Below are 272,960 nucleotides of genomic sequence, written 5' to 3' on the forward strand. Positions count from 1 at the left end.
TGTGTGTGTGTTCATATTATGTGAAAGGTACAATATCATTTGTTTTTATATGGTACAGACCACTGATTTTTCCTAAGGATGCCTGTCCTTTGATCTAGTCACTTTCACAACCAGGCCTGATAGGATAATCCAGTCTAGCTAATTTTGCTCTTAATGGATTTCAGCACAGTTGAAGGAAAGATGGGGTAGAAACATAAGGAAGAAAGAAAGAAACAGGGTCATGCTGGGTCACAATGAAAGGGTTTTGCAAGACTTAACCGAACAGGACAAGGACGTAAATCATGAGCTGGTCATCTGGTTTATCTGAGTATCAGAAGGCAGTCCTTGTGGGTTTATTAAATCTTGTAATGCTAATTTGGAAATCTTCCTGGAACAGCTATGGGGTACTGCCACTAACCATATGCTTTGGGGTCAACCAGTAGCTAACCTCATACCTGGGGCAAGATTACAAAATGTACTTTGAGTTTTAACTGCCTTTTTATGGCTGCCAAATCCTGAACAGGCTGATTTGTTGCTCAAACCAAACAGAAGGATCTGGAAAAAAAAAAAAAAAAGAATAAGAGAGAGAGAAAGTAAAAAAAATCTCTGGTTAAAAAAAAATCATGTTAATACCTTACCCTTGTATGGTGAATTCTTTTGTTGTTCAAAGAAAGTCAGGGAATGTGAAAGTTAAGATTCTTGCAGTTATGCTTAAAGGGGCTGTGCCCAACTTATTCCACATTTCTACACTTTTGTTCTTCTAGTGAGACATGTAAAGTCTGGCACATAATCTGGATTTAGTACACTTAAATTAGTGGTAGGAAAAAAACTCACTGACTGCAATGAGAGCAGAAATGCTACATGATAATCTCTGGAGATTCCAACCAAGCATCTTCTGTTGTATCTTTTTGGGTCCCAACTGGCATTTAAAGATTGCTGTTCACCTTGCTCTGGGCTCATCCACATGGGCAGGGGTGTCCTCAGGATATGGCCTAAAAAGTCTTTTTTATGTGACACACAAAAAAAGTTTTGATCACACCGTCATGTCTGCCATCTTGAGTTTTTGGACCATACGCTATGGATACCCCTGTACAGCCCATCTAGAGAAGGAGCTGAACTTATCTGTAGATTGTTTTTTTCTAAGAAGGCCCACCCATATGATCTCCTCTCCTCGTTTTATATTATTCTTTTATATTAAATACAATATGTGAGATCTATATATGTGTGAACAAGGGAAAGAGCTGGGGCAAGGGGAGAAGGAAGAGAAAGATACATTTTTATTCTTCTCAAACCCCAAGGAGAAACTATAATTCATTGTTTGCAGGGAAAATATCTAATGAATATATGCACTCCGAGCAGAGGTGAAAACTATTCCACAATTTTTGTGCTTTTTAGAGGGTGGCTGGGAGGTTTTGAAGAATGAAATAGGTGCCTGAAATCTTGGAGAAGGCCACAGAGGCCTGCATCTTTGATTTTAGAAGGGCCAAGGAACAGCCAACTTACCAAGCTTAGGATGACTCGGTCAGTGCTGGTCTTTCATAAGCTCTGAAAACTTGGTTTATCCCTTGGGTGTTTGGCCTGGGTGCTGGGTGAGTTCATGTTCAGGGCAATTGGAATGATTGAAATTGGCCTTGGACATGCTGTGTTTTGATCTGTGTTGTCTTGAGTATTTTAATTGTCTATTTCAGCCTTTCTCAACTGGGGTTCTGTGAGAGGTTGTGATAAAAAAACAACAACATTTTTTTTAATGTAGCATGCCACGCAATGCTAGCAATTCTTTACAGCAGTGGGAATTTTTACACAGTGCAGCTCAGCTGCCGGTCTGCCACTTTGCTGCGGGTGTAAACATTGTAAAATGTGGATTGTGTCAGTTAGAGGTGATTCGTATTGTGATGTTTTCCTATTTTTTGTGATTTTTATGCAGGTTTCCCTGAGTCCTGAACATTATTTCAAGAGTTCCTCCAGGGAAAAAAAGATTGGGAAAGGCTGATCTGTTTGAACTTGATGTTAGCTGCCCAAAGTCACATTTGCATGTGGGGAGGCCATATAAATAACATAAATAAGTAAATAAATAGCTAGAAAGTGGCCATAATAAATAAATAAGATGAGACTTTTAAACCTTCAATTTTTGCCAGTTTTAATCTAAGTTACAGAAAGAAGGAAAGCAAGCAAGCCAAAAAAGAAAGTGAGCTAGAGAGCTATTGCTTCTGAGAACGGGGTCAATGTTTCAGGCATGGAGGGTAGCTGAATTTATCATGTATCTCTCGGCTTAAAATGGCAGGAAATTTTAATTTAGTGCTGTTCCTTGAAGATGATTCAAGGTCTATAAAACAGGTGATCAGAGACCATTAGTTATTCTGGGGTCTTATGTTTCCCACTCCTGGGAATGGGCCTCAACCTATTAGTTCTAGACACAATTCAATGAGGATTATAAAATTATTCTGCAAACAGGATCTACTATGGATGAGCAGAGAGTGTCATGTTTACAAATATGTTAAATGAATGTAATCAGTGATGTGACTCAACTGCTATACCTCTAAAGGCTTTTTAAAAGGTGGTTATGGAGAACAGGCATTTAATAATCTGCAGCAGCTGAGCATGGAATTTTAGTTAGGCAGATTCTGGGCCAGATTTCTGGGTTTGTGTTGAAACTTTAAGATTTCAGATTAGTTGTCCAAGAAATAAATATTTTTTTTTATAATTTCCATTTTTAAAATTGATATTTGGAATGGAATGTGGTCTCCTGGGAAAGAAAAAATAAATGGGAAAGGAGGGAGACCGTTCAGCTTACTAACCAGCTACTGAATAATGTCAAATGTTGCACGTCAGGGCCACAGCCAAGAGTGATGTCAGCGTTGATCAGAGGTCCATAGTCCTGGTTTATAAACAGGGTAGAAAAGAAGAGAATCATCTTTGTGAATCATCTTTGGATTGGGATGGAGATGAGAAAGGAATACGTGAAAGGTGAAGGAGCACCTGTAGGATTCCCAGTTATAACATAGGAGAGGCCAATGGACATTGAGGGGAGCTGATTGGACCTGTACGTGTGGAAATTCCATCTACACATATGAAGCTGGGGGATATGGGGGAATGGAGCTGGAAGGCTTATAAACTCTACCTGCCCCATCCTTGTATAGTATATCAACAACAACAACCACTTCCCTTTCATTCAAGAGCTCAAGGTGGCACACACAGCGCTTCCTCCTGTTTTTCCCCCTGGGAACAAAGTTGTGAGGTAGGTTGGACTGAGAGATAATGATTGGCTTAAAGTAATCAAGGAAAGTTCAGTGGCTGGGTGGGGACTCGAACCTGGGTCTCCAAACTTCTAGTCCAGCAGCTTCACCACTGTACCACCCTGGATCTTGGGCTGAGAAAGAGGGACTGGCCCAAAGTTACCCAGTGAACAGTGGCTGAGGAGGGACCTGAACCTGCATCTCTTCTCTCCCCATCACTGCACCACATTGTCTCCCTCTCTGTTTTGTGGATTCCTTCCCTCTGTGTATACTGTAGGTGTTGTCTACCAAGAGAAAAGCATAATTTTTGGCCCAGGGATGCCAGTACAAAATTAGTCCATATTAACAAATAGGGGCATAACTTACCAGGTATAATTCTTATAAATCAATCAATCACAGCTAAACTGGCAATGTGGGTTCAGTTACCAATGAGCACTCAGTGAAGCACAGGGGGAAAAGGGGGGCTCCCATCATTAAAGGCATTGGAACTAAGTTTGGGAAAAGGCTCTCTTTGGGCCTGGATGGAGTATGTGTTTAAAGCTTAGGACTTGGGGTATCGGTGTCTCAGGTAGGAACCCTGCCACAGCTGAGGATGCAGCCAAACAGTAGGTTGGCAAAAATACTGCCTCTGTCCTAGTCTGATTGAAAGCTATCACTCCATTTATTTCCCTGTCTCTATTGCCTTACTTAAACTTTCCTGACTCAGCCTCCTGTGTGCTACCTCTTCATTGCACATTGTGGTTGCAACAGTGAGGAATTATGGGTTATACTGGTGGAGGATGCAGATCACAAGAAATTGTGACTTTTCATGCCAGGCATCGAATAAGTGAGGATTTAAGTCTCTTTTAGCTAACCAGCAGCTAGTTTCATTAAAGCCACTGGATGATTTAATCAACCCATTTAAAGTAAATTGGATGTTATTACATGTCAGAGTGGTCAGATGTAAAAGACTTTCAATAGTTGCATAGAAAATGCAATTTCAGCTTAATGGCCCTTCCTTCCTTCCTTCCTTCCTTCCTTCCTTCCTTCCTTCCTTCCTTCCTTCCTTCCTTCCTTCCTTCCTTCCTTCCTTCCTTCCTTCCTTCCTTCTTCAGCTTGCCTGCCTGCCTGCCATGCTTGGCGTAATTTCCTTCCCTGCTCCCTGTTAAAGGAGCAGAGTACCTGATCAGCTAATGCATAAATTCATACGAGGAGAACCCGTATGATTGTGTAGGCTGTGGAACAAAGGAGTCTGCAAGGAGAAGGTAAAAAAAAAGTCAAGATGGCAGCTGCAACCATGTGATCAAAGCCCCACCCTCCAATAAAAAGGGGCAGGGTTTAGACTGCATGATTGCAGCCACTATTTGGAGCTTTTTGACACACAACACCTGCCACTCCCCTGTAGACGCTTCAGCTACTGCATGTAAAGAAATGTGTGGGTGTAGAAGGACTTTTTACAATGGTCTGCTTGCTATCCAGTTGTTCAATTTATATCGCAGGACGGGGGGGGGGGGGATAGTTAGTAGCTTGCATGTGATCCTCCAGCACCCATTTTTTGGCCCCCAGAGCACCTTCCATCGAGTCACTGATGGTTACTGGAACAAGCACTGATTTTCAGATGTCTACTTTTTCATGTTTTTTTTAAACAAATAAGAGACAAATCTGGTGCTGCATATGAAGCCAATGCAAGGGGTACATTCCTAACCTGATGTTAGGAAATCTATCTTACTTGGTATAGTAAGGCATTCATAAGACTGCAGTCTTACTGTGCATCTGGCTGCAGTGTTGTATTAGCTGACTGTATGGGGTTCTGAGGGCAGTTGCCTTTGAAAGCTGCCCAGAAAATTGAGCTGTGGGCTGTTACTTAGGATCAGCTCTTTTAGCAGCACTAAAAGCATTGCTTCTCCATTGGTTGCACTAACCTCCAGTCCATTCACTCATGCCCTGGTCACCTCCCAAATGGATTACTGTAATGCGCTGCACATGGGCTGCCTTTGAAGGATATCTGGAAGCTGGGTGCCATGCTAGAAAACGCCCGTCTCCTGGCTCCTGCCAGATGAAACTCTTTCGCAGACAGGACCCACAGCATACCTCTTCTGCTGGACCTGATGAGAGGGGCAGATGTAATTGGGTGGAGGTGATCCCTCAAATAGCCCAGCCCCATGCCATGAAGGGCTTTAAAGGTCAAACCCAGCACCTTAAATTGGACCCAGAAGCAAACTGGCAACCAATGCAGCTCGCAGAGCAGAGGTGTAACATGTGCCGTTCTAGGGGCGCACATAACTGCCACACCACTGCATTTTGCACCAGCTGAAGCTTCCAGATACTCTTCAAGGGCAGCCCCATATAGAGTAGTCCTTTCAGTAGTCCATCTGGGAGGTGACCATGTAGATGTTGAATAGGAGGGGGAAGAGCACCGTATCCTGTGGAACCTCACAAGTGGAGGCCGAGAGTGGGATCTCTCCTCTCCAATCACCACTGACTGGAACTGACCTCAGAGAACAAAGGAGAACCAGTGCAATACAGTGCTACCCACCCCCAATCCCTGGAGCCGATCCAGAAGGATACCATGGTTGATGGTATTGAAAGCTGCTGAGAAGTCAAGCAGAGCAAGGACGGATGCACAACTTCCATCCTGCTCCCGCTAGAGATCATCCGAAAGTGTGACCAATACTGTTCCATCTCATATTCAGGCCTGAATCCTGACTGAAATGGGTCCAGATAATCTGCTTCATTCAGAGTCCTCTGAAGCTGCTGCGTGACCACCTTCTTGGTCACCTTCCCCCAAAAGGGGAGGTTAGATATTGGATGAAAGTTGTCCAGTATTGTGAGATCCAGTGATGGTTTCTTGAGGAGGGGGTGGACAAGGACCTCCTTAAGGGGTGGAGGGACAACTCTCTCACTCAGAGAATTCACCACTACTAGAGCCCACCCACATGACACCCCCCCAGGCAGATTTAGTTATCCAGAAGGGGTGTGGATCTAAAGAGCAGGTGGCCGAGCTCACAATCATAAGGACCCTGCCCACTTCATCAGGCCTAACAGGTTCAAATGGTTCCCAGTCTCTGGGAACTCTGCCCTGGGCATCTTCCTTGGACCTGCAAAAAAGCCAGTATCCAACTGAGAATGAATTTGAGTGACTTTGTCTGACAGGTGCTGGGCAAATTCTTCCACACAGCTCTGTAGGGGATCTCTGAGCCCCCTCTACACATGAGGGCATGTGTCACCCGAAACAAGGCTGCAGGACAGCTGTCTGCAGATGCAATAGGGGCAGAGAAGTATTGTCGCTTTGCTGCCCTTACTGCCACAAGGCAGGCCGTAATAGTGGCTCTAAAACATGTTTGTCTCTCATCGAGCACCAGTGACGCCCTGGACATCTCTTCTCTCATTTCATTCTCCTTAGTTCTTCCATGACGGGATCCATGAGAGGGGAGAGGTCACATAGGTGTGATCTGATCCCAGGCCTCGGCAGCCCTCTTATTCTAAGCGGTCACCAGGGCCCCAGATGGGCTGTGCAGCAGTCCAGCAGGAAAACTGGCAGCTCCCTCTGAAACCCATTAGGGTCCATCAGTCGCTGAGAGTGGGCTGATCTAATAGGCCCTGCCTCCCTGCAGCGGGTAGTGGCAATGAGAAATCCCATAGTAATCAGGGCATGATCTGACCACGACAAGGGGGACACTAAAAGCTCCCCCAATTCCAGATCAAATTGCTCCGACAGGAAAACCAGATCAGGTACTGTATGTGACCGCTGTCCCATGTCGGGTCCTGGATGACGTGGGACAGGACCATGGCTGTCATGGTAACCATGAACTCTTGAGCTGCCTCAGACCCCACTCCCAGGGATGGCAGATTGAAGTCCCCCAAGACCATAAGTTGGGGGAACTCCACTGCCAATCCGGAAATGGAGTCAAGCAGTTCAGGCAGGGAGGTTGCTATGCAGCAGGGAGGCTGGTACAGTCCCAGCTGATCCCAAGAGCCCAACTTAATGAACAGGGTCTCACATCCGGCAACCTGTGGAACAGCACCCTGAAAGCCTTAAGAGATTCTAAGAGATTCTCTTAATAAGAGATTCTCGAATGACAATTGCCCCACCACTGCCCCCACCCTGAGATCTCAACTAATGCCACATCTGAAACCCAGCTGGGCACATTTCTGAAAGAGGGACCCCCTCTTCTGGGTCAAGCCAGGTCTCAGTAATACATGCCAGGTCAGCCCTCTCATCTGTGATTAAATCACAAATGAAGGGGGCCTTATTACAGACCAACCTGGCATTTAGCAGCCAGGGCTTCTGAGTGTCGGCTGACCGGACACAGGGGTTGAGTGCAGAGAGCTGGAAGCAGAACTGGTATAAGACATTGGGATTGCGTTCCCCGAGAACGGCCTGGTCCCTGTTTAATGATAGTTAAATCCTACAGCAGCCTTCTGAAGATTTGGGATTCTTTGATGCCTGAAGACTAGTTTATGTCTTGAGAGTTGCCTGATACTTTATCTGTGGGATCTTTTTCCCCTTAAATTTTTGAAAAATAGTTTATCGCTTCATGCTGTATTTCTTAGAAGTTCTGATGAATAGGGCCCAAAGTAACCCGGTTCTTGGGTACCATGGAATTTTTATAAACAGACTTAAGGCACTTTAGATTAACTGCTTCTTTAAATGTAACACAACCCCCACATGCCCCCCCCCCCCGGGTTTCCTTTCCCAAGGAAAGACCCTTTTGGATGTCAGCATTGAGAGGCTTGCCAGGAAATTGCATAGAACCCCATGAGGAGCTGGAAATTTGTAGCCAAAATTCAAAAGACAATGAGAGCGTTGGGGTCTAGACATCTTAAAGTTGCCAAGGCTGAGAAACACTGATCTAGAGAAACTCTGCATCAGGGATGAGCAAGATTTGCTGGCCCCAGATCTGCCAGCAATCCAATTTTTATGATGCCTGGAACTCTTCCAACCATACCACTGAATTTTGACTTCCTGCTATTTTGAGGTGGAGAAAGACAGGAAAACTGCTCCACAAGCCCAAAATGTGCTTAACCATACAGAAGGGGGTTCTGTTTTTCTCTCTCTTCAGGATCCATGAGAATTTCTTCTTAATTTCTCTTGGTGGAGCTTTGAACTTACTGTGGTGGTGGTGAGTATCACTACTGGTGCTGATGTTTTCTCTTACGCACCTTTCCAAATGGGTGAAGCCTCCATGGCTGTCTCTATACCCCCAAATTTTTAAAATGTGGGAGAGGTTTTCTTGTGATGTGTTGGGACTCAGGTCAAGTGTGTGAAACAATGTGAGATGATTGCACAATGAAAGACAGCAGGCTAAGCCTAAGAACACCCTATTCTACTTAAGAGATGTCCCCCAATTCTCTTCTCCTTTGAAAGATATTTTGGAAGCAAATCCTTTTTCATCAAACTTCAATGGAAGTGGTAGAAATAAGTGCAGAGTCTCCCCCACCCCACTTGCAGGGCACAATCTAGAAGCCATGAAGCGTGGTCCCAGCTCCCAAGAATTGCTAACCCTTGTACCATCTGATGGTGATTCTGTGACAAGACCTGTCCTACACAACAGTTAAGATGGAAAAGTTGAGAACCTGCCTGGGGCGAAACATGTTTGTCAGCATCTCTTTGCAAACATAAAACATATACCAAGGAAGTTTGTGGCTAAACTCAGGACATGAATCAAGACCTTCCAGGCCATATGCCACCCTTTTACTCCCTCCCCACCAACTTGAAATTTTAGCTGAATTTTGTTGACCTCATGAAATGCCTTCATTTCCACGAATTAGTGAACAAAGGGTGATTTCTGCAGGAGGGGGGAAAGTCTAAATATATTGAGCAATGTGGTGACCCAAGTGGTACAGCCATGACTTATGATGGAAAGAAAAATCAAAGAGCTGTTTTGAATTAGTATTGAGAGGTTGGCAGGCAAGATTTATGAGCACTTTTCCCATAGCTGTCTGTGTTGCTTACATGCAGAATCCAAAGGGTTTCAAAAAGAGGATAGCATTTAGCAAAAGGGAAAATTAATGATAAAATCCCACGCCTGTTTATTCAGAAGTAAATTCCTCTACGATTAGTGGAATTTAGTCCAGTTGTGGGCTGAAACTCATAGCTGAGGATCAACAAAGAATTAGTGGAAGTGAGGGATGATCAGTTAAATGGCATTCATTGGCCGGTTCATACGATATTATTAACACCCTTCCAAAAGTTCTTAGAGCAGTTTTACAGCTGTTTTTATAACATATGCAGGGTTTTTTTTCGTTGTAAAATGAATGGCAGGCATAAATGGATACACATGCTGTGGATCCAGATGTTGTAGCCCAGATATGGTAGCCTTAACGATGGATTAAATATGTCACAAAAGAAGTGGATAATTTATTTATTTTTAATGTATACTTTTGCCATGCACAACATATCCTTGGAATGTAGAACACTAAAATTACCATATAAATATACACAATAAATGCAGCCAGACATAAGCACATAATTTAAAGGTGCATATACAACAGACTTGTTTAAAGACAGCTCATCTAAAACACAAGAAAATGGACAAAACTCAGGACTAAAACAGAGTTCAAAACACATACCAGAGAAGTTCTAAAGTTGGCCTCACCTTGCAGATAAACAATTTACCATGTGACTATTACATGTGAAAAGACTGTTATACTAGTACTAGTTTGGCCTGCTCAGAGCTTTAAAAAAAAAAAAAAATTGATTCTGTATCACTGATTCACAAAGTATGGCCTACAGACCACCAATCTTTCACAGATGTCCACCATACTTTATTTTGGATTACAGCTTTGGGGGACGGAATTTAGTTTTAAGGGTTGTTTTTACATAGAGGGGATGGGAAGGCATCATTGGGTTTGCCAAAAAACATGAACTCCCATGCTTTTGAAGATGAAAGCATAGGGAGGGGGTGTTTGTTTAATTGGGTGGTCTCCACATTTTCCTGCATTTACTAGTGGCCCACAAGTGTAGAAAGTTTGAGAAACACTAGATTAAAGTTCCTTCAAGGGGGTTAACTGTGATGACAGCAAGAATTCTGACAAGCAATAAAATGTCATACTAAAATTATTTATATCCCTGGATTTAGTTCACGTTTATCAAGGGAGTTGAAAAAAAATACTCTTAGCTCCTCAAAGGCTTATTATATTTAATGCTATACGTATGCTCTGTTTGCTAGACTGGGTTTTACTGGCAAATTCCATTGGCAAAGTTCATAGCTAGCAACACTTTGCTTATGGCTTGGTTTAAATGATTTATTCCTATATATCATTTCGTTGGCCTCCGTAAGTGATGAATATAACATGATCCCGTAAAGAGGTAGGTGGGCAGGGGAGAACCCACTAGATGAGGAACAAATATCGCCTCTTTCTCACACCCTTCTGTCAGAAACAAAATGGTAGTGCATCTTATGGCAGCTTAAGAACAAACATTTATTACGGTATCAGTTGGATTAGGCTCTGCATCAGTAAAGCATTCAAGTATTACAGAGATAGAGAGATATTCACAATAATAATATGCTGCCCAACTATCAACAACTCTGGGCGGCTCATAACAACTAAATAAAGAAATGACAATCAAATCAATAAAACATTAAAGATAAAAGATAGCAAGTGCAATGAAGCAAGGGGTCTCATTCTTCCTCACCAAAGGCCTGGGTGAAGAGCCACATCTTCATGGTTCTTCTGAACAACAGTAGAGTAGGGGGCATCCAGATCTTGGGGGAACCTTTTTGCAGAGGGCAGGCATTGATACAGAGAAGTTGTGCTTTCAGGGTCCTGAAAGATGACATTGTTTAATCGAAGGAACTGGAGCACACCAACCCTGCAGGATCAAATTGGTCTGGCAGATACTATGGGAAACACATAGTCCCTCAAGTAACCAGGCCCTATGTCATTGTAACCAGGGGTGTCAGCAGGGGATCAAAAAAGTCAAGAGGTGGCCATGATCATGCTGTTGAAACCACATATTACACACATAAAAGGAGGATGGAGCTTCAATCACATAGTTGGGGCTGCCATCTTGATATTTTTGACCCCTTCCCATGGATACTCCTGTTCAAGAGGTACAGGTGGAGATACAGAGATACATGCAAGCATGGAGTGGAATCAGATGATCACAAAATATAAAGTTTTAATGTATGCAAAGTTAAGTATGGTGAGTTTGCATCAGCAAAACACTAGTAATTATCCAACATAAATTTATATTTGTATTGGGTTATGAAGTCACTGAACCCCATATGGAGGGAACAGAACTCCTTAAGCAATTCTAAATCCAATTATTTCACAACAAAACTTCCCTTGAAAGATTTTGTTTCAAAGAAGGCCAGTGTAGTTTAACACAGATACCTCTGGAAGCTTGTGAGAAACAGTTGGCTTCTCCCTTTCCAGACAATACTAGCAGTTTGATCCAGGAGTGCTTGTCAGTTGCCAAGACAGTAGCTAGGACTTGTCTTGGCCTGTTGATACCTCCTCTGAAAAGTAATAGCTAAATATGTTGAACTGGAATTCCCAAAATTCGCAACCAGCATGAGAGTTGTAGTCCAACACCTCTGGAGGGTACTTGCTGGAGAAAGACTGCATAGTATCTTAAATTAGAAGCATACAAGCTTTTGCAGAACTCCCCAACATTCCCTTCCAAAGCTGCAGCTGAGGTATAATTTTTAATGGCATAGACAATATAAATGCAGAAAATAATCATATTAAAAAAGGAAAGACTCTCTTCCGTTGAATTTGATGCCTAGTGAATACATAAACATATCCCTGTAGTTTTTCAGGAACAGGAAGGAAGTGGTTTGTCATTATCTTCTGTTTGTTTGTTTGACTTCCCAGTCTAGCATACAGCTCAGATAGTCTCCCATCGAAATGTTAACCAACTCCAACCCTACTTAGCTTTCAAGAACAGCTAATCAGTGAGTATCTGCTCCATGGTTAATAAAGGTTTAATTCTGTTTAAATTTAAATAAAATTTAATTTTGGTTTTGGCCCACCCATTTCTTTGTCTTGGTCTTCTCCATTTACTGGTTTGTGACCCCAATACACCACTCAAAGGCTGAGAGTAGCCCATAACCCCACCCAAAGTTGTCCACCCTGACATAGATAGACGTGAGAGGAATAAACATCTGTAAGGTTTCTCCTCAGTGCTTAAACAAAACAAATTAAAAAAAGCAAAAAAAGAGGAAACAAATCAAATTCAAAACAAACTTGAAAGTTAACAGAATGAAATTTAACAGAGACAAATGCAAAGGTCTTCATTTAGAAAATAATGTTCACCTGCATAGATATAGGATGGATAGAAACCTATCTTGTTTAAAATTACTTTTAAAAACACATTGGACTTACGTTTCCAAACTGAATGTGAGCCAGCATTGTGATGTGGCTGCAAAGAAAAGGGATGCCATTATAGGCTGCATTAGCAGAAGTATAATTTTTCAAATCACTGGAGGTAATAATTCCATTTTATTCTGCTTTGGTGAGACCTAAGGGATACTGTTGAATGGTGGGGACCACACTTTAAGAGTGTTCAGAGGAACTGGAACAAGTTAGACAAGGGCCATGAAAATAATCAAGGGACCATAAACTAAGCCCACTAAAGAAAGGTTGAATGGGCTGGGCATGTTTAGCCTTGAGAAGACTCGAGTGAAATGATGTCACCTCTTCTTGCTCATTCCAGAGTACAAGTTTTGAAATAATGAATTTAGCTTACTGGAAGATAGACTCCAACTGAATATTGGAAAAAGGTTTCTAACAGTGACAGCACTTCTATTGTGGAACCATTGACCCAGAGAGATTTCTTCATCAGATGTGTTCAGATGGCAGCTAGATGGCCTTCTTTCTGGGATGACTTAATTTGGATTCCTGCACTGAGCAGGGATTTGCACTCCATGTTCTGAATGTCCCCTTCCAACTCTATGAGTCTATGAAATCTACTTGCTGTTAACAATTGATTTTTATGCTGTTGTGCAACAAGTTTGGGCTGCTGTAGTCCTTCTAGAGCCATGTCTGTATGTTTGACAAAGTCAATATACATCCTGAAGAAAATTAATCTGGACAACAGGTTAAACAGCAATTTCAACAGCAAGTGGATTTTCCCTGCCTGAGCGTGCCCCTTTCTAGCTACAGTTGCTGGGATCCATGTAGTTACTGCTAACAGGAATAGAGCAATAATTCCAAAAAGGCCTTCCTCTTCTTGAACTGAACCATGACACAAACATGTCCTAGCAACATCATGTTTCTGCCATGTCTCTATGACTCTGCTGTATCTTATTCCCAGCCCATGAGGGAGATAGACTAAAGTCTTACTTAGTTGTATTGGTATTAAAGTAATATTTTGTCCTTTTCCAACCTTGGCCAAGGGCAACTCCAAGGTGTACACAGTCTGTTGGGTTTTGTCAACCATGATCCTTGGAGGAAACAGGGGACTGGTAGTGAGTAGCCTGAGAGGTAGTAGAGGCAGGATGGAGATCAATAATGGGGACAACAAAGTTCATGCTGACATTATGCTTGATGGATCCAAGCATGGATAGAGAGCACTGGGGAAAGGCTCTCAGATAGGAGATATATGGCTGACTGGGAATTGTGGAAGTTGAAATACAATGCATCTGGAAAGCACCCGGTTGGGGAAAGACTGGTTTACAATGATACAGATTTTATTCTGGCGAGTCCCCTCCCTCTCACATATTTAACAAAGGGATGAGAGGAAACCATGTCTGATAGCTCCAGCTCTCAAGTGAAATGCCAATGTGTATAGTGTACTCTGCATAATTGCATGCTAGCTCAAATTGTTGAGCAGAGGTGCTGTATGCCTGGAAGCCCCTTTCAAATTTTGTACATCTGGCCCTCAGGTTGGTGCAACCAGTGATTAGTGCTCACAATTGGACTATCAAACTCTGGACAGACACTAGATGGCTGCAAAATGTTAGAATGTTGGAATTATGTGCTGCCATTTTGTGGTCTGAATTTTAGCAGCTTAAATCTGGTAGTCCTACCAGTGATCATAATAGCGATAGAGTTAGTAACTCATGGCCCCCATTCACATGTTCACAGAATGCACACGTGGAGTGGAGAAATCAATTGATGGCCTTCCTGTAAGCAGGGATTGAATCCTAGTGAGGGTTCAGGCAAGGAATTTGAGGAATTCTCACCAGGGTTGATTTTGCTTCATTGGCATGTCCAGGCAGGTGAATTTAGGGACACCCACAACAGACAGGACACAAGAGACAGTTGTGTTGAAGAGAAGGAACAGTCTGAAAGCTTCTTCCCTTCCTTGTCAGCCCAGTACTAACTGTGCTGACTTAAAAAAAAAACAAAACACCCCACCTGGACCATCCAATTTTAGATCGCCCATGGAAAGGATGGGAAGCATCTTACATTATGGAAATTTTCTCAAGAAAAATTTTCAGCCTAAGTAAGTAAATATCAGAAAGAAGAACCGTAGTCAAGTCTTCTCTTATGCTTAGCTATCTAAGTATGGAGGGAATTTATAAATATCAAAACTGAGCAATGTTTCCTGGCCAAGAGGGTGTACTTCTTTTTTAAAAAGTGAGTTGGTCATGCCTCCATTCCTCTGAGGACTTCAGGGGGGATATATATATATATTTTTTAAAGCTTCAAAATTATACCTCCATCAGCTCTTGAAACAGAGTTGGACTCTGAGATGGTTCAGACAGACCCAGCCTTATCACTTCAAGGAATACTTTTAATAACCAGTTTAATAAATATACCTCCCTCCCAGTTATTTTCTCAAATGTAAAAATTCTCTAGCTTCTGTTTCCAGCAGTGATGTTTCAGTCAATCAATCAATCAACCAATCAACCAATCAATCAACTCAGTGTTCATCTTTCTGTACTTTATCAGCTGACTGGGAGAAAATGGGATCACTATGGTTTGCTTTCACATAATCTAAGTACATCTAAGCCATCAAACTGGCTGTATGATACTTGCTGTTTTATTTTTATTCTCTTTCTGAATAAGAATTCATTTCCCACATGATCATTAGTCAGGCTCGGCACTTTGATACTACCTCCAGCTTTTTGCATTTCTTTGAGGAAACACATACAGGTTGGGCGAAAGACTCACTCACCTACAGCTGTATAGGCTCCAACTGAAATAGAGTTATGTGTCAAGGTTTTTCTTTTTCCAGCCAAATGCAAAGTCTCTGGTTATTTTTCCAGCAGTTATGCATTTCATCCAAATGCTGGTGAGTGTCTGTGAACCATGATCACACCAAGCTCTGTTCAGATGTTATGGACACCTCTTAGACAAGGGTTCAACCACAACAAACATTTGCTGGAGTGGCTGAGGAATGACGAACAGGAAAGGTCAAAGGCAGCAGTCACTAGCATTTCTCTGAGTACATGAAGTCAACAGAGATTACCCCACAAAGGCATTATGCCAGTTGCAAACTGCTTTGCCTGGATTGTTATCTCAACCAAGAGAACAAAAAACTGATGTCTCCTTTGCTTGATTTTGTGAAGATATATTTGCATGTTGGTTTGGCTTAATGTATTTTTGGACTTTCAAAAATAGCATGATGGTGTCATCGCCGTCTAAAGTCTTTTTGGCCAGGGTTGTCTCTGTGATAATTTCATGCTTTCAGTCCACAGTGTGAATGCCCTCCAAACCAAATCAGATTTCCTCCAATATTTTTTTTTTTTGATTTCTCATCTCTACCCAGCCTCATTTCCCTGGTCCCCCTTTTCCTTCTTCTCTCATTTCTGATGCCCACAGCTTCATTTTAGCTCTGCAGTGGGCATCTCCATGGCAAGGCGGACCAGAGCTTCAGTGCAGGGGTGCGGGATGCAGAGTGGCTTCCACTGTCCTTCTCTTCCCCACGTTGGACGGGAAGCAGAGAGAAGAAGGTCTTCAGAGACCACTTTTGGGTGGAGGAAGTGGGGTTTTTGGTGCTGCCAGAAACTTTTCTGCCAGTTCTCCAGTCTCAAGGAGTGCGGACTCTGAGATTGGAGACCTGACACTAGAAGGTAGCAGTGGGTCTTGCCTTGGGTGGCAAGAAAAGAGGAAGAAAAGCAGCAGAGAACATTCTTGTGGCCCCAATTCTTGGATCCCATGGAGTGATCACTCTTCGTGGTTGGAGAACTGACAACAGGTCCTCCCCAAAAAGCCATTGCCCCCTTTGCTTCTCTCTTGTACCGATAAAGTCCTTATTCTGCAGAATAGGGGGCTGGAAGACTGGTCAGTACTTTTCTGCTGGGTTTTACACTGGATAACCGCACTTTAGAGCTGCTGTGTGGAAGAGTTCCGTGCTTCTCTCCCTGGGCATCTCCTTACCATCATCTGCTTCCTGGCCATAGTTAGGGATGTTTGGGATTGAAGGGGGACCTATTTCTGTACAAACATCTGCTGAACTACAGCCCTTCCCCAGCTGAGCGTGAAAAGGAATATTGAAACATAGACAGATAGACAGGCAGACAGTCCTAATAAAATGTTTGAAAAAGTTCTAGTCAGGAGTATGTTTTCCAAAAGCGGATATGCCATAAGAAATAACCAAGTGCTTTTTTGGGGTGGAGGGGGGGAGGGAGAGAGAAAAATGTTTAAAGTTGCACAAGTTAATAGAAATTGTTTATTTCCTACACAGAATGTTTTCCGAGTCACTTACCCATCTTTTGCACCCTCCCCTCCCCTTTTGTTCCCAGCCGATTCAGAATGATAAAGGACATACTTTAAAAACATCTGGTATTCATTTCCAAAATAGAGTGTCGTTCTATTTTGTTTGTGGCAAATGGCTTGCTTGATGTTGCTGTTCCCCGCATTCCCTCCAAAACGAATGCATCAGTAAATACGGGGACCTATTTTTTTTCTCTCTCTCTCCCTGACCAGGTTTTTAAATGCATTTCCATTTTTTTCAGCGCCTCCATTTGTGTTTAAGAAGAGAGCCTCTTTCTCCAAGATTAACATTTCTTATGATTGTTCTTGACAGAGGATTTACTTTCAGAGGCCCTGTGAAGGATAACCAAAAAAGTGCATGGAACAAGACAATTTTGGCAGCCTGTATGAATTTTCAGAGGTCTTGGTTTTCTTATGAACAGCTTCCTGAATGTGCCTGCAGAATGACAGACATCCCTCAGGCTGGCTGACCCCACCTTTGGCTGCAGCCAAGCCATTGGCTGCTTTTTAGAATAAATTGAGGACAATGCCGGCCACTGGCTGCCAATTTTAAACATCAGGGATATGTATCCACTTAGCCCTGACTTTTGGGAGGGGCCAAGGAGAGAGTGCAATTTCGTGAATTGGGCTTGTGGGGTTTAGAGACAGCCAGAGAGCCTTCCTTGTACGGTAGTGCTCTCGCCTGAACGCCACTGCTGCCTTCCTAGACCGGCCAGAGAGTTGGCTTTGCTGCAGAGGTAAGGGCTTAAATATGCTCTCATTGAAAGCAAGAGGACGGGGATGTGGCTTCAGCCTTGCCGTTGTTCCTTTTTGCACTTCCACCGTGGACTGTTTGCAGAGGAGTTTTGATGTTGTGTCGGGGGGAACCAACAAGCATGGAGGTTTTGCTGAATTAAGCCAGTCACTTTTGGTGAACCTTCTGTCTCACATTAATGAGAAGAAGAGCTCCGAATTTCTTCTATGGGCACGTGTGCAGCGTATATACTTGCCCAGAAGGATTCTCTCATGCGCAGGGTGCTCTTTCTGCCTTTCATGGGGAGAGAGGTGGTTGCATTTGATTCAACCGATGGGTCCTTTAATTGCACATCTGGAGCCGCAGTTCAGTCTACAAGTTTTTCACCTTTGAGCAATGTGCCTGCTGCTCAGCCTTGTGACAAAAGGTGTGCAATTGAACTTTGTACCTCTCCTTTTGGGCTCTTCTGTGTGAAGGAAAATGGGGGATGCAAAAGTCAGATTCCAAAAACTACCCAGCAACAAACTCAGATCTGGCAAATTCTGGTTAACGTTAAGGATTTGATATCTTGTTGAAATAGATGTCTTGTCCGGGCTGTCTTTCATTAGAAAGGGAGATGGGGGGGGGAGTTTTGTTGACAGTAGACTCCATCTGTTTTTCATTTCTACCCTTGTTCCCCACAGCCAAGAAGTTTCTAATGAGGACCCTTTCTGGTTAATACAAGAAACTGTCCATGGGTGATACTCTTGGACAATAATGTTTGTATGTGGGTGAGCCAGGTTTTCATTCCAGAAAGAGAGAAAGCAGTTTTTAAAAAAAATTTGGAGCATTCTTGCCATGCTCAGAGACTTTAACATAGCAGAAAGCAATGATAATTTTGCACAGGACAAAATTTGTCCAGGACGATCATGATGGGAATAGAAAAGGAAGAGCAACAGAAGGACAGATTAAGGGAGAGGGGAAGGGTGTTCCTTTTCCACACTCAAGAATAGCACAAGGAACATTTGCTTAGGAAGTGTTTAATTGATTCTTGAGCAAAATATTTTTTAAAAAAAACTCTCCTGCTCCTCTTTTTTGTCTTAAAAACAAAGGGGAAAAAAATTACCAGGAACTTCTAAGCAAGTGCCTTTGCAATTAATTTGACAAACAGACAAATTGTTGGACTACCCAAAAGTTCTTTCTCTGTGGGCTTTATTAATATTAAAGTTTTAGGCATTTTAGGTGCAATACTCACTTTAAAAAGTAACGTTTGACTGAGATATGTGTTTGATGACATTGGTATTATTCAGAAGTGATAATTATGGAAGAAATTCCCTATCAAGCATGTGAACTCATAACATGTAGACTATTAAATCTAGGGTCAGGCAGAGAAATTCTCTCTTTTCCATCACTTCTTATTTAGTCTGATGAAAGAGAATTGGCTTTAGAATTATTCCAAATAAAAAAATGGTCAGGGGTAGAATGTGGTGTCCTTCACTTATCTAGTTCTGAGGTGGCCAAGGGGTGTGGGTTTTGAACTTGAAACAGATTTTTACTCTCTTCAATTCTGCTAACTTTCCATTGGTCCATCTTACTTCAAGGGATGGTTTTGAAAAGGGGAATCATCATCGTCATCATCATCATCATCATCAAGGGGCTAGGGTGGAGATGACAAATATGTACATCATTGTGATCTTATAATATATGCTAAGATTGGAGAAGCATTGATCCTCATGACTTTAGGCAGCTGTGATGGAAATAGTGTCACGCCCCAAGAATTGTGGAGGGTGGTGGGGGGAGGGGGGCAAAGTAGCTGCAATGTGGAAGTTCGTGTACAGATGATGGTAAGGAGATGCTCAGGAAGAGGAGCTCAGGACCATGGGAGAGGTAGCCAGAGATACTAGGACTCAAAACTGTTGATTGGTTGTTGTGCTGACTTACAGTATCAACTATTGGAATTACAGTTTAGAATGTTTAGAAATGTCCTCAGACTCTGGCCTGGCCTTATCCATCCATGCTGGCAATTGGTTCATCCTGGTTAGGAAGGGCTTTAAAAAGTTTCGCATTTGAGCTAGTGAGCAAAATGGTTTTCCTGACCTGAATGTGCTTTTTCTCAGCCTCCCTTGGCTTGAACTCTCCGACTCAGTTCTTGGTTTATTGCCAACAGCTGCCTATAACTTAGCTTTGAGAATGAATGACTTTAGAAACTGGCCTGGATGAAAGGGTTAACCCCTTCTCACCCACCAACGCAACCCTGTTCTGATTTATATTCCTAAACCTTGACCTCCTGCAGCTGCTATTTACTTTTCAACAAAACAAGTTTGCTTGGGTCATATCTATTGCAATGTTCAGTATAAAGCTATTATTTCTGAAAGCAGAGATGGAATAAGTTCTTTGCATACTTTGGAAGACGGCCTCTTAGATGCTTTGAGATAGATGCTTTGAGAAAAACTGTGACATAGTAGTCTGTAACACATCAAGAAGTGCCTCTATCTTTCCCTTCTCTGCTTCCTCTTAATGGGATAGAGTAAAACATCCTGAGTCCATGTTCTTTTGGAGAAGACCAGCCAACACCAGGAAAGAGTTATACTTATTTATTTGTTTTTCATTACAGCCTAAGACCCCATTTATTCAAAGAATATGAGATAGAGTGTCTTCTATCCGTGACATAGCACCATGTTTTGTCTGGCATTGTCCCAGGTTCTTCTGAGGTCTTACTTACTTATCCTTTCCTGAACCTACTACCTGTTCTCCCATTGCAGTTCCTCTGTTGATGCTACTATAGAGATATTCATTTCTCTTTCATTGTTTTCTTTGGCAGCCTTTCCTGCCCATGATGAACTTAAGTGAATACCAAGCTTTCTTCCTAATATGACTACCACTGCCTAACTACTTCCCTTTTCCCCCCATTCACTTTCACCAGCTTCCTCTTCCTGTGTGATTCCACAGAAGTCTTCCTTTAATGGTTCCCTGTTTCATCTTCTCCTTATCCATTTGTAGCCCATTTCCAGCTGCAGGGTTCCAACTGACAACTGGGAGCTTGCGTGTCTCTTGGCTGCCAGCGGTGACTATGAAACTGCCACCTCTTGTGCTTCAGGTTATAAATAGTTGCTATCATGATGGACCCATGTCTGCTGACAAACCCAGGGATCTAGCCATCCAAGCAGTAATCTTCAATTATATATGTAGGCTGCCTGCCTGGAATCCCTTTGTCCAGGAATGCAAGATGTTCAGCCATTTGAAAATGAATGGGGTGGATAGGAATGTGTTTATTACTGTTCTTTAACCACTATAGAACAGAGATGCTGAACAGAGATGATAAATAATCATTCATGTAGAAATGAATATAGCCATCTAGAGATGGAGTGGAGAGGATGAGACTATATTTGTAATACTTCTTTCAGATTCAATCTGCCAATTTAAATATACACAAAAGCATGACATTACCCATTTATCCAGGTTATCAAAACTCTAGCTATATGCAAAAGCTTGCGATTCGAAATGTTCCCTAAATCCATCTCATTAGTATGAAGATATAGAACAGTTCCCCAAAAGCTCAAAACCAAAAAGTAAATGTAGAGTTACAGTGCTTAATTTCTACAATTCTACACTCAGGTTGCTGAGTGTACAGGTGAAGCTATGCCTTTTTATCTGGAAGCTTGTCCGCTTGATCCTTGGATGGAATGATTCTTTGATCCTTGTTCAAGGGTTACCATTGTGGAACACTTAACGTGTGACCCCCACCTCCAGACCAGATCATTCTGGTACTGTCTTTTCCGCAGGTGCTCATGTTTTCATGAGGAATATCTGCCGCAGAGAAAACCCTTTGCAGGAGCTACTTTTGGCTTCCAGAGGAGCCAGGACTCACAATGTCTCAGCAAAGAAATCCATGGTCCTCTGAGCCATGTGGTGTTATACTGTAAGTTAGAAGAAAAAATATTGTAGGTGGTAAGTCCAGTCCAGTCTCCTAAAATTCAGCCCCCTGCAACTTAAATGGAGTGAATTTTGTCCAATACATGCATCCCTACAATAGAGGCTTTATTAATGATATTTGAAGCATCCAGTCCTTACGAATTTCTATAGAAATGGCTTCAGCTGCCTTAGTATGCAACCTAGAATCTAGGGATCCAGTAGATTTCCCTGATCTCTAAACTTTATGGTGATGTGTTAAGATACCTGTACTTCTTAAATAAGCACTTTGAAGGAAAAAGCATACTTAAATATTTATTGAAACACATATTTCACATATTTATATATTCATAGAGTTATTTTCAAAATTGCAGATTAATTTAGATATAGAATGCAATGGAGAGAGTAGGTGCATCCATTTACCCCTAATTTTGTTGGAAGACCAGAAAGAGGAGATAGATAGTGGGCTATTATGGAGCACAAGCAAGATGTTACATGGGCAGACTCTATATTGGGACCTTTTTCATGTGTGAAGTTGGAGGTTTTCCAAAAGCTAATTGCTGCTCAACAGACACAGGACAGTACAGCGCTATATTTATCACATGAATAGAAGTTACACATGTCTTAATTGTGGGAGAAATGGGAGGTGAAAGAAAGGTAAGTTGGAGTGTGCATCATGTATTCTAGGAGTGAACCAATTGACATGTTGATGGGCTATAACACCCCTGTAGATTCAGTCAAAGGCTCAGATAGGATGGAATCTGAAGCATTTCCTGATTCTCGTCATGCTTGTACACTTCATGGTGCTTCTGTGAAAAGGAGAGATTACATGCAAGTTGATGACTTAAAGTAACAAACAAAAATGTACCACATGTAACACACCCAAAACTTTGGCAAAAACTTTAATTTAGGAAGATGGATGAGTCTTTGGAGAAGAAATTTGCTGAATGTTTGCAATGAACCTACTGATGAGACTAGTATTTATGATCTCAGCAGCTGGAACTAGGAAAGCAGTGGGAAAGTACCCTACTTGGAAAAGATTTTGCTCAGTGGAAACTTTCACTACATATTTCCCTGCTTGGCTCATGCAAATAATAAATAAAGAGAGAGTCCTTGGAGAGATGCGGCAAAATTAAAAACAATAAGTGACTTGGCCATTCACACGTTCACTTGTTGTATGTCCTTAAATAGGAAGAAAATGTCCTATTGGGCATGCAATCTTTAATTGACTGCTAAATGTCTTGAGAATTATTTTTCAGAAGTCAAAAAGAGAAACAATACTTTATGAGGCCAACCACGTAATCTACAGAGAAGTATAAAAAGCCATAAAATGCATTTGTGAACAAACAATTCCATGTCAACCAGTAAGACAGAATATTTTTCGCTCAGGGTTGAGCTGTGGAGACCTTGGTGCTCTCAGAGCTTGGTTGTTTGATTGCAGACATTTCATTACCCAAGTAGGTAACATTATCAGTACTAGTGAGTGTGGGGTTTGCTCCCTGTTTATATACAGTAACTTGCCCTCCAGGCCTGATAACATAGCCAGGACATGAGGGACTTGCACAATGTTGAGAGGGATAGAAGTAACCTCATTTCGGGGGGAGAAGATTCCACAAGGTGGGTGCCATGGCAGAGAAGCCCACCAAATGTAATTCCCTAGCAGACAGGACCTGCAGCATGCTGTCTCTGCCAGACCTGATGGGGTGAACAGGTGTAATTGGGGAGAGGCAGTCCCTCAGATAACCAGGCCCCATACCATTAAGGGCTTTAAAGGTCAAAACCAGCACCTTGAATTGGACATGGAAGCAAACTGGCAACCAATGCAAATTGTGGAGCAGAGGTGTAATGTGTACCACTCTAGGGGTATTTTGCACCAGCTGAAGCTTCTGGATACTCTTCAAGGGCAGCCCCATGTAGAGCACATTACAGAAATCCAAACAGGAGGTGAATGACAGATGATCCCCCTGATCTAGGAACAGGGGCAAACGGTGCTCAATATGAAGCTGTGTAAAGGCTCTCCTAGCCATGACTGCCACCTGCTCTTCGAGCAGGAGTTGTGAGTCCAGGAGGATCCCCAGATTGCACAAAGGGTCTGAATGTGTGCATTCCTGCAAGAAGCAGTATATAGATAGTTGAGGATTTACTGCATCCCCTCTTTGTCTATCCCTCTGCCTGCTCTTTGTTGAAGAGAGTGATGATCTAAGGTCACTTCCTTTTGACTTATTTCCTAGGCACACACGTGTAGAGCACATGAATTCTCTTACTGGTAAGATGTAGCTAGCTAGGTGCTAAACTTTACCTATCTATGCTATGTATTTCCTGTAAATAATTATTCTTTCTGTTGTAGCTATAAAACCTGCTCCACTAATCAATAATCAGTCAGATTCCCACTCTCAGGAATGCTCACATGCACTCAAATAATTGCTTCAGCCTCCAATGGGGTTATGACGAGAAGTTCCAAAAAGGGTAGTCCCCAAAGTGCATTTTTTTCAGAAAGCTATGAAACAAGAATTTGGAGGAGGGGGATAGGGAAATTTAAATGTGCATATAAATCAATAACATGTATTATACTCAGCTTAAAAGGCTAAACACGCCTGAACAGAAAGAAACGCAAGTTGCCTTCATTTTAAATTCAATGCCTAGGAGTTACCAAGTTGTAATACATGCAGTAGAAATGAAAGAGGAAGCAAATATTAATTTTGTGATAAATCGTCTGCAAGAGTATAATCTGCTTTAGTCTCAAGAGCAAGATGTACTGCTCAATCAAGAATCTGCTTGTAAGGCCAGGAGAAAAGAAAGTGAATATTTCATTTGCAGTGGCTTGGGTCATTTGCAAACCAATTGTCCTAGGAAAGAGAGACAAAATAAATAGGTTAAACTGCATTCCAAAAGTGATGACTCATCTCAGTGCTGTATAAGAAGAGGCAAGAAAGGAGATATGGCAATGGATGTGAGAAATGGGCCACCAGATGATATCTGATTTGATTCTGCCCCAACTTCTAACTTCACTAAAGAGAAAGAGAGGTTCATTTAATTTAGTGAGTATAAATCTGCAATTTTTGCAAATGGAGAAAATATGGGCAAGACTGTAAGATTTCATTGTGCATTGAAAGGAGCAATGAAAGGAGAGGTGTTCAGTTTAACAATTAAAGATGCTTTCTATGTGGAGTCATTTTTGCTCTTAGTAAAATATATCACAGAGAAGGGATATGATGTAAGATTTAAAAGCAATAATTGTCCTATAACTGAGAATGGGGAATTGCTCAGGAAAGGCACTGTCCAGAAAAATTGACTTCTTGAATTAGACTATGCTTAAGATAAAACAAAAGCAGCAAAAATTTGCAACCAGAAAAATGATGTAACAAAATGGCATCTGAGAATGGAGCAGAGAGACCCAGGTGCTAATTGGAAGGCTTAGCCAAAGGACTAAAGTTGAAGCCCCATGTGAGTCAGCCAAGGTGTGTGTGTGTTATATAAAGGCCAAGAACTAAGCCAATGAATCTGGAGAGAAAAGAAAAAGGGATAAGCTGTTAGAACGATATCATTTGTGGGCCAATGCATATCACCACAGCAGGTGGAAACAAATATATCCTCACAATCATAGATTATTACACAAGATACACATTTTGCTACTTGGCTCAGTAAAAAGAGTCAGTTACTAGAGAGATTAAAAAAAAAAAAGTGGCTTTATTAAGCAGTAGATTTGGGAAGGTAAAGCTGATCCTTGGCTTTATCCCAAATTCAGATGAACATGCATTCTTACTTATGTGGATGGTTTAGTCATCTGTCACTAAAATAAGAATATCTATGACACTGCACAGAATCTCAACAAGGAAGTAGAGATGAAAGTAGAGATATGATCTTGGCATCCAGATAGAAAGTGAAAAGAATGATATCCTCAACCAAAGACAGAAGATAAAAGAGCTTCTTGAATACTTAAGCTAACTGAAGCCAATGAAGGCAGTATGCTCATGGAAACTGACTTCCTAAATTAAACTGTAAATAACAATCAAGAGTCAAAAGGATAAGCAAATATCTTAAGGCAACTGGACAATTAGGTATCAGACACCAGCCAGCAGCAAGCCCAACTGGTAGACTGTGGATGCAGACTGGGCAGAAGTCAGGGCCACAGCATAAGTCCACAGACAGCTTATTCTTTTATAGAGTTGGAATGATCAGCTCAGCATAAAGCAGTCAGTGCTACCTCATCCACTGAAGCAGTATATACATCTGAAACACAAGAGTCTGTGTGGCTACATACATTTTTAATGAACTTTGGGATAGATAAGTCAAAACAAACAGTTCTGTTTGAAGACCATGAAGGATATAGTATGCAACTCTCCCAAATGGAGAGAATTATATCCAGAACAAAGCACTGGCACCAAGGACCACTATGTGTGAGATGTTCAAGTAGAGGAACTCAATTAATTGAAACACTGCCCATCAGGAGGGATACTAGCAAATGTACTCACTAAGTGTGATGGAATGGAATTATGAAGGCCAAGCTCAGGGAGATAAACATTTTCTTAGCTCACCAGAACCGCGTGGGAGGAACAGGAGGATGAGACTGGCACCTCCCTGAGGAATTCACACTGTTGTGGCTGGAGGACTTTGGGAACTAGGGTTTTAGTCTGGGAAGATTCTTGCTAGAGGTTGTAGCTAATAAACATAGCTGGACTGTAATGGCATTGTCTCTTGGAGTTCCTTGGGCTAGGCCTGACACTAAGCCCAGAAATTAACATAGGGTCTTTGAAGAGATGATGGGAGTTATGGATTGGTATGTGAGTCAGTAAGAATGTGTGTTGGAGGTCCAAATCCAGTGGGACTGACTCTTCAGCATCTCATGCCCTATTGAGAGCAAGAGGGCAGTAGTATATAGATAGAAAGTTAAGGGTTTACTATGTCCCTTCTTTGTCTATCATTCTGCCTATTCTTTTTCTAAAAGATTGCTAATCTGAGGTCACTTCCTTCTGCTTTATTTACCAGATACACATAAAGAGAGCATGTGCTCTTGGACTCTCCTCCTGGTAAGATGTAGCTAGTTAGGTGCTAGGCTTTGCTTATCTCTACAATGTATTTCATGTAAATACATCTCCTTTCAGTTACAGTTATAAAGTTTTCATTCTCAAGAACTCTCATGTGCACACAGAAAAACGTCAAGCTCCAACAATCAAAAGCTGCTGAGTCTAATAGGATCAAGAGGGGTGTCCTCCCACTTTCTAGGTCCCAGTGTAGCTCATCCACCAGAGTAATCAATGCTCTTTCTGCAATGCTGAATGCAGGTAGAGTTGGGGTGAGCAACTCTTTCATTTTGGGAATTTATACATGGCAAGAAAATGTAGAAGTAACCCTAGCCAGCAAAATCAGCCAAACCAACCCTGGCAGTCAGTGGGGTGAGAGATGTCCCAGCCAGATTGCCCTCATATCTAATGTATCATCCTGTACCATTCTTTAAGTTCCTATTCTATGCTGCTGGTAGCTGTCATGCCCGGACTTCTGTTTTAATTCAGTTTTGCCATGGTGTTGATGATCACATCTCTTCTACTTGCCATCTGCAAATTATCCTTTTCTCAAATTATCTCTTTTTCCAAGTGGTGCTTCCTTTATTTCTTGGTTGCCACTTTGTTTCCCATGGATTCAGATTCAAAGGACAAATAATGCTTGGGAGCATGTGGGTTGTGCATGGAGCACTAGTTGGGAACACCTTTAAACCAAATGTGCCTTTTCCCAGGTTTATGCTTCAGCTGTGGAAAGCAGCCATGCAAGTCCAGGAAAATCACCCATTATAATTTTGAATATGAGAGAAGGGAAATGATTAATGACATGGGGTCCAATGACTATACCCCATGTGTTTAGTTTAATTACTGTAATTGTATTTAGTATAGTTAAATTTAAATTCAATCCCATCATATTGAATGTTTGGTGTTTACATTGCAACATTTTTGTCCTGGCCCTGCCTCCTTGTTAGAGGGCAGCTCTTGGCTCCAAACTAGTTGTGTCCACCTGGGTGAAACCTTTGGAAGAACTTCCTTGCTTGAAGAGCAATTCCACAACAGACTTCTCCATAGGTTTCCTTGGAAAGCTTCTGAGAAATAACAAAGTGAGTCATGGAGTGTTTGGCTGAACCAAAGGCAGGTGGCTGCAGTCAAAGCTGCACAATTGTATAGTAAGGGGTGTAGAAAGCACTATTTTCCCTGAGTTATAAAACTTCTGTCTCCTGAGGATGCAATTTATGTACCAGATGTGACACTGCTGCTATGCAGGTGTGATCAGTGTGAGTGGAAAGGCCATTCTGGAAGCAAACAGATGGCCTCCTTGTGTAATCAGTGTAAATTATGGCGACTTTTACCTGGGTGCAATATAAAACTAACACGCATCACTTGCACCAGCCATTTCCGTGTGTGCATGAAAGGGAACCAGCACTCATTAGCCTCCAGGAAAAGCATATGGTCATAATGCACCAATTCAGCAATAATAAAAATATATGGGAGCTTTGCTAAGGATGGGCGTCCTACAGGGAATTTCAGAATTCCGCCAAGATGAAGTCACAGATTGTTGCAAAGTGAATATGAATGCATTTTTCTCCTTTATTCTTTGTCTTTAAAATTTAAGGGAATGGCATCAGTGTGTGGCATAGCTTGCTTTTAGCTTTCTCTGGCAGACCTTGGGCTTATCTTTGGTTCCAGGCTCTTTGACGGAGTCAGCAAAACAATGACAGGGTGACTGTAAACATGACTGAGATGAAGCTTTTGAAGCAGCTTCGGGGTGCTGCCAAGTTGGCGTGAAACCTCCTTGGAAGGCAACAGAGCATTATGGACACCTGGGGGCTCATTTCATAGACCATAATGTATAGCAGCACCTGCCTGGGTCATGCTTGCTTCTCCAAGAGTGGAAGATTGAGAGCAGTAATTTGGAGAGCTGGAAGTGATTTGAGGAAGACATCCCTTTGTGCTCTTGGATTTTAGTTCTCCCATTGTCCTTTGGGAAAGTTTGAGAGAGTCATATGAATCCCCACTTGGTCAGAACCAAGAGCAGGATGACTATGCGCACTCAAATCATTGCTTGCTTTTTCAAAACGCTGTTAGTTGGGAAGCAAACAAATTCTTGTCTTCCCCCAAGCTCATCACATTCTTAATACAGTGACCTTCATGATTTATTTAGTGAATGACTTTCAAAATGAATCGTAAACATAAACCTGCGTTTTACCAATCTGAATCCATTACATTCCCTTGACCTTCTACAAGTGCTCAGTTGGGCAGTTAGCCTCCAGAGTCAGTTTACATCTGGAAATGTTAGTCTTTTTCTGGACTTTCAGGAAGCTTGGGCAACCTTCTTCTTGCTCCCAAGTAGACTGAGCTAGCTGTAAAAAGAAGCTGGAGAGTTGTTTCTACGAGATGGGCAGTGACAAATTATATACATACACACACACACACACACACAGTATATACACATATACATATACATATACATATACATATACATATACATATACATATACATATACATATACATATACATATACATATACATATACATATAGAGAGAGAGAGAGAGAGAGAGAGCAAGCAAGCTAGCTCTCCAGCTTCTTTTTACAGCTAGCTCAGTCTACTTGGGAGCAAGAAGAAGGCTGCCCATTTCAACCTGTTTCATATTTTGCTCAAAGGGATATGGGATGTTGAGAGTAATCTGGGCTTGAATTGGAAATATGTGGATCTATATTCAGGTGCCTTGCAGGATGGATTTAGAATGGGATATTGTAGCACCTGCCTAGATAATTTAGGTGAAAACCTACACAGTCCAGTAAGTTGCAGTGCATATAATAGCTTAGTTCTGCAAAGACTCCTGGGCAGAGTATTGAACAGTTTGGGCCTTCAGACTCTGGACTGACTCCATCTGCTAAAAGTCCTTCTTCTACTTTACCATTAAAAGAGCAACAGCTCTGTCCTCTTTTCATCTCCAGGTGAAAAACTGGTTATTGGATCCTCTTGGGACATAAAAACCTGAAGAAGATTTTGTGCCATTGATTGTGTGGGTATTGACTCTTCGCGGCCACATAGATAGATTTTCTCCACAATGATCTGTCCCTAACCTGATCCTTCACAGATCTTCCAACAGTTCCCCCATTGCCACTGGAACTGAGTCCATCCATCTTGGTGCAGGTCACCCTCTTCTCTTTCCTCCCACCTTTCCCAGCATTAGAGCCTCTCTGCACCCCCCTTGCAACCCTGTGCACCCTCCCTGAGCCTCACTGTGCCTCCCTCGCACCCTTGTGCACCCCCTTGCACCCTCCCCAAAGCTTACTGTGCCTCCCTCATGCCCTCCCCCACCTGGCAGCAGCCACTTACCTGCTTGCCGGTCTGCTTGGAAGCCACCTGACTTGGTTGTGGGAAGCTGGCTGGAAGTTGCCTCATCTAACGGCCATGGGATTCAGTTAATGATGGCAACTGGGACTGCAGGAATTGCCATCACTAAGCAATGTGGTTGCACTTTATGACCATATTGCTTAATGATGGAAATTCTAGTCGTAATTGCCGTCATAAGTCAAGGACTACCTGTAATATAGACAATTTGATTGCTATGTGCTCCATCTGGTGATGTCCATGTATAGAGGTGTCATTTTGCTTGTCTGAAGACAGCGTTAGCTATGGAGAAATCAGTGGAGTGGCAGAAATTGATAAGTCAATCTCCAGCTTCCTTTTGGTTTCCTAAGCCATACATTTTCCTCTTTAATATCTCCAACTTTGGCATACCAGTTTCCAATCACAGACAGCACATCTTGCTTTCATGTTCTGTCAATTTCAAATTGAACTTGATCATAAAACTCATCAGCCTCCTCTTCTTCTGCATCAGTGTTTGGAGCATAAAAATGGTCATTATATTAAAGGGATGTCCACAAAATCTAATTGATATTATTTGGTCATTGATTGCATTGAAGCCAAGTATGTTCTTGCTATACCCTTCCTAACTATAAACGTGACGCTGCTTCTTTGCTTTTCATGTCCTGAGTAATAAACAGTGTGATCTTCTGACTGAAAGTATCCAATCCCTGTCCATCTCAATCTGCTGATGTCTAAGATGTCAGTTTGCAGTTGTTTAATTTCATCTTTCACTGTGGTGAGCTTTGCTTCTTATGTTTCATGTTCCCACCACAGTTCTATCTTTGCAGCTATGGATTTTCTTTTTCTGCATGGCAACATCAGCAACTAGGTGTCCCAAAGGCTTTAAGCCAGTCATGTAATAGACAACACTTCAAAAGATCCTCAGGTTTTCCTCAGTTGCATGTTGAGTGGCACCCAACCTGAGGGGCCCATCATCCGGCAGTATGTTGTCAATCATTTTATATTTGCTATCCATATGGTTTTCTTGGTAAAAACACAGGAGTGGTTCACTGCTGCCTTCTCCCACACAGTATGAATTGATGCCTTTGCCATTATACAGCGACCATCCGCCTCCAGCATCTTTCTTATCACTGCTGCCCAATAAACCCGCCTGCTTGCTTTAGCTGGGCAGCTGGGAAGACCTTCATGCCTTGGGTGTCTCTGCTGAGATTCTACACTCTTGGCATGCACTCTCAACGTTCTTTACTCATCCCTCCCAGGAACGTCCTTCCCCCATCACGATGAGGCAGCTTAGCAGGACTTGGGGGGTGGGGAGGGTGCTTAATCCAGTTAAGCCTTCCTTAAGCCCCAAGGCTTTCCTGAAGTCTGCTGGATTCCTGAGTTCTTTGTGGGACTGACCTTGGTCTTGACTTCCTTTTCAATTGTGCCGTCAGTCTTACTTTCAGGCTTGCTTAGGAGTTTATCCTTCAGTCCACAGCTGCCTCTCCCCAGTGACTCTTGCCTCTTGGCTCACCTCAAGCTGAGATCCATGGCCAAGTTTGAAATCCAGACCCTCAGCTGGGAGTTTAAACCAGTGACAGTTTTGGGATGAATTTGGCTGCATGATACTTGAGTTCGCAGGAAGGGTATCGCTATGGATGTACCAAGGCAGACATACCAGGGGCCATGGCAATTCACAGGAAGGGTGTCGCTATGGATGTGCCAAGGGTGTCACTATAGATAGATACCATAGTGATAGTTTCTCTCAATTTCCCATTTTTTTTCCAAAGCTGTCAGGTTGTCAGTCTTGAGGGATTCTTTTTTTTTTTGAAGTTCATACCACATTGGTATGTATTTTGCTACACATTGCTCCACAGATACACATTTTGGTTTGCAAGTTTCTCTAATATGTGCACAGATTTTTCAAACAAATGTCTTTAATGCAATACCTTTTGTATATTGTTTTCACAAGGATATGATGTTTTGTGCAGATATTTACCTTTTTAAAAAAAATAGCAAACCATGTGCAAATGATCATGGCTCTGGAGTCCAGCAAGGCAAAAGAGAGACCAATGGAAGGCCCAGTCCCCTTAACCTGAAGCTGATTTGCTCTTGGCAGTGTTTCAAGGCCATAGGAATGTGTGTTTTTAGCTTGCATTCCCCATCTCCTTTCTGATCAGTCTTGCTTCTACCATTGCTACAGGATTATAGGGCTCTCTTAATTGTAATTAACTCCTAAATGCCACCAAAAACCAGGCCAAGGAAGCATTGACTGTGAACACCCTGAAACCATCTTCCAAAAACATAGGAAACATATATAAAAAACTTAATTAAAGATGGGCAAACAACAGATCAAAAAGCACACCATGTAGTTCAGATTATTGTACAAAGATCAGGGATATGTGTGTTTCTGTGTGCGTGCGTTAAAAAAAAAATTCTACGTAAAAGTCCAAGATAATTTAGACTTGCTCATGAGAGTGGATTTCCTTGAGACTCCTAAACATGCCTGTGCAAACCCCTGAGAAAGCCAGGTGTAGTGAGGAGAACCAGTTTAATAGTCTGTTTGCCTTCTGAGTGCCACAGCGGTGGTGATTTATATTTGGAAGGACCCCAAATCTCTTTTGCATTGGAGAAAATATATGATTTTTATCTTGGGTGTTTCTGCTTTGTTCCATTCTGCCTGCTTTGCAATCTACATTCCATTTCATAGAAGTGTTGAAATGCAACGCCACTAAAAAGTTTTACGCAAGTGCATTTATGAAAATTATATGATTTATTAGCACATACAATGCTGGAAAACAGTAGTGTGATGAGGGTGGAGATGATGGGTGCCTGTCTTGGGCACTGTCTGATCTAAGTGCCAAAAGTGGAAAGATCACATAACTTCAACAATTATTACAGTGTTTCTTTTTGTTATGAAAGAGTTGAAGGCTGTTTCCAAGATGTCAAAAGAAAAACCAGATATCTGTTTTTTCAGAGGTTTAGGGAGGGCAGCAGTCTAGCAGGAAACTCTTCAACCTAAGCAGGAAAGCCTATTCACCCCTTTAATGCTTTTGGTTGGAAAGGAGGAGCAAATTGGATGTACTGAACATCAGTAGCCAGCAGGACTTTTGTAGAGCAGCTTGTAGTGAAGAAGATAAATCCATATAAGCAGCTAAACAGGAAATTTTAACTGCAGACCTTTTAAAGATCCATTCTGGTACTCAGGAAATAAAATATAGTAACAGAATTGTGGCATGTTGAAACAGGAAAGGACATGCAGGATTACGGCAATGTCCAAACTGAGATAAATAGGGCAAATTGTTCAAGAAAATTGAAGCCTGTTCATGTTATCCTAAGCCTATCCATAATTCAAGCCTATTTACTTTATCCCAGCCCTTCTCTAAATCAACAAATGGACCATTTGTTTTCTTCCACCATCAACTGACCATTTGATGTCTGAGCATGCCATTTCTTCTGCCTAACCTACCAACTACTTGGGGGGGGGGGGGGAAACAGTGGAGGTTCTGATCTTCTTAGGGATAAATCAAGTTATGCATTGGTTTAAAAATATCTTGCTTATCTTGGAGGACCAAAAACTTGACATTGTTGAATACCTGCATCTAAAATGCCAAAGAAGCACAGGTGAGAATCTTTGGCATTCCTCTTACTTCTAAAGAATGTACTGCCGGTAATGAAGTTAGAGTAAGAGGGCAATTTAGGGAACTTCTGACCTTAAAAATGATCATTGTTTTTATATTCCCTTGGGAAATGCTGCCATGAATAATTTTGCTCACAAAGATGAATTTCTTCAGCTCATCTTCCACCCCTGTCAAATGCATGCATACCTTTCACAGCTCATTGGATAGCTTATGATGAAGCATGGAAGAAGACAGGGAGAAAAAATGGGGTGAACATGTAAACTGCAATACTTTTATTGCAAGGCCCACTGCCATTCAACTGCAAATGCCATCTTCATGAGGGATTCTTGGGCACTGGCCTGACTACATGGCCCTGCTTGGAGGATGAGGTTGAAATATTCTTAGAAAAGCTCACTTAAAAGAGACACGTCTTTTTGATTGCTTAATTCCTTGTTTCATTTCTTAAACTATAGGTCTATTGGCTTGTGCCTCAGTACTAAATGGTGTCAGGGTCATGGGAAAAGAAAGAAAATGAGGTGTTCTGAAAAGAAAAACCCCTCCTGGATTCCAAGCAATGATAATGGCTTCTGTTAGAGATGAGGGGTAAGGTTCCAGAAAGAAAAATGAGACTTTGGACTTTCTGTAAGGGAAACAAAGTGAAACTTTCACTCCTGTAATTGCCAAAATAAATATAGATGCCTGATGCTCCTTAAGGGATCTCCATATTCAGCATGCCATTGGAAAGAATTTTGCTCCTGGCTGGGTAATTTTTGGATACTTATCTTCAAGGAGATATTTTATGTAGATACATACCATCTTAGCTCAATAAACATTTGAGGGATTGTATTGTATTGTATTAATTATATTGATATTATAGAACTCACGGAGGCCAATTAGTGGTACCGACCTATCTTAATAAAACAATGAAGTATCTTACCAATCAATAGGCCTTTAACCTTAAATATTCAAGTGCTTCCAATTTTAAAATGTTAGTAGTAGATTAAAACAGCAGTATGTTAAAATAGTATTTTAGGGCCTAAGTATTGTATTACTTAAAATAATATACCTATAAAATGCTACTTTTGGGATTTCTGACACCACATAAGTATTTTAGTTTCTGTTCTTCTTTATGAGTCCTCTTCCTATTACCTTACTAAGAGCATATAAGCTCTAAACTCATTTTATTGTATTCTTACTTGGGATTTTTAATTTTACTTGTAAAACTCTACTTTGTATTGGTCAGTGACCACCATAAAGGCTATCCATGCCAGTGCTGCCCCACCCTCCCTGGTTTCTTGCCAACATATCTGTTGTTAAGAATAAGAATGGAATAATTGCAGTGGATAGAATCTTGGCAGGAGTGGTAGAAGGCAAAATTGGGGCATTCCTGAAAGCTGACATATATTTTGTTTTGAGGGTAGATTCCTGGGAATGCCCCCTGTGGGGCTATCACAGAAGAGGTATCTGCAAGACTTCCCCACAGGGATGATTTCATCTTGGGGAAAGAGAACTTGAGAAATCATAATTTTCTATTTGGAACAGCCCAGCCAGGTAGAACACTTTTCATCATTACTCAAACAAACAAGCAAAGAAAAAACAGTAACTTCTACCTGCTGGACTTCAGACTTCAGAGAAACTTCAGGGCTGGACTCAGGAACTAACATTGTTGGGCATAAAGCACGTCTCATGTGTCCTGATCTTTAAAGGCCCCTGGCTGACCTTCCAAGCCTCGTGGCTCAGATGTTGGTCTTTTTTGCTTGACACAGACTGATCATCTGTCCCCTTTAAGAGAGCAAGGAAAGAGGACAAGGAAAAAGAGCTGCACCCTCTCTATCTGGGCCCTAATCCAGATCACTGCTAGACAAAACTTTAGAGGCCAGGAGACATACTTAAAAAAACCTGGCAACTGAAGGCTAGAGTGGGTGTGTTGGTTATGCAATATCTCTGGAAGGCACATCTTTCTGGTGCCCCCTCATATTGGGGGGCAGTTTAAAAAAATATTTATAGGTGCCTTCAGCCTATTGGAAGCTTTGCACATCTACGTTACTTGTTTTCTTGTGGCACATTGGCAGGAAAAAAATCACACAGCCATTATCCAGCAGCTTGGCTTGAAAATGAATGGCTAATGAATGATACAGTTCTAGATCTGTACCAACAGATGCATGGAGCCTGCACCAGAAACAATGTGTCCAGTTCAGGGTACTGCATGTTAGAAAGGACATTGACAAGCTGGAGTGTGTCTAGAAGAAGACAACTGAGACGTTAAGGAGCCTGGGAGGAAAAAAACTTAGAAGGAAAAGTTGGAAGAAGGTTGTGGAGAGACATAATAGCTTTCTTCAAGTATCTGAAGGGTTGCCATGTAGAAGATGGGGCAGAATTGCTTAGAAGACAGGAAAAGACTCTACCAGGTGATAAATTTCAGTGGATATCAGGAAAAAATTTCTAGTGCTAAGAGCTGTTCAACAACAAAGCAGATTGTCTTGGGAGATAGTAGGCTCTCCTTTGCTGGAGATGTTTAAAAGTGACTGGATGAACATTGGTCAGGAATGCTGCCTGCAGGGTCTGGACTGGATAATCTCTAAGACAGCATTTCTCAACCTTGACCAATTTAAGATGTGTGGACTTCAACTCCCAGAATTCCCCAGCCAGCATGGCTGGCTGGGGAATTCTGGGAGTTGAAGTCCACACATCTTAAATTGGTCAAGGTTGAGAAACACTGCTTTAAATCTCTTCCAATCTTGACATTCTATGATTCCATGATCTTATTCAAGGGCACCACAGATCCAGTAGTTGATAGTGGAGTGGTTAACTTTTTCCTCCCTTGCCCTTTTCTTGATGAAAATCACCTTTCTCCCAATATTGCCATTTAACGGTGTGATAGCAGAAATAGCATCATCAGCATCAGCTTTGGGGAGAAGATCTGTTACTAATAGAAGCTTCCATTGGGAAGATATGGTTTTACATCAGAGAGTGGGAAGATAGATTTAAACATGACTCAGAGCAATACGTCCTTGATCTTCAAACTAGATTCTCATGACTGCTAATTAGTAAAGCAAAACTTGCAAGAGATTCTGATCTCAGATCTCCCCATACTTTGAGTTGCTTCTGCAGACACTAGGCTTGTTTTTTATGATTGCCTGCCCACATAGAAGAAGGGACAGGCAATACGGAAACAAAACAATCAAACTACCCTTGTGATAGTTTGATCAAGATTCTTCCTTGCACTTCTCTGTGTGATCACAGCCATTGTCCCGATCTTCATAATCTCTTTCTGGTTTAGTTTGCACCACATGCTAGACTAAGTTAAAATAAGCTTGAGGCCTATGTGGTTCACTGTGGTGTGTTAGCCCAGCCACCATCTTAACATGTGGCCATCACATTAAGCCATAATAGGCTTAACCTGTTAGGTGAACATAGCAACTATGTTCTGTTAACTGCATTTGACGGAACATAATTGCTGTAATTGTTATGTGAGATGTGTTGAACCCAGACCCTGTGATAGAAAAAAAAGGAAACCAGAGCTGTACCAGGTTTTCAGCAATTCACCTTTGTGTAGTCTGCCAGGGATACAGTCTAAATATTAGTGGGTAGGGTCAGGATAACTAAATTTAAATTATATTATTTTAAAATTTTATTTATTTATTTATAACGTTTATATCGCCGCCCATCTCATGTACATGACTCTGGGTGGCGTACAATAAAACAATCAGGTAAAACAAAACAATCAGCCGCCCAGAGTCCCCCGTTGTGGGGAGATGGGCAGGGACAAATCAAATAAAATAATAATAATAATAATAATAATAATAATAATACAACAATTATAAAATAACAATATAACAATTTAAAATTTAAAACAATTTAAAAACAGTTTAAAACACAGATACAAATAGGACCCCAGGGGAGAATGGACCAGCATCCTACACAACATGTAGTCACCTTGCAGTCTTCCTATTTCCCTGGGAACTCCATGCCTGTTGAAAGAACTAGGATTTGAGAAATTTCCTAAATTCCAGTAAAGTTGGGGCTAATCTCACCTCGGGGGGAATGATGTTCCAGAGAGCGGGTGCCACAGTAGAAAAGGCACCTGCCCGGCACCTGCCCTTCTGGGTGCCGTCAGATGAAACTCTTTAGCAGACGGAACCTATAATGTGGCCCTCCTGCTGGACCTGGTGGGACAGGTAGTTGTAAGCTGGGAGAGGTGGTCCCTCAATAACCTGTAACTGGGAAGAGGCTGTTCCTCAAATAACTCTCAAATACCAAATTGATGGTACAATTAGTGCTATTACTTTGTTGTAAACTTTATTGTCATTGTACCTTGTACAATGAAATTTAATGCCATCCCCAGTGCACGATATATTATAATCTATCGAATCCATTTTCCCTTCTGTACTGTAAAACATCATACATTGTTAACAAATTTGGGAAATCTCTTCAGGCTGCACCCAGGAGCTTCTGGAGCATCAAGCTGGGCTTCTTTAGTTGAGGCCATCACTTCTTTGGAAACAGCTCAAGTTGGTTGCTCTACTAGACTGACTATGCAGTGATTTCTCACTGCTCTATCTTCTTTTTTTTGCAGTAGATGACACTGGCTGTTTGTTCTGACAGGGATAAGCCAGAACTTCCATTTTGTGTAACAGACAAACTAAGAATTGGGGATGGAGTTAAGGCATGTTTATTGAGAAGAGAAGCAGATTTCTCTTTCACTGGGAAGTCAGAATTCTGAAGGAGCTAGCCACTGTCTTTAATTCAAACTCCAGGTTTTGTGGGTTAAATCTTTGCATGCAGAGAGAAAGCAACACCCTTCATTAATTGAGTGATGGAACAGGGAAAAGCTTCTTTGATGTGTGAATTTGTTCTCCAGTAATCTTTTGGCAGAATCAGAAGGTGTGGTAAGATTCTGGGAGTTAAGTGGTTCTTATAATCTCTGTTCTCAATCTAACTCTCATACTCAAATCTGGAAGGAAAAGCCAGACTATAATCATAATCTTTATTTTTAACACACTGGATAAACTATGTTCAGTGAAAATCTTGGTATCAGTCCAACAAACCTTATTAAGTCAAAACTCCTTTCAGATAGAATGTTTACTAGATTTAAAGCACTGAGACACTACTTGATAGACTAGGATCTGACTCCATCCATCCATCCATCCATCCATCCATCCATCCATCCATCCATCCATCCATCATATACTGGACAGGGAGTTGTATGAAATGATCTCCAAGGTACTTTTCCATTCTTTGATTCTAGGAAACAACTTATACATTCTTCTGACAGAACATAGATGGAAGAAAACAACCCAAAGAGCCTTGACATTTTCTGTTCTGTATCAATAAAACCCCAAAAGTCTTAAGAAAAAAGAAAGGAAAATAATGTTGACTGTGGCTCTTTGCTAAAGTGTAAATTGACAAAATGCTCAGCAGAGGTTGTATGTCCACCCATGTGTTTTATCTTGACAAGGGATAAGCAGTGGGGAGATTTATAACAGAGACTTGAAGCCAACTTGGCAGAAAAGTGTGTTTTTGTTACAAGGTTGTTTTGAGGTGGATGCTGAGGTTCTCCTCAAGAGTGCCAGGTTCTAGAATCTTCTTCTTTCTGGCCCAGAGTTGCTAGCAATGCAGATGAGTTTTGTGGTCAGTGGGATTAACCTCAGACTAATCACTGTGAAAAGTATTTCTTATAATGTTCATACAAAAATTGACAAAATATTCACACACACACTTAAAAAAAGGAGGCTGCTTGTTCTAAATGTCCGTCTCCTTCCTGTCTATTCATTTCTTTCTGGAAATACTATATTATGAGGATTTTTCAGGAGTCAGCAATGCTGAGCTTTCTATCAACTGGGTTCATATATGGCACTAAGCCAAGATATATCTGTCTGTCTGTCTCATTTCTATAGCTGCTCATCTCACATAGCAACTCTGGGCAGTTTACAGTGAGTAAAAACAGTACAAAACATACTGTAAAATACAGCAGTACATGAAGCAGCTGAGAGACTGAACCAATCTAAACAATGTTGTACTTCATAGGCTTCCACTAACACTTCAACCTCCATGTCCAGGAAGGTAGCCATGTCTTAAGGGCCTTCCAAAAGAGCAGCAGGGTTGGGACCAATCTAATCTTGGGAGAATGTTGTTCCATAGGGCAGGGGCAACAACCCCAAGGACTTACTTCCTGGGTCCCGCAAGATGACATTCTTTGACCGATGGGATCCCCAGAATGCCTCTTCTACTGGATCTAATGGGAAGAATAGAAACAAATGGGGTGAAGCTTCCCACAGATAACCAGGTCCTATGCTATGAAGGCTTTTTTAGGTGACAACCAGGACCTTGAATTACACTGGAAGCCAATGCAGCTTGCAGAAGAGAGATGTAACATGTACACACCAAGGTGCATTCATAACTGCTCACGTCACTATATTCTGTGCCAGCTACAGCTTCCAGATGCTCTTATTTGTTAGATATATATCCTGCCTTTCATTCAGGACCATAATGCATACCTAGAGCTCTCTCCTCCTATTTTCCCCATTACTACAACCTGTAAGGTAGGGTGGTCTTATGTAGTTTTTTAATGTTATATGAATTTTTTAATGTTATATGAATTATATGAATGTTTAATGTTATATGAACACAGCCATTGCACTTTGAAAAATACAGTTTAGTTGGCAGTCTTTTCACTTTCTGGGTATCTCCTCCAAACCAGCAACTGTCTCATAAATTTACTAAATCTTGCACTTCTCCCTTAAGCTCTTGCAAGAATCCCACATTCTTGTGAGCTCTTGCAAGGTTTAGTGACCTTATGAGATATTGGCCATTTTCTCATTTTATTTTTTTATGGTACCTTAATTTTGAAGTTTGTGGGGATCATTTTGGGAATGATAGCTGCCCCATCAGCCATGGGAAGTGTATTACTAACTGCTGGCTTGGCCTGTTGTGTGAACCTGATGATTGTGGCTTAGCCAATAAAATGTAGTTAAAATTAACCACAGATTAGTGTGACCACTCTGACTTGTGGGTAGGAGAAGGAGGGAAGCCTCTCAGTTTTTGATTTTAGAGTTGTTTTAAAAAAGGGAGGTCTCTTTTGAGTTAAGCTCACCTCTTAATAATTTAATGGACATATCTAGGCAATGTTCTTGGCCCCAATAATTGTCACTTTCTTTGGAGATTTTCTTTTTTGAACTTCCCGGTCTAGTCTATAGTCCTGGAATGTCCTGATTACTCATCCAAGCATTCACCAGATTTGACCCAGCTTAGCTGTTCAAGATCAGTGGCTCCATTTAAGCCGGCATTTAATTCCCCCCTCCCTCACAAGAAGAATGTTAGCTCGACTTCCCCCAGAAACTATACGTGGTGAAGCTTTCTGCTCATTTATCAAAAATTAAACCTACAGCAATTACAGATACATGCATGCAAAGAGAGGAAGAAAATGCAGCTGCAAAATAAATTCCAGCACTTAAAGTCTGTCTCCAAAATGGTCTGGTTTCAAGGAGTCTTCCAGACAATTTGCCTATTCTGTCCCAACCCTTCTGAATCCAGTTTAAAATGTGCCTGAGATTGGTCTGAGCTGTTTTGACTGTTTGTTCACTTATTTGGGCATCATGATGCTGTGAGGACAGCCTTGTTTATGTTGGTCAGTCTAGAGCGTTCACCCACCAATCAACGTTTGCTCTTTTAGAGCTTTTAGGATCACTTTGCTGCTTTCTAAGATTTGTCCTGATTTCTGCGGCCCAGATCAGGTAGCAGTGTCTGTGTGTTTAATAGTGTCCGTGAGATTTGAAAACAAACAGGTCATTGTAGCTTCATGGAGTCCTCACAACTAAAGCTACTACCCTCATCCTAGTTGCTTCTAGATAGAACTAGATCTCTACTCCTGTTTACCTGCAAGGAAAACAGGATCACTTTGTTGCCCTGAAGTTTAGTGCAGCCTCATCATCTTAGGTCTTTGCTCCTAGGTTGTGTGGTTGCATAGCTGTTCAACATTCAGTAAGATCTGTTGACCAACAAGCTGATTCCTAGCTGTGCAACTGTACCCACGATTCAAGCATTTGGGTCATTTCCCCACTTGCAACTTCTAGCATCTTCTCAATCTCAATTGTTTTTCTTCTTTTGTAAGGTATAAATGGAATAACAATTTTCACATTCTGAATCCTACTTCCTTTTTCCTATGCATTTGCCTCACTTCATCCTATATAAAGAGATAGAAATAGATATGGAACAGGGTAATAAAATACTATTCACCCCAAAAGGAAGAACAAATATAATATATAGAATTGTGATAGGTTCATCATCATGATTTCTAACTGCTTTATCAAAACTCAACCGTTTAAGCATAGCTGTAGTTCTAATCATAGCAGTTGGTGGCACTTAGCCAAACTTGGCTGTCCCCAAAATCAAACCTGGTTAAGAATTGGATGGGAGATTACTAGGAAATCCCAGGACAGTAGATTAGATTGGGAAGTTAAAAAACAACAACAACCCAAAATGCCAGAAGAGGATCATAGCAAACTATGTTTGCATTGCTACCAAGAAAACTATGTGGATGTAATGACGAGGTGTCAGACTCAATTGGTAAGAATCATTGCATCAGTCCAGGGAACATAAGGATAGCATTGATGGTGAACAGGAAGGAAACGAAGCTCTGTAATTCAATACTAAATATGGAGCATGGAAACAATGGATTAGTTTTGCGTCCATTGCAATAATGATCCTAATGGTTGCATATTATTTTGTCCCATAGGAGTAAATTTAACCATTAAGTTACCTACGAGGAAAACAGGATCACATTATTGACCTGAAATTTAGTGCAGACTCATGATCTTAGTTCCTTGCTGCTTTTCCAGTAATGTGGCTGGTTGCATAGTTGCTCACCATTCAGTGCAATCTATTGACAAACAAGTTGATTCCTAGCTGTGCAGCTCTACCAGCAATTTGGGTCATGTTCCTGCTAGCAACTTCTAGCATCTTCTAGAGCAGGATTTTTCAACCTTGGCAACTTTAAGATGTGAGGACTTCAACTCCCAGATGCTGGCTGGGGAATTCTGGGAGCTGAAGTCCACACATCTTAAAGTTGCCAAGGTTGAGAAACACTGCTGCAGAGTCATACAATCATGGTTGTATTAAAACTTTATTAAAAAAAAAGAATAAAAAACTAACAAAAACTAATATTGAGAAAATAATATAGAAAGAAAGAAAGATCAGAAATGAGAGATATGTACAGGATTAAAAAGTGTGAAAAACAGGAAAAAGAAGAGGAAAATCAAAAAGGAAAAAAGAATTTACTTCCGACCCACCTCACAACAGATATAAGTAACAATATATATCCAACTCTTACTCTAAGGTTAAAGCATAACTTCCATTATTTCTGTTAATCCATATTTTTTTAAATCATGAAATCCATACAACAAAATTTCATTTTTTCCATATCTCCCAAAAAGTCCAAAAAAGGTTTCCAAGTAGTATTAAAATTACACAATGTCTTATCTCGAATCAAAGCCGTCAGTTTTGCCATCGCAGCTAACTCCATCAATTTCACATCTGTAGGACAAGTTATTGTTTCAATAGCAGCTGGGTGGTGCTATCAAGATGCTTTAAGTCACAAGTGGGGAAATCAGGGATGTCCACTGGAGACTGTGTGGCTCAAGTTCCTCCCTTTCTTACATGTGCTGCATGTTGTCATCTTGATTTCTTGACCCCTCCCCTGCTGGAAATGCCTTTAGCTGATAAATACTGGCAACAAAGAAAGAATGGAAGATTATTACAATATATATATATATATATATATATATATATATATATATATATATATATATATTGCCCTCAGAAAGGACAGAAACAGGGGCTGTAGGATGTGGCTATGAATTAATTGTTCTCAGACTTGTAGGTCCATGAAGTCTCTACACTGTTAGTAGTAAGAGCTATGCTTTGGAAGGGAGGGTAGAGGGGAAGAAAAAGTCTGCTTTCTAGGGCCAAGCTTGTCCTAACTAACATGATTTTATTTTCAGGTTGTCAGGATCAATATACACCAGGTGGAATGTTGCATGGTTATCCCGCACTCTTGCTGGACGTTTATCATTTTTTTAATTTTCCAAGAGATTAAATCAAAACACATTTGAAATGGGCTTTTTTTTTTTTTTTTGGTAAGATCTTGTTTTCAAATACTGTCGTGTTAACTCCCTCTGTTGCCGCCGCTTCAATTATTGGGGAAGAAAAATGCCAGAAGAAATAATCCACATCAGCCCCATTTACAGCAGTTATAAAACTCCCCTGGAACAGGATATATGCACAAATGCCCACTGGCAAACATGCAACATACTGATATATTTAAGATTACAAGCTTTCAGACAAAAGTGGGAGTATTCCTGTTTCCTTTAGCATATGGTTTCAGTCCTGTGAGATTTAGACCAATATTTTACATCTTTATCAAATATTTGGACTGACCCCCCTTCTGGTATTTTTTGGCCTGCTTTTCCTGTTGCATTTATTTGATTTTCCAAGATAATTTTTAAGAACAACAGGCTCATCCACACTGCAAATGTTGATTTGGTTTCGATGCAGGCTCATTTTATTTCACTTCATTTGGTCCAAGTCTTGGGGCTTCTAAGAGAGTGCTGAAAATTATACTTGTGTGAGATGAAGGAGGTCTCAAACCTCATTGGTGAATTACATTTCTTAGGAGCCCTTGACTCTTAATTCTGAGTGTGATTTGAAATTGGCTGAAATTTGTAACAAAGGCACACCCTAATACTTAGCACAGAAAATATTCCCAAGAATAAGGATCAGTATATTTTTAATTTATATTTTTAATTATAGCTTTTGTAATTTTTAGGGTATTTGGTTGCACCACCTTGATAAGCCCTTTTCAAAAAGTGACATATGGATTCTGAAACAAACAGAATAAATAATTCTGATTCTTTTCTCATCTTTTAGATCCTTAATTAGAATTTAACTAAATTCTTTGGGGAAACATTCCAGCAAGATTCCTCAAAGAAAAAGTAATCCACATAAGTATTGAGGCCCATAAGAAGAATTTCATATAGAAAACAAACCTTTTTTAAAAATATTCTGGGATGTCAGTTTTTCATCATGTAACACAACTCTAAGGGATTCCTCTCCCCAATGTATGGGTGTAACAACCGAGAATTTGGAATTGTATTAGTCAATAATCTTCATTTGCCAAGTTGGAGGAAACACATGTTAGTTTCAAAGATATTTGTGTGCTTTTATGTTTATAACTGGATAGCTAATGTTTGCTTATTATATATGTTATTGATAAAATGCTCAAGAAATATCAGTTGTTCATTATGTCTGAATTAAAAACACACCTCAAACCATCCAACTGACTAACTATGGTCTAATTTATATATATATATATAGCAAATAAAGTGATAAACCAATGTCTGGAATATCCCATTTCAGACTGCAGATGATGAAATGCTATTTAAAATCAATATAGTTTCATGATCAATGTATCCATCTTCTAATCCCCCCAAATACAGCTTGAGACCAATATAGCACTTTACTGACTGTTTTGGAAGGCTGAAAGTTTCTGTAAGTGGTTTCTGGGACAAAGTACATGCAAACTGTTCCAGATTCAATCCCCAGCATGTCCAGGGGGGGGGAAAAGATCCTTTCCTAAAACTCTGAAGGGGTCTTACAAGTCCATATATATTTTCTAACCTATTGCCCTCCAACTGCATTGGGACTTCCAGAATTCCTTGTCAGCATGAATTATGATTTCAATCATTTTGAGATTATGGAGATGGCTAGTATACATGATGCTGTAATAGGTGGTCTGTAAGATCCCTTCCCATGGGTGAGATTATGTTCCTGACCCTTGCAGAATGAAAATGACATTCCAGAATTAGCTGTAAGTTTCCAGCTGTGTCACTGATATTTGCATAATGAATCCGTCTATGTCTTTCATGATTGGCTTAATGGAGGATATGATTAAAGTATCTGTGATGGATTTAAGACAGATTGCTTTTTTTATGCCTTAGAGGAAAGTTGTCGCATTAAGAGATGCCTAGAAGTCATCTAAATAATGTTTTCCAATTTTTTAAAATGCCTTGGTGCTGAATTGAGACATGCGCACAATCCTGCCAAATACCTGATTTATTTATTTTTTTTTTTAATAATATTTTATTGAAATTTTAAAGTTACAAAATACCTGATTTTTCACAGAATGATCTTTCATTGAAGAAAGACTTCTTACATGCATTCTGCAAAGTTCATGGAACTCTACAGTTTATTTTAAGAGACTGGTATTTGTTTGGCATACTTTTATGTCAATTATCTAATCAGAAGCAGACATACAGCATCTTATGCAGTGAAAGAGACCAAGGAATGTCTGATGAACTTCAAAGCAACAAGTATGAGTTCAATATTCATCTTAAATACAAGACTCCGTATGAACCTTCCCACCCCTTTTTCACTAATTGGTTTTTTAAAATATATGTTCAGCAGAGTTGTATAGAGTGGCTTGCTGGATAAGCTATTTGTTAGCTTTGCTAAAGTCAAAAGGGACATTACGAAGTGTCATATTAACTAATGCTAATTTGAGAACAAATAGCATTTATTTCTCTATAGAAAAGAAAGTAATAAGAAGCCCAAGGTCTTACACTGAAGAATTTGCAGCTATGGGGTTCAAACACCTGATGTACTTATGATATCATATGAGTTTATTGTGGGAGGGAGCTGGTTGGGTACCTTCTCTTGCACTTCTGTGCCATCAAAGCACGTTGTCAGAGGATAGAATTGGACCTGCCATCAGAACTGAGGTCATGTGACACAAGCAACCAATAGGCTCATGTAATGATGTTCTTAGCATGAATAAGCACTCACTGCTTCCCTTCATTGGCTTCTAGGCCATGTGTCTTCACAGGTAATTGTGACACTTTGCACTACTTGTCTCTTACTCCCAAACTTTTCTCAGCTTGATGCCTTCCAGTGTTTTGGACTGGATAATTTCCAGCCACATGCCCAAGGCCAGCTTTGAGTGATAGGAATTGCAAGGAGGGAGTTGGAGAACCAAGAGGCTCAGTTTACCTCTAAAAGCATCAGGCCCCTGAAAGTCTTGTCACTGAATTGCAGTTTTTATATGACAAATGGGAAATATGATCAAGTATGTGGTGTCTAATAATGATTATTAGGCAACTAGTTAAATAAATATTAATTGCATTTATGTTTAAATTATACCAGAGTAATGCCCAGGACTATGTTGTGAACTTTATGGCAGAACAGAACTTGATTTGAACCTGGATCTTCCTCATTTCCGTGTAATGTTCTATCACACCAGTCCCATCTGTTTTAAAAATTGTCCCAAATTAAGCTGCCTTAGTATATATTAGCCCTTTCCATGCTGGTACTTTCCAAAGTGTCCAATTGCAACTCTCATAATTCTCAGCCATCATAGACTTAGGCCATAATTCCAACCAGCACATCTGGACATTGAGGAAGGCTGGCACATATACCTAACAGGGAACAAGCTGTATGTTAAGACTTACGTACTTTATGATAATTTTGGAAAGAGGGCTAATTCCAGGTGTTGTGGTGCATGTGTGTTTGGGGGACACAACACTCTGGAATAATGGAGAATTAAATAAGTTATTATTGTTTTCGCATAGTTGTTAGTACCTGGAACAACAAATTGCTTCCTGTCCTCTCACATTCATCATGTAAATAAGGAAGATATCTAACATAGGGCTTTGTAAAAAGCACCTGCTGAAGAATTCATGAGAATTTCAGAAGATTCCCCACAGAACTGCCAAGCTGTACTTCTCCATTGTCTAATTTTCCCTGGGATAGATTCAGTTATAAGAGGAGAAAGCTCTTGCTATTCTGGAATCCTTTGGTTTTTGGAATTCCATCTCTTATCATGCAAGGTAAATTTAATTGGAAATAACACAATGTTCTTTTGTGGGGGAGGAACAGATATTTTCACCATCAGAGGCAAAAGGAGTGTCTGTGATCTAGGATTGCATTTCTTATTTTTAGTGGAATATCTCAGAAATCAGCAGGAAAGGATCATAGTGATGTTACAAAAGAAGAAAAACAAGGCAACTCGTCATGGCGCCTTGGAATATGGAAAATTCCAAGAATATTTTGGCTTCCATGTTGACAAAAAGAGTTGCTTTTGGCCAGAACTGAAACTCAATAAAACCAAGGAATTGTCCACGCCACGTCTCTTCTTTAAAGAAGCAAAATTCTATCTTCTGTTGGACCACATTGTGGGTAAAATTCAATATGATAAGGGAGGATTTATGTCATGCTTGGTCTTCCCTCCAGATCATAGGAGCCAGAGGATTTATTAGCTCCATTTATAGGCAGACTTTCTTCCTACAACAGATCCAGAGAAAATGTGGCAGGCACAAAAGGAAGGGAGAAGAGGAAGGATGATAGGAAGGCGTGCATACTGTCCTAGGGATACGTTGCTTCTCATTTACTGCATGGTGTTGATGAAAGACAGAGCTGAGTTGCAGCTTTATTCCCCAGAAATTATCCTCATCTACAGTTCAGTGGGAGATGGAGATCGGCAATCAGTATTATTTGCCTGTGCTGGATTCCCACGTACTGTAACTGATGATTTGTTTAGCCATGGTTACTTGAATAAACCATAACTGGTTGGAATCACACATAGTTCTAAGCCAGAGGTGTACCTGAGGCCACATATGGCCACTATAGCCATGGATCTGGCACCCAGAATCCTTTTGAAATGTACAGAATGGGGAAAGGTCTATAAAGGATCGAATCAATATGACCCAATGCAATCAACTGCATTCTATTAATTTTTCTATCAATTTAATTGGAATTTCAAATCTATTTCAGTGAAAGGATTCCCCCATGGCTTTGCCTAATTTGGGGAGCTGTGGCACCCAGCACACCATCCAATGTCAACTGCAACCCTCATCCTGAAAATACTTGTACTCCCCTGCCGTGAGCTATGGTTTCCAAACTCCAATGGATGGTTTTGCACAATATGCTAAGCAGAAACCAAACAAATTCATATTATGGCCTAGCAATAATTCCTCTTATTTTCTCTTGCAAATGAATACATTAATAAAATGAATACATTAATTTTCAGATCCATACTCCTTGCTGAATCATACAATCTATCTAACCCAAGTTGGGTTCTCAGCGAACAACATGGCATCATCTTCATACAAATTTACATGTACATCCATATTTTCAACTAAAAAACATTTATTTTACATTTATCCATAAATAAACAATCAAGGGGACATCATATAACCTCCCTCCTGAAAGCTGATCCATTTGCCAAGCATTCCACTGATTCTCACAGATGCTTTACAGATCATATACTACTCTTATCACGTTTATCAACCCACCTTCAATTCCAGATTCATGTAAAGAATTCCATAATTCAAGTTTATTCACTTTATTATAAGCTTTCTCTAAATCAACAAGCATACAATAAACTTTCTCACATCTGTACATTTCTCAAGGACTAGCTGAAAAGCAAAAATTGGATCTGCACGCTCCTGCCTGGAATAAGGCCACACTGTATTTCCCAAATTTTCCTCATTTTCATTTCTTGTATGTTTCTGTTCAAATTCTGGAAAATCTCTTTCCAAGCACACTTAATTCATCCCTCTGTAATTTTTGCATTCACTCTTGCCACCTTTCTCTTTGTATAGGAGAATGATAACAATTTTTTAAACAAAAACAGCAACAAGAATTTTTTCAATAGTCAGACTGAGTAGCCCCTTGGCCACACTGTTCTCACTATAATCAGACATATTGGCCTGTTCTCACAACATGTTTGGGCCAATGGAGAAGTTAACATGTGTACAGAAACCAAAAAGGCTTAATTGGCTCAGTCTAATCCTGGAGGTGAGGATTAAATCCAAACCCAAGTTGTGTCAGTCATAAGTAGGACTGAAGAAACTCCAGTCAATCATGTAGTCATGACCCACTTGGTGTTTGTGTATGCTACCAGAACTCCAGTAAGATTTGGCTGGTTAGTGGCTGACTGGAATAAGGATATTGTGGGAATTGGGTCATTATATTCCAATGCAAGCAATTTTTTTAAAATGTGCATCTTGCATATAAATTATTGTATCTTAATACTTTCCATATCTTGGATTTTAAAAATTATTTACACTACAATGGAATTTTAATTAATTGTCATTAACTGGAGTTTCATTATGAAACATTAGCTAGGGCTCCCAAATCTGGACTGCTACTTCAAAAAACTCTACCCTTTGCTCTCAACTAGTGATCATCTCAATTTTTGTAGCCATATATTAGCAATATGACCCAAAAGGTATGTCTTTTGGAACTCTACAGTATAAAACAATTTTATACCCAAGCAAAGGTACAACTGGTATTGTGGTATAATTCCACTGTTCCTCCTCCTTCCAAACTATTATTCATTGCATATTTCTTCTGAAATGTTTTGGCCGAAGCCTTGAAAAACAAACATGGTATGATAATCAGCCTTTGATGTCTTGCCTTCTAACCAATTTTTCATCCCCACTCCCAAGAAGACACACTCTTAAATTCTTTCTGATTTTATTTCCAAGCATGTATTTATTACATGAATCATACCCCCTTTTTAATGTAAGTCTTCAAGCAATGGAACGAGATTTCTTTGGAAAGATGACATTTATGGATTTTATGAAGCTGCTCCATCCAGAGTTAGACGATTGGTTAATCTAGCTATGATTATCTATGAATTACTCTAGTTTTCCTTAACTGGGTGTTATCCAAATGTGCTCAACATGGTTGGCAATGTTTTGGGGGTAATTGTGATAGTTGAAGTCCAGCATGTCAGGAAGGAGCCAGGGTGAGAATGGTTGGTCTCTGTCTTAATGTCCATGGTTTGTGAGTTCTCAACATTGCTGCTTTAGTAATTGGAGATATAAATTTCAACATAGTAGATGTACATAGTATCTGCTTTACTACTCAGTTGGAAAGTAAAATTTAATTGAGAGTCAGTCTTTTTCAATGGGGCTATGGATTACCCAGTTCTGTCACTAAGCAGTTGTGAAGAATGAGACTGAGACAAGTTTTTGTTAAGTATTTTTCAACTGAGAAGTGCTATAGAAATAATATATTGAATCACTCTATAAATTCCTTATTTTTCCTTACCTGCTCTTTAGTTACTGCTAGGATGTCATTTTAACAGACTGCCTCGTCATCTCTGGGAGAACCTGCATCCTTTGCAGAGCGTCCCTGAAAAAAGCAGCATTTTTGTCTGCTATGATGAAAAGCTTTTAGGAAGAGCAGGTCCCTTTTCACTAAACCAAATATACTCCAGCCACTTGAACCAAGGGTAAAAAGTTATTAGAGAAGACAGAAGTAAATTTTAAAGCAACCAAGTGTACCTGCCAAAGGAGGGGTGGGGGGGCATGATCCTGAAACAAGTTGTCAGTGGATGACACACACCTAGGTGCTTCTGATTGAAGGCTAATCCTTTTATTTCTTGACCTTTACGCTGATTTCAAATTTATCTTAGTGTCATCTTATTTTACTTTATTGATTTAAGCCTATGGTAAATCTGTCTTTCCCCCTATTAGCATGGATATCCAACCCTGATGTATGAAAACACCAAGCTTTTGTTTTCTCTGACCACGTTCCCCTGGTGATTATGAGAAATATTCGTAACATTAAAGCATTGCTTTACAAGAATAGAATAAAAAGTTATGTGAACCTTTCATGAACCTAGACTGAGTGTTCAAACTATTATGCAGTTTGAACCCAGGGGATTTCACATGTATTGGATTTTATTGGCAATATTTGAGGTTCTCTAGGACATCAGTATCCTTAAATGAGGTTTAAGGGTTAAATGAAGAAAACCCAATGCAGATTTAGAACTTGTATTTTCAACAATAATATTTTAACAAACAGCTGAAATGTGGAGCTAATCCTTATGAGATTTGTAGGTATGCAGAAAAAAAGGATAGTTATTCAAACTAGTGTGCTGCAGAAGATGCTGATATGAAATACTAAAGGAGTACAATTATGGGCAATTATGTTTCTTTCCTTTTAGTTATTTGGCTGTTGAAGTTTATTTCTAAGCAAGGTTGATGTATCTCTTGAAGAAAACCTGAGAGTTCTGAACATCAGTCTCAAATTAGCACAGCCCTTGAGTGTGGAAAGGTCCTCAGACAAAAGTGTTTCTAAGTAGAAACCTACTTGCAGATATATCTAAAGACTTAGCAGATACTTGAAATGATTCTGTCACTAGATTTCTCCATTCTCAGAGTTATACGTTTTCTGTTGATGTTGGCCCATGGACTAGATGATTTCCTCAGCTATTGTCCCAGAGAAACACACAGAAATCATGCCAGTGAAAAAAGTATGCAAAAATAGTCTCTATGTACTAAAATAATTCCTAAAAGGGCCATTCCTGACCTGCTTTAAGCATGCCAGGTTTTTTATGTCATTCTGAGTAAGGCTTCAATCACACATGAAGTTCCATTAAGCTCAGTGGGCCTCATAAGCAGGGCTGGCTTTTTGGCTTGAACTGCATCTAGTGAGACGTCTGGAACGATACCTAATTTGTGGAAAAGTTCCCTAAAGTTTAGACCAACTTTCTACAACTTGGCATCCCTTAGATGTATTATATCTCAGAATTACCAGAGATATTAGTCTGATATATCCTCTCTAGGAATGATGAAAGATGCTAACATTTGCAAGATGGGGCTCTGAAGGACCAGCCAAATAGTGGTGGGGAGAGAATTCAGGATTATAAAATTTCATATTGAGTAGAGATTTCCTCCTTCTACTTCCCCAGGTTCTTGCAGTCTGGCACCATGGATCATTCAGATCCCACAAAGAGAAAATTAGTCTCTACTTCTATTCCAGTTACTGTCAAAGCCTCATCAATCTTAAAGGAATCTCCAGGAATAGGAGATGTTGTTTTGCCTTCATCCAAGTGAGCTGAAACATGGTTGCTTCCATCAAGGTGATGACCTGACAGAGCCAATCATGATTACTGGAGCCAACTTGATTACTGGTCACACATTATTTTCCTCCGAAGAGCTCAAGACAATGTACTTAGTTTCCCCATTTTTCCATTTTATGTTTATAACAAGGGAGATCTAGTCTAAAATAAGATAATCAAGTGAGTTTCATTGTTGATGAGGGTTTTAGGCTTCTGTAGTCCTAGAACAACTTTCTACCAATTATATCACACAGACTGAATCTCTACAAAGGGTAACAGAAGAATGGGGCAAATGTCCTTTCCTTCTCCATTTTTGTAGAGTGGGCTGTTATGCAAATCGTTTTATTAATTTAAGGAACATTGAATTCCAGATTTAAAGTTTTGTGGCCCTCCCAATAATTGGACTTAAATTCCAAATGATTTGACTTCAGTTCCCATCATGATAAGAGCTCTGTGAATCAGATCCAATATTCACAGTGGCCATGCAATGCTTTGAGTAAGATATCAGACTGATACCTTCCCAACTGCTATTTACCAGCAGTGATATTTCGAGTTATATTGTCTATATCTAGCCATCATTATTGCAGCCACTGATTAATTTAACCAATTTGTCTAATCTGTTTTGAAAGCATCCATCCTGGGCAACATAGTTTAGCTACACTGGAGAAGTTCACTTTTTTGGTCATGAAGTTTGGCTTCATGTGCTCTCAGAATTCAAGAGAGTGAAGAAAACTGTATTTTGTTTATATTATCCAATTTTTTAAAACTTTTCTTCTTCCCAAAACAGTTTACTGATTTTTGGGGGTGTAAGCTAAAGAGTTAACTAATTTGACGACTGTTCCTGCATTTTGATCATTTTGTTTACCATTTAATGTACATTCAGCATCTTCTTTGATTGAGGCAACCATTCCTGAATTCGGGGTGGGGTAGGGGGTGGGGGAACTGGAGTCCAGCACTGGGAAGCTCCCCACCTTTACTATAATAAATTCTTACTTTTCACAAGCAATCAGGGAAAATATTTGCAAATTGGTGAGATAGGTACAAAGAAAAGGTATGACCTTTTCTTCCCTTAAGTACTATGCTGAGAAGATGAACAAAATTATGGGAGATTTTATAGGTAGATATGAAACACAACTCAGTCTCTCCTCCCCTGATGCTCATCTTACTTTCTTTCCCTCTCTCCCTCCCTTCTCCAGCAATGAATGATCTGATTCATTAAAGTAATATTTCCCCAAACCGGTACAATTACCTTCCTCTAACAGACATTTCCTTTGTTACAAAAATCTGCTCTGGATCACCGCACAGAAAGCAGAATGCACTTTGGCGATTGTTGGATGCATCGTGAACAAGATGGAAAAGAATAATTTTATTAACTGTGTGACTACTTGATCTCAGACAAGCTAACTGGTAGATGATGAAGCAGTTTGTTGGTTAATTTGTTGGGTAGTCATCACCAGCTTGGCCACTGTCAGACTGAAGGGTTGGACTGGCACTGGAGAGACCCAGATTCAAGCCCACTCTCAGGCATGGAGGCTCAGTAGGTGAATTTGAGCCAGCCAGTCTCTCTCAGCTCAACCCATCTCACTGGATGGTTGTAGAGGGGGGAAATGGGAAGAGGGAATACCACCTTGATAGCATCATAGGGTTGGAGGTCATAGAAGCCATCTAGTCCAATCCCCTGTCCAGTGCAGGATCCACTAGAACATCTCTGACAGTTTGAACATCTGTAGTGCAAAAGAACTCACCATTTCCTGTAGCAGCTTGTTCCATTCACTGACGGCTCATACTGTACATTCAAGAAATTCCGCCTGAGGTAGCTTGAACCTCCTTCCTTGTAATTTTAACTCATCGGTTCTGACTTTACCCTTTGAGAGTAAGAGAATAAGTTCCCTCTTTCTTCCATGTGACAACCCTTCAGATATTTGAAGACTGCTGTCATATTCAGCTGCCTAGGGTCATTGGGTGGCCTATAAATTGAATGAATGAATGACTTTCCCCTCCCTTGTCTTTTCTCTAGAGCTGTGTTTCTCAGCTTCAGCAACTTTAAGAAGTGTGGACTTCAACTCCCAGAATTCCCCAGTCATCTTAAAGTTGCTGAGGTTGAGAAACACTGCTCTAGACTAAACATAACCAGATCCTTAAACCATTTCTCATAGGGCTTGGTTACCCCAAAGACACCAGAAAGTTTGAAATAAAGGGAAATATCTTTGGATGTGTTCAACAGTGTCTTTAGTTATTGTTCTGGAAGGAGGAGGAGGATAATGTTGATAACTAATGTTGATCATGATGATGATTATTTATTTAATTTAGAGGCTGCCTGATTCCAAGTGACTCTGGGTAATAATAATGATAATGATAATTATAAGGACTTGATAGGTGGATAAAAATGCCAAATCCAGTCTAAACAACTGGCTGACCCTGCAACCAACAACAATAAAAATATGCATGTTACACAAAAAGAACACATAACCATAGGCAGCCTTGGTGCATCTGAGATCAGGAGAAGACTCTGATTACACCTCACATTTATTTCTCTGATTCTTGCTATCTAGAAAACGCCCTAAGATTATCCTATTGAAGAATGAACAGGAAATGCCCTGCTCATATGAATATATGACTGGGGAAAGGGGTGCTAAAAATTGCAAATAGGTCTCAGGAAAGTCTCTAGCGTTAGCAGTTGTCAGCTGCTGATGTCAATTGCATCCCAGTGACCTAAGGTGAGCAGAGAAAGGCCCACAGTGAAAAGCAGTAGCTGAGTCATAGATGCCAAAGTGCTGAAAGGGCAATTTTTGTGGCACCAATAGGAAAGGCCTTTGGGCTATAAATGGCCTAGTGTTTTCCGCCTACTTGTACATCATATCCTCCCACTTTCACGGGTTACACACTGATGGGTTGGAGTATTCATGGAATACTTCATGCATGACAAGCCAGGTATATAGATTTTCCAATTAATATGGAGACAGGGATGTTTATGGGAAAGGTAAAAAAGTTAAGATGGCAGCTGCGATAACATGATTGAAGCCTTGCTCCTTTTTATGTGATGCACAAGAAAAGGGGGCAGGACTTTGATTGTATGGTCATGGATCCATCTTGATTTCCCCCATGTGGATGTCCCTGCATGGAGAGTAATTGAACAAACACGCATTTTCCTGGACACAAAACTTGACTTTCTTAAAAGGCAGGCGCTTAAAAAAAATGCTCGGAATTTCTCTCTACCCCCATACCCCACCCGATTTCTTTGTGCTAAGCCCCCTCTCTCTAGAGTAAGAAGTGAAATGATATATTTTCAGAAAATAATCAAGTCACAATACATTAATATGACATTTCTGAGCAATTTCTTGCCTTTCATGTAACTTGACCATTATGGCACATACACAAAAAGCTGTGGGGTATTATTCTGGCTTGCAGTGGAAAACTTTGTTTGAATAGGTGTGTGTGTGGCCATGGTTTTAAATCTGAGGAGCTTCTTGGCATAAAAGAATGTGGTTTTTAAGAAAGGCTTTCTGTGTCTGAAAAATGCAGGCTCTGTTGAGGTGCTTGGCTAATTTCTGCAGATATGGGCTTCCCATCTCAGAAGGGTTCAGAGGAGGTTGGAGAAATGTTACAAATATGTGTTTTACACAGATCTAATATAAGTAGGCATGATATACTGCGGACTGGTGGAATGTGGAAAGTCTCGGTTTCCTTTTCTTATATATTTATTACATTTTTAACTGCATATCAGCAGTACTCCTCTGGGTAGTATGCATACCTATATAATATAGAATTGCTATACAACATAGAATAAAAATATCAAACATGCAATACTAAAATGCAGTATATTATAAATCAGCATCATTTTCCAAAGTAAGAAACTCTTCCACAGGAACAATCATGATAAAGCAGCAGATAAGATGTCACTAGAATTAGTCTCTAAAGTTACTGTGAAAAAAATGGTATTTTTTTGTCCAAAGAACCATAATGTAGTTGCCAGGTGAACTTTTCTATGAATGGTGAACCACACAGGCAGTACTATTGTTGAAAAGGCCCATTGATCCATCACCTGTTGATTCTATATATCACTGTGGGCTTGGCGAGCTAAGATGTCATGACTAGCCTGCGCAAAGCATGTGGAGGTGTATTTTGGAAAGGGCCCATATGAACTTGCTCCTTAAAGCACCAAGACACTCCACTTTCATAGCCACCGTGAGATTTCAACATGTTGTTGGAGCATTGCTTTGGTCCAATCTTTCTGTGAGTGTGTGTGTACATGTTCAAGTGACATGGAGAGTCCCTTCAAATGAAGGTGTCACACCTCTGAGAGGACAGGGTGCATTGATATTTTAAGCAGCAGTCTCAGACAAGCATTTTGGGTACAGTATTTTACAAAGGGCCTCTCTCAGGGCTTCACATAGCCCTAACCATGGTTATCCTTCAACTGCATTTAGAGACATTCAAGAAAGCAACCACAGATTTCAGTGGGAGCACACTGGTGTCATTCATCAAGGTAGTACCAAGGAATGGAATCTGCAAATAACCAACATTTGCATAATCAACCATACACTAGACAAGGACGCATCCAGAAAAAAGAGCACATTTGAGAAAGTTGAAAAGAAAAAGCATATATTATACAAGTGGATACCTGCATTTAAAATACTTGTATGTGAGATGCTGGCATTTATAAAATGATTTTAAATAATGGTTACTTATAAGCAGCATTTAACAGGGATGGGATTGAAACATTTTATATTAGCATTCAAAATCTTTGTGTATTGCAGAATGTTGTATGCAATAACCAATATAGATTTCCAAGCATCTAAGTCAGAGATGATGAAATAGTGTCTGTCATATTAATAGGGAACTGATTTGGACTCATCTGCATATTCCTCCTGCAATTAGCTTAGCTATTCTCATGTGACAGAGAGGAACTAGCCACATCTCATTCTAGCAGTTGAAAAAGATCAGTCAAACAAAGTTAGGGTGGGCAGGATGGATTTCATGCAATCATTTCTCCTCAGTGCATCAAGCTGATTTCATGCAATGCCATTTCAGCACAATCACAGTTTCTTATCAACTGTCACCAACACACCTGTGTCATTCATACCTGTCTCCTAACCAGGTACATCTATGCACGGCATTTGCTAATTTTAAAGAGTCATTGCCAAAGCGTAATTATGAAGGGAAAAGCATAGGGTGGAAACCCAAGTAGCTATTTAAGAGAGTTGCACTCAATGCTGACAAAACAACCTGTTGGAAGTTACCCCCTCTTGTAGCAACTGTTTCCACCTGGCAGCTGAGAGCTGTTTTGGAAAGAATCCTTTCTGTGTTCTGCAGCCAATTCAGGCATGCCTGAGGGTCTAGAAAACTGAGAACTGCTGGCTTTGCTATGTGCCCAACAATATCATTATTATAACGATCTGTGGTAGTAGACTCTAAGGCTTAACTTTCTGCAGAGAAACAATGGCAGCTGTTGAGCTCTAATGATTACCTGTGTGCTTGCCTGCCTGTATATAAGGAGGTCAAAAAGGGACAGGCAGAGCAAAGAAGGAAAAGAACTGGAGGCAAGACATTCTATGGCAGTATTTCTCAATCTTGGCAACTGGCTGGAGAATTCTGGGAGTTGAAGTCCACACAGCTTAAAGTTGCCAAGGTTGAGAAACATTGCTCTATGGAGACAAGGAAGAGATCAGCATGGCTTGATTCTAGAGCAGTTCTCCAATCAAGAACTGGCTGGGGAATTCTGGGAGTTGAAGTCCACACAGCTTAAAGCAGCCAAGGTTGAGAAACACTGTCCTATGCTTGTCATAATTCCAAGCCAGTTCTTGATTTGAGAAAGTCCTTGCAGTGGTGATAGGTCTTCACTAAGCACTTCCTTCATTACTTCCTCTGAGCTGAATAAAAAGAGTCTTGGACCAAGGCTTAGCTCTGAACTATGTGATGCCATAATAAAAGAAAGCAATGAATATACAGTCCCACAGATTGAGATACACTGAGTTATTAGTCCTGGGTACTCTGTCAGGCAACTGCTTTTGAAAAACCTAGGTAGGAGGTCATTCTCAAGCCATATGTCCTTCCAACCAACAGAGTTGAAAACTGCATTGCAATTTCTTTCCCTGAAAAAGGGAGTATGTTTTCCTATCTCACCAGTCAAAGGTGTAGTTACCCACTATATTTGCCAGTCTTCATGCCAGGGCTCAGTAATAAATCAGTAATAAATCAGTTCTCCACATACTCCCTTATTCTGCACTTGGCTTGACTCGGCAAAAGGCTCTCAGACAGGTCTTGGCTAATCTAGCCAGTTCTCTCTAGCCTGAGAATCTCTGGTTCTTGCCTTGCCTGTCTCACTTGTTACAATATTCATTCCCCCAGAATCCAGCAGAGGCATTCTGGGAATATAAAGATTTGGGTGTCTATAATATTGGGTGTCTTTTTGTTTTGGCAAGAACCAGCTGTGCTTGTTAAAGAGAAGGAAGGAAGGAAGGAAGGAAGGAAGGAAGGAAGGAAGGAAGGAAGGAAGGAAGGAAGGAAGGAAGGGTAGACATATGAGCAGGAAATAGACAGAACTTGGCAATAGTACCAGTCCTGGTGAGCTTCTTGGGGCCATTGGTTCCAGTATTTGCTGACCATGGTGAGTGCTGGCACAAGGCCTAGATTTCCTGCATGTTTATTTCTATTTATGATGAGGTTTTATTTCAGTGTTTTTCTTAAGGCAATACATTTAGCAAGAGAATAGAAATAGAATTATTGTCATATTTTTAGGATAGATAGTCTTTTGTGATTTTAGGCCAATGACCCCCATAGTAAGTGCCCAGCACTATAGTGGTCAGTGACAAGAACAAGACAGTATCTTAGACAAACAAAGTTATCATGTTGGTTGGTCCCATCTTCATATGCCTCTATCAATGATATCCCTTGACAATAAATGCTCAGTGAGTTCATCCATCTGGAAGTATGCACACCAGATGTCTTCACACATGCCTTATGAAGTAATCTCTGAAGCTCACCCAAAAGAACATTTCTACTCCTTAGCATCACTGACTAGATAGGTAGTGGAATGAGATGGAGTGTTTCATGTTAAGATGTTTGACTGGAACTGGGGAGAACTAGGTTTGAGTCCCCACTTGACCACACAGATGGGATGACTTTGGGCCAGTTATTCTTTCTTAAATCAACCCACCTCAGAGGATTGTTGATATGGAGATGACATAAGATGAAAACGCCTTTGAATTTCCAGAGGAAAGGCAATTGTTGTTATTGTTATTATTATCATCTATTAAGTATAGGTGAGTTAAACTGTATGAGTTATAGACAATCTACCTCCTCTTAGTTCTCTTCCTTGATGAGTTACGATTTATCAAGTGCCCTCCTCAGGTTAAGGCAAAAGTGCCTTTAAATTGAGTTTGACTCCTGCTGACTTGCATCCAGATAGTTGTTTTCCTCAATCCAAATCAAATCCTATGTTATGATCAATGACCAGATATAACAGAAGTAGTTTCCCACTGCTTTCTTCTGGAATGTATTTTCAGCTTCCCAGTCTAGCCTACAACCTTCAGATCCCCCCAGTGGTCCCCTATCCAAGTACTAACCAGAGCCTGCTGAGCTTCCAAGATCAGCCAAGGTTGGCTAGGGGCTGCTACTGCTGAGATATACTGTACTGTCCATAAAAATACAAAGTTAGTGTTGGAAGTAGATGACTACAATTTGGCTTTGCCCATGGTGACCCCTGTTTGGCTCTACCATTTTACTCTACTGACCCACAGTTCCAAGTTGGGAGCCAGCAAGATGGGATTTAGGAACCATTAGCCCAATGTCTACTTGCCCTACTTGGCCACTTGAGATCCACAGTGGAAGCAGGCCCTTTGAAACTGTGGGACCCAAGAGGCAGAGAAACCAATGTCTCTCGGCTTTTCAGAAGCTCCTGAGGACCTGGCAAGTCCAACGATCTTCTCTGTACTTTACAAATGAAGATGGAATCTTCTGAAATTCACTGTATTGGAGAGCCACAACCGGGAAAGTTTTTACTGTGTTTACCATTCCTTGGACCAGAGGCAGCAGCAGTTGCTTCTTTTACTCTGTGCTTTCTCGCTTTGCTGTTTTAAGTAACAATTGTGGAGCTAATTTCACTTAGCTACCATTTTGTATCCCCTCACAATGCCCTAAAGATGGCTGACTTTACACAATACATGTGAAACATGTGTGTCCTGTCCAGAGTCTGCCAGGAATAGGTGGACTATACATATTGTTAAACAAACAAAAATTAATACATTGCTGTGTGTACATAACAGGCTATGTCTTAACCATGTTACGGTTTAGCACAATGGCCTGGTCCACCTAATATGTTAAGACAGCGTTTCTCACAACCTCAGCAACTTTAAGATATGTGGAGTTCAACTCCCAGAATTCTCCAGCCACATCTTAAAGTTGCTGAGGCTGAGAAACACCATGCTAAGAGAATGGTTAGGTTGCCCACAACCTTCAGAATAACAGAGTAATCCCATTTTAGCCTGGCTAGGGTATTGTGTGAATCCTTTTCTGGACTTTGCAGGAAAACATTTCTGAGAAGATTTCAGATTGTTCTGCACAATGTTCTTCTTAGAGAGATTATGAAAGACCGTACGTTTCTAAATTTTTCTGCAAAGTGTTGATTCAGCTACGTTTCTTTTCTTTCTGAATAAAACTCCGGGCAATCGTTTCCCCCTACTTTTGACTAAAAGTTTGCCCTCTGAAATTCCGTTCTATTCCAAGAGGAAAGTTGCTCAACAGAAAGCCTTTAAGGCTTCACTCCTTGTATGGTAACAAGAATTTATTTTACTGTTTCCCTTCACTGACAGCCAAGAGAACTATGCTTTCTCTTCACTGCAAAGTACAACTACAGTTATACCTTACAAGAATGATCAGCTCCGCGTTGCAATTTTGCTGAGCCTACACAGAGGGCTCTGTGGCATTTTGCTTAGCTGTTAAATTTGGCTCCTGCCTGAGCTCGGATATAGTCAAGCATTTTGCTAACCATAATAGGTAATATGGATACCGGCCAACAAGTGCAGAGCTTGGTCAGTTACTTATTGTTTATAAGTGCATTTTAACATTTCCTTCACTCACTCATTTTCTTTAATCACATCTACAGGCTTATTCTATAGGGCAGGGGGGAAACAAGTTTTGTTCAAGCTAATTTACTGGCTCAGTGGCCTATTTAGAAAAATGAAAGCAAATGATTTAAAGCGATGGATGACATAGTTGCACGAAGCCTGAATAAGTGCAGTCTAGTTGCCAAGGGGTAAGGCATTTTGTATATGGTTAGAGAAATCTCTGGGGCATCTTAGGGCATATTTTTCAGGGTGAGATTGGCAAAGGAAAAAGATTCTGGCATCGCCGTAAATTAAACTGGAGGAGGAAACCGAAGGAGAGATCCAGCTCAGATTTACAATCTGATGCAGGGATATTCATCAACGTTTCTACCTGATTATTATTTTTATTTATCTTGATTACAGAATAATAAACTCTGGCCCTAGGACTACAAGCGGAAGCCCCAACCTTTACATGTAGACATCCAAGTTCCTCCAAAACCTGCTGCTGAAATGTAACGCATAATGCCCTCTATACATTGCCTTATATTAAGTTAACTAAGCCAATTAACTTGTGCTCAGCTGTGCTCCAAAAGAAACAGTGCAAAGACAGTTATGTAGTGTTTCGGCTGGAGCCGCGAGGGCTCTATTCCTCCAGAATGACTGGAGGGGCTGTTTGCCACCCCTCTCCCAAAGCCAACCAAAAAAAAGCAAACAATAAAGGCAGGAGATGGGACTCTGGCTGAAGCAGACATTTCTGCTCCCACCTTGGCCATATGGCTTTCCTTTCCTCCTTCTTCTGCTTCACCAGCCCCAAGGAGAAACAGTGTGGCTACTTGTATGGTGGCACCTGAAGAGTTGCAGAGGACAAGAGGAATGAGGCCAATAAGCTTTCAAGGGGTCAGAACTCATTTCTCTGTTGAGCTCTTCTATGGGCAAAAAGCATCTCTGTTTTGTCTGGATTTATCCTCAATTTGTTCATGAGCCTCTAGCCTGGTGTTTCTCAACCTTAGCAATTTTAGGGCGTGTGGACTTCAGCTCCCAGAATTCTCCAGCCAGTGCTGAAGGGGAACCCAGTGCTGGCTGGGGAATTCTGAGAGGTGACATCCACACATCTTAACGTTGCTGAGGTTGAGAAACACTATCCTAGACAATACATGTAATTCAGAACTAAATGCTTATTAACCTGTATATGAAGTTCATTGTTTTTCCAGATTGCAAAATATTATACTGAAATTCTCAATCTGAAATGTTTAAGTGATGGAGGCGACTGGAATATTAAGAGTCAGAACTAGAAAGTTGTGCAGATTCTGAACTGGTCAGTTATGGTCAATAATGGCAAATGGTCAATTATAGACAGTTAAGGAAATCATTTGGATTTCCAGAAACCTTTTTTTTTTTTTTTTTGCAAAAACCCTAAATCTGGGTTAATAACATTCAATCATTGTGTTCACATAACATCTAATGTCCCAATAAATAAACCATGGCTTAATGGCTTAATGTGATGGCCTGCTTCACACAACACACTAAGATCGTGGCTGGGTTTCCTACAACATGCTGAATCACAAACTACCCAACTCCATTTCAGGTTTCTTTTGCATATTTGTGAACCCAACCATTTACAGTGTTCCCTTAGGGAAGAGCTCAACTTCCTGGAAATGGGGTTACAGAATCAGATCCCTTGTCTTTTCTACTTGTCCCTGCATATGGGATTTATGCCTTTCTCAAACAAGATACTCTATGGGAGTGAGTGTCTGGAGCTTCTCAAGATAAGTTTGATTGAAAAAAGGAATTCTCCTATGGATGTTTCTCATGTTTGCAGTATGCAATCACTCATGTGCTCCTGAGAGTTCAATGGACATAAGACTAGGGAGGGGATTGTCCTTGGAAGGATGGGGAATACAGCACCCACAAAGAAGTATTTTGCTGGACTGTGGATATGCAAAATGAAGAATGCAGGGAGAAGAAAGGGACTAGATCAAGAGAGGTTAAAGATCATTTTTGACTTAAATGTGATTAGAGATCATTTATGTCCCTGACCTTAAACCTATTCCTGGACCCATTTTGTTTGCAACATTCCTTTCCTCCCCCTGTAACCACTCTGGATCTAAAGGAGCATCTCTCAACTTTCTGGATGTATTGGACCATAACTCAAGGAACTCTTGACTAACAAGCCCAAAAAGAATTGTAGCCCAACTTACCAAGAGAGCACTAGGTCAAGGAAGGAGGTCCTGGCTTATCTTTGACACCCAAGTCCCCACCAGGTCTCTTGTTGTGGTGGTCTGGAGTCAAGGAGAAATAGGGACCAGTAGAAGGACATGGAGATTTCCATCTGAGGATTCTGCAACGATTCTAACGTAGCTCAACTTCTGCACTGAACAGCTGAACTGAGTTATTCGACTGGAGTGAATTTTGCTCCACTGGAGTGAAAACCATAGCAAAGTTAGTTTCTCTTTTTAAGATGCTATGGCTCCATTTCCTTCTTAGAGTAACTCCTGTTGCACCTCCATTGGTTCTGATCTTCATGGGACAATACAATTCCTGGTATTGCAGCACTCCTTCAGATAAAACAAGCAGGAATAAAATTCACAGGTTTCCCCTTCTTAGCACTGGAGCAGCCAGGTAAAAAGTGCCAGACTACTTGTTACTTCTGTTTCCCTCCCTCCCTGTGTAGAGTAGGACCGAGGGGATTTTTGTAACTGTAGGACACGTAGCAGCTCAAAGCAGGGCAGTGATTGTCCCTCCTTGTTCACAGCATTCAGTGAAGCCACTATGGATCCCCTCCAACTGCTTCTGAGGATTTAGGGAATGAAAGCATGGTACTGTAAAAGTGCTTTGTATCTGATGCCGTGAAGGGGATATTTTATATCTTATACAAGATATAAAAGAAATAAGAATGGAAGTTAGAGGAAATACAGGACGCATATTCTCATCTACCCAATTTTTATGTTTTCTCATCCAACATCAGGAGTGCAAATGAAAACATATGGACAGCTCTGCTAGATCATCTTAGTCCAGCATTTTGTTTCCCAGTGCTTCTGGGGTACTTGCAAGATGAAGATGGAGACATTCTACTTTCCTGTCCTTATTCCCTTGCAGCTGGTATTTGGAGCCCTCAAATACCAGTCTGGAGGGAACACTGAGTCTTCAGGACTGATAACCCATGATAGATTTGGTTCCCATGAAATTATCCAATTATCCCCTTTTGAGTTAGGGTCCATCCCCACAACGTGAAGTAATGATTTCTATAGGTTAATTTTCCACTGTGTGAAGAACTTTCTTTTGCCTGTTTTGAAAGTCCCTCATTGGATGACCCCTAATGTTTTGAGACAGGGAGAAAAACTCTCGGTCTACTTTCCCCATGCCATTTGTGTTTTTATACACCTCAATCTTATCCCTTCTCAGATGCCTTTTTTAAAGTTAAAAAGTCCTAAATGTTCTAGCCTTTTTGAGTACCCAGTGGTCTTGGTTTCCCGCCTCTGAACTGTTTCCTTCTCTATTATATTTGAAAGAAGTGGGGAGACCAGAACCAGACACAATAGTCCAATTGTGGATGTTTCATAGATTTATATAAACACGTCACCATGTTGGCTGCTTTATTTTCAGTCCCTTTTCTGAAGAACTTTGCCATTCCATTTACAATGTTAAAATCTGGGCAATCCATTTAGTTTATTACCATTCTGGTTATGTTTAGTGTACAGGAGTTGAAGTCAGCTGGCTGGGGAATTCTGGGAACGGAAGTTCACGCATCTTAAAGTTGCTGAGGTTGAGAAACACTGCTCTAAAGAATATGTAAACTGGCTTCTGGCTTAGAAGAACCTATCTTGACCTGGTGCCTTCAAGATGTGTTGGACTTCAACTCTCATAACTTTCATTAAGTTGTTCTTCATGGTATCTGGGGATTTTGAGAATTTAAGGTTCTGAGAAGCTGCCAGGCTGGGGAAGACTGGGGTTCAATATGTCAGTCAATTGTCTCATAATGCATTTTGTTGGAATCATTCAGTTTTGTGAGAAGGTGTGTTTTGCACTAAGCCATGAAATGCTCTGCTTAGCTTTTACGTAACAAACTGTATGAACCCAAACACTGTACTTTGCAAATCATGGTTTATAGATTTGTTGTGAAAACCAGCCAATTATGGTTTATTCAGCAAGCCACAATTCAGAAACTATAGCTTAGCACAAGATGTGAACTCAGCCATAGTCACCTTAGAATGTCTAGAAACTGAGTCTCCATGGCAACTGTGTGTGATGGATCAGAAGGTAGAAAGGTGCCAATTCCATTGGAGCAGCCAGCTAATATCTGGAGATATGTAGAGGGTTAGGATTAGGGTTAGACATATGGTGATGTTCCTCCCCCTGCACTTCCAAAGTTCTCTTTTTCAGGCTAAAAATTACCAGCTCCTTCAATCTTTTTTTATAGACTCAGGATCTACACTTCAGAGTATCTCGACTGCTCTTTTCTGAACATGTTTCTGGTGGAACAATCTCCCTCTTGAGATCTGAATGCCCCCCAACTCTGTTGGCCTTCTAGAAGGCCTTGAAGACTTGTCTTTTCTCCCAGGCATTGGGACTGGGATGTTAGCAGAACTGGCATGGATGTGTTTGTTTTATGCTGCTAGAGAAACTTTTAAGGGGGCCTTCACTGTGTTTTTTTTAATTGGTTTTCATGTGTTTATTGTGGCTTTTTGTTTGTTGGTTCACCACCCAGAGTTACACTGGTTAAGCTGGGCAGCCATATATATTTCTTAAACAAATAAATACCCACCAGATCACATTATGGTTTAGAGGAACATCTAGTTTATTTTGATTGCCTCTTTGGTAAAATGTTTATGCATCCTACAAGATCCAATTAATTAGCAATCCTAGGAACTTGGGATCTTTTGCAAATAGGGCTTCCTCCTCCTCCTCCTCCTCCTCCTCAGAATAATAAGTATTAGAATTATCTGTTTGTCTGCTTTGATCTATATCCTACTTTTCCTTTTAGAACTCAAGATGACATATAGGTTACCCTCTCCTGCAATGTAATCTTCAGAAGAACCCTATGAAGAATGTTGGGTTAAGAGATCATGCCTTTCAAAAGTCATGCAGTGAACTTCCATGCCTGTGTGTGGACTAATATCTCTAAGAACTATCAACCTAATCTCTCTACCATATGGTGTTACATGGCTCTAAATCAGCAATACTGTAGCTTCTTCTCAAAACTGTTGGAAAGGTTCAACTTCCTTGACCAGCCAGACCTTTGATTTCTAAATATAATATGCCAAATGCCCATATGTGGTATGATCTGTGGAATGATTCTGAAGTTATGTTGCAATGAGGCAATCTTTTGGCTATGTACTTGGGCTCTGCTGAAGTCCATAACGATAATTTTTATTTATTTATTTTAATGGACTAGCTGAGAAGCCAGGTAGTTCTTGAGAAAAATTTATGGTTTTGAAATGAATATGCAGCATGTTTCATATGACAAAAGAGCAATGCACATCATTATTTATGGTCCAGAGTAACATTTAGGCTTACCACTAACTGCAGAATTTCTTTGAAGAAAAAAAATAATGCTTGCAAAAAGAGACATGATTTACATGGAATTTTTTTTTACCATGTTTCCATAATAAATTGGTTTGGAGAGCAAAAGGCCATCTGTTGCTCATTATTTCCTAATGGTTGTCACACACAATTAATTCATTGGCGTCGTTCATTAATTTGGGTGTGTTACAGAAATGAGGACTGGGTTTAAATGTGTGTTTTTTGCATCTTTTTAGAGTGGATTTTAAACATCCTGGTAAATCTGAAGCCTTGTTTGGGTTATAAGTTAATGTATTGCTTTCAAATTTAATTGTCCGCTGGAGGAGAAAAAGTCAGGGCAGCAAGCCACAAAGGCAAACACAGTCCTGATTCCAAAATGTATATTTATTTACACAAGGCATTTAGAAGTCATTTCCCTGTTAAGATATATTTACAGCATTTTGAAACTGCCCTATAGCTAAAACTTTGTGCCAGCATCAGACTGACTGGCAGATAGTCTCCCTTCTTCTTGTCTTTCTCCTAGATACCAATAACAAGGAGGAACTGAGGTAAAACAAGGTCTCTACATCAATAGAAGAGAATATGTGTAGCTCAGGGTTGAACTGTGGAGTCCTTGGGATTCTCTGAGCTTGATTGTTTTCTTGCAAATGTTTCATTACCCGGCTAGGTAACATCTTCAGTACTAGCCCCAAGGACTCCAAGTTCTCTATATGATATCTGAGTGTAGTGCTAGCTAGCCTAAACAATCTAAAGATAAAAGGCAATGATAGCCTTTATAACCCACTACCCAGTTTTGGCCTTTAAAGGCCCAGCAAATTTACCATATATACTCACGGATAAGCCCATTCACAGATAAGCCAAACCCAATTTTTGGGTGTATTTTGGCACTTAAAATTCTCAGCTTATCAACAAATAGATATGGTAAGTCCAGTCATTTCATTTCCAGTCCAGACATGAATCTATTCTGCTGGAAACCTATCTTTGGATCTGCATATTCCTAGGCAGAAGCAGCTTTCCCTTTCATTCACTCCAGGTGTCTATGTTGGATGCCTTCCAGATCTGTAGACTTCAACTTCCAGAATTCTTGGCAATGACCATGCTGGCTGAGGGATTCTGGGATCTGAAGTTCATGTATGATTATCTGTAGAGAGACCAGGTTTATATGCCTGGCCTAACTGTATAATTTCTGTCCTTACTGAGCTAGCATTTCATCTAGCGGTACTTGTTCTAGTAAGCAAGGAAGAAGATCCTGGAAGCCTGAAATGTGCTGGGCCTTTGCCTGGAGAGAAGTATGTGAGGTCCCCAATCCACATTTAATCTGTTTCTTGATGGTCTTTCATCCTGTGTGTGCTTCCTTGCTTGGCTTGGGGGCTAATATGGCATGGGGGCCATAGCTGTTGTTTTTTAATCTTGCCTATTTGTATTTGTCCTTGGAAAGTATTTGTTGTTTTTGGCAGACTCTGCAGTATTATTGGGAATTTACTAAGTTCCTTCAAGGCCTCTTTGTTCAGTCAGCATTTAACTTACTTGACGTTCCATTTTCTTAAGGACTTTTCATTTCACCAAATATAACTTTAGAAAAAAGAAAGAAATGGTTAGCTATCTGGAAGCCTTCAAACTTAATCACCCATGAGAAATAACTGGCTAAAAACAATTGTTAATATGTTTGTTTTCTTAGGGCCTTCTTGAAAAGGCAATAGGGAGTAGGGAGATAGTTTGGAAAGGAGGTCACAGAAAACTCACCTTGGGCTGCTGTTGACTGTCCTCCTGAAGATCTTGAAAACTAGAAGGGGCAACAACAAACCCAGAAATCTGATTCACTCTCACCACTTTCCTGAGCAACTGCTTGGGGAAATTTTAGAAGCAGCTCTTTGTAGGGTGACTTTGTAGACTCAGTTCAAGCACAGCAAACAATCTTTGCACTACTCCAGTTTGACAATCAGACTTACCTCCTTCCATTTTTTCTCTGGTTTAGGTCAAAGGTCCTCAACGTTTGGGTCCCTAGTGGGCACATTAGGAATTTTAAAACTTGCTGTGGGTAAGGCTCCATCTTTCCATTCGATTTTCCATCCAGTAATGGCCTTTCAGTTGACTTCCAAGTACATTTTTAATCCTAAATGATACAACCAAGGTCATTAGCAGATTGTGGTATAACAATATCTTCTGGAGAATTTCCTGAAACACTATTGGGACTTCTGGAAATTAGAATCCACCAAAATCTGGATTCTCCATTCCAGTTCCATGACTTGTGGCAAGCCTAACTGAGCATTAGAAGGCCAAGTATAGATCAGGGAGAGTCAAGCTATTATGCTATCTCTGAAACACATTGGAAAGAGCCGTTTTCAATAGAAACAGCATCATTGGACAGAAAAGATGGAATGAGAAAGGAGGTTGGGAAAGCCAGCAGGCCCTGTATAATAAATACGTCTCTACCTGGCTGCCGGCAAGGAAACAGTGCCATGATGAAAGAGATTCATGCTCTGATTTATTTTTGCTTGTAGTTTTCAAACTATATTGCTGTAAAAAATGATGAATGGATCTCCTTTCAAGGTCCATGACTTTGACCTGTGTCAGATGTGCAAGAATCTTGGTCTTCCCTAATGGCAGTAGAAAGTTTTTAGTGTTTTGCTCATCCAAAAATGGAACAGACATTCTGCGCCAAAAAAAGGCAGAGAGCTTGGACAAATTCCAGCCAAAATAGCTTTGTTCCAGTGAAAACAGGAATCAGATGTATGGTCCCTCTGATAGACTAATAGCACAGTGCTATTTGCCATACATTAATTGCAGTGACATTAGATCTATATTTTCTTGTGTGCAATTGCCTTAATGGTTACCATCAGTGGCCTACGATGTCAGGCAGGAATATCACTTGTAGAAATGGCTATTGCAGAAGATGTTTTGGTTCATCTTGGTTATTCGTGAAGGTCATTAGAAAAGGCTACGTAATGTTAGCATCTGTAATACCAGGGAGAAGGGTGGTAGAAACAGATGTGACCTCTTCTATTTCTGTATTGTGGTAGAAGGTGCATATCTGAGGATGTATCTTGTCAGGATCAATTCTTACCGTTGGATATCGCTAAATAACTCTTTAATTTAGCATTCCCCAATCTGGTGCCCTCCAAATATACTGAACTTTGTTCCCATAATTTCCAGGCATGCAGAATGAACTTCCTTTCCCACATCAGCATGAAAATAGCAGACATAAATTGGGTCCCTAGTCGTGACCCAGAGGAGCCTGGGAGCTCTAGTAGTATAAGGAGAAGGAGGAGGAGTTGGGTTCAGAAATATCATCAGAACTAAAATTCCAAAGATTCCTTCATTGGAAGATACTATGACAGGGGCATAACTTCATTATAAGGACCAAGGACACGTGCACACATAAAGCTAGGTAAAGGGGATCAGTAATACTAAAACTCTAGGAAAACTGTTCTTTTCTTTTTCCAAAGAAAAATCAAAGCTCTGTATGTTTTACTTGAAATGCTTGAGCTCTGGATGAAATATTGCATAAAGTAACCTGCCAGAGGGATCACAGCTTTAAAAAACAATCTGATGGGTATATGAAAAACCACAAAAGAGTGGAGAGTGGGCAGAGGGAGGGTTAGGTTAGTGGGGTAAAAAGGTTTTCTGAGCTCTTTGTTTCAGGTTGTGGGACAAGGTTGTGGCGGCTTGATTAATTTATTTATGATTTTATTGCTGTAGTTTTGAGATTTTAAAACGTTTTTCAGGTTTGTTTTATGATCCGCTCTGAGCAGGGTTCATCTTACAGGTGCAGGTGTAAGGCAAAACAATCCTGACTCAACTCAACACACTGAAACCATAGCTATGCACACACATGTGGAAGGAGGAGTAATCTGTGCCTTGCTCTCTTATGCAACGAACAGCAGACTTGATTTCTAAGTCAGAACTCAGGGACTGGCCATAGTTAAGCTTCTGTTTCTCAGCCTACACTATCTGTATTTCATAAGGCTTTTGAGTGGAGCAAATGGAAGCCCCTGTAGACCCTGTAAGAAACCTATGGAGGAGAGGGAGATACCAAGAAGCGGTATCATGTCTACTTACTTGATGAGAAAGTTAGGCTACACACTGAACAAATAAATACAATTCATGTATGCAAGCAAAGAAACATTGAATTAGGTTTCTTGGGGCAACAAGGACCTTGGCTTTCTGATTTTATTTGATCTGGAGCACAGATTCCTGCCAGAGCTGGTGGCCTGGTAGATCTACTAAGTGAACAGCTGGTTACGGTCTGTTATTCAAACAGCCTGATATATTTAGACTTCTTTGTAGAAACATACTGCTCAGACTGATGGGGACGCGGTGGCATAGCGGCTTAATGACACTAAAAGTTGCCGGCCAGAAATGGTCGACACTTCAGCGGTTCGAGCCTAGCTCCGCGCAGCAGAGTGAGCTCCTGCTTCCTCCCCAGCTCCTGTCAACCCAGCAGCTTGAAAACTTACGTGAGTAGATAAATGGGTACTCTCACCCCAGTGGGAGGAAAAAGGCTGGTGGCATCTTGCAAAGGAGACGGGAGCAGTTGCTGGTAACGCGGAAGCCGCGCACACCCGAAAAAGGCACGAAGCAACGGAAACCCTGCCTCCTGCGCTCGCCAGCTGGGCTCTGCTCTAGGAAGGAGGCCATGGCAAACCCCTTCCGAAACACCTTGCCTTGAAAACTGCAGGGACTTGTCCAGGCAGTCGCTGCAGAATCAGTAACGATTGAATGCAGATTAAAAAAAAAACTGCTCAGACTGAGGATCTAGGCCAAGGACAGAATTTATTAGATGAAATACTATTGGGCTCTTACATAAAAGGCACATAATATATAGCTTCTGATTGCTGCAATATGCAGTAATCCCATGATTACTGATCATGTAGGCTAGAGCTGATGAGAACTGAAAGCCCACAATATTTGGAAGGCCATAAATTGCCTATCCAATCTTAAACCATCCTGAAATTGCTAGGTGTCTAAACTTCAGTATGTCGTTTTGGCTGCCTGCATTCATGACACTCAAGAGCAATGGCTGAATGATTGTCAGAACTGCTAGGTGTAAGCTCCTTACTACTCTACAACCTCTAGCCAAAGAAAATGTGTGCAATAATATATAATGAAAATGTGTGCAATAATATATAATCTTAATCTGCTTTCCCAAAAATACTGTATGTTCAAAACCTGTAGAATAAAACTTGTTGTTCATTCTACCGGAGGCCGATTTGTATGAACCAAAGTTCAGATTAAGCACAAGACCACAATTTGTATGCATGTTTCTTAGATTTATATCCTGCCTTTCCTCTAGTGTACACTGCAATCCTATTTTTTCCAATGTCAGTTCTATGGCTTATGTTGGCCTGAAAGAGAGTGAGTGGCCCAGTGTCACCCAGTAAAGAGCCATGGCTGAGGATGGACTTGAACCTGGGTCTCCCTAGTCTTAATCCTACTTTTAACTCCTGTAACTCCTACAGTACACCACACTGTTGTATAAGTACAGAGAAACATTCATTGCTCTTGCTCTTTGTATGAAATTCAACAGCAACGTGACCTTCAAACCAGCTAAATGTGTAACTAGAGACCCAGCTGACATTAAGAGGCCTGCGATCTTTTATCTTCACTGCATCTCTTACCAGGCGGGTAGATGTAATGTATTGTCACATACAGACATCATTCCTGCAAGTTCTCAGAAAGAATGTCAAGCATTTCACTGAGCTCTTGAAGTGGATGGGAAAAAGTCAAAGGGGGGACTTTGGGGGAACTTTCTCTTAGGCATTCCAAATGCCTGACCAGGCATCCCAGAGCAATCATCCTTCTGGAGAACGTTTGCTACATGGTCCTGGTGAAACAGAAAGAGAGAAATATGGCACAGTGGATGGCTCAGAAAAATGATGACATGGAATTGCATTCAGGGGGAGGATTATGTGTGACTGGGCATCAATTTAGTAAATAATCTTAGCTATATGTAATTTTTTTTTTTTTAAGTAAAGTGTCTATTAGCCCCAAGTGCTTGACAATAATTCCACTTTTTTCTTTATTAGGGCCTTCCCTCTCCTGCAAACTTCCAGATACATTTTAACCAAGATTTCTAGATGTGGCTTTTATCCATGCCAGGTGGGAATTGTAGAAGTTGACATCCTACTATACATTGGGGGAAAACACTCTACCTTTCCACCTTCCCTGTATGCAAAGCAGGGCAAGGAATTAGCATTGTGAAGTGGCTGCTCAAACTCAGTCTTCTGACATCCTCCCACGCTGAGAACTGGGGTCTAGCACAAAAGGAGAACCACAGATCGACAAAGGCAGTTTCAAAGGAGCTGTGCTTTCTATTTATATCTGCTTCTCTGTCTTTCTCCTTTGACATGAGGGACCTTCCATCCATCCGGTTTGCACTGGCCTGGGATCAGCCCCACGCCCCTGTGTTCTCATAAAAGCTCTTCAGCACCTCTTTTGTGTCTGAGCCAGTTGGCTTCCAGCTCAGTTATGTCACAGGAAAATGCTGCAAAGATACTTTTGTGGCCTTCGTTCCTGCATTCTGGGGCCAGCTGCTTCCCACTGGTGGGCACTTTTGTCTCATCCTGTCACCTGGTTCTTGGCTGTCTTCCCTCCTTGCTAGGTCAGGGTGCCATGGGGCTTCGCTGCTGTTCCATGGGGCTTTTGAAATGGGTAGAGCAGATTTTTCCCCCCTTGCTGCAAAAAGAGATTGAGATGATGGCAACAAGGAACTAGTGCTGGTTGGAAGCTGATTCTTGTGCTCCGTGCTTGGTCAGCTGGAAGGAGGAATGATTGGCCCGAGGGAAAACTGGGTGCTGCAAAGATGACAGCCATGGGGAGGCTTGTGGGGTGAGGCACAAATGCTTGGCAATGAGGAATAATACTGTGAATACTATTCAGGAGACTGAATAGGGGTCTCCTTAGTTAATCCAAATTATATCAACTGGATATTCCGAGAGAAAAGAACAAATTATAACTGGCAACCTGACTTTGCTTTAAGCACGTTCCTAGCCTGGGAAGCAGAACTGAGGTGCCTAGTTTTGCCCCCACCCCAACCCCACTTCTTTTTTCCTTCCTTGGTTTTTGCCAAGAGGAACGGGAAGACTTTTGTGGATGGCAAGAGGCTGTGGTGTTAATAAACTGGTAAACTGACAACAGTTAAGCACTAACAGTCAGCATTGAAAAATTTCCCATGAGAAGCGCAGAAATACTGGAATGCTGTAAATAACTTATGCAGCTTGTGTTTCCTGAAGAGAAAGGGGAGACAACTGGTTGGCTTTTAACCATCTGTGTGTCACAATCGCTGCGAGGTTTCTGGCCGTGTTTTCCAGTGGCTTTTAGCACTCATTTGACAGGGCCCTAAGATGAGGCATTAAGTCAAAGGGCGGCTTTCAGAGCCCTTAAACAGTTATACTAAACCTGAAAATGGATCCTGGTTATTAATTTTGCCGACTGTCTGAGGGACAACTGATCTATTGATTACACACAGCATGGTAAGACAGTGCAAGGGACCCATTTCTATTCTAAGATGCAGATTTTTAAAACCTCTACCTAATATTTTGAATCTATCAGGGTGTCAAGAATGGTGGAGGTTTTGGATGTGGGAGCTGGCTAAATGCATTATCATACAATATTGGAAGTAAAATCTACATCTGATTTGTAGCAATGAATTATTGACATGTGTTGGTTGCCAACTATGGGGTTAGCTGGTTGTTCCCCTTCGAAGAAAAAAACCCCCGCAAGAAATAAGACATTGGAGCATTATGATCCATTTTAAAAAATTGTTTCCAGGTTGTTTCCCCCTTCCTTTTCCTCTAATCTGACTTTATCCCAATTCCTAATTTTGAGGTTACTTTACTGTATATAGTTAATAACCACTCTCTCTCAGCCCAACTTACCTCACAGGCCTGCTGCTGTAGAGGAAATAGGAGGAAGGAGTCTTATGTGGCAGCCCTGAACTCCAGGATGAAAGCTAGGATATAAGTCTGCTAAATTAATAAATAAATACTACCTTTTTCTTCTGTTGGTTTAGTTTGATATAATTTTTTTAAAAAAAATGATTGTGCAAATGCTACCATCGTGTCTGGCACGTGCTTCTCTGTCAGTGTAGGGAATGTCAAAGAGAGAATTTACGCCATTCTCTGTGTCAGAACTCTTCTGAGCAAAGGTAAAAGATGCCCTCAGGTTGAGTCCTAGTGATGTATCCATGCATTTTTCTCAGCAATAAGGAAGTGGTTTGTGAATGTCTTTCTTCTGGGATGTGTTTGGACATTCCACTCTAGGATCCTACTTCCTGTTTGGTTCTTCCATCTAAATACTAATCATGTTTGATCCTGTTTAGCTTCTGGGCCCAGACAAAATCATCCTGGTGTTGTTGAGCCTAGACACTGCTGGCTTCTGTAGTGCTTCTGGACTTTACCTTCTGATGAAGTTTCCTTCTGAATAGTTTGCACAGTCCTTGAGATAAATCCCTACAGTCGTCTTAGGTCTAAGGAACTGGAAGAGGTAATATCTAGTATAAATATTAATATAAGGAACGTATTTTATCAGGGGCGAGGCTGTGCTGAATTTCAAGTTTTTTTGCTGAAAATACTACTTCCAGTGTGTGGGTATGCAGAAGTATCTCTCTAGAATGTTTTTCTATAGTTTTGCCATATTTCCCCACTATTTATGTTCGCACAATCCTGTGTAGAGCTGTCTGCCCAGTCAAAGGACCTTGTTTTATCCTCTTTCTTTTTGAATATTTTTAGGGTGTGCATTTCCTTCTCTCTTCCCAGTCCCTCCTTTCCTGCATGTGTACTTGAGTAGATAAAGTTGAGAGAAAAAAAGCAGAAGTTATACTGTTCCCAACTCCCACTTCTGTGCATTATTCCAGCCTGTAATCAACAGCTCAATTTCCAGTCTCGATTTTAAAAAGTACCTTAGAACCAGCCTTCTAAAACTGGTCTCTCTAGAGAAAAAAGCTGAGCTAGAAACATTGTCATGTTCAGGTTTTCTTCCTGCAGTGAGATTTTATTTTATTTTTTGCACATGAGAAAGTACTTAGAATCCCACCCCTCCCCCACCCCCAAGTCTGCAGTGTTACACCCCACTCAAAATCCAAGAGCAGGTGAAATAAAAACCAAGGATGCACACAGCATAAAAAAGAAAGCAACACTGAAGAATTATGTATGGTTCTTAAAAGGGGAAATGTGCCGAATGACATTAGACTGCTCTTTATTACCTTTCAGGCTCACCTACCTTTATAACCAGAGGTTATTCTCCCTACAAATGTTGATAAGAATAAAACAAACGAAAACATGTTCCCCCTTTCCTCCCTCTGAGGATACTAATGGAATGCTAACCAATTCCCTGATAGCAAAAACACAGTTTATTTTTAATTAGAAATAACAAAGTTGAATTGACCTCCGTTTTTCCCAGCTGTCTTTTTTCCATCATAGCAGCTTACAGGCCATATCCCCCTTGCTGATCTTCATCGACACCTGCATGTGACTTGTCTGCGTGTCTGAAAAGCTATATCCACACTGCTGGGTGTTATCATTTACTGATACAGGCAATCATCTAACAGGCAGCTCTTTTAAAGTAGGTTGGAATATAATATTCCCAACCCAATGCGGTACCCAAAAAGTGGCTTCAGGTGTGGATCAGTACTTCTTTTCATAGCTTCAGCAGTCTGCAAAACCAGTTTGATCAAAAGAAGCAGGATAAAGGAAACAGCTATAGCTCACGAGAAAGGAATCGCTCTGCATGGATGGTCAATGCACAGATGCACAGGGAGGCTGTGGAGATTAGCCCATACTTCAGAAAATCCATATGACCTCCCTCTACTTTCTAGTTTCCTTTTTTTTTTTTTTTAATTTGGGGAGAACTAAACAAAAGTAAAAAAAAAAAAAAAGTAATATGCTATCCAATAGTTCACCAAAGATAATTATGATTGAAGTGTTTTAGACCAGGGTTCCTCAACCTTGGCAACTTTAAGACGGGTGGACTTCAACTCCCAGAATTCCCCAGCCAGCAAGGTTGAGGAACCCTGTTTTAGATTACCCAGTTCTACAGTAGAACAGAATCCTTAGACCAATGCTCCACTTCAGTGCACAACGATTTCCCTTTCCCTTCCCTTACTCATACTGATAGGAAAGGTCATTTTAATATTTAATTTTCCATAATGATGGGAGCAAAGGTACAACAGTGCCCAGTGGCACTGTGATAAATTAAAGTGGTAGGTCCATTCTGTTGAGTAATGACATCTGCACAGCTGCTGCCGTTACTGTCATCAACCCTGCCTGAATCAATGCTTCTATGAACCACAGCTGTAACATCCTGAATTTGCTTAGCTGCCATTTTCATTTTCCACAAGGCACTGGAGTGACTTGTGTTGTGGCTCTACTGGTTACATGTACATGAAGATCGACATTTTCATCAGAACTAGCTAACGCAGCATCTTCCTTCCCAATATTCAAGTCATCCCATAATTCTTAATGGTCAAATCTAATAAATCCCAAATTGTATTGCAAGAGAGATTAATCTTGGGACTGTTTCTGCATCTCCATTTTGAAGGGTTCTCTGCCAGCTGGGTCAAAAGTAGCTGTTGCCGAACGATGCATCACATCTGTCAGTTTCCCATTGCTTCTTGTCCCTACAGCTCTTTCCTGTCTCCTTGTGGCATTAATTCTGTGTAGACCTTAAATCTTGGATGGGAAAACCAAGCAAAAGGGCTTTTCTCCAGCTTTTCCAAAAAAGGCTCCACATCCTACCAGCATTAGTGCATTCAGGTTTTTCAAGCTAGACAGCAAGCTGAATGTTGAGGAAAAGGCAGTAGAGTGCATATATTCTTACCAGCTGTACTAACAATCAGTCTGGTAGGGTTTCCTTTTGCACAGACTTGGCCTTCAACCGTTTGTATTGTTCAAGATGCCAAGATTGGCAAAAGTATTGTATTCAGACCATGTAGCCTCCACCTGGTCACTCAGTGCTGAAACAACTGGTCTGCATGCCCCTCCCTTCCCTTCTGGCTTGTTCTCCTCCAACCCATCTTTGTGGGCAGGAGAAGACCCTTGGAAAAGGAAGCCAGGGTAGACCTTCCCTCCTTCCTCCTTCCTCCCTCTTCCATCTCCCCAGCTCTTTTCCTTCTCCATCTCATCCCACCCCATCCCACCCCATCCCATCATCCAAAGCCGGGGCAAAGGAAATAGAAAACAATCAGCCGGATGTGCACAGCAAAGACAGAGAAAGAGATGGCTACAGGGGACAGCTACAGGGAGGGTTCAACAAAGTCAAGATGGCAGCTGCAATTGCACAAAGAAAACCCTACACTTTTTTAATGTGTCTGTAAAGCGGGGTGGTGTCAGAAATCTTGACTCTTTGATGCCAACTTCCAGACGTCCCTGGATGGCTGGCAGGCAAGAGAGTGAGTAGGTGCTGACCTTGCTCCATTAAAGGAGCAGGGAAAGAATGAAGCAGAAGTTCCTGATGATGCTGTATGATCCTTCCCCTTCTCCCTATCTGTCTTAAGACACTGAAGTAGCAGCAACAGCAGCAGCAGCCTGTATAGGGGACAAAAAAAAAGGGGGGGGGGAGAGTAGAGCTATCTCAGCTAAAGTGTACACTGTGAATGTCCTTCTGTTCTTGGTTGATAGCAAACCACCATCATGCACAGATACCACTTCCTAATCCCCGGCATTTGAGAGTTTTAAAGTGGAGTTTTCAAGATCTAAAAATAGGAGATAACTGTGTGTGTGGGCGGGGGGGGGGGGGGGGGACACAGACATAGTGTACTTTTGGGCCAAAATGGAGAAATAAATACATCAAACCTAAATGATGGTGGAGGCGAAGTAAATTGGCTGATCTCCCTTCATTTCCTGCTACCACCCATAGTGGGCAGTATTTGTTGCCAGTGTCCAGATTATCCACCCCCACTAGTTTCTTCTTTTTATCACGATCCCTCCACTGAGATTGACGGGTGAGGACATGCTTACACCAGATGTTAGGGGATCTGTGATGGAGCTCTTCTCTGCAGGGGAAGGAACTTATAAGCTGTATCTCAACCAACCCTTGCTAACTAGAGAATCTGGGGCTATAATTCCTGTATAAAAATGTCTTGCCAAATCCCCAATATGCTTTATTTGGAAAGAGACCAAAGGATCTCTTGTTGGGGAGAGGATTGAGATGGGGAGAGCAGAACTGGATCATAAGAATACTATCCTATACGTTTCTGTTGAGGAGTAAACCACTGATTTTCATGGGTCTTACTCCAAAGAAAATGTGTTAATAAAACCAGTAAAACAATATTGGTGGAAGGCACTCCACAAAAGTATTTGTCTCTGGAATTACCATGTAATTCAAAATAAACTAACAATGTTCGAATCACTCTTTCATGTCAGTGAACGCATAGTTGAAGGTCATATTAATTTGGCATCAGATGAAAGTTAACTCTAGGTTGGAATGGGATTTGCTAGGAAGAGAACTTTTTTTCTTTCTAACCAAATCAGCTAGGGAATCAAAGGATCATCTATAAAAAGGAATCTCCCATACTTCCTTGGCAAGGAGTTGTGTAACTGCAGAACAAATGTTGTGGTCCATAAATGTGGCTGATAGGAGTTATGCTCTAAAACAACTGGAAAGCAACATGTTGCTTAGCTGGAGTATCAGCTTGTTGGCCACTTTGGAAGCTGCCCCACACCAAAAACTCTCCCTGGCATGGGGGTCAGGAGGTTAGGTGAGCCTGTGAGATATAGTCATTACAATCCTTGGCTGCCATTTTTCCTCTTTCTTCTCAATTTTTATTTTGTATTATTAAATTGATGATTTTTGTGTTCCCCTCTCAAAGTCGATCATGCAAGATGGAGGGGGCTGTATGAATTGAATTAAATAAAAATAAAATGTAATACATTAAATAAAAGTGAGCCAAATCCTCATGCAGCTCTTCAGCAAGAGTTGTAGAGATGAATGGGATAAGGTTCCAAGAATTCCAGCAAGTGAACCATTTCCCATTTAGAATCAATGTATCTCCATGGGTTTTAGGGCAGAGACGTTCTGAGTTTCTTTCTAATAGGCTTCCTTTGATCTGGCAGAGAGGTGGAAGTTTGCAACTGGCTGTTTACACAATGTCTCCTGAATCTTTATCAGTCTGGGAACCAACTAGTACATGGTTCTATCATGCATCCTGTACTGTGGAACTCCTGAACAGAAAATCAGTAGTTCCATAACTGAACTGTGGATTTTTTAATACTGATCTATCAACAACAAAATAAGGAAGTTCTGAGTAGACGGTAGCCCTCACTCCTTGCATTCTGCTTTCTCTGCAGGTCTTGGTTTGGACTGGCTGAAGAGCTGCCATTCTAAATTAATCTCAGCTTTCAGTCTTTGGGACACAATTAGCAGGCTTTAATTGTGAGTATGACTGAAGGGTAACCTTTTAAAATCCTTGCTATTTTGTTCTGGTACTTCATTTTTGTCACAGACCTACATTTTCTTATACTAGAAGAATGCTACAACAAATAATTTCATAATGTTTTCACTGCAAGAAAACCTACCTGGTCTGAGAAATGACTACTCTACTCAGACAGAAGACAATTAAAAATCCTGCCCTGATGAACCCTACTTTACTTTTTTCCTCAGAGAAATAGTGATTATGAATCCCTTCAACACAGTAGCTGGAAGTGATGGAAATTGTAATTCAATGTGTATGGGGCTGCCAGGCTGGTCAAGACAGGGTTAGATAAATTCCAAAGCTTCATTGGGTTTGAAAAATAAAAAGAGTAGTCCATGTTTGAGGAATAATTATACTCAAGCTTGGATTTAGAGCATAGCATTATACTTAACTCTCTCTTGACAAAAGTGAGAGACCAACCTTTTAGCTTTGTCTTGTGTCCAATAAGTATTCTCCTCAGGCAAACATTCTTGGAGGACATTCTTTTACATCATCTTCAGTTCTTAGAAATCTTCATTCCAAGCTCTATTTGTTTGTCAGATAGCTCCAAAAAGTTAGTGTTATCATCAAAAGAGAATAGTGGAAAGGCATTTTTTATACTGCAAATGATATACTCCCATATTTTTGCAAAAGATTCCCATATTTTGTGTGTGTGTGTGTGTGTGTGTGTGTGTCTGAGAGAGAGAGAACCCTCTCAAATTGTTAAATATGCCTTTAAAAAAGAGAGAAAAATGTCTCTTTGGGTTTTTAAATCTGTTTTCCACAAGGAGTAAAATCTGTCATGGGTCATCTACCATGAAGCTTAGCTTTGAAAGCTTGATTCAAAGTGAGACTGACTCTTAAAGCCAGCACGAGTCAAACAAACAGTGCCTTTGCAATATCAACTGCTCTGTTAGGCTGAAAACACAAAACTTGAATAGCATCTTTTGTTGATGATGGCACTGCCTTTTCTGAAATATCTCAGCCTTGGGCAAAGACTGCAGCCCTCTTTAGAAGCATGAAATCTAGACAATTTCATGCATAATTTGAGGCTTTGGAGTGTAAGGCATGTCTAGAGATGCTGGATAATGCAATGGTTTTGGAAAAGAGGGTCCCAACTGGTGTTGTGTGAAGTCCCCCCCCCCCATTGTTCATGATGATTTCTGACAACCTGCATGCTATCATCATGCACTCAGGACACAGATCTACAATATTTAATTTTTATTTGAGAGTATTTCATCTGCAGTCAGTTTAATGCCATGTTTAGTCATGGCACTGAATTTCTGAATGGCTTGTGTGATAATGCTAGCAGGACAGGACCTCCAGACCAAAATCAGGGATCCCAAATGAGCAAGTGATGAGTGCAGTCACAAATATGTCTGGAATCAGCACGTCAATTGATGCTGGTCTTTGCAGGCTGTAGCATTCTTTATTTCTAATTATTTTTTTAAATAATGGCCAAGCTAAATGCATGTGATCAGGCCTGGGGCTCCCAGGGGAGATTTTACGATGGCTCCCTTATTCCTGTTATCCCCTCCTATTTTGTGTGTTTTTACAGTTTTTTATGTGTAATTGTTTTTATGTATTTATTTTTTAAATTGTTGTACGCCGCCCAGAGACGCCTCATGTGAGATGGGCGGCTATATAAATATGATTAATAAAACAATAAATAAATGTCAAGTCTATTCTTCATCAATGCCTAGTTTAAAAAAAAAAGCCAAAAAGCTATCTTGCATTTTTCATGAGCTCACTTGTAAAATGTTAAATTGGAAGTGCTCGTTGTTCCGTTTTCCCCCACCAGAAAATGTTTCCCTGTCGGTGAGTTTCATGCACTGATCAATTGTGCGCACTTTGCTTTGCCTTCTTGCACCTTTTCCCCACCAAATGGGTTAGGGTGATCGATCAGTGATTGACAGTTACTTCTGTGCCCATGATGCAGTCACAACAAGGATATCGCACCCATTGAGGATGTCTGCAGTGGGCAAAAACTTTTCTGACAGGAGACTGGGCAAAAAGGAATAAGAGCTGCTTGTTGATTTTCTTTGTGTGCCCCAGCTAATAAATCATAACCATAATCATCTCTAAAATTCTTTTAAAGTTCTTTTTATTATTCTCATCATTTCAGCTTTAATCCTTTTATCTCCTATCTGTTATCTGTGTAGAGTAGTTCTTATGTGACCATCATGACCTTTCTGTATTTTGGAAAAGGAAAAAGGAATAAACAGTTTTAAAAAATGAAAATACAGATTATCCTGATAAAGATACACATTGCATTTAAGATGCACTCGGCCAAATAAATTCTATTTCCAGTGCATCTTGAACACATTTTTTAAAAAGTGTAAACCATTTCTGACAGTTCTGCTATAATTTCCTATAAAAGGAGGAAAGAAGGTCACTGGGGGTTCACTTTCAAGTATTTCTTGATTTATTTTATTTAAATCTTTATAGGCCATCTTTAGGATTAAAATTCTTCCAAGACAGCTTCCAATAGTCAGCATAAAATACAAATAAACTTCAAGTAAAGCAACCATGAATAAGAGCCAATAATAATAATAATAAACCATCTGGCTCAGAGCAGGATTTACAAATAGGAGGGGTGCAGAAATTCTCCACTGCTCCGACTCCCCACATTGCTAGAAACTGGTTAATCTCCTAGTATGCGGTTGAGGCCAGAAGTAGCCACCTTTGGAAAAGACATTCCTGAGGAGGAAAGAAGTTTCTATTGGGGAGGGAGTGATTATTCAAAGAGGAAGAGTTAATGGCCTTCCTACCTACTTCTTGTGCTAGGGTTTAAATGGACTGCCACCACTTTATGGGAAATCAGTTCAACTCTTAGTCAGACACATAGGTCACGCTACTGTAACAGTGGCCCCAAACATCTGCTTCAGAAATTATATGAGAGGTTTATTTAAATGAGTTTTGCCAAAATTGCTCATGAACATCTTGTTTCCATAAGTGCCTTTTGTGGGGAGGGGGAAGATAATAAAGGGGTGTATGTGTGATATATGTGTAATATGTGAGACCCAGTTTGGTGTAGTGGTTAAGGCATCAGGTGTCAGGCCTAGCCCAAGGAACTCCAAGAGACCATGTAAATTCAGTCCAGCTATGTTTATTAGCTACAACCTCTAGCAAGAAACTTCCCAGACTGAAACCCCAACTCCCAAGTAATGCCAGCCACAACACTGTGAATTCCTCAGGGAGGTGCCAGTCTAATCCTCTTGTATCTCCCACACTCCTCAGGAGATGTAAAAAAATGTTTTTCTCCCTGAGCCTGGCCTTCATAATTCCATTCCATCACACCAGGCTAGAAACCAGGAGACCGTGAGTTCTAGTGCCACCTTAGGCCCAAAGCCAGCTGGATGACCTTGGGCCAGTCTCTTAGCCCTAGGAAGGAGCCAATGGCAAACCACGTCCAAAAAAACTTGCCAAGAAAACTGCAGGGACTAATCCAGGAAGTCACCAGGAGTCAACACTGACTCAAAGGCACAGACTCACATACATGTGTGATAAGAAAAGTCCACGTACAACATTCAAAGCGTACAAACTGGGTGCAAATCCACATTTTGAATGAATTTTTACAATGGATTATAAACTCTCCAAGTCTACTGCTTCCTGCCGGGAGCAGGAATTCAAAAACAGAATGCAAATCTCTTAAGGGGTCAGAATTTTTCTACTTCTTTCACTGGGGTATATTGTCCAGTATCAGTGGCAGGAATTCTATCCATTTGCTGTATAATGCCCAATTGTGGATACACTGATCTCTAAAATAATCCTTATTCAAAAATATATATAAAAAAACAATAATTTCATTTAGAGGGCACTTAACATGGTGGGAACATCAGTGAACATTTATTCAAAAATATGTAAGTTGGCAATCATTTCATTAATTAAAAAATTAGAATTAGATAACATTCAATATGGCTGGAAAACCATTGCATTTAAACCAAGGAAGTCCAATAGAAGAAATGGAACTCAAAGGTAAATTATCTTATTAAGGATGCAACGATAGAATAGCTAGAGTAGATTCATATATTCATGTATGATCGCTTTTCCAATGTTGACCTTTCCAGATGTACGGCAGCTACAATCTCAGAATTCTGTGTCATGTGGAGACACCTCGATGGGGAAGATATAAAATCTATCGCTGTGCTTGCATCAACCTCAAATACCTGTATGATGAAAATGTCCATGCCCATCCCCTTTTCATGCCAAACATTTGAAGAGATGTATCTCTGTCATCTCAGACACATGCACTTTATGTATACCCATGACACAAGTAGGGAGTGGCAAAAATGGTCATAACCACTGTTTTCCTCTCAACAATACAACCAGGGTCAAGGGGGATTTTCAGAGTTACAAGAATGGAAGGAAATGATTAACTTCCTTCTCCATCCATCTCCTCATCCCATTACAGATCAACACCTCTTCCCCAGCAGAAGCCATCTGCACTTTAAGAACCTGCGCGTTCAATGCAAAAAGACACTCACGTCATGGGAAGTTTGGCTTCAGATCTGAAGCATTTGTCAACTTTAATGCTTCAAATTCTTGGCAGAACCTTATTATTCTTGTAGTCTGGCATTAGGGATCAGCATGGTTGGATCTCAAGTGCAGAGAAGGCCTGCCAAGCCTGCATCTATGGAACCACCTTCATCATTTGCTACAGCAGCCACTCATTTCACCTCCCACTTGGCAAATTTTTCTAGGCAGCAGCAGCTCTGAATGGGCTGAAGCTAGGTCAGCACTTAGTACTACTCTTTGCCAGCCGCCTCCCAGGTTAGATGACCCAAATGATTTGAGGTTTGCATTTGAATAATCTAACACCATGATTGGGCCATACTGAGGCTAGCTGAATGCCAGCTCAGCTTCACTCGGTATAATTGATACTGCCTGTCCAAAACCATCTCTGATCCATCTGTGGGTGGGTGAGAAAGTAATGGTGGCACTACTAAGAGAAGTATAGAGGTTTATCCCATGCTTGACAGAGGGGAGCAATGCCAAAGGTCCACTGGACTTTGACACAACAACCTTAATTTCTGCTAGGCTGGGTTCACACTAAACCTGAAATCCGGGCTAACAAAGCTTAATTGCTGTTTTGCCATGACATGATGGCTTAATGTGATGGCCTAGTTCACAAAACATGTTAGAACAATGGCAGGGCTTCCACAACACATGGAATTACAACCTACCCATCTCCCTTTCAGTCTGTCTGTCAGGTTTGTGAACCCAACCCTCTATCCGTTTTAGTTAGAAATGGAAAGGATTTACAAAAAGAGATGACTGTATTATGCTACAGCAAGGATGGACAATCCACAGATTACCTAAGGGCCTCTAGCTCCATATTTGCAACTCAAAAGCACTGATTTTGGGATAGTGTGATGTTTTTTCCCCATTTTAATTTTAACAAAGGCACAGAGTAGGTGTGTAAAAGGCCCACAAGGATTAACACCTTTATTAAACTGTAACTTCTCTCCAAACCCTGTCTAAAGACCAAAACAAAACAAAAAAAATCTGAAATAGTCTCACTCCTCCCAGCATCCTAGAGTCACTACATCTGCTTTGCAAGGAGGAAAAGTGAAGTTTAGGTAAATGCAATGCAAAGATGATGGGAATTCACAATCTTTGGGTCTCAGAGTAACCTGGTTTTGACATCCCTCTAGCCACTAGTCCACAATACCTTTTATCTAGGGTTCATCTGGGTTTTGTAAAGAGCACATTCCAGCAAGAAACAAAAGCCATAAAGAGACTGCTTCAAAGCAAATGGCTTGGCTATGGAGATAAAGAACACATTTTTTTCCCCTGACAAACTTAGCTTTCCCATGATAGGTCTGCAATCAGCAGTTTGGTTCACAAGCGATAAGCGTAAACAAAAAAATGAGTAGACCTCACTCCACTGATGGCTTAAAGCTTTGCTTGAGGGAAACGAAATCCCTGTGTATTTAAATTCTCAATTTTCAAGCAGAATGAATCATGGAGCATACTGTGATGGTGTGTTTGGAATACAGTATGTTAATGTGTGTGTTTTTTGTTGACTAACAAAGAAAAATTCAATAGTAGTGTTCTACTCATTAGCAGTCTTTTTTAGTTGGGTTCAATATTTTAAGAAGGCCTGATTTTAGTTATTGAGATCTGGAATCTCTTCTAAATTAGACAAGAAAGAAAGAAAGAAAGAAAGAAAGAAAGAAAGAAAGAAAGAAAGAAAGAAAGAAAGAAAGAAAGAAAGAAAGAAAGAAAGAAAGAAAGAAAGAGCTCCTCCTAGATTCTTTTAATCTTTGTATCTTCCTTACACTGCAGACACATTTTTAAAGATTTCTTTGTGAAAACTGCTTTTCCTCTGTCTCTCATCACCTCCCACATCTATACTCTGCTGGGTCAACAGTGCGATTTTACTCAAGCTGACTTACATCTGAGATTCATCATACATCCACAAGCCAGAGAAGACCATCATGGAGGTCTAATGAGCTTTACAGTTAATCAGGCTGGAGAACCCCCTTATAGATAGGATTTGTTAAGGCAAAGCAAAATACCTGTGTATGTTTGTTCATTTGTAAGAAATGCAAGGCATTCTACTTCATGACAATAAAAAGGAGGTGGGATAAAAGGGAATTGACCCCTCCTGGTGGCCAGGTTTTGGACAGTTTGATCCCTATCACTCAACTGGTGGGATCCAGGAGTGGAAAGACTGTTAGCTTCTTGCAGGGAAAAGCTGCAGCTTATGCATTAGGAATTGTGCATGTTAGGGCAGGACCAAGATTACAGGCAACAAGACTCTACTTGAGGATTTCATTCTCTAGGAGGTCTAAGGTTGCCCAATTGAAAGAACATTTATACAACTTTCACTCTCATGCAATACTGTAATATGAAAGATGGGTGTTGCAGTTTCTTCTATGTCTTGATCTGTAGGCTTCCATCCCAGATATATCTTGTTGGCTCCTTTTGGAAAGTGAATGCTGCTGGACAACATCAGCCTTTGGCCTGATCCAGCATAGTTCTTCCATGTATCTTCAGCTGACAAGGAGCATTTCTCTACTCTTCTTTTGGGCTGCAATTTTGTTTGACCTTGGATTCTTACTGTTTCCTCTTGGAGAAACATCCACCTTCTTTGTGAGCTGTGGTCTGAAGTGGAACAATCCAGGAACAACTAATCTGTTGGTTATGTGAGATTGGCCTTGATTCCCTTATAAAACCATGTGTTCAATCAACACTCTCCATTTCTCTTACTATAAAAGAATTATGGCAAGCTTAGTGGTGTGGCCTGCCCATATTCTTGAGTTATCTTAAAGCTGCGTTCAGCATTTCAAGGATTCCAGGAAGTTATTTTTGCATCATTACCATTCTTGAAGCTATGGAAATAAATTCCATGACCAGCAGTAGGGAGGCCTGTGGTATGGAAAAAATCAAGAGATGCCAGGGGAATTTCTCTCACATCATCCTTCCGTCCTTTTCTTCTTCTGTGGGACTAAAAAATAATTCTCTGGCTATATGAAAAGGAAGGGGAAATTTCTGTTCAGAAGTGTTCTGTTTTAACAGAATTCTCAAATCCGCCAGCTGGCTCAGTGTTAACTACTGTTAAACCCACACATGGATACCTTTTGGAACTACAGTAAATACTAAATGAAGGAAATTTTACATATGAATATATTGGCAAGCCTGAACATAGTGACCCTCATAGTCATTTCCACCATAATTTTTGTCTGCTTTAACATTTTGTAACATGTGAAACAGGAACCACGTGTCCTCAGAACAACAGGATAGAAAGTAGCCATCCTTGAATATATGGGAGTGTCCTGTTCTAATTGGCAGCTGAGGATAGGTTTCAATTTTGTTTTAAGGAAAAAATACATAAATTAGGGAAATGGTGTACACAATGCTTACATTATGGAAAAACTAATACATAATGTGTATTGTAGAGGCATACATACTACTCAAATATGCTAATTTTTATAGCTTAAAGAAGTGTGCAGAAAGTGGGACAATATGAATTATGCAGAACTGATCAGGACCATAAATAGACTGATATAGTAAACATTCTTAGAGTGATTCAGCTCATCCAAGCTGGCCATTAAATTCTTTGCAAAGGAAGAGGTATTATGACTTCCTGCTCAGAATGAGGGTTTGCATTAGCAACGAAAGACTTGTCTCATTTTGACTTTTCTCCAATTCTCTTTTATTTGTTAATTGAATTTTATTCTGCATTTCTGCCAGAAAAATGCTCAGAGTAGATAAAAGGAATAAATTAAAATACTAACAGGATTATAATTAAAACAAAAGAAAGAAACCCATTAGCAAACCCATTTTAGAATAGATTAATGAAATGAAATAAATAGTACACACCAGTTAAAACCGGCAGCTGAATATCAGAAACTTGGCTGAATGAAAATATATTTCAGAACAGCAGTAGGACGGAAGGGAGACTGGCTTTCCATGGTTGGCAACTTCAACAAAATCAGTGAAGTTCTGCCTTATCATGGGTGGGGCATACACTTGTTCATACCATCCTTAGTCAATAGTTCAGCTGCAGAATTCTGGATAGCTAAGACAACTTTCAAAAATTGTCCTCTGCAGAGTATGATATAGTTGGACAAATGGAACATCAAGTCACCCTCCAGAAAGGATTTTTCTTGGAATGAATGCAATTAGCACCTGAACTTGAGATGTGCAAAGGTATTTCTGATCACTGTCGACAGGGGAACTCAGTTCAGGAATACTCACAAATTACAGAGCTAAGTCTTCAAGGGAAGTGCAAGTACGTTCGGTACAGGTTGAGTCCCTTGTCCTGGACCTGCCTCTTGATTTTTCTAATGTTCAAACTGCTTTCACTCTTTTTGCCCATTTACTATATCAGATATGGCCATGTTCCAAAACATCCACTTCACCCAGTCAGATCTTATCCATGATGTTTATATCATACAGTCACACTAAAGGGATAATAATCACCATTTGGAGAATAGAGAGACCACACCTATTTTTCTTTTCAGGAATTACCTCATATCTTATAAACCGTTGAACCAGGAAAATACTAGCAAGACTTCATGACATCATGAGTCCCTTCCACATTGGCCAAACATGGCTTGGCTACTGCAGCCAATCAGTGCTTGGGAGGTATATTCAGTGCTGCCAGGTGGTGTCAGTGAGTTTTCTTATGGAGATCAAGATCAGACTGAAGAGAAGCAGCTTGGCATTTTCCAGAGGCTTTGGACAACCTTCCCCAATCTCTTACCACAGCCTATCCTGACTGAGGAGTTGAAATACAATCTACCTGGAGGGTAGCATGTTGTTGTTACCGTAGTCAAAATATCAAAAAGGATGTTAGTGCCACTTTCTGAAATGATCCTACAAGGATCTGAACCATCATAAAATGGAGCTTCCACTTCCTATCCCAGTAAAGGAATGATATTGAAAGCCACTACCTGATTCTGGAGCCATTCCCCCTGCCCAAATTAGAAGAGTAGAAGTTGTATAAATTTTGGCAAATAAATAAATTCTGCCAAGACAAGAAAAACAGTTTCTACAGCATACAATATACTTCTGTGGACAAACAATGTAGTACAGCCAGGATTATATATATTCCTAACACTCCCTATGTCTACTTCCTTATCTTCTGGTCCTTTGGTGTAGGCCTACATGGAGGTGGTAACTATGCCTGCTCAGTGGTTCACTTTCTCCAAACATAGCTTTTTTCCCAAATCTAGTTCTTGTGTTTCTGCATATTAAGTAGGTCTGTTGTTTAAAGTCCATAGCTTTATAGTTAACCCTCTATTGCCTCTTTGAAGGATCCCAAAAAGATTACCACCTACATATGCAGTATGAATCATTATTGGAAGTATTCTGTGAACAACAATGTACTTCTGAAGTATTTCTAGAATTCTTGGCTGGGCTTAATACCATGTCAAAGACAGCATGTGAATGAATTTCAAAGTTTGAAGTATGGAGCCTCTAAAGCTCTCTTTGATAGCCTAAGTCATTCTATAGAAGGCCCAGCCTAAGAACAGTGATGAAACAGTCCAGTCTAGTATAGTTCCTTTATTTCATTACACCTTATAGACAGAATCTTGCCAAACTCACTCTATACTACAGCAACTAGTGGATATACCCTGGGAGATTCTAGGGAGTGGCTATCCTGAATCTCTTTCTGTTCTCACGCTTCCGCTACAAACTGTGCTGCCTCTTGTCTCCTCACGCCTCCTGAAATGCACACCCTCCTTCCTGATAGCCTTGATCTCCCACATCACTCTCCTCCTTGTAGATACATTCCATCACCGAAGGCCAGTTGGAGCTGGCTAGGTTGAATCACCTCTACATGTCAATTATCAGCATTCACAAAGAAACCCTGATGAAGTTGTTGTCTATGCAGCTCAGATTCTTTCAAAATATAAGAATTTGCTCTTTTGGGTTTTCTTGGCTTCTAGGAACTACCTGATGCTTGAGCTCCTTTTTTCATACCGTTGTTGTACCATAATTTCTTGTCTTCATTCTGTTTTGGCAGCCACTTAGATTTCCATTTCTACTTTTCCACAGTATACTTGCAACAACCACCACAAAAGAGGAGAAACAGATTATTTTTTCACATGCATAACCTCTCCTGAGGTCACTCACCTTCTCTATGCCGGAAGACAGGCAGCCTTCTCCTAGACATCTGGCTACTAAAACCTTAAGCATGACACCCAGATCCCTTCCAAAAGTTGCCACTGAATTATACTTTTAATGTGATCAAGTAGTAAAATTCATTAAATCAGTGCTGAGAGTTAAGGAAGATGATCTGGACAGAAATATGCAAGAACATTTACTTCGGCAAAAGGGGCTAAAACATTTTTTAAGTCTGGAACATCCAGATAACATTCAGAAGTGGCTCAGACAGACCGCTTCCTCATTCACCGGTGTATAAGAAGGAGGAGGACAGACAGCACAATCAGACTTGCAAGATTCTGTTACTGTAGCCAATCTCATTAAAAGTAGTTTTAGGCTTTCTGTGGATTGGTTTCTTGGTCTGGTCTGCCTGGCACATTGGGAGAATACCTTGCAAATGTGTGGTATGGATTACAGCACAATCCTTTACACGTTCATTTGGATGACAGCTTGGCTGTGTTCAGTGGGGCTTATCTCGGCGTTGCAGATGCCTGTCCTCCAATGCTTTGGTGCAAGTTTCAGAGCCCCTTCAAAAACTGTCACCAAACTGTAATTCTTAATGTTGATAGAAGAGGAGCATTGTTAAATCCATAGGGAGTGTTCATGTTATTTAGTTTAATTTTAATGAAATCAATTTGAGATTCCTTCTTATTTGTACCTGCTTCTGTCCCTACCTACTTTTTGGAGAACTTCCCTCCTCCTAGCACTCATGCCATTTAAAAATCAAGCTTCCCTCTGGGAAATACCGAGTTGTTTTTTTTTTTTCATATTACATTACAAAATGTTCACAGAGTAAACTTACTGACCCAAAAAGGAGGTTTCAATTTGTTCCACTCTGGCGTATTCCTTATACTATGCATTATCTTTTAATGATTCTATTTCCTAAGTTATTGCTCTGTCTTACTTCCTGCATTTATAATTCTCTCTTACTTTTGCTGTTATTCTATTTCTTATCCTATAATTTCTATTCTGTTCAGTTTTAGCCCTACATTAGCTCTGCCTTTGTGCTGTGTAGCCCATCCCAGCCAGTCATGGCCCAGCTCTCCCCTCTTCCAATATCTCTTTTGGATACTGAAGATGAGCTCTTGCAAGTTTGATAGGTCAATCCAAAGGTCACCCCTTCTTCCAATCAGCACAGCAGCTCACTTGCTCAACAGTAGATGTACTGACAAGTCATAGAGAGGCTATTTCAAGCTTCTGTGACCTAAGCACTTCCAGATGTGTGGACATCAACTCCCGGAACTCCCCAGCCAAGTTGGCCATTGCTGAGAATCCTGGGAGCTGAAACCCACACAGGCTGAGATATGCTAAAGCTGGATTCAAACTTCAGGTTAATCTACAATGTCATTTGTTTGTGACTTAGCGTGTTATGTAGACCCTGTTCGACATGTTGTATAGACCCAGTGTATTGTGGTTTCATTCAGTAAATCATAATTAAAAGATAGCTTAATATGATGTGATTCAGATTGATGCTTCAGAGTACAAGAGAAACCTTGTATACATACATACATACATACATATATATACACACACACACACACATATATATACACATACATATGGACCTGTGTTTTGAACTTAATTACTGGCATAATTTGCTTAATTGTTTTATTTTAAATGAATGAATTTCCCGTTTTCACAGAGTCTGTTTTTCCGACTAATGCTTTAGTTACTGTATATATATATTTCTTTTTATGCTTACATATGAGTGTATTGTTACATTATTATTTTAGGCAGACTAGTCAGATGTAGGCATCCGTTCTTAAGCACAAAGACAGCAAAATGATGAAACGTGTGTCATGACATCACAACAGAGGGCCATATCTATTTGAAGTGTTTTATATATCCATATATCTGTGTTATGTTCTTAAATAAATTAATACTTTATCACAAATATAAGCAACCTAATGAATGCTTAATAACGTATGACACTATATGTTGTCTATACATAAATGCATTATTTTTTATTTATATATCCCAATTTGTTAGTCTAATTTCTGCAGACAAGTTATTCATCAGCTTTGGACTCTTGGCCACTTCCTGATATTTTTCAAGGATGGATCCATGTAGAACTTTTATAGACCTGAATGAGGCATATATTGATTTAACATTTTGCCTATCATTAGAAGGTCTTGAAAGACTTAAAGGTGCACCGTTAGAATAATGAAAGGAAGGGCTAAATGAAAACAAAACTGTACATTCACATGACTTAATATGTTTATTTTGCTTGAAGTCCCAAATGAACTGTTCTGTTTGGAAAGAAGCTTTTTCACTGATTTTTTTTTTTTTAAAAAGACCGATGAAGAAGTTCAGTATTTGCAGTGAAGATGGAAACATTGCCAAGTTTCCAGTTAGGATTGCAGATGTGGTTACTTGAAAGGAACACCAAAGGAGAAGTTGCTGAGTCAAGATAAGTCTTGTATAGACCCCTAGCTGCAGCAAAGAAATACAAAAATGTTTGCTTTTTGCTCCCATCTAGTCGTCATTCTGATTCTTGCAACCCAGATCTGGTAGCTTTACTTAAATTGATTTTGGGGGTTGAGTGGGATGACAGTACATAATGTAACTGCTAGACCTGTTAAAACTGAAGATTTATCTTATACATACTGGCCTTCTCTTTCATACTCTATCTCAGGGTTCCTCAACCTTGGCAACTTGAAGACGTGTGGACTTCAACTCCCAGAATTCCCCAGCCAGCCATGCTGGCTGGGGAATTCTTGGAGTTATAGTCCACACGTCTTCAAGTTGCCAAGGTTGAGGAATGCTGCTCTGTCTCCTTTGTCAGCCATAGCAACTTGTATAATGCAGAAAGCAGGATGGCCTGCTTATAAGAACTGGATTCTTAGACTGGCTCTTCTCTTCCTAACTGTTGCTTGGTTACTGCATCTTATTCTGTCTTAGTCAGTGTAGATGGTTTGAAGGAGGAGCAGCAGATGACATTGATTGTCCATTAGTGACAAGAAATTGTCCATTAGTGGACAAGAAAGCAGATGGTAATTGGTGATGAGCAGGGAAACAGGGACTGGTGACATTGTTGGTGAGAAGGATAACTCATGGAAGGAGAAGGGCCCAATCAGGAGATCTTGGTGTTGGTACTGCTAAAGAGAGGACCTTTTACTGCTGTTTGGAGCTCAGTGGTTGAGAACTGAGAATTTCTGCCTTACATTCTATACTACCTGTACATATGACCAGCTGTAAATGAACCATTAGCAAAGATGGAATTTGCACACAGTGGGTGAATGTGGACTCATAACTCTTTCTTCTCAGTTCCTGCAAGAAGAATTGCCCCTGTTTACAGCTGGTTTAAACTAGAGCCAATGATCCTCCTCTGTAGTCTTAGAAGAACTTTTCCAAACATCTCTGAACAGATTTTGATAGAAAACAGATTTATTTGTTTACCTTTAAGACAGACTAAGAACCTCATTCTTTTAGATACTGTAGAAGAATGCTTGACATGTGGTAAGTTCAGGGTGCCAGTTTAAACAACTTATGCTCAAGTCAGACTTGTGTTAGTTTGTTTCATTTTTTAGATGAAAGAGAGGGGGAGGGAATTCATAATGCTCTTTCGTCTTCCTTGGGTTGCTTGCTTGTGGTCCGGCAGATGCTATTACACACAAACAAAGCATTACATTTTATATATACAAGGGTCAGAATGTACAGTTTGCTCTCAGAATGAGCTGTTCCATATCCTAAATGATGTCTGTAAGAGGAATCAGTCCAACTTGTATCTCCAAGGTTATGAGGGTGGGTCATATCCACAGATAACTTCAGGCTGTCTCTTTTATAAACCTTTGTCCTTTCTAAGCACAATGTAAACATCATAGCTTCTCTATAGTACAGATGGATTGCCTTCAGCTTCTTCATGCAGCAACTAATTCTTAATCTTTGTAACCCTGCAAGCCATAACTGGAGTTTGTTTCTTCTTTATGAAAAGCCGTATATGCTAATGTTATGGCTGCTGTGTGGGGACAGGACATTTCCCCCTGTGTCTTCCAATGCAGATTACTAGGGGATAAAGAGGACATATAGGATGAAGATTACAAATCAACCTTCTCTAACCTTCAAAATGTTGACTGGGGATCTGCAAGTGGTAGTTTATCACACCTGGTGCTAGGTCAGGCAAGGCTTATACAGAAGGAGTTATGATATGGGGAAGGTAATGTGTGATTTGTGTCAAGCTAGGTCTCCTTAAGCTAATGTATTCTCCTTATGGAAATGTTAAGAAACAAAATATAGTTCAGCTGCTTCTATTATCTAGAAAAAATGCAAATAGTGAACAGGAGGAAAAAAATGATCTGTTCCTTTGGTTTCCTGGCAAGCAGCCTGACAGAAAAAAAATGTGGATTAGCCATTAGTTTTGTTCTCTTCAGATTGGCTGGCCACTGTGAAAGATAATTTTCTCTTGTGTTATCCTAATGGGAAATTAAAATAATCTTCTGATGCCTTTCTCCAGACATCCCTCCTTTCAAAAATGAAAAGATTGATGTGACACATAATGTTAAGCCTTAAGTGCTCCTGCAAGCCTTCCCTTCCCTTCCCTTCCCTTCCCTTCCCTTCCCTTCCCTTCCCTTCCCTTCCCTTCCCTTCCCTTCCCTTCCCTTCCCTTCCCTTCTTTGGAACCTTTCCATGATCCTGAGCATGTTAATTAATCATTACAATGGGTAGGGGATATTTTAAGTACATCCTATAATCCCCTTAGTTTTCAGGTGGGGGTAGAGAATTTATGTACATGTTCAGGCCTGCTGATATCTCTGTTCTGCTATCCTAACTCCCACACTCTAAGAATGGATCCCAAAATACAATACGGAACCTTCTGCAACCTGATGCCTTCCAAATGTGCTAGAGCAGGGTTCCTCAACCTCAGCAACTTTAAGATGGGTGGACTTCAACTCCTGCTGGCTGGGGAATTCTGGGAGTTGAAGTCCACCCATCTTAAAGTTGCTGAGGTTGAGGAACCCTGTGCTAGAGTACAACTTCCATAATTCTAAGTCACAAGACCCAGCAGACATGTTGGCTATTAATTATGGGAGTTCTTGATCAGACCATCTAAACCGTACCAGGTTGGGCAACATTTACTGAAACACTTTTGATTAGCATCTTTCTCTTTCTCTCCTGCTCTCTGTCTCTCTCTCTCTCCCTACTATATGTACCACATCAGGTGCCAAACCGAATTGATCTTGGCTGATCTCAGAAAGTTAAGCAGGGACAGATATATTTGGACTTGGATGGGAGACATCAGAAAATGCTAGGGCTGTAGACCAAACTGGAAAGTAAATAAATAAATAGAGAAGAACTCAATGGCAAACCTCTCCTTATTGTTTGCTAAAAAAAATAAATAAATCCTGCTATGTTGTATCCATGTAGTTTCTAGGACCTGAGTTTTACCTGGAGGTGTTTTTCTACACACACACACACACACACACACACACACTTCTTTTGTGTTATGAAGTAGGTTTTGGGTGTATTGTTATTATTAACTTTATTACTTATTACAAAGCTATCTTATTACCTTAAGGTTCAGAGTCAAGCACATGTTTAAATAATTAGTCAGTTGTTAATATGCTGCACCAGCTTGGATGTCTCCATTCATCTGGGCAAACAGTACCTGTGTGTTAAAAGTGCAGTGGTACAGACCTATGCTGATCACGTAAGATTCAGAAAAGCTGAATTCTCCCACAGAAGTCTTAATCTGAATTCCAGTGTAAAGTCACATTTAGCAAACAGCACTGGGACAAGATGAAGTCAGCAGTTGATCAAATGGTGACCAAACTAACACAAAAAATGAAATAAAGGCAAATGTTCAAACTGGAAAAGCTATGAACACATTCACACCACAGGAAACCATAATGTTAGACCCAGACAACATAAGGATCAACCAAGACAAAAGGTAACTAAACTCAGCAGAACATAGTCTACTTTCAAAATGACTCAACTTTGCATAGCCCCAAACAATGCTCAGCTCTGAAGATCATCATCAACAATAAATGGATTTCATACTTCCAATCCTACTTGTTGAACAAAGATAAGACTTAAAATGTGAAATATGAAAAACTATTGGCACCCCCCTCCACCCAAAAAGAGACCAGCCAAAATCTGTGCATTAATGACACGAGAAGATGGAAATGTTACCATACTACCAGCAAACAAAGGCAGAGCAGCAGTAGTGAGAATATGATGCCAAAATGGACAATCTAGCAAAAGATCCATCAAAACTCAAGCTATTGCCAAAAAGAAATTCAGGCAATAAGACAGAGAAAGAAGTTAAATTGCTCATGAAGAAAGTTGGTCTTGAAAATTCAATTAAAAATATTTTATGTATTATTTTATTATTTCAATTTCAAGACTGTGCGACTCCATAGTGACTCTGGAAGATTAAAAAATAAAATAAAATATGGTATATCAAGAAAAAAGAAGACAACTGACTGGAGAAATCAACCAAAGGGGCTCACCTACCTCCTAACCCAAAGCTTGGGAGAACGACCAGGTTTTAGCAGTTTGCAGAAAGTCAAAAGTTGACAGCAGTGTGAATTTCTGGGGGAATATTCTGCAGAGCAGGATCCATCACTGAGAAGGCACACTTCCCAGGTCCCATAAAATGACACTGCTTACCTGATAGGACCTGGAGCATGCCCACTCTAGCTGATCTCATCAGATGGGGGGAAACATGGAGCCAGGTGGTCCCTCAAGTAACCAGGCTTGATTGTAGGGCTTTATAGATGATAATCAGCGCCTTGAATTGTACCTGGAAGCCAACTGACAACCAGTGCAGCTTGTGAAGCAGTGGGGACATGTGCTAAAAATCAAGGACAACTGTAAGCCACCACAATTCTACGGTCTGACAAACATCCACAACCATAAGTTCTTCTATGGCAATGGATTAAAAGTCCATCCACTGGTGAAATAGCTGGACCAAATAGTAAACCCACTTCAAGATAATATATAATCAAGGATTAAAAGCAGCAAACAATTTGCAGAAAGCATAGAAATGGCCAACCTAACCAACAGTATGAAAATAATCAGCACTGATATTCTTAACTTCTGCATGAGTACACTGGCAAATAAATCACTGAAATGCATACCGATTTGCCTGCAAAAGGACAATAGTCAAAGGCTGAGCAGAAGTAAGTTCAAAGCAAATCATCAAACTAACAACATACTGTGTAAATTCTACAGTTTTTCAGTACAGCAATGAATACTACAAACAGACGGACAGATGAACAATCTAGAAAGAAATGTTTTACTAACAACCATAAAGAAGTCAAGCATGTGGCTACGATATGTTGTTGACACATTTGTGCCTCGGGATAACAATGAACAAGATCTAGAAGAGTTCCTGCAGCACTTGAATCAACAAAATCCAGCAATAAACTTCACAGTAAGCAAAGAACAAAACAATGCCTTTCCTTTCCTGCATGTCCTCCTCAAAAAAGAGTAACAGCAGCAGCAGCTAATCTCTAGTGTGGTGTTTCTCAACTTTGGCCATTTAAAGATGTGTGGACTTCAATTCCCCAGAATGCTGGCTGGGGAATTCTGAGAGTTGAAGTCCACACATCTTAAAGTGGCCAAGGTTGAGAAACACTGCTCTAGTGTCTATGAAAAGCCAATTCACACCACCCAATACCTCAACTGCCACTCAAATCACCCAAAAAGAGCTATGATTGTAATATTAGGAGGCATGAAGCTAAGATAGCTACAATATGGGCCAGGATGGAAGATAAGGTATAGGAAAATAAAATGTAGAAGAAGGCTTCAGGGAAAATAACTACCCCTCAAGGACAATTTAGTTTGGGAATGAAAATACAAGAATCATGGGGTAAATATGTAGAAGTTCCAGAGAATTTGCCAGAAATCAATATCTGCCTAGTAGAAATGAGTCAAAATACAAGATGAAAATGCCTGAATGAAGTAGTGCCCAAAAGACTGAAGGAACTGCAACAAGATACCATCTATGAAATCCCCATCTCACTCTGTAAAAGATAGCCTACACAGGAGAAACAGAGTTGGTGTGGATGACCAGGTTAGCAAAACATCAGAATGCATTACAAAACCAAAGGACCAAAAAAAATTGGAGTTGCTGAACATTGCATAAAGTGCTGCTTTAGACCACACTGGGAAAACATGAAAAATCATAGTCTTTGAAGCCAATAAATACAAAGGGAAGATTTGAGAAGCAATTGAAATGGAAAGAGTTGGCCCTGAAAGCTTTGGAGAAAAAGCGTTGAACTTGGAAAGGCATGGAATGCAGAATTCCTTAGATGATTCAAGAACCAATCACAGGACATCTCAACAAAGGAGCAGTCATGTGTCCTGTCTATAGTCAACTGACATTTTTTATACTTGTCTGATGATGACAATTGGTTTATTGTCAAAATGTTGCACTTTTGAACACTATATTTGCATTGTGCATTAGAAAAATCTTTTAAATGTGACTACAAATTGCCAAAGAAGCAGATTAAAAAAAGACTATACAGGCCCTAGCTGGCAGGAAAAAGTCCCCATGACCTCTGAGCCCTTCTGTCTTGGCTGGGCATGTTTTGGCAATGAAGCTTATCGGGCATTCACTCCAGTGGCCTTGTATGTCTTTCAGCACTCATGTCTTTCCAGTGCAGTTGTACATCTTTTAGCAGAACAAGGTCCATTTGGACGTCTTCTTGACTGGACCAACCTTTATACCATAGCTGTAGACTTGTGACTATCTCACAACTCCTATGGTCCCAAAAGGAGTAGGCAAGGGGTATTTGTTGTTGAACTCCACAAGTAGTGCTGAGTTTATTCTGGTCTTCTGAATGAGAAGTGTAGCAGAAGGATAGGGGACTTTGGGTCAGTAATCAGGAATTAATGTTCTTGCCTTAATAATAGTTGTGACCTCAGACAAAATACGGTTCAAAATTTCATGGATGAGCTGAGTGAGACCTGTTCCTCATAACACAGAGTCCAGGATGCAATGGGCATCCCCAACCATGAGCTCCCAGGTTCCAGGCATGTCAGAGGAGAGAGGTGGATTAAATGTACAAGTGAGCCTTTATCCCATTGAACTTAGTGCTGGTATCATTTGGATTAGTGGTGCTGATGTGCAGTTCTCTGCAAGCTTTGATGAAGTTGTTTCCACATTCAGAGTACAACTGCTTGACTGGTCCTTTAATGGAGAAGAATCTTCTAAGGTCATTAATTAAACGTGAAATGGCTATTGACTCACAGTATGAACATTATAGTTCACTATTTTCTGTTTGCATATCTCTTTCTGATACAGTGTGAGGTGACTGTCCACAGACCAAAAACATTAAGTCCTACATAGGTGAAGGGTGATTCTATACTGAACTGATTTGCTGGCAGATCTGCTCTCTTTTGTTCTGCTTCTCAGTTTGTGGATTACTGAGGTGATGCATTGCTTTGCATCAATAATTCACAGTCCTGCAGCTCTACTTGCATGTTCCATGAAATGTCAGCCTTGGTGTCTCATCTTTTCTTGAAAGTTACATAAGAGTAAAGCAGTAATGTGACAAACGGGTTTTGCTCAGTCTTGTTGAATTAGGCATGATTAAAGTATCTATCATGTCTGATCAGTGCTTTGTCAGTGGAGGAATCTAACTTCCTTAAGGAAGTGGCTTTGGGAATATTTTCCTTCTTATTGGAAGGAGTTTCTCTGCGTAAACTGCATCCACTTTCCACTGCATGCTGGAGAGGATGATTCACGCTGCTTGGGAGAGATCGCTGGATATGTATGCTGTAGTGCAGAGGGCAATGGCAGCAAACATTGGGGGAACCTTGGGTTTCAGCTGAAAGTATCACGCAACTTTGATAAGATGAGATGTAGCTCAAAAAAGAGTTGCCTACCTCAAGGAATGTTCAAAGCAGTGTGCAAGAAGTTGATCTTAGATGACATTCATTTTAAGATGGATCGCTGCATCATGTTCTGGACCCACCAGCTTAAAGGTTCTGAGGTGATGGTATATTGTTACAATTCAGGAAGAATTCTGGCCCTGTCAACCATGTTTGCTGGAGTCTGCATAGTTCTGTTCAATCAGAGCATAATGCCACTCTTCTGGTTGCCTTAATGCATTCAGCCCTGTTGCTTACATATACATAGAAATTTCTGGATTGGTTGCAGAAGTAGCATACTCCTGTTCTTTTCTCAGTGTAAAACTTGACTGTGGGTATTAGCTCTGCTATTTCTTCTGGCTTGCACTATTCCATACAGTTCAAGTCTTGGAATACTGTGTTCAGGTTCAAGAGCCAACTTCACCTTACCAAGGATGAACTCTACAAGGTGCATTCCATCTGTGTCAGTAACATTCAGATAAGCTACTATTGCTACGGCCTTATTAAAGCATATGAAATGACACAGACTTCTTTGTACTGTGCTGTGGTGAGTGAAACAGAGGGACATTTATGTATATGGTATCTGGAGCTATTCAAGAGCTTGTAAAGAATGTTTGTACATTTCCTATTCACTTTTCTTATCAGTGGGCAGTAAGGCATCTCAGTCTTCAATCTCTGAAGACAATTCTCATAGCAGAGAGGTTGTGTACTGTTTTCCATGTCCTGTTTTTTAAGAGCTGAGCCTCAGCTTAGTCCAAGGCTACGCTGAATGGGTAACATGTCATCCCCTAGATCCAAGTCTTTCCCAGCCTTTGCATGGTCTTCAGGGGTGATCATCTTCCTTACTTTGGCATTGTTGGATGTTGTATTATGAAGCCTCACATTGGCAACAGCTTGTTATTTTGAGTTGATAGCTCCTTCTTCAGTAGTCAAAGACTTGAGTCCATCAAGTATATAAAAGTATCTTTCTATATATTGTCTGGCATTTTTGTCATGCTCATTTTCTCCTTCTCCTAGTGTTCTTCTGAGTCCGTAAATAGCCACCATGGGTGGTAGATTTATCAAAGATGTGTACCCTTATTCTGTATTCAACTAACTGATTGCTGATGTAATTGTCTTGGTACTGGAGGAATCTTAGTTTTTTGTTGTTTTATTTGGACAATGAAACAATAAAACAGCTGGATATCAGCTGTTATAGCATCAGGATCTTTTTTGGAATAGATTAGCATTCCAAGGCGGCTGTTGTTCAGATCCAACCCAGTGAGAAGAACATCATTCAGAGAACTTGCTGGAATTGAGCACTTCAGTCAAATACAGTCTAATGTGACTTGTTTGTAAAGGTGGGAATACTGACATTCTTCATCTTCCTTTTTTGTTGGAGATGATTCCTCATGTTCATCTCAAATGTTTTTTATGAAGGTCACGAAGTTATTCTTCATCTCTGGCTTCTTTTCCAACTTATAATATAGTGAAACAAGTGAAGAACCTTTTCTCTGTTGTCAGAAGGTTGGCATCTAGGTAAGTCACCCAGCTGTTGGGAACGTGTTTGAAGAATTTCTTATCCATTATCTTTGTCTTCTGTTGAAGGGGCATTCTTGGTTGTCTGGGAACACAGCTTTTCTAAGGACATTTTAAAGCCTCATTGGCATGGAGTGATCCAGGACAGTCTGAGTATTACCAGTATGTTATTTGTGCCTAGTAGGCCTTTTTTTGACAAAAAAGTTGTTAGGACATGACTTGAGTAAGGATACAGATCCATTTTCCAATACGCTTGTATTATAGGAGTTAATGCAGCTCTGTCAATGCAGACTTTTTTCAGTGTTACACATCCAAGGTGAAGCATTTGGGCATAGGGAGCACTGTGGGCATCATTGTACTGCTAATGAAACATATACCGTCCCTACATCTCAGCTTAGCAGAAGCAGCATCTGAGCACCTTGGTCTAGGGGTGGAATATAACTGGCAGTGGACTTCAGTAGGGGATAATTTCTAATGTAGATATTTCATTCCGTTTGTCCCGAATCTGGTTATACTGTATGCATGTAGAAAGAGATAACTTGAAGCTGTCATCCACAGATTCTAACACAGAACTATTTGCTCTGCTCCCTGAGCCTTCCATCACCCCAAAACAGGTTTGAATGTGTATGGAGAGCCATCCCCATGTTGGTTAAACAAATTTTAAAGCAAACATTAAACATTAGTTTCTGCCAACTAGTAAGGTTGAGCAGAGTGGGTGCATTCCAAGTCCTTTTGGTTAAACAGTGTCACCTATCAGGAACTAGAAAGCATGGCTTCTCGGTCATAGCATCTGCCCCCTGGAATGACATCCCCCCAAGAGTTCCATACGGCTCCCACCCTCCCACTTTTCCATTCCAAAAAGGTTCTGAAGACCGGGCTCTTTTCCCAGGCCTAAGGGTGGGGTGAGTGTTGAACTGCTGTTACTTGTTTTCTGTTATATTGTATGTTTTTTCTGGACACACATTTTTTCCCCCTCTGTTAGGGCTTTCTTGCTTTTTAAATTGTAAATGCCTAGAATCATCTGGAATTAGGCTGCCTGTAAATTTATTTAATCAATAAATACAATTTAAAAAAAAATCTAACCTAGCTAGTGAACTGTTGCTCTGATGTTCCATGACAGCATATACCTTCACTGACCTTTGAGATGCAGTATAACTTGGACTAAGTATCAGCCCTTCGAGGTAGGTCACATCAGGAAATGGAGTCCATGAATCTGACTCATATAGGCTACAGTAACAGAATCTTGAAAGCCTGGTTGAGTTTTCCCCTCCCTTTTTCATACGCTCTAGTAAATTAGAGAGGAGTCAACCTGAGCTTCTTTCTCATGTTTTCACTGTTTTCTGGGCTTTTGTATGCTTTTGTTTATGGAAGCATCATTATACCTGTCTAGTTTCCCCAAGGCCATCTCCATGGCTCTCTACAATAACTTCTTGCATTGTGGCCTTCTCTACAGGCCTCAGTGCATCTGGATGTAAGTTTGTCGTGTGCTATCTAGATGTTCCCTGCCATGCTTTGGAATAGAGCAGAAACATTCAGAGAGCTGGAGGTAGTAGAATCTGGGCGTAAGCAGTGACATGTTTCCTACCATCATTGTCTGTGCATTTTATAGCTACTTACAGGTAGCAGACAGGTGGTTAATATAAGAGAAACTTCATACTCTTTGAACAGGGCTTGGCATACTTTAAGAGGTTTCTTTGTAAACCTACAATACTTCTTTATATGGTGAGGCTCCTTGTGCAAAGGGCACTGTTGGGTGGATCTTCCACTTTCCTGCTTATGGTAGTAGGATGGTATGAGTATATAGGAACTGTGGAAATCATATTTATCCTGTGTGTGCAGATATGGGAGTTCTTGTATTGCTACACCTTCTGGATATCTTTCACTCTTAGGGATCTCCCTAATGATCATCCTTGAAGTGCTGAATGCAAAATTTGAATCATTTCTCATCTTGGCCAACAAAGTTTCATGAGAATGAGGAAGGAAGAAAGATCACATTTTTTTCTTTTGTATTAGGAGCGCTGTGAGTTCAGTCTGTGAGCAGTGTCTAAGTATCCACAAGGTGATAGATGGGGATCTAGCTTGGCAGATTCAAGTTCCCACAATGGATCATCAAGTTCCCTCAGTTTGTGATTATCTGGAGATTTCTTCTTGAAAAGTGCATCTTCAATCACTTTTGGGATGCCATAACTCTTTGAAGCTGTAATAGTGCTCAGTTAAGATTTAGTAGTATTTATAGTTAGACCTTAACTGATTTGTAGCTTCCTGCCGCAGATTATTAACATTTCTGCAACTTGCAATGTTAAACATGTCATGTTAATTCTTATCCCACACACAATCTGATTTCTGATGAAATACATCTTTGTCAGTTTCTTTTTCACCCAGGCCTTTTCTGTTAATATGATTGTCCTTTTAGGTCTAGCGCCTTGCTCTGGTTATTTAAGTTGGATTTATGACTTCAGCCCATACAGTCTTAGCAGACTGGATAATTTCACTTGGAGGTCTGATTTCTGAGATGATGCAGTATCATCAACGTTAATATTTTCTATTTCAGAGGTATTAGTTTGCAGCAAGGAAATAATGATGACTTGGATGGTTCTGGATGCTCTTTGGCAGGGAATTGGTGCTAGGATGACAAATGGCTGCAGCCTTACTGAAGTAGGTATGAAGCTGATGGCTGTTAGTAAGCTGGAGTACACCTGAAGCCTTGATGGCTGTGTCTCTGAACCAGGCTGTTCCTGAAGATATATTTGAAGAGGTGGAGCTGGGAGCCTAAATGAGAGATAGAGTCTATTGAATAGCTGCTTGTTTCTTGTTCTGTTGGACATCTCTACCCATCCAGGCAGACAGCTAAACCAAAGAAAATCCACAAGGACTGAAGCTTTGTCTGCAAGAAACTTACTTTTAGATAAACAAAGAATGATCTGGCTGAAGCCCAGTTCTACACCAGACTCCATGCTTCAGCAGGCGCCACAGGTGGGCCCTAGCTGGCAGGAAAGAAAACAGAAAATAGCCCCAAGACCTCTGACTCCTCCTGGAGTCAACCTATCATGGGTCACAGTATAACTAAGAATTAGGGACTGTGGAAACAATACAGCGAAAGCACTAAAGACTGAACATTTTTGTTCCTTTGCCAAAATGCCAGACAGCAGCATGAGTTTCTCAAGGGAAAAAAAGGAAAGGGGAACAATTCAGCCTTTAAAGTGATTAATTGCTACATTTTATATATGATGACACTGAGAAGCTCTACCAAAACCAACCAACCCAATTCTAAAAAATATTTCATGGCAAAATATAATGTCAAGCTGGAATTGACAGAGATCCTAAACAATCTTGATAGTCAAGACCACATATTTCTTATGGCCAATTAGATAAGAAAGAACCTTGTTTGATATAGTATGGTAACTGATGAATGAAAGCTGTCTCAAAGGATATGGTCCCATCTCCAGCTGATCATTTGGATTTTATCGGGGACAAGGTCAGGGAAGGATTTAACAAAATAGAAAGAAACGTATGATTGAGATGTCATGATTTGTAAGCCATGTAGGAAACTTTGGAATGATAGTGTTTTTTTAAAATAAAATGAAACAATATTAACAGGTCTTGTCTTACAATTTTGGGGTGCAATGCTAAGCAGCAGGTGTCCCTAAACTACTGAGAGGCTTAGCTATGACAGAATAATGAATGGTTCTTGCTCCTCTAATTACATTCAATCTTAGTTTTAAGTGTATTTTAGCACAAGGTTTGTCACTGAATCTTCATTAATGACCAGGTAAACACATCACTTTCAGCAAGCCATGAGTTTTGTTTTAAAAAATGACCTTTCTTTAATTAGATTAGAAAAAGAAAAGCAAAAATGAAAAACAATGAAAAATTATTAATGGACTCTAAACAAGCCATGATATGCTTAACCGTATTTTTGAGTGACAGCAATTGACTGGGTTTATGCTTTGAGCTAAGCCATAAACTATAATATAAAAAACACTGTGGTTGGTTTCACACAACATCCTAATAGGGCCACCATAAGGAGCTGCAGAAATTCAGATGAGCACTAGGGGTCAGCAGAAAGTTAAGAGTTTTGTGTCTCTCTTCTGCCATCTAGTGACCACCCAGACTGTTGCAGCCCAGATATGGTAGTTTTAATTCTAAAGTAAACCAAACTTGAATATTTATGAATAGCATGATATATTAATATGTGTGTACTGGGCTGAAGACCATTATAACAAGTATTACTATTATATTACAATCTATTCCTTGGCAATTCAAACTGGTGTAGGGGAAACTCTCTGCTCCATTTTATCCCCATGACAAAAAGCTGATGAGGTAGGTCAAGCTGAGAGAGTGTAACTAGCCAAAAAATAACCTAATGGTGATTGGGAAGGGTTGCACTGCAGTTATATACTCTATGTGTTCTTCAGGAACTTTGTAGGGACCTCTGGCTCCTATATTGCCAGGCCTGATGTGATGGAAGGCATGAGCGGGGAGGATTCTGGCATGGAGCTTCAAGGTTACAGGGAGGGGGGAGAGACATTCCAAGGAAAGCATCTCCTCAGCCCCCAGATGGACTGTGTGAAAGTCAAGAGAAAGAGATTGGCCCCTCCCTAAGGGCACAATGGTTATAGTTGGGCGATTAGGGTTAGTCTGGTGAGATTCTGTCTATTAGGTGCAAGCTAATAAAGAAGCTGAGCTGATTTCTGGACTGTCTCGCGGTGATTCTTGGGCTGAACCTGACACCCATTTCCATATGCCTGTTTAGTGGCACTGATGCCTTGTAGCATTTCCATATCTTCCTTCTGAGGTAGGCCTAGGCTCACATGTTTTGCTGCTGTGGCCACAACATGTGGGCCTTAAATTTCTGCAGCTGATGTTCAATTGTAACTTCAAAGAGGTAGCAGGGAACAATTAGGATCGTTGACAACTTCCCTGAAGCAATCCTCAACCAGGGAGTATCCAGATGGGAAAGCCCCAATCTGTAACGTTCGCTTCTTTGTATCAATAACTGTTCACTTGAATAAGGTCCTTTAGTTGGGTTCCAAGCTGGTCCCCAAAGTATACATTTTAATAAACGAAAGAATCGATACCATAAGAGGAGTCGAATAAGTGCAGTTTGATAAGGAAACAATGACTGAAAGAGGTGACTGGCTCTCTTCCCTGGATGTGTTCAAGTGGAGGCTAGACAGCCATCTTTAATCTGGATTCTTGCATTGAGCAAAGGGCTGGACTTGTTGGTGCCCTCCGTTTCTGTGATTCAGAATCCTTGCCCCACCACCTGTGGGTTGATATCATCTCTTTGTAATGAAAACAGAAATTAAAGACAGATGAAGAACTCTAGAGCCCCAGCACTATTGTACCCCTGGGCTCAAGTATTAAGGACCAGCAGTGGACGTGTCGTTCTCCACCACCCCATTGGATAATCCTATGAGACCAAATACCACACACACATACACACACACTCAATAATCAGCAGACAAGCGTCCTCTAAGGCAGGATTCTTTTTGCTTCTTTAGAACGGCAGCGTGTATCAATCCTGACTTTTCCCCGTTTTCCTTCACTGTAAAAAGGCCTGAATTTGGACTACAGCAAAGGCTCGGAAATTCTGAAAGAGGGAGGGGAAAGTACTTTTTTCTCTCAAAAAAAAAAAGCACCCTGACTGCAGAGTCTAGGCTAGAATTCCAAAGGAAGTTGAGGGCCTCCAGCTCTACACAGGAAGCGATCTTGGAGCAGGCCTTAAATGCTAGATTCCAGGCAGAGTTTAACTAACCACTGACAGCTCTGTAAACAAAGCCGGGACAAAAAGAGAGAACAGCTTTCCCTTTTCTGGTAGTCATTTTTAGTTGGGGGGCCTGCAGGAGAATTCTCCTATATTTGTCTCGATAGGATATAAACCAAAGCCTGAAAGGGTTTCGTGCACGAAGGAGCTATAAGGGAGCAAATATTTTATGGAGTAAACCTATAAGAAGGTAGGTGCAGCTTTAAATGGCAGACGCTTCAGTCTGTCCAATTCTTCTCCCCACCCTGTCTCTCAAGCCTCGGTTTTAATTTTTTAAGGAGGATTTAGAGCAACCTTTTTACTGGGTAGTATTTTCACCATTAGCTCCTTTTCCTCTTTTGTTCCTACTGATTTCTGACGTTCCACTTTTAATCTTTCCAAAATGCCTCCTTTTAGCTTTGTGATTAGCAAAGAAAGTAGCATTAAAGTATAAAGTAATATTTTGCTGTTGGAAAATAGTTTGTTTTAACAGTTACGAATTCTTTTCTGACCGTCGCACGTCTGCACTGGTACAAATTTGATGCTATAATGAAATAACCTTATTTGTGGTTCCAGTTATCATACTGGCAAATATCACCCTTAAAGTTGATGTTATGATTATTATTTTGCTAACAGTTTATAATTGTAGGAAGAAGTCAGGAATCATAAATAGTTCTTTTAAGACCTATCTCCATCTGCTTTCACCAGATGTAAAATGTTACTGCTTTGTTTTAATTTCCAGTTAGGAAGCTGAGCTCCAAACGGAAACTTTTTAAACATTTAATGAAATGTTGGTGATGCTGGAGAATCCTTTTTACCTTAGATATGAATATGACTATACTTTAATATGATTCTGTTAACGGCAAGCTTCATTTCCAGGTCTAGTTCTGACGGGTTTTTTTCTTTCTCTCTCTCTCTCTCTTTCTCAAATTCAGTCTGATTTGGGGGGTTTATCTGAACTTGAATATACATCATGGACGACTTTGAACGTCGCAGAGAGCTTAGGAGACAAAAACGGGAGGAGATGCGCCTGGAAGCAGAGAGGTGGGTAATTTTTGAGAATATTGGCCATGGCCTGATTTTTTAAAACGTTTTTTAAAGCATTGCCTTTCAAACCTCATCCAGTTAATATCCGGGTGCAAATCAACATACTGTGTTGTCCAGACGTTTGCAGAAAACACTAACATCTCCTCTCTACGAAGGCTTTCTGCAAACCCCGTGTGCCCTCAGTTGTGCCTTGGAGAGAATTCCTGAACTAGAAGAGGTGACAGAAGGCAGATATGGAGCTTGTTTGGTGCTTATAGGTTTCATCAGAAGAGAGAAGGAGGAGCTGGTAATAGTCGTGTTTAAAGTGTCTAATTACTATCATGTAGATGTAACTGTGTTGGACTGCCTGTGATGAAATTACAGGGTGTTTGAATAGAGGCAGGTTTGGAACAATTTTAATGTCTTCCAATAGGAGATTATGTATCAGTAAATATTTACTTATTATTAATACAGAGAATGTCTAATTTTAGTGAAGTCTCTCAGATTTAGTCCCATAGAACCAAGCTTTGATTGTTGGGTCGGTGTTTGTTTTTATGTAAAGGAAATCAACATTGGGGTCTAACAGATTTAGACACAGGACAAACCAGCAGTGGATCTCAGGGAAGCCCCTGGTGCTGAGGATGTCTGCTTGATGGTGTATCTCAGCTGCATTCCCCAATGCAAGAACCTAGGCAAAGGGACTCTTTAACCCCTTCTCATTCATTCAGAGCTTTTCCCCAACATATCACCTGTGTATGAACCAAGAGGCAGCCAAAAGAGCAGCTGAGGTGCCAATGGGAAGAATTTTGCAAATAACAGCTTCTGTTGTTCCCTTGGAGAAAATGGTTAAAAAGAACAACTTGCCTAGAACTTAGGGCAGATCTGCATTTTCTGCCTGACCCATTGCCAGGATGGGCCACTTGCCACTTCCTAAGGGCAGGAATGGATTGTATCTTCCCCCATTCCCAGCCCATCTCAAATGCACCCCACATCCATTGTTTCCAGTTTTCATTCAAAACTGCTGACCCAAGCCATTGTAAGAACAGATGCTCTCCAGTGCTTTGTTCTGATCTAGTGGCAGCCCCAGCTCTGATTCGCTATAGTGCCTGGCATGCCCCCTTCCCTCCAGCAGCTAGGCATTGCCCTGGGCAGCCATTTTGTCCTGGATTGCCAGGCTGTATGTTCTGTACTGGTTGGCAGTTGCTTTTTTTTTTCTTAACAATCTGGTGGTTGATCCAATGGTGACCATCTAAGTCAATGAACTATCCTCCACCCTAGAAGCTCATACTCCAACCCTTACATTGCCTAATGGGCACCCTTTCACTTTCTGCCCAGGTTGGGTGAAGGACGTTCCCCTTGCTTTTCCACCCCCTGCCCAAAGACCTGCAAAGCTTCCCTTCCCTTTTGTTTTTTTAACAGCTTCAAATTGCAATATAAGAGCATTGCTGCCTTGTTTCTATGAAACTGAACAATCAGTTCTTCCTTGCTGCAAAGTTTTCATAGACCTACAGAGGAATGTAAGAATGAAAGAACAACTTATCCCCTGTTGCTCTGGCTATTGTAGCATCACATCTATAAAGGGAAAAGAAAAAAAAAAACTAGAAAGGGTCTACATTAGTGACAAAGCAGATAATGTGGGAAGGGAGGTGAAGGCATCTATGTGTGCAAACATCTAGAAAAGCAAACCAAAGGCATGAGGAGTGGTGAGGAGGGAATAACCTCTAAAAGGAAATGGGGGGACTGGTAGACTGGTCTACACAGGAACCAGCCAGTGAGGATGGGAAGGGCACAAAGCAGGGGAACAACCACAAAAGTCTTGCAATGGCCATGATCCAAACTAAGCACCAGCCTAGCCCTGTGGCCAACCCCTGCAATCCAGGCTGAAAGTACTGAAGTTGTCTTAAGAAACAAATGGGAGCAGTATATGAGACAAGCAACTTAGGCTGCAGTACAGAGGTGGTGTGCAGAGGCAGAAGCCACTGGTGGAAGTAGGTAAATAATTGCTTTTCTTGAATCACTGCAGAGTTCAAATGATTTGCTAGCCAGGTATTTGCGTTACTTTGCCCAAGTAATGTGTGAATGAAGGCACAGCTTTGAGAAGCTGGACGTGACATCTCTTACTTTTTACAAGTTTGTTAATGGTTCTAATTGATCTCCTGATTTAGAACAATTTGTACATGAATGCAAATCAAGGTGCACACACAAATTATTTGTTGTTATCTGGAGTTGTACCCAAAGGAAGCTTGGACAAGATGTTCTTGGTGGTTTCCCCTCTAAAATGCTCATGTAGCATTAAAGCTATGGCCATCCTCCATTTCTTTGCCTGTAAGAGACCAGTAGGAACCACCTCCCATTGATGGGGTAATAAGAAATACTTTCCTTGGAAGAGCCTGGCCTTCTTTTTGTTCCTTTCACTTCTTCATCCCATGAAGAGTATATATTCTCAGCCAGTGCCCAGCAAAGGCTATCTGAGCCACGGATCTAACTACAGCATTGATTGAAGGTAGCATCTCAGGAACATTGTTGTCTAAAGGGCATGCAAACATCTCCATATGGGCCCTTTTCAAAAACTGTGGCCCATGTTTATCATGTGCTTAGATTCTGCTTGGTTGAAAATCATACATTCAGGCATGGTATCATCTGAAATGAAATATTATGGAAAAACAGGGCAGCACCCAGGCTGCTGAGGAGAGAGCCCCTGCTGTTCCTTGCACGAATGGCCAAAGTACATTTTCAGCAGAAAATGCTGAGAGGCAAGGAGGCAAGGAGAACATCTTCTTAATGATAAAAATATGGGGAATTTCTTTCTCACCCCCCAACTCCCTCCTAAACTCTGAGAACATCTGCTGAAGTGTGACTGCAATTTCAGTTCAGCTGCCTCTAGTTCTCCTGCAGCAGAGGTCAAATTTAGCTGGCATTTCTCTCTTAACTCATTTCTTTATATAGGGTGCTCTCACAAATGGAATCTGAATCTCCCTTTGTATTGTCAAGAGAGTCTATAGCCTTACCCTTCAGAATATGCTAGTAAAGGCCTAACTGGAGCTTAAATCTGATATAGTAATGGCAACTTATGCTAGGATTCATTTCTGGAGCATTTAAAGCAATGAGCATGTACAAGTTACCACCCCTTTTTATTTCTTCTTCTCCTGCCTCCCATCATCAGAGAGCAGAAATAGCTCCACCTTCAAATATTTGGAATTAGTAGGCAGAGGACTTCCCAATCAAAAAAATGTAGTTTCTAGGCAAGTTGAAATCTTAACATCTTTCTATTTCAAAAACGTTCCATGGATAAAAGAGGAATCTATCTCTTTAGTTATTTGGAAACTATAGCTTAAGTTATGGAGTTAGATGGATTTACACAACCCACTAGGCTAAAATAGGATTGGATGGTTTGTGGTTCAGCTTGCTGTGGGAAGCCCAGCTGTTGTATTAGCATGTTTTGTAAGCCAGACCATCAGAAGAAACCATAAAATGGCTTATTTGGGCATAACTTGTTATGTGAACACAGCAATTATGTTTTATCAACCTGGCTTTAATAAAGTTAGCCATGCTCTGGGCCATCAGTCAATGGCAAAAGTCATGGAGCAATTATTAGTAATGTAGAACTCTTGCTATTTTCATGTTCCTTTTTGTCCTTTTCTTGGTGAAGTCTACAATAATAAGAGCAATGAAGAATATGTCTGGTTATCCTTGTGTTGAATGTTGCTACACTGCATGTCTCCAACACTGCTTCTTTTCAAGGGTAGGACACCACGTCATGCATTGTGCTTTACTCCACAGGTGGCATGAAAAAGAGATTTGTTTACATCTTGATGTTATTATTGTTATTTTGGTTTATATCCTGCCTTCCTGTTCATAAAGCATTCATGTAAACTGAACTAAATTTGCCTTTCAGACCAATACACAAAACCAAGCTTAGTTCTGCTTTGAAATGCAACCTTCTCTGCATTTTTACAGGTTTGTTAATGGTGGTTTATTAGTTAAAATGAATGATTATTAAGGGAAAGTCTGCACAAATATGGACCATGTGCCACTGCCTTACATTAGGGAAAATTGTGCCAAACAATCTATACATTAGGAAATAATTCAAACCAAAATGCATATTTGGAGAAAAATACAAGACACATACAAATTTTGAGGCAACCTTTTTTTAAAAAATAAATCATCAAACCAGTAAAGGAATAAGGGGACCTGAACTTGCAAATAGAAAAATGAGCAAGTGAAATTGACAGAGGGAGAGAATCAAAATTGGTAGACTCTACAGCCATCTCTACAGCCCTCTGCTTCAATCTAGTATCTTCCACTTGTGATAGGATTGCAACCTGCAGGATTTAGCCGTGCTGGCTGGAATTTTGAAAGATGCAGTCCCATTATTTCTGGAGAAGACACAACTGGGGAAGCCTCTAGAGCAGTGTTGTGCAAACTTGGCCGCTTTAAGATGAGTGGACTTCAACTCCCAGAATTCCCCAGGGCTGGGGATTCTGGGAGTTGAAGTCCACTCATCTTAAAGCGGCCAAGTTTGGACAACACTGCTCTAGAGACATTAGTAGAAAAATGGGAGGGAGAATCTGCATCAGAAGAGAAGCAGCCCTCCCCTTAGAAGTAAAATTGTTGGCTTCCAGATGAATCCAGTTTAGCTGACCACACTTCCCCTATTTCTATTTCTCTTCTATAAAACAATGATTTAGTTCAGCATTAGGGCAAGTATTTCTTTTGCATTTTTCTCAATTCCAGAACAACGGAAAGAAATTTCCAAAAATATTTATGGAAAAGTCCAACATGACATCATAGCCCAAACTGGCATACATGGGAATATGGATGTATTCCCATCTATGCCCATTTGGGCTATGATGTAGCTATCAACTGATCAAAGAATGATTAGAGCACTATTGTAACTAATTAAACAATTCGTGTTTTAAAAACAACCTCCAAAAATCCATTGTTTTAGCAACATAGTAGCAGTTTAAATGGAAATTTTGAACAATTCAGACTGGTTTGAATTTTACTTGTTTCACTATTAGTCCTTCCCAAAAATACTCTTAACACCCTGCCCCAACTAGATAACTTGAGAAAGACTGACTGCAGACTTACTGAATTCTTCCAAATAATGTGACCAACATGCAAGATGGCTTCATCGATAGTATTCTATGGATGTGGTACCAGAAGAACACCTCACAGAAAAATAGAATTTTATATTGACAAATTTGATATAGACAAATTTGATATATAAATAAATAAAAATATTTTTAATTAGATTTTTTGATACAGTAAAAGTATACAAAACAAAAAAGAAAGTAAAAAAAAAAGAAATAAACATATAATTATGCCTTCTGACCTTCTTTCTGTGAAGTAATTACCATCTTATTCTTTTCCCCATCTTCTTTGGCCCTTTTTAATCCCTAGAAAAATAGAATTTTAGAGTTGGAGGACCCCTTGGAGAGACATGGCTTGAAGTGTGCACACCAGGACCTCCAATCACATTTTGTGACCTCCAGAGCATCCCCAAATCACACTGCAAAAAATTAGCAACCAACCCGACTTTTTGGCCATTATTTTGCAGAAACAAGGGATGCAATAGGTGTGTTCAGCCTCTGAAAGGCATAGCATAGAAGTAGAACAACAATGAGCAGGCAAACCAGCCCACAGCTGTCTGCCTGCGTTAAAAAGCGGGGTGAGGTTTTGATTGCACCATCTTGACTTTTTGGTCCTCTCTCCCACTAATGCCCCTGATGGCATCCAGGGTTTTTAGACTTCCTCTTTGTTGTTTTCTTAACCCAGTGAGTGTGAGAACTTGTTGCGAAATATAGACCTGCCTAGTTTTTAAGATCTGCTTCAGAGACAATATTCTGGGCCATTCTTTTGAATGACTGAATTTCTTGAGCATCTGCCTCACTGGGTGGAGTGAGTGAGTCTTTCTTAGAACTGATGAGATTGAAAAATCAGATAGCTTTGTGGTAGAAGTTAGCTGCTTTTAAGTGATTCCTTGTAGACTGTACTTTTTTGGAGCTGATAGATTGCTTTCTTTTCTTTTTATCGTTTTCAAAGAAAGCGGCTGTGGGTGCTCTGTGAACTAGGAGTAAATATTGAATAATACCTTCAAATACAGTACATATAATAATTTAAATAGATTAAATTTAAATAAATAAAGATGAAGAGGTTAAAAAACCACAAACTGAAGAGCAAAACACACCTCGGTCACCTTTTCTGTGATTTTGAAGCTTGGAGGATGTCAAATGATTGGAAACAGGAAGGCAGTGCAAACAATACAGCTGGGGCTTGTAGTGAAATGTTACCATATGGAGGGGTTTTATGTGGTTTCTCATCAGTTACCCTTGCATTTTTTCAGGACACTCCATTGCTTTTTCCTACTGTCCCTGGTTTTCTGCACCTCCTAGCAGTCAGTCTGCATTCTAAGCCTACTGGGCCTATTCAGTCCTCTCTGCATTGTTTTTGAAGTCCCACCTCACCTCCTATTTTTTTTTTCTAAATATTTAGGAGTGGGGGTTCAGAAATATCTGAAACGTTCTGGAGTTTTTGGAGCTGTGGCCTTTCTCTCCTTGTGTGACTGGTGCTGTTTTAGCTACGTAAATCAGCTAGTTTATAGCTACAATTTCTTTTTGATTGATTATGTGTTATCAAATGATTTTTTACTCCTAGGGACCACATAGATAGATTTTCTCCAAGACAACCTATCCCTAACCTGTTCTTTCAAGTCTCCCAATGGTGCACTCATCACCACTGTAACTGAGTCCATCCACCTTGCTGCTGGTCATCCTCTCCCTCTCTCCCTTCCACAGCTAATATTCGGATGATAAGTGGAGTCATTTATCCAATTAATGTTGCCCAAACTCATAATTACTGGCTCAAGATAACAGCTTTGCCTACTTTGGATTACTCAGAAGCAATACAGAGTTCCTTTCCTTTCCTTTCCTTTCCTTTCCTTTCCTTTCCTTTCCTTTCCTTTCCTTTCCTTTCCTTTCCTTTCCTTTCCTTTCCTTTCCTTTCCTTTCCTTTCCTTTCCTTTCCTTTCCTTTCCTCATTCCCATATCTCTGGGCAGCTAAGAATCTCAACTTAAAATAAAATAATATCCAAAAGAAGATCCCCAATATACATAAAAATAACAACGTCAAGAAATATAAAACTAGGAACTACGGAAGTCATATCCCTGTGGACCCCACCTTCAATCACAGCATATTCTTCTCCTGTGCAGGATGGAACAGGCAGGTCTTACAGCTTTTGCAAAGCCAAAGAGGGATCAAGGGGACTGAATCTCTGCAGGGAGGGAGTTCCATAGAGTGGCGGCAGCTACTGAAACCACCCACATCCAAGATCATCAGGTGACAATCTCATAAAGCCAGGACTTGTAGGGAGTTACCCCTGATTTGATCTGGTTGCACAGGCAGATGAACACGAGGAGAAGTGGTTCATCAGATAAACAGATCTGGAGCCAAATAGAGCTTTAAAGGTGACAGCAGAGGAGCACAGAAATGACTTGAAAATATGCAGAGACTCTTAGCAAAGAAGAAAGTATGAGAAAGAAACTTAAAGTTGCCCTTTAAGTTGAAATTTAAAGAGGGAAGGAAGGGGAAACACTGTCATGCCTTCGAGATTTTGTTATTGTAGCATACATCAGTAAAGTAGAATTCTAGTATTTCTGGTGATGTCTGGTTCCTGACTGGCCTACCTCCAAGTAACAGTAACAACCAGCACCCTGCATCATACCCAGAAGCTGACTTGCAACCAAAGCAGCTCCCAAAGTAGTCATCTGAGTGTACTGCAATACACCCATCCCTGCCTAGGCCACCACATTTGGTATCCACTGTAGCTTCTGAATATTTTTTAAAGGCAAACCCATATAGAATGTGTTACAGTGGTCCAAATGGGAAGTGGGTCGGGCATGAAAGACTGTGAGCAGGGCTTCCTGGACCAGGAATGGTTGCAACTGGCCCATAAGATCAAGTGGTGCGAAAGCCCTCCTAGCCACTTTGCAACCTGTTCTTCATTCTATGAATCTAAAAGACCCTAGGAAACACCTCCTCACTCCAATAAGCATTGATTACTCCCTAAATGCAACCTCTTGCCACCTCATGGGGAGCCCTAACCAACCATGAGGGGCAACGATCCAACTGGGAAGTGGTGGAGCTGACTCTATAAAGGACCCAACTGCTTCTTCGGGACTCAGAGGCTCAAAATGATCTCAGATCACTTCCCAAGACAAGGCCTCAGTCATTTCTATTGTCTATGAAAATACCTGGACAGTGAAACTGCAGTTATATGATTATATTTAGACACTGGTCCCCGAAGCTTAAACATATGCCTCTGAAGCATTTGCTTTATTTAATTATTACTATTAAAAAAAACTAAGCAGAAAGATATTAAGCTACTTTGGTTATATTGCTTTGTAAAAGAAATGTTAAAGTTATCATCACTGGAAAAATACTGTTCAAATACTCAAGTTGTGAATCTCCATCTCACCCCAGTCTTTCCTTGCAGTATTATCCTGAGGACAGGCAACAACAGCCATTAAACTTCTGAGACAGGGTATTCTCCATAGTTTCTTTCTTACCTTGCTGCTGAACACTTTTGGCCAATGGCCATTATGACTGCAAACAGTAGGGTCTATGACACATCAGGAAAGCATCAATTTAGCTGGGTTATAAGATATAAATGTGTTCCAGTGGAAAGTAGATGACGTTCTTAGGAGAGCCTTAAATACACCAAAGGGGCTTGGGTGTTTTCTTGGCCTGTGATATGTCTAGGTGTTCCCATGTCAAGTGTCATCATTAGGTATTTGCTGATGACCCCAATCTCAGAAGGGCTTGCATGTAATTGACCTCCCACCAAATTAAAATATGCTGGTTTTCTTTTGTCCATTTGCTGCTGTCAGAGCAATGAAGCTGGTTCTGCAATTTTAATTTCCCTACAGTGCTTCTGAGATCTTGCTGAAGTGCCATACTCAAGCGAAGCTGCATTGGCATTCCTAGATGTTGTATAAGAATTGGAATGTCTTGGGCATGTCCTATTAGCGATATCACTTGCTGGCTAGACAAGCTTTTTTGACTTTTTAATTGCAATTTTAGATATTCCAATTAATAAATGGCACAGTGGGCCAAAAATGTACTTGGAGTTGAGAGTGTTATGCTCAGATTCTTGTTAGTTTTTTAAGGACACCAGTGATATGTTTAGAGAGATGGAGAAAATATATTTTGCAGTCATGCCTAAGGATTTTTGATGAATTGCTTGGTTGGACAGAGCAGAGCAAATCAAGAAGAAAGCTCCTTCTGCAACATATGTACGGTGCAACCTGAATCACTTGAAAAAGTAAAGCTGTTTAGGACTAATACGATGTGGGCTTGGGTGGATATATTCCAGAAAGCTTGGCTTTTATTGGTTAGCCTTCAGTTAGAGCATTGGTTCTCAATGGGGGGCGATACCGCCCCCCGGGGGGCGGTGGGAGGATGCTGAGGGGCGGTGAACTTGTTTTGGGCGGTAGGGGGGCGGTGGGCATGTTTTGGGCGGTAGAGGGGCTATGAGCATGTTTTGGCATTCAAACGTAATTTTAAAACTCCCCCCCAAAATTATTAAATAGATTATCCGGTTTACACCATTTGTACCAGCAATAAAACGAACTTACCCGACGGCTGCCCTCACGCACTTCTAAGAATGGTGAGACGAATTTGTATTCTAGGTAGGCTGACCTTGAAGAACTCGACACTACGATTCTTCTCCGATCCCAACCAGCACAGCGCATGCGTCAGCTGTTTTCCTGCACGATTAATCGCAGTGCGTGCGTTGAGCATCCTTTCAATATGAATGTTTGATTTGACCCGTGTTTCTTGAGTTGCTTTTTGTTCGCTTCATTTCTGTTTTTTCCCCTCAGTTTCAATTTACTTTCATTGTTTATTTGGCCAGTCGGCTAGGTAAGTGCGCTTATTAATTTTTGCCTTTTATAATTCAGTAACTCCCCCCCCATACCCTAAATTACAGGATTTTCACAAAGGGTGGCGTTGAAAAATTTTCCGCTCCTTAGGGGGGCGGCAGCTTCAGAAAGGTTGAGAATCACTGAAATGGAATTCTCCATTATGTTATTAAGGAAATGACAGGATTATTAAAAAAAAAAAAAAAAACTACTGTAGGAGAAACTTTAGAAATCATGAGAATAATTCTGAACTAAAATATCATTTTGCAGAGAGATCATAAGGCTGTGCTTTATACTGAGTCTGGCAATTTGTCCATATTTCTGTGCATATGATCTGCATCAGCTTCCTCTCTACAAGCTTTCTGGATGGTTGGACAACTTTTCTTATAATCTCTAAATGAAATTTTGATTTTTTTAAAAAGTATTTAAAAATTGTGAGAATTTTAATCCAGCATACTTGGAGGCTCCAGATTGGGGAAGGCCAGTCTGTTTTGATTTGCAAGATAAGGTCTTTGGCCCATGAAAGTTTATGCTACTATATAGGGATCAGCCATGTGAGACAGCTGCTATCAGAGGACCTATCAAACCCCTAAGAGGTACCCATATTCTAAAACAACGTTTTAAAATTGACACAGTCTCATGAAGTTTCAAACGCTTATGCCATTATTGAAATCTTATGAGCTTTTGCATGAGAATGCTAAAATATCATGATGGCGTACAAGGTTTTGTCAGTTGTATTGGTATGGTAGAGGTCATGTTACATGCTGCCATATGGAAAACATTATCATGTTTCGGTTTGTAAAGTGCCCAAATATTCTTGTTATTTTGCTGCAGCAAACAGGACAGTTCTCTAGGCATCCTTGCCCATCTCAGTTTTTTGAGATGTGTTGGTGCTAAAGCTCTCAGAATTCCCAGACAGCATTCCCAGCACACTTTGTAGGTCCAAAACATCTGGAGGGGAAAGCAGTACAAAAGTATCAGACCGAGGGCTTTTCCTGATCTAACTGGAGATGGGAAGGACCTGGGTTCTTCTCCACATAAAATGTGGGTTCTCCCACTGAGCTTCACCCCTTCCCCAGAGAGGTCAAAACAAGAGAGCAACTAAGAACAGAATATCTTTTCAAGAGCCCCCTCAGGACATATGTAAACCACACAACTGTTCAGCTAAAAGATTTATTTTCCATGCTCTAGCAGAAGCCTCCCAATGCTGCTGTTATAGCTGAAAGGCATTTTCATTAAATACCTTTTTTGTTTATGACCCTAGTTCTCATCGGCTGATTTACAGTGGCAATGTAAAGACCCCCTTAAATGAGTGTAAGTGTATAACTATTTAAGAAAATATTTGCAGTCACTTAAAGAGCTATGTATCAAAGTTATTTCCCTCTAGGCTAAAAGTCCGAGAATCTGGGGAGGCTGCATTTGTGTCTCCTGTGTGTGATGATCTTCCATGATTTTTTTGCAAACCCCAGAAAATACTGGGATTTCTCATAGACTTCCCCAGATTCCATTCTCAAGTCATCAGATAGTTGAGGTTGGACATTTCCTAAACAAAAAAAAAAGTAAGACTGGAGACTCTTACTGTTTATACCAGCCTTCCCAAATTCCTCTAGAGATGTGTATGTCAATTCCCAGAATTGTTAGCAATGGCCATGCTAGCTAGGCAATTCTGGGAGTTGAAATCTATACATCTGGCAGGCATCCAGGCTTGGGAACTCTGGTTAATAGATGAAATTTTATTTTTAGAAACACATCCTCAAGTATCCATTATGTAACTTGATATGTAAATATTCCATGGAAATGACTTGTGCAAAGTTTTCTTCATATCTGATGACTGCATGGAGTGACGGTCTGGAGCTGTTTGAATTGGCCCAACCAGGAGTTATGTGTTCCCCATTTATACAGTACATTCTCGATGCATAAAGAGAAGGGATGTAGCTGTGAATCTTACACATTTTCCTCTGTGCTGTGGGATGGTCTGTAGCTTTTTCATCTCATCCTAAATATGATCACTGGTAGACATCTGTGTTGCCCAGGTCTACAGAGAGCAGAGGCACTTTTACACTACTGTTACTTCTAAGTTAGGAAAGATTGTATATTTATTTGATCTGATAAACAAATGGTTTTGCTTTCTGTCACAGTAACTAATAACCTGTTGACAGTGGTTCAAAGTTTTATCCAAATTCAAAGCCTATTTATTCAGAAGATAGTTCTGCTGAGTTCAGCAGGTCCTTTCAGTTAAGTGCTTAGGTCTGTAGTTTAATGTCTACATCTCTGTAATGCAATTAAATTTTTTGAACTATGAATATTTTGGCCTGAGTGTTGCAATGTGTGTGGATGTAGGCAGGTTTTTGTCTGCGACATGTGGCTAGTTGTATGATTTAGGGAGTGGCTTACAATGGAGATTTAAGAAGACACTGTCTGCATTTTGGATTGCTAAGGATCTGAAAGATTCCTGATGGTGATTATGAATGAGTGCAAGGACAATGCAACTCCTTGGAGTCTTAATAACGGAGGGCAAGGGGTTGGGGGAAGACTGAGATAGAATGGACTTTCAGTTCAGATCCAAAAATAAATGGTTGACAACTTGCTATAGAAATAATAGGTTTCTGTTACTCATTGCTGCCGGTCTACTGCACTTCAGTTTCATTCCGTTCATTTCCTCCTTTCCTTTCTTTTTCTATTCCTTTGGCCTTGTACTCTACTTCTGCGGAATCTTAGGAACGTTTATAAAATTAAATAGGAGATTTTGTAAAATTAATTCAGTATTGGAGAATATGCAGCTCATCTCAGATTTCAGTTTGTCTGTAGTTGTTTTGCACATTCATACGGAGAAAATGCAATGCCTATACATTTAACTCCACCTTTCTTCCTCCAAACTCCTAGCTGTCGAGGGGATCTGGGTTCAATTACTCATTGATATCATAACTAGGAAGAATGCTGAGAGCACAAAACACTGTGTCAAACCTCCAGTTTACTTATGTTACTTACGTTTCCTGAAAGTTTTAATGGGAATTAACTTGTCGGCAATATAGTGTAGTAGGAAAAAAATGGGAATAAGGGAGGAAGATGTGGGTTTGGGAGTGGTATGCGGTGTTCTGGGGAAAAAAGAAAATTTAGACTATTGGGACCTAATGCAGACAGGGATCATGGGATAGAGGGAAAACAGGCTTGTCTTTCCTTCTCTCCCTGATCTTGGGTGGAAAAGTCATCTTATACATTACCAGAAGAAAATAAGGTCCAGTTGTACTAATGGAGACATTTGTTCTTGTGCTATTTCTATTGGAATTTTTTGTACAACTCTTTCAGAATTGCTTCTAGGAAGAAAAAGTCAAATGTCTTCTGCCCAAGTATTATGGTCCTGATTCATGCAAGGTCCCTCAGTTTTGGTTCTGATTACAAGAAGTGTAATGTTGCTGCAAGCTTTAGCATATTGTTGTTATACTACACAAGAGAGGGAGATGGAGTCCAGTTATCAAGGGCCAAATATCTGGCTAATCATGAGTCTTGGAAAAGCCAAAAGTAATTGTGAAGAACCCAAGAAGGTTCTCTTTGAACTAGCTGAATGGTCAACCAAGTGCAATTCAATAAGAAAATGTAAAATGAGATATACTGGGCCAAAAAAATTAATTTCACTTATACATTGAGCTGTCTGTAACTCACCAGGAAAATGCTGGAATCATAGCAGATGGCTCAAAGGAAGGTTTTAACTCAGTGTGTGGCAGCCATGAAAAAAGGCTAATTCCACGCTAGTGATCCTTAAGAAAGGTTCCGAAAATAAAACTGCTAACATGATAATGCCATTATATAAATCTCTGGTAACTCTGCATCTGGACTAGTGTGTAGAGTTCTGGTTGCCACATTTGAAAAAGGATATGCCAGAGCTGGAAAAAGAAGAGGGTAGCCAAAACGATCACAGGGCTGAACAACTTCCTTTCAAGAAAAGGCTGGAATATTTGTGATGCTTTAGCTCGCAAAGTAGGCAACTGCAGAAGGATAGGATTGAGGTGCACAGAATCACAGTGTGGAAGACGTGGACAGAGATAAGTTTTTTTTCCTTCTCTCAAAACATATTGGCACACGAGAAGCCAGGAGGGATGACCTTAACCCTGGCCAGCAGGATGAAGAATCCCCTTAATCCAGTATAGTCCTTACCGGCTTCTGTTGTTGAATGAAGAAGCACAAATCTGAAGAACGGTCCTTTATTCATGCACATTTGTTGTATACTTTAAACATCATCATCATCATCATACAATATTATAATAAAATATAATAATAATAATAACGACAAGACTTTATCAAAGCATGGTACAGTGCAGATCAGAAGAAAGACACACGAGTAACAACATTCTGTCCAGTAAAATTAGTTCACAGCTTAACAAGTGGCCCTGTAAAACCAGTATTTACAACTTAAACACAAGCAAACAGATTTAAAGGAATGACTACTGCAGAGTGCATATGCATCGATAATAAACATGCATAAATACTAACCTGGAAACTGCCTGTCTGAATGAGGGTAGGATAAAATACCTAGGCCCTGTGCTAACCCACTAGTCAAATGAAAAAGGTCTTTCAACCCTTTTTAAAGGCCATCACACTTTCACAGAGGGGAAGAGGAGGAGGGATCCGATTCTGGTGTTCTGGAGCCCAGCATCTGGAACCTCGGAGTCTAGAAGCCACAATCCTGGAATAGGGAGCAGAAAGAAGATGTTGTCCAGAGGACCATAAAGAACGAGTGGGGCTGTACGGGAGAAATAAGGGCAGACAGACACTGGGAGGTTTTGATACAAGCACCAGTAGATTAAACTTGGGTTTGGCTCAAATGGCCAGTCAGTGAAGAGTTCTGCAGTGCAATAAACATGGTAGGTCCAGTGCTGGGGAATTCTGGGAGTTGAAGTCCACACATCGTAAAGTTGCCAAGGTTGAGAAACACTGTCTTAGGCTGAAAAGAGTTGCCCATTATAGTTGATTTCACCAGTCAGTTTTATTAGCAAACCCATTCTGAATCCCTTCTGGTCAATCGTTTCCCAATGCCTGCTAGAAGCTGCTCTCCTCTTTTTCTCTGTTTATATAAAGGAGTGTGCCTCAGGAAGAAGTAAATGATAGTATTACACCTTTGAAACATGCTGGGTTTAGTAGCTCACAATAACAGTCTTTGCCTGGAAGAACTATAATAAATGGGCTTGAGAGAAAAGCTGTGCTTTGGGGAGAAAAAGGCATTTGGAGAACAGATTGGAGTGCATGTGAAAGAGGCCACTGACATGCTGAGAGGATACAATACCCATTCAGAGGTAATAGTTTCCCAGCGAGGAGGCAAGTAGTGGATTCTTGGAAGTGGATTCCTTGATCTGGTGATGCCCTCACAAAGAGAGGGGACTGGCAGGTATCTAAATCTATTTCCAGATTTTAAGAATCAAGTAGACTCATTGGGGGGGGGGGCAGTCCTTCAGCTACCCTGGTGGTAGGCCATTTCTGGCTTTCAAGTAGCATTTACTCCCACTTACTTAGGAATAAGCCCCCCCAAGAGCCAGTCTGGTGCTGTGGCTAAGGTGCGGGGCTAGAAACTGGGGGACTCTGAGTTCTAGTCTTCCCTTAGGCATAAAAGCCAGCTGGGCAACTTTGGGCCAGTCCCTCTCTCTCAACCCAACCCACCTCACAGGGTTGTTGTTGTGGGGAAAATAGGAGACAGGGACATTAGGTACACTGCCTACAGTTGTACAAGTAAAGGAGGGATATAAATCTAATAAATGACTAGATAATAAATAAATTGAAATCATATGGGTGTCTGAGTAGGCTTATCTTGCTTGTGCTTCCCAGAGACATCCATTGTTTCAGCAAAGCTCTTCCATTCAAAGGGTGCACCTTATTTTTCTGTTTTGTGATTCAGCTCTTTTTCTGGACTTTGTGTAGTGTACCACAGTATACCAATTCAGTTGAAATCTGGAGGCCTGGACATTTAAAATTGACCATGCGTAGAGGTTTGCTTAGGCCTGTACGTAAATGTTTGCCACATTTGTGTTAGAAACTGCTTACAGAAATGAGCAGGCTGGACTTACGTTCTTTGGTTTCCAGCAAACCAAATGGGTAATAAAATTCAAAGGCCTCAGAAGCATCTGAATGCCGAAGCATCACCTTTGCTGCTAATTTGCTTTTGACGCTATTCCCGGCATAAACCACCTGCTCACTCATTCATTCATTAGGCCGTAAGATTTTATTTTGCTCTTCGGCTGACAGGACTTGACCTCAGACCTACAACCAGAAAGACGTGAGGACACAAAAGGAAAACGCTTGAAAAGGGTGAAATGTTGTCTTGCGCCAGTTTAAGAGGGTTTTGAGACAGTGCCTTCTCTCGTAGGGTTCTGGAAAGCTCTTAAAACCTGGACTTGGTCCCGGGCCTGGGGTTTTTAAGTTTTTTTTTTAATTAGATTTTTTTAATCCCTCCTTTATGATTTTTATAAATAACTCAAGGCAGCAAATATACCTAATACTCCTACTCCTCCTATTTTCCCCACAACAACAACCCTGTGAGGTGAGCTGGGCTGAGAGAGAGGGACTGGCCCAAAGTCACCCAGCTGGTTTCATGCCTGAGGCAGGCCCAGAACTCACCGTCTCCTGCTTTCTAGCCTGGGGCCTTCACCACTAGACCAAACTGGCTCTCTTATTATTAATGTATTATTGTATTTTGGGGGGCCCTATTTTGTTTCGTTTGTTTTGTGTTGCTTTTAAGATCTTTTTAGTCCAGGCTAACTGTGTGGTTCTATGCTTTATCTGTTTTTATGGATTTTTGGGGGGGTTTGCACACCGCCCAGAGTCCATTGCATTTCATTAAATCAAATACCTCCCCCCCCCCTTTTTTTTTACCCTTGTCCTTCTTTTTTGTTGTGTTCCCACTGACAGGATGGAGTTCAGAAACTCAAAAGCTGAGTTTGGCCCTCATCTCAAGAAACTGATTCACATTGGCTGTATACCCACCGAACTGGAAAGATGGCTTTTAAAAAGGAGCAAATGCAGAATTTCTTTGCTTCCTTGCTTGAGGTTGGGAACTGGTGTCTTAAGCCTTACCTTTCATTTGTTAGCTTAGGTGATAGTGGCCCTATAAAATACCTTTGCTGGAGGTATGACATAAAGGTAGCAAATATTGCAAATGCAGTACCTTATTGTGTGATGAGCAAACGAGGCATGCCAATAGCCTGATAAATTATTTTTATTTTCTTTTTGGCTTTTCTTCACTTAGCTCTGGCAGCTGCCAAGATGATAACACGGGTTGATCCAGTAAAATTCTGCCTGGGTGGTAATTCTGCTCGGGTCCATAGCTGAGGAAGCCCCAGAATTAAGTATCTGTTTCAATCTGTTAAAATTTTCCCCTTTCCCCTGCAGTTATCTATGCTAGCAAATTAATGGGCAAGATTACACGCCTTTGTCTTGGAATAGTTGATTTGCAGCCCATGTGACACGGCCATGTTTTCTGGTCTCTGTTAGTGAGAACATTCCAAAGATTCCCCCTGTGAGCTGTCACTTCAATGTCTTAATAAGGCCAGCAGCATGCAGCTGTAAAATGGATGACGGTTGCCTTTTCTAAATATTGGGTGCCTGGAGATTCCATTTATGGTGAGGCTTGCAAACTTGGTATTCCACTGAAGGTCAGCCGCCCAGATAACAGCATTGCTCACTATAGCCCAGAGTTTGTTCAGATTGCAGGCGTCGCTTTTTCTAGGGAAACTGTGCAGGACGGGGATTTGGACTGGGTGGCGGAATAAGCCACATAAAGGAAGCAATTAGTTGAAGTGTCATTTTGATGAGATGCTAGTTTATGCTACCGGGATGTGGGTGTAAGGCTGATGGCAGAAGGGCTTAAATTGCTCTTGTGAATTCTGATTCCTGTCTTCTGGACTAATGGATAGATTTGACTCTTTTTTTGCAGTCCTATTGTTAGCTCACGAAGTGTAGTAAAAAGGCTACGATGTGCCTATTTTAAGTTACTGTAAAATATGATTAGACCTGCGTAGTTTGAGAGGTATTCGTTTGTGAATTTACAGACTGAGCTTTTCTTAATTTTTTTTTTAAATTACAAATTAAAACAGCAACAAGGCAAAACAGACTAATGCATGTGAAATTGACTAGGATACAAGATGAACTGATCCTCCTTCCCTTCTTTTTAGTAGGAAGTTTTCTAGATGATTGGGGCTGGCCTGATATATGCATGTTACTGATTATTTTACTATGTCTTCTCCTCTGCAGTTCTTTCAGTACTACACCATAGTCTAGTTGAGATCCAATGTAAATATAAATATCTGCAATCACCAAATGTCATATTGGAAGCCAGTCTTGGGAATGAATACTTAGGCCTCATACCCACTCTGTTTGGGATTCAACCTGGCTTAAAACATTGGTTTAGTGGGGAATTCTTGTTAACATTAACTATGGTAAGCATCAGTTCAGTTGTAATGTTAATTCAGGGTGAAGTCTGATAATGAAGGGTGAGGAAATGTTGCTGGAGTGGGAAGGAGGAAAAAAGTTCCTGTATTCTTGCAAATAATTAAAACCTGTTGCATGAGGTCAGAGAGTTGACTGGGTATGATTTGTGCTTGTGTAGGATTCTGTACTAGAACAAGTCTTATGATTCTCATGAAGAAGAGTGTGGATCAAGATTGAAATACCCACTTTGGTGCTTTGAATTAGCAATTTTCAGAAGATTTTCCCTTCTCCCATTGCCCATCGTATGCTGGTGGCAGGTCACTTTCAGAATGGAGGGAAGTTTCCAAAACTATCAGGAATATAGTGCAGAGGCCTTCATTGTTTAAGGAAAAAATGCCTAAGTGATTGTTGGCTGCATACAAACTCTTGACTACTTGACAGTTGTTCTTTAGATCCTAGTGTAATGTCTAATAATAATCCTTAATTTGGAAAATTTGATCTAGTAAAGGTTTTGTTAGTGCTACTGTGGAAAATCAATAGTAGATATTGGGTATTTATATTACTAGCTTGGGGTTTATAGGCATATTGGATTATGTTCTTAAACCTTGACCATTCTACTTGTATAACTCTCAAATCAAGCAGCAAATTGAAGCTGTGAAATCAGGATGCTCTGTGATTGCCATGGGCTTAAATACAGAATTATGGAGCAGACAAGAAACAGGTAACTGAGTCCAGCTGCTGAGAAAATGGACAAGATCTTTGAGCAAGATGCGATCAGTTGAAGTTCTTTCTCTATAGCTGTATAATAGCTTCAATAAGATGGGTTGAATAGATTTGGAAGATTTTTATGAGAAACCAAATATATATATATTCTGTCTCTTTTTCTTTCATGTACATCTACATATGTTATGCATTTTGTTTGGCCTATCTGAAGTTGAGGGATTCCCAGTGATTTTAGTGCAGATTAATCAGCACCAAAGGCAAATTTAATCACCTGAGATGTGGCAGAGGCAATATCATCTCCTTCAAGATGAATTAGTTCAATTTATTTATTTAAGATGTATAGCCAGCCCATTCCTTAGCTCATTCATCCTCAGCCTGCTGAACTAAGTCACCATTCTTCTCATGTTAATGATTGGGAATTGAGACCCACAAGGTAGTAAATCATAGGAGGCCACCCAGTGAGTTTGTAGCTGGACTGAGGTTTGAATTTTCACCTCACAGGTAGAAGTCCAAAATGGATGAAATGCATTTGAATCTTTCATTGTTTCAACATGATTGCTCTTTAGTTTAATCACGTTTCATTTAGACAATGATCTGGCAAAAGTACAAGTACATATTTCCAAAATCTCCAAAATAGGTATCACAATAGCCTTGATATTCTCCTAAGATCTGCAGTTTGTGTTAATCGGGGAGAACTTTTCAGGATCAGCATTCTGTAGTCTTTGAGTTAATTTTCTTAAAATTTCTGTTAAGCTTTTGGTGGGACAGGAATCTGAATTTTCAACTTCAACCCAGATAAATCATAGGGGTCCTCAGGTGAAGGCTGGATTTAAAGAGACTTTCAGTCCAGGACCAAAACACTAAATATGATTAATATTAACACTTATGATTAAAAGTTCACATTTGTTTGGAGAATGTCTCTTTGAATGTAGTTGTGTTCCGAGTAAAAGCGTGTAGGCATAGTCAGTGACTTTTCATGACTTCTGGCACACCAAATAAAGTAGTCAGAACTGTGCCTCGTGTCCATGCTTAAGGAAAAGTTTGACCAGAAATTTATAAATGTTTCTGACATTATCCCCAGTTTCCCCATTTAACTGACAGCAGGGACTGGTAACATTAAACTGTTTCCAAGTCAGCTGTGGTCAGACACACTAGGTAGACCATACCAGAAAATCAATTCCCCAGGAGGACCAGAAATATACTTTACTGAGATAGGCTATAATAACAGAATCTTGCAAGTCCTCCTTACCTTCCTCCTTATTATACCCCAATGAATCTTTACATGAGCCACTCCAAATATTATATTGCTTCCCAGGGCTTAAAGAATGTTTCAGCCCTCTTTGCCTAGGTAACAGTGCTTGTGTATTTCCATCAAGGTCATCTCCTTTACTCTCTACAGTTGTACATGAGTTGGAAGCGTCCATTGTGTTTCACCACAATGATTGATGTACCATTGCCCGAATTGTTCTTACATCCATATACCAAGGACTGGTTTCCCCAGAATGATAAACCATGACTTGTTTATTTGGGCTTAGTGTGATGTGTGAATCTAGTCACTATGGCATGGTCTTCTGTGGTTAAACAAATCCTAGTGTAGTGTTTTATATGAACTAGGTCTAGGGGTTTTTTTAAATATAATTTTTATTAAAGAGTTTTAAAAAGAAGATAAAAACTAATATAAACTAATATAAAGTAAGGGAAAGAAAAGAAAGAAAGAAATCAAAGAGAAAGCTAAAAGTGCAAGAAAGGAAAACAAGGTAAAGAAAAATGGAAAAGAAAGAACAAAGATGCAACGAAGTAGCTTCCGATCTTCTTTACAGCAGTTATAAGTACAATTATAAATGGTAGGTCTAGGTTTCAGAATAAACACTTGAAAATCCTTCCTGAAGTGACTTGACGTTTGGCAAGAACGTTGCACCATAAAAGCTTTCAGGCATTCAGAGCGATTGACTCATCTTAAGATGAGACTAATCATAAAACTTTCTGGCTAGTTGTTGACTTTTCACGGGGGTAAGAAAACACGATACTTTTACTAGGTTTTTTCTGGGGTATGTCATGGTCACCCTTTCTCTTTTGGATTTCCTGTTTCTGGCAGATGAACTCTTCTCTCCAGCCCTTTTGGAAACTGAGTGTGACTGCATTGGTTCAGTCCATCTCTTTATTTCTGGGCCCTCCCTGTCTGGAGAAAAGAAAAATCTAGAAACAAAGGGTATCGTTAAAGAGAAAGAAAACATTTATCTTTTCTGCTAGGTCTCGGGTGACCTTTTTCACATTTTCCTGCCAGGGTTCTGTCCTTGGGATTTAATGGTTGCTCTGAACCTAGGATTGTGATTCATGATCCTGGTCCTAGCTCCTGTGCCTTCCTGCAGATACGTTACCAGTTGTTGATGCTCATCCCAGTGCTAGGAAAAACTTTACTCACTCATTTCTATAGATCAACCTTTGTAAAAGACCCAAAAGTAAACAAAAACATTTTTATTCAGTTAACTAGCAAGCAAAAAGAAAAAAAAAACACCTTCTTTTGGGTGAGATAATGTATTTCTCCTAAGGTTAAAGGGTAAAGGGGAACATTGTAATAGAAACTGTCCGTATTCAGTACCAGTAAAGTAAGATCCTGCTTGTTTTAGTTCAGTCTTTACTTAGAATTAAATTCAGTATTTCGGTGGGACTGAATCCCCCTCAAATGTTTACAGCCTTAGCAACATATTGGTTGTCCTCAGAAGCATTCTTTTGGTACGGCAGTATTATTCTTATTTTACATATTTTACTAAGATTAATTTACTGATTTGCTCATGGCAACCTACAGGATATACAGCTGAGGATGGATGGTTTCAAATCTAGACTTCCTGTAATTCATGGCAGCGCTGCATCTACTGGAGGACACTGCCTTTTCTTCATGCCTCTAGGCATGTTCATAAGAAGGAAATCAAGAGGAAAGGAGAATTTAAAGAATCTGCAGTATACAGAATGGTCGAGCATCTTTTATTAATTCTGCTTTGCCTCAACAGGTATAGAAAACGTTGTGGCCTGTAAATTATTGGGATTTGCAATATAGGGTTATTAGCTAGTTTTCTTTCTTTTTCTGCAGCTCAGTGTTTCTCAACCTCAGCAACTTTAAGATGTATAGACATCAACTCCCAGGATTCCCCAGCCAACCATGCTGGCTGGGGAATTCTGGGAGTTGACGTCCACACATCTTAAAGTTGCTGAGGTTGAGAAAAACTGCTCTAGCTAATTGATATCAGTGCAGCATATGGAGTTCAACAGATAACTAGCTGTAAAGAACTAAGGAGGAGGTGCCTTGGTGACAATATTGGAAAGAAGAACTATTAATGTTTCCAAACTGCCTTATGGAAGAATGAGTATCAGATGTGCAAAAACAGAACAGGATGTAGCTGTATTCTCTAAGACAGCCTTCTGTCCTTGCAATGCATCCCTTGCCTATGAAATGAAAGTCTGAGATTGAAAATTGGATGTCAGCATGTTATACTACTGGTGTGGTCTCTAGAAGTCTCTATTTTCCTCTGCTTCATGTGGAACAGATTAAACCACCCATTAGGTTGTGTCTTAAGCCTGCTAATTCTGCTGCATTAACTCATTTCTCTTGGTAAAGAAAGTTGAAGGAAGTCTTAACTTAAGAACAACCACCGAAAACTAGTTACTTATTTATCCTGTTAAATAAATTCACATTGTGAGAAAGATAGAAAAACAGTGCTTGATATAGCACCTGTAGTGCAGTAATAATGACAGCTGAATAAATGGAATAACAGAGTCAACATAGGGTAGTGGTTCAGTTTGATTTGGACCTAAGTCCAAATCCAAAACCTGCATGGAAACCATTGCTCAATCCCAAAAGGTTGAAATGTTCAGAAATCTATAGTTTTCTGGATGTTGCTAATCTGTAACTCCCAAATCCCTTACCGTTGCTCACTAGAGTACTGAGAATTCCAGAACATCTGGAGGGTCATAAGTTATCCACTCTCAAGGGCTACCTCAAGCCAATCTTCTCATTTAAATCACTAGGAAGAGAAAAAAGTTTGTGTGTGGGGGGCGGGGAGACAGCAAATATATATCATCCTGAGCGCCTATTATATGATCCACATGGCATTGTGTAAATGGCAGAAGGAATAACCTTGAGGAACAGGAGGAACAGCCACAACTAAGACAATGGTCAGATAAAAGAAATCTGAGCCTCGGGCAGAAATGTAATTTGAGAAAGTGTCTCAGATAGGACCCTCCATAATTCTCATGAAGAAAAAGGGAGGCAGTAGGGAGGCACATTCAGACTTGCAAGATTATTAGTTATAAGAAAAAGCAATATTAATTTGTCTTTGGTTTCCAAGTTTGGTCTACCTCAGAGGGCTGATACTTTGTTATGCTTTGATGCCTTAAAAGCTTCTGATAATATGGGCTTTGAATTGTTGCTATAGAATATCTGAATATTCTTCTGCCTTTAGGAAAGATTTCTAGTTCCTCTATTTCAAGGAATTGATGTTTATTTTTGAATTTTACTGATTGATAAGATGCACCATGGTTACAAAAAGCATGTCTATATGTTCTATTAATGTACTATTACTATAATGTACTATGATACTTTTCAGATACTAACCCTCAGAACACATGATTTTCTTATAGGCTGTCCAAGTGTTCCTTATTCTTGCTGTAGAAACTCTACATGCAGTTGGAAGCTGAGATCTGAGCCCATATTTATCAGTGACAAATCAATTAGTAAAGTATTCCCTGGAGAGTGGCAAAACATGAAGTCCTTTGGAAGAAAGACTGGGCTTAAAAATGTGTAATAACTAAATTAATGTGGGATATTGCTTGGAGCAAAAAGTTTGCCCTCTTTTTTTATTACACTGTTTGCCAATTATTTTAGCCATTCTTGGGACTATTTAAAAATAGAAAGGCTAGAGAAAGATGGAAGGAAGGAAGGAAGGAAGGAGGGAGGGAGGGAGGGAAGGGGCATGGAGTCACAAGCATTCCAGGGGGGAGGAGAATAAAAAAATAAAAATGGCATCTGTGACTGTGCAGTCAGAGCCCCACCCCACAAACGCAACACATGTAAAAAAGGAGTGGGGTTTCAATTGTGCAGTTGTGGCCACCATTTTTATTTTCTTAACACCCCCACCCCTGTGGACACCTCTGCTTAGAGCAAGTCCAGCATGGCCTCAGCCTAGACCGGTTCAAGAAAGTCTTGGTTTAAACAATGGAAAGTTTGCTAATAGCTTGAGTTATATTTTCGTGCTGAGTTGGAACTTCTTTGTGTGTACGTGGTGGGACCCAGGACAACTGATAGTGGTTTTTCTGAGAATCTGGGAAAATGCTGTAGTGCCATGATAATATCATGAAGCTTTACATATAGAACACATTGGTATAGCTCATGCTTTGCACATAGAAGACTCCAGCTTTGATCTGCCATATCTTCAGATGGGGATATGAAAGATTATTGTCTGAAATCCTAGATACCTGCTATGGTCAGTACAGACAAACTTATATGGAGCAGTAAGCTGATCTGGCAGCTTGTTATCTAGGAACTCTTCCTGACTGTCAGCCTTTTCTTTTTCCCCCCAAGTTTTCTAATTCCAGTATGAAATGCACTTGAGATTGATCGTGGCTGTTTTGACTGTTGGGTGATCTTGCCTCCCCTTCCTTGCAAATCTTTACCTGTGTGTAGACACAGTCCAGGAAAAGTCAGTAGGAGTGATATTGACCAGAACATTTTAGAAATAGATCAGCTTGCACTGTCTGGGTTCTTCCCAGTAGGCTGAAAGTGTTTATGTGGGGGTCAGTTTTGAAAAGAGCAGCTGCTTCAAAACAGAAGTTCTGTATTGATGGAAGGGGGAGATAATTGAGATTTCATGGAATTTCAAGCCTCTGGTTATGGCATAATTTGATCGCTGGAAACTACCTTCCAGTGGACATCCAATTGGCTCCCACCCTGATTGCCTTCTGGAAGCTGCTCAAAACAGAGCTCTTTTGGACAGCACTTCAACCTTGGTCCCACTTTGATTTGGTTATACTTTGGTCAGATTAATTTAATGTTATTTTATGTTTTCACTAATGTGCAGACATTTTATTTGTATACTTTTTGTTTATTATATTTTGTTGTTTGTGTATCTTACTTATAAACTGCCAAGAGTCCTAAAGGATTTGGCGGTCCATAGATGAAATTAATAATAATACCATGCACAAACACCATGACTGCATCTTTGTCTGGTAAGCCTCTTGTTCGCAACTCTTCCTGCTGTTATAGTGACCCAACCAAAGCAAGCAACAGTGAAATTTATCACAGTTAATGAGCGATAGACTACATGCCAGTTTGTTGGGATTTAGCAGAGATGCTTGTTCATTTTGAAGAGAACCCCTTCTTTGAAAAAAAGAGGTTCTTCATTCACTGAAACAACAGGGGTATATTTATATTTTGTGCATTGGCACGTCTCCTGTCGTAACATCAGTTGACTCATCTTGCACCAAAACCAGAATCTGCTAGATATTAAGAAAATGCTCACAAAAGAGGAGAATGACATCTAAAACAGGTAATGGAAACTGTTTCAATTCATTTAGGGATTCATATTCAACACTGTCAGTAGATGAAAGAGTGGGGATTAAGCTGTTTCTGTGACCTCTTATAGGCCTTTAGTTGCTGCAAAATATCTTTGACATAGGCTGCCTGATTACTATAAATAGTGTATATTTCAATCCAGGGTAAATTTCAGGCAAAAGTATTTTTAACCGCACACATTGTTTAGAGTACAACATTCTTCAGTAATGTCTTGTTTTCCATTCTCAATGTTGCTGGCTTTCTCCCACCCATTCATTCTCCATGCACAATCCAAGATAATCATGGATCTGCTGGAGAGGCAGACTTTTGTGTATGTGCGTGCATGTATGAGAATGTAAAATTGTTTCAGACTTGTTCCTTTTAGCCTTCTACAGTCATGGGGGAATTGAAAGCATTTCAGGGACTATCAAAATGCCAACAAGATATGATGCAAACTTTGTCCCCATGAGCTGGATAATAGAGATGCCTTATTTTTGAAGCCCAGGGACCATTGAAGGAACAAACTTCTTAGAATAATAGTGGCCAACCAACTTTATACTATCAGAGAGAATATTCTGCTTTTTCTAGGTAAGGCTTCTTCAATATGGTGCCCTGCAGATAGGTCAAAGTTACCATCTAGTAGCTCAGGTATAGCCTGCCCTGCATAAAATAGACCAAGATCTGGACAGTTTAAGACTGCTAATATAATTTAAATTCAATTTTTAGTGGTTGCCTTTGTAAAGCTGACTCTTATTCAGTGTTCAAATCATTTTTACATTTAATGTTGCCAATCCAGATGTGTCCTTATTCTACACTTTTGCCTTTTAATAGCTGAGTAGAGAGCTTTCTGCTTATCTTTCTTGTACATTTGAATTGATGTTTAAATGTGTTCATCAAGAACATTATTTTTGAACTTCAGCACCGTTCTTTTCATTGTGGTTCTCTTTCTGTTGGCCTGAACTCAAATGTTATTTATTTGCTGATAGATGAAAAAAGCCCTGCTGTAGATCTCAGAATTCCTTTAAAATATGTGAGTGCGGTTGGATAGTCCCTGGCTCAGTCTCTGGGGTCTCCAGTTTAAAAAGGCCTGTGACTTTAGAAAGCTGTTGAGAGTCAAAGCAACTAATATTAATGTGGACAGACAGAGGGCTTGATTTTGTGCAGGACAGTTTCCTATCCAAACAGCAAATATAATGGTAATTGTATTGTTAAAAATATGAGACGCTTTCCTAGAATGTGTAGATAGAACTGCCGTTAGCCTGCAAATATTGTTAGCAGAGGCATCCAGACAGCATTAAAATAGTGTCGGGGGAACAAACTTCTAAGGAAATGTTAGTTTCCTTTTCCTGTTTTTCAAGAATGTCATATGTATAGGGATACTGAATTCAAATGTTTTTGTCAGTCCTTGAAAGACCTGTTTTCAACATTCATTTTCATTGTGGGGAGCCATTAGAGGAAACTCTGTTCAGGCTGATGCTGTATTGATTACAACGGAAAATATGGTCAGAAAGATAATGCATTGTTTTAATATGTGTTTCTTTGTTTAAGCTTCCAATGGCAAGTAGTATTCCTGAACATATATATTGACATGAATTTTGTCTTTTGCATGGCTGAGAGTATATACAGCTGAGTTATGTTGCATAATCTTTGGTCTCCATAGTTTCTTGACCTTTTAAGTTGGGGTTACAACTGTAGTGTGAGCTTAAGAAGGCTAAGCACAGCTCACAAACCAGAAACAACCCAACTCTTTCCCATCCATCTTCCATAACAACCTAGGGATGAAAATAACAAATCCTGGTCCTGCTCATATGTATAATTCATCCCCCATCATTTTATTGTATTGCTCCATCCATCACAGCACTCAGAGGGATGGGAAGCAGAGGCGTCTCTAGGGCAAGAATTCTCCTAGATAGTTCTCTGAGATTTCTAGTTGCCAACTCCTACTTCAAAAGAGTAGAGTAGATCTAGTTGCTATGAGACTGTGTTGGATTACAGCTATGGTCCCCGTTGTGGTCAAATCTAGGTTTTCTCATGTAATCTCAGATCTGAGAGCAAATACTGTATTTAAGTTCAGTGATATATCAATAGTTCAGCTGTTCATCCTGCCTATTTTCCTTTTTCTTTCCTGGAGGAAGCTCTGAATATAATTTTTTTTTAATTCCTACTGATTTCATAAGTAAAGTATCATCTCCTGTCTTTAATTAACTCCATTAATAATTCCCAGAACCTTATAGCATGCATGGTGGTATTTAATTAAATCAGAGGAGACATGATTTGAACAAGACTTTAGTTTCACTTTGAAAGTTATTAAATAAACCGATATGGTTTTGTTCCTCTAAGGTTCCTGGGAGCATCCGGTTAAATTTTAATCATATGCAGCTAGTCAAATAGTGGCCCCTTCCCAAAAACCCTGAAAATAATAGTAAGATATTAAAAAGAGATGCTATGTAAGATTATATCTAGAGGCTTTAACCTAGCATATATTTGACCAGAATACAATTTTCACCCAACTGAGAAAGGTAAATATCAGCTCATTAAATGGACTACAGGGACTAGTTTAGTATATTAGCCATGTGCTAACCATCTATTGGGGCATTGTGTGGGTATGGCTAGAATTTTGTGGAACAATCACTGTAGCTGCTTATCATTCTATTTTCCAAACTGTTTGCCCTCATTAAACCTTTCCCATCTCCAAGGGCTGTAAAGAATGTTTATACATCTGCTACATACCATTGATACACTACAAAGAATTCTGGAAACAGTTTAATATTACTACTGAAGGAATAACCAGGGCTTCAATCCATCTGAGTCCTTCCCTGGTATCTCCAAGGCTTTTGACCCTTTTCCTATTTTAGCTTGACTATTGCAAAACTTTACGACAAATCATCTCCTGCTAGTGGCTGAGTCATCAAGCCTTCCTTGGCCAGTGAGAACATTTGACATTTTAAGAGCGTGTCTTGGAGACTCAACGAAAATGGCTGTCAGGGGGGGTTTGCCCACTCAAAAATGGCTCCCACAGTGGGTGTGGCCAGTCACAAAGCAGCCATGTATCTAAAGATAAGCTTAGCAAGCTTGCCACCTTCCACTGTTTCTAGATTCACCCTTCAGGAGACTCACTATCAATCTCCAGTTAACTCTTCGTTGTCGCTTTTCTGGGCATATGGGCACATTTATAAATGACTATTCTTTTTTATTTTCTGAGAACACTTGGGGTCTTAGATTGACTCCAAAGGCTTTCTAGGAAGTGCTTGGTGCTTTGATTTGCAGTATGCCTGCTTTCTTTTAAATTTTGTTTAGGGTTAAAATGATAATCCAAAAAGTAGAATGAGATAGGACCTGGCAGACGCTAGGAAGTTGTCTGCAAACATAGTGTTGACTTCGTTCATCCATCCAGGATCCCAGTTCTGTTAGATACAAAAAAATCTATGTCCTAATGATGTTCCCTTACATATCTAGACTGCAGAAGGAGAAGACTGCAGTAGTGTAGAAATATATCCCAAACATTTCACTCATCCCATCAGCTAGGATTTTTTAAAATAAAATTCTTTATTGGTAAGTAACAAATACTGTGCTCTTTGGAACCTGGTTCTTAGAAGCTTGTGATGAAAACAAAGAGCAAATCATTGTATGCATATTTGTGTCTACTTCTCCTAACAGACCCATTTTTATATTTACTTTTCCTTTGTGTTGCACTTTTTCCACGGACTTTTTCCATGATAAGCTGCAATTCTTGTCCATTTTCCTGTAATATACTCAAATATGCACAATTTGTGTGTATTTTCTCTCACTATAAGCTTTCTATGATAAAAGCTGTGCAATGCTTCAGATTCAATTCCAAAAAGCATGTGGGAGATAAACATAGTCTTTAAGCCAGCCATAGTTTTCCTGGGATCTCATGCCAGCTGCACAATCCCAGGGATAGAAACAGCTGCTTCAAAGAGTTGCAAACAGGTCTTCCATTTGCATTCTTGTGAGTTGCAAAGCAGCTTTTTGGAATTATTATTATTATTATTATCATCATTATTATTATATTTTTATCTCACCTTTTTTATATATAACTCAAGGTGGCAAACATACCTCATACTCCTTCCTCCTCCTATTTTCCCCACAATAACCCTGTGAGGTGATTGGGCTGAGAGAGAGGGACTGACCCAAAGTCACCCATCCAGTCTCCATGCCTAAGTGTGATGGTATGTGGGAAAGACCTTGGGAGACTGGGCCAAGAGATACTGCCAAGGGAATGGTCAGATAAGAGACAGCATAGGCTGCAGCTGGATAGTGGACGGGGCAAGAGGCTCAGAAGAGACCCTCCCTGGTTTCTCAGGCTGTAAAGGAGACAGAGGGGAGGACTGTACTTTCAGACTTGCAAGATTCTGTCAATGTAGCTTTACAATAAAGTAGAATTAGCTCATCTGGTTGTGATTGCTATCTGGTTTACCCTGTGAGGCCAACATCAATCTTGCAAGTCTGAAAGTACAGTCCTCCCCACCGTCTCCTTTACAGCCCGGGAAGCTAGGGAGGGTCCCTTCTGAGCCTCTTGCCCGCCTACTATCTAGCTGCAGGCTATGCTGTCTCTTATCTGACTGTTCCCTTGGCAGCGTCTCTTGGCCCAGTCTCCCAAGGTCTTTCCCACATACCATCACACTAAGGGAGGTCTCCAACTCCCAGTCTCCTGCTTTCTAGGCCAGCACCTTCACCACTACACCAAGCTGGCTCCAAACCTAACTGCTGCATGGCTGTAATTTTTATGTGCATGTTTGATATGTGAACAGTGTTGCAAAATTCTGAAAAATACAATTTTGGGCATGCCCGTATATTTTGGGAAGTTTGAAATTGATTTTCCACGTCTAAAGTTCAGAAAGATCTAAAATTCTCGGGAATTCCTTTTCTGTCCATAATCAGCTTTTTCTATGGCTCTGTTGTTGGGGCAGTGTGGGGTGTCTTGTGCTATTTGACTGTGGTATAATTTCCTGAGTATACCAGAGAACCACACTGCAGTTGGTGTGCTGTTCCTTTTAGGCATTCAAATACAATTTCTCAGTGAGTTTTAGGAGTGAGGGGATGTTTTTTTTTGCTTGCTGTTTACCTCCCCCTCCCCCTGCCCTTCATCTTTCAGTCACATCCATCTTTCAGAGTCTTTAGAGATTAGCTCTCTCCTTTCTTCTGATGTGTTACCACTTTGTTTAATGTTTCTAGCTTTAAACTGGTATCTTGCTTGATGGTATCTATCAACGTATTCTTTGTTGGCCTCACTGTGGATTTTGTGAAAGGTTCAAAATCTATTTGGCTGTTCAGTTCAGTGAAAGGAGAGTAGGTTCTGACTGGCACGATGAAGATTTTACTTTTTAACTCTGTTCAATTCTCAACGTCTCCTTTCTCTCAAAATTCAAAACTTTTTTTTAATGAGATGGGCGGGGACAAATGTGATATATAGATAAAATAAATAAATAAATAAAACTCAAAACTTCTTCACGGAAATGGCATGCCATCAGAAAAAAGGGCTCCCCTGCTCCCCTTACGCATTAGAAGCCTCTTTCCCTAGTGGTATCTGTGAAAAACTGGTGTATTTTTGCTTTTTGAGAACTTTGTAAGAAAAACAGACAAATGAACCCATTCAAGCAGCTTATGGTATTTATATTGGAGTTCTTCCTGTAGATCTGTTTCAGACATACATAGGCTGGCAGCTGGATACTTTAGCCAGTAGCTCAGCCAAGAACTGGATGTTATGGCAGATGCACGGCTGTCGCCAAAACCATCAGTGCAATGTCTCACTCCTTTATAATGTCAAATTACATCAAATGCAATTAATTGGTTTTTAGCCCACTTTTCCTCCAAGGAGCTCAAGGCAAGATATATGATCAACTCCCATATTATCCTTGCTCCTAGACTGGACTGTGAGACAGCAGCTTCACCTGGCGAGCTTCATCAAGCAAGCAGGAATTTGTACCTGCCTGCCCCCACCCCTTCAGTCTTTGATGCTCTAAGGCAGTGTTCCTCAATGTCAGCAATTTTAAGAGGTATGGACTTCAATTCCCAGGATTCCCCCACCAGCTTGCGGGCTGGAGAATTCTGGGAGTTGAAGTCCACACATTTTAAAGTTGCTGAGACTGAGAAACCCTGCTCTAAGGCATATTTCTCTAAGCTCGCCTCCAACTATATTGCATCACAACTCTCATGATTCCCAGCTGCACAACATATCTTAAGAGTGCTAGGTTGGGGACTCTGTTTTAGCCACTCTGGTTCTCGATTCATGTGATGTGAAATTAGCATTCCTTGCTGTTGCCATTTGTATCTAATAAAGGAGAGCAAATGATTCTGTGTGATATACCATATGTTACATATTACAAGGGATTATGGGCAGGAGACAGTGAAGGACCTTTTCTGATATTTTCAGAGCCTTCAGGCTTCTGCTGTTATGGCTGAATCCAGCCTGAAGATCCATCTATCCGTACTTGCTGCTTCAATAGTTGTCATGTCAAATCGTGTATGATTTAATTATATTTGTTACAAGAACAACTGAGGTTTGTTTTGCAGGGTTTACAAGATACATTACAGTGTGATATGGGAGATAAAAAACTTTACCTAAATTAGTCATGAAATCCCATCAAAATAGCATTAAAATAATGCAAAAATATTGGTCGCAGTACAGCCAAATGAAGTAGCAGAGTTACATATGTATTTCAATTTATCCTCTAGAAAATCCTCAGTAATGCATACGTTTCGTTCATTTCCATAATAGTAGCATTATAAACACTTAAAAATCCCAACCACCAGAGGGATAAAAATGTCACCTCCAAATACCATCAGAGGGAAAGCTCTTACAAATTAAAATAATTTGACCTGGGGAAAAATAGGGTAGGCTGGGGTCCAGCTCAGAATTCTGCAGATGGGAATAAAGTGTGTGGCTGGCTTGTTGGTACAATAAGGGCATTTTCACATAGTTCTTTGCAGTGTTCCAGAAGTAGTTTTTCAGTTGTAAAACTGAAGCCAGCAAAGTTGGAAGCAACAATTTTTAGCCCAGACAGTATCATTATGTAAACACTGAACAGATGTCCCCAAGTTTCAAGGCTGGGAAAAGTCTCATGGACTCAGAAAGGCAGAAGGAGACATACAATATATATTTTTCGAGAGAGAATTTGATTCCAGTTCTCCATATATATGACTTCTTTCTTGTTTGCAGTAAGGCAACTTGTCCAGGAGTGTTGAGGCTGTTGTTGTTTGGTTCCTGAATGCAGGTTTGAGTTTCTGGAGAAGGGAGATGTAAGATTTATAGCCATGCCTGGTCTGACGTCTGACAGTCCTCTTATAGCAACTGAGCTAAATTATTTTGGCTCAGCTGTGGTATCTAAAGTCACAGAAAAGGCAGTGTTTTTCCCTTGCAGTGCTCAAGTTTCACAGAGTTTGTGGGCAGCTGTTTTTTTCATTGGATGAAACTCTTGTCTCACCTGCCTTCTGGACTCTGGTAGACATCTTCCCATAGAGAGTCAATGTCCTATTGCTGGTAATTGTTGCTATTACCTCTCTTTCTTTCTTTCCCCAGTTCCAACTATCATAATAACATGTAGCCATAGTTACAGATATTGGGAAAAGTGCTACTTTCCAAAAAGTGATGGCATGATATCCTGTTGCCATCATAGCTTTCAAGAGGCTTTTAAATACAAGAGAAGAATGGTGTCATTGCAGCTAGGAGTTTTCCTCTCATACCAGCCACTAGGATTTTTTTTTTTTTTTTGGCAAATGACCACAAATACACTGAAAATATTGATGGAGGCATTATTTTATTTCTCTTTTGCTTAGAATGTGGGAGTTTTGTTGCTCCAGGATCTACAGAACTCATGAAGTGGGACTCTAATTGGATTCTGTTTCTCCTTTTGTTAGCTGGCCTCTATAGATAGCAGCCCTTAGCCAATTTTGGCAGATTTCAAGAAGCAAAAGAGAATTGGACCATTTGGAAATTGGATAGGAAATCACTAGGGAATCCCAGGCCATAGGCTAATTGGGAAGTTGAAAAAAATTCCTTGGAAGAAGGCAATGACAAACCACATATGTACTGTTGCCAATTAAGCTACCTTTTTTATTGTAGTGTTTCAAAGTTTGACAGAAGTGAAGGTGACTGCAAGTTGGCTTCAAACTATTTTGTGAATATGGGGAAATAGAAAGGATTTGCCCTAAGAGGCAAATATCAGAGCATCCTCCATATCCCTTGAGGAATATATGGATGGAGGCAAGTAGACTTTGTGCTAGTTTATAACTTCAGGCCTAAGACCAAGTCCATCTACCCAGATCTCCCACTGGATCATCAATTTTCAATTCCAGTTGAGTCTTGCTTGAGAATTCTTCATTATTTCTGGCTAATGCATTGACTTGCCTCCTGGCAGGTCTTCAGTCCTGATCCTGGCTTACTCCAGGCTGCATCATCTGACTCCTGTCTGAAACAATGAAGAGCAGCTGAGCAAAGAGGCGAGACACCCCCCTTCACTGAAGCACCTCCCTCTGTTATTCCTCCAAAACTGATGAACATGCTCTTGAAAAAAACAGCATGTACTCACTCGTGCCGGCTAGATTCCTCACTTGAAAACTGGATGCTTAAAGTGCTTTCTATTACTTTATTGGAGATTGTTTTAGGCCAAAGAAAGGCACAATCTGTTGAGCTGTTTTTAAAACCAGTATCTAGGGCAGGGTTTCCAACTGTTAAGATTTGTGGTCTTCAATTCCCAAATTCCCCAGCCAGAATGCTGGGAGTTGAAGAATTCTGGGATTTGACATCCACACATCTTAAAGTTGCTGAGGCTGGGAAACACTGATCTAGGGGCTTTTTTACACTGCAACCTTAAACTGCTTGACCCCCATGTGTAATCAGCTGGATTTCAGCCCCGTCATCCATTTTGGCCATGGTGATAACCTGGTGTTCTGATTGGACAGTGCTTACTACAACCCCAGATGGTGGGTTCCCTACTTCTTTACCTCTCCCAGAAGTGCAACCCAATTTTGTGGGTGGGTTTTTTGGAGGACCTGTGCTTTCTGTTGATAGACCTTTTGTATAAGCTGACTGCTCCTCATACTTGATTTTAGTGTATCCACTGGTGGATTGGTAAGGAAAAAAAAAGGAAAGGAAGTGCAATTTTATCATCCTTCCTGTTGCTTGGGCTTTGCAGGAAATTGGCAGAATTCTTGTCAATATCACCCAGTTAAAAAAAGGAAAGGAAAGGAAAGGAAAGGAAAGGAAAGGAAAGGAAAGGAAAGGAAAGGAAAGGAAAGGAAAGGAAAGGAAAGGAAAGGAAAGGAAAGGAGGTTTCACAGTCCCATCAATGAACTTGTGGGAAAAAAATGAACAAGAAAACTCTTTCACCATTTCAGCAGTAAACTTGGGTGGGGGGAAAACTCTAGTATTTCACTGCTCCATTGGCGAAATGAAGACTCCAAAGAGGAAGGTGTCCACCGGGTGTCCAGCAGCCACCCAGGACAAAATTACTGTGGAGGATAGTAACCAATAGGAGGGAGGGCTCCTGCCACTTATGCAGTTGCTGATTGGAATGGAGGTCTTGGCTTACCATGAAATTAAGCACTATATGACCTGGACAACCCCTTTGGTGCCAGCACAAGGGAAACATTACTTTTGATGTGCAGCAGGGAAAGACAGGTGGAGATTGTCCTCCTGGGGATGGGTAGAGGACAAAGTTGCCCATTCCTGCCCTTGAGAAATGGCTAGTAGCCCATATTCCACACCGGGCAACCTTTGTGTGGTTCAGACCATAGTTGCATTTCCGCCATAGGGGTATAATGCTAATATTTATTTGCTGCCCATTGATTTTCAGCGAAGTTCAGCAAGCACCACGAAAGCTAGATGATAAACCCTCTCTGTTGGGGCACCCTGACTGGGGAATTCCCTTCAAAAGGAAATCAGGCTAGTATTTTCTGTTGTTGTTTTTAAATTTTAGGTGGGCTATTAGAATATTTTCTCCCAAGATATATTTTTTAAGTGGCTTACAATATATTTGCCTGTGTCTTGGGTTTTTTTGGGGAGGGGTTGATTTTTTCCCTGTTATTCTGTTTCATAGTATATTTTAAACTGATTTGTTACAAAATGTACCTGTTGCATATAAAGGGCTTATTAGGGTTGAAAGAGGATTATGAAGAAGTTTTATAAACAAAGGTTTAAATCTCTACATTTTCTCCTTCAGTTTTGAAACCCTGGAAGAGTAATTGAATCACAAGGATTATAGGGATCCCATTATGCAATACTTGGTATATATTTACCATCTTACATAGTAGTCAAAACTACCCAGGAAACATTTCATGGAGATGATCTTTCTTTCTATCATCTTGATAAAATATTGTTTCCCTTTCTTGCTGGCCTTTTGCATCCCTTCCTGCATTCCTGACTGAGAAGTTACTTGTAGAAATACGGTTTTCTCATCAGGCTTCAACTTGCAGTGAGAGAAGGAACTGATATCACATCTTGTTAGTCTGTGATTATGATGGACATAACAAAGTGAAGAATGAGGAATATTCTGTTTTAGAGATTGCTAGAGAAGTGGGCTGAGATAAGAGTCATCCACTGAGTTCTGGGAGAAAGCACAAGTTTTTATAAGTAGTGGTACATTGTAATTCAAATGAAAGTTATCTTAATATAGTACTTATTTGGATATTTGACAGATGTTGACTCCTTCATAAGGCCAAGAAATTGCTTATGCCTCAATTCTACCCTCTGATTAATTGATAAGCAACATTTTAAAGCTATCCTTGCAAAAAAATCACCCAAAGCAGCTTATAAAGTGTTGTTGTTGTTTTGTCATTAAGTCGTGTCCGACTCTTCGTGACCCCATGAACCATATCGCGCCAGGCCTTCCTGTCCTTCACTGCCTCCCTGAGTTTGCTCAGTTTCATGCTCATTGCTTCAGTGATGCTATCGAACCATCTCATCCTCTGCCGTCCTCTTCTCCTTTTGCCTTCAATCTTTCCCAACATCAGGGTCTTTTCCAAAGAGTCCTCTCTTTGCATTAGGTGACCAAAGTATCTGAGCTTGAGCTTCATTATCAATCCTTCCAATGAGCAATCAGGGTTGATTTCCTTTAAGATTGACTGGTATGACCTCCTAGCAGTCCAGGGGACTCTTAAGAGTCTTCTCCAGCACCACAATTCAAAGGCATCAATTCTTCGGCGCTCAGCCTTCTTTATGGTCCAACTCTCACAGCTATACATTACTACTGGAAAAACCATAGCTTTGACTATGCGGATCTTTGTTGGCAAGGTGACGTCTCTGCTTTTTACTATGCTATCTAGGTTTGCCATAGCTTTCCTCCCAAGGAGCAAGCATCTTTTAATTTCATGGCTGCAGTCTCCGTCTGCGGTGATCTTGGAGCCCAAATAAATGAAGTCTGTTACTGCTTCCATTTCTACCCCTTCTATTTGCCAGGAATTGATGGGGCCAGATGCCATGATCTTAGTTTTTTTAACATTGAGATTCAAGCCAACTTTCGCACTATCCTCTTTCACCCTCATCAAGAGGCTCTTTAGTTCTTCTTCACTTTCTGCCATTAGGGTGGTATCATCTGCATATCTGAGGTTGTTGATGTTTCTCCCTGCAATCTTAATTCCAGCTTGTGATTCTTCCAGCCTGGCATTTCTCATGATATACTCTGCATATAGGTTAAATAAGCAGGGTGACAGTATACAGCCTTGTCGTACTCCTTTCCCTGTTTTTGAACCAATTGGTTGTTCCATGACCGGTTCTAACTGTTGCTTCTTGGCCCACATACAGATTTCTCAGGAGACAGGTAAGATGGTCTGGTACCCCCATCTCTTTAAGAATTTGCCACAGTTTGTTGTAATCCACACAATCAAAGGCTTTTGCATAGTCAATGAAGCAGAAGTAGATGTTTTTTTGGAACTCTCATGCTTTCTCCATGATCCAGCGAATGTTGGCAATTTGATCTCTAGTTCCTCTGCCTCTTCGAAACCCAGCTTGTACATCCGGTAGTTCTTGGTTCATGTATTGCTGAAGCCTAGCTTGTAGAATTTTGAGCATAACCTTGCTAGCATGTGAAATGAGTGCAATTGTGTGATAGTTTGAGCGTTCTTTGGCATTGCCCTTCTTTGGAATTGGAACGTAAACTGACCTTTTCCAATCCTGTGGCCATTGTTGCGTTTTCCAAACTTGCTGGCATATTGAGTGCAGCACTTTAACAGCATCATCTTTTAGTATTTTAAATAACTCAGCTGGAATACTGTCATCTCCACTAGCTTTGTTGTTAGTAATGCTTCCTAAGGCCTACTTGACTTCACTCTCTAGGATGTCTGGCTCAAGGTCAGTGTCCACACCAGCATGGACATCAGGGACATTAAGATCTTTCTTGTATAGTTCTTCTGTGTATTCTTGCCACCTCTTCTTAATCTCTTCTGCTTCTGTTAGGTCCCTGCCTTTTTTGTCCTTTATCATGCCCATCTTTGCACTAAACGTTCCTTTCATATCTCCAATTTTCTTGTAGAGATCTCTAGTCTTCCCCATTCTATTGTTTTCCTCAATTTCTTTGCATTGTTCATTTAAGAAGGCCTTCTTATCTCTCCTTGCTATTCTCTGGAAATCTGCATTCAGTTGCTTATATCTTTCCCTTTCACCCTTGCTTTTCGCATTCCTTCTTTCCACAGCTATTTGTAAAGCCTCATCAGACAGCCATTTTGCTTTCTTGCATTTCTTTTTCTTTGAGATGGTTTTAGTTGCTGCCTCCTGTACAATGTTACGGACCTCCGTCCATAGTTCTTCAGGCACTCTGTCTACTAAATCTAATCCCCTAAATCTATTCATCACCTTCACTGTGTACTCACAAGGAATATGATCTAAGTCATACCTGAGTGATCTAGTGGTTTTCCCTACGTTCTTCAATTTAACCCTAAATTTTGCAGTAAGAAGCTCATGATCTGAGCCACAGTCAGCTCCTGGTCTTGTTTTTGCTGTCTGTATAGAGCTTCTCCATCTTTGGCTGCAAAGTATATAATTAATCTGGTTTCGGTATTGACCATCTGGTGATGTCCATGTGTAGAGTCGTCTCTTGTGTTGTTGGAAAAGAGTGTTTGCTATGACTAGCTTGTTCTCTTGACAGAACTCTATTAGCCTTTGCCCTGCTTCATTTTGTACTCCAAGGCCAAACTTGCCTGTTATTCCGATTACTCCTTGACTTCCTACTTTAGCATTCCAATCCCCTATGATGAAAAGGACATCTTTTTTTGGTGCTAGTTCTAGAAGGTGTTGTAGGTCTACATAGAACCGGTCAACTTCAGCTTCTTCGGCATCAGTGGTTGGGGCATAGACTTGGATTACTGTGATGTTGAATGGTTTGCCTTGGATTTGCACTGAGATCATTCTGTCGTTTTTGAGGTTGTACCCCATTACTGCCTTTCCGACTCTCTTATTGACTATGAGTGCTACTCCATTTCTTCTAAGGGTTTCTTGCCCACAGTAGTAGATATGATGGTCACCTGAATTAAATTCACCCATTCCCGTCCATTTCAGTTTGCTGATTCCCAAGATGTCAATGTTCAATCTTGTCATCTCATGTTTGACCACATCCAGCTTGCCTTGGTTCATAGATCTTACATTCCAGATACCTATACAATATTGTTCTTTACAGCATGGGACCTTCTTTTCACTTCCAGATACATCCACAGCTGAACGTCCTTTTGGCTTTGGCCCAGCCACTTCACTCTTTCTGGAGCTACTTGGAATTGCCCTCCGCTCTTCCCCAGTAGCATATTGGACACCTTCCGACCTGAGGGGCTCATCTTCCGGCGTCATATCTTTTAGCCTTTTGACATTGTCCATGGGGTTTTCTTGGCAAGGATACTGGAGTGGGTTGCCATTTCCTTCTCCAGTGGACCACATTTTGTCAAAACTCTCTGTCATGACCTGTCCGTCTTGGGTGGCCCTGCATGGTATAGCTCATGGCTTCACTGAGTTACTCAAGCCCCTTCGCCACGACAAGGCAGTGATCCATGGAGGGATTATAAAGTGTAAAATCCTTTAAAAGAAGAATCTAAACAACAGTGACATAACACCTAAAAGCAGGAGTATCAAATTTAAAAAAAACTCTTCTAAATGGCTTTGGTAGTCAGAGGTAGGATCTGATGGTAGGTAAGGACAAAGGATCTGGGGGTAGACCTCTCTGCGCTCCAAGGCAAACCTACCAGATGCCTCCCACCCCCAGTGGTGAGAGAGATCTGGCTTTGAGCCCCCAGTGACTCTGGCTATCGAAGGCAGGCAGGAGAAAGGGAGGTGGGGGGTCATGTAGTCACTTCTTCCTATACCACCACACATCTCTCAAAGTATATCTTCCCTGCAGAGGTGTCTGCAGGGTATGGTCGAAAAAGTCAAGGTGGCTTTGTGATCAAAGCTTTGCCTGTTTTTTATGCCCTTACCCTTGTGGTCCCTGCTTCCTCAACAGAGGAGGAAGAGGAGGTTGCTGCTGACTGACTTGGGAGCAGGGGCAGAGATGGATGGCTGACTGAGGAGCACCAGCAGCAACTTGCTCTCTCCATGTCCATGCAGCTCCTCCCGGGGGCCTGTGTGATCGCTTTTGCTGAAGGAGTGGGGCAAAGGGCAGCCTGGTGCTTCATGTCCCTCTGGGCCCCAAGGTAGCCACCTCTCCTGCCTTCACTTTGTATACATCCTTGCCCCAGAGGGATTGTTCAGTGGTTTGGTACCACCATATAAAAGGCCCTGTTCTGCAGTTGCTATGTCTAGTTTTATCTACTGAAGAGGCACATGAGAAAGTTTCTCTTCAAATAACCTGAGATAATAGGGAGATTCATATTGTATATAAATATTGGGATTCACCATATTGGGATTTGGAGGGAGAATTTAAAGAACTTTGTTTTGACCCATTAAATAACCTAGACTGAATTGGAGATGGAATCCTAAATATGCTTTCCATTGCTTTGTGTGTTAATAGCATCTTAAAGATAATACTTACTATTGCCTTTGCTCTGTTTACTAAACAACAAACAAATTACTCAAATCTGTCTCTTCCTGGTGCCCCAGTAAATTCTGCATAAAGGCAACATTTGAAGGTCCATCCTCGTGAAGGCTAGGTTAGCCCTCAAGACAGCATATTTTCCCAGATCTGGTGACTTCTGGATGCATTTAGGCTACAGTTTCCAGAAAATGTAGATAGTATGTTACCTGGGAATTATGGGAGGTACAGTTCTAACACATCTGGAAGGAGACAGGTTTGAGAAGACAGCTATAAAGTATTTCCTGTTCCAATCAATTTTATGTGAGCATAAAGCAGCCTTCTCCATTTGCAATGCTGGCTGCAAATTCTGGGAGTTGTACTCTGAATACATCTGGTGGGCAGCAGAGAATCTTAAAGACAAATTTCTAGCTCTGTAACAAAATGCAACTTCTTTATGGTATCCCTAGCTTTTCTGGGTAGTGAAGAGTTAATATTATTTTTTAAACAATGAACAGATGTTAATGTCATTATGCTGGATTTTTAACAACAAACACATTTCTTTTTCCGGCAGAATACCAATGGTTTTGTGAAGCTTTTGACAAATAAGTGTTGTTTTCTGAGAAGTGATATATTAGAGGGGGAAAAAGAAGTGGATGGGGGACCTGGTGTCTTTGAAATTAGGCAATCATTTATAAAAACTGTCTTCTCCAAATTTTCACTCTAAGTTTCTATAGTGCTGGAAAAATTAAACTGCTTTATTAGAAGAATGAAGTAATCAAACAAGGTTTTGTTTTAAAAACACAGTGTTTCGTTTTAAAAAGATAGTTATCTGGTAAGTCACAATATTTGAGACCACTCATTTCAGATATCACTCTGTGATGCATTTGTACCTTTCTTTGTCCTGTTTAGGGCTTGAATTGTCCTTTGGGTATGAAACATGCAGCTGCATTGTGAAGATGTGCACCAAATATTATTTCCATTTCTTATAAGGAGAAATTATGTGAAAGACAGAGTCAATTTATTAATTTATTTTATAATGTGTGATTCCGTGGGATGATACTGATCATGGTACTCTTTTGGGCCACCTACATGGGTCGGGGATTGGAGGCACAGTTTTGCAGTGATGCAGCACCTTCCTAAATGGGCAGCTCCAGTTAGTATTACTGTGGGGAGAGGTTGAGCCCTCGAATACTCCATGGTAGGGCACTCTCCCCCATTCCTCTCAATATCTATATGATACCTTTGTGGAAGATCGTATGTCAATCTGGAGGTCAGGAATCATCAATATGCTGATGTACCAGCTTTACAACTGTACCCAAAACCAGGCTGGAAATGTGGTGGAAGTCTTGGCCTGGTGCTTGCAAGCTGTGAGGGAATGGATGAGGTAGAACAACTCAGACTAAAGGCTAGCAAGGCAAAATTGCTGTTGGTACAGAGACCTTCTGGATCCATAAATGTCCCATTAATTGCTCTTGATGGGGTGGTGTTGCTTCTGAAGGAGCAGAGAGCAATCTAGAGGTTCTCCTGCTTTGCTTGGTTTACCAGGCATGGTTCTTTGTGGACAAGGAGGAGGTGAAAACAGTGGCTTATGCCCTTGTCATCTTGTTAGATTATTGCAATTGGCTCTATGTGTGCCTTTCCACTTCCAAGAAATCAAGGGGGCAGGGGTTTGTAAGATAGCCTTCTTAATAGCAATTCCTTCACTTTGGAATACTCTGTGCCCCTTGAGGTCAGAATGGTCAAAACTATCCTCCTTTGTAGGGCTTTCAGAATGAAGGGTCCTCTGTAGCGGACAGCAGTCTATGTAGATGTGATCCTTTTAAACTTGATTTTATCAGATGCATTGTGTTTTATCTCCTTTGGGAGCATCACCCATATGACTCGATTCAATGCAGGTAGGTATCTCTATGCATTTGTGAGATCAGGAGTATGTAACACAACTGATAGGGTCAGGAGACATGTCTCACTTGCATTTCTCAATCTTTTGACTTCACAATTTCCTATTTTATTTTTTTTTAAGAATCTTGATCACGTAGATTGATGTGTTCCATTGATGTAACCACTCTGGTCCATGAAAGAGACGCTGAAAATAATCCATTAATCTTTAAAGTGCTTGTTTGCTCTTCAGACAGCCTCTTGCTCTGAAATATAGTCCTCGCTGCATATGCTGCCTTACCTGGAATGTGTCTCTTGCTGCAAGCGGCTATTTGTATTTGTAGGTAAACAAACACCTTTGTATCGAGTTTCACATTGCAGCTACTTGGTCCTCACTGCAATGAAACCGAACTGAATCAAACCTAAATGCAGCATGGTATCTGCTTACTTGTGACATCATGACAAAGTAGAGGAAAAACCTTGTCTGGTCTGTCTCTGTGCTTGCAGAGAATGGGCTTCAGTATTGCAAATGGGGCTCTATTCGAGAGAATACAGTAAAGGTAGTGTGGGGTGGAGTGGGAGTTTGGGATCATATGATCTTACTGCTAAGGGTCTATGTGGGAGGAGGAGGAGGAGGAGGAGTATTCAGGACAGGGAGGCAGTGGATGGAAGACACCATTGGGGCTGCCCTAGAATCCACCAAAGGATCACTCCAGAGGAGTTTGCAGGCAGGGTGGAGGGAACAAAATTGGCCAATTTCTTCTCCAGCTGCCTGAAGGCAAAAGAAATATTTCTGCTGCCTCATTCAGTTCTCTAACCTACTTCAGCTGCTCCTCTCTCTCGGAAGCTGTCAACGAGCAGGGAGGCTCTACTCATTCCTCTATTCCAGGCATGATCAGCGGAGCGTTTTGCAGGACAAATTTATCAGGTCTTTCAAAGTGAGTTTCTGATTTATTTTGAAGGTGGTATTGGTGCTGTGGGGTGTGTGTATGGCTTCAAACTCTTCAGGCTGTGGGGTTTCTTTTTTAAAGCTGGAAGTTGGCTTTGATGAGCGGAATAGGTTGCAACATGTCAAAGGCTCGTGCACAAATGCTACAGTTTTATCTGACGTTCCTCCTCGCGATGCTTTGTTGTAAAAGTAACCATAACTTTTAATGCTACAAGAGCATTTCACTGTAATAGAATAGGCAGGATTCTTTTTAAGAAATTCCTTGGCTGCTTACTTGATGCAGTGCAGTTCAGAAGTTGCTTTCATCAGTGTGAAATTTGGATGTTGCTTAACCTCTAGGTAAATAATGGAACAAATTTTAAACCAAACAGCAGAACTGCAATAACTGATGATATATTGATCAAAGAACTACATTTTCTTGGCTTCACCACCCCTTAAATACCTTCAGGGCAGAAATTGCAACTCTACCTCTGTTCTCTTTGAAGTACTCTAAAATTATTTCTGTCTTTCGTAAAATGATGGAAAAGGGCTTTCAATTAGATTCTAAGCAGAGGTTGCTGAATCTACAATATGATTCTAGTTGGGGATGAGTTAAAACTGCTTGTGGTTGCTGTTGTTGTCATTGTTGAATGAAACATAACTGTTTGCAAAGAGAAGCTATAAAACAGTTGTCATGATTTGCCTTAAACATACAGAAATAATATAATCCATATACAAAAGTATCCAAACATATCTCTTTCAGGTTTTTTTAAACCTCTGGATTGTATGGCATGATTCATAATGTGAGAATGTGCAAGAAGACAAAATGTGCATAGGCCAAAGATTTCCTCAAACAAAGGACGTGACTGTAAGACTGCATTAACTAAATCTGGATAAATAAATCTGCAGTCTGTATAATCCCCAATTAAATTAGTTGAGGGTAAGATAATCACTGTTACCTAACTGTCAGGTACTCATTTGGATTGATAACGTTAACCTGATTTAACTTGGCTGCTGAATTCTCTGATTCAGTTTGCACATTTTCAGCTACCAAACCCCCACCTCACCCTTCCCTCTTTCAGAAAGTTCACTCATCTGCTCGTAGTAGAAGGTGGAATATTCTTAGTATGTGACTTGAGGAGATTCAGATGACTGACTCAGTCACCCAAAATGCCTAACATGAATTAATAAAACTCAGTTGCTGTGCTCACATAATATACTATGTCTAAGTAAATTATATTGTGACTAAATGTGAATGCTTGGTTCACCTAAATCTAAGGATGTGGCTGAGTTTCCCCCATCAATTACAAACTACCCAACCTCATTTTAGACTGGTGTAGCTTATTGTGTGGACTCAGTCAATATTTCCAAGCATCTGTTGCCACTGAGAGGTAAACCCAGATAAGTTAGCACGAAACCTGTGTTCGCACATCCAGCTAAATCCGTTTACAGGCTTCATCCATTTTCTGAATGGTTCTTCTTGCTTCTTTTTTCTGCATTAAAAAAGTGAAGTAAGAAGGGCTTAGAGCTAAGAAGAGCTTAGAGCAGGAGGGGGCAAGATTTTTGCAGTCCAGAGCCATTTTTATTGCTATCTGAGGACAAGAGGAGGTGTGATGGGTGATGTCATGATGCAACTAGGGTGGGTGGGACTAAGCTTTTGGGCAGGAGTTAAGAGATGAAATAGATGCCTTAAGCCTTTGCACCTATTTTGCCTTTAAAGCCACTAAAAATTCGTCTGAACTTTACAAGAGGTCAGTGGATATTAAAGAGTAGAATGGTTGTATATTTCTCAAGGTGCCTACTATGCCCATTGCCCTCCCTCCCTTGGCTTATTCCAAAGCAGGCTGGCAGTTTTAGCTTAGTCCACTCTGGAGGTGCTCTGAAGATGCTCTGGGGTCTGAACAAAAGGTGCTGGGATGTGTATGCATGCAGACTGTATACTAAGGTTCCTCCAGCTTCACTTAAAGTCTCACTGATGTTCATCAACTTAAGAAGCTATTATAAGAACTATGTTGCAGGGTTCTTGAAATAATAAATGAGATAAGAGTGCAGAGAATTTTATCCTTAAGAAGAGATTTTGAAAGGTGGGATAAAATGTAGTATAAATCAAAAGATTAGGGAAAAAAAAACAAGGGTGGGAGAACATGAGAAAAGCATATACAGTGGAACAGTATGGATAAAGAAAAAAGCATTTTTATTTTTTTTACAGAACTAAAGGAAACCTGTGGGTAACCAGTGAACTGGAATGGTGGAACATTTACAAAAGATAAAAAAGGGCTTTAAAAAAAAATTAAAGATAAGAAAGTTTTTTCATACTGTTTGTAACAGAAGTCTGGAATTTGCTATTAAAAGATAGAGTGATGGCAACAACAAATGGGATTATAAAAGTGGTTAGGGCCTTTCCCACTCTAATGAGTTAATGTCCACCCATCCTTGTACTGGCAGAAAACAATATAGGCATGACATTGATTGTTCCCATTGTTGATCTTTGTCCTGCCCAGGGGTGTCCATGGGACGGGGGTTCAAAAAAACTTAAAATGGTGGCCACCGCACTTAATATCAGACTCCACTTGTGATCAAAGCATCACCCTTCTTTGACATGTATCATGACACATGTAAAAAAAGGATAAGGCCTTCACTGCATGGTTGGGCCATCTTGAATTTGGTCCTGCTTCTGTTGCCTCCTTCCGTTCATTGCCAGTCACCTGACTTTCCCCCAAGGTAACAGACCACAAAGCCTAACAGATTTTAGGTTCTTTTAAATTTTTGTTAGATCCATCATTCCCTTTTTATTCAAAGCCACCTAGTGTTATTTTTTTCCCCCTTTCCCCTTCAGAGGCTGGTATCAGGGAATACCAGCTCTTGGGGAGCAATCACTGAAGAGGATTGGCACTTTGATCTTCTTGGCAGCTTCTTGGGGGCATCTGAGTGGCCATTATGGGAGACAAGATAAGATGGACTTTTAATTTGTTTGAAAAAGGTTGTTCTTAAGTTCTTAGTGGTGAGATTTGAGCCAGGCCATATTGATCCATAGCTTGGTCTCTTAAACACAATTTATATTTGTTCTCTTACGATGCATTATGGTTTTATTGTTTATCAGCATTCACATCTATTAAAAATAAAAATGATTTTTTCACCAGGCTGCAATACTAGAGGATTATTCATATATTTCACATACAAAAAAATTGCATATGGATTTTTGTCCTAGTTTTCTATCACAATGAAAATATTTTCTTTGCTTTTCAAATGCCTCTTTTCTCTACTGATGAGTGAACTCTTTCCATTTCATTTTGGGTGTCACCACCTCCCATCTGAGGTACATCTGGAAAAATTGCTTTCTTCTCCATAGCAGTCTTTAGGTAGAATTGAAACACTGAAAGGTGAATCTGCATCTTTGACAGTAACAAGAGACTTGATTTCCTTTGGCTTTGCTGCAATCCAGGGTCTACAGCCCCCTAATTTAAATTCATGGAAGAAATATCAAGGGAAGGATTTTCTCAACAGGTTATAGTTTTCTTTCAAAAGTAAGTTGGCAGAACTAAGATGGAAATTCTGGGGGTGGCAGTGTTGGCAAGTCTTCTTCCCAACCTCCCAGATGTTCTGGCTGCTAGTACTGGCCTTACCATGGACTTTTAGGTCCATAGCAGCCTGGTTTGTGAACAGTTCCAGGCTGGTTTAAGAGAAGAGTACTTATCTTGTCAAACCAGTAGTTTATTTCAAATTTGGTGCAAGCATGGACTTTCCAGATGTTCAAATGCTGGTTACTCATTTGAACATTTCAGATGGAAAGTATGCTTTTCTTATCTAAACTTACTCATCTAAAAGTCCCAATTAGGTCAACTGTATTTTTTGTGTGTATGGTTTCTGAGCATACTGGAAGTTGTTTATGGTTATTTTTAAATTTTCTGTAAGAGAGACCTCCCTCCCTCATTCACTATCACCCTCTTTTCCTCCCAGATGCTGTTTTCAGTTCCAAGTCCTCACTGTCACATTCAAGTAGTTCCACAAAGATTGTCAACTTGCTGCTGAGTAAATTCCCCAAGCAAAGCCAGTGGTCCTCCGCTGAGAGTTTAAAAAAAAAAAAGGCACTCCAGCCTACAGTCAACTTCTCTGTCCTCACCTTTTCCTTGCAACTTCCTTTCTTTTCATGGTGTTGGAGGGGGGAAACAAACTCAGACCTTTGAGTAGAGGCAGTGTTGGGCTTCAGGGTTTAATGACTGTGGTCTAGAGAACAGATTTCTTGACATTTCACCAGCAAACATGGCTGCTGGCTGGCATCTTCAGAGGCAAAGCGGACTGCTACACAATCCACAAGCAAGGCATCACATGACTGGGTTCCTGTCTTTATAGCCAGGTGTTCTGACTCCTGATTGGCCTTTAGCCAATCCTGGTTTCTGATTGGTGCAGGTTGGTGAGGGCTGGTCCTGGAAAGGCAGAACTTGCCACCAATGGGGAACTGCCTGTTCTGCAGCTCCAGACGTAATGCTGCAAAACTATCTTCACAGCATTTACTCTATAGCACAAGCTCTGCTGGCAGATGATTAGCTCAGTGGCAAAGACCTCCTCAAGACCCACGTGTTGTGGGTTGCAGCGGCATAGCCCTTGAGCATGGGAGACGCAGTTTCTTTGAAGAATGAAATAGCTGAGGATTAATGAACCCTGATATCTCTGGATACATGGCTTGGTTTTGCTACCACATTGTAAGAGGCTGTTGTATATAGTGGTGCAAAATTATCTTAGACTTACAGGTGCTGTATTCCAGCCTTCCCTAATCTCTGCCTTTCAGATGTATTCAATTTCAGCTTCTTTTATTCCTCGCCAGCATGACTGGTAGCCTTACCGGCTAGGAAGTTATGGGTAATTCCAGGTTGGGAAAGGCTACTGTACTGTATGTCTAAAATAAAAGGATTTTAAGTGAAAAAAGAGAATCCAGCCTGATGTTAATCCATCAAGCTGTTACTCTGCAAGTTCCGTGCCATGCCTGCCATTCACAGCATAAGGATTAAATTTACAATACCTCTGGCCTGTGCATGATGCCAGCTGCAATCCATTGGAAGGATATAGCATGTAGGAAGAAATGAAATGCAATGCAATGCAATGCAATGAAATGAAATGGGCTCACATCTTTGGAGAAACAGGTTTTTTCTTTCCATCCACCAAAGAGCCAGAAGGATGTAGGTTCCTACACACTTCTTGGATATGCTATGTTGCCCAGTTCAGCCCAGCCCAGCCCAGCCCAGTTCAGCCCAAGTCAGGGAGGTTATAGACACTCCCTGGTAGAGGACATATGGGGAAGGGGGCTCCTGCATTTCAAAGAGCTTGGGGGCTTAAAATATGTGAAATCCATAGAGCTGAGCCAGGAGACTTTTCTCCTATTTCATGTAGCACTGGATGTTTAGGAGCAGGCCAGGGATAGGGAAAATAGTGAAGTGAATGATTGCAAGTTCTACATATGGACAACAGCCTCATGCTGAACAGACGTGCAGCTGGAAATAGGCCACTTGGGAGAAATGCATTTAAAGTGGATTGAGGGTGGCTTTCAAATAGAATGGGGGTGGGGTGGTTGAACTCTTTCTTCTTTTTAGGTTGCTATCCACTCACTTTGCTAAACAAAGTTAGAAAATATATATTGTGTTAGCCACCCAAAGTTGTTAGATTGTAGTAGGATATAAATGTAATAAACATGTGAATGAAATAAAGTGCTTGACTAATGTGTTACTTATGTTATTTATACCTCAGTAAGTCCACATTTAAATTAATTTCAGACTTGTCCATGAAGATATTTTCCTCTTCCGTAGCATCATTTAGTCTATCAATAATGGCAGAGATCTTTAAAACTAACTTCTGAGTCCATTGTTCACAAATATCTCTCAGTGCATCCATTGATAAAAGATGTTACTCCAGTCTGCATTATCAGATTGAGTTTAAGTATTTTTCTCCTTTAATTATAATCTTTATTTCCTTCTGGTGCCCTCTAGTGTCCAACCTTCAAAGTCCCATCTTATCATGTTGTTTTTCTTCTGAATGCAAAAACATGGATAGTTTCCCACAGGAAGGATTCTTATATTTAATTTCAGAATGTTATTAAATCCATATGGACCCTTAGTCCATTTATAACTTTCTAAAATCAACACTCTAATTTCCCTTTTACTGTTAGTTCCAATTTAAAAAAAAAAAAATCTTAAACTCATACTTAAATAAAGGATTTAAGGAAACTTACCATTCCATAGGTTCTCAATATTTAAAAAGCAATAAAAAATTAATTCCAAAGTGATTAAGAAATGAGGATCAGCCAAATCTTATGTCCTTAGAGGCTACATTATGCCTATGAGCTTTGATGGAATCCCCGACTCCCAGCTGCTCAACTCATAAGCAGATCACAAAAATGTCAGTTCCTGCCACCTACTCATGAGGAGCCACTGTCCGGAGTATGTGTGGGCGATCTCACAATCTCTCCTTTATCCAGAGATTTCACTTACCCAGATCCCACATCTGGCCAGTAATTTCAGCCATAACATCACCCCTGCTTCTTCAGGGATGTCTTCAGTTTGCCATGTCCTCACCAGAGGTCCAAGGACTGTATCGTTGAAAGACAGGGCTCATAGAAAATTTACAGAGGACAGAGTCTATGTGCAAAGATGCATAAGTCTATGAGACCACCAATCTATAAAATTTATTGCTTCAGTGTGTGCCCTCTCCCACTTTTGCATCTGAACATGATTATGTTCTTCATTAAAATACACACAGGAGGTAGCCATTCTGATATTTAAAAAGTGCTTTTCTCCTCAAGAAAATCTATCTATCTATCTATCTATCTATCTATCTATCTATCTATCTATCTATCTATCTACCTACCTACCTACCTACCTACCTACCTACCTATTTCTGAGTGTTTTTTTAAAAAGCTTGAGAAAGAAAAAACAATTGCAGGAAGGTTAGTGTATTGTAAATCAAACAGTATCCCTATATATTTTGTTCTTATGATTTATCAAGCAGTGAGGTCAGATAAAGTACCATTTCTAATCAGTAGAATGCCTATACAAATCTCTCTCATTTCTGAAATTTCAGCAGCCTACACCATAATGGTTATCTAATTTTCATTACATTATATTAGGTGAAAAAAATCCACATTCTAAGTAAAAATAAATAAAGAGAATTGCATCCTAGCTGTGTATAAGGAAAAATGTCCATAAATGGGCTGACTTATTTTTAATTGGATTTTCAAAACTATTCAGTGGAGAAACCTTTCTAAAAAGAAAAAATATATATATACATGCATTGGACAAAACAAATCTTGAAAAATCTGTAATTGCATGACTTTTTTTTTCTTTAAAGAAAAAAACAAGTAATGTAAGTTCACTTAACCTCTGGCACTAGGAACTGGATCTGAAGTTGAGTTATGGGTCAGATGAACAACATGCCTACCATTTTTACTGGGGTCTTTTTTTTTTTTTTTTTGTCTTCTGCTTCCAGTTACTTGTGGAACAGTAGATCTGGAAGGAGCTATTTAGATCCCCAAGGCCCACATTTTACTCAGTGCAGAAATCCAAATTAAAGATGGCTGTCTAGCCTCCACTTGAACACATCCAAACGAAGGGAGATCTGTTCTCCCTCTGGGGCAGTGGCCTGATTGTGGACTGCTGTTGGAGTTAAAATAATTTTCCTGACATTCTACTGGAATCTGTCCTCCCTTTACTTAAATGCAATTTTGGATGCAGCTAGAAACACAAGCAAAGGTGATCATTCAATTCCTAATTTTTTTGTTTTTATTGTCCTCCTGGTCCTTTTTATTTAACCTAAAAACTGGCAGTATCTTGTTTGTTTTATTGCTGATGCGGAGCATGTGTTAACAAAGGAAATTTCTAGGGCCAGTTGCTGATCCAAAATTGTCCTAATAAGGATAACTAAAAAAATACCCAGCTTTCAGTTGTGAGGTCAAAGATATGAGGCAGTGAATAATAATTCCACCCTCCCCTCCACCACTGAGAATGTTATGGTGTGGTTTGGCTTAGACAGCAATGGTCTGGCTAGCTGGTCAGGCACAGTCTGTTCTGTTGAAAACTCTTCCAGAGCAGATGGCCCAACTACCTTTTCCCCTTTTTTGCTTTCTTTGCAACTGCTAATTAAGTTACACACTGGATGTGACAATTACAAAGCTAAAAATGCTAAGAAGGAGGAGGGCCAAGGAGGTTTTGTGGCACTGTAAAGTTGAACCAATTATTGTTTTGTAAATTTATTGTAGGGCTGTGCTGGAAGGACTTGCGTGAGTCCCTTGTGAGATTGGGGGGTGTCATCTAATCCCCTTGTTAATGCAAACCAAGTATCTGAGGGCCCTGCTGGGACAAGATGTGCCACGTGCCCAATCTCTCACACCCCAGCAGGGTCTGAACATTCCAGTTTGTCTTTCGGTCCGCAGATCGGATCCACCTCTTCCCCTCCTCCCATTTCCACACCCAGTCTTCCCCACTAAGGGTTGAGAGCAAGGGGGGGAGGTCAGGTTTCTTGGCTTCTGTGCTGAGGAGCTGGGAGGCCGAAGGCAAAAATGGCAGCATTGATGGCCTTTGTGTGGGAGCAGGTTGGAAAGAAGTGGATGCTGCTCTAGTGATCCCTTAGACAGTTGGGGAGGGTGACACTGAACAGAGGCTGGGGCTGCAGGCTGGTGAACTCTAGGGACCCCTTGGCTCTGTGTGTGTGTTTGGGTGCATGAGAAAGAGAGATTTTATGGGGTGGGTGGGGAACTCAAACTTCTCTTTCATTCCAAACCACCCAATTCTTCCTTGCCTAGTAGCAGAGCCCTGCCCCGCAGATATAGGCTTAGGCGTATTTCAGGAAAGACTTAATTTATGGAGAGCCTCCTGCAACATTTTGGGAGCGAACCCTTTGTTGACAATCTGGCAGCACATCCTTGCTGCACTCCATTTCATCAGCTTTTGTTTATTTATTTGCTTACTTATATATAATTTATTTTAAAAAATTACACGGCCAAACTCTGGGCAGCAGACAGTGGAAAGCATTAATTAAATATAGGTAAAATACAAAAGGGAAGTCCCAACGACCAAAAACAAACAAACCGCCATTCTACCTCCCGCTTCCCAAATCAGACACTGTGTAGACCTAAAGCTACTTTTACTAGAGTAGCTCTAGTAAGAGAATCTCGCAAGTCTGAATGTGCTTCCCTTCCTCCCTCTTTTATATTCATGTGAATTAAGGGGAGGGGGGGCTGTCTCAGGCATTTTCATAAACCACTTTCTTGGCTTGGGCTCAGGCCTCATTTATTTGATTGTTGCCTTGGCAATGGATTTTCCCTCTGTCCTTCAAAGCCATCCTCTCTACTCAGTACATCTAGATCAGTGTTTCTCAACCTCAGCAACTGTAAGCTGTATGGACTGCAACTCCCAGAATTCCTCAGCCAACCATGCTGGCTGGGGAATTCTGGGAGTTGAAGTCCACACAATTTAAAGATGCTGAGGTTGAGAAACTCTGATCTAGATAACCAGATGGTGTCCTCCAAGCATGTAAAAAAGGGGTAGGGCTTGATTGCATGGTTGCAGAGCCCATGTTTTTGGGCTCCCCCTCCCCATGAATGCCCCTGCCTTTTACCCAAGCCACTTCTTCCATTCTATTGTAACATTTTAGGATTATTCATCTCGAAATCCAGCCATTATGAATTATAAATGCAGAATGTGTTCTGCATTTTCAGTGACAAGCAGCAGTAGGTTGAGGCACCTTTCTGTTTTCTTTTCAGTAGATCAGCCACCTTCCATTGCTCGGGTGGTCCATGGCTTCCCTTTCGTTCTGCTGATGACTGTAGGCCAAATTTCTCCTGACCAGCCTACCTTCATCATTTCCCTCATTGCTCCCTCCTGAAAGAGAGTTGGAAACTGAGGGAGAGACAGGAATCACGTCAGAAAGGGAACAAAATGCGAAACATTAGAAAATGATGGAAATGAACATCAATGCATTAAGCTTATTTTTGATGTTTTGAAAGTGCCCATCAGTAGCACAGGAAGAGGGAGGATGTTTAATCACTGAATAAGCTGCAAACCACCAAGTGCTCTGAGTGCTGAGTGGAACAAAACAGATGGTGAAGAATCTTTTCTTTCCCTTGGGGGGCACTTTTGATAAAATAATTATTTTACATTTTGCCCTGCTACTTGTAACTGTTCATTCTAAATATCCTGAGACCTTCAGTGGATTCAATGGATTCATTGAATATACTTAATGCAATTTTCAGGATGATCGCTTATGTGGAACATTTATATGGAACCGTGAGAATAAAATCTTTGGGTAGAATGTTAAGGATGATAGGTGTGTTGCTTTACCTTTTAAAAGAAACATCTAAACAGAAAAAAAATAGAGTTTTGCTCAGAGAATGGACACATCTCTGATCTACTCAGAGTCAGTACCTAGGAATTCTAACAGCTGCTGGATAAACCGGGCAGCTGAAAAACCATCTTGGGAGAAGGTGAAGGTAAACAATTTCCATAATGCTGCTGGGAAAATTGCATAGCTGCAGTAGCCAAGCTCAACTCAAGGTCATCTTTACCTTTATTTTACATCTGCTTTTCCAACTTTTCCCCAGTTGGAATTCATTCTGGCTTTTAATTTTTCTGCCTCACTCTAAGCCTTATGTTGCCTTTAAAAAAAACAACTAGCATTTCAAAGTTTTTACCTTCTGGTTATCTCTGAACTAGCTCTTCCTATTTCAGACTACAGTGCTTTCAATGTGCCAAGTGGCTGAAGTCTTCTGAAGACTCTACTTAGGTTTGCCATCCAAAATATTACAACGCCTATTTAAATCTATGAATGAAGGAGGGTAGATAAAAATAATTTGTTCCTGTTGTTTATTTGGAGTATTCTTGCAACATACTTGGAATGAAGTTAACAGAGTGCTCTACTAAGTACAAATTCAGTTTTAACAGATCCTGGGATGTGCTGTGAATTACTCTATATTCATCTAACCACTTGACTCTGGCATTATTGCAATCACTGACAGCATTATTTTGAAATCTTCAGTGTGGGTGGCCAAAATGATGAAAAAGGTATACATAAAAATGGGAGTTAGAGACAGAATAGGAAATTCTCTTGTCCCTTCTGTCCATTCCCTTGGACAAAATAGGAAATTTAGAAGATATTGGCCATATTTGAGGACCCATGCAAGTGACATTCCTGCAGAAAATCATTGCTGTTACCTTAAATGTGGCAAAGGATGAACACTGCAAAATTATCTTGATATGCAAGCCACTTTTATTTACTTCCTAACTTTTCTGACTATGGCTGAATTTGTACATAGTGATAAGACATAATCTGATTTGTTTAGTCTTGGCTAAGCAGGATGTGTGAACCCAGTTGTTCTAGATTATGTACTTCTTTATCTTTTTATTAGATTTTTAACTCCCCTTTCATTCAGGGGCTCAAGTCTGCATTCATACATAGTGCTCAGTCCCCCTATTTTTCCTCACAACAATAATCCTATGAAGTAAGCTGGGCTGAGAGTAATTGGCTCAGTGAATTGCTATGGCAGAAGGAGAGCTAGAACATGGGTCTCCCACTCCTAGTCCAATACATTAACCACTACACCATGCTGGCTCTCATTAGAGATTCCAGTGAATTGCTGACACATACACTGTGTGTCAGGCAACCAGGACTCACCAGTAAATCTCAGTCCCCCAACTGTGCGTCATTTACAGGCTCCGACTTGATGGAAGTCTATCCAACACTCAACAAGGCGTGGCTAGATTAGAATCTGCTTTGAAAACTAGAATGAAGCCCTATGAAAAGTTGATTGTCTTCTGTTAGGGTGAAGATACAGTTCCTGCTTATATCCATGGTAGTTTAAACACATTGCCTCTTCTTCCTACCTCCCGTGTTTCAGAGGATTCTTGCCTTGTACTTCAGGTCTTGAAACTGAGTGACAAATCTGACATCTCTGCTCTGAGGACCGATGGCTCTTAGCATCTCTCTCACACAATGAGTTATTTCAAAAGTGTCATGGTCATACTTAGAGTAGTCCCACTGAAATAAATAGGACTTACAAAAAGCTCTCTCTGGATTTTAGGAGAAGAATCCTTAATGTGTCGGCAAGGATGTGATTCAGCTGTTCTTTATGACAGACGTTGTGCTAGAACTTTGACAAAGCATTGTCTTCCTCCACAATGGATAGGGTGGAAGTAATTGATGAAAAGAAAGCCATGTGAATGACACCAGCACCTGATAAGCTGAGCAGTAACATAAGCTAAGCATTATTCCTGGGGGCATCCACATGTATGTGTGTTTGTGTGTGTGTCAAAATCTTTAGCCCATTTGTTGACATTCTTGCAGTGATTTCACTTCACCGGAGGCAAAGATGAACTGATTAAAACCTAATATGAGTGAACATCTTGTAGAGTCTCAATTAAGGCCTGATGGAACTGATTCCATTCCCAGCTGATGACAGACTCTCAACTCTGTTCTTTTCCTTTAAAAAACCCTACCTAAAGAGAGAGATACAGATATACTTTGTTCATCCACTTCCAAGAACTTAAGAAGATGTGTTTTGGAGTCCCTGCAGTAATTGTGTCTATGAATACAGGATGCAGAGTCTTGGCTTGCGGCTGCTTCTTTATAGCCAAACTGCCTATCAGCTTTTAGCCATAAAATATATTAATTACACTGTATTTTCAGCCCTGAAGCCTCTTATGTATAATTACAACATAGCTTCCTAACAGCAAAAATGTTAAATATCTTGGCAGGAAATCCGTGTTTGCAGGAAACTTACCCAAGGCCCGATTCAGATATTTCAAGAGGTTACTTTGACTGGAATTCTGGCTTCGCTTCTGTTCCTCATCACTTTCCCTAAAGATTTTGTTACTCCTTATGAACACTTATCTGGGCAAGTTTCTACTCTTTCCAACCAAGCTCCTTTTTTCTTGCTTGCTGCCAGTCTTAGCAGATTTAGTTTCTATCAAAAGAAGAAATATATTACTGTTTTTTTTAAAAAAATTGTGTCATCAGGGTGCATACCTCCTCATCCAGTAAAGGAAAAATAGAGTCACGTAAGCAGAAATAGCAGATCCCCACCCTCACGCTTATTGCAATTTAAAGCAGAGGAGAACAACAGAAAGAGAGAAGAGGCAAAAATAGGGAGGGAATAAAGGATATGATATATGACATTAAGTTACCTATTATTTCTACATAGCCATAGAGAATTAACAACTGTATATTCCCACCTAATCATTGATTCACGGTTATTTGGATAAAGCAGATTAAAACCAGGTTGTTTTTCAGTGGTAGCCTCAGTAATCCCCCGCACCCCCCAGCCTCACGAAAGGTGCTTTGAGGTAAGGCTTTTACTACACAATTACCCTGCTGTAAATAAATCAGTGAAGGAAGAAGGTGCTAAATTATGCCTTTTGATTGGTTGTGCTGGGAACTATCCAGCTGGAGAATTCAGAGGAACCATTCTTCTTTTTAAGAGTAACAGAAAGGGAGACAAGTTGATGCTTTTCAGATGTTCTGGACTTCAGCTCCTATCAGCTTGAATCAACTTGGTCAGTGGCAAAGCATTGTAATACAAAATAGCCAGAGAGAGCGCTAGATTGCATATGCTTTCTGTTTCTAGTTTCTTCCCTTCCCTTCCCTTCCCTTCCCTTCCCTTCCCTTCCCTTCCCTTCCCTTCCCTTCCCTTCCCAGAATGGATGGTGTTTTTTCCTACAAGGTCATATGTTAAAATCTGTTTTTTTCTTTCCTAAAAATAAAGATAGGATTCAGTTTGGATCCCTTTTATTATCCTTTCAGGGTCTCACTCCAGATAAGCTTGTTTTCACATACATCTGAAGAATTTCTCACCAATTTTATTCCAATCTCCTTTTGCTATTTCATAAGCAGATGGGGAACTGGCTTTATAGCCACCAGCTAGGGTTAAATTACTGCTTCTGAATCTTGGGTCTAAGATGTATATTGTTTTAAAGCATTGGTTTAAAAAAGTTCATATTTGATAGTTGCCTTTAAAAAAGTTTCTCCAGATTTTCCATGTACAATAAGAGATATCCTGTATGAAATTTGAAGAGGAAGGCGGAAAGGATGGTGACAAATTGGAGCATGTTCAGGGGAGGCCTGTCAAGATAGTGAAGGATCTAGAAACCCCTATGAAGAATGGTTAAAGGATCTGGGTATGTTTAGCATACAGAAGAGATGACTGAGGGGAAATATGACTGCAAATACATTGTCACACACAAGAGGAAATGGACTTATCTTCTATTGGCCCAGAGAGCAGGACCAGCAGCAATGAGTTAAAACCACAGGAAGTTGTTCAGACTAGACATCAGGAGAAACATCATAACTTTAAGAACTGTCAGCAAGCGGAACAGACTGCCACATGAAGTGATAAGTTATGCCTTGCTAGACATACAGAGGCTGGATGGTCTTCTGTCAGAGAGGCTGTAATGGAGGATCCTGCACCGAGCAGTATTTGGACTAGGTGATATTTAAGGTGCTTCCAATTGTATGATTCTGTGAAACCACCCTTGGATTAGGGTTTTTTTTTTTAGTGGGTTAGAATTAGGGTTTGTTATTTTTTAAATAGTTTTTTATTAAAAGATTTTATATACAGAATAAGAAATACATTCAAAAAAAAAATAGAAGTATAAAAAAGAAAAAAAGAGGAAGAGATAAAGAAAAAAGGAGGTAGAAAAAAGAAAATAAAAGAACAGAACACACACACACATACACACATACACACACACGAAGTGGCTTCCGATTTTCCTCTCAGCAGTTATATATACAATTCTAATCAAACCTCTCTCTCTAAGATTATATCATAATTCTCTTCTTTCTATAACCTCTTCTTTCTAAACATCAAAACTATAAGTCACAAAATCATTTTCTTTTTTATGCAAAAAGTCCATAAGGGGTTTCCAGTCATTGATGAATGTCAATGATGACCTTCAGTAATGAGATGGCCAAACTGACTTCTTTGATTAGAATTAGGGTTTGGATGACATCAAAAGATGCCACCAGTGACCTCACAAATATTGCCCTATGTCATCAAAATGAACTGGCTCAGTCCCTGAACCTCAGGCTCTGCGATGCTGCCAATAACAAATAGCCCAACTGAGGACAAATATATGGAGTAGGAGAAAAATGAAAGCAGAATAATCTTGAAGTAGCAAGTGTGGCAAAAAAAAGTGGGATGGCTTCACGAATGATTAGACAGACTCATTTGCTTCAGCTAAAAAGACAGGGGATGTCTTCGGTGTGCCTTAAGTAGCCCACTTCATTCTACCCCAACCCTGTACCAGCAGCATCTTTGATCTAGGACTCTCACTCTCTCTCTCTCTCTCTGCATGTACGTATGCATGCAGTAGAAGAGTTCTTCTAAAGCTTCTTCAGGAATTGCTCAAGATTGATATGAAGAGGTAGGCAAGCTTCTGTAAAGAGAGTCTGCCCATTGTAGATTAATTTCCCACTGCTTTTTTGGGGATATATTCTGCTCCTGCATGATGTAATATGCCTGGCTAGTGGCAGATATGAGATGAATGGACACCCTTAATCATAAATCATAATCTTCTGTAATGCACAACAGCTCTTCTGTGATTGCCATGTATAAGTGGTTTGGCTGACGAATATACACAGGAAGGGAGACGTTCTGAAGCCTTACAATTTTACAGTTTCTATAGAGCCAGTTTGGTGTAGCGGTGAAGGTGCTGACATAGAAAGCAGGAGACGGTGAGTTCTAGGCCTCCCTTAGGTATGAAAGCCAGATGGGTGATTTTGGGCCAATCGCTCTCTCTCAGCCCAGCTCACCTCACAGGACTGTTGTTGTGGGAAAAATAGGAGGCAAGAGTGTTAGGTATGTTTGCCACCTTGAGTTATATTTGAAAAAGGCAGGTTAAAAAATATCATTCTCCTCTTCCTCCTCCTCCTCTTAAGAAGGATCCTTTATGCAGTAGATAAATGAATAAGGAGGAAAACAACAATGCAAACTTAAGTTGGCTTTGGCATCTTGTGCATATAGGGGGAGTATCTACAGAACAGCATTTGTATCATATGTTGTTTACGTATGTATGTATATAAGTATATATATGTATGTATATATCCATATATGACAAAACTGTTATCCTGCAAAAATTTGAACTGTAAAGGTGGCTGATGATGATAGAAGTAGTCAGCATGTGAAAGAAGATAAGTTGCTGTGGCCCTATTACTTCCACACATATTTCTTCGGTGGGTAACAGCTATTTCTGAACAGAGTTTGATGCTGAATAGATTGCTTTGTTATTTCTACCCTGTTTTTAATCTCAGTGGCTGCACAAACTGGCTTGTAGGATAAACAAAAAGTCTTGCTTTATAAAATGCACCTTTGATGCATCTTGGAAGAATGACATGATTTAAAGAATCTTCAGAGTTTGGATCAGCAGCTGAGAATCTCACAGATAAATCCAGATTGTTTCTGGCAGCCTTTCCCAACTTGGCCCCTCCCGGATATATTGGGGCAACTCCCAGAATCCTTAGCTACTCTGTTCAGCCTTGGAATTCTGGAAGTTGTTACCTTAACTTATGTGGAGAGCACCAGGGTTGGGGAAAGCTGGATTATGGAGGATCTGGTAATGGAGGATCTGGCTTTCACCAGTGCAGAAGAAGAGGTCTATCTGTTCCAAGGGAATTACAGCTGGAGCCATATGGCCTGCCAGAAAGTCACTTTGGGGGACAAAACAATTAGTTTAATCGCCTCTGCAAAGTTGCTATTGAGTAAAACTGGTTGCTAAGGTTTTTTTTTTTTTTAATCCATGGGTTAAAGTAAATGTTTGCCTGTTTCATCACTGTTGGGCAACAGTCATTGTTTAGTACTTTTGAAATGTTGACTTCCAATTCATCTTTCTGACTTGCGTTTCAAGGTAAGGCCTGCTTCTTGAGCATGGGTTTCGTGGAAATGAGCATACAAAATGACAGGGTACGTGTGCTTTCGTTTCCACAGCAGTATTGCGAGATGGATCCCTGTTTTTGTTTTTGCAGAAAGGGAGACTGAAGCCAAGGGACAGTTCCTTGACTTTGAAATAGTTTTCTTTTCTGGGGCTGTGGAGCAAGTTCAGACAGATTATTTGTAAATGTTAGAAAAGTACACAGCAAGTTAATACTGCAAATAAGGGTACAGATGTTCTTTGGAATCTGTATTATGAAATCCTTTTGTAAGGAGCTTCCTCTACTAGTCCTGATAAAATGAACATTTAAACTTAAAAGCTTGTGTGAAAATAAGATGTGTTAGTCTCTGCCCTCTTGATATTGTGGAGAAGATTCTCTTGAATTTCCAGATCCTTGGCTCCTGTATAGGAAAAGGACTCCAAATGCCTTCATGTTACCTGTGTAGTTGCAATAAACTGTAGACATACCCAAAGCCTGTTTAAGCTTCATTCTCCCCCCCCCCCTCGCCCCTTTGAAGAAAGATCCCCACACATGCCTGCCTGCCAACCAGCCAGCCATAAGTACAGGGACACTGAGGAGGCAGGAATGTGGACATCTGATTCCTGTTAGCTTTGTTCCCCACACGTTGCTGCGCTGTGCATATTTTCAAAACTGGGCTGTCACTTCTTCCCCCTCCATCAGCACAGTTTACTTCCATGTGAAATTTCACAGCCTGCTCTTATTCTGCAGCAGTTGCTTTATTCTTAGTAGTTATGGTTAGCCTCCCAGTCCAAAAAAGAGGAGAAGAAAGTATTTAGTAAAAGTTGATCGTCCAGGATATAGTTGTGGAACGTTTTCAATCTATCTAGAAATGGCTGGGGAACTTTATTCGTGTTTAATAGGCAGCTGTGATGAGAACAGGGATTTCTCTCCTATCAGAATCGATTATCAATAAATAATAAACAGAACTGAGGTGTATTTTTCCATTCTGGCTCAAACATACCATTTCTTTTGGCTTTTTTCTAAATTTGTTTGCCAATCTAACTAGCTGATTTGGGGTGATTTGGAAAAGCCAAGCAGGATTGGATCTGGTTAGCAGTTAGACGGGGGACCACCGGGAAATGCACAGATGTAGGCTAAATTACAGAGGATGTCGAAGGCAAACCATTTCCATAGGCTGCCAAGAAAACTACATGGGTATGGAGAGTCAGTCTTGACTGGAAGGAGACTTTGCCCTGAATACTTGGAATTGCTAGCACTTTATTTAACTCTCCAAACAGTGATGGAAGATTGGAAACTGGAAGATTTATGATGCCCAGTTTCATAATTTTTAGCATTGTCAGAGTATTGTACATGAGTAATTTAATGAGGAGATAGAGGTCCCTTTCAAAATGACCCAGTAATACAGCTAGTAGATTGAAAGGCTGGCCAACCATTTGAAGTATAAATGCCATCTGCAGTCTCAAGTAACTCTGAAAATATTTCCTCTGCCCAGCCTGATCATAAAGAAACTGGGGACTGAGGAGAAAATAGCAGAAGTGAGTTTAAAAGAAGCAGAGATGCCTTTCTAAGTTAGGAAGTCACTGTTAATTTTATCTTGTCTGCATTTTCTGGATGTAACAACTTCCCTGCTTGCTGACAGAGTTGATTTGGGATGCATTCTGGAAAAAATGAAATTGAACCTGCCAAGGCTATCTTTGCTAAAGATGTAATTTAGCCTACATCTGTGCATTTCCCGGTGGTCCCCCATCTTTTCTTTCTTTCCATCTTTTCCAAAGGTGAGAACAGAACCTCAGAGGACAGTCAAAAGAAGCTAAGAGAAAGATAAATCTCTTCGGGAGTTGGGGAAACTCTACAACACATGCTATGGTGGTGGTGGTCAATACAGAGACGCCTTCAGGAGGGATGTGAAAAAACTGTTAGAGGAGGAAGGTGGGTTGGGGTAACCTGGGGCTGTGCTGCTTTTTAAAAATAAAATTTTGTAGTACTGTAGCTGAGGTTCTTGGAGAACAATAATGATAAGGGACCTATTTTGTTATTTTCCAAAGAAACAATAGAAGATCACATTGCTTTCAGCAGTTGGCAAACAAGGATGACAGGGACAATGTGATGGGGCAGCACAATCTAGCAAGAATCAGGAAGCCACTGAAAAAAAATGCAGGTTACTCACCCTTGCTTTATCATTTGTGGCAGTGATGCTTAGTTTGTCCCATCTAAACAGGGATGGGACAATCATTGTTCTTCAGATGACCATCCCTAGCAAGTACATGGGAGAAGCACGTGACTGTGTGTCACTGATTAGTAAATGGAAGGTGGAGAGAACATAAAATGGCAAGCCCGCAATAGTACAACAGTATCAGGAAAGATAGTGCATTATTTTGATTTTTAATTAGCATCCCCCCCCCCAAGTTCAAATGTTCATATTTGAATCTGTTTTGATAAGGTTTGGGGATAACTGGCCTCAGTCACATATTCTGAAGATATGTTAAGTGTGGAACTCCTGGAATTTCAGCCAGGATGGTCATCTGAGAAGTGACTGCTCTAGGGCAGCATAGGCAAGCAGGCAGGCAGGCAGGCAGGCAGACAGACAGACAGACAGACAGACAGACAGATAGATAGATGCTAACTGATTATTATACTAGGTTAAGGTTTGTGCAATGCATTCTCAGTTTGCATCTATTCATGATAACTGACAAGTATATAAAATTGAACAATTTCTCCGGAAAAAAAGCATCCAGTTTTGGAAAATGTTCCATTCATCAACCTTGCTAACTTGTCTTCCTGGTGTCAGTGAAATTGTTCTGAGCATGACTAAAGGCACATACACATCACCATTGTTTACCCTCACTCAGTTCCTCAAAAGCAGTTTGAAGACAACCCCTATCTGTCTTCACGTTGTTTGGCCTAGAAATGCTGAGGAATCGAACCCACTGCTTTAGGTTCAACCCAAACCCTCTCCCTGCCCGTCCACACAAGAAGCCTTTGTATGGGCTCAACGTTATCATTTTCACTCCATTTCTCTGGAGTGCTGAGAGAGAGCACGCTGTACATTTAATAAGATCTGCTGGGATGGCTGAAGTTTGGGAGCCGGGAGGAAGGAGAGGAGTTCCTTCCAGTTGGGAATGACCCACCACCAAACTTCACAGAGTTCCAGCATTTCCAGCTGAACATCCAGCTGGAAACATTGTGGTTCCTCTTGAACCCAAAATGAGCCGGAAGAAATTCAGTGCAGCTGCTTAAGAGAGAGGGGGTGGGGGAATAGAAGGATATGGAGCCAGTCTGGGAGTAGTGCCAAATACCTTGGGTGGAAGTGCCGTAAGGCTGGCCCAAGGCATTTCATTTGGAACTGATTGGTCCAAATGAACCTACTATCTGTTATCTTGCTTGACTCAGTTTTATGTGGGCAGTTATGTAGTAGGCAAGAGAAGAAGAGTAGCAAAGCTGTTCAGCTTCAGATACACATTTGATTTGTGCGGTAGAGGGGGGAGAAGTTACTGCCATACAGCATATGTAAACCAGCCAAATCTCAAACATATTATAGAGGAAGAGAATGAATGAACCCATGATTGACTGCATATTGAATACATTACTTGCTTCCACTTTGGGTTGCTTCCAGCAAGTCTTTTAATCTTTATGTTAGAGGCAATTTCAACATTATTTTGGTAGCTGAAGGGGTTATTTATTTATTTATTGTTCTTGTTATGGGCCGTCTTGGCTGGAGTTCATTCTGAGAATCAGGAAAGAGGATATTTATAAAGTGACTTGAAAGGCAGTAGGTAAAATTTATGTTTTTGGTGTAAAGTATATGTTCAGTTTTCTCAGCATTTTAAACATAGACTGCATGAAAGGCATACTCTGCTTCTGTACTCATTAGAGTTGTGACGCTCAGATGAAGAGCTCAGTTTTATAGGTTGTAAAAAATGAACAAGGATGCCACTGAGTAAATGATTCACCAGTAGTTCAGTTCAAGATACTGACTTTATAGTTCTGGTCTTCGTCAAGATACATGCACCTCCACACGTGTAAGCCTTGGAGAAGTGTTTCTCAATCTTAGCAACTTTAAGATGTGTGGACTTCAACTCCCAGAATTCCCAGGGAGTTCTGGGAGTTGAAGTCCACACATCTTAAAGTTGCCAATTTTGAAAAGCACTGCCTTAATTTGTCCCTTGGAGCCTTACCACTTGGCAGTGATACAGCGTCCCTGCAGATACACCTTCAGCCATTGAATGTCAGAGGCTATGATCTTGTCAAGTTGTGTTCCAAACAAGGGAAAAAATCCTGGCAACTCCACTGGATGGCGTGCAAACTCCTCAGTGCTTGCCCTATTGACTGATTTCAGTTGGAGGGAGTGACAGCTTGCTATACCCCTTGCTACACTGTCAAGTGAGGAGTTGTACTCTAGACATGTTTGGGATTTATTCATGGTGGAACAAAATTGGAGAAAGGCAACTCACCACTAAGATTAGTTGGGAATATGGTAGACTTCTCCGTTTTCTATATGCCTAGAAAAATCTATATTTGCAACTTGGGCGATCTTTGAACTATACATTTGCCAAAACCTATTTTTAGAGAGGAAGAGGTGAGTTAAAGTTTTAGAATATTTTATAAACGATTCTGTTTCGCATCCCGTTGTTCTACCAAGTTGCACATTTTCCAATGTCCCCCCCCCACCACATCTGGTTGGGGTTTAATATTTATGTGCAAAATGTATGGAACAAGACATGCAAAGTCTCTGTGTAAGGCCTACCACAGTGATGAATACTGGGACATTTCAGAACTTCCCTAAGACAAATAAATGCTAATAAGCGTAATATAAGAGATGAGAACAGGCTCTTGAAAAAAAGGTTGAAGAAAAATGAAATCCTGGGGCAGGGAACTGAACCTATAGCTTCTGTTGGAAATATTAGAAATATGGAGAAATGTTGTATCTAATGGCCAAAACCATAATTCCAATTTAGGGAGGAGATAGTGTGTTCCATTTTGGGTTTAGCTTTAGGTAAATGCAGCTATTAAGGGCAGCTAAGGGCCTAAAATTACTTTGGCCAGAATGAGAAACATACAAAAGTATTCTTTCTTTCCAGAATTTCAGCATCTGTTGTAGGTGTACCTATTGTGATGTATTTTTCATTTTATGTAAAAGCATAAAAACATGAAACCACCAGGACACTAAAGCCCATCCAGTTCAGCTTTCCGTCACCAATAGCAACAGCAACAGAGTGCGATATCTGAGTTCACTTGGCATGTTTGTCAAATAAGCAGCATTATCTGGCTTCACACAGTATGATAAGCCATAACATTTATAGCACAGACTATAGTTCATAAACCACAATATCTGCTTTTATACAGCATGCTAAGCCAAAACCAAAGAAACTACATTTTGCCATGTATGATCCTAATAAAAGAGGTATATGTGGACATAACAATGTTATCACAGCAAAAAGCCATTGGTAGGTTTAGCTTCCCACAAATTCTAATTCCTTTATGAGTAGTAGTATCAATAATTGACCAGCCTCTCTGACTTAAATAAAAGTTGACAGTCCAGGTTTTAGAACAGTGTTGATTTCCATAGAAGTTAAGACTAAATGATTGTCAGAAGTGGACATACTACAGTTTAGATGAAAAACCAAGAGAGACAGAGAACTGAGTTTCAGCTGAGCAATCAGCTTAGGGCATTGGTTGGCTTTGTAGAAACCTAGGAGAACTTGACTCTGTTGGAATGTTTGAGACATGTCTCTTATGCTCAACTGTAATTTGTAAACAAAAAACGGTATGAAGTACTAATACATCTCTTGCAGAATCCTTGCAGAACAATCTAAACCTATGTAAGCACTGTGTTCCTTGCTATTCAGGGAGGTGGGGTAAACATAACCATTTAAACTGGAGGGAGTTACGGTATCCTGTGTTATTAATTTCTATGCACCTTAAATGGGAAATGAGAAACAGTATCTGAGCTTATGAGGGGGTCTCCAGCTAGGGTTCCTACCTTGCCCCAAGTAGTATGAGGATGCTTGGGGCAAAACTGAGCTTTAGTTGAGCTTATTGTCTACTAACAAAATGAGATAAAATAGACCTGAACTTAGCAGGGAATGTTGTATGTGTGCAGATATGACTAAGACTGGTCATCTAGTCTTCACTTTCTCTCTTGTATTAAAAAAAAGCATCACATGAAAGTCTCAGTTGAGTGAAACCATGATGGCTGGTGGAGACCAATATTTATGGACCCATCTGGTGATGACCATGGCATATAGAAGACTGATTTGGAATGCAAAAGGAGTAAATCATAAAGAGCATAAATTAAGAAAATGAAAGAAGAAAAATAAATACATTCTGTGAAACTAAGAGAAAGGGGAAAATTGTAATAGATCAGAATGAAGATGGCCGGATCATGTACAGTGGGGTTATGGATGTAGGGAAATGATATTGTAGCTTAATTATGAATAAAGGGGTTATTATGGGAGTATGAAATGGGGTCATATAGGTTGTTATGGGTCCATATGAAAGTAGAAATCCATAAGCTGGTGATAGTTGCATGTTACTCTCCAGGGAATGGTAATAATGAAAAAATAAGAGATAAGTGTGGGGAAATGTTGTGTAAGATTCTGAATGAATGTGATCTAAGTGAAAATTATTCTGTTAGGTGGCATGAATGGATGAATGAGAATGAGATGAGAGTACAGAAAAAGTACCCAAGACCTGAGAATGAATGAGAATGTCGACAGTTTGGTGACTAATTGCTTAGAAAAATGTCTGATTGTTTTGAATAGATCTTTAAACATAATATTTAACCAAGAGATTGTGAATTCTAGTGGTATGAATGCCAGCTGGATGACTTTGACCCAGTCACTCCCTCTCAGCCCAGCCCATCGTATGGAGTTGTTGTGGGGAAAATAGGAGGTGGGAGCATTTGGTATATACGCTCCCTTGAGTTGACCAAAAATAAAGGAAGCTAAATAAATAAATCTCTTCATATGTACATATGACAAAGGAATGAATATAAATATAAAAACAAGTGAAACTGGATGATGCTTCCATGCTTAAAGGAGCTATACAACTATCAAACCAGAAAAGAGATATGGATCATTTTTTTTACTGGATGTACAAAAGAGATCTGTTAAAGTTTTGAAGATTTTCTGAGAAGTGACAAAAACAACAAAAAAACAAAAACAAAAAAGAATGAATGAATGAATTCCTCTTACTGGATGTACAAAAGAGACTTGCTAAAGTTTGAAAGTTTTTGGGGAAGGATAAAAAAAGATGACAGGAAATCAAACTGCAGGACTCTATTTGAAGGGGTTAAGAATTAAGATCTTTAAAAGTATAGGGAAGGAATACAAGGTTGGCTTATTTGATCAGGGTTAATGTAGATAATTAGTTATATCTGACATCCCTTACTGGACTTTTGCTGATAAGGAATGAATGATGAGGATTTTGGATTTTGTTTTTAGCTATTTACTTAAATTGTGTGTACTTTTTGGGATGAAGGGGGAAATTACTTCTTTTTTCTTCTTTTTTAACACTGTTTTTTCTTTCCTTTTTATATTTTTGTAATTTGTATAGTTTTTATTCTTTGTAACTGTAATCTCCAATAAAATTATTTGAAAAAATATAAATATAAAAACATGATTGATATGATTGTTTATAATGAAATATTGAGATCATTAGCAAAGGATACAATGATGATGAAAGGTTCTGAATCTGAGACCAACCCTTCTTTGATAATGTCAGGAATGGATCTTGGTTAAAAATGGACTTGGAGAAAAGGAAAGAAATTAAAACACCTAGAGTGAAAATGAAACAATTGTAGGAAGAGAAAATATGAATCCTGTATGAAAAAGTATTAGAAGGTAGATTCGTATCCCAACAGAATGAGAATATAGCAGCTAAATGAAAAGGATAATGTTACAGAATGCCACAGAAATGTATTGAGTTCTGGCTTCCGCTCGGAGTCATGGCTGACTAAAGATGTCTCTGCAAACGAGCAGAGATGACAACCGCTGTGAAGAACGAAAGACCAGTGAGTAGACCTTGGAAGCTCTCTGGAGAAGGAGAGAACGGGAGATCACCCATGAGTGCTCTGAATGACAGTTCCTTGCAAGGAGACCGTAAAACAGCAGTCTCCCATGGGTTTGAGCACCAGGAGCCGAGGCAGAAGACATCTTTGCTCTAAGCAGTGGTGGAGCCTTTCACAAGGACACTAAGCCAGCCGAACTCACTTTCTAATCACATTCAGAAATGTTCAATTTAACCACTATGGATATTAGAGGCCTTCACAATGGCAAGCTTAATTTGACACCTGGTGAATTCTACCTTCTTCTTTGTATTTAAGAAATTTAAGCAGAGTCTTAAGAATTTAAATTAATATATAATTGGCAAAAAGCAAAAAAAGGGGGGGGGGATTTTGATTTAAGAAAGTTTTAAATGGATTGGACCAGAGAAATTTGGCATATTGGTTATTTTTACTATAAGGTTCAAAAAACAAGTATATAATTAAATAATATGCTCATGGGAAATGACTGAAATAGAACTAAACCCATATTAGGAACTGAGGCTTGATGAAGGTTGTAAATGGACACTGGAGGGAACTAAAGGACCAGGCAGAAAAGAGTTAAAATGGATAAGCCAGCTATAACTTTTTCTTATTTTAAAGATAAGAAAATAAATAAAAAATAAATGGACTGAGATATTAATAACTAATATCTCAGAAGGGATACAGATTTCAATGGTTAAACGCTTCAATGGAAGATGATGAGAAAAATTTTAAAAAACAATTCTTACCTGTCACAGACATTATAGAGTTTGAAGGCATGGAAGACAACAAAATTGAGATTTCCAAAATGGGAATACAAAAGACAAATCAAGAAAAAGATCTGGACATGGAACAGCTACGACAAGAAATCCTGGACGATGCCCCTTTGTGGGATTTACAAAGTAGGCTGGTGAAACTTTGAAGACTCCTTTTGTATGCCAAAGACTGATGAAAGATCAGATCCTGCGATGCCATTGGGATGATTTAAAGGTCAAGATTGTGAAGAGCAAAAAGAAGGAATATAAAGTTGGACTATTGATCAGGGATAAACTATATGTCGGATATTTTTGGTAACACCTAATGGACATTTTGCTGAACCAGGACTGAAAAGATGATGATTTCTGGATTGCATATAGATAACATTTAGGCTATGGGGAGAAGAGTTTTTTTAATCTGTAACTTTAAAAGAGGATGAAAAAGTTACTATATTAGCTTATGCTCAGTGTGATGAAGGTCGGAAGCCATTTCTTTACTATGGTCTTTGTTGCCTTTTTCTTTTTTCTAGTTTTTTTCTTTTCCTTTTGTTTTGTTTTTTCTGCAGCTTCTGAACTTTTCTTTTTTCTTTTAGTTGAATTTGTATTAGTTTTTACTATGTTTATTAAAATCTTTAATAAAATTATATAAAGAAATTATCAAGTTCTGCTATGGAAAAGGAGACTTGGTTGAATGATGAAGTGAAATAGGCTGTGGATGAGGAAAAAATGCTTAAAACAGAATTGTCTAATGCAGGGTTCCTCAACCTTGGTGACTTGAAGATATGTGGGCTTCAAGTCACCAAGGTTGAGGAACCCTGGTCTAATTTGTATAGAGAGAGAAAAAATAGATGCAAAAGATGTAGTCAAAGAAGCTAGATTTCCATTTCTTTCCTTTTCTCATCCTCCCTCTTATCAAAGGGAATGCTTTTTCTGAGGTCTCTTCTGTGTTTTGCATAATGTTGTTAATCCCAAAAGGGAATAGCATGACAGGTGTGTGTTTACACACGCACACACACAGAGTTATCTGCTAAAATCACCCTTTTGTCTGTTTTGAACCTACTTTTATGGGGTGATCCTGGGGTTCTGGAAGAAGGTGAAAATATTAAAATCTTCAGAGTGATTCAGATGTTGCAGTTTTCAGTCAGTGTTTGGGCACTGTGTTCTTGTTCAGAGAATCATAGAATGAATGAGTTGGAAGGGGCCATCATCCAATTCTCTGTTCAGTGCAGGAGTCCAAATTCAAGGTCAGTGTTGCAACCCCCATTTTGCCAATGGGGGGACTGAGGCAGAAAGAAGACAACTTGCATATGGCTATCAGGGAAACACATAGTTGAATGAAGTCTTGCTTTGTACATTATGACAGGGTATGAGATTGAAACATATCTGAACAGCTGTTTTCCCTGTCAGAGAGAGGGAGAGATGCCTTTATTTATTTAATAAAACAGAACAAAGAGAAAAAAACATACAACAGCAAAAAGAAATAAAAGGCAAAAAAGAGAGCAACACAACAACAAAAATTGTATACATAAAGGCTTCTCATGCATGCAATCGTTACCCAACAGTTCCATTAAAAGCTGGCTATATTTCATTGTAATTGTTCCTACACAACTTGCATTTGTAAGCAAACTGTTTATAAAGCACAAATAACATCAGGTCTTCAATCTTAAAGGAAATCAACCCTGATTGCTCATTGGAAGGATCGATAATGAAGCTCAGGCTCAGATACTTTGGTCACTTAATGCGAAGAGAGATCTCTTTGGAGAAGACCCTGATGCTGGGAAAGATTGAAGGCAAAAGGAGAAGAGGACGGCAGAGGATGAGATGGTTAGATAGCATCACTGAAGCAATGAGCATGAAACTGAGCAAACTCAGGGAGGCAGTGAAGGACAGGAAGGCCTGGCGCAATATGGTTCATGGGGTCACGAAGAGTCGGACATGACTTAACGACTAAACAACAGCAACATCAGGTCTTCAACCCACTGGGTAACTGAAGCCATAAAATTATCTTTCTAGAGTTGAAGAACTAGCTTCTTAGCACTAATGATTAATCCAGGTATATGGGTTGGGAAGAGAGGTGCAAGCAGGCTGATAAAAGAACAAACGAAGACAGTTATTAATTTAAAATTTCTTAGGTGCAAGATTGGAGAAGAGTTCTGTTCAGATTCTTTCCAGTTAAGACTCTGTAAATGCCAATTCCAAAGCAACAATAAAAGTTGGGTGAGCATGCCGTAAACACTTTGAGTGAGGGGAGATAAAGAGAGACCAGGCACCCATCTCATCAAATCTTACTTGCAGCTGAACATTTTACAGGCCGTATCAAGTGTTCAAGAGCGCAGCGTAAGCTGGTGTGATGGAGTTGCTTTCCCAGCACTGAACCAGGGAAGAGGCTTGATCAGAAGCTGAAGACAAAGAAAAAGTTAGTTTAATGTGGAGTGAACAAAAATGCACTGCTTATTTTCGATAGTGAGTTTTTCGTACCTTAGGAAGGAAAGCAAAATGAATTTTGCCCTTTTGTATCAGTATTTTCCATTACTTTTATTTTGCTATCAATTTTTCTGCAAAGAGAGGGAAACGCCATAGAAGAATGCCTGAGAAAAATGAAGAATCTTAGGCAGGCAGGCTAGGAAAGTCTATACCCTGATCCTTAAGAACTTTGCCAGGACATGGTCCTCTAGTGGCCAGGTATATTGGTAGGTGGGCCACAAATGAAGTGTGGAAGTTGTCATGCATGAGAACAGTGCTTCTCAATCTCAGCAACTTTAAGATGTATTGACCAACTCCCAGAATTCCCCAACTGGCATGCTGGCTGGAGAATTCTGGGAATTGAAGTTCACACATCTTAAAGTTGTGAAGATTGAGAAACACTACACTAGAATATGCAAGCAGTCTTTGTGCGTTTTATTTATTCTGTCTCTTTTCTGCTGAACCTGGGGGGTGGCATTTGTATCTGCAGCATGGGGAGGCATTGGAGAGTGGATGCAACCCCCAGTTCCCATGGCCGACTTGATCCTTCCAGGCATGCTCACACTCCTGTCTATCCCAATAGGGGCACAAATGGTGGAGGTCAGCCAAAAGGGATTTACCTAGCACTGAGTCTGTGTGGTAACAACATGTTAACTTGGACTAAAATGGATAGTTGGGTTTCAGCATTCTGCAGGAAGCCAACCACTGTCTTAGTCGATTGTGTAAAGCAGGGCATCATATTAAGATACAATGTGGTTTTCTGTTTGGGTGTAGCATGGTATTTGACGTTCTCTATTATGATCTGTTAACCCAGGTTTGGGACTTAATGTGTTATGTGAATCCAGGCAGTAAGGCAGCTACTTCTTGCTTTCCAAGTTTCTCGTTTTAGGGCCATTTTGCAGATTACATATGCAGTGGGTGTGCCAGCTTTACGTAGGCATTTTTTGTAGTTAGCACAGAGTAGACAGACATCTAAAGAGGATTTGCTCAGTGATCCATGATTACTCCATGATATTTCTGCCTTTCTCACTTTTGTGTTTACTAAGATAAAATCCTTGTAAACCTTAGAAGCTGTGACAAACCCTGTTACTATGGAGAGTTTAAAGTGACCTAAAGCCCAGTTAAACATTCCTTATTGTCAGAACTTCCACTAAATCCATGGCTATCGAAAATGGCAACTGGTCATCTATTTCCTGCTTGTCAGACTCTCTTGCAGCACTCTGGACTGGAAATCATAAATCCCAAAGAACTCTTAGGGCTCTGATTAGAAAGATTTATTTTAAAAAGGTTAAAATAATGCAAGAATTCCAGCAAGTACTGAAGTACCTTTAGATCAAGAATCTATATATAGGCAAATTGGGTGGCAAAGTTCTGGTTCTTCCCTTATGTAAATGCTTAATATAGCTTTACCCTTATTCAGAATGTCATGGTGTTTCATAGTCACACCACTACCACCCTCACATTACAAAAGCCAGGAAACCACAAATACGGCTATTGCTTTTGGCCTAAATCGTGTAACATCTGCTTGGACCTTTATTTGCTTTCTCTGCCAGATTCTGTTTATGCAGGCTAAAGTGTTTGATCCAATACATCTGGAGAGCACCAGGTTGGGGAACCTTGTGCTGAAGGTTTTTCTGTTTCCATTTCTCTGCTTTGGCTCTCTCAGTTCTTGCTATGAACCTGCTTCCTAGGCTACTTCCATATGTAGCATTTGGGCCAAATGGCCCTATGCCTTTGTGATCCCATAACATCGTCCCTATTCAGCAGCTGAGATCATGTATTTCTGGCTCAGTCATACAGCAATCACACTGCTGCAAATCTAGTTTTCTAGCTGAAACATGGGAGCTCCATGAAGCTTGGAAGCAGGCAGTTTTCCCAGTGGCAGGAAGTCCCAGCTCTGGGTTTTTTCCCCCTCTTGAAGAAGTTCAGCTGTGGTGGCATTATATCAAGATACTACCATTTCAGCATTCACCATTCCTTTAATTTGCGAGCAGAGGGATGGAGAACAAACACACACAGTATGGAAGAGGTCCAGGCAGCGTTCAGCAGAAAGGAGCATTTTATATCTAAAATTGGTTTCTTAGTGTTTTGAAGTTGGCTGCACTGAAGGCAATTGCAAGTTGGATTCTGAGAGTTTGGAAAGTATTTGGGGATTTGAAAGAGACCCTAGCGTAGGTTATAGATACGAGGGTGATAGGAGAAAACCTCATAAACTATGCCAATGCTATAAAAAAAATCTAGAGTGAAAGCTTCCATTCTAGCTCTGGCATGTTAAACAAAGTGTTACCCAAGAGCTCAGTTGGACTTTACATGTTTTAGGAACTCATTAAACCACAATTCAGAATTCCTGCTGAATCATCTGCCCTTTCTCAGTTCTTCTGAGAAAGTTTCTGCTTTCATCCTCCTCTTCCTTCTAAGATAGCCTTAGCCAACCTGATGTCCTCCAGATGTGTTTGCCTGCAGCTCCTTTCCTCCTTTCTAGCTAGCACTGGATATGATGTATGGAGGCCCACCACATCTGCAGAATATCTGGTTGAGGAAAACTATTCTAAGTGCTGCTTCCAACACAACAAAAAGTTGTCAGAAAAGATATATCTAAGCATTTTGGAATGTAGAAGACCTTGCAGCTTTGGACACATGAAGATCTCTCTGTAGCACCATTTTCTTGACTTTCCATGAAGCCTTTGGCTTCACTCTTTAATTCTTAGTCTCGAGAAGAAACAAATCTTAAATATATTGACAGTGTGCAATTTCTGTGCCTCATCCCATTCTACCCTTGACTTTTCTAATCTCCTTTCCCTCTTGCTAGAGGTTTCTACCATTTAATCATGGGGTACAGAGACATTTTATTGTTTATCCTATAAAGAGATATTTTATTTTGATGGTGCTGAACAAATAAATATGCTTAGTATGCTCAGAATAGTATGACATAAATGTCTATTATGTAGAGTATTTCAGCAAATATATTTGTGGTCTTGTAATCACCTTAGATATTATTGTGGCATTCTGAATACAGGATCTAGCCTTTTTGAAACTGTGTTTTGCAGATTAGCCTATCAAAGAAATGATGATGATGAGGAAGAAGCTGCTCGAGAGCGGCGCAGGCGGGCCCGTCAAGAAAGACTGCGGCAAAAAGAAGAGGATGACTTAGGGCAAGGAACTGAGAAACCTGAAGCTAATGCCCAAAATAAGTAAGGTTCTGCCATATGAATAGCTTTGGTGGATTTTCATTCTGTGTCATGTCAAGGGGATTTAACCATGGAAGAAGAGCTGAACAATTTAATTGTTCCTGTCCTTTAATACACTATTCTATATCCTCCATTCTCTAAAGTGGTAGGAAGTTCCAGGTGCAGCTTTATAGAATCAGTTTCCTGATTAGGAGAATATACTTATATAAAACAATCTTTTAATATAATGCATTTTTATTATTAAAAGGGCAGCCAGTAGTAGTTTCCAAGCAATATTGGTCTAGTTTCCCCATATTCTAGGAAGTTGATTCTGTGATCAGACTGTTGACCAAGTATCCTCCATCCTGCTCCATGTTTAGCATTGATTTCTCACCATCAAGACAAGCAACTTTTTTTTTTTTTAAAAAAAAAGGCCTTAAAAAACCAAACAAAACAGAAAGGTAGTTTTGTACCAATAAGCCCCTTCTCATATCCTACACTTAGAGACTTGAACTAGTCCCAAAATTTTGGGGGTCCTGATTGGAAGCACAGATGGGTAGAGATTCTTGGCATTTTCAAGTTACAGTAGATTAAAAAGAATATGATATAAAACCTTACATGAGACCCTGGAGGAACTCTGACAGTCAAAATAAATAACTTTGGGGTGAATGAAAAAGTTCATGTCTTTGCATTAATGGTTAGACTCACTATAAAAAAAGGGGGGGGGCCATAAAAATCAAAGCCAAGTGTGATCTAAAAAACTCTGGAGGACCACTACATGGAGCAAAGAAATGACCAAATTGCAAAGATTTGCACAAAGAAATTTTTTTTTTACTGTATATAATTATAATTTCTGATCCATCTGTGAGTTTCTCCAGCTTCTGAAGTCACTTTTATCAGCTTTCTTTGAACAAATATGGTTACCAAGTACTATTAGTCACAGTGATGGGTGTAACGCTAAATAAGTGGTGGTTCTCTGAGCTTGGTTGTTTTCCTGAAGATTTTTTGTTATTCAGCCAGGTAACATCATCAGCTCAGGGAACACCAAGAGCCCAACAGTTCATCCCTGAGTCACATACTGTATATTCTGATTATCAGATTAACTTTCTGATTAGGACTGGGGAGATCCTGGTTCAAATCCCAATTCATCATGAAGCCAAACTTACCTATGATGATAAAATGGGGAGGGCAGAAGGCAATGTAAGCAAGCCACTCTGAACTCCAGGAGGAAACATAAAAAGTAAATGCAGCAGACAAATCAATAAAAATAAAACTCTGCATCTTTTGTAGCATTGCAGAAGGAGAGTCCAAAATTACCACAACAGTGACCACTGTTACGACTACTCAAGGTGATGGAGATGATGACTCTCTGTTTCTGGAGAGGATGGCACGGAGAGAGGAAAGACGTCAAAAGCGTCTTCAAGAAGCACTGGAGCGCCAAAAGGAACTTGACCCAACCGTTACTGATGAGAGCGTGTCCTTCACAAGCAGAAAAATGGTGAATAATGTGGAAGAAAATGAAACCCCAGGAAAGGAAGAAAAAGTAGAAACCCACAGAAGACGCTATGAAGTGGAGGAAACAGAAACCATCACTAAATCATACCAGAGGAACAACTTGGGGCAGGATGAGGAAGATGAGAAGAAAGATGAGAAAACCAAAGAGGAGGTGGAAGACCAGAAACCAAAGCCACAAGCCCCAGAGGAGAATCAGGTAGAAGTAACAGTAGAGAAGGAGAATGTAGACAATGAAGAGGAATCTGCAGTGTTGGAGGGAAAGCATCTTGAGGTAAATGCAGAGGAGGACAAATTAGAGAATGACACCCATGTTCTTGCCGGTTCAGAGGAGGTCATCAGCATTACAGTAGCCATAGATAAAAAGAAGGAGGAAGACAATGAGGCAGAAATGAAGCAGAAACAAATTGAGGAGAAGGAAAGGCTTGAGAGGGAGGAAATGGAGAGAGCCCAAGCTGAGGAACAGAGGAAAGCAGAGGAGGAAAGAGAGAGGCTGGAAGCTGAGAAAAGGGAAGCTGAGGAGAAAGCAAGGCTAGAGGCAGAAGAGCGGGAGAGAGTGAAGGCTGAGGAACAGCGGAAGGCTGAGGAGGAGAGAAAGAGGAAGGAGGAGGAAGAGGCGGAGAAGAAAAGAGCTGCCCAGGAGAAAGAGAGACGTGAAGCTGAGGAGAGGGAGAGGAGGAAGGCAGCCGAAGAGAAAAAAGCAGCTGAGGAACGAGAGAGGGCTAAGGAGAAGGAAAAGAGGGAGGCAGAGGAGAGGGCCAAAGCTGAGGCTAAAAGGGCAGCTGAGGAAAAGGCTAAACTAGAAGAGGAGAGGTTAAAGGCCAGACAAAAGTCTGAGGAGAAAAAGGTAGACCAGCTGAAAGGCAAGAAGGGGGATGAGAAGAAAATAGAAGAGAAGCAGGTAAAAGAGAAGAAACTCCAAGAGGAGAACATCACAGCAGCTTCCCTCAGGAAACAGGTACAGTAAACATTTTGCACCCAACCACAGTTTGCCTGTGTTTTGTAGAAAATGTAATGCATTTCACCAGAAAAAGACAGAGAGAGAAACTGGAATTTGTTCAGTTATCTCTTTCCACTTTGGGCTACTAACTCTTGCCAAAGTTTTATTTCTTTTTGGACTTAAGCTTCTAGCTTCACCTATCCATAGCATGATCAGTGCATGACACTTGGTTAAGTTGCTGTTTTCTTGGCTCTTCTTGTGGAAATCTAGGCATGCTCAATTCTTCACAGCTTCTTTATCTTCCTTTTCTGTGGCTGATGGTTGGCCAAGGGAGGTAGCCAAAGGTATACACCAGGTCCAGAGGCACAGCATGAGCCATGAATGACCACCCAGGAAACCTTGGTGGTAGGATGCTGAATAAGCATCCACACGTATTAGAACCAAACACAGCCAGAATCCTGCTGGGATATATGACAACACGAGCACACCAGAGCAGAAGAGAGTGCGCCAATGTGCAGAGGAAAGCCACTGTGCCACCTGAAGGGAATTGCGTGCACAGCAGCAGCTGCACCAGAGGAGAGGTTGTATGAGCACAGCTTTGTAGAGCAATGATAGTAGCAGCTGTTAATAGGGCTTGTGACAGGATTGATGTTTTCCTCTTGAAAAATATTGCAAAAGGGGGAAGAAAATAAAGTGGAAGCTAAAAGGGAAAAGCTACAAGACAAGAAGCTTCAGCCAGCCTTCAGAAAAGAGGAGGTAACTATTGCTTGGGGGAAGGGTGGGGCGTGTGGGAAGTAGAATCAAACCCCATATTGCCTGTGTTCATCATGACATCCCATAGCAAAAGTCAAAAGTCATTGATGCAGTTTCTAGCATGGGAACAACCTGACTCAAGGTCATGTTTTCTCCAGCAGGGATCCTGAAGGTTCTATCAAGATTATATTGGTCAAAAGCAGACCAGAGCTTTGCAAAACTGGCTGTATGATGAAGCAGGATATTTCAATTGGTTTTACATTGTACTGTGAGCTGAATCTTTATTTAACTTGCTTCTTCAGTGTATGATGAACATCAGATAAGTGTTCTAAGTTTCACTGAGCTGAGTTCATATCTCAGAACACAACATGGGTCATAAAAATTGGTCCTGGATTTGCGTTGAATTCCTAAGTGACCTCCAGTTAATCTTTCTTCCCTTAAATTCTCCCTCCACTTTATGACTTTTCTTGATGGAATTGAAGGTTTAGACTATGGATGCACCAAGATATCTTTAGTTCTTTAATCTGAACTTAACCCAGTGATTTTTCTATTTCTTAATATAAATTATGCACTCTCCAAAGTCTCCTTTCTTCTTTTGACTTTTCCCCCTTTCTTTACAAAAAGTGGTGCATTGCATTTCTACTTAAACTCAGAAGCTGGTGCCATGGTGTTTTACTGTATGGTGAGTAAAATTATTGGTGTCAAACCATCATTTTTAATAATCTTCACATAGGATGCTGCAGGTACCAAAATGTACTCTTAGGTTAGCTACTTCTGAATGTGAGGATATTGTTATTTTTATCAAGCTGCTTTATCATATATTTTACTTGCCATCCATGAAACAACAACAGTGTAAATCAGTCTGTTAGGGGAATTATAATTATTTTGAATGGATCATTTGTTTAATGTCTGGATTTATAAAATGCCTGTAAGAGAAATTTTGGGGAAGGCTGAAATAAACTCCTCATTCTGATATGGGATTACACTGAATATAGCTCTAATTGGAAATCATGGATGTTACTTTTTAGACATAGTCATGCCTTACACTCTGGCCCACTGATTGACAGTGGTCTTCTAGAGGCTCAAACAGATATCATTTTTAGTAGTGCAGAGATTTGGTTAATGGGAGACTCTGGGGACAGCAAGGAACTATGCCTCACTGGTAGAGGGGATGTTTCTTTTGTAGAAAGTTCCAAATTTTATCTCTGATATGTCTAGTTGAAAAGAAGGAGATGGGGAGGGGTGGGGGGAGGTACCAGCTGATGCAGAAGACTTCTGTAGGAGTCTCTGGTGGACTGTTCTCTGTCAGTGATGTAGACAGCACTTGCTTAGCTAGAGCAATGGTCTCAATGAGCAGAAAGCCATTTCAGCATGGCATGAAGTTAAGACCTTCAATGTGCAAACTGTTTTCTCCATTCCTGAGCTGCAACCGTTCCCTAAATTACACGGAGTAACCAACATTTTTAGTCTCATAACAGTCCTTTTGAAAAAGCATTTATGTTCTGGCTGATACTAATACTTAAACAATAACGATGCCTACCCACTGTAAGCAGCCAGGAGAATCTTAGCTGTCAGTCAGTCATCCTGGAAAAACTGAAAATGGCTAGACCAAAATGAAATTTCATTTCATGTGAAACTGCCTTTCCCCAGTCTGTTTTGAGTTTGTTTTACATCCGAGAATTTATTCTATTTTCTGGACTGCCTTAAGATCTTGGGTGTGCAGAGCTGGACTGCAAAGTTTGTCCTGAAGCAAGCTTTCTCATGACATGATAGTTGTGGTATTTCCTGCTTCCAGTTTGGCTAGACATACTACATGAACAGCATTTTTTCTGTTTTCTTTTTTGCTTGCAGAGTTCCCCTCCCCCCTTTTTAATGCATTTATGTTTATAAGAAGATAAGCACTTAGCCTAATCACTGTGCTCGTATGCTCACAAGTTGAGCTGAAACTGAAATTTAGGCCCAGGATTTGGAATTTCCAAAGGAAGCATTAAACATATAGAATAACACTTTTTGTGATAAATAAAGCTGCTAGCCAACTGTTTAAAGAGTTAATCATTTATTAACCCCCCTGCATTTTAGCCAGTCAATACTACATTAATCAACCATGTTTAAATGACACTGCAGATTACTGAAAACATATCTAGGCATCTTTAATTTTTTTAAGGAAGTACATTATTAAAATGTGCATATTAAAAGACAAAAGCTAACACCATTATTGGAATGGAAGCAGGGATCTGTATCACCCTCTCTCCAATTCAGATTGCTACCATAATTTCCCCCTGGGGATTTGGAACAAACCCAGAACTCCTTGCTTGGCAGATCCGGGCTTGTCCCAGAAATACCATTAAATTTCTAGTGCAGTGAGGAATAGGTTTTGAATTTCTCCCAGTTCTTTCTTCACATAAGAGAGATCTGCAAGGCAGAAAAAATAGACTGGCTTTCTCACTGCCAGAGGAGAGGTCATCCCAGAAGAAGCAATTTCATTTCATTCATGTAAATATCACTTTTCCAAAGTACTTTTTACCCTTATGGAAAAGATACCAAGTTTCTTTTTGCAGGATTAGTTCCAGGGCTGTGGATGCCTTTAGCCCAGGCCTCTCATGGTGTAATGGTATGTGGGAATGACCTTGGGAGACAGGGCAAAGAGATGCAGCCAAGGGAACAGTCAGATGAAAGGCAGCTGAGACCACAGCAGGAATGTGGGCGGGGCAAGAGGCTCAGAAGAGACCCTCCCTAGTTTCTTGGGCTGTAAAGGAGACTGGGGGAGAGATGCAATTTCAAGACTTGCAAGATTCTGTTAATGTAGCTTTACAATAAAGTAGAATTAGCTCATCTGGTCACGTTTACATGGTGGTTATGCTTTTCTGCCTTGATATTAGGAAAAAGAAGTAAATAGCGCCCCCTAGAGTAGCCTTTACAACTGGTGTCTTCCAGAGACGTTACATGCTTGAGTCATCCTGTGGGGCAATATAGAAGTTAATGGTACCAGACTGAGCCTGCTCTAGACATATTCTAAAGAAAATTGCCCAATGAACCCCAGAAATGCTTTTCCAAAAACAGCAATACTGAAAGCAGCATAAGCCACTAAACTGAATTCAGATTTCATGAAGGCCATCCCAATGAAATCAATGGGATTGGTCTCACTAAACTAAATCAGATTGAGATCGGTGGGTCTCCTCACCATTTGGATCAGGATCAGTTTAGTCAGGGAAGAGCATTTGCGCAGTTGTTCCTTGCTATTTCCAGTTTGCTTTGGCCACGGCTTTAGCTGATGTCCTTCATGAGATTAATCTCTCCTGCAGACCAGAACAAGTTTTCTGGAACGCTGCACTCTGCACACAACTCCAATTAGCATCAAGGCATGACTCGGCATGCTTGACAGTCAGATGGTCAAGAGCAGCTCTAAATGACACTAATCGGAGAATTTTTCTGGGTAGGGGAGGTGGAAAGTCAAGACAAACTGGGCACAGAACTTTCTTCATCTCCAGGACCAAATTGGGAGGACAGTTCTCTACTTGGCTTATCTCTGAGATTAATTTTATTACATCCATTTAAATGTTTCCACGAAGATTGTAATGCATCTTTTGACTGCTCTTAGCAACATTATTTACATATCCCAGAAATATCACTCCATATAAACCGGATCCTGCTTCGTAGGCAAGGGGACTTAATGACTCAGTTTGATGGAAACAAGAAAATGTCCCAACCTAGAGAGCCAGAACCAGACATTGGACAGGCAGTGGGACATCTAGTTAGGGGTGAGGCAAAGTGCCAGTTTCTCTATCCTTTTTGATTGAAAGGGAAGGACACATTTCAGAGCCTTGGGCAAATATGCATAAGAGGCAAGACTAGTGATGAAATTGCCCCTGCCCCCCCAAAATTCTGGACATGAATTTGTAGGCAATTTAATGCTTCTGATGATTGATTACTTAGCACAGATATGTGGCTCCTTGTGTCACACTCATATAGATGAGCCCCAGTGGGCTGAGGACCCAGTGACAATGGAAGCAAGTATTATTATTTTAACCTTGTGAGCTCATGTAAGATCTTTCCAAACTCAGGACCTTTGTACAGAACAAAGCTGAAACTACACGCTGTTCTTCTGACTTTACATTTGCAGTAGATTAATTGTTCTTTATCTTCCTATTAACAGTGGAGATGGGTACCCCCGGCAACTTCAGAGTCTTGGATGTAACTCATTATTTTTTTTTAAACCATGTCTCCTTATTAGATGAAAGATAACAAACTGAACAGAGACAAAATGCCCAAAGAAGAGGTGAAGTCTATCTGGGATCGCAAGAAGGGAATTCCAGATTCAAAGCCACAAAATGGGGAATGCTTCCAAGAACTCCCTGCTCATAAGCTGAAGCACACAGAGCATGCTTTTAGGTAAGATATACACTCTTGTGCAAGGACGTTTACACTTGGACCCGATTGTTGCCTTTTATGGGTCTCATTGCAACAGGCTGCACTGCCATACAAAGGCTAAGGATGGCCTTTTTGCATCACCTTGAAAATGTTTCTTTCTTTAGCTTGTCAGTGAGCATAAATCAGCCTTCCTCAGCTGAGCGTTCCATAGATGTCCTGGGGCAGAATTATGACAGCTGCTGGAGAGGACCAGGTAGGGGAGGATAAGCTTAAAGTCTGTATTACCTAGAAGGCCCAGTTATACTACAAGGGCTCTCTGTGTGCTTCTTTAAGCCCTTGCACAACTATTTAAAAAGTGCCCTAAATGATCAGCACCTCGACCTTGCAAATGGCCCTTGCCTAATCTTGCAAACTTTAATATTATTCAGCTCCTATTAAGATGCAATAGAACAATTGGCTTGGCTTCTTGGCCGTATAAATGGATTTAAAATTTAATTTAATTCTCCTGCGTGTAGCATTTATTATCTTCATTGGAGTTTAAAGCGTTCTGGGCATGCATATCTTGAGGATCAGGATGTAAGTCTTCCTGAGAGTAGAATCTGATCTGAGCACGGATTAGGGAAATAAGCTTTATAACTATTACAGGAAGAGGTTTTTTTTTTTACAGGAAATGTATTACAGGGATAGGCAAAGTCTAGCACCTAGCTAGCTACCTGCTACTAGAAGGAGAGTTAGAGAATGAGGGTTCCATCTATGCATCCCTGGGAAGAGAGACAGATGGAAGAGACCTGAGACAGCAGACTCGTAAAACAAAGGGTAGGCAGAGTGACAGACAGACAAGCAGGAAAGCAGAATGAATCCTTAACGCTCCATCTGTACCCCACTGCCCCCTTGATGTGGTAAAGAGTCAGTGCCATTGGATTCACCCCTTCAACAATATTATATGTGTTCCAACAAGCGCTGGTGCAGAGTGTCATTTTTATCATCTGAAGGTTGGCGAAAAGTTTCTTTCTGTTTGTTTGTGTTTGAGAAACAGAGAGAGAGAGAGAGATTCACTTTCCTTTTTAGAATATTTTGCTTCCATATGCAAAAAAGGAAAGAGCCAGTGTGATGTGGCAGTTAAGTTGGTCTAGGAGTGGGGAGATCCAGGTTCTGTTCTCCCTTAAGCACAGAAGCCAGCTGGGTGACTCTGAAGTAGTAATTCTCTGTCAGCTTTAAACTGGGAAATGTCTGTCTTCTTCCTCTTCCTCTTCCTCTTCTTCTTCTTCATTATCTATCTATCAATCAATCAATCAATCAATCAACATGCACTGTACCTATCAACAGGCTTGGTTGACCACAGTCCATAATGTCAGTGAAGAAGCCTTCATTCTGTAGTGGATGGATTTGGGCTGGTGCTGATAACAATAATAATACAAAAATGGAAGAAAAAGAGAAATAAGAAACAACAAAAACCTTATTAGCATATATCAAATTATTCAGCCTAATTTTTAAACAGATCACGAAGTCTTGGGCACATAAATAATACTTATCAGTATTTCTATTATATCAGTAAGAAGCCAGCTAATAAACATATCTGAAATCCAAGATGGTTAATCTGAGATAGCTCTATATTTCCAATATTGAACAATAGTTTTTCTTGCTCCCCCATGCTTGATGAATAACTACTTCTCCACATAATAAGTTTTAAGTTTTTGTATATAATTCAGAAGTACATTTGCATCTTTAAATTTGTACTGTATCATCATATTAAGATGTTTGTGGATATCAAATCAAAGTGGGGCAATAATATTCCCTCATCCATTTTTACTTCCATCAAAATGAAATTAATAGCTAGCCATTTTTAAATATTCTGTGGGATGGGATATCAGTAAACTTGGAAAATAACCTCTTGTTGAAAACTCTGGGATTTTCTGGTGCTCTCCTATCTGCATACTGACCCATTTTAAACCTGCTTACCTTAATTTATATGAATCTATTGTTTTATCCAAATTCCTCCCATCTTAGTGTACCTTACTGAAATCAACACTCCTATTTATCTAATGGTTGGATTACCCAATTGTTTTGTTTTAACCTCTCCCTCCTTTCTCATGGGGCAGATGTCAAAAGGAGTGTCACCCCAATATAATGCAGGTTCCGCATCCTGACATTGCACCTGTGTAACGAACGGAAGAAGCCTGCATAGTGATTGTGTGATGCTGTTTTCATTATTTTGATCCTGGGGAGAATTCTGCTCAGAATTATCCTCTATTTCTACATTTATTTTACTTATTACATGTATATCCCATCACAGTTTTACAACTCCCAGTGGTTAGCACAATATAGGGAGAAAAAAAATTAAGACATCTACAGTAGGAATAAAATCAGCATAAAATCCAACAGTAAAACAATAAAAGAATCACTCCAAGAACAAAACTAGTCAAAAATGAGAGCAAAGAGGGCCCATTCTTATTAGAACACCCTCTGGAACAGTTATATTTTCAGCATTTTTTCTGGGGACAGTCTGGAGGGGGTCAGCTGGATTTCTGCAGGGATGATCTTCTACAAAACTGGGGCTGCCCGTGAGAAGCACATTTCCCAACACACCTCCTGGGGGCTGTAAAATGGCTTTTTTAGTCATATTTAGCAGAGATTGTTTGAACCAAGGGAGCTCAAATTAGTAACAGTCCTGCTGATTTCTGCTGTAAGTCTGACTAACACGGCAATCCAAACTAAAATCTACATGTAATATTTCAAAAAGCAACAGATGAGGATTTGGGTTTTGATGTTTTAAAATGTGGAGAGCCCTTGAAACCGTGAAACCAATGTCTGCCTTAAGAAGAAATACCATCCACAGTGGTACTCAGTCTCTGGTGGAGATGAATTCTTTCTTCCAGGGTTGAGTGAGAGCTTACTTCCTTGTAAAATATTTTTCTTTCTTTCTCAGCCGACCGGGGTCCAAAACCGCGCCTGGGTCCGAGGGTGCCAAGCCCCAGGCAGAAGCTGGCAAGAGGGTGGAGGAGTTACGCCGCCGGCGGGGTGAAAATGAGAGTGAAGAATTTGAGAAGCTGAAGCAGAAACAACAAGAGGCAGCTGTGGAATTGGAGGAGTTGAAGAAGAAGCGCGAAGAACGGAGGAAGATTCTGGAAGACGAAGAACAGAGAAGGAAGAAAGACGAGGCAGAGAGGAAAGCTCGGGAAGAGGTAACAGAGTTGGTGCATTCAGAATGAGACAAGGATGCTAATCTAGAATAGGCATGTCCTGGGTTTCACACTTTGACTGTGTTTGCACAGGTTGCTTAATCAGGTAAGTCAAAGACCTGATAGATGCAGTCACACAACTTGCTAAGCTTGGTTAGTGTTCATTTTAGAGTGTGTGTATGTGTGCGTCTTAGCATTTTGTGTAAACCCAGACCTTCTGGTTAGTCTGTAGTTCAGTGCACCATATGAAGAAATAAAACAGGTTAATTCAATTACTGATAAGCATGTCGCAGCTATTGGGTTAAGCCCAAAGTGACACAGTAATTTAGTTTTGGTTTAGGATTACATGCAAATCCAGCTATTCTGTTTGTAGGCCTTGTATTACAGCTTAGCATGTGGTGTCCAGTCAATGGTGGTTTATTCAATTTTAGCCTAGCATAGTGAATGCACAAGAAGCTATTCTATGTGATTTGTTTGCTTCTGGATTAACATGCTGCATGGATACATCCATCATGGGTTGTAAACCATGTGTCACCCTTTACCTTTACTCATAAGGCCCTTACCAGAGCTCAGAACCATGAAAGCAGGTTTATGAGCAAGGGATCAGATTACAAAATATTGGGAACTGGATATGCCTACCTTGGCCCTCATTTATCACTGATTACATTAAGATGAATCCTCCCTATTGTCTTTCATCTTCTTTCTTAAAGTGTCTTAGTTTAATGGGGTGGATGCTAATTGCATATTTAGTATCACACAAATGTCCATCTTTCTTGTTCTGCAATATTTTGAAAACACACGTTTTTTATTTCCAGGGTCTGAGAATTCCATCACACTGTAGTTTTGAGTTTGGAATCATATATAAACCAAACCATTATGATTTGTTTAACATACTGTAGTTAAAACATACTATGGCTTAGCACAATGGGCATTTAATTGGTCTCTTGTTCCACCTTTTTGTGTTATCTACAGCAGTCTTGCCCAACCTGAAACCATTCAGATGTATTGGTAATTTAACGAACATGCAGGTCAGCCATCTATTGATTGTGTCCATAAACTGCACGCATTTTGAACATCATTTAAGAACAACTGTACACATCAGTGTTTGCCTAGAAACTGACACAGACTGTGTGCAGGCATTGAATGTAATGTGTCTATGCTGTCTAACAAGTAGGTTTAGGTGACTCAATTTTTATGTACATTTTTGCATAACTTAATAGCAGCTAGTAGTCAAAGGCGTCTGCAGAATCTGAAAATTTCATTAAAATGACAAAACAAATTGTGATGATGTAATGTAATCCCTGGCCCTTTAGGATATGTGTGTGATGCCACAACGCATATACAAAGTGTTAGACCTTGCGTCACAATGGTTCTTTCATTATTTGCTCCCCCTTGCTAGTAACAACACCAGTTACTGCAGCTGGGCCCGTCCCCTATTGCCAGTTTTGAATCTTAAGGATCAGCCAGAGTTGCTGATCAGTTGCTGATACACGCAGCTAAATGATTCCATCCTGTGTTTTTTGTCAGGAGGAGAAGAGGCGGCTGAAAGAAGAAATTGAGAGAAGAAGGGCAGAAGCTGCTGAGAAACGCCAGAAGATACCAGATGAAGCACAGGGTGATGATAAGAAGCCTTTCAAATGCTTCACTCCAAAAGGTTCTGCTCTCAAGGTAATGCTCCTTCCAGATGCTGATGCCATGTTGTTTTAATCAAGTATCTATGGAAGAGATTCCAATCATCACCATCATGGCTGTACAAAAATCAACACTGCAACACTGTGCATTGTATGCGATGGTCAAAGCAAACCCTGGGAGGGTGGGAGGTGCCAATGTTCACTGTCCTGGTGGGGAAAAAGTTTGCTTGCTGAATTAATTGGGCAGACTTTAAACACCCAAGCAGCTTTCTGGGAATTGGATTAAGGTAGACAGGGAATATTGTCAGTCTCATCCATGCAAGGGCTGAGTTGCATTAGAATGTATATTTCATCTTTTTAGAAGGAGCAACCACTGAAAAGACAGAAAGTGGCTTCCTTATTTTGACTATCTAGTTTACAGCATGTACCCTAAGCAATGGGTGCAGACAAATTGTCTGGGAATAGGTCAAATGATTGACTTCCAATCTGTCCACTTTCTCTAGCTAAGAGGGCAAGGGAGCAAGTGCGAGGAAAGGCCTACATGGCCTTTGAAGAAGAGGAGTGGGATATGCGCGCAACTATTTTTGGACTTCCTAAAGATGGATTAAAATTGGACTCATAGAACATGCTCAGCCTTGGTTGGCTGATCCACATTTGGCTAGGTTCCTTCATGATGCAAAGTAAATCATGAACCATTTGTGAATCTGTGCAAACGTGGCTTATTAAATAAACCATGGCTTAGCATGAAACCAGGGGGTATGCTGCAAAGAACCATTAAATCTATGGCCTTTTGCCATTCTTTTTAACTGATAGGATTTCACCTTATTGCTTTTATGAATAGAATAACATCAAATTCAGAAAACAGAATTGGGAAAAAAACAGACTCCCGAGTCCCACTTCCTAATTTAAGGATGAGCCCAAGAGCATCTTTGTTAACTGCTATAATTTCCATCTTATTTTACAGATACATTTTGTAATTCTGTTCACCGTATGTTTCTTACCATTTTCAGTTCTGGGCATGCTGATGTTTGCTTTTGTGGTGACTCTTGTTTCATAAGACTGTGTATAGCAGTGTTTCTCAACCTTGGCAGCTTTCAGATGGGTGGACTCCAACTCCCAGAATTCCCCAGCCAGCATAGCTGGCTGGGGAATTCTGGGAGTTGGAGTCCACCCATCTGAAAGCTGCCAAGGTTGAGAAATACTGGTTTATAGAGTTATTCTGGTTCTGATCAAAACAGTTACTGGCTTCTTTGTTCTATTGATTCCTGTTGGCAGATCCACCTCACTACCCAAACAGGAAAGAAACAATGATTATAATATTATATTTATGTGATAGCCTATTTATACTGCTCTTTGAATAAAAAATTCAAGGCAGCCAACAGCATTAAAACTGCCAGCAAAAGGAGATACAAGCCTGATAAATATAAACGTTTTGTGCAACTAAATTGCTCTCTCCCTGGTATAGAAATGAGAACTCATCCAAACGAGTGTTACAAAGAGGCTATAACTGAAAATACCTTCTTGTGAAACACTATTCTTCTCATGGCTAAAAGCATGGGCTTTAAGGAGAATTGTAAAAGTGAGGATGCAGATTTAGTTGAAATGAACTCTCTTCTAATCAGATACCTCAGCATATGCTTACCTAAAGAACCTTTCCTTCTGTATGAATGTGCAATTTAACCCACACACGCTTTACACATAAATGCACATTTGTACATTTTAAAGGTAATACTGCAACGATTTTAAAGTGTTGTTAGGGCATTCATGGACTGAGAAATCAGATGGATTGCTCAGTCCTGGAGATGTCAAACAAGGGAGTTTGAATTTGCTTTAAACAAAATTGAATCAGTCAAGCTTCTCTACTGAGAGCCGCAAAATGTGGACCCAGTGTCCTAACATTTCTGAAATAACATCTCTTGTTGGTTAGAGAAAAGGATGGATTTTGGATAGGGACAGAAATGAAAATGCGCATCATGAAAAAAGAGCAGAACTTCTGGGAGATACTTCAGATGTGATGATCTTTGTCACCTAATTTTTCATCCCTCCCTATGTGTAAAAAGGCACACAGATTATGTGAAATGTTTTTTGATAATCCATGAATCCCTTTGTAGCTAACCATGGTGCTTTCTAGTATGTGCATGCAGACTAAAGTAAAAAATAAGAGCAACTAACAACTAGTTACAACTGGTGGCTTGCATGCGTTTTCTTATCCAGATGTACTATATTACCCAGATGTACTATATTATCTATGTGGGAAATAAGTAATTTTTAAAGGGTTGAGATGATGGAAGAGAACTGAGCTGAAAGTAATCTTTAGCTCTGTTCTGCTGCCATCTGGTGACTCTGAAAAGCAGCACAGGATCTTGGTATTGTAGATCTCTGTGGACAATCAACCTAGAGATTCAAGAATTCTTTAATTCTAGCATTCCAGTTTATGCAACCGTCAAGCTTTTCCAATTCATTAAGCCATCTATTTTGTGAATGAAATCTTTCACCCCTTTCTTTTGTGCACTGTCTTTAGCATGGGCTCCTGTCTTGTTTTAAACAAGATGTGTTCCCCATCACATCTCAAATGTAATAGCATGATCCAACATTGATTTTTAATCAGGGTATTAAGTTGGGTAATTGATGATGGGTTTTGGATTCTCTTATAGATAGAAGAACTGTGCAGTGAGAAAATTAGAATTAGATAAGAAGCCAAGTGGTTGATTTTGTTCTGTTTTTTTTTTAAATCCTTGGGATTGAGAGAGTTTTAGGGCTGATGGCCAAATTATTTTCCCAATTTATCTCAGGTAGTTTTGGTTTCACTCTGTTAGTAACTCTCAGCAAGGAAGATTTCAGAAACCAGCTGCATGCTTCTTTGCAGCATAATCAACAATACAGGGTGCTAAGAAAAGACAACCCAAACATGGAAGCAGATTTCTAACTGATTAGGTCACATTTTTGCCATCTTCTGTCCCCAACATTCATGTCTTGGTTTTCCTTTCCATAAGAGATGGGGTTACACCTTTAAAAAGGAGCTTTATTTATTTATCAAATTTATATGGCCTCCCATCTCACAAAAAGATGACTTTGGGTGGCGTACAACAAAATTAAAAAACAATAAGCATATAAAAACAATTATTATTAAAAAGTTTAAAATCCCAAGGCTAAAAGAGAGCAACAGATTTTAACAACAATAATGGAGCCACCTCAATATCTCACTGGTCTCCGGGGGCCCCCAGGCCTGCTGACATAACCAGGTCTTGAGGGACTTCCAGAAGATCAACAGGGATGGAGCCAGCCTCAATTCAGCCTCATTTCATTTTCTTACAACCATCTCAAATGGCTTGATCATACCTGTAACAGAAACTTTCTAACTAATGTGAGAGATCATCTTGGAACTACTGGCCCCTGGAAGTGTATCTAACCCCTTTGCTCTTGGGCTTCCCAAGGTGGTTAAAACTATCTTGTTCAGATGAGTTTTCAGTTGCAGAGATGAGATTGGGCAACTGTTTTTCTGGATTTTATTATTTTATTTATACAGTGATTTACAGATAATTCAAGTTGGTGTACAATAATAGAAAAATGAATAAATACCAATCTAGGCTTAACTAATCAGCTAGGCACCCCAGATACCATCAATGATGAAACGCTTGGTGGAAGAAGAATTTTTTTCAAGTCTTCTTCAGAAGTAAGAAGACCTTCTTATCTCAGAAGACAAGGGAAATGCAGTAATAATTTTACTGACTCTTTCTGGTGCTTTTTAGGTTGTTTGACTTCTTTTGGTAAACTGGCAGGATAAAAATACAACACAATTTAATTGCTTTCCCAATAGCATTTATGTGTATTTTGGTCCCCCTGCTTAATTTAGTCTTCCCCAGCTTGACTGGGAATTATGAGAATTGAAGATCAACACATCTGGAGAGCATCAGGGCTGGAAAGGATAGTCTAATGTAACTGAACGGTCCTGGACAGATATGCAACATGTGACATCTCTTTCTCTTTTTCTCTCTAACATACAATTTTGTCACACAATTGAATGCCAAGACCCCCAAAAGGATGTCAAAACTGGGAGGACAGGGATATGTCAGAATGGAGTGATGTGCATTTTAGATCCCTAAATATTCCAACAAAAAAACCACGGGGCTGCTGTTTTCAGTTCTTTAGCTCTCACAACATCTGGCTCCATTTCTGGATGGAGGCTGTATGTGGGGTGATTCTGCTCTTGTTCCTGTCTCTCTCTTTTTTTAAGCTACTCCATCTTAGCACCATTGTTCTGTTAATTTTTTTTCCTAAAAACTCTGTGACTATGGCATTTCAGGATCCAAAGTTGGCCCTCAGTGTAAGTGTAAGCCATGCTCCTTGTCTCCATTTTATTGTGCTGTTGCTGTGTTGTGTGTTAAATAGTTGCTATGTTTGTTGCATCTATGTAAACCATGCCATTATTTAAACCTCTACTAGGTTCTGTGGTCTTTGTAGACCTCACTTTTATTTTCTTACTTCTTTGTCTCTTTTCTTTAGATAGAAGAGCGTGCAGAGTTCTTGAACAAATCCGCCCAGAAGAGGTAAAGAGCTCAAACACCAAGAAAAAGGTCATAATGAAAGTATAGTGTGCAGGATATAAACTGACAAGTCTCTGTCATTTCATTCTTTTCACAGTGGCATGAAACCTACTCACACAACTCCAGTTGTCTCCAAGATAGACAGTAGGCTGGAACAATATACCAGTGCAATTGAGGTGAGCTGCACATCTTCTCAATTTCCTGTGTTCTTCTGATTGGCCACTGTGTCAAGACAAATCAAGTATTTTTCATAGACCAGCATTTTTAAACAAGTCATTAAGTACTCTGGAATTCACTGGAAGCGATGGAGCAATGGATATTTATTTAAACTTATGAGCTCTGCCCCAACATATGATGTAGGGGCTAGCATGTTGGATAGGACCAGGGAGACCCAGTTTTAAGACTGTCCTCAGCCATGGAAGCTCACTGAATTATTTTAGGCCAATTACCCAGTGTCAACCCAACCTATCTTATAAGGATTTTTGTGGGGAGAAATTATACACTGCCTTAAGCTTCTGGAGAAAAGGTGAGATAAATCTAACAAATAAATAAAATATATTTCATTCATCCATTCATTGTGGATTGGTTTTGGCCATCTGCTTTCCTGATTGTTGGTTTGTAAGTTGGTGAGAAAGAACCGCCTGGATCGAAGCAGGCTGTAGCCAATAGCAGGTGACAAAGTAGGAGGAAGGAAAATGTGGAGTAGGAGAGGAGTGGTGCTACATCAGTCTTGTGACATTGGAGCAGCTATCTTGACTCACCAGTTGTTTCTTGCAGGGCACCAAAGCTGCAAAGGCCACCAAGCCAGCTGCTTCTGACCTCCCAGTCCCTGCTGAAGGAGTTCGTAACATCAAGAGTATGTGGGAGAAAGGCAATGTGTTTTCATCACCCTCTGGCATGGGGACACCCAATAAGGTACATGTCCCCTTTCAGAATCTTCTGCCCTTGTGACTACCTCTGCCCCAATTCAGTCAATGCAAGGGCAATGCAAGGATTATAAATAAGACCTGAGGTAATAATATACTGGAAATGCAGGTTCTGAACTTCAAACAGGAAGAGAATTCTGTGGTTGAGCCTGTTGAAAAGTATTTTTTATCCTGCTTCTGAGATGGTGTTTCATGGAGACATTCCTCCAAGTTTTTGAAGCTATGAAACAAAGCTTTGTCCAACTTTGGCATAACATTTCATGGATTGATAAGCTTTTCAACTGTAGGATGCAACCCTCCTGAATGTTTATTATTATTGTTATTTTAATCATATGTCTTGCAAAATTGTCTGATCTCACAAGAAGTGGACAGTCTAATTTCTAATATTACAGGACCTCACACAGGAATGCTGAAATTTTGTGAGATTTAAGGTAGTCACTTGAAATCTCCTAAGATTAGGGTGCTTTGCTACAGACTGTCATGAGATTTCAACATTCTCACATGAGTTCTTGTGAAATTGCACAATTGTCTATATATAGCTTATCCCTATGTTGATACTTACTATGAAGCTTCCAATTTCATTTTCAAACAATTGTTCTACAGGAAACAGCTGGGCTGAAGGTCGGAGTCTCCAGTCGTATCAACGAATGGTTAACTAAGACCCCAGAAAGCAACAAATTGTCTGCTTCAAAACCATCAGTGAGTATTTGCTCCTCTGTTTTCAGTAGTATCATCATCTAGTCTGCAGGAAAGATAGAAGCTTAATCATTTATACAGGAAGGAAAGAGAACTTCAGTGCTATTTTGGTGGGCATTACTGGCTTCAGATTTTGGGATGGGCATCCACAGAGGCTTACTTTCCTTGTAGAAGCTTCTTGTCCTTGCCATCATCACTGGTTGCTTGCCCAGGCAGTTGGCAGGTGAGTTCAAGGATTGTGCCTAGTGCTATGTTAAACCAGAACAGGTAAGAAGCAAGCACATCATGGAGAATGCAGGATTCAGTATATATTCGAACCTATTAATGAACCCTACCATTTGTAAATGATCATAAACCACAAGGGTGAGAGCTCAATGTTCAGAATAAAAAGGTTGTTTCTGTTTTGAGTTTGCAAAGGGCATCCATACTCAACCTGGTGTTCTCCAGATTGTTTAGACCATGGTTCCTATAATTCCCAGCCAAATGGAAATTGTAACCTGAGGTAGACAGAGGTTGAAGGAGGTGTCTGAAAGAAGTCAGTTGATTACTGTTGGAGCTAGAGTAGCGGTTTAGATAGCTGTGGTATGGTATGAATGTGCTGTTTCTACATTCTTACTTCTCTATTCAAAATTAGCAGCCAGATGTTTATAAGCCCAGAGAGAAACATGTTTCATTTAAGAAGGCTGGACATTATAAGTGGACTACGGTAGAATAACTCACAGAAGTGAGTTTATACTAATCTGTCCTTTCTCTCCATTCCTTCTTTCTTAGTCAACTGCTTTCTTCTCTTCCCTCTTTCACCACCACCACCTTGGCTGGAATTCTATATATATCTCCGTTGCTCTATTCTTCTTTTGGATTGGCTGTTTGCTTTTAAACTGAGTCAGGTAAATCAGTTTTGAAACTCCCCTGCAAAACCATGACCTTCCAGTCCCAGCCCCACCATACTTCCCATTTATATATGTGTCCAATTAGCTGTGGTGGAACTATTTTTGAAAGAAATTATTTTAAAGTCTCATACTACTGCCTATGAATTCATCTTTGGGGAAGATATATTTAAATAGAACAAACCTTAATAATGTATTTTTGACACCATTGCTTTCTCTGTTTCAAATACTTGCTTTTTTTCTTTTGGAAACAGGACTTACGACCTGGAGATGTATCTAGCAAACGCAACCTTTGGGAAAAGCAGTCAGTTGAAAAGACCACTTCTCCTTCAAAGGTGACCATCTCATTTGTTCTTATCCCCCCATTTCTGGGGGGAGGGGGTATCTCTGAAGTCCCTTTCAATTACACTGCTGAATTTCAGTGACATAATTGCCAAACCTAGAAGAAAGATGTAGAATAGGTCCTAAACTATTTATTTATTCATTTGATATACTATATGTCCTATCTTCCAATTCTATCTGAAGGTGGTTAATAATATTTGAACAAAAATGTAACACACAATTAAAATGAAAAATGATACTAATATAAATTAACCATTAAAACATTAACTGTTTTCCCAATACCAAGGCAGTGGAGGCAACAGTCAAAGAACAGCATTTCAGGGCCTGAGAGCAATGTGGACACAGGCATTTTCAAAAGGTCTTCTGCAGATTTGAACACTCAATTTTATAATGGGAGAGACAGTCCCTTAGATAGTCCCTATCCCGAGTAAGGTGTTAAAGATCAATTAAACACATTAAACTGTGCTTGGTAAGCAGTTGAGAAACAAAATAAATCTTTCAGTATTTGCATTATGTGAACCCCTGTATGAACTTCTGAATTTAGTAATCTAGCTGCCCCATTTGCATTAACTGCAACTTTTCCTTATTTTTCAAGGATAGTCCCATGTAAAGTATATTGCAGTAGTCTAGCAAGATGAAATAAAGGCATAACTGCCACCAAATCTGACTGACTCACAAAGTCACAGCTGTGTACCAGGTGGAATTGTGCAGAAGTGCTTCTCACCAGAGTTGCCACCTATGAATCTACTAACAACTGAGGATCAAGGAGCATCCTCCAACTGTGTATCTACAAAGACATCCTGTCTACAAAGAGGAACTAATCAATGGGCAGTCCTATTATGGTTTATTTAATCTGTCATTAATTGCAAAGATTGAGTTAACAAGTGGCAGCCCTCATTCTCCATACACTATATCAATTTCCTTAAGATCTACAAACCAAAAAAAATCCAGAATAATAGTGCAAGCAGTTGTGGAGGCTAGTTCATTATAGTCTCCTTGAACACCAGAGTCCACATTGAGATGGAACCATTTGGCTTTGTCCACAAAGAATAATGGAGATTGCTTGCAATGAGCCATTTGGTATTCTAGCAACCTCCATCCAACATCTTGGTGGGAGATGCTGCACACATCAAGCTGTTCTATGCAAATATAATGCCTGGGGCATTTCCACATCCCACAGATCATCCAGAGCATCAGCAATTTTACTAATGAGCACTATGGGAAATTCCCCAAGTCAAGAAATCATCCAGATCAGTCAGATGCTTGAATCAGGCCATTTTAACTGATCCTTCTCCCCTGCAGAGGTGTGTACCTGCCATCAATCTAAAATTGTCCAAGGACTGATCCAGCCATGACAATGGAGTAACACTGGGTTCCTCCACTGTCAGATCACCAGTTCTACATGAAGAGAAGACCAAGTACAAGAAATGCCCTGCTACAGATACCAGTTTGGGGCAGGCCTGCGGTTGCCATGGAGGACATGAAACCCTGACCTGCCCCTGACTGCACCACCTCAGTGTGGACAATGACATCCCCCAGGATGACCCAGGAGCCTTGGGCAATGCAATGCTACACTCAAGATCACCCCTACAATCTCTGGCAGAGAGACCATTAGACAGCAAGGAAGACAATGAACCAAACGGTTACCAATTAGGTTAATCATACAATAGTTTTAACACAGTTAAAACACAATTCCCCCTTCTTTCTCCCAAATTTGGAGGTGGGGGGAGAAATCCCAGCCTGGCTTTTCTGTGTCTCATACTCTTTCCTGCTCTTCCCATGATTTTTACCCCTGAATGTTCATCGCAGATCCCAGCCAAAACAACTGTCCACTGAATTTCTTGGGATTAAATATACCACTAAGAAATAAAGTCTATGTCTCTGTAACTTTTTTTTTTTTGTACTTTTCTTTTCAGAATCAGGTCACAGCAACAGGAAGGAAGTTGGAGACCAATGGTAAGCAAAAATGAACATTTCAGTATTTGGGATGAGGCATGGCATGAGCAAGGTGTCTTATGGGACCCAAAACCTTAATTTTGAAATAATTTTAATAGGATTGTCGGACAAACAGTGTCTCCTCCCCAGTGGCTTGTCTCTGATGGCAAATGGGGTTCCTTGGCTGGAGTCTGTAAGAGGCCAACAGCAGACCATTCACTTTCCTGGCTAGTTTCAAGGGCTCTGAAGATGTAGGCCACCCACAGATTATTGTATTGTTCTTCCTCAGGCCTTCTTGACAACAGCACTCCTCTTGCTGCTGTACCTTCATCTCATGTCCTCCTTTATGTTTTCCAAGAGATTCCTGTTACTGTATTTTCTTCCTGCCCTCCCACATTGGGTACATTTGCCTTTGAATTGGTCCACCTATCACATGAAGCCATGATTTGCTTGACCATGGTTTAGTGAATAAGCTACTGTTGGCTGGGCTTGCTCAACAAGACCTAAATTCATGATCATGGTTTGCATACAGCAGTGGCTGGATCCATATGTAAGAAGCCAGAATCTAGCTAGGCTTTATGGCTTAATGTAAGGTATATCATACTCTTTCTGTTCACATTTCTGCCTGCTAAGTAGAAACAATTACTTTTATTTCCTTCATTGTCTGCTCTTTACTTGTCTTGTTAAGCATCTCCAATTTGAGTAGGAATTAATGAGCCTTTTGAAAACTTTTTAATGGTCCTCTGCGGGATCCATCTTTTTTCAGGCATTATGCCAGTACTGAGTTATACTTGCTTACCCAAGAATAAGCCCATTCAAATCCAATTTTGCAGCTGTATATACTAAAATAGTATATTCCCTATGAATGAGGAGGTAAAATTTGAGCTGAGAGCAGGAAAAAGTGTGGAGCCTTTAAAAACTAAGTGCTTTACTAATTTGCCTTTTGAAAATAAACTATCAGTGGATATTATTTTAAAGCTGGTCAAGGTCAAACTTACTGGAAATCTCTTCTAGAGTGTGGGGAACAAACAAGAAAGAACAGCTCATGCAGTCCTTAAGACTTGGTCTTAGCATTACATCCTAAATCAGCATATCCTTGGGCAAGTAGAGATGTTCCAGCTAAGCCCCAAACGTTGACATTTCTGGTGATTCTAGTCAACCCCACCACTTCTCTTTCTTTCAGCAGGTTTGAGACAATTTGAAAAGGAGCCTTAAGGAAGCCACCAATTACGCTGGACCAACTTGGTTTTCAAAACAGAAGTGCTAAATTTGTCCTTTTCTTTTTATATATATTTATGTTTGTTTGTTTTTGTTGGGTTTTGAGGGGGGGTTGGCTACATTATCCCAGTTTTTAAGGAAACCATGTATATTAGCACTGTATTTAATAATCAGTCTTAAACATTTGTCTTAATAGTAGTGCCTTGTAATGAGAGCCTTATTCCTCAAAGAAATCCATGCTGTGAATGAGAGACACTTCTACTGATTAGTCCTAACAAACTGTGCGTCCAGACTAGAACCATTCGACCTGCAGGAGAGGGACATCTACTGTGCACACCTTCCACGTGTGGGTCCTATCCCAAATAGGTGAGGCAAACAGAGGGCCAGGATAGGAGGAACACAGGCTGGGTCATTCACAAGCAAAGCACTTGATCAGTGGCCGCTCAAGGGTCAAGGCAGAGTCAACCTCTTTGCTACTATTGACTTATTGTTGACTTGTTGAGTGTAGAAAGGTTTGGTATAATTCCCTGTTAAGAGTCTCCTATGCAAGCCTATCGTGATCTACAGGACACTGTATGATCGGTACACCATCCTTGGTGGTTCACCACTTTTGAAGGAATGGTGGAGTTCTCTCCCTTTGCTCTCCAGCATCATGTTGCAGCTTAAGAGGAGATGCCACATGTTTTGCTGCTGGAGTGCCTAAGCCATCACTAATGTTTTGCTTGGGACATGCCTGGTAAGTGGAGGGCATCCTCTCCTTCCATAAGGTCATGTGCAGAGCAAAGGAGTCTTACTTTCCACGAAAGGAATACCATTGGGGAGATGCAAGAAATGGGGCTCCATGGATCCCACACAAATATCCTTCTTTTACCTAGGTGGAATGAGCCCCATTTTTTTTCCTTTCAGCACTTTAGAGTGAGGCATGGAAGAAACATGCTGAGTCGACCATTTCCCTCCATAATTAGCCCATGACAAATTAGTGTCAAGTCAACACAACTTTTGTAGTTTTAAGTAGCATTTTCCCTCTCTCCTTTGGTAAGTTATAGTTAATACCCTGAATTTGGACAATTGCAATCAACAGTGGTACTGATAATGTTTCTCTCTCTCGTTTGTTTTTTTAAATTAGTTACAGTTTTAGAATATATACGTTTCGCTTTTCTAAATGTAAGTATAAGGCACTACTAATGATAGAAGGCTTTTAATACTTATTTACTACATTTAGCTATAAACTTACATAACTAGCCAATATCACAACTTTTTTTTAAAAAAAAAATGCACACCTTTTATATTAATATTCCATAATTGCCATTAGGCACATGGCAAGAGAAGTATTAGATTTTTTTTAAAAAAAATAAGATGCCTTTTAAGGGGCAGTTAAAATTATAGTTTTAAACAGGGAAGAAAAAAAGTTTTAGGTCATAGGTCACGTGTATAAAGCAATATAGCTAATTTATATAGAACTACCATAATTACCACACAAGACATACATGCACATGCGCTGTTGGTAATACTTCTTTCCACCTTATTGCACACTGAATTTGCTCTTTATCAGGTCTGTATACATTTCTCACATTCTCGCTTTAGAAAACAGAAAGGTCACAATCCCTCCCATTGCCGTACAATTCTGCGCACGAGTCACCCTTGGTCCTAGGTGTGCTGGCAGAGGCAGCCCAGGGTCACTTGTATCCCACCTGGTACCTTCCAGATGCATTGGGAATCTCAGGAGTTGTAATCCCAACACATCTGGAAAATGTCAGGTTGGGAAGGGCTCTCCAGCCTTCTCCCTCCCTCCTCCAGAAGTCCACATGTCCACATCCCTTGTGCTAGAGAGCAAGCGCCTGCTGAAGTCCAGGCAGTGAGAAAGGAGGCTTCTGTAGAGTCCAGAAGCATCCCCAGAGAAGGTTATCTATTGTGTCTCAGTCCCTCCACCCACATGGTCTCTATTTTAACAGCCATATTATTTGACCTGTATATAGTAACTGCAAAAGTCTTTTTTTAAAAAACAAGTTTGAATTTACAAATTACACGATGATAGGCTTTTACACTCATACATTGGGGTGGAGTGAAGTGAATACAGTTGAGTTTTATTTAGAATTTATAGCCCACCTCAGATGCCATGATAGCTTGAGTATGGTTAATTTCTTTATTCAGGTTTACATTTTTATTGCATCTGTTTGTCCTTTTTAGTTTTTTTTAAGGGGTTAAGATGGAGTAGCAGTATCCAAGACAGCTCCATTGCTTTTGTGAATCATCAAGTTTACATATGAATTTCACTGGGGCTTACAGGATGGATCAGAATCATAGAAGAAACAACCTTGGATCTGTCTGTGGTTTGGCTGTTTGTTTTTTAATACAGTTTGGAATCCTTACATCTGAATACCTACCATAAACTAGTATGCTGAATTTGTAATTCACAATAAATGGAGTTTTTCTGCCAGATGGATGGATTTTGTTTCTCAATCAGGGCTTATGTATGTCATCAGGATCCCCAGGTGGGAAGGGTGCCAAAAGAATGGAGTACTGAAGGCAGCAAAGTCCTGCATGTGAAGTCAGGACTTAACTGTTTTTGCACAATATATTTGTAGTTTACACAATCCTGTGTTTTGGGTTTGTAAGATACCACATAGCAATCTAGGCCAAAATGGGGTGAGCTATATTGTGGCTTAGCATGTCATGTGAATGTTGCTGTTGTGAGATGGGGTGCCTAGGATGCAGAAGGGAAGTAGGATGGAGTTTGTATAAATTGCTTGGTTATATGAAATTGTTGCATGGGTCTGGCTGCTTAGTGTATAGGGATATTTCTAATTCCTTACCCCAAGTTACATCTTAGATGTAAGCATTAAAGTGACCAAATAAATCAAGCTTTTCTTTCATGAGTGGAGGAGGGATGGTCAAAGCGAAATGAATCAAACTGAAGAACAGGTTTATCTCTCACTAGCAGTGTGATGACTCTATCCCCAGATCAGCTTTCTGCCCAACTTCTTCAGATCTTGCACCCAGGCTTCTTACAACAGCGTGAAGGGAGATAATGGGGTTGATCTGCATGCTCAGAAAACGAATGTGCCACCTTGGGACCACATGGATGCAGGATGGAAAGCTTCCGTACATCAGTGTCTCCATCCATCAAAAGCTAACCCAGAGGGTAGGCAAGGAGGAAAGTGAATAAACAGACTGGGCAGAAACAGTGCATGGGATCTTGACCTTCCAAATTATTTTTGCTTAGAGACAATTTTGCTTTATTATGGTTGCAGTTAGATTCCAGGTTGGGAATTTAAAACATACGGAAATGTAAGAATGCCTCAAATTACCTAGGAACAGCTTTGACACATACACCTTTGACATACATACATACTCATCCTACTGTTGCCTTTTTGTGGTAAGAAATGTTATGCCAAGTGCAGAAAACCAGTGAGAAGTAGCAGACAAAAGAAACTGAAGGCAGGAGATAAGTGGAAATAGAGATTCCTAGCTCACCCCACCACCTTTCTAATAAGCCATCCTTGCTTGCACCACATCCATACACGGTTTTGTACTGTCTTCTCTAACTTCTCTCTTTTTGAGGATTTCACCAACTCTGTACAATCACTGTCTTCTCAGCCTTCCCCTTGCTCTCAACCACTCATTCTTCCTTCATATTTGTTTTGTACTTCCATCCTCATTCATTCTGACAAAACCACCTCAAGGCAATTATTTTGTATTGTTCGTTCACTTTGTGTTCAATTTACATTCATTCAGCACCCATTCATGCTTGTCTCTGTTCTTGTTTTGCCCCACATACCTCTTAACTATCCCATTCCTACTGCATTTAACTTACTTTCATGTTTCTCTTGACACACCTCTTTCTTCTGTATCATAAAGTAGGCAGAAGAACACATTTCTGCTTCTTTCATCATTTCCTTCCTTCCTTCCTTCCTTCCATCCATCCATCCATCCATCAGCTTTTGTACATACAGTATTAAATTATTTCCATTTCCCTATCTTAAATAAATCAAATCAAATCAAATCTCTATTACAGTCATAGACCAGTATATCTATCTTAAATATTCTACCAAAATACACAAACTTATTTACTTGTTCTAATTCTTCACCATTTATGTATGCAATCATTATTTCCATTTTCCTCGTCAAACACAACTACCTGAGTCTTCGGTGCATTTATTTTCAGATCTACATTCTTGTCTACTGTAAATTATCTTGGAGGCCAACAGTTTCCTGCATCCCACCAAGCAGGAGGTACATGCAAGAGACTAATATACTTAGGATATAACAACATCCTTCCGCCACGGAAGAAATTCTGAATGGGGAAGCCAGCAAGTCTTAAAGTGGGAAAGCTGAGACCCACACCAGCTAGGCACCACACACCATTTTCTAGCAGGGAATAGGCATCTAAATAAGCTGGACAAACACATGGCTCCTGCTCCAGAGTGGAACTGGGTGATTCTATTTAAAAATAAATAAAAATGAACTCACCGGCCCATTATGTGCTCATACTGCTCATCGATTTACCATGTCATTTCAACCAATTGTTTAATTTGTAATATCAGCTCAATAATTTGTTTCTAAATGCAAAGAATCAGCATGAAAATCTTCAATATATGTTCCTTACCTACCCTCTAGATTTTGCCAATTATTATGACATCACTGGGGGAGGAAGAAGAAAAGGAGGAGCATTATCCATCTGTGATTTCTGGAGGTTTCTATCTGATAACTCACTCCATTTTTCAGGATATGTTTCCTTCTTTCACATTTGTGTGTGTGGGCAGGGGGGCTACTCTGTTGGTTAAGACTAGTGACAAAGATAAATTTCCACATGACTGAATTCCACTATTTTTCAGGGCCAGAAGTCCAATGGTAAGTAGTTGACTTTGAATGAATAATCTTATGATTGATGGCAACTGCAAGAATAAGACAAGGAGGATGCATTAGCTTAAACATTTTTTAAAAAATCAACACAATATCCATTTCCAACATAGGTTTGATTTCAAACAAGCATATTTCAAATCAATTCTGCATTATAAACCCAACAGCAACCAAAGAGAATGGCAACTAGAAACTTTTTCTATTTGATTGTGGGAAATGTTCTAGATAAGATGTGGAATGCAAGTGGCTGATAGAAGTGGCTACACCAAATAAATGAGAATAGAAATAATTTCCTTGTTCCAAAGGCATAGCTCTCCTATCTTATTTATATCTCAGTGCTCTTCCCAGAAACTCAACAGTGTATGTGACTGTTCTCCTAATTCTTAGAACTATAAAGTTGGCTACACTTGAATTATTAACTGGTGGAGCCAAGATAATCCAATTAGTTTTATAGCCGAATTGGAACCCGAATCGCTCCAGCCTCGGTATGTAATCCTTTCTCCATGCTGTATCTTTACAAGCTGATTTCACAGAACCTGGCTAGTCTAAATATTGTTCAAGCATAGTTTATTGAAAAACTCACCACTAGCTGAGTTTACACAATATACCAGATCATCAACTGTGGTTTATAAACCACAGTGGCTGAGCTCATATAACATGCTAAGCTTTGGACTTAATTACATTATCACTTAGCATAGGGGTGGCCGGTCTTGACTGGGGGTCAAGAATTTGTTTTGGGTACTAGGGCTACAGTGGATGGGTGTCATTATGCAAAGTGGATGGGACCGGATTTTCTTCTCCCACTTTGTGTTTTGCATTGGCTATGGAGGTGTTTTCTTTATTTAAAAAAAGAAAAGTCCCTATATTAAGCCTACTGTATTTAAGGCTTACTCTATAGTTTATGGTTCTGCAGCGCTTCAGTTCCAAAAAGGTGCTCTGGCATTTGTGTGGGTGCATACCTAGCTGTAGAGAGCCACAGAGATGACCTTGGAGAAACTATGCTACAACATAGTAAAACAAAAACATGTTTTAAGCCCAGGAATCAAAGATAACATTAACAAGAAATTAAAATTGACTCTGCCTTAACCCCCTGGGATATAAGAGGGAGGGAAGGCAAAATGCAGTCAGACTTCACGATTGTTTTTATAGTTTTTTCCAATAAAGTAGAGTTCCAGCATTTCTGTGGAGTCTGTGACTTGGTTTACCTCAAAGGGCTGATAGTAGCCCTTTCTCCAACTCCAGTGGTGTCTTTTTCTGGGGTCACCTGGAAACTCTGAAGGGTAGCCATGCCACCTCAGGACCATCTCTGGGGATTAGGAGTAGAAGACACTGTTTTGCAGAGATTCTCCTCCTTTCTTCAGGCTGGTTCCAGTCAGAGTTGGTGGGTGGGGAGGGATCCAGCCTACAACTCTTGCTTGTAGTGGTCCCACATGGCTCCACACTCATGCCACTTTTATTCAACATCTACTTGAGGCTCCTGGGCAAGGTCATCCTCTGGCATCAGGAATCATCAGTATATGGATTATACCTGTTTTATATCTTGACCTCAGGCCAAATAAGTGATGCAGTGAAGGTCCTCTCCTGGTGCTTGGAGGTTGTAAGGATCTGGATGGGAAGAAATGAGCTTAGGCTCCATCCTAGCAAGACCAAGTGGCTTTGGTTTCAAGAAGTGCCAGTCACAGTGATCTACTATCTTTAGTACTTGACAGAATGACACTACCCTAGGTAGAATTGAGATTTAGATTGGGCTTCTGCTCAATGAACTGGTGGCAGGTGTGGCCAGAAGAGCTTTTGCATAGATCCCTCACGTGCACCAATTATGGATTGGGATGCCCTTCTTACAGTCCTGCGCATCCTAGTAACTTTCCATTTGGACTGTTGCAATGCTGCATGAATAGTGATGGGCGCTTCTTGCTTTGCCCATGGAACACCACTGTTCTTGCAAATTGCATTGGCTACCAGTGGGTTTCTGTATACAATTCAAAGTGTTGATGTCACCTATTTATGGCTCACATCCTGGTCACCTATCGGCCTCTTGTTCTCTTGTTGTCTCTGCCCAACTGGTAAGATCTGGAGGAGGTGACATGATCAGGACCCAGTTGTAAAGCCCTGTCCCCTTGTGGGACCTATAGGGAGCTGTGTCTTCTTGGGAGCTATGTCTGCCCTGTAGAACAGAATGCTTCCTGAGAACTATACAGCCCCAACCATGTTTACTGTAAAGCTGTAAAAACCTGGCTCTTTCATCAGATCCCATTATAGGATGATGGGCTTTGCTCCCCAATGATCGTTCAGTGGGGAATATGTCTGTGTTGTTCTCCTCCCCTATATGCATTATGTAATCTTTGGGTGACTTTGCTGTTGTTTTTAGTTGTTATTTACCTGGTATTTTAATGCTATTGCATAAGCCTCTCTTGCATGAACCAACAAATAAATATAAGTGGAAGAGAACAATTCCTAGTGAGAAGAAGAGAAGCTGTAATCCATTGAGGACCAGAAAGGGAGGTGGAATTGACCATGAAATCCAATCTGTCTAAAGAGGCTGCCTTTTTATCAAGGGAGCTCACCCATACCCATACAACAAGGGAGAGTTCATGCCACAGGCTGATCGGCCATCATTGCTTCAACTGGTCCCAGAGGTTTTGTGCTGTCTGTGTGAGAGAGAACCACAGAGCGGGGAACTTGCAGAGAAACTGACATGCAACATCAAAAAAGCCTGTAACACCCAGTGCTGCATCAGTGGGTGCAAAGCAACCCCAGCTGGGCCACCATGGCTTTTTAACAATAAAAAACAACAGCAACATGCCTAAACATAAAACGTATTTTTACATTTCATTTTTACGTTTGTAAAGGGCCGTGATGGCCCACTGCTGGCACGGGCGGGAATTTCTCCTGGCCTAACTAAGGTTCTGCACACCCAACCAATGAGGTGTGAGGAAGACAGGTCTCTCCATAATGATTCTTGTAATTAAATCGAGCCTCCATGTTCAGGGCAGCTTAGCTCTGATTATCAGGACACTTTATCAGGCAAGATTTACGCAGGGCTTTCTGAACGCATCTGATGGGGCTGTGTGAGAAACAGGACACCGACAAGATCTCTCTCTACCCTTTTCTCACCGTGTTTAACTGTCCCCACGTGCCCAGTGATGCACGCAAATCAGCACGGGACTGATGTGCACGAGGGAACAAGGCTGGGTCAGGTAAAGAGGACTTCATTTAAAAAAAAAAAAAATCACAATCCCTTCTGTCCGCATCCATCGATCTCCCCCACCTCCCAGAGAACATGGAGTTATAAAGAGCAGGCGGGCGCTGGAGGGCGGGAGAAAAAGGCGAAAAGGGTCAGGTCCCACCACCTCCGCTGGGCCCCCTCTGGACTCGCCCGAGCGAGCGAGCCTCGCGTCGGCGGACTCGCCCCGCGCCGCCCTGACCGCCGTTTCCACCTTCAGCGGGGCGCGAAGACGCGCTGCGAGAGAGCCGAGCGCCGCAACAGCGGGAGGGGGCTCCGTCAGCCAGCCCAAGCCAGCCAGGGCCCCTCGGGACGCGCGGCTCCATCTGCCATGCGCGGAGTGTCGGGCGCCCCTTGCAAGCCTCTGCCCGCGCCGAGCCCGGAGACGGGCGGGTTGGCTTTGGTGCTCGGCCAGCTCCGCGCGCGCAGCCGCGCTTCCCCGTCCCTTTCTGCCCGGGAAGACGCTTTCGCCCCGCTTGCCGCGCCCGCCCCGAGTCGGTCTCACGCCCGGTCGGGGCTTGGAAGGGAAGGACCGAGCTGAGGCCGCCGCTCTCGAGTCCCGCTTCTCTGCGGGTCGAGTCCGGGCGCCTCCCACCCTCCGCAGCTGGTATTCCTTTGGCTCTGCGAGGGCTGGCACGCAAGCCTTAATTGAATGTTTCTCAACCTTGACAACTTTAAGATGTGTGGACTTCAACTCCCAGAATTCCCCAGCCACCCATGCTGGCTGGGGAATTCTGGGAGTTGAAGTCCACACATCTTAAAGTTGTCAAAGTTGAGAAACATTGCCTTAACTGGACTTGTTCGATGCCCAGATCCGTGCGAAAGAACCAGGGCAGCATGAACATGTGTGCAATTGAGTGCTTTGGAAATGTACTGGACATGCTGATTTATGGACAATTCTTGCTGTTGAAACGGCTTCCTTCAAAGGGCTTAGAGCAGAGGCTAGGAGAGCCGGTGGTAGCTAAGGTGTTAGACTTGGACAAAGGCGAAGCTGAGTTTAAGGTCTGGCTTGACCCCTGGCGGTTCTCATTGGCTCTGAGGCTAAAATTAGAGGCTGAGAAAAGGGGGTCTATGAATGCAATTAATCGATGGTTCCTCGTTCACACAGTACTTGAAAGACCAGGTTAGGGATCGATTGTTATGGAGAAAATCCATCTATGTGGTCGTTGAAAACAACTTGATGGCATGTAATCAATCCATCAATCCTTCACAAGAAGCTAATAATAATAAGGTGGGAGGAGTCCTCTGCTCATTGTCATGTTTCTGATTCATTGTTAAGTCTCTGGTGGATCGCTGGCCTGCAAGTTATGCTCTTCTGACCGCAACTTAATTGAAGATTTAAAGATGCATGTGCATTGAAGAATATAGAGCCCAAATGCGTTCTTTGGATTGTGCTACAGGCTTTCAGGAGAAAGCAAAAAAACAACTGTTGGCTTCGCTGGGCCTCCCTCAAAGAGATGAATAGCAAAAAGGCCTTTTATAAGGGCGTTGTAGGGATTGCAGAATCTTCTCTTAGCTGTTTGAAGCCTCCCTGTCTGGAGTCACTCAGATAATGGAAAAGTTCTGATAATAATGATCAGTGAACATTTGCACGGAGTTGCTTATGTGCTCGTTTGGTTTATTCTGATTTCTGAAATTTACCATCACCTTTGTGCCCATGGATGACCACTTAAAGAATAAATATTTTAGAGCATGAATGGATGAGTGTGAAAGTTCTGCCAGAGGCAGAAAACTGCGAACAAAAGAACTGTGTGGTGAATCGGAGTCAGCTGGAGAGTGGAAAATCAAAAGGGCTGCCAAGAAGTCATTAAGGGGTGTGGAGGGCTGTAAATGTGTTAGAAGTACATTTAAGCTTTGCTAAATGTGCTGAAAGTTAAAAGTTTTAATAACTTCCAGGGATCAAGAACAGATTTAGCCCATTTCATTTTTTTCTATTAGACTTTTGAATCCCAATCTCCAGATTTTTGAGAAGTTTCTCCTTTTCTAGTTAAATGTGACTGTATTAGACCCAGCTGGCAGTTTGCATTTGCCTGTGAGCTAACTGAAATTAGCATTAAGGTCCTTTCCAGTTGGTTTCATAACACTTACTTCTTGCACCTTGTCTTAGCGGTGTTTAGGATTAAATGTAGGGTTAACTTTCCTAGGTGGTTCCAAGATCAACTCTTCTAAGGAACAATCATTATAGGCATTTGGTACCAGCTGCAAACATGATGTCACATCATAAAGCCTTTTGTATTTGAATCCTGACATCAGATGTAAATATGCTAGACAGATGATTTGTATTGTGATATTATAGCACGTTTCATCATTTGCCCCACCTAACGATAATCATTTAGGGTTTCCAGAAATCTGGTTTCTTTGTTGTGACATCAGTCTGAATATCCATGTCAGGATAACTGAAGCCCCCCATTATTACAAGAAATCTTTCCTGTTTTTTTTTTTTTTCTTCCTCCATTTGAAGATTACCTTCAACCTTTGGATCACGTGAGTAGAAGTATATCCTAGATCTAATTTACATTTGTGGTTAAATATTACTGCCCATAGTGATTCCACTGAAAAATCTCTTTTCCACTGCTTTCTAGAATGTTAGATTTTATACTCTCCCCTTGCCTACCCTTCATTATAAAGTTAATATCCAGGAATGACTATACCCACCTGTTTTTCTCTGTTCCATCAGATTTCTGCTATATTCAATATATCTACATTCTCCTTCATAAACAAGCATTCTAATTCCCCTTCCCAGGCCTGGAAAATTCTAGCATCACCCGTTGTCAAAGCAATTTAAAGTCAGATTCTGATGTTCCAGAAGAAGTTTTGAACTCGCTTAGTTCCTTCATAAACAAGCCTCCGTTGTCTGGATTTGGGAGGGCATCCGATGTTCTTTCACCACCCAGGATTCAACCTCACAAGATGGAGGTGGGTGGGACAGATTGCATAACTATAATGTCCATGCCTGTAAATAAGCATGCTTTGCAATGTCTAATTTGGGAAGGAATGGTGGGAAAAACACCCTTCAGCCTTGCAAAAATAATACGGGGACTTTGAGATTCTGGTACTGCTCTGGTTTCCTTTTCCTTCTCTCACCCAACAGTTTGCATGGATCCCAGAGCTGGTTGAGAAGAAAAACACACATGCGCGTGTCAGATAGCCAATTCCGTATTTACTGTAAGCTTGCAGTTGCCCTGAGATTTTGTCTAAGAGCCAAGCCCCTTAATATGCCCAAGCCCCTGCGTCACACTTTTTTTACTTCCACAGGTGATCAGATGCAGAGTTCAAGTGGCCACTGCTATTGAGGAGATTCCAGATTCCAGTCCAAGAAGGCTGTCCTTCGACGCCTGCACCCTCTGAATGGCCTTTAAAGCTTTTGCCGTGCTATCAGTGGAGGTCCTACATTTGCAGTGATTTGCAAAGAAACAGAAGGGAAGCGTTTGCACAATATAGTTCAAGACAGCGTTGAGGTTTTCTTCCTCGGACATTTTTTCCCAGACACGGGCAAAGATTTTCCAGCAGAGTTCCTGAAGGCAGTTGAGAGCAGAGAGGACCAGCCTGAGGTCTTCTAGGATGTAATGAGCTTGGGGAACATTCTCCTGAAATTTGGCAGACAATTCTTCAACGGTAAACAGGAGGAGCAAGTAGATAGTCCTCAGGGGAAGGGTTATTGTGTAGTACAAGGCTATTAACCAACCTTTCCATTCCTGAAAGGAAAAATGTACACTGGGGATTATTAGAATTGGAAATGTCTTACAGCTAGTTAAACCACTGTTCTACTACTGTCTTCACATTTTCTAAACTGCTCTCCAATGACTATCCAGAATTTCAGATGTGAATCTTTCTCAACTTGACCTGGTCTGGTGGTGAAGGCCCCAGGCTAGAAAGCAGGAGACTGGGAGTTCTAGTCCTGCCTTAGGTATGAAACCAGCTGGGTGACTTTGGGCCAATCCCTCTCTCTCAGCCCAGTTCACCTCACATGGTGGTTGTTATGGGGAAAATAGGAAGAGGAAGGAGTTTTAGGTATGTTCACCGCCTTGAGTTATATAAAAATAATAAAGGCTGTATAAGAATCAAAAAAAAAATGCCAGGGCTTAAACAAAGCGGGCATTTTGCCACTGAGCTATGGCCTTTATTTAAAGCAGTGTTTCTCAATCTTGGCAACTTTAAGATGTGTGGACTTCAACTCCCAGAATTCCCCAGCCAGCATGCTTTACAGATGAAGATTTAAAGACAGATTTTGATGTGAGATATATCATGACAAGACTCTCGACTTTTTCACTCGTTCTTGTTCTTATGCCTTAACAATAGTTTAATATATGCTCATAGTTACCTTCTGTTATAACCTGGGAGATAATTTAACCCCCTTTTCCTAGGAATTCTTCAGCAAAAATGAATTATGACAGACCCAATCTCCTGAAACACCCTCCTCAGTTTAACTGGGGGTTCTTAGCACTCCTACTAAGGACCTTCCTCTTAGGCCCAGTTCTGGAAAAAATAGAAAGCAAGATGCTTTGGATCTTCCGACCTGAGGCAAACAATTCAAAAGTGATATTAATCCTGAGACACAAGGGGTCGCTGTACAATCATGCCGTTTTGCACAGGGGCTGGTTTTCAAGAGAAATGCACTTACCTGCATTTTCTGAACCAACGAAGCCAAATTTCTAGACTTTTTTTTTTAAGGGAGTTATTGGGAAAAGTAAAACAAGAGTAGCCAATAATCATTCCCACGACATTCCAAATAAGATCAATACAGTCAGCCAAACTAAATTAATTATATATTACCCGCTTCAAGACGGTCTCGGGAGTTGGAGCCTGTTCAAAATTTAGTGCAAAGAGGCTGTTGGATAGAGACTAGGTGAGTCTCCTATTTGGGTGTAGTTAGGCAGGACTTTGGGGGCTCCTTCTCCACTTCCATTTCTACTCCCCCTTATTTCCCCCCCCTTTTCTCTGCCTCTTGAGCATGATCTTCACAGTTTGGGAGGGAATAAACTCACTGGGGAGACTAACTGTTGCTTTGTCCATACAAAACAAATGCACCATTTCTGCATCTTGCCAGCAAATTTAAAAAATATATGAGTGGCTGAAGCTACCTTTTCAACAACCCTGGCTGAATGCTAAAAGGTGCTGACCAGTTTTCACCTGTTGTGCCAGGCTATAAAAAGGCTTATACAGAAAGGCTTTGGGGGATGTAAAAGGCTTTGTAGGGGGCAGGACAGCTTGTGAGAAACTCTTCAGTGTATTCACTTGACAGAATAAAGAGGCTTCTAAGCGTGGGATCAATTAACCAGATGCTTCAGATGGCCTGTTGGGCCTTACCAAAACCAGGGTTTTGTCACACCAGCTTACTGTGAAATACTGCACTGGCTAATTTTTGCCCATTGTGGAGTTGGCCAGGATGATTTTTCCCCTATCCGTTGATCAGTTGATCTCTAATCTCCAGGCTTTCAAGCCATCTTGCCTGGTGCATACTTCACACAACACCTTCACTCAATTGCTAACTGCATGGATGGCTTCCGTGTGTCTTGCCCCCTGTGTGCACCATTCCCCTCCTGCAACACCCAGCTCTTATGCCAGTGTTGTCCAAACTTGGCCACTTTAAGATGAGTGGACTTCAACTCCCAGAATTCCCCACCCAGCATGGCTGGCTGGGGAATTCTGGGAGTTGAAGTCCACTCATCTTAAAGTGGCCAGGTTTGGACAGCACTGTCTTACGCCCTTAGCTGACTCAGTCAAACTACATATCACAGCAGTCACATTACCTGACTCAAAAAACAACTCAGAAGGGAAGAAGTGCTGCTGGGAAATCACTGTCCCCTTCTTTAAGACTGTCCAGAGCACAAGATGTGCATTGAGTGGATTTTTACAGACCAGAAGGGCATCTCTGAGCCCATGGTTGTGGAACTGAGCAATGGCCCTTTAAGAAAGTGGGTAAATCCTCCAAGGGATGGGATTAATAGCAACTTCAGTCTTTAGAAGGCCTCTGTCTGTTGCTGAGGCAACTACTTCTTTGGATGAGTTCCAGCTAACACTGGCTGCAAGGAACTATTTCAAGCCCTGACAGACCTGGCTGTATCTTCCCCTGCGATCCTGCAGAACCAGGTATGACTCTGTCCTTCCATGAGGTGCCACTGCTTTAGATAACTCTCTTGACTACTGCAGTTCTACTCTTGTTGCAAATAGGTCAACAAATTCATCACGTGCTTAGTGGAGGCCATCCTTCAACCTATACTTTGAGAAGGCTTGAACAACAGGCAAATATGTCTGCTCATGGAAAATCTGAGTCTGTTTTCAAAGTTGAAGAGCTATTGGAAAGGAGACCGATGGTGGCCTGGGTCTGTGTACTTGCTCCCTGTAAGAGGGTCCATAGCTCAGTTGTGGGACACTTCCTTGGGCTATATATGGTCCAAGATTCAGTTTTCAAAACAAATTAACTTCATTAAGACACTTGAACAATTTTCTACAACTTGGCACTCTCTGGAGGTTTGGAATGGAGTCTCAGCCAGCAAATTAGGAATCCTGGGAGTTGTGGTTTCATATTTGGAGGGCACCAGGTTTGGGGAAATGTTTCTTTCCTAAAATAAACAGACACTAGGCTACTACAAGTCTTCAGTCTTATTTCTGGGTTCTTGGGGATCCCAAATTCTGCTGCCAATTTTTCTCAAGGTGATTTTTCTTTTTAAAAATCTTTCCATTTAAAGACAAAATATATAGGGTGGGCACCTGATAGGGTCCTATTTTAATTAAAATGAGAAAAAAAAAAAAGCAAGGAAGGGAAAAAAGCCAAGAATGTTGGTCTTGCATTTTCTGGTTGATGTCATTGCTACATAAACAGGTTGGGTCCAGATAATATGTTAAACCCGGCTAAGTAAAGCACAATTGCTGTGTTCAGATAACACACTATGCCCCCCAAGATTAACCATATTATGATTTAAAGCAGCGACCTAGGTCAAAGAACATGTTAAGAGAATAGCTGGGTTCCCACATCACTGAACACCAAAGAGCCAACCTCAGTGTATCCTAGTCTGTTATGTTGGGCATGCTCCAGCCATGCTCCAGCCATGCTCCAGCCATGCTCACTCTCTAGGCACAGCCAGATGGACTCATTTTAATGCAATCTACTAGCCACTGAGCCATTCAGTGACATGTAGGGACGAAGCATCTCTCACACAAATGTGCACAAATGTACAATGAAGATAATCCCATACTTATTTCCATCTTGTTAAAGATTTAAAAAATGGGCAGGGACATCGGAGGTCCAGAAGATCCAGATGGCTGCCTTGAGTGTGCAGGACTGGAGGCCCTTTTGAGTCTGTTGACCCCCTTCCCCTTGGCGTGCTTGTTTTCTTCCATGCACAAACAAATATAGAAGAGGGGAAATGCACTTACCGAAAAGTTGCTTTCAAGGGCTATTTGGAGGCGCTCATTAGCATCCTTAAGATGGCACCAAGATTGCTTGGAAATATAACGCTGGAACTTATTCAACAGAGAAATCACACAGACCAAATAACCTTTACACTTGATCTGCGTCTGCACTTCCTGCACAGGATCCACCCCATTTCCTTGGCAACATGTTCTCAGATCCACTGAAAGGAGGAGGGCAGTGTAAATAACATGGACATTTTAATTTGTGAGCTGCCTAGAGTCACTTATATAGTGAGATGGGCGGTGTATAAATTTGATTGATTAATTAATTAATTTTAAAAACCGCTCTTAAGGTAAGATGAAAGGCTATAGCAAGAGCCTTGCAAAGCTCTTCTCACCCTCCAGTTCTTATATGAAGGCGAGTTTTGTTGGACTCTATTGCTAGGAGGTATTTCCATGTCCTTGGATGCCATTTTGCTAACTTTTGCCATTTTTCTGCTGCCTTCCCCTCCAACCAGGTGTGGCAGATATTGGTGTTCACAAATAGCACTTCACAGACTGGTCATGTCTGAGATAGGATAAGACAGATTTTTTTCCTTCCAGTTTGATTCTCACAACTGTCTGATTACCCAAGGATAAATTGTTGTTGTTATTATTATTTATTAAATTTATATGCTGCCCAACTCCCAGTAACTCTGGGCAGGTATGTCAATGCTTGGGAGGTGTATGAGAAGAATGATCATCATGTTGAAAGAAACAAATATGTGGACACTTAGTCTGATAGTTCTTCCTCAAGTGAAATATCTAAAGAATTCTGAGGAATGTCAAAACAACTTTGACAAGACTAACAACAAATTTTAGGGTGTTGGTCATTAAGAGATACAAACTGGGATGCTAGGAAAAGGTAGAGGTCTTCCCTGTTTATCTGTTCCCATTTTAAATAAAAATAGTGAGTAAAACTTAGCAGCTACCTCATTGAACCTTCGTGATACACAAAGTTCATCAAACCTGAAATTTGCTTGTCAAATGCTTCTGTTTTTCTACCTTATTCTCAGGGTGCTTGAGAATTTCTTTTAAATTTCACTTGGTAGCATTTTGATTGTTCTTTGTTATTGGAGATAGCTGAGGGTGCCCTTTGGTGTTCCAGTTCTTTCCATCGTTCTGAAGCCTCCCTGGCTGCCCAGACTTGTAAAATTGAGAAGTTTTAATGGAAGATGTCCTCTCATAATATCTTCCCTCAGAACTGTATAAGCATGAGAAGCCAGGGAATCTACCAATCACTGAGGAATTGATTGTACAGTTAAAGGCGGAACATTCACGTGGCTTTCTTGTTACTTAAGTGCAAGAACATCTTGCGCCACACGTGAGCATTTCATCAAAATTCTCTCCTTTGGCATAACTGAAAGCAAATTCTCTTTTATCCGAGTGAAAAAATACAAGAGAATTTTTTGCACAGTAATAACATTTGCTATGATAACATTGCTGAGCGTTGGCATCCAGCCTTTGTTTAAATACCTCCAAGGAGTCAAAAGAAACTCCTACTGTAGCATGTGTCCCACCACTGAAGATTCGTCCTACCTAACCTTTCACCAACATTCTCGTTCAGTGGTGCTTCCTTATTTGCCCAAACCATTAAAATCCAGAACCATTCCTAAGTATCTGCTTAGACTTTCTAGTGAGTTCTTACTCAGATCTTCATCACTGACAAGAAGATAGCGATCCACAAATGCATGGGACCTGCCCAGCACGGTCTCCACACTGTTCTTGGCCATCTTTCCCACTCTTGTTCCCATCACCACACTCAGGCTGCTGCTCACAAGGGAGGCGGTGGTTTTCACGCCACCCTGCACTGCATCTTTGGTCATGCCAACCATCCCTGACAACCTGCGGGTCACTGCGTTCCTGGCACTACTGACTTTAGAAGTCATCAGTTCTTTTGTATCAGAGACAACCTGTAGGAGTCAGAGGAGAGGTCATTTTGGATTAAAGTAACAGTCTTTATCACATCAGAAGTCAGGGCTCATCTTTAAGTGTGATTCACAGAATGATATTCACTTTGTTTCTTTCTGAACTGTACAGCTCCATTTCTCAGGCATCTGTGGGGGGGAATGTAAAAAACATGCCAAGATGGTAGCTGGGATCTCACAGTAGTGGCTTTTTTAAAAAAAAACAAACCCTCCTGGGGATGCCCTTGGTCCATTTTTCTCTTTGTGCAGTGAAGGGGATTAGGTAAAGCTGCACAGAATATGAAATTTTAATACTTACAGTTTAATATGCAAAGTTGAGGGTGGATATCCCAATTTTATTTATTTCTACTCCCCCCCCCCCCGCTTCTACACAAAATATAAGGGAAGGAACTGGCTTTCTTTACAATTGGTTACCCTCTCTCTGACTCTCTTAAATTTACTTTTTTCCCCCTCTCAACATTTTCTTATATTTCACGGTATTATTTGATTTTTGTTCTGTACGCTGCCCAGAAAAAAATTAGTGTTTTGGCAGGATAGATAGATAGATGATAGATATAGATTTTAAATCTTGGGCCGGTCATTGTCTTAGCCAGTGTACCTCCTGAGTAAAGAAAGCTGAGCTATATATGCAATAATATTTTTCTTTTAAAGGAGACAGGTAACAAAGTGCTACAGCATGTAGCCCAACAAAGCATAGGATCACTTCTACAATGTCTCTGTTGCTTCTGGTTTATGCAACCATTCCGGCCATAAGCTGCTCTCTACAAGTTGAGGATCTGAAACTGTGTAATAACCTTTGCAGGGCTGGTGTTAAATACTAGGATTTGCCAATGGTATTTAAAATGATCTTTACAAAAACACAAGAGGTGATCTTAGGTAGCCTTCCATAACTTGGTGCTTTCCAGTATGTTGAAGTAGAGCACACTTGGAAGTCTCAGACATCTGGCTGTGGAAGGCTAATCTAATGTCTTCCTCATTCATTCATTCATTCATTCATTCATTCATTCATTCATTCATTCATTCATTCAGATTTAGGCACCACCTGACTCCAAAATGACTCTGGACTTTCACTTAGCATGGCATACTAAAACTAGGGTTGGGCCAGGATTGATTTGTGTTTTGTTTCTCCATAGTGAGATCTTCTCAGATTTTTTAAAAGCTAAAAACAGCTACCTGATCAGCCGTCTGTTGAAGAATTGGCACCTTCTGTTCTACTGTATCCAGGCCACGACATGCATACTTGTTTGCTGTTGCAACTAATGAAAAACAAGAAGAAAGGAGGGATCTGGAATCACTTTTAGTCTCATTAAAATATTTATGATATTTATGGTTTAGAAACAAAAACATAAGCCTGCATCATAGACCACATTAAACCATGATTTGCCAAGTCATGGTACACTGAATAAATCACAACTGACTGGGTTCCTACCAGACACCAAATTATAATCTATATTTTGCAAAATGTAAGAGTTGTGTTCACACCACACAAATTCATAAAGTGGCTTCTTTCAATTTGTTTTGGTGTGTTGTGGGAATTCAGCCATTGGTTGAAGAAGTCACACCTACAAAAGCTTTGAGATGGTTACAAAAATGCCTGTAAGAATAACATTACAGCACATTGCAGAAGTTTCAGAGGTTCATTGGTTCCCTAAGGCAGGGCCCACAACTAAGAAGACTCTGACCAGCTATATAACTTGGACCGAAGGTCCTGAGACCAATTTTCTTTTCTTCCTATCACAACTATTGCTGTCATGTAAATACAAGCTGATTTAAGCAAGCTCATTTACATACAATCAGTTTCTGAGTTGACATTCATACAATTTATCAATCCAACCCTAGAAAAACTGGCTTTGGTTAGGGTTACTAAACGTCTGGCAAAAGGAGGACATGTCCTTCCTTTTGTCCTCGTATCCTCCATCTGGCAGGCATAGACTTAAAATCAAATATTTTTTGGCACTTTGAATGTCTTGCTTTTTTTTTGTTTTTGTTTTTAGACTGTTTTCACAACAGCGGTCATTCAAACCTGCATGTATTGTGACCTTGTAAATTGTCTGCTTCTTTATTTCTCTTGTCAACAGGCTCGACAACCTATCAATTAAACTTTATTTAATGTATTTCTTGATTCCAGCAATTAGCTTCAATCTAGACCCTTCAAATCTATGTACACTAGAGTCTGTAGATCACATGACTTGTCATGCATTTCTGTGGTGAAATTTGAAAAGTGCACCATTGTCAATTCTATATTATCACTAGCATGTGTTCTTGAAAATAAAGATTTGTTGAAAAAATATTGTGACTGTAAAACCAGTCATTCCGACGCTAGAAAAAGTAATTTCATATACATGTAGGCCTAAGTACATTTTTTTGCTTTTTTTTTTTTGCTGTAATTTTTATCATATAGGCCAAGAAACAGTGTGTCCCCCTTTTCCCCCCATTTATCCTCCTTTCCAATTGTCCATGTCCTCCTTTGCTTGTTCAGATATCTGGTAATCCTAGGCTTGGTGGGCATATACTGTATTTAAGTTAACTTTGCCCATTAAATGCTCATGTTGGAGATCCATTATAAAAAGCCTGAATGCAACCTGATTCAGAAACATCTCAGAATTCTCTGCAGGGATTGGATGGCCAAGATATTTTCAATTAGAAGATATGATCAATGGGAACCAGCATACTGAAAATTACAATTATTTACCTTTTCACCTGCCTACCATTTCATCATTCCTGTTTCGATCTTCAGTTGCATTCCTACTGCACGTGAATCCACCACCCTTTTAGCTTGTCCTTGCAATAAAATAAACTGATTTTGGACTCTGGAATGATATCAGCTAAGCTGTCCCTTAAATGAGATTCACATATATATTTCTCATGTGATTAGAACTCAAATGAAGATTCCATCCTGATTTCTCAGGGATCCCCCTCCCCACTTTTGAGAGAATGCACCACCTACACTCAGTGCAAGCCCAATGGACAGCTGATCGAGAAGAAGACTGCTCAGTACAAAAGGAGAGCAGGTTCTCTCAAAAGAATTAGCTGCAGCTTGCACCTTTGCAGTGCAGGTTGCTCACCTCATGCTCAGCTATTTGGAAGGTTCAAGGAGCTACCTGTACTGTAGAAATCAGTAGCCATGTCCTGTTTTTTCCTCCTCTCCAAAAAGGAATGGGGCCAGAGAAGTTCCCTGGATGTGAGGATAGGGGCATGCATAGCACCAGCCCAAAGTGACCAGTGGTCTTGGGCTCATGCCATACCTGTAGATCACCTAAGCGTGCTACCACCAGAATGGATAGGAAAGCACAATAGATTGTCTTCACCATTAAACTGCTGCTGATTGCTGTTGGCATAAGGGGGAAATGGCTACTTTCACTCTAGTACAGCTAACCATGACTTTGGGCATGAAAGCTAGTATAGCTTACAACCTGGCTAATACCCCATGGTGCAATCCTTCCTGTAATGCTTTGGTAGTGTGGCAATGTAACATTACTTGCCATAATGAACCCCCAGAGGTATTCATGGGAAACTCAAAATGTTGAATGCCAGCTACAAGGCCCTGGTCCCTATACTGGGCAAGGAATTTGAATCCAGAATGCTGAGAAGACTTCCAGGGTTGATAACTCTAGCTGCCAGGTTAACGTATGGAGTTGCCAGTGGCTCCCTCATTGAAGACTCTCACTGAACTCTGATGGTGGGCCTGCTGGTGGCTCATGTTCAGCTGACTGGGTGAGAATGGTGAATAGCAGGAGCAAACATAACTCATCCACTTCTGTTAACTCTGAAGTCTCATTCACTGCACTTAGAGAAAAACAGAAGTGATCAGGCAGCTGTAACTGTATGAAGTAAAGGTAGTAGAATCATTCTGAGAAGGGCCCAACCCTGAGAACGCCTTGACAGGGGGCACTGAAAACCTGCAACAAGCAATGATCAGGGAGCTAACTTTTGCAGGATCATGTGCCAGTCAAGGCAATTTGCATCGCACATCATGCTGTGTGCATGATGGGTCTGTTCAGATCTGAAGATGAATGAAGAGGGATTAGAAATAACAAGCAAAATCCTGCTGTTTCCCCCCTTCCATTTAGAATTTGTTTATTATTTGTGAAATTGAAATGACTGACTAGGGTTATTATCTCTTTCTTTAAGGTAACTATATCCTAACACACTACTAGATCTTTAAGAGAACCATTTTAATTTACACCTTAACATTAGAATACAATTATCCTTTGAACTGCCTACTTATACACATTTTATGATGCAATTCTCTGCTCCAAAATGTTTGTAAACAACTTCTGATAATATACATACTTTGTATGCCATTTGTGAACATTGCAGAAAGAGAAGCAGACATGTACTGAAACTGTGTAGCTAATGTTAGAGAAAATAGTATAAGAAAATGAATGTTTTCTATTTTTCTTTTTAAAAAAACAATTGATATGGATGTTGAAGCAGGTTTAAGACTGAATGTACATGAAACAAAATGTCTTGTTTTTTAAGCCCCCGTTGTAGTTCTTCTGTCAACCAAGGCTGGAGAACTTTCATTGGGTCACAGCCTTGGGGCCGCATTGCAAAGGGAAAGAGTGTCAGGGGAAAAGTTTTGAAAACTGTGCATTGGGTGAGAGATACAAGAATTAAATTAATTAACTATTAGTACTTCGAATTACATTCTTTACAAAACTGTTATAATTTAAGTAAACTAAGAAATAGTGACCAAGCACCAAGCTTGGTGAAAGATTCTTCTGTGCAAGTGTAAACACCCTGAATTTTTTGATTTCACTTTGTAAGACAGTTCCCATTTAAAGAAAAAAAAAATTGGAAGGAAAATGTTGGTGTAATTCTGCTGGAAGCTATATAATAATTATGGCCTCTTAGTCTCTTCATTAAGGTAACTAAATTAATTAATATGTGTGACTAAACTGTAAAAAGATGAAGAATCTCGTTCTGCATTCCTGATATCCTTTTTTACTGGCTCAGTTACTCCAGGCCCCTGATTTGAAGCTACAAATCCTAAATTGCCAATTGAAATCTAGTTAATCCAGAATTGAATCATCTGCATAAGTGTCAAAGGAACTTAACTGATTATAATGTTGAAAGTAAGATCTTTAGACAAAGAACGATTTGGGGTTGAATTGTTTAGCTTTAAGTTAATTTGGTAACTTGTTTTATATTGTGAATTTGAACTAAAGAAAAGATAGGCATCAAAAGATCAAACTGTTGCAAGCTTCCTTTCAATCTTGGCCATAAGACCTTCATTAAAGGGATTTTACGCATGAATATTTATGCTCAGAAGAGCAGGGATGGGCTCAAAGCCAAGCTTTCAAGTACCATGGATGCCTCAAATCTCTGAGTAGTGAATTCAGAGGAAACTCTGAGGTTTGCACAACACCATTATTTAAGGGGAAGTAAGAAATTATACCTCTTTTAACTTTCTTAGTAAGCCGGCTATTTTTTCTAGGGGAATTTTACACAATCAAATGAATTATATTGTAGCGCTGTGCTGTTGGGCATGCCTTGAAAAGGATTTGGAAGATGCGCTTTAGACCTCACTCAAGCGCAGAACCTCCCTGCGGTTCATTAAAGCAGCCCAATGTTTTTCAGGTCTTCTATGCAGACCTGAAAAAAAAAGATACTGCTGTATTAAAGAACCCACTCATTGAAGTTAAAACAACTCTTAAAGTAGGCATATCTTTTTTTAGATTCACAAAATGGAACAGATAAAGGGACCTGCTCCCAGCTATTCTACAGAGATTGAGATATAAGTCATTCCCAGGACTGAACCTGGAATCTTCTACAGTATACCCAGGATTTTGTTCTCTCCTGTGACCATTCAGAAGACACAGATATTACAGTTTGCATGCTACCTGAACCTCTCCATACATTCTGGATATCTGTTTGTACAAAAAGGGGTTGCTGCCATTCAGAATCAACATTTGGTGATTTGATTTATGCCACCAGAGTTTTTGAAACAGGCTAGGTGCTCCATAAAACAGGAGGAGGACACAAGCCTTCTTCATGGGTCCTTTGACCAAAGCTCCAAGGCAGGATGCCAGGAAATTTATTAACAATTTTGATTCGAAGCATCAGTTAAATCTGCTGGCAGTTTTATGATATTCAAGAGTGTCTACACGTTGTACTCAACCTGTCTGTGGGGAGGGGGGGGGGACATTTGTGAGAAATTCTGGGCTGACTTGACCAAAAGTGATACCTTTCCATTTTTCAATCAATTCCAAGGTATTGCATTTCATACCCATAGAAATGCCAACTTCTCTGTTACAATTTTACTCACGCTGAGGTTCAAGACTGTTCAGAAGTGGTTGTGCCCGGCTAACAGCAGCATCGGTGAGAGTCTTCACACTTTTCTCTGCCCCATCGCACATTGTCTGAAGGTAGGAATTTTTTCGCTTAATGGAGGTGTAGTTTGAAGAAACCAAGTCACAGACAGAGCAAACCAAGGGCAGACTGCCAACTCTCTTCAAGATGTTCTGATATTGAAAACCAGGAAAAGCCACATCACTGATGTATTCCTGATGGATTAAGATGCAATATTGACAAATGGAATTGAAGCCATGCCACTTTCCTTATATATATATCCCTCATCCTCGGGAATTACATTTTGTCTTTTAGGAATAAATGTATAGCTACTGTACATTTGTTTCCATAGGAAAATAACAGATCCAGGATGTGGGCATGTGTAACTGACCAAAACAGAGATAGAAGGAAGTGATACGTTCTGGGATATTTTTTAATGCAAAAATCACATTTATTTCCTCTAGTTTGGTCCCAAGTCAGTCTTCCCAGAAACTAAAAATTATCCTGTATTTATCACATGTAGTGTTTTTGGACACAGGTTTGTGAGGAAATAAATCAAGTTACAATTAATAAATTGTATTAATTTCACATCTCTGGATTTGGATTAATTCCAAATCTCTGATAATCTTTCCTTTACGTGAGTTTCTTAATGATGGAGCTCTTATGCATTCCTCTATGAGTGTTTTAAAAAATCAATAAAGCCTCAAACCAGATTTTTGTTGAATACCTGCCATATCTCCCTATAATTTTCTTTTAAAGAAATGTAGCTCTGTGCTCTTCCTTCCTGTCATTTTTCTTAAATTTCTTTGTAACATATGATAACAAACTGAATGAAATGAAAGAATGTGTAAGGTCAAACTTCCCTTCCTTGGACTATGATGAAAATGTTTCACATCTCAGAAAACAAAATTTAACTTCTGTCCTTGACAAGAAACAGCTTCATTATACAGCTACCTCCTCTTCAAGGCTTTCGTCAGAAGTCTCTGAAGACATGGTATTTTGGTCAGGTTTTGTGGAAGACATGGTGGGTTCGCTGGCCACTGGAAAGGAAGATAAATTGTTACCTAAGATGACAAGTAAGGGTCATATAGTAGCAATCAATTGGTCCAAAGGTAGACAGATGTCACCTCCTCAGTTCAGGGATGAGAAACCTACCCTTACATTTTCATTTAAGCCATGCAATTTACTGGTTGACTTTGAGCCATTCGCTACAACTCATCCTGAGCCAACTTAAGGGGCTGTTCTGAACACAGAATGGGGAAAAGAGACAGAAAACAAAGAACACTGCACTGAGCCTCTTGGAGGAATAGTAAGATATAAATGTAGCAAATAAACCAATAAGGAATATATACCCCAACAGCCATGCCTTTTCATTTATGGACATTCTTCCATAGTTGAAAAGATTTCAAAACATTTCTGGCACTGCTGAGGTCATATGTATTATACTTCCTTTCCTCTTCTGAATATTGGGAAGTCTGGTGGGGCTTTTTAGCAAAAAGTCTTCTAAATGTCCCTTTCTGATATTAGTGGGTTTGCTTGCCCTAACGGTGAGAGCAGTGGGTATCCATTTCAGTTTCCCACAATGCCATAATATAGCACCCCAGAACCAACAAGGTTTAAACTCAACAATAGAAGCTCTTCGTCCCCACTCTAGAACTGGGAGAACTTTGAATTATTCCATTAGCCTTAAACATCACACCAACAACTCACAGTGTTAACATTTTGGAATGTTTCCCATTAGCGAGGGTTTTATTGGCTCTCAAGAAGATACTTCCCGTCACATGTTTCCAAACTTTATCCCCAGAGTATACTAGGGTGAGTTTAAGCAACACAATACTATTTTGTCATGGGCTAACCAGTGTCAAGTGAGGAAACCACCAATAGGGCAAGCTATGGAGTTTCCATTGTTTCTTCAGTATGATACTGAAGGACATGTTTTCAACCAATCAGATGGCATATGTAAATTGATTTCATTATGATTTCTTGCCCAACCGGATTCAGCAGAAGTTGAGTCTGTAATCTTGTCACGCTCTTTGGGAAATAAATCTGTATGAATCCAGTGGAGCTTACTTTAAGTGAACATGCATAAAATCGGGGCTTGAAAGCCATAAAATCTTGACTCTCTCATAACAAAAAGCAATTTGATGGCTATCTTTTCAAGGCAACTGCTGCCAGATGAACAGTTTTAGTAAACCTTCATGGCCAACATGCTCCTTACACTTTCCTATATCAAATCTGTAATCACCATCATATAACAGCTGATTTCTTTTTTGAGAAAGACGCTAGGTTAGGAGTAGCGGATCATTCTCACCAAAGGAGCCAAACCTTTTACTGTGTTCCAGGGTCACAATGGAAATACTGGTGCACCTTAGTTTCCTGCTACCCTAAAGTGACACCTGGAACGGAAGGACTCCAGTTATGGCGTTAAAAATGCTTGACACAACCTTGTTGTGTGCAGAGGTATCTACACACTTATAAAAATATAAGTGGGATTGAAAATGAGATGTACATATACAAAAGGGTTGAATTAAGAAGGGCGCAGGGGGGCCTGTAAAAACATATAAGTGGGGCAAAAAAGTATTTAGTCAGCCACCAATTGTGCAAGTTCTCCCACTTAAAAAGATGAGAGAGGCCTGTAATTTTCATCATAGGTATACCTCAACTATGAGAGACAAAATGGGGGGAAAATCCAGAAAATCACATTGTCTGATTTTTAAAGAATTTATTTGCAAATCATGGTGGAAAATAAGTATTTGGTCAATATCAAAAGTTCATCTCAATACTTTGTTATATATCCTTTGTTGGCAATGACAGAGGTCAAACGTTTTTGGTAAGTCTTCACAAGGTTTTCACACACTGTTGCTGGTATTTTGGCCCATTCCTCCATGCAGATCTCCTCTAGAGCAGTGATGTTTTGGGGCTGTCACTGGGCAACACGGACTTTCAACTCCCTCCAAAGGTTTTCCATGGGGTTGAGATCTGGAGACTGGCTAGGCCACTCCAGGACCTTGAAATGCTTCTTACGAAGCCACTCCTTCGTTGCCCGGGCGGTGTGTTTGGGATCATTGTCATGCTGAAAGACCCAGCCACGTTTCATCTTCAATGCCCTTGCTGATGGAAGGAGGTGTTCACTCAAAATCTCACAATACATGGCCCCATTCATTCTTTCCTTTACACGGATCAGTCGTCCTGGTCCTGGTCCTGGTCCCTTTGCAGAAAAACAGCCCCAAAGCATGATGTTTCCACCCCCATGCTTCACAGTAGGTATGGTGTTCTTTGGATGCAACTCAGCATTCTCTCTCCTCCAAACACGACAAGTTGAGTTTAGACCAAAACGTTCTACTTTGGTTTCATCTGACCATATGACATTCTCCCAGTCCTCTTCTGGATCATCCAAATGCTCTCTAGCAAACTTCAGACATGTACTGGCTTAAGCAGGGGGACACGTCTGGCACTGCAGGATTTGAGTCCCTGGCAGCATAGTGTGTTACTGATGGTAGCCTTTGTTACTTTGGTCCCAGCTCTCTGCAGGTCATTCACTAGGTCCCCCCGTGTGGTTCTGGGATTTTTGCTCACCGTTCTTGTGATCATTTTGACCCCACGGGGTGAGATCTTGCGTGGAACCGCAGATCAAGGGAGATTATCAGTGGTCTTGTATGTCTTCCATTTTCTAATTATTGCTCCCACAGTTGATTTCTTCACACCAAGCTGCTTGCCTATTGCAGATTCAGTCTCCCCAGCCTGGTGCAGGTCTACAATTTTGTTTCTGGTGTCCTTCGACAGCTCTTTGGTCTTGGCCATAGTGGAGTTTGGAGTGTGACTGTTTGAGGTTGTGGACAGGGGTCTTTTATACTGATAACAAGGTCAAACAGGTGCCATTACTACAGGTAATGAGTGGAGGACAGAGGAGCCTCTTAAAGAAGTAGTTACAGGTCTGTGAGAGCCAGACATCTTGCTTGTTTGTAGGTGACCAAATACTTATTTTCCACCATGATTTGCAAATAAATTCTTTAAAAATCAGACAATGTGATTTTCTGGATTTTTTCCCCCATTTTGTCTCTCATAGTTGAGGTATACCTATGATGAAAATTACAGGCCTCTCTTATCTTTTTAAGTGGGAGAACTTGCACAATTGGTGGCTGACTAAATACTTTTTTGCCCCACTGTATCTACTCAATTATCTTCAGAAATAATAGAATCCACAGCATAATTCAGCTGAGTGCAAGGGGGAAAGGTGCTTGTAGGAAAAGGTTGGAGTACAATTCCAAGAATTTCCACCCAGCATCATCTTTAGAACTGTAAAGTATCTTTCCCTTTGTAAATGTCCCTGTATAGACTTCAGGCTCATCTAGAACAGTGTTTCTCAACCTTGGCCGCTTTCAGATGTGTGGACTTCAACTCCCAGAATTCCCCAGCCACCCAGGCTGGCTGGGGAATTCTGGGAGTTGGAGTCCACACATCTGAAAGCGGCCAAGGTTGAGAAACACTGATCTAGAACAACCTTGCCCAGTCAGGCCCTTCCAGATTCATTGAGACTCCAGCACCCAGATTGGCTGCTTAAAGAAGACACGATTCTAGATACTGCAGATCCTATACATGTCAAGGTTGGGAAAGAGTGGCTAACTGCTAGTTGGTGGGTCTTATATGCAGACTCTCTCTGGTTTGAATAAAAAACATGCTTTATCTTCGGTTGAGATCATGGTAGATATAATTCCAGGTCCTACACATGGAGAAGGTTCCATGCAAAGAATTTTGACCAGATATGTTGCTATTTTTCATTCAAGGTAGTGAAAAAAATAAAGTATAGTGTAAAATGTTACTTCACTTAATGGTATCATTTATTCTCTACTTTTCTACTTTGATGAATGTCAAGACTGATAACAAAAGTTTTAAAACAAAAACAGCAAATAAAATGTTAAAATCACGGATGAAAATTAGCACTCAGGTAGATACTAAAATCATCCAAGGACTTCAAAGGACAAAAAATTATATAGAAAAAAAAGTGATATTGCTAGGACATGGTGAGATGAGGAGTGTTAAATGAACATTCAGTTCTCTATATCCTATAGAGCAGTGTTTCTCAACCATGCCCACTTGAAGATGGGTGGGCTTCAACTCCCAGAATTCCCCAGCCTGCATGTCTTCTCATATGAGATCTCAAAAAAGTTTCTGGATGACACAACATCTGATGCACAAACAGGCTGATGTATAAATGCCTTGTTTATATGAATTGGTTCTCAGATAATGTTCTTAAAGCATTTTTCTCCCATAATCCAATTAGATTTACATTTTTTCTAAGGCTGCTGTAGATATGAAGACCAGCTCGCTTTTAATTTGGTTTCCAGATCCATTGCAGTTTTCTGCAACATCAAAGCTTGAAGACTTTCTATTAACACTCATTAAAACAACAACAACCCGCCTTGCCCACATGTACACTGCGTAAAAAGTAAGGTATATACTTGAACATCTTTGTTTTGAAAGAGACATAAGTGTCAAAATCCTCAACAGTCGCCCACTTCGAGCCTCATTCACTGCCAAATGAAAACACATGATCACATGGTGATTTATTTCCCTTTTCTTAACTTGGGATTTTAATTTCTCAGCAGAAATCCCAGCTCTGAGTCTTTAGCTCCAGCAACAGAGGTAAGAATTGATATGCTTTTGCTGCAAATGGCAGTGAAAACACAGCAAATACTGACTTACATGGATGGCATATGGTGTTTAGGTGTATTGCCTGTAGAGATGTTGAATTGTATTTGTATCTCACTTCCTTTCTCTTTCTTTCTGTGTATATGGCAGGAGAATACTGTATGCCCCTGTCAGACCCTAAAAGTTGCCCATCCTAAATTTGGTTGATGCTGCTGTTCTTCTCAGGATTCAGGATTCTTTACATGGTTTTCCTTCTGCTTTTTGTCTTTATAACAAAGGTATTAGATTGATTTGGGGGAGATACACTATCCAGTCCATAGTGTTTATCATGGCTGGCTGCTTGCTTCAACAGACACAACAGGTTGAAGTACAAGGTAGGAGGCCCAGCTAGGTCGCTGTCCCTAACTGATCTTGTCTGATCTCAAAAAAGCTAAGCAAGTTAGACTTAATATTTGGATAGAAGGCCACCAGAAAATCCCAAGATTGGGAAGTAAAATACGAACATTCCAGAATGTTCTGGAACCACTTCTGTATTGTTGCTAAGAAAATGACATGGATACATCATCAAGAGTCAAGCTTGATTCTAGGGAGACGTTACCTTTTTACATAATAACAGATGTGGCTTCCTAATGCAGGGAAATGCATTTTCTGCACATGTTCATGTTATTCTTATGCCCATTCCTGCAAAACAGGTCTTGGGGCCAAATCTAAGCAAACTCTGGTTTAAATGAAGTCTTGTTTATGATTGTGTTAGGAGCAACGTTAGATTAAATACTTATTGACAGTGAAATGATATTAGATTCTTTTATGGTTCTTTCAATGCAATCTTTTCCTCTAAACCCATTGTGGTCTTTTAGAACATTTATCTTTTAAAAGTATTGTTGGCCTGGTATGCCTAGACAGATAAGAATTCCATTTTTCTGGTAGTCCTTGGATGATAAGTGATGTGCAACGTATTTCTGAGGAGAATGCTAGATATGTACTCTTTTGCTTGCCAAGCTTATTAAAGGTCATGAGCAATGCCATTTGCATAATCATATCACTTCAGAACTAAGAGAAGGATGAATCATCTGTTTCCCACAGAGAAATGAGAAAATGGCTTAATATTCACCTCAGACCCCCCCCCATTAATATGCAAGATAATGGTGCATCTGTCCACATGTCCATGGAGAGGGGCCTGACCGTATTTCTTCATCATTGCATTCAAATGACACTGCTGACATTTGGCTACCATTTTCCCTCACTCGTTTTGAGACCCAATGGTTTATCAAATGTATCCAGAGGGGTGAACAATCATGCCTGTATTAAAAATTGGCAAGCAGGAGGAGGCAAAAGTTCCCATGAATGGGGAAATGACCTATCCTTAAGGCCTGTAGAGTTCTAGCATTGCAAATCACAAGAAAATCACCTCAGTCACCTAGGGAGGAGGATATTATGGAAACAAAGCAACATAGAGGAATGAATGCCACATCAAATGTTGCAGCAGTAGGGTCCCTCAATGAAGTTTAAGATACATTTGAAGGGCTTTGGGACTGACTGGGAATCACGTGGTTTCATGACATAATCAAAGTTCAATTTCAAAATCTTCTGCTGCAGAAGTAACTTAGTTGAATCTTAAATTCTGGATGAGTTAAAAAAAAAAGATCCAGCTATGAGTGATGATAGTTAAAACAAATTCCTTTAATTATAAAGCATTTAGTTATTATTAGGTTTTTAGTTTTGTACACTACTTGTGAACTTCCTAGAAGGAAATGGTTGGCTATAGGTAAAAAGAAGACATTAGGGAGAGATGAATTTGGAGGCAGTTTTTATGATATTATTTTTTCATGTAAGCTAGGAATCATATTTAGGATTTCAGCTTCATAACACAGAGTGTTGTCCCTATGTTATCTCAACAGGGGCAAATCATTTTGGGGGATGAGTGGGCACATTTGAAAGTTTGAGACAATGGGACAGTCCTTGGAGCTCTGATGTTGCACACATTTCTGTCCTCCCTGGAGAAACACAATATACTCATAAAAACCATGAGAGTAGGTCCAACTGAATGTAATGTTGGGGGGGAGGGGAGCAAGGGGGCAGGGCAGTCAGAATCCCATCTTCTAAATGCAATCCAATGCTGTTTACTCAGAAGTAAATCCACTAATTTCATTAAAATGTAATCCCAGGAAGAAGTGTATAGAACTCCCAGAATTCCCCAGCCACATGAGTTGAAGTCCACACATCTTAAAGTTGCCAAGTCTGAAAAACACTGCTCCAGATGGTTTGAGATGGCCTCTTCCAGAATTACCAGTCAACAGGGCTTTGGGCTAAAAACTCAAGGAGTTACAAATACATTTGGAGGCAGCAGGGCTGAGAATGCACATATTGCTGCGACAGTTGTATCTAAGAATAAGCATGTTAAAAATCCTCAGGAGTATTTGCACTGACATTTGTTAATCGTGCATGAGTATGGATGTGATTCTTTGAATCACATTTTTACCCAAACCTTATACAGGAAAACCTCCAAGGTACCTAACAAATTTAAAATAATGATAATGGAAAATGAAGAAAAGTAGAACAGTAAAATAAGCAGGTAAGATATTAAAAGCAATAGCAGAATCAGAATGATTAATTTTCCAGGCCTAGCTTAGTAAAAAAAAGTCTTCACCAAGTGCCTTAAGATCAGTCAGTTAGGAATTCACAGCACCGCAAGTTAGAACACCAATTCTGGGCCATTGGCTACCACAGATGTTGAGCAGAGCCACCTTAATGATGACACCACAGGTATTATATCACCTACCTGATGGGGAGCTACTGGAGAAAGCAAACTTCTCAGGTGTAATCATCATAGCAAAGGCCCTACGCAGTTTATATAACGTTGATTCTAGAAATAAAGATTGCAACAAGGGAAAATCGGTTATGCAAGTCCTGACTATTTTAAATCAAGGACTTTGCAAGTAGTTTGCACCCCTCCAAAAATCTAAAGAGAACTAAGCTCTGGAGATCTTTCATTGGTCCTTCTCATTCTTTGGGAAAAAAGAAATTGACAAGGAAATCAAAGGGACATCAGATCATCTTCACTTGAAAAAGAAATTTGCTTTATTGGGCCAGAGCAGAGTGAGATCTGGGGTCTAAAAGTTTAATAGTTAGTTACTATGTCAAATCAGCTGATGAATCTAGGCAAAATCTGGTACCCTCATAGTGGTTGACTGATACAAGATTTATTTTTATTGGATGGACCAGTGAGAAAGTAACTTGACTAGTTGCACCATTCCAGAAGAATTAACCTGGAGTTGAGAGAATGATTATCTTAATGACCGCTTTCAAGGGGAAATGATTAATCGGGCAAGAATAATGAGGCTTACAAGTTATGTAGGATGGGTACCCAGCAACAGAAATACAAATCCCGTCTCACTTTTTTTCCAAAACCTCTGTAGCTTCCGGGAGACGTGTCTCTCCTTCTCTGGCCCATGAAGTGGCATTTCCCCTGCATAGATAGGAGGAAGCTTATTGTCAATAGAATTCTAAGCCCTCCCACTTCTTTCCCACCTCCTCACAAGAACGCATCAACAATGCCCAGGTTGCTGTTTTAGAATATTGGCAACATTCTACGAAAGGCCTTGAAAACTCTTCCTTTGAAGGGTTTCCTATTGACTGGCCATGAAATGTTAAGGCCAGTACCTCTGAAAATGACATTTTATAGTTGACTGAAAAAGTTTGTAACAGGGAAGACAATGGGGGCCAAGCTGATCGAACACCCTCTTTCTAACCTAGCAGACAGTGCCACTTGTATGATGGAGGTCCAGTTCTAAATTGTGGGCCAACTGAAGAGTATCATTCATGGATGTTATGTTGAGGCTCTTGAGTGCTTCCAGTTTTCTCTGACATGCTGTTATCACCCTCTTAGTAATTAAGTTACACAAAGTACCAGATAAAAACATCACCTTCATCATATAGCATTGCTTTTGAGGACATAGGGAATGGCCTTGAAGGACAGGAGGAAGAGCTTCTATCAAAGCAATAGTTAGATAAGTGGGACTTGAGCCCAGGCCAAGAAAATAACTAGAGAAAACATCTCAGAAAACATCCCTCCCTAGTTTAACATGAAGATAAAATGAGGGAAGGGGAAGCACATACAGATTTGCAAGATTTTGTTATTATAACTGTTACAATAAAAGTAGTCTGGACCTATATGGCATTGGTTCCTTAATCTGGTCTATCTTGTCGGGCTGACATTTGCATTTTAATTCTAAATCCTTTCATCATACTGAAAATGTTGGAGGATTGTGTGGAAAAACTCAGTATGACAGCTCAATACTGTAGATATTAATTTTTTGCTTCAAATACATACAATCCTACTAATTTATCAGGACCCAAGAAGTGCACCTTCTCTGTTGTGCCATCTGCCTTCTGGAATGATATTCCCCTCCCTCCCCAGAGATCTGTATAGCTCCCACCTAATGATGTTCCAGAAGTCTTTAAAAAGGTTCTCCTAGGGCTTGAAGAAGAGCATTTGTGGAGCCCTCTTGGATGTTTACTATGAATATACAGCAGTGCTTTTCAACCATGGCAATATCCAAGTGTATGGACGTCAGATCCCAAAACTCTACAGCCAGCATGGCCATTGGTGAGAATTCTGGGAACTGAAGTCCACATACCTGGAAGTTGCCAAGGTTGGGAAAAACTGATATAGACATGGCTTATCCGGATGGATTTTTATTCCTTTCCTTTTGTTTTCAAGTACAAGCCGAAGAACTGTAAGCAGTTTATATACAGTGGTACCTCTAGTTACAAGCTTAATCCGTTCCGTGACTCTGGTTGCAACTCGAGGCAAATTTCCCCATAAGGTTCAATGTAAATACGGTTAATCCGTTCCGCCCTCCGAATTTGGTCGCACCACGAGGCAAATTTCCCCCATAAGGTTCAATGTAAATACATACAGTTAAACAGTTCTGAAACATATGCATTTTATTTTTAAACCACAAAAACATGAAAATAGTCGAGATGGTTGACTTCGCCATCTTCTACTCCAAGGCCAGATCAGTCACACGAATACCACGATCGTGCTTTTCTATAATGTCCTTCTTAAGTTCGATTGTCACTTTTTTCTTCAAAGCCTTATTCTTGCCAAGCCTGCTCTGCATTTTCTTTGGAGCCATGCTGATAAGCACACCAAACACCTTCCAAATGCCACAAAACACACCACAAGCCTCACCTAACATCTCCTTGCTACCGCGATCTCGCCCACAGGAAGCTGCGACCGCATGGCAGCAGGGAAAATGGCCACGGATCCAGTTCGTAACTCGAGACGGAGTTTGCAAGTCGAGGTAAATTTTTGGGGCCGGAGCTGGTTGTATCTTGAAAAATTTGTAAGGCGTTTGTAACTCGAGGTACCACTGTATTTAGTTCTTGTAAATAAACAAGTTATTTTTCCTTCATATGAAGAAATATTTTTCTTAATTATATAAAGAACAAAAACCAACCTCCTTACTCCAAATCAAGTTTACAGGATGGTGCTTAAAACATTTCTATATATTAAAAACAAAATCCTTTCAGTTTATTTTTCTTTAAGGAAACAAACATGGGAAAAAACTGGGGAAGGCAAGTTGCCAACTTTAAAAAATGTATATATTTTTTAAAAGTTATATGTTTTTCTAGCCACAGGGTGGTGTCCAATAAGATACAGTGTTCTGTCTTTTATAGATTTAAGTAGAAAATTGTCCTTGATAAAAAGAGTTAGCCAATCTGAACGAATCAGAATGTGGCTGTTTGAATGGGGCTTCCACAGATGGTTTCTTCTGGTTCCCTCAAAGCTTTTTCATGCAAGTATTTTAAGTGCTGAATTCATCCGGTTTAAGGGATTCAGTGGATATTTACCACCATCCTCCTGAGTTTTACAAAGTTTTGTGTGGACATAAAGGTAAAAAAAAAAAACAATGGCGTAGAAATAACAATCTGTGTCATCCAATAAAAGTGTGTGACATTTAAAGACTGAGGAAGTGCAAATATTCCATTTACCCACTTTTGCATAGCAAAACGCTTCCCACACTCAAGGGATAAGGAACATAGTTTGGAGGGTAGCCATAGCTGCTGTCAATATTATTGTTATTATTAATTCTAAAACACAGCCCTGATATGGAACTTGCTCCTAGAAACCTACGCCTGGATTGGTTGTGACATTAATTCTACATTTAAAAATGACCCACAAGCATCTCTCAAATCAATACTGTTTTGAGCCCTGAAAAGTATTGATTGGTGCCATTATCAAGACTAGTTGAGACATTTTTGTTTTTCGAGGCTCATTCTGCAACCCACTCGGAGCTGTGAGTCATCCCCTTTAGATTTCCAAGCAGAGAAAAACCAGAAAGGGGAAACAAAGAACCTTGAAGGAATCTCAAGAGAGAAATACAGAGAATCAAATTTTCTTGGGGAGCGAAAATAATAAAAGAAATCAGGTATAATTGCAAACGGCAAGCAGAAAATGTTTCTTCTCTTTACTCATATCGTTTATACAGCTGTGTACTGCAGAATACATTGAAATTACAATCAGTTCTTCCAAATAAGCTATTGAACTACATGTTTCCTTCAAAATTATGACAGTATAATTTTGGGGATGAATTTGACATTGTTCCCAGCCTTTTTTTATTCTGCCTGTGCTTCTGGTTATCCCTTTTTATTCATTTTTCCCCCCACGCAGATGTGAGGGTTTATTTATTTATTTAGAGATTTCTGTATCTTGCTACTTTACTCCTTTGAACGTCAGACAGCTAAGCCATAACCTAAAAAGTTCAGGTCCAGAAAACTGTTGCTGGGTTTAGGCATGTACCTTCGAACACTGACACTTGTAAAAAAGAAAAAATGATAATGTTTGACAGTATAAAAGCTATCACTTTGTATTAGGACACAATGGCAGTAGGTAGGACAACCAGATCTGGTCCATAAAAATCTGGATGAGCTCTAGATGGCTAAAAGCTAAAAAGACTTAGTTCTTTTACATATCTCTTTGGGCTATCCAATGGCTTCTGGATTTTTGCAGACCTAGACCCAGATTAGGGATATCTTATGTATTCATTGCTGCAAATATGAGGCTGCCTGCACATTGCAGGTGATCAGATTTACTATATGAATCAAGTGCTTGGAAGTGGTTGTCAGATCCACAATCAGGGACATCCATGGGAAGGTGATAAAAGTCACGTTGGTGGCCATGACTGTGTGATGGAAGCCATAGCCCTTTTAATTGTGCAGTTGCATGTAAAAAAGGAGCAGGGATTACATCATGCAGTAGCCCCACCATCTTGACTTTTCTGGCTTTCCTGTGGATACCCGTGCCCGCAATTTACACATTCTTTTTTTAGGTGCACAGTAAAATGCCTTTTAATATAACCCATGACTTGAGTAGAAATTAGCTATTAACAAGCTCAGATGAGGGCTATTAGTCCAGTTGCTAATCTAGCAAAGGCTGAGGTGATGGATGGTCAAAGTATAGTCCTACAGGGTTGCTGAACTCCAGCACCTACTGAGTATAGCTAATGTAGCCAATGCTGAGGAACAACAAAAATTGTGATTCAGCTACTCCTAGAAGGCTACACATTGTCCATTCGTGATCCAGAAGAGGAAAACCTGCTTCTTCTGCCCTGTACCCTCTCCTTGTTCCCTCCAGCACTTTTTGCCTGATTTTGGAAACACATTCAGGGGCTATCATCCTATAGGCCTTACTCAGAGGGAATCACACACTGAGGTGGCCAAAGCAGTTGCCTGTGTAGGAAGACACCACATCCACTTTGCAATCTCCTACATCACCAGAAATAGCTGCAACATGGAGTCTAATGCTAAAGCCAGCCCTGTTATCACTGCCTTCTCTTCCCATCAATTAGATCTTTCTCATATTCTGAAGAAACTGCAAGTGACAGAGTAATATGAATGAATGCCTATGTGAATGAATGAATGACTGACTAATCAATGAATAAATTTAAGAGAAAAAGATTTAAGAGAAAAATTAAGCAAAAGAAAGTAATTGTCCTTATTAATGTTTTCTCATTAAGATGATCTGTTGTAAAGATGAATTATTTGGAGGGGGGAAAGCCCTAATCTTCCTTTCAGGTACATAGAGTAACAGTTTGTAGTTAAAGGGTGTTGCAGATGTTTTCCAAACTCTTCATTAAATCTCCATGGCAACTTTTCCATAGAAAATACTCCAGAAGTGGCTGAGGACTGTTGGTGTTATGGTGGCAAACATCTGCCTTTTGCCAATATATACAACAAATGGGGAAAGTGTTGTAATATAGAGACACATTTTTATATCTTTTGGGATTGTTGGTCCCTTGCAACAATTAAAAATATATTAGTAAGAAATGGCAACATATATAGGTTTTAGAAAACTGGGCATCATATTTTGTTATAGTTAGGTTCACCCAAGAAACTGAAACCAGAGAATTCACACTGGTTGGATGCATAGACCTCAGAAGACAAAATATGTTTGTTTTGGTTTGAGGCTAGTGTATTCTGTGAACTCAGGGATTGTGGTCTGTAAACTAAGCAATTTTCTCAGCGAAGACTCTCACAGACATGGCACCGGGGCTTGAGGAATTGTTTTCCCATTCTGCAAAAAGAATGTAGGTAACTTTCAACAAGGCCACTGTTTAGAAATGTGAAGATGCAAAGAGAGCAGGAAAGCACACACTTTGCTACTCTTATCATCATGACCATGTTCAGTCACAATGACATTTCATCTTCCATCATTGTCACTCTGGGGTCTCTTCTTGCTTCATCTCCTGGAACACAAGACCAGGAACCAGAGGGAGGGCAATTTCATTCAGTGTCTCCAAGTTCAAGAGCCTCAGAAAACCTAAAGGATCCATCAGGCATTTAATGATTCTCCATCTCTGTAGAAGTGTGCCAACAGTCCACGTATTGACCAGAAAGTGATTTGACCACAGCAGAGGACTGATCACAACATTTTTTATCTTCATATCTTGCATCATCTGCTCTGAGGTGAAAATCAGATCTACCATGTGACCACCTATATGCATCAGGCCCGAGATCACCCAGAAACCAGTGGTTGCTATGGAGGCCATGAAACCCTGATCAGTTTGTCCTAAGTGACCATAGCAGCAAAGAAAACAGAAATCTCCACCCGTTTCTTCCTTGGTGTTTCCCCTTTTATCCAGCATCGGCTCTGAGTTGGCTCCTGCCTCATTTCTCTAACTGTACCAGGCTAAAAAAGGTATTCCTGAAAAGGAGCAAACATGATGGGATCTGTGAATAAACTCAATAGGATTTAATCATGTGCAGTTACAAACAGCATTGGCCCTGCAGCTGTACCCTCAGCAATAGCATAGTATATAAACATAAGCAGATTATAATTGTTTTTTCCTTGCTCTGAAAAACTTTGCTTGGTAATGTTGGTGCCAATACAAAGCAGAATGGAAGATCAGGTCATATTTTCCCTTTTTATTTCACTGGCTTACAAAGAAAATACTAAGAAAATCGGCGCCATCAAATGTGGAAAGTTCTGTGAGAGATGTCTAAGTGTTTAAAGGAGCCATCCTTTTCACAGTAAGCTACTGTTATCTGAGTTTGTTCTGGATCAGTGAACATCACTAGGCCTAGCATATTAGTCTGCTTCTATTTGCTAAATCATCATGCACTTTGTTGGAATCTGGCTTAGTACATTGTGTGAAGTTAGCCACTGTGGCTTCTAAAACATGGTTTATAGCTTACTTGAGGTGTGAACTCAGCCAATTGTGACTTATTGAACAAACCATGTTCAAACAAACCATGTCTGAATATACTATGTAAACCACAGCAGGTGAGACAAATTTAAGCAGGGCTTATCCAAACCAGCCATCATTATCTGAGTTATATAACATGCTGTTACAGACCACATTTTACAGACCATGTTTTACACACCGAGAGGGTTGGGTTCACATAGCACATTAAGCCAAAACTGAACAAACTGCATTATAACTCAATGAAACATATGAACCCAACTCCTATTGCTCTTATTACAAGAGTGGCTCAGTTGATGGCATTATCTGCAGGGGTCAGATTTCCTTGAAGAGGCTGTCCCACATTCTTGCTTTGCTCACTGATTTGTTATGAGAGAGCAAGCAACACTCCCATTGGTTCTGTGCTCTGTCGGTTGGATGGCTTGGTCTTCATCTGATGAATAAATAAGCTGAAACTGGAACTGGCTATTCTACCTTACAGGAGTTTCTGTGCATAGCTGAAGACCATCTTGAAACCTCATCCTAAGAGAATGTAAGTATCTTCTAAGTATTGTGAGATTTGTATTGTTGTTGTTAAGAAGGATGTGTTCATGTATAACATTAGTGAGGATATTGGCTATGTGAACATGGAGTGCCAGTTTCACCTTCTCTTTTATCTCCAGAATTTCTAAGTGAATTCACAGAACACATATAAGCCATCATGTAGTCTGTTTGTTAGCAAATTGTGTGAATTCAACTTGTGGAATATATACACCTGAGTTTATGGCTTAGTAAAGCTAGTGTTGATTTATTCAATAAATTCTGTTTAAAGAAATCAACTTTATATGTTGCATTTTATCATTAATTTTTACTAGATTATATTTTTTGTACCTTACTGTAATATAAGACTACATGTCTTTTAGATGTTTTCTATATAGAACAATTAACCATATTTTAAACTAGTTAAGCAACATTGCTTTTACATGTTTAAAGCTAAAAGCTTCTAATCATAAAGCAAGGTCACAACTCATAAAAGGAATCACTGCTTAGATTCATGCACTATATTAAGCCATGTTTTGCTTAACTCTATGAAATAAGCCATAATTGTGGGTTCCTGCCCAAAGCTAAACTGTAAATTGTGATTTGCAAGATACAACAGTAGCTTTATATAAGTCAAAACCAAATAACCTACATTATGGCTTAGTATTATATAAGGAAACTAGTTAATTGGAGTCATCCATCACACTAAGCTATAATCTGGTTTAATTGGTTTTGCATTAGCATAATGTGTGAACCCAACTGAGGCTTATTCAATTAAACTCTTGCTTGGTGTGATACATGAACTTCTGAGAGTATAAAACTACCATTTCCATGGTCTTTACTAGCTTCTTGACATCTCAAATCTTTGAGATTGCTTTTAACAATGACAAATATTTCTTTTTAGAAATAAAGTAAATGAACTCAACACTGACATGGTGGTAAAAGAGAAGGGAAAGTTAGGTTGTCCATTTCTTAAACTTTGCAGCTAGAACTAAACACAGCTCACCTGGATGTGGAATAACATAAGGTAAAGTTGAGTTTGACCCCTGAGAACTACATGGGCACACCTATGTTGGTTCCTTGGTAGTTATCTTCTGGGATTTTTTTCTTTCCAGTCTAGACTCCACACCTCAACCATTTCTGATGCTGCTCAGCCTTTTTTTCCCTCAAGATCACAACAAATTATTACTTTAATTTCCAAAGACACCAAAAAGAAAATTCCACTAAAAAGTGATGGGAAAGAAGAATGAAGTACAGTAATAGGCCTGCCACCTGTTCTTTAGCAGGCCTCCCACACAACTGTAAGGTAGCTCCACAACTGTGTCATCCCCTTCTCTGCATCTCCTGGTTGGGAAAAGCTACACATATTGAGCTGTTGCCTATTGCATTTCTCTTAGCAGGATGGAAGGTGGAGGCAAGAGTCATAGAGGAAGAGTGTCATCAATGCTCCTCTTGGGTTACAGGTGCTACTAAGGGATATTTCTGTTCTTCCAGGCTAGAACATCCAGTGACTCCTAGGAATAATGAGGGATACTCTTCAACTATGGAAAATAATGAAAAACAGCAGGTAGGTTTGTCCTTGGCAGGTATGAACTAATGGATGAGTAATCCTAGTAGACATCTGTATGGCATTTAGATTGGGTAATAAATTTCAGGGCTAATTTGGGTTTAATGCCAAAGTAATATTTAATGTGATAGAAGCAGAATGTTTTATGCAGAAGGTGCAACTATACTATTTTAATTAAAGGCAATTAATTTTTCTTGGTGCCAGTTAATTTTTTGAGTGTTATTCCCCAACCCATCATTCAAAGGTCAGGTCTTTTTGCCCCAAAGGCTCTATAAGCATGAAACACTCCCAAAGCGCATGAAGCAGCCTGTTCCACTCTTGAAACAATTAAGCACATCTGACCGCTCATGGTTTGAAATTTTACTTCTTGTAAAATGTAGGGCTAGAGCTAGTTGGTGTAGTGGTTAAGGCATCAGGCTAGAAACTGAGTTCTAGTCCTGCTTTAGGCACAAAGCCAGCTGGGGGACCTTGGGCAAGTCTCTCTCAGCCCTAGGAAAGAGGCGGCAAGGGCAAATCACTTCTGAAATCTCGCCAAGAAAACTGCAGGGCCTATCCAGGCAGTTGCCAGGAGTCAAGACTGACCTGAAGGCAACCCCAAAATGTTGTGCTACCAGATCTGGGTTGCAAAACTTAAGGTAACCACTAGATGGCAGTGAAAAGAGAAGACCCTGAGTCTGGAGCTCCTCTGAGTCTTTGCAGCCTATATCTGAGCCCTGTAATGTGCAAGGCAGAAGGGATGGCCTGTCCTAAGTCTGTCCTTTTGACCTGGAATGCCAGCAGTTTTTCCTAGGATTTGTGTGCTATTTCTCTCCCATTCTGCAATGAGAGCTTTCCTACGTACTTGTGCCAGAACGTACTAAACCTAATACTGGCAAACAAGGCTTGTTGAATCCCCTGGCTTTGCCATCTTTAGATGGAGGGCCTTTTGCACAGAATAGGTAGGCAACCTTTTGGGGTGGGGGCATGTTTTAGCATGTGGAGAGCAAGGAGTGGGCATACTCACAAAATGGCTGCCACAGGAAGATTGCCTATTCATCAAATGCCTGCCGTGGTGTGGGTGTGGCCAGTTGCAAAACATCCATGGGTCAAAAGCTGAGTAGCTCCTTCAAGAAACTCACTCCCATCCCTATAATACCTTTATGTGATGCAAAAGGGGAGGGGTGCTTCTTCATAAATGTGATGCTGGAGTTTTTCTTGTAGCATGCCAGCTTTCCATTTAACTTGTTTAATTTGCAGCACTTAAAAAAAAAAAAAAAAAAAAGTCCCATGGACAAAAGCCTCACAGATACCAAGGATGGTATCTGAGGACATATCAGTGCCAGTGGGCATTATGTGACCACTCTGAGTCATAGAAAGCATGTGTTTTCCTTTGGTGCTAATGTATGTTGAATATTTGAGACACTAAAGAATTCATTAGGCTATTCTATGTTGTGGTTTAATTAGTTTAATTCTGAAGTATAATGTATTAGTACTTGGTGTAATATTCTATTGTATGTTTTTAGTGCCTAGACCCACAAATGCTAAAATGCTATGTACGATCTAGTGTTGTTGGGGAGAAAGATTGTCTGAAGGAAATGCTAGCATACTTGTGTCCAAACCAGCCTTCATCAACTGTGTGCCTTGTAGGGTTTTGGGATTACAACTCCCAGAATTTCCTGCTAGCAGGGTGACTGGTCCCATAGGCTGGGAGTTGTAGTCCCAGCACACGTGGAGGTTGTTCAAGAAAACCTTGTCTTTGTAAGTTTTGGCCATGGGCACAGTTGAGTATTAGATTCACTTTACTAACCTTCTCTCCATCGTACCAAAAGGATGTTCTTTCAAGAGCTACCAACCTACCTCTTGTCAGCTCTGCTTATGAAATGGCAGCTTTGGCTTATTCCTCAACTAAGGAGAACCACCCCTATGTTAAAGTAGTCTTGGATTTGGCAGAGAAGGGGGTGAAGCATGTCTCTGAGATGGCTGTGAATGGTGCCCAACCTTTTCTGAGTAAACTTGAGCCCCAAGGTAAGACGCTGCCATCATTCCCAAGTTTTTCTTTGTAGAAAGAGACAGGCAAGTCTTTGGGGTACCTCACAGGATCATCATTTTTACTGTAGGTTTTGGGACTGGTTCACATACGTAGTGATTCTGAGGAATTCCATTTGTTGGCATATATGTGTTGCTGGAGTCCTGCATACATCTCAACAGTGGGACCAATGACCCAGAAAAGTAGTTGACTCTCCTTCATTGGGACGTTTTCCAGGTCAGATTAGATAGCCCCCTTTAATGTGGATTTCTGCACTAAGCAGAGGCCAGACTTGAGAGCTTCAGTGACTCTTTACAACTCTATTTTATTTATTTAATAGACTTGTCCCTGCCCATCTCCCCACAATGGGGGACTCTGGGCGGCTTACAACAAATTAAAATCAGAAGTACATGATTAAAAGTTATAAAAAAAACCACACTTAACCAGATCCTAGAGTTATCTTTGTACCTCTTTTCTATTCAGTATGGAGATTGTCCCAGAGAATCTGTACTTAGCCATGGATATTATCATTCCTGTCATTTCAGTGATGCTTTTTCATGATATCAGAATTGTAGAAATTGCTGTAATGCTATATAAATGTGTGTTAGAATATAACATTTCTTGAAAGGATGGAAATATGACTCCGGGTCCACATATCCACCTGGAATAATCTTTCTGTAGACTTCAAGGCAATTTAATTTGGGGAAGCTTGTGCCATGAGAAATGTAAATAGAATTTAATAATGGGAAAAGGAAGACTCAATTGGAACAACAAATTATTTAGTGATCAGAATTCTGAAGATATTTTTGGGTATTAAGTCAAGAGACTTGCAACCTGTAAGCTAAAGACAGCATCTCTGTAGTTTCAGTAGCTAGCCACTATGCCTCCAAGGGTTTGGATAAGCTGGAGGAGAAGCTACCATTCCTCCATCAGACAGCTGACCAGGTAAATTGAGCTTATTTTACTTCTGTCTCTTAACATTATTGATGATGGGTATAAGTCTCCTGGTGTCCTCTAGAAGTTTGGGATGCACACTGGTGTCTTATTCAATATGGCCTTTGATTGGGGATTCTGGGCGTAGTGCTCTAATGTTCTGGAGGGTGCTTGGTTATTTTCTGGGGGGGGAAATCCAAAAATGCTTTGTGGTGTAAAATTAGAAGCCTCCTTCTCATGGGATGAGAACTTGTGTGAGATCTGATTTCAGCACTGTATTAACTAATTTGATAGTTTGGAACAGAGCAGCAGTTGGGGGAATAACTATAAAGTAAGCTGAGTCTAAAGAGCAATGGATGAACACATTGCTTGTTTTCTAAATGTACCATTCTGATCACCCAAGACTTCGATTTTCTGCCTACCCAGAATAATTAGGGGAATAATTGTTAGAACTGCATTACCTCCAGCTCCCAAGACAGTGAGTGTTGCTGCTTGTTTAATGGTATCTCTGTAGGTTATTTCTGAGACACAGGAATTGGTGTCATCCAAAGTAGCAGATGCCAAAGAAGCAGTAGCCAAGGCTGTACAAGATGGCAAAGAGATGATCATAGACACAAGAATGGGTAAACTTGCCATGAGTGGGGTAGAAGTAGTACTGGAGAAATCGGAGGAGTTGTTGGACCACTATCTGCCAATGACGTACGAAGAACTTGGTAAGCAAGGACCCTTATCCCCATCATCTCCAGTCTGGTGCCTATGAGCTCCATTTTGCCCATAGAGACTTAGCATTTGCAATGCTCCCAGCCTCACCCAATATTTTAAAAAGATAGAGCTAAAAATTAAAAAAGCTTGTCACCAAGCACCAACCTCAAACATCAGCTTTATTCTCAAGAATGCCTCTGTGCTCCGCATGGGTTTGATAGAGGATTTTTGGAAAATAATATGGCAGATGGATGCACCCTGGTTCCTTGTACAGGAGCCAGTGTGCTCAAAAGAGAAGGAAGCACCCAAGTACCCAAAGGTCAGAGGCTTCCCAGAGAGGTTGGCAAACAAGGAGCATTCTCTCTAGTGCCTTCTGTGACTGGATGCCTTGCCTTGAACTGGCCATACCAGGGCCACCAAGGTGTTTCCAGATTCTTCCCATGGGGCCCTTAACATTCCATCTCCCACCTGACTTACATTTTTTCATTTGATTAAAAAAAACTAGAATTCTGGAAAGCACTAGCCTCTAGCAAAAGCTTATTTGCAACAATGCTATGGGTCCTATCAAGAAGGTAAATACCACCTTGAGGGTCTCATTCACCTTCTGGTAACTGAGCACACTGTTTGACTGGCTATGCCTAGCAGGTGGTGACATGTGGCTGATCTTGTGTATGCTCTGATGCTAAGCAGGTTGGCTTTGGTTAGTACTTGGATGGGAAGCTGTCTAGGAACCCTAAGGCCTGAAGGTAGATTGGAGAGTAACCCCCCTCCCAAAATAACATGTGACTAACTACTTTTGTATCAGTGCTGTGTGGGTGTGTTCATGAAGTCACCAAGAGTCCAGCCTGAGTTGAAGATTTTACTTAAATGTGTCATGCTTACCATGCCAGCCATTTTATGAGCATGTCCTTCACATCCACATTGGGAATATTGAGAGCCCTAGCCTGGCTATGCCCGTATGCCAGACAGTTTGTGAAGCCTTTCCTTGACAACCCATAAAATACCAAATATTCCTAGAAATCCAAGAAGTAGGCAACTCTGGATTATCCAGTCTATTCTCTTTATTGCAATCCATGGTACACTTGCCGCTTTGATTTTATTTATAGAACTTCTGTCCTTGAGCTAGGAGCTTGCTTCAGTACCATTAGCTTCTAGTTAGGCTTCTTCACTCTACCCACGATCGTGTCTGTATTCCAGGATCTTTTTTGAATATTGCCTTTTCTAAAAGGCCATACTTGGAAAAGAAAATGGTTTCTATGTGTCTAAGCTTGAGTAGACGTTTCAGAGAAGTAATGTATTTAACTATACTCCACAGCGAAAATAGCAGAATCTACAGCAGAAGGGATCCATACAACAGATGAATCTCAGGGTTATTTTGTGCAGCTTGGCTCCCTATCAACTAAGCTCCAGCATCGTGCCTATCAGCATGCTGTAGAGAAAATGAAAGCTGCCAGAGAACACATTCAAAATACATTCAACCAGCTACGTCAAGCCATTGGGCAGGTAGGAGAATTCAGATCCAGACTCAAAGTTTTTATTGGATATGGAACAAAATGTTCTTCAGCCCAGCCCTGCTTAGCTACTTACACTTTGTGGAATAAGCAACTTATGCTCTTGGGGCATAGGAACAGTAAGTACACAGAAAGAACAAGTTGCCTTTTTCTGCCAGATCAACAGAATGTTGAAGGAACACTGTGTGAACATCTGGAGGGGAGCTTAGAAGTGTGCTGAGTCACAGCCAAGATGATCTATGCTCTGGTCATCTCACCTTGCTATGCATATGGGACATAATTTACTTAATGGAAATAAAGCAAAAGGCATGCTGTGCCAGAAAGATGGTGGTATGGGGTGCTTAAGATTAGATACCTAAACTTGACTTTTCTTACATCAAAATGCTTTGCCTTTACTTTTTCTTTGTTTGGAAAGTAGCATAGTATTTTATCTTTAACCCATATTGGTATCTTTGTGAATTGTTCAAGGCTGCCAGATCTCGTTCAAACAGAAGAAGCAGAAGACTCTGGCAAAAACAAAAATGTTTGCATCTGTTTATGTTGGGAGTGGAGACTGTAACTGATAAGCTTGTGTCTCCTTTTATTTATTTAGTGCTTTGAGATGTTGAAAGGGGATGGATAGCCTGTTCTGGTCATTAGCTTTCTGATGGCAAAGCAACTTGTGTCACCCTAAAGAATTCTGTGCTAAAATAATTCTTTGTTTTGTCCTCCAGATAGAACATATAAAGCAAGATAGCCATCAGAAACCCCAGGAAGAAAAGGAAAATCTCCAACAGGTATCGCTGGATTAAAGTCACAGTGAGACCAAGAAAACATGAGCGCTTGATGTAATAATGTAGACCCATTCTTGAGAAGCTAAAATATCTATTGGTTCATTCCTTTTCACAGATAGAATCTCATACCTTGGCTATGAGTTACCATGTCATCCAACAATTGCAGATGGCATACAAGAACTTGATTGGAAGCATCCAAGGTCTGCCTGGTATCTTCCAGCAGAATATTGAGTTGGCTCTCCACAGTATTGAGGAGCTTCAAGGTACCTTTACTGGCGCTCATTCTTTCAGAGATCTTTCTAGCAGCCTTTTGAGTCAAAGCAAGAAGACAGCTGGCAGGGCTGAGAAGTACGTAGATGACATCTTGGACTTTGTGTTGCAGGACACTCCGTTGTCCTGGCTTGTGGGACCCTTTGTTCCTGCACTCAAGAAAATCTCAGGTGGCCTGGAGCCTGAAAACCCTAATGAAAGGAAAGAGAAAACTTTGAAGCTAGAAGCTCCAAAGGAAACTCAGTGACTTAGTATTTATTCCAGATGGTGGTATGCAAATGGAGTGTACAAAAGCAGTTGTAAATTGTCAGGAAAAACTGAAGCTAACATGATTGAAATGATCCAGTCTTCCAAGATGTATCACAGTGGAGTGGGGAGCTCAACTATTTCTAAGGAAAGATACATGTTAGTTGATTTTCCTAAGGACTTCACCTTGAGAAATAAAATAACTGATTCATCTTGGTCTTGGTTCAGAAGCTTACTAAGTATACTGAATGGCACCAGTGTAACTTGACTCTTTATGGTTTGGAATAAATGTCATTGCACAAAAATATAGGTAATTGTTTGAAGTCTTAAGCGATAGTTTCTGCTTCAGGACCTCACTGTAGATAATAGCTATACACGCTATTGGATGGTGATTCTTTTCTAGAATCTTGATTTCACAAGGAGACGGTATATTTATGTGCTGGAAGTGGAGGATGTGATTGTGGTAAGAGAAGAGACAATGACATAGAAGGTTGAATTATGCATAGTATAGCTGAGATTGTTCATCATGCTAAGCCATAATGTGACTGCTTTAGGATGTTTACTGAATCTAGATCTTGGAAAGGTTTTTATAATTTAGGAAGTAGGCCAAAATAATTGGTGGAGAGATGTTTTTCAACTATATATGAAACTATCACAATTATGCCCAAATCCATGTGTAAATAAAATTATATGGACAATGCATATATTAGCAGACATGAAAATTCAAGGAAGATTTCATATAGATAGAGAATAGGTTGGAGTATGGTTGGGACAATGGTCAGGTTAGTCCATTCTATTCTTCTGAGAGCTTACTGAGTGTCCATTCTAACTTGTTGAGACAAGGGTTCTGATAGCTTTTCTGAAAGTGTTAATGTCTCTAGAAGTCTATCTGGGGAAGGATGGGAATTGCACACAGGGATAGTCAATGTTTTGCCCTATAGACAGTGTCACACTGTAATTTTCATCATTCCCCACTCTTGGCCATGCTTACTAGGGTTTGGAAGTTCACAAGATGCCCATTTGTACAACTTTCCTGATCATGTAGCTCAGATCTAAGAATACTCTACTACTACAGGAACCAATGATATGTACTCAGCAAGAAAAGGAACTTTATAGGGAAAATTGTTCTCTTCTAACAGTAAATGGGTAACTCAATTACTGCAGTGTAACAAAGTTTTCTCTTTAACAAGGAGTTATAATAGATAGGGACAGAGGCAATTGCATGTAATTTTGTGAAAATTAAGGTACTAATACCTGTGAGCAAGTCCACCTTTTGAAGTAGGGGACTCCTTGAAGTGAGTGGGTTTTCCTTTCCAGGTTTCCTACAAACCATGAAAATTAGCTTCCTATTAGCTAATATTTACTTCCTCCCTTATAGATTGTTGTCCCAAACTAATGATTCTTGGGATTTGTTGATGACCACTTCCTGATATATATTCTTCAGTTCCCAAATCAGAACTGATTCTAGCCAATGATTTCAATGTCTAGCTGGACCCAGAGGACTTCCTTTTCTCACTTTTTAATATTGTAAGCTCTCAGCCTGATAGCCCAGCTTGTTTTAGAATCTGCCATTCCAAGGAAAAATTAATAAGGAGAGGCAGAGGTTGACTCAACTGGCCATTAAATTCAACTTCTTGATTCTAAATATTTGGATGCCTGACGACTGCAAGGGGGAAGTTACTTTCTGGGCAGGAATGGGCATCAGCACAATTGTCTCGGTAGGAATTTTAGCCAAATTTCCCAACTGCTCTGCAGATTTTAAGGTAGTTTTCCATCCCTCCCTACTTACTGCAAGCTTTGCTTTTAATACCTTGATATGTAGGTAGGACAGATATAGACTCAGGCAATCTTCTCCATGCATAAGTGGACTGGTGATTTTCTAAGAGTAGTCTGACAGATTTTTAATATATCTAAAGCATCCCACCTTAAGCCATGCATGGATGATGTGAAGGATGTTTGTGAAGCCCTAAGCATTTGCCACCAAAAGATCAACCGCATGCTGGGACCTTTGAAGTCCATCATTGCTCCCAGTCAGAAAGCCATCCCTGTTCTCCAAACCTTGGTTTGATGAAGCATGCAATCTAGCCAAGGCTATGTTAGTTGAGGCATGAAGAGCCTTGACATGGAACAGTGAGCAGCATTCTCAAGATGTGCAGGGTGTTCTGAAAACCATACTGACAAAAGAGATTGATGCTCCAAATGGCCACTTAGGATAAGCTAAAACAACAGCCCCAGAAATAACCTCCCCTGTCTCCTGACACATTGTCACTTAAGCTCCAAAAGATCATTTAGGGTAGGGAGTTTGACCCTGACTGAGGCATGGATCAAGCATTTTTGTGAGGTATTTATCATGGAACCTCATGAACTGAGTTCACCAAGGATAGTTTTTGCCTCTCCCCCTAACCAGTCTCCTGCCTTTATCTTGGAGACCATCAAGCCCATTGCATAACTAAAAAATGGTAAAGTTGCCAGGGAGACTAAATTCCTGTGAAATTCCTAGAATCAAATCCTAACTGGAGGGCTCCATGCTGGCCTCCCTATTCTGTCATACTTTACAGATGCCTAAAAAGTGGTTCTATAACAATTCCAATCTTTTAAAAATCTGGTAGGTTCAACCTGGCTAACTTCCAATCAGTCATATTATTAAGGATTATAAGCCAATGATACTCTGGGCACTGTCACGTGATGTTTGGATGATCCAAAAGAAGGTGCTAGATGAGTGGCAACCTTGCTTTAGACTTGGCCAATCAATCTTTGATCGGTGTATTACATATATAACCTGGCAGAAAAATACTCTAGTTGTCCTCAAGATATTCTCTTAGCCATTTTTTTCTTTTAAATTGGGTGCCTTTGAGTCAGTCTTGACTCCTGGGGACTACATGGTCAAGTCCCTGCAGTTTACTTGGCAACATTTCTGGAAGTAATTTGTTTCTTCCTTGGGTTGAGAGAGAATGAGTGGCCCAAAGTCACTCAGCTGGCTTTGTGCCTAAGATCAGATTGGAACTCATGGACTCCCGGTTTCTAGCCCAGTGCTTTTAAACACTACACCAGACTGGCTCTCTTGCCACTTATGACTCCATCCCCCAAAAAAGGCCATGGAGGAAATTGGCAGCTGTACCCATATATTGCTGATTCCTCCAGTTCATCAGGATGCTGCCTGAGAATATCTATCTGCAGGCAAAGTGGTGCAATTGGAGGTCTTTCCGCACCAATCCCCACTTTAAAGGGAGTCAAGATAGGGTTGTATCCTTATCCCACATTGTTTCATGTTTATATTAACTCCATAGCTCAGCCACTCTTGTAATGAAAATGCCACCAATTTTAAACAATCCTGAATCCATCCTACTTTATGATGAGGTTAGTAATTTCCTGCTAAACTCAGATCACCCTTTACGGAGTCTCCAGACAGTACCAATATCCTGCCAGGATAAAAAATTAGACATCAGTTTTTACTCTATCTACCAATGTGCCAACTGCCAGTGCAATTAGAGCATTAATGACACTCAGATAGAACCAGTGATGTTTTTTTAAATATCTAGGAATTTATTTTCAATCTACTACTGCTTGCAAGTAACAAATTTGAGAAAGTATAACCCAGGCACAGGCTTCCCGTGTTGTAATTAGTCTTGAAAGTTGTAATGGTACCAGCATCATTCTTGCAGCAAACTATACAGAGTTAAGGTGCTAAGTCTACATAGCTTGCACTTTCAAAGATATAAAAGACTTAGAAGCAACTCAGTCAACATTTGTTAGAAATGGGCTTTGGGCTCCTTATCTGTGCCAGGTGCATTTGCTCTACTGAAATTGGGCTGTGCTTCTCTGGAGGTCCACATGAGAATTTTCTTGGGTGGCTTCATGGTTCCATCTTTGCTGATAAGTCTTCATTTGAAGGAGACGTCATTTTGTAACTGGTTTTGTCCACATAGCGCCATGCTGAGAATGGAAAAAATACACCCTTTTTTAGATACATTCTGAGTGTTGATAACATGGTCTCAACATTTCAAACATTTCCTTACCTGAAATTTGGGGAGCCCTGATTTAGATAATTCTCCAAATGTCCTCCCAAAGCGATGAGTCATCTCTCTTTGTATCGAGAAACTCTTTTACATGACCAAAACTTTTTTTTTTATGCAGCCTTTCTTAATTCTATGGAAAGAAAATCCACTTTAAGGAAATGAAACCAGGTGGAACATGGATTATGCCTGCTGTGTTCCCTTTCTCTCTGTGTTCAAGATACATCTACGTCTTGAAACCAGGAAAGACATTTCCTTGGCAAAAAGAGTGACGCCTTAAAGCGGATGTTCCAGAAAGAGTCTTTTATTTATTTCTTTAAAAATATTTTCAACATGCTTATACCAATGATTTCCCAAACAGCATGCGCCAAGTCACAGTGGTAGGCTTGGAAAGAACCATGAGAACTAATGAAACGTTCCTCAAAGACCGGTGGCCAACTCATTCAGGTTGGGTGGAGAGCTGAAGAGAGAGATCTCTTTTAAATATCACAGGATTACAAACTCTGCTCATAGGCAATAGTTTGGGAGAGGACATAGCTCATTGCTTGTTTATGGGGTTCGGTTTTCTCTGCCTTTCTTAAAAGTTTTTAGAATCACCAAATCTATCATGCAGGTCTGATATGTAGAAAACTGTAGAAGGGGGCAGATTGGTGGCAGAATTTATTTTTCCAGTAATCTAACGAAGTAGGATTAGTATTGTAGAGGTATGGTATTTTTCTCCCATTGTAACTATGGTTATGATTATAGGGTTATCGTTCCACATGACACACACTAAAAAAGGGGTAGACTTTGATTGCCCGTTCATGGGCGCCATTTTGACTTTTTAGGGCCCCTCCCCCAATGTCCCTGCTCTGTGGTAACCTGTGGATGTAAGAAAAAAAATTGAATCACTGACGTAAGGCATCTATAATTAAGCTTTCCCAATTTTTCAAGGTCAATAATTTAATAGCACTTTAATCCAGAGTGAGATTGCCGTTTTGTGGAAGGCATTTTTAAAAAGCTCATTTACTTCTACCATTTTCCTATCTACAGTACATCACTAGCTCTTCTTTATAGCTGCTGTTTTCCTGCCAGGAGAAATATAAAAATATAGTTATGTATGCTTTCTTCTACAGGGAAGGTGTGGGTGTGTATGTGTAACAAGGTATATAGAGGAGTATGATTGAACAGTACCTAGTATTTAACATTCTGGCGTTATTTTCCCTCTATGCTTCTTCCCCCACCCCCTTCACCTGTTTTGAAGTAATAATATCCATGCACCGCTGGATAAGGGGTGTTTCCAACTTGTTGGAAAAGAGATTTTTAGTTCCAAGAGAACACAGTACGAAACCTGTTTGAAATGAGATGGAGGAAGATGCTGATAGGAGGTAATAATAAAAAAGACAAGGAACCAGTTGGATTGGCCCGGCAAAGGGTTTAAATCAGAGCTCTCCAAAAGGTGACAAATTCAAGGGCCAGTTTGAAATCTCAGGCATGAAGGAACATTGTCTTCTCAAGCACACAAGGATGATGTCCGTTTTGAACTTGGTGATTATCAGCAACATCACAGACTGATGTAAAAAACCTGACATTTTTACCACATTCTACTCCTTTTTCATAGACAAAGTATGCCATTGTCTATTGCACGCTTATATATAAAAGGCTGAGGATATTGTACCAGGTGTGTCTTCCACACAGTCATGGCAGGAGAACGCTATTCCTTTGGGGCTCCAACATAGATCCTGCCAACATGTGAGCTCAGGATTAAATCTGGTTAAGCCCTGGGAGAAGAATCAACTTGATATGGAAGGTCCTAAGTCCAAAGACAGCTTAGCTCACTCAACCAGTGCTCTGGGATACATGTTTCGAAATAGCTGCTCTGTTATCTGCTGCATGGCAAAATACGTTTGATATGGAAGCGAGATGGGGGAAGAAACTCCACAGTTGGTTAGATGACTCTTTTTTTATGACAAAGAATTCCATTGGATAAGCCCAAGAATTTGAGTGAGGCCAAAATATTTGGATTTTCTTCAATACTTTTCCTGCTGCTGCTTTCTCAAATTGGAGCCTTCTAGATGCACTGGGACTTGCAGATGAGGGATAGAAGATGTGGACTGCAAAAATCCAGATGAGCAGTAGATGGCAGCAAAGAGTTAAGAGTTTTCTCTGTCTCTTTGCTGGCATTTAGTTATCCTTTGGATTTGGGCAGCTCTGCTGTAAATCTCAAGCAGGAGTCATGTGTCTTGCTAAGCCGTTGTTTGTTTTATGAAGATGTGTAAACCGGAAGTAACATTTGACCACATTTTTTTCTTATTCTAAATTCTAAATAAATTCACTCAAATATAGTGGATCCACAGAACATTGTAATGCACGCAAACAACTGGACTCCAGCAACATAATAAGCCAAAACCCAAACCGTACGATGGCTTGGTGTTTTGTATGAATTCAGCCTCCCACCGCTATGTCTAGGTTGGGAAAAATCTGTGGCAGGATCTTGGCTGCAAAATCTTTTAGCTGTTGTGAGGTACTGAATGAAACCACCATATAATGAAGCTCCCAGGTCCAGTAATGACGTGGCGAATACAGGATAGTGGTTTTCTTCATGTGAGGTAAGGCTCAGCTCCTTACTAGCTTGAAAAAAGATTTACCTCTCACTTCCAAAACAGTATTTGTCAAAATGTGTTGCTTTTTCAAAGGCAGACAACCTGCCTGCTCTCAGCAGAGCTGAATGTATAGTTATGTTACATGGAACATAAGCCTGGGATCCCATCTGTCAAAAACATCTAGCTGGCACCTTCGGAAATAGCAAACTCTGAATATCAGATGGTCTGCTCCCAAAAGCATCTGCACTTTTGGAGAACTGCAAAGTGTTACCATATGTACGCCAGTTGTTACAGAATCTTCCCAAACAGTGGATCATTGACAGAATGCATGTGTGTGCATGCACGCATACAAACCAGCCACCCATTGAAAGTGCAATTCTACAAATATCTATTCAGAAGGAAATCCCACTGAGTTCACTGGGATTTCCTTTCAATCAAGAGGGCATAGGATAGTGGTCTCAACCAAGCCCCTTGGGTTTATTAAATCTACTTGCTGTGTTTCTTGTGGCAAAGCCATCTTTTATTTTTTTTAGTAAAACTATGCCGTGATCTGCTTTGCTATTTCTCAAGTTTTCTTCCTTTAAAAAAAAAAAAATTATTAAAGCAATTTTTACAGAATAAAAACATTTAAAGGAAAAAAATAAAGGAAAGAAAAGTGAAAAAATGAAGAAATGAAAAAGAAAGGAGAGAGAAAGAGGAAAAGAAAGATAAAATATAAAATGATTTCTGACGTTCTTTACAGCTGTTATAAATGCATTTGAATTTTATCCTCTCTCTAAGGTGACATCATAACTCCCTTCTTTCCATAATCTACCCCTTCTAACCATCAAATCCATAAATCACAAGTGCATTTTCCCCATTTTCAGCAAAAAGTCCATAAAAGGTTTCCAGTCGCTAACAAATGTAGTTGGGTGTTTTTTTTCCCCTCGAGTTAAACAGGTCAATTTTGCCATCTCTGCAAATTCTGTCATCTTCACCAACCATTTCTCCCTTGTAGGTACCTCAGAATCTTTCCACTTTTGGGCATATAGTTTATTTATTTATTTACTCGATTTATATAACTGCCCGTCTCACCTATCTTTAGATTGTTCTGCAAGGATTCTGCAAGAGATGTATTAGTACTTCATACTGTTAAAAAACAGTTTACAAATTACAGTTGAGCAAACATTCCAACAGAGTCAAGTTCTAGGTGTCTACAAAGCCAACCAATGCCCTAAGTTGATTGTGTCGTGCAGAGTGATAATCACAAACACTCCTGTTTGTGCAGAGCGCAGCAAAAACTCCAGGAAAATATTAGCCATGAAAGCAAACACATCAACAGTGCAACTATTCGCATTGCAATGTCCATTTCTTGTTTCCCAAAGAAATCCAGTCAAAAAATATATACTAACTGGTGTTTATTGATAAAAATGCAAAAACTCCATAAAATGCAAATATCATACAAAATATAAAGAAAAACACATCTTCTCATTATATTGTAGCATACAAGACTTATTAGCAACACAAGCTTAACAAAATCTCTAGCTACAAACTCTTAGAGAAGAGGTACACTACTTGGTAATGTGTTACAACTATGTAGCCTATAAAACCTACATAGTGGCTAACACTAAAACAACTACTCTGAGAGGCTGAATATTTTCCTCTCCTTGTATTATAGCTCTATGCCACCCCCACTGGGTACCTAGCATACACACGCCAACAGGTGGCAGTAAATAGCACAATACACAACACACAATAACAGGTGTTTTTCACATGATCTCTATAGCCAAAATATTATTTGTTATTGTTGTAAAGATAACGGGATGAATCCTTTCCCATGAGAAAGAAAATCCTGACAGATTGCTCAGCTGAAACTCAGTTCTCTGTCTCTCTTGGTTTTTCATCTAAACTGTAGTATGTTCACTTCTGACAATCATTTAGTCTTAACCTCTATGGAAATGCAACACTGTTCTAAAACCTGGACTGTCAACTTTAAGTCAGAGAGGCTGGTCAATTATTCTTCCTATATAACATTTTTTTTTTTTTTTTGCTATGCTTAGGGTATGTAAGAATTTCTTTCAAATTTGTCTTGGGCGTGTTTTGGAGCTAACATTATTTTTGGAGGTGATAGATATTAACCCTGCTGGTGTTTTCTGTATCATAGCTTGCTTTCATTTGGAGTCTCCCCGAGTCTGGGAGGGGTGGGGTAGTGGGAAAAAAGTCTTCCTGATATTTTTGTTGGAATTCAGATGAAGTACAGGAAGCTAGAGATACTGCAGACCGGTGGATGGATGATGTACTGAAAGAGAAGTCTGTTCTCACTGCTTGATTCATTTAGAGCGTAAGAAAATCACCCTCTGCCCATGAGAATTTCACCAAAAGTTTCTTCTTTTTAAAAGAAATTTCAAAAGCAAATTCTCTTTTATCAAGCCGACACATAACACATAATAAATCGGCAAGATCATAAACCAATAGGGATCTTACAAAGGAATTGAAGGCAATGTTTTTATTGCAATTCAGAGCCAGAACATTTTTAAAAATGCAACAGACTGATGCAATGCAACCGCAGCACCAAAGAATTACCAGGGTAATATATTATATACTTTTGGTTTTCTTATTTTTATATTACCACCCCCCTCCCCCGGGTTGCAGTACTCTCAGTGCAACATTAGTACCTTCCATTTCAAAGATGCAGGATCTAGTTTGGGTTGGGTTGGGTTGGGTTGGGTTTTTGGTGCCTTCAGTGTTTTGTCCTGGCAACTGCCAGGACAAGTCCTGCAGTTTTTTTGGCAAGATTTTGAAAGTGGTTTGCCATTGTCTCCTTCCTAGGGCTGAGAGAGAGTGACTGGCCCAAGATTACCCAACTGGCTCTAGAACTCATGGTCTCCTGGTTGCTAGCCTGGTGCCTTATTTATTACACCAAACTGGCTCACGGATCAGTTAGGGGTAGTGTATCTGGATATAAGTCTGAAGAACCAATGTATGATAGTAAAACAGAGTTATCCATATCTCTTTGCTGCCATCTAGCGATCATATGAGCTTTTGCAGTCCAGATCTGCACAATCATTGATTATGTGCCATCAAGTCAGTGTCGACTCTTAGCAACCATGTAGATAGATCTTTTCCATGACAATGTGCCCCTAACCTGGTCCTTCAGGTCTTCCAACAGTGCACCCATTGCCACTGTGAGTCCATCTACCTTGCTGCTGGTCATCCTCTTCTCTTTCCTTCCACCTTTCCCAGCATCAGAGTCTTCTCCACTGGTCTGAGAGCTGGGTCTTTGCATAATGTGTTCAATGTAGGATCATTTGAGTCTAGTCATTCTTGCCTCTAAGGGGGAACTCTGGGTTGATTTGTTTGATGATCCATTTGTTTGTTTTCTTGCCTAGCGATACTGCACACCATTGAAAGTTTTTTTTATGGACAGATCTGCTCATTCAGAGAGTCAGGAGTCTTCCTTCAAGAATGAATGGAGTGTTCTTAAAATTGGGGGAGCTTCAAGGAATTGCTGCTACCTGCACCTGGAACTTCATTTCAGTATGCCGGTATCTCCTACTGGGGGAATGGAATCATTTTGTTTTTCTCCAGAAACATGTTTTGACCAATGATTTCCCATACAGGGACAAGCATCATGCTGCTTGGAGCATTAGTCCTCCCTTGGTGGCAACTATGCCCTCTGATCTATCTGATTTCAATTCTTCATTTTTAAATAAACAATTAAAAGAAGGATAAAGGAGAATTTATCGTGCTAAAAGTGCTGGCCGCCAGCCTTACTTTTAGGCATATGGATGCTTCTGGGTCCCAAAAGTATTTAGAAAATGCTTCTTTGGAAGTGTGCTCATCCAGAAGAAAAAGAACAGTTACAAGATGGAATTCCATATGAAGATCAGCTTTGCCTAAATGGGGTGGGCCCTGTAGAAACCCTAGCTCTTTTCTTCTTCTATTGGATTTTTATAAAGACTTCAAAGCACAATGGATATCCCCATGAATAATTAAATTTCCAGGCATTTGGATTTCTTCTGACTTTAACATCTTTTGTCAGAGGATGATGCAATCTTGTTAAATCTCTGTAAATGGTGTCATATCACCTAGAGAATCTGTACTGAGAGGAGTAGTATTAATATTTTTACCCACGGCTCATCGTTTTTAGCAGTTGTCCCAATGGTGTCTTTGTATGCTTTTGATCAAGCAAGCTATAAGATGGGATGTCAGAGAGCATCTCGGCAGGATTGAAGGATAAATATGGTATCTATGCCCTTTTATGGAGGAAGAAAAAGAGAACGAAAGAAGCAAGCGAACAGGCTTATTGTCTAGGATTCAACAAGACTTCTGACCTTCAGCCTTTCTTTTTAAGAATGAACAGTAACTAGAGATCTGTACCACAACCTTGGTTTCAAATCTTCCTCTCTTGTTCAAGAATAAAGATAGGGAAAAAAATGTCAGTGACTATTTGTATGATCAATATTGCTTCCTGCTTTTCCTTTGAGGGCCTTTTACAAATACAATAAGTGGAAACAAGCTCAATTTGAATTTAAAGTCCCAGTTGTAACATTTCAGTTTACCACCTGGGAAGAAACGGAGAATTTTCAGCCTGCTCTGGCAGAACTTCATATTTTACTGAAAAGTGAAATGATTTAGTAACTATTAAAACTGGTTGAGTGAAACACTTCCACAACAGGTTTTCTGGATAGCTTTACTTATTTATTAAGTTTGTACCAATCCAGCCTTCTCCAGCCTGGCGCCCTCCGGGTGTCAAGCTTAACATCCCCAGCCAGTACCACTATTAATAAGGTGCATACATGTTTCCATACGATTCAGAGCTGTTCCCTTTATTTCTAAGGGGATAAAGCATGCGCTTTGGATTGCTTGGAGTTTTTGTGGAGGACTGGGGCCCCACATAATATTTCAGTATGATCTGGCTCCCTCAAATTCTTGCTAGCTGAAGACCATTGGATAATTAGCACAAATAAATTGTACTTGCATAACATGCTAACCCATGTTTTGTTTAATCACGGTTTATTGAATTAATCTAATTGGCTGGATTCCTGAAACACACTGAATCACAAAGTAAGCATGTAGTGTGGGCTTACACAGCAGACTAGCAAACTGCAGTTCAGCCTACCATATTGTACAGACATAGAAAAATGGTCTAGGTCTTTAATTTATTAACCAAGGTTGATCTATATGTCTTTGGAGTGGTAGATGGGTCCCAGAATTCCACCTAAGATGCTTGGCCCATTATGTCAAGACTCACAGCTGAGCAGGATCTAGGAAGCAAGAATGATACCAACCTCATTAATGTGTCTTTCATGCTAGCATTAGGGGTAAATACAAAATCTTGGAAACTGCAAGAGGAATTTCCAACCCTCATTTATTAGTAAAATTCATGAATGCAGAGACTCTTGGAAATTTAGAATAGTTTCTTCCTAGTTTCTTACCACCTGCACTTAGTTTCTGCTTATGAGATAAACTATCATAAATTCCCTTCCTGCCTCTTGGTTGCAGATGTCTAACATTCCTTCCATTACTCTTCCAGCCTTCCCACAATCTCTCACACATTGCTATAAAGGGTCTTCCTTCCAGTTCCAACACCCCGCAGTTTCCATCTTGGACCAAATATGGTTTTTGGAATCTCTCCACTTCTAAATTGGATGAGGAATTTGTGGCTGTTTAGATGTTCCTGAGCTCTAGCAAATTGAACTATGGCTGGATTAAATGACACCATTTCTTAGCTGTCCTCGTGGAACCTTTCTCCCATTTGACTTTCAGCACAATCATGAAAGCTTAGGTTGTAAACAGACTGGGTGAACATCCATCATGACACCTTCATGACTAGGTGGCATTCTCAACCTGATTTCAAACACAAAGCATTTGAAATCATCATATGGTTTCTTTAATTCTGGGTTAGCATATGGTGAGATATATGCAGTCATTATGGCTTACAAACCATTGTTTATGGCATATAGCATAAGCTAATCAATTGTAGTTTATTCCATATAGCCTCTTTTAAAAGAAACCCTGAGCCTGCAGTCATCAAATCAATATAAGAAAATAGGTCAATATGCACAAGAGGGATGGGTGGGAATGTGCCACCCACTTCGGCTTCTAGGGGGAAATTCTCCTGCCAAGTCAACAAATTAAAGCTTTGCCAGCAATGGGGGAAAAAGCTTTGGCACATGAGAATCTCAAATGTGTTCCAGATTCTCTTCTTACTGCATATGGTCTAAAATGGGAGGTTGGGTGGGATGAGAAAGAATATAAAATTTCCTTTCACATCAATGCAGACTGCTTTGGGGGGGATATTCTGGATATCAGTTAATGTGTTCAATTTCTGTAAAGAATCCAGAACAAAAATATTGCATGCAAATTAATTCAAATCATTGAAATGAAGATAAACATCCACTGGTGTGGGTGAGTGTGACTGTACCCCCACAGTCCTACATACTCTGAAAGTAGATGCAGGTTTTCAGAGGGCTAACATTTCATATTTTGCACCATAAAGAACTAGTGATATTTTTATTTGGCAGGAACCGATATCAGCCTGCGTACATTCACCATTGTAAGCAAGTCTAGCAGATTTTTCTATTGCTTTGGTTTGGTTATAACAAATGCTGCACCCTGTGTACAACCCTTGAAAATATAAATAATTTCAAAAGAGTGGAGGTAAACCTATGATTGAGTTACCTGATTTTTAAAATTCTTTACTTGTATCAAGTACCTAGCTGTCAAAACAGGAACAGTTGCAAAAGCTGAATGTGGAACATGAATCAGAATAAGGTACCTCCAATCCTATCAATTTCACTGTCGGATAGTTAAGTAATGGTTTAATTCCCTTACTCAGAATTTACTCAGGGAATACCAAAAGATTCACCTGGGACTTTCTGGAACATACGAGTGGTAACTGAACTTTTACAGAGGAGAGATCCAGCGTTTTTGTAAACTTCCTCTAAAAAGGGAACATCCAGCAGATGGCAGCAATTAGATGACATGGGCTAACCTTGAAAAGCTAAATAGGATGGGACCTGATTAGAACTCAGAAGGGAGACCACCCTGGAATTCCCAAGATGGTAGACTCTAGTAGGAAGTTGAAAAAATACCAGGAAGATGGGTATGGCATAGCTACTTGTTTGTTTGCTTAGAACATGAATATGGATACCCATCTTATTCAAATGTCACTGGGTGGCTAACAAGGAAGGAAGGAAGGAAGGAAGGAAGGAAGGAAGGAAGGAAGGAAGGAAGGAAGGAAGGAAGGAAGGAAGGAAGGGGGAAAGAGAGAAGGCAGAGAGGGAGGGGAGTGGAAGGAAAGGAAGGAAAGGAAGGAAGGAAGGAAGGAAGGAAGGAAGGAAGGAAGGAAGGAAGGAAGGAAGGAAGGAAGGAAGGAAGGAAACTGCATAGATCTCTACAGGTTCTCACTAGGAGTTGAGCCTTCCTTAAAGGGATGTTAACCATTATCCTTCTTAAAGAGAAGACCTATGGGTTTGTTCGAAGGGACGGGAGTTTTAGTTTTGCTGCCTGTGGTAACAGAAGATAATAATCACTTCCTTATAGCAGGAATTGACAACTGTTCATGCACCAGGCACCATAAAACAAACATTAAAAAATGGTGAACATTGTATGAAATTTCAGGGATTTAACCATCTGTGTTTCATGCAAGTAGAGAAATATCTCATGTGTTTGGATTTTTTTTTTTAGTTTTTTTTTTTTAATTGTCGGTTCTTTTAAATGTATGCAGGGTTAGAATTAGGGTTGCCTTATCACCAGTTCTTTGTTTCAAAATAATTTTATTCCAGTTTTTAATAGTAAAAGCTAACACAAACTAAACTAGAAGGAAAAAGAAAAGAAAAAGTTCAGAAGGTGCAGGGAAAAGAAAAACAAAAGGAAAAAAAGAGAAAAGTAGAAAAGAAAAAGAAGAAAGAAACGAAAATAATAAAGAAGTGGCTTCTAACTTTCATCACACTGAGCATAAGCTAATATAGTAACTTTTCACCCTCTTTTAGAGTTACAGATTAAAAAACAACAACAACCTCTTCTCCCCATAGCCTAACTTTTATCTATACACAATCCAGAAATTGTCACCTTTTCAGTCCTGGTTCAGCAAAATGTCCATTAAGTGTTACCAAAAATATCAGATATATAGTTTATCCCTGATCAATAGTCCAACTTATATTCCTTCTTTTTGCTTTTAACAATCTTGACCTTTAAATCATCCCAATGGCATCGCAGGATCTGATCTTTCATCAGTCTTCGGCATTCAAAAGGAGTCTTCAAAGCTTTCACTAGCCAACTTTGTAAATCCCACAAAGAGGCATTGTCCAGGATTTCTTGTCGCAGCTGCTCCATGTCCAGATCCTTTTCTTGATTTGTCTTTTGTATTCCCATTTTGGTCATCTCAGTTTTGTTGTCTTCCATGCCTTCAAACTCTATAATGTCTGTGGCAGGTAAGAATTGTTTTTTAATTTTTTTTTCATCATTGTCTAAAAGTTTAACCATTGAAATCTGTATCATTTCCCACGAGTATATTATTTAATTATATATTTGTTTTTTCAAATCCCATGGCAAAAATAACCAATATTCCAAATCTCTCTGGACTCCCAATCCATTTAAAACTTTCTTAACTCTTTTTTCCTTCCTTCCTTCCTTCCTTCCTTCCTTCCTTCCTTCCTTCCTTCCTTCCTTCCTTCCTTCCTTCCTTCCTTCCTTCCTTCCTTCCTTCCTTCCTTCGGCTTTTGCCAACTGTATATTATTTTGAACTCTCAAGTCTTTGTTTAAAATTCCCTAAATCCAAAAAAAGAGGCAAAACTTACCAGGTGTCAAATCAAGCTTGCTGTTTTGAGGGTCTCTAATATCCATAAAGAAGTTAAACTGAACATTTCCGAATGTGATTAGAAAGTGAGTTTGGCTGGCTTAGTGTCCTTATTAAAGGCTCACCAGTTCTAAGAGAAGCAAATGGAGGAGTGATCAGGGGTAGGGGATAAGGAAGAAGGTGGTGCATCACATGGGTGGTGTGAAGGTAGGGAAAATATCTTCTCCCCTTCTGAGCTGGTCTTTTGGCCATTTTTTAAAACAATCCTATTATTTCTCTGAGCTGGTCTGGTTCCCCCCACTTTGTTCCCAGGGCATATTAAGGAAAAATGGAAGTTTGGGCTCCTGGGATAGGTAACATGTGGCCCTGGGATCTTGAGATCCCTTTTTGCAGTCCCCAGAACCCCTCTTGACCACACCTGAAAACAGCTTCCCATCATTTTGAGTTGGGAAGCAGATCCAAGCTGGCATTTAAGCCTTAAGACAAGCACATTGCCAGCCCACTAGAACATGGCTGGCTGGGGAATTCTGGGAGTTGAAGTCTACTCATCCTGAAGTTGTCAAGGTTGAGAAATACTGCTGTAGAATATAACAGAATCCTGAAAGCCTGCTACAGTCTTTGTCCTCTCTTGTACCATGAGGAATCAATGCTGGGCTATTTTGAATCTCTTTGTTACACTTACTTCTTTCCCAGGACTGAGATTTCACTTACTGCCTCTTTTATCTGTTAACAACTCTTGCATTCCTTCGCTATCTCTGCCTCCTTCTGCAAATAACAAAGAATACCCTTAATGCATCAAGCCCAGCAGTGTAATCTGATACGCACCTCTCCAAAAGTATTAAAGGTGGTCCTTTGTTTTACCTCTTTTTAGGACATTGCTGATCGAGAAATCACTGAATCAAATCACTGAATCTCTGAATATTAATTAATTAATATTTATTATTAATTTATTACATTAACTGTAGATCCCTCTACAATCAAGTAGGACTCTCAGCAGTTTGCTATGTCTATCTATTTATGTATGTGTGTGTTATGTTTAAAACTTCTAAGTTAATAAATTAAAAACCTCTAATCAAGAAAGTATAGCGCAGTCAAATGTAATATATCAAAAGTACACCATTATGTTGAATCAACAGGATCACACTGTAGAAGGCTATAGTGGGGGAAGCTGGAACTGGAAAGAGTATATCTGAAGTATGGTAAATTACATTTGGAGAGTATAATTGGCCCATTTCCAAATCCAAGAACTTTCTTCCAAGAGTTTCTTCTGAGTTGGGTTTATTCAAGTCCTACTAGGCAGCTTGTCTAAAGAATCAGAGTTGCTATTTATACTGATTAAAATTGATGGGTCTTGTACCTACAGTCTGTTTACCTGGGTCAAAGAGGGGTTCAGTGTATTGTGGAAACCCCAGAACAGGGTCAACTGACCCAGTCAACTAATTCTCAGGAGGTTACATTTAACCCAAAAGAGACCTAGTCCTGTCCAGGGTTAAATTAGCTCCATCCAATTAAGTGTTTTACAGCAATACAACTCATCTTCCACACCTAGCCCTCAGAGAAAGAGCCAGTGGAAAGGCGCTCTCTCTGTTGCAGCTCAAAATACACTTCCCAAACAGTGATTAGCAGCAATGGTCAAATCATGCCTATGATTACCTCTCTGGCTATTTATTTATTTATTTATTTATTTATTTATTTATTAAATTTGTATGCTGCCCATCTCCCCCAGAGAGTGACTCTGGGCAGCTCACAATTAAAGTAAAAACCAAAAACAGATAACAATATAAATACCCACATTCATTAGTTAAAAAGTCAGACTATATAAAAAGATCCTATACATAAAAAGACTAAAAACATTCAAGATGATGGGGTGGGGAGGAGGAATCAACTATGTCACAAGCCAATTCCAATGGTGCGAGCATCCATCCAGGCCCCAGGCCTTCTGCCATAGGCAAGATTTCAAGCTCTTCCTGAAGGCCATGAGAGTGGGGGCACACCACACCTTGGGTGGTAAGTTGTTCCACAGACCAGGGTCCACGGCAGAAAAGGCCCTCTTCCTAGACCCCACCAGTCAAAATTCCTTGACTGGTGGGGTCCACAACATGCCCCTTCTGCTGGACTGAGTGGGGCAGGCTGATGTAACGGGGGTGAGACGACTCCTCAGATAACCTGTCCTGTGCCATGAAGGGCTTTAAAGGTAACAACCAACACCTTGAATTGGTCCCGGAAGCAAACTGGCAACCAATGCAGCTCGCATAACAGAGGTGTTATATGGGCCCCCCTGGGGGCATTCAGAACTGTCTGCGCTGCTGCATTTTGTGCCAGCTGTAGCTTCTGGATACTCTTCAAGGGTAGCCCCATGTAGAGCACATTGCAGTAATCCAACTGGGAGGTGACCAGGGCACGAGTGATCGTGCAGAGATAGAACTAAGGATGCCATGAAGTCCTGCCAAAATTCTCCCAAAACAAGTGCTCTTGGGGTACCAGGCACTTTCTGGAGAAAGTTGGTGGGGATTGTTGGACATTGTTGACCCAGTTAATTGTACTGCGTTGTGCCACTGGGAAGACCATTTGACTGGGTTAGTGGCTGACAGGGATAAATATATTTATAGGCAACATGTTCAATGAGTATATTTGAGTCAATGTCCACTAGTAGCATCACTGTAACCTGGACATTTTCTACATGAAACAATGTACACAGAGTCAACGTCTTAGATTATCTCATCTTCTGATTACTAAGAAACAAAAACCAAGAGACTGATTCTTCTCAGGAACAGAAATTAATCACTGAGAGATTTCAGTATCTTTTCAAAACCCAGAATGACCCTAATGTTCGGCAGGCAATGTGATTTTTTTTTAAAAAAAGAATGATGATTCATTTCCTACATGTGAGGATCAATATTAACTGATATAGATAAACGTGGAAAAGGAATTGGTTCCCTTCAAAAGGAAGGGAGGCTTGTTCTCAGAAAATTTAAAGAAAAGGTGGCCATGTCCTAGCAGAGAGAAGGCCCTTTTCTCAGTGTGAGGTATGATATCTGGGTTGCAAGACTCCAGAGGACTACAAGATGGCAGCAGGGTGTTAGAGTTTCCCATATCACATTGCTGCCTAGACTTTGGAGCCCAGATCTGGTAGACCTTTGATACCTTCCTAAATATGTTGACATTACAATTCACAGAATTTCCACCCAGCAAATTTTAATGGTTCTAGTTTAATACAGTATTGGCAAGCGCACCAAGTGAGCTGTGAGGTCCGCCTGCATCTTATTTTTGTTCAGCTTGTTTCCTGTTGGTCTATAATAAGGCTATCACCAAGGTATGGTCAAAAGAATCATGATGACAGCCATGGAGTTGCAATTGTCCAAGAGGGGCTTTGATCACATCTTCGTGCCTGCCATCTTGACTTTTTTGACCATACCCTGTGGATATCCTACTGAGTTTATAATGGCAAACTTCTGGAGGGGAGGGGCTTAGACCAGAGAGATG

General features: G+C 40.4%; 3 protein-coding genes across 11 annotated transcripts; 2 read left to right on the plus strand and 1 right to left on the minus strand.

Annotated features, from left to right (window-relative positions):
• The first annotated feature begins 17,377 nt into the window (after window positions 1-17,377).
• On the plus strand, window positions 17,378-208,958 carry CALD1 (caldesmon 1). Of its 9 annotated transcripts, none has more exons than XR_015796278.1 (17): window positions 17,381-17,542; window positions 80,116-80,200; window positions 108,861-108,969; window positions 183,471-183,614; window positions 184,881-186,060; window positions 186,721-186,798; window positions 191,027-191,184; window positions 194,090-194,345; window positions 195,870-196,010; window positions 200,477-200,520; window positions 200,615-200,693; window positions 201,295-201,432; window positions 202,047-202,142; window positions 202,911-203,026; window positions 203,281-203,361; window positions 205,285-205,324; window positions 206,490-206,505. XR_015796278.1 is itself a non-coding variant. In XM_088141303.1 (16 exons), the coding sequence occupies exons 3-16, from the start codon at window positions 108,899-108,901 to the stop codon at window positions 206,516-206,518; spliced, it is 2,535 nt and encodes an 844-aa protein (XP_087997429.1). In that variant the 5' UTR covers window positions 17,378-17,542; window positions 80,116-80,200; window positions 108,861-108,898; the 3' UTR covers window positions 206,519-208,958. The 9 variants fall into 9 exon arrangements, 7 of the variants coding, with proteins under 7 accessions (XP_087997429.1, XP_087997426.1, XP_087997428.1 ...); XR_015796277.1 differs by having other exon boundaries at window positions 206,487-206,504; XM_088141303.1 differs by lacking the exon at window positions 202,911-203,026 and having other exon boundaries at window positions 17,378-17,542; window positions 206,490-208,958.
• An 8,918-nt stretch (window positions 208,959-217,876) lies between these two features.
• Window positions 217,877-239,328, minus strand: LOC112540965 (perilipin-3-like). The gene is made up of 8 exons (XM_088141306.1): window positions 239,262-239,328; window positions 238,647-238,730; window positions 231,173-231,258; window positions 230,196-230,391; window positions 225,098-225,180; window positions 223,645-223,909; window positions 221,982-222,178; window positions 217,877-218,299 (listed from the first exon to the last, which is right to left on the minus strand). Exons 1-8 carry the CDS (start codon window positions 239,326-239,328, stop codon window positions 217,877-217,879), a joined length of 1,401 nt encoding a protein of 466 aa, XP_087997432.1.
• Window positions 239,329-247,636: 8,308 nt separating this feature from the next.
• Window positions 247,637-254,101, plus strand: LOC103067166 (perilipin-3-like). Its single transcript, XM_088141519.1, has 8 exons — window positions 247,637-247,660; window positions 249,469-249,664; window positions 250,528-250,610; window positions 251,113-251,311; window positions 252,616-252,930; window positions 253,280-253,350; window positions 253,525-253,587; window positions 253,700-254,101. The coding sequence occupies exons 1-8, from the start codon at window positions 247,637-247,639 to the stop codon at window positions 254,099-254,101; spliced, it is 1,353 nt and encodes a 450-aa protein (XP_087997645.1).
• The last annotated feature ends 18,859 nt before the right edge of the window (window positions 254,102-272,960 follow it).

The sequence above is a fragment of the Python bivittatus genome, unplaced genomic scaffold (assembly GCF_059951505.1).
Source record: "Python bivittatus isolate LINGU-HERP-01145 unplaced genomic scaffold, Pbiv_v1 ctg000330_np1212, whole genome shotgun sequence".
NCBI lineage: Eukaryota > Metazoa > Chordata > Lepidosauria > Squamata > Pythonidae > Python > Python bivittatus.

Excerpts from the sequence above, each read along its gene's own strand:
- CALD1 (XM_088141300.1), top strand. The coding sequence starts at position 108,899 with ATGGACGACTTTGAACGTCGCAGAGAGCTTAGGAGACAAAAACGGGAG. Across the intron at positions 200,521-200,614 it reads AACAAATCCGCCCAGAAGAG|TGGCATGAAACCTACTCACA; the intron begins GTAAAGAGCTCA and ends TTCTTTTCACAG. Across the intron at positions 201,433-202,046 it reads GCATGGGGACACCCAATAAG|GAAACAGCTGGGCTGAAGGT; the intron begins GTACATGTCCCC and ends ATTGTTCTACAG.
- LOC112540965 (XM_088141306.1), bottom strand. The coding sequence starts at position 239,328 with ATGCCACTTCATGGGCCAGAGAAGGAGAGACACGTCTCCCGGAAGCTA. Across the intron at positions 238,731-239,261 it reads ACAGAGGTTTTGGAAAAAAA|AATCAACGTTATATAAACTG; the intron begins GTGAGACGGGAT and ends CTTTATTTCTAG. Across the intron at positions 225,181-230,195 it reads GAACAGTCTTGAACCTCAGC|TTGCAACAGCAAACAAGTAT; the intron begins GTGAGTAAAATT and ends GTTTTTCATTAG.
- LOC103067166 (XM_088141519.1), top strand. The coding sequence starts at position 247,637 with ATGGAAAATAATGAAAAACAGCAG. Across the intron at positions 251,312-252,615 it reads AATGACGTACGAAGAACTTG|CGAAAATAGCAGAATCTACA; the intron begins GTAAGCAAGGAC and ends TATACTCCACAG. Across the intron at positions 253,588-253,699 it reads AAAAGGAAAATCTCCAACAG|ATAGAATCTCATACCTTGGC; the intron begins GTATCGCTGGAT and ends TCCTTTTCACAG.